The sequence below is a fragment of the Theropithecus gelada genome, chromosome 9 (genome assembly GCF_003255815.1).
Source record: "Theropithecus gelada isolate Dixy chromosome 9, Tgel_1.0, whole genome shotgun sequence".
In the NCBI taxonomy this organism is placed as follows: domain Eukaryota; kingdom Metazoa; phylum Chordata; class Mammalia; order Primates; family Cercopithecidae; genus Theropithecus; species Theropithecus gelada.
In genome coordinates this window covers 119,325,653-119,606,101 of record NC_037677.1, presented here as the reverse complement: position 1 = coordinate 119,606,101, position 280,449 = coordinate 119,325,653, and the positions used below count along the sequence as shown (strand labels likewise).

General features: G+C 41.6%; 8 protein-coding genes across 19 annotated transcripts; 4 read left to right on the top strand and 4 right to left on the bottom strand.

The window, feature by feature from the left end:
- Window positions 1-36,901: 36,901 nt before the first annotated feature.
- On the bottom strand, window positions 36,902-78,682 carry ACADSB (acyl-CoA dehydrogenase short/branched chain). Of its 3 annotated transcripts, none has more exons than XM_025395986.1 (11): window positions 78,524-78,682; window positions 57,964-58,123; window positions 54,607-54,707; window positions 51,748-51,954; window positions 51,042-51,212; window positions 48,879-49,004; window positions 47,564-47,656; window positions 44,727-44,816; window positions 40,856-40,993; window positions 38,881-38,980; window positions 36,902-38,352 (listed from the first exon to the last, which is right to left on the bottom strand). In XM_025395986.1, the coding sequence occupies exons 1-11, from the start codon at window positions 78,563-78,565 to the stop codon at window positions 38,282-38,284; spliced, it is 1,299 nt and encodes a 432-aa protein (XP_025251771.1). In that variant the 5' UTR covers window positions 78,566-78,682; the 3' UTR covers window positions 36,902-38,281. The 3 variants fall into 3 exon arrangements, with proteins under 3 accessions (XP_025251771.1, XP_025251772.1, XP_025251774.1); XM_025395989.1 differs by lacking the exon at window positions 78,524-78,682 and adding an exon at window positions 78,162-78,221 and having other exon boundaries at window positions 37,972-38,352; XM_025395987.1 differs by lacking the exon at window positions 54,607-54,707 and having other exon boundaries at window positions 37,924-38,352; window positions 78,528-78,613.
- IKZF5 (IKAROS family zinc finger 5) lies at window positions 68,211-97,814 on the top strand. 6 transcript variants are annotated; one of them, XM_025395994.1, is made up of 6 exons: window positions 68,211-68,536; window positions 78,189-79,758; window positions 80,417-80,567; window positions 89,962-90,140; window positions 92,426-92,608; window positions 93,888-97,814. In XM_025395994.1, the coding sequence occupies exons 4-6, from the start codon at window positions 90,008-90,010 to the stop codon at window positions 94,829-94,831; spliced, it is 1,260 nt and encodes a 419-aa protein (XP_025251779.1). In that variant the 5' UTR covers window positions 68,211-68,536; window positions 78,189-79,758; window positions 80,417-80,567; window positions 89,962-90,007; the 3' UTR covers window positions 94,832-97,814. The 6 variants fall into 6 exon arrangements, with proteins under 6 accessions (XP_025251779.1, XP_025251777.1, XP_025251775.1 ...); XM_025395992.1 differs by lacking the exon at window positions 68,211-68,536 and having other exon boundaries at window positions 78,745-78,901; window positions 89,975-90,140; XM_025395990.1 differs by lacking the exon at window positions 68,211-68,536 and having other exon boundaries at window positions 78,745-78,901.
- Window positions 78,064-78,746, bottom strand: LOC112631226 (collagen alpha-1(II) chain-like). The gene has a single exon (XM_025395999.1). It carries the CDS (start codon window positions 78,744-78,746, stop codon window positions 78,147-78,149), a length of 600 nt encoding a protein of 199 aa, XP_025251784.1. The 3' UTR covers window positions 78,064-78,146.
- Window positions 97,815-98,230: 416 nt separating the features above from the next.
- On the bottom strand, window positions 98,231-108,752 carry PSTK (phosphoseryl-tRNA kinase). 2 transcript variants are annotated; one of them, XM_025395996.1, is made up of 6 exons: window positions 108,098-108,752; window positions 105,730-106,021; window positions 105,283-105,481; window positions 102,271-102,346; window positions 101,689-101,782; window positions 98,231-98,447 (listed from the first exon to the last, which is right to left on the bottom strand). In XM_025395996.1, exons 1-6 carry the CDS (start codon window positions 108,311-108,313, stop codon window positions 98,248-98,250), a joined length of 1,077 nt encoding a protein of 358 aa, XP_025251781.1. In that variant the 5' UTR covers window positions 108,314-108,752; the 3' UTR covers window positions 98,231-98,247. The 2 variants fall into 2 exon arrangements, with proteins under 2 accessions (XP_025251781.1, XP_025251782.1); XM_025395997.1 differs by lacking the exon at window positions 98,231-98,447 and adding an exon at window positions 101,169-101,324 and having other exon boundaries at window positions 101,669-101,782.
- A 24,455-nt stretch (window positions 108,753-133,207) lies between these two features.
- C9H10orf88 (chromosome 9 C10orf88 homolog) lies at window positions 133,208-153,655 on the top strand. Its single transcript, XM_025395985.1, has 6 exons — window positions 133,208-133,595; window positions 134,620-134,823; window positions 135,626-135,698; window positions 138,872-139,078; window positions 146,546-147,000; window positions 151,893-153,655. The coding sequence occupies exons 1-6, from the start codon at window positions 133,432-133,434 to the stop codon at window positions 152,125-152,127; spliced, it is 1,338 nt and encodes a 445-aa protein (XP_025251770.1). The 5' UTR covers window positions 133,208-133,431; the 3' UTR covers window positions 152,128-153,655.
- Window positions 153,656-169,596: 15,941 nt separating this feature from the next.
- LOC112631458 (protein FAM24A-like) lies at window positions 169,597-171,909 on the bottom strand. The gene is made up of 3 exons (XM_025396624.1): window positions 171,887-171,909; window positions 170,943-171,069; window positions 169,597-169,946 (listed from the first exon to the last, which is right to left on the bottom strand). The coding sequence occupies exons 2-3, from the start codon at window positions 171,056-171,058 to the stop codon at window positions 169,754-169,756; spliced, it is 309 nt and encodes a 102-aa protein (XP_025252409.1). The 5' UTR covers window positions 171,059-171,069; window positions 171,887-171,909; the 3' UTR covers window positions 169,597-169,753.
- Window positions 171,910-184,277: 12,368 nt separating this feature from the next.
- Window positions 184,278-203,730, top strand: FAM24B (family with sequence similarity 24 member B). Of its 3 annotated transcripts, none has more exons than XM_025396623.1 (4): window positions 184,278-184,437; window positions 195,960-196,106; window positions 202,299-202,395; window positions 203,381-203,730. In XM_025396623.1, exons 2-4 carry the CDS (start codon window positions 196,097-196,099, stop codon window positions 203,571-203,573), a joined length of 300 nt encoding a protein of 99 aa, XP_025252408.1. In that variant the 5' UTR covers window positions 184,278-184,437; window positions 195,960-196,096; the 3' UTR covers window positions 203,574-203,730. The 3 variants fall into 3 exon arrangements, with proteins under 3 accessions (XP_025252408.1, XP_025252407.1, XP_025252406.1); XM_025396622.1 differs by having other exon boundaries at window positions 202,269-202,395; XM_025396621.1 differs by lacking the exons at window positions 184,278-184,437; window positions 195,960-196,106 and having other exon boundaries at window positions 200,729-202,395.
- Window positions 184,288-220,641, top strand: CUZD1 (CUB and zona pellucida like domains 1). Of its 2 annotated transcripts, XM_025396619.1 has the most exons (11): window positions 184,288-184,437; window positions 195,960-196,106; window positions 206,599-207,071; window positions 211,486-211,636; window positions 213,583-213,797; window positions 215,241-215,391; window positions 215,747-215,964; window positions 216,444-216,616; window positions 217,693-218,084; window positions 218,857-219,125; window positions 220,340-220,632. In XM_025396619.1, the coding sequence occupies exons 3-11, from the start codon at window positions 206,990-206,992 to the stop codon at window positions 220,510-220,512; spliced, it is 1,824 nt and encodes a 607-aa protein (XP_025252404.1). In that variant the 5' UTR covers window positions 184,288-184,437; window positions 195,960-196,106; window positions 206,599-206,989; the 3' UTR covers window positions 220,513-220,632. The 2 variants fall into 2 exon arrangements, with proteins under 2 accessions (XP_025252404.1, XP_025252405.1); XM_025396620.1 differs by lacking the exons at window positions 184,288-184,437; window positions 195,960-196,106 and having other exon boundaries at window positions 206,653-207,071; window positions 220,340-220,641.
- Window positions 220,642-280,449: the final 59,808 nt, after the last annotated feature.

Below are 280,449 nucleotides of genomic sequence, written 5' to 3'. Positions count from 1 at the left end.
GCATTTCCAGGGCTCCCATGCGAATATTCCTATTTATTCCGTGATTATTTATTGAAAGCTATCTCATGCTCGGTTACTTTGCCACTTTCTTTTGCTTTAAACATTAAACAGATGCAGTATATTTTCAAATAATTTAAACAATACTTGATGAGTGAATTTTCCCTTTTGCCCTGGCAGGATTTTTTTCCTTCTGGTCAAAATTGGAATATTTCTGTCTTTGCTGTCAGATTGGATGCAGCTTGAGAAGCACTCCTATCTCCCAGTTGGCTGGTGCTGATGAAACAGGCTCTGCTTTGGACCCAAATAAAGTTTTTCGTACATGGAGAAAAAGGCAGCGCTGAGAGGAGAGATCAGCATTGTCCAAGGGAACCTGCAGAGGTGATGTAAATGGGGCATTATCCAGTGTGGTAGCCCCCAGCCACAAGTAGCTGGTGCAACTGAGGAGGGAATTTTTAGTTTGATTTAATTTTAATTAAAGGTGGCCACACGTAATAATAATTAGATTATTATTCAGCCCACTGATTGTCTGAAAGCTCACCACTGGAAATGGTTCCTTGAGGATAAGCTTTGACGTCTTCGTATCATAGAACCTGATAGTAGTACCTTAGTGTCATCTTGTTCAACTTTTCAACTAGTGGGGAAATCCCTGACCCATGGCGTCTGGCCTCTGCCTAAACACTTCCAGGGACAAGGATCTCATTACCTCCCAAGACAGCTCATCCCCTGAGGAGTTCCAATTGTAAGAACAATCTTATACTGGACTGGGATCCAGTATACTGACAACATCATATTGATAGCACTGGTCTAGATGATCATGTCCATTGGTTTGCTGGGCTCTGGGGGTGGTTTGGTGGGGAAAATGAAGTACTGGTGTGCATGAAGGATTCAAGGTGGTTCCGCAAGTGCTGGGGACTTGATGTGAGGATGCTGGGACCGTCTCCACCTCCACTTCCTGCTGCTCGGTGACCACAAGTAAGTCATAGGACCTCTCAGAGCACCAATTTCCTCACCAGTAAAATAGTCATAATAATTACAACTTACAAAATTACCATGAGGATAAAGTGTGATTAAAATAACTGCAAGTTATAACAAAATACATTGAACATTTAGTGTTTGCTGGGTAATTGACACAGATGATCCCATTTAATCTTGATGATGACCCTATGACATAATTACTACTGTAATTATCATTATTGCTGTTCCTGTTTTAGAGATGACAGTGATGTCCCCAATCTCCCCCAGCTAGAAGAAGGTGGCAGTGCTGTCCCTCGGGTCTGTGTGCTTTGCCACTATGCCAGATGACCTCAGGAGCAAAACCCTTTAGATGTCAGGAGTGATTAATCACAACAATCATGTCTAGTTGCCATAGTGCCTTTTGTCTTGAGGGAGTTGGGAACCAACTCTGCCATGGGGGAAGGCTGCTGCTTCTGGAGCAGGAGGTCTGGCAATGTCATCCACTGGCCAAGTGCAGCAACCAGGGCAGGAAGCCCCTCAGCAGAACCTCCACCCCAGAGCCCACCCTGTCCATTCCATCTGCCCTCCTGACGGCAGGAGTAACTCTTGCTTTAAGCATCAAGGCTTCTCTTGGTGTGCCCTGGTCATATTCCAACAGCAGCATTTCCCCAGAGTGGCTCCCCAGAGTGTGCAGTAGGATGATGGCCTGTGTCCCCTCATTGTTCCAGAAGTCCCCAGGCCTATCTCATGGCATCTGAAGGGGTCTCTGGTGAGCTGCCTCACTCTCTGAAGAAAAGTTATCTTTATTCACACCAAAGAATAAACAAGTGGCAGATACTGTCGAAAGAAGGTAGAGGGACATGTGCTTCTACGATCTGTCAGTATGCCCACGTGACGACCGCTCCAGTATGACTCTAGATGGCGGGCAGGTGGGCACCCACAGATGGCAAAGATGGCCATGGCCTGTTCTGTGCCCTCCCCTCCTTTAAGGAAAGTGGCCCTGTCAATATGCATATGTATATTTAAACCCAAAACGCCCCTGTCTGAGGCTGAGGATAAATCTGCATGGGCTGAGAATTCCATGGCACATGGAGAAAGAGCCAATCGCGAGTCCCCACTCAGATATTCGAACTGCTTGCAGTGCAGACGCTGAGATCCTGCCTTCTTGCTTGAACAGGGATCAGGCTCAGGTTTAAGGAAGGAGGAGCCATTTGTAGAATTTGTAGTTTAAGATTTTCCAACCAAATCTCCATTGATACTCTCAAACTGTGTTTTTTAAATGCCTCTGGTCAATCATTTTATTTAAGAAATGTGGATTGAAGGCTTATGTGATTATTTCTTTTTTTCTTTTTTTTTTTTCAAGACCCTGGGCAATCTGCTGAAGTTATGTGATTATTTCATAAAAGGGGTTCACCAAAAACATTGGTGGTGGATTTTAAAGAATCTCCCATTATGTGACTGACTAAATTTTACCTTTAAGTGAAATTAAAGAGGCTTGCAGATGCTGGTATCGGTCCCATGACCCAAGCATTGGGCTTTCTGAAATATCCATTTTACAGCTCTCCAGTTCCTAACAGGAGAGAAAATAGAGGTGCCAGGTTGTTTGACCTTGGGACCCTGAGGGTAGTGGGGGCCCCCAAAAAGCAGCAGGAATGTTAGGTTTGTTTAGGCCCAAGGGCGGGACAGAGTGCCTATGGTGGATGGAGCCATCTGGCTCAGCTGGCAGGCAGCAGTTTTGGGTAAGGAGGCTTCCATTCCTCCGATTCATTCTCCAGGAGAGGCTGGGCCTCTGAGTAGTATATCTGGCCCTTCAGAGTTTGTAAGGCATGTTTACATCTATTATCTCATTTGACTCTCACAGCTTGTATTGCTATTTTCTCCATTTTATGGGTAAGAAAACCAAAGCTCAGGGAGAAAAGAACTCACCCAAGGCCACAGTCCCAGTTAAAAAGCAGAGCCAGAACTCAAACATAGGTTTCCTGACTCCAGCCCACTCACGTGCAGTCACAGGAGTTGCATTCTTCTGCTCCTTCTTGGGGACTGACTGAAGAGAAGGGATTGGTTGGATTCTAATAAAGGTAGTTCTGAAGATTCATCTGAAGCTGCTAATTTTGTTGCTTTTATGCAAGGTTTGTATTTTCTTGGTGCACTTCTGGTTGTGCTGAATTTAATTATTTGTAACAAAGCATCTTCACAGCCCGTAGTAAAAATATGCATAGTTATGATGTATAACGATGTAGGAATCCCCGAAAACCCTCAGCAGCCCCTTCCTGGAGAAGGTGAAACTTCCTGAATGAAGCACCCCACTGCTTTACCAAAACTTCCCCCGTAATTAGGGCACATTAAGGATGCAATGCCCGTAAAATTGGATTGTTTAAAAATAATGAAACTTTAAGCAGCAAAAAAAAAAAAAAAAAGGAATTTTAACAACTAAAGATTTTCAGAGGGTGATTAGCAAAGATTTCCTTCCAGTTTGAACAGATTAAAATGTCACTGAGAGAGTGGAATGCAGAGAAGAAATGAAAGGGACACCTTCCTGCCCCTGAGGTGGGTGGGCCGTGGGAGACCTGGCTCCACCAGAAATGGGGGCAGCCACGTGTTGCTGAGAATAGGGTCTGCAGGCATCATCAGCTACGGTGGGATTATGGGTTAAATAAGGCTCCCATTCTTTGAAAGAAGCCCAAGTCCTTGCCTTTGGTCTTTGATTTGAACACTGTGAGAAACCACTGAACCCCAGTCCCCCAGGTCCATCTCTCCCACCTCCACCTCAGTGACCCTGTCTGGCCCCCAGGCACGGCCATCACCATAACCTGCCCTGTGGTACGACAGCAGCTGATGGGTCTCCCTGGCCCTGGACTTCAGGCTCAAGATCAGAGAGAGGAGGACAGGAACCTCCCTCACTCCTCTGAGCTCCCAGAGGCTCTGTGGAGCTTCTGGAATGCTCTCTAGAGAGTCCTGGAAATCAGCCCTGTGAACGCAGAATGGTGGTGAGTAGGGGTGTGTGGCAGAGGGATGTCTGCACTTTCCTGCTAAGCTGTCATCCTGATTCTGAGGACCCCTCCTTGCCATCTGTGAATATCGGTGTGGGGCTTGAGTGCCCCTCTCATTCACTCATGCACTCATTTATCCATTCGCTCACTCATTCATTCATTTATTCACTGAAGCACTCATTCACCCGTTCACTCACTCACTCACCCACTCACTCACTCACCCGTGCACTCACTCACTCAGTCACATATTCACTCATTCATCCATCCATCCATTCACGAATTAACCCATTCCCATCCATTCACGAATTAATCCATTCACTCACTCATTCATCCATTCACTCATTCATCGATCACGCATTAATTCATTCATGCACTCATCCACTCACTCATTCATTTATTCATTCACTGATTAATTCATCCATGCACTCATTCATTCATCCATTCACTCAGTCATTCATTCACTCATTCATTCACTCATTCATTCATCCATTCCCTCATTAATTCATCCATTCCCTCACTCATTCTCCCATTCTCTCATTCATCCATGCATTCATTAATTCATCCATTCATTCACTCATTCACCCATTCACACATTCATTCATCACGCAGTCACTCATTCATTCATTCACTCATTCATCCATCATGCACTCATTCATCCATTCACTCATCCATTCACTCATTCATGCATCACTCACTCGTTTATTCATTCACTCATTCATTCATTCACTCACTCATTCATCCACTCATTTACTCACTCATTCATCCATTCATTCAATATTTCCTGAGTGAGTTCTCTGTGGCAGAGAGGAGGCACTGAAGTCACAGCCTGGTATATCCAAGCACTTAAATTTTTTTTTTTTTAGATGGAGTCTCGCTCTGTCACCCAGGCTGGAGTGCAGTGGCATGATCTTGGCTCACTGCAACCTCTGCCTTACAGGTTCAAGTGATTTTCCTGCCTCAGCCTCCCAAGTAGCTGGGACTACGGGCATGCACCACCATGCCCATCTAATTTTTGTATTTTCAGTAGAGACAGGGTTTCACCATGTTGGCTAGGATGATCTCGATCTCTTGACCTCATGATCTGCCTACCTTGGCCACCCAAAGTGCTGGGATTATAGGCATGAGCCGCCATGCCTGGCCCAGGCACTTAAATTCTTATGAGGAGAGACTGACAATAAATCAGGACAAAATACACAATTTCAGACTGGGTTAGGAGCAGTGAAGAAAGAGTGAGGATGATATCATAGAGGGTGACTTGGCAGTTAGTGAGATCAAGGAGGTGGGTGACTGCGAGCCAGAAGAGGACCCCAAAAGGGTGCGCTGCCAGGTAGCACAGGTGTGTCTGCAGGAAGAGTTCCCTGCACCTGGTTGCAACAGCTGCATGTTTTCTGGCCAGGACGCACTCCCGGACTTGGGGTGAGGGCTTCTGAGCAGCCTGCTCCCCTGAGCGGGTGGCATCTGGATGCTCCTCTCAAACATGAGGCCTCCCCATCTCCTGGCAAACCCACCCAGATGTACACGTTCCTTACCCCCAGTCCCACTTCCACTTTCCCTTTCTTTCTCAGTGACTTGGCCCCCATCACTGCTGCCCATTGCTGTGGGTGAAACCAGGGGCAATGACCTCTGGGATCACTGCTGGAGGACACCTTCCAGGTGCACACTGGGGCTCCCTGGCTATGGCTCATTCAAGAAGACCCAGGCCTTTTGGAGGGAAAATGCCATTTCCTTTCTTTCCTCTTGCCTCAGCTACATCTCTCAGTTGTTAGGGCCTTTCCAGGCCAGTGTTCCTGAGGTCTCCATGTTTATCATCAGATTGGGTGCAACAAATGGGAACATCGAGGCGAACACCCATGATCTGGGCTGCTCAAACTCTCAGATGGCAAGGCCAAAGGTCATGATATTCTGCTGCGTGTGGGGCAATGCTGCGGTTCCCAGGCCTGGCTAGAGTGCTGTGGGTGCCCCTTGACCCAGGTGCATATGCGGGCAGGCCAGGATTGGCTGTCACAATGGCAACGATACATTATGCAATGGGAGTGCAGGGGAGGAAACTGAGATCGGAGAAAGCATAAAGTGCCTGGAACTATCAGGTGTCAGAGCTCCACCTGGATCCCTGGCCCACCTCTCTGCATGAGCTTCCTGTGCTGCTGTAACAAATGACCAGGAATGTGGTGGCTTAAAACAGGATTATTCTCTCACCATTACCAAGGCCAGAAGTTTGAAATCAGTATCAAATCAAGGTGTGGGTAAGGCCTTGTTCCCTCGGAGACCCTGGGAAGAAGTCTTCCTTGCCATTCCCAGCTTCTTGTAGCTGCCGGCTTTCCTTGGTTTGTGGCTGCATCACACTATCTTCAAGGCCAGCATCTTCAAATCTCTTGGCTCTGTCTTCCCAGTGCCTTCTCCTCTGTGTGTATAAAATTTTCATCTCCCTCCCTTCTATAAGGATACATGTGATTGCATTTAGGGCCTACTGCCAGAATCCAGGATAATCTCGCATGTCAAGATCACCTATGCAAAGATTCTTTCTCTGTATGTGAACATTTTATAGGTTCCGGAGATTAGGGCCTGATATTTTTGAGGGGCTATGATTCAGCCTACCACATTCTCTCACACCACAGAGGCTGCAATGTCAGCTGAGAGTTTCTGAAACATCTTCCAGCTGGCTGTGGCTTTGAGTTGAGTGGTTTCCCCCAGCAGCCATCTACTGGGTGAGATCTGGGAAGCTCCTAGGGTGGAAAGCTAGCAAGCCAAGGGTGTTGGAGAGAAGCAGACAACCCTGAACTCACACACGTATCTGTTGACTCTGCCCGCCACAAACATGTGGGAGGCACATGGTTGCCACTGGGGAGACCCCAGGGAAGGAGCTGGATATTCTAAGCTGGGAGCTGCCTTTAAGTTTGCACTAAAGCAAAGCAAAGGGTATAAGTGCCCAGCTTCCCCTGGGAGACAGGAGTGGAGCAGGGCACAGCCAGGAAAGGCTGCCATGGCACTCCCATGAGGACAACGGTTGGTAATGAGGCAAGAACTCTGGCGTCCTGGTGCCTCCAGCAAGCACGTTCTGTCTCCTACTAGCCACCTGGACTCCTCAAAGCACCACCATGCTCTAAACACTCAGACACATTCCCACTCCCAGAATTGTGCCGGGCTTTTTGCTTTCCTGGTATATCAGTTTGCTAGGGCAGCTGTAAAACATAACCGCCAACTAGGTGTCCTAAATGACAGAAATCTATTTCCTCACAGTTCTGGAGGCTGGAACTCCGAGATCACAGTGTCAGCAGGGTTGTTCCCTCTGAGGCCTCCCTCCTTGGCTTGTAGGTGGCCGTCTTCTCTGGGTCTTCACAAGGTCTTTCCTATGTACTCATCTGTGTTCTAATCTCCTGTTTTGATAAGGACATCAGTCAGATTGACTTGGGGCCCACCCTAATGACCTCATTTTAATTTTATCGTCTCTTGAAAGACCATATCTCCCAATACAGTCATATTCTGAGGTTCTGGGGGCAAGGGCTTCAACACATGAATTTTGAGGGGACACAGCCTGTGGCACCTGACATGCTGTTTCCTTTCCCATATGGGATTTTCCCACGTTCCTTTCAAGCTTAGTTCTTTTGGGACACCTCCTCTGTGTCGCCTTCCTAGAATTCCTTTCCTGTGGTAGAGATCTTCATGGCAGAATGGTGTTGACACTACTGACAGAGTTCTCACAGTGCATCTCACAATTAGTCACATATTTGCCTGTCCTCCACCTGAAGCTGAGGGACTGGGGTCACTTCACTGTGTCCCCACTCTGGTGCTCCTGGTCCGGGGTCTGGCTTGGGGGACATACTCACCAGACATTTGATAAACTGAATGGAATGGCAGAATCCTCTCTTTTAGACTCCGGCTCTGAAGTCTCCCTTCTTTCTTGCCTGTGGTTCTGAGCTCTGTACAGCTCCAAGTCTGTGTTGCACCCCTAAGACCCTCAAGCTTTAATTGAGTCATGGAGAATCTAAGGACTAACAGAGGGCAGAATATATAGGAGAACTTACCATCCCGTCTATTGTCTGCTTTCTTATTGTGACATTCTGGCTTGTTGATGATTCTGCTTAACTGAGAATCAGTTACCGTGAGTATTTCTATCTGATTGTCTTTTCTGAAGGATGAAACACAGTGAAATTTACTCCTCTATTTGGAATAAAGCACCACATCCTAATAATGTGATGATTCTGAAGGTTGTTTCCGACCTGACAGCCCTGCAGAGCTACCATAGTGCTCCCTGCTTGTCACTGAAGTGAGGACAAGTTAACTTTCACGCTAACACACATTCCTGGTGGGTAGAAAGCTGGCTACGTTTCATTTCTTTGCAGCCCTTGGACTTCCTACCCACTGCTTTCTTTCCCTTTCTTCTTCCTACATTTAGTGGACAGTGACCTGGTTCTGCTCCTACGTGCAGAGTGACCTCAGACTAGCCTGACCTCTCTGTGCCCCGTATATCTTCCAAATGGAGATAATCAAATTTGCTCTGAGTCTCTCCTGGGCTTCTTGTGAGGGCCAAATGAGCTAACGGATGCAAAAGAACTTTGAAAATAGTTGCTTAAATATATGATTAAAAATCATCACAATCACTGAAAAGGCCTACAGAGCAGGAGCCACTTCACTGAGAAAGTGGACTGGGATGGTCTGCACCAAAACCCCAAAGGCCTGTGGACTGTCGGGGAGAATCAGGGGCCCAAGCTGCAGGAAGACACACTTCTGGCTTCCAATCCCCCTGGCTAGTTTGCTCAGGCAGTCCATCTCGAGACAGCAAGAGCCAGCTGGGCAAGCCGGGGGACTGTCACTTGCCCACAGGCCTGGAGCCAAGCTCCCGGGGAAGGGCATCTGCATGCAAGCTGGAGGACAGATGAGACATTTAAATTTTACCATCTCTCAGTTATGGGTTTGACAAAGAGAAATGACTGCAATTCTTTTTATCAGCTGAGAGAACAGGCATTAAATGACAAAATATTAGCCAGGGCCTAGATTCACAAGATCTACAAGTTCTGAGTGTCTTCATGAAATCTAAACTTCAGGCGAGGCTGGAGGAAGACTGGGCTGGGCTCTGATTTCCAGGCCAGCTCTGGGAGCTCCTTGTCCACTTTTATATTTATTGTTTCACCCAATCACTTTATTCATCTGTCTGTTCATCTCTGTCAACCGATTTTTTTAAATTTTTAATTCTTATTTATAGACTGACCTTAATAAACTCTCCTCAAGTACTGCAGGTTTGTCATTGTCACAGACGCAAACGTTATTAATGGCAGCCTGGCTGACCAGGGACGATGGCTGCCCTTTAAACTCCTCTGCCGCTGCCTGGACAGCAGAACCTGGCTAGGGAGAGGGGCGGCGGTCGATGAGGTCGAGGGTCAGCCGCAGTGGCCCATTACTAACGCGCTTCCTGTCATCGTGGATAGCCACACCCGCAGGTGGAGCGTTCTGCTCTCGCACTCATGAATTGTCCCCAGGTCTCAAATGCATGGAAAAATCCATAGCAGAGACCCTGGCCTATTTATTTAAAATAAAGACAAATCAACGGGAGAGGGAAGGAAGAGGCCCTGGGGACGCCGCTGGGGGAGAACTGGCAAACACTGTGTGCCAAGTTGGAGAAGTGGGATGCCTCTTGACTGAGCCCCTCCATAAGGTGCCCCGGCCAGATTGTCCCGGCCTTGAAATAAACTCCCGGGGAAAGATTGGAAACTTGGACCCTGCAGCACAGGTCAGGACGGCCATAGCCATCAGGCACAGCAGGCACAGTGCCTACGGCCCACAGAAACATTTTTATTTTCATTTCTTTTAAAATCAGAAAGAAAAAATAAATAGAATAGAATAGTAATGTCTATATAATAAGAAGTCCAGCCTAGATTATATCTATCTTTTTGTTTTATTTTTATTTTTATATTTTTCATTTTTTCTGTTCTCCCACTTGGAAAAGTATCTCGTTTTTAAACAGTAATTTTATTTTTTTAAAGAGACATGGTCTGGCTATGTTGTCCAGACTGGTTTCAAACTCTCGACTTCAGGTGATCCTCCTGCCTTGACCTCCCAAATTGCTGGGATTATATGCATGAGCCACCATGCCCAGCTGATTATATTTGTCTTGATACCTGAGAAGTTGTAAATATATATATATATTTTCTTATGGAGCAAGGGGCCCACACAAGCAAAAGTGCCTAGGACCCATTAACCTCCTAGGGCAGCCGCTAGTCCAGGCTCCCAGGCTGGCTTAAACTACATTCCGTATTCTTCCTAGATGGCGAATCCATAATCTCACTACAAGATTCAACCTGGCTTTGTGGCTGTCTTGTTACCTAAAATAATAAACATTCCAAAGACACAGGCTTGGCAGGGTAGAAAAACATTGTGTCAAACGGTAAGTCAGAGCTGTTCCCATTAGCCTTAAAATGAGACACTTCTGCATTAAGTCTTGGGCGCATTCTTAACAGACAGTAGTCACCAGTCTAACCGGGAAACAAGTTATGAATCCGGTTTGTTGGTGGAAGACTAACCTGCCTGAAATTTGCAGTTTTCCCTTCGTGACTTAAAACAAGCTTAGCAATTATTTGGCAGAGAATCTCAAGTACCTCTTATTTTCATCTCTGGAAAGACCTGCCATGGTCAGTGACAGAGTTTGGGTACTGAAGGCAGAGTGGAAGGGCAGAGGTGGCCAGGGCTTCCCTTCGCATGTGGCCACGTGGCCGAAGGAGTCCTCCCTCACCACCGAGCCCAGATCCCGAGAGGTAAATCACGCTATGTCCCCATTAACGCCTCATGTTGTTGCACGGTGGTAATTTTGACAGCAAAATAAGCCACAAAACTGCATATGCTATTGGGTGACACGTAATTTTAACTTCATTCGGGAGCAGGACTTTTGAGACATTGTTACCTGCGGGAGCAGGCAATAAAACAAGGATGTACAGGAATGTGTCAAATAGAGGGCCTTCCTAAATTACGCCGGGAGGCACAGATTAATACATTTAATATATTCTGGTCATGAGTGAGGTGCTCATAGCAGAACAACTGCTCCTTCAGCGATATCATTCATGGGAATGAACTACAGTCACACTGACAGGCTGGAAAAATGCCCCCACTTTTCAAACTGTACAAATGGTGGTTGGACACAGTAACTCAAAACTGGACACTTCATTTCAAGTTTAAAGCTAGTGGCCCAGCCACAAACTATTACTCCATCTTCTTTATTTGTGGTCCATGGTTTTGTACTCTTTAAGAATCAAATAAATACTGGTGTAATGGTTAGCAACTGCCAGTTCAACGAAAAATACTGCTAAATTCACCAATAAGTCTTTTTTCCACACACACAAATTTATGCCCGAAGAACAGAGCCCATTCCTGCCACAGGGTCTGGATAGTTTTTTAATGGAGAAGGAGACTCACTTTAGTGATAAGAGTTTAAACCTGAACTCCTTTTTCCTTTCTCCTTGCTCATAGATCTAGCGTGGGGAACAGAGGGAGGTAAACGATCAATACATGTAAGTGGAGGCACATTAGCTCGAGTCATTCGCCGCTGGCAGGACCCACACAGGGCTCTTCCCCCAGCTCCCTACCCCATGGTTCTAGCTGGACTTGGCTTCTGGAATTCCAGCCAACGCTGAGAATCTTCCAGGTTGCTAGCGGCCAAGGGGCCTCCTGGGCGACATATGTTGATATTGTTGCCATGGATACAAACATCTCCCATTTTTAAACTTTTATTATATATTTATTTATTTATTTGAGACAGGCTCTTGCTCTGTTGTCCAGGCTGGAGTGCAGTGGTATGACCATGGCTCAATGCAGCCTCCACCTCCTGGGCTCTAGTGATCCTCCCACCTCAGCCTCCCAAGTACCTGAGACTGCAGGTGTGCCCCACCACACCAGGCTAATTTTCATATTCTCTATAGAGACGGGTTTCACCATGTTGCCCAGGCTGTCTCAAACTCCTGGGCTCAAGCAGTCTGTTCACCTCGGCCTTCCTAAAGTGTTGGGATTAGAGTGGTGAGCCACCATGCCAGGAGTTTTTCATTTCTAAAAACTGCTTTGTTGACTGGGCTCACACCTGTAATCCCAGCACTTTGGGAGGCCGAGGAGGGTGGATCACTTGAGGTCAGGAGTTCAAGACCATCCTGGCCAACATGACGAAATCCTGTCTCTGCTAAAAATACAAAAATTAGCCCGATGTTGTGGGTGCATCTGTAGTCCCAGCTACTCGGGAAGCTGAGGCACGAGAATTGCTTGAACCCAGGAGGCGGAGATCACAGTGAGCCAGGATCGTACCACTGCACTCCAGCCTGGGCAACAGAGCAAGACTCTGTCCCAAAAAAAAAAAAACAAAAAAAAAAACTTTATTGAGCTCTAATTCCCATACCATACAATTCACCTATGCAAGGTGTACAATTGGTTTTAATATATTTGTGGATATGTGCAGTCAATTTCAGAATATTTTTATCACTCCAAAAAGAAACCCTGTACCCATTAATAATCACTCTCCATTTCCCCTCCATCCCACAACTGACTCTAAGCAAGCACTAATCTACTTTCTGACTTTCTGTCTCTATAGATTTGCCCATTCTGGACATTTCATCTAAATGGAATCAAACAATATGTGCTCCTTCATGACTGACTCCTTTCACTTACCATGCTGTTCTCAAGGTTCATCTTTGTGTGGCATGAATCAGTGCTTTATTCCTCTTTATGGCCAAATAATATACCATTGCATGGATCTGCCGCATTTTATGTATCCATTCATCAGTCAGTTGACAGACCAGAGGACCTGCTCTGCCCCCATATCTTCATAGCAGGCCTACTACGTGCCACATATGCAGTGTGCAATAACCCATGTATTTATCCATGGCTTCAAGGTCTTCTTCTATACGCTGAACACTACACCAGGTACTATCAGTTTCTGGTAGGTGACAACTAGGGCATCAAGGCAGAAAGGAAAGCAAGTGGCATACGCTGCCTCACATGACACAGTAGCTCAGGATCTCTGCTCAAGGATTTTTCTCCCCAACAGTAGCCCCAGATAGTGAGCTGGGAACTTCAACTCCATCTAATGAGGGAAGGAAGGGGCTGGACTGTGTATCCTTTAGAAAGGTGATCACAGGGCTCCAAGGAGGTTAAATTACCCTGGCAAAGATCATACAGGGTACCCGTATGACACACAGTTCATACAAGCTGTACCATGCACAGACTAGGGGCTCAACAGGTCTCCTCTCCATAGGGTGAGGAGTTGGTGGTGCCTTAGTCACCGTACTAAGGGAAGAAATTCTCTAGGAATTTGGGTGAGACCAGGAGGCACTGGTTCCAACAAGGAAGGCAAGGCAGCACTTCAGGCACCGCAGCCCCTGCTCCTCTGTGTGCTGTGCAGAGGGGTTGAGAAATTGAGCCCTGGGCTAAAGCTGTGAGCTCCTGCCTGACAACCATTCTCCCTTCTTCCTCACTGACTGAATGTTGATTGTTTCAGGCACCAGTATACCCAGCTCAAAGACTTCCCTTCCCAGCCTCCCATTCTGCAAGGGAATGAGAAGAAAGTAAATGTTGTTGGGCATTTTATGCGTAATCTGTCCTTTAAAAAACAAGGCTGAGGCCGGGCGCGGTGGCTCAAGCCTGTAATCCCAGCACTTTGGGAGGCCGAGGCGGGTGGATCACGAGGTCAGGAGATCGAGACCATCCTGGCTAACACGGTGAAACCCCGTCTCTACTAAAAATACAAAAAACTAGCCGGGCGCGGTGGCGGGCGCCTGTAGTCCCAGCTACTCGGAGGCTGAGGCAGGAGAATGGCGTAAACCCGGGAGGCGGAGCTTGCAGTGAGCCGAGATCGCGCCACTGCACTCCAGCCTGGGTGACACAGCGAGACTCCGTCTCAAAAAAAACAAAAAACAAAAAACAAAAAAAAAAACAAGGCTGGGCGAGGTGGCTCATCCCTGTAATCCCAGCACTTTGGGAGGCTGAGGTGGGCGGATCACCTGAGGACAGGAGTTTAAGACCAGCCTGACCAATATGGCGAAACCCCGTCTCTACTAAAAATACAAAAATTAGCTGGTTGTAGTGGCATGCACCTGTAATCCCAGCTACTCGGGAGGCTGAGGTGGGAGAACTGCTTGAACCCGGGAGGCGGAGGTTGCAGTGAGCTGAGATGGCACCACTGCACTCCAGATTGGGCGACAGAGCAAGACTCTGTCTCAAAACATAAATAAATAAAATAAATAAATAAATAAATAAATAAAATAATTTTAAAAAAGAACAAAACGAAAACTTTTTTTTTTTTTTTTTTTTAAGAGTTGGAGTCTTCTTTTGTCTCCTAGGCTGGAGTGCAGTGGTGCGATTATAGCTCACTGTAGCTTCAAGTTCCTGGGCTCAAGCGATCCTCCCACCTTGGCTTCCCAAAGTGCAGGGATTACAGATGTGAGCCACTGTGCCCAGCTCAAAACTTTCTATTAGAGAGTGTTTGGGAGGCTGAGGTGGGTGGATTGCCTGAGGTCAGGAGTTCGAGACCAGCCTGGCTAACATGGCAAAACCCCATCTCTACTAAAAAAAATACAAAAATTAGCCAGGCGTGGTGGTGGACGTCTGTAATCCCAGCTACTCCGGAGGCTGAGGAAGGAGGATCACTTGAACCAGGCGGCAGAGGTTTCAGTGAGCCGAGATCGCACCAGTGCACTCCAGCCTGGACAACAGAGTGAGACTACATCTCAAAAAAACAAAGCAAAACAAAACAAAAAACCCACAAAGACAATTTTCGAACATAAAGAAAGGTCCAGAGACAAGGGTAATGGGCATCATATATACGCCTCATCCAGATTTAATAGTTGTTAACATTTTGCCATATTTGCCTCCTTTTTCTCCTGAAAATTATTAAAAATACATTCACAGACATCATGATATCTTATCTTTAAATATTTTAGGATGCATCGCCAAAAAGGTAGGACATTTTCTCATAAATCCATAATACCTTTTACATCTAACAAAATAAACGATAATTTCTTCTTATTATCAAAGAACAAATCTAGCACAAACCCATATTTAGTAGAGGAAATCTCTTACAGAGAGCTGACTCAGATGGGAGAGAGGTGTCCTTTCGTCCCTGCTCCTTTTATCCTTCTGCTTTCCTAAATCACAAGCATGAAGGCTGGCGCTCCAGCAGCCATCTTGTGACTCTGAGGTCACAGTTATACCGATGATAAAAGCCAGGGATGATTATGGCCCAGTGAAAAGAGGGAATGGTAGGTTGCCAGATTAGTAAAAACTAAGCAAAGAAACAAGCTTTAAAAATAAGATACAAAAACCAAATATGCAAATAAACAAATAAAAACACCAAAAACATGAGTTTGAGTTTTAGAACACAATGAATAATTTTTTAATAAATATGTCCTGTGCAATATTTGGGACACAGTTGTTCATTGTTGGTTGGATGCGGTGGCTCATGCCTGAATCCTAGCATTTTGGGTTGCTGAGGCGGGTGGATCACTTGAGCCCAGGAGTTCCAGACCAGTCTGGGCAACATGGCGAAACCCTGTCTTTACAAAAAAATACAAAAATTAGCCAGGAGTGGTGGCACATGCCTGTAGTCCCAGCTACTTGGGGGACTGAGGTGGGAGGATCGCTTGAACCTGGGAGGTAGAAGCTGCGGTGAGCCAAGATTGCACCACTGCAGTCCAGCCTGGGTGACAAAGCGAGACCCTGTCTCAAATAAATAAATAACAAAAACTTATTACTTGTCTGAAATTCTAGTTTAACTGAGCATCCTGCCTTTCTTATAGCAACCCTTTAAGACGCCCATCTGCTCATCACACCTGCTCACCACATCTGCTTATCTCACTTCTTCCTCCCATTCATTAATTCATTCAGCAAACCTTGCTTAATAAGCACCTGCCATGCTGTGGGGTCTGTGAGGGTTGTGGAGCTGCCATACAGACCCTGTAGTGTCCACCTTTTTATCCTCCTACCTTATCCAATTAATCCATTTAAGGATCACTTATTAAGCGCCTACTATGTGCTAGGTCACAGGCAAAGTCCTGTGAATAGTCAGTGGGCTTATGGGACTCACAGTCCAATGAATAATACAGATATTAAGGCAAATACCCAAGTACCTGTGAGATGAGGAACGAAATGGGGCATTAGGGTGCCCCCATGTTCATCAGTGCTGATTACTCCCAGGTCCCTGGACACTGGGCTGCTTCCTTCCACTGGCCTTTGCCTACACTGCCCCTCCCCCTGGAGTGTCATCCCCCATGCCTCCTCATGTCACTTCTTCCTCTCATTCGGTAACTCATTCAGCAAACCTTGACTAAGCACCTGCTATGCCAAGTGCTGGGGAACAGAAAGCCCTGTCTCCGGGGTTTACAGACTCATTGTCATTCGTGAGGCCTTCCAAGTGCCACTGTAAAGGAATGGCCTGTGTGACGATGGTGGTTCAGGCAGGGAGAGGTAGGCCTCATTATTCCTGGGGGTGGGCAAGGGGACAGCAGGGAAAAAAGAGTGGAGTCTTGAGGGACAAACAGGAGCTCCCTGAGCACTCAAGGTGTGAATGCAGCCGTGGATGGATGGACAAGTAGAAGAAATTAAGCAATGAGATTGCCCCTTCCTTGGCCTGCCTCAGCCATGGTCCCCCTTCTCCTCCCCATAGGGAGAGGGTCAGATGTAGGGAGCCTTCAGAGTCCCCACAGGGTGGACAGAGCTGCCTGGGAGCCAGATGGCATTTCCTGTCCTCTGGTCAGGCTGCAGTCACGCCTCCACTGTGACAGCCCCGAGTTGCTGGGCATTTGAATCACGTGGTCCAGTTTCTTTGGTCCAAAACTTACCACTCTGCACAACAAGGCTGGAAAGCCCCTGAGTTGGCACATTCTCCAGTCCCTTCCAGCATTTTTGGAGTCCTCTGGAAGGTCAGGGCTGGGAAGTTTCATAGCCACTATCTGGTACAACCACCCATTTAACTGATGAATAAACTGAGCTTCGAATTCTAGAAAGAACTTTCCAAAGTCACATCCCACAGCATGGTCCAGCCCAGCTCTGTTTGAGCCCTGACCTTCCTGGCCCACCATGGGGCCTTTCTGTGCAATCTACAATAAAAAACTATACCCAGTAGATTTATAAAGAGCACCTTGCAACCAATTGTTTGGGGCACCCAGCAGTGGTCAAATGTCCTTTCGCACAGACCCCAGTCCTGTTCAGGATGGGAACCGCAGGTGGCTCAGCTTGCATTGTCCACAAACAGCAGCCACCTTGCAGGATAGAGGCCACAGCTCCAGGAGTCAGCTGATGTCAGAAGGTGCCCTCTGGAAGACAGGGGACATCCTAGGGACCCTGCCTCCTCTCAGCCTTATCTCCCTTTCCTTCCCCTGGAGATTCTGTCCTCCAACTCAGACCTCTGCTGTGGCCAGAAGCAAATACAGGTAAAAGGCCAGCCTCACTTTCTCCCACTGAGTGAACGGGGGAAGCTGCTGAAACTAAGCCAGAGAATGCAGCCAAGGGCAGGGGGAGCTGGGTCAGAGCCTGTGGGAGGCCAGTGGGGAGTTGATGGAGTCGTGGCTGGTTTTCCAGGACTGGGAGAAGTTGAGGACTGGGTTAAAAAAGGCTTCTTGGGAAGGCAGCCCTGGACTTAGGGCTCAGAAGACCTCTCAGACCTGCCAAGGTGACCCCTGATTTACTGATGAGGCCAGAGAGGACAAGCAACCAGCCCAAGTCCCCCACAAACAGTGCATGGAACCAGCAGAGGTCAGGGCTCCTCCCTTGACCCCTTGCTCTTTGTGGAGTCCACCTGCTTCCTGGGCCTCAGACACAGATGTGGCCTGCATGGGCCCGTGGAGGACGTTCCAGAGTCCCACGACGTGGCCGTCACAGGGGAGTGCATCTACTCAGGAGTGTTTGGGGCATTACCCTTCATGGACTCAAAGGTTAGGTGCCGATTCCACCTTGCCGCTGGTAATGAGGAGCACAGAAGACAGATGGAGGCGGCTCCCATGCACAGTATGCTAATTCCCTGACCAGTGGACCAGGAAATGGCCAGTCATTTGTGAGGCCATCGAGACTCAGAGATGCTGCCTTAAAGCTGTCTTGTCTGTAATGCCGTGTCCCCATTGAGGCTCCTTAGAGCGATCTCGGCAGCCAATTCCCAGAGTTCCAGGCAGCATGAGGAATGGGACGAGTGATGGATGTGTAGGGCTTTCCAGGGGGTGCTTTGAGGAGCCCTCCACCTGTGCTAAGGCTGCCCTGGTTCTCAGCACGCACTGGGTACCCTTGGGCTGGTCCCAGCACCTCCACCTCTGCTTCTGAGAAATCGAGATTGCTGTGCTCCAGGGCCTCCTCCAGGGTTGTGGCCGGGACCAGGTGGCAGGTACACAGCTTTGAGGGCCAGAAGGCTCCTGGAAGAGAACAGCAACATTTCTGGACTCTCTGCTGACTCTCAGCCCCATCACTCTATGACTCACAGGGCAGTGGGCGAGGGTGGTATTTGCGGAGTTTGGTCTTCATACTCTGTGATGTGCTCCTGGCCCGTTTCCTTCTGACCACCAGTCATAGAGTCTTTTGCTATGGGAAAGCCACCTGAACTGGGAAAGCCCTCCCTACCATGATAACACAGGCCTGGAGAGCCTGACTTCGCCTGGAATCTGCAGGTGAAGAGTGTGTATGTGTGTGTGTGTATGTGTGTGTGTGTGTGTCCTGCTCACACTGACCAAAGTATGTAAGGGACGGAGCTCTGCAGCATTGAGGCCTTAATGTAAAACAGTGTGCACTGTCTCCTGTGGCTCCCAAGATATCACCTACAGTACATGAGGTCCTTGCTGAACTAGCAAATTGGTGCAGGAAAAATTCCACTTTAAACAAATCTCTTTAAAATAGGGACCTGCTCCTAATAAATGGTGGAAACAAAAGAGGTTTGATGTAGAATTTGATTCGAAACTTATAATTTGCCTTAACATTTATGAAAATGGATATATCTCATTTTTAGATTAAGGCTATAATTGCACCTATAATCTTAGACTGAACAAAGAATGAATTGAATGTTAATTTGGGGGGGGTATACGTTTTTCAGTACAAAATTGTATGACGGCTCACTCTGTGGGCCATTCTTTGTGGTTGATTTTCACAGCATGGTCTTAGAGTGTCATTTTTGCAAAATTATCCAAAGGCTTCATGCATTTTCACAAGGGCATATCTTCATCCACGGCACTCAAATCATTCTCTTTTGAGTGTCGACTGTGTCATCCCTCTTGCCCATTTTTTTCTTTAACTCAAGAATGGCCAGATCCTCATTTGTCAATGGCTTTTCATAGAATTCTAATGGCTCTCCAGCGTCATTTTCACAACTCCATGAACTCCTGCAACTGTGGCACAATTTGCAGTTTCATTTTGCCATCAATTTATATGGGCTTTGCAAAGTATTGTTGGAACATCTGACAATTAGTGAGACAGACAGTAAAGATGATCAGGGTTGAGGAAAGACAGCTAGAGTTCAGCAGAAGGGGACATTCCAGTGGGTGCTACTTTCATAGGTACTCAGTTCTTTAGTGAGCACAGCTTTATGATGGCTTTCACAGCCCTAAGGAAATGATCTGGATGCAGGCAATGAATCCTAAGATAATTAGGAGCCAGGAGTGTGGTGGTTCTCTTTTTATGTATCCAGAGCCTCCTTCCTATGAGAAAGAGCAGTGCAGGTAGCCTGCTTCATTTGGCGTTTGCTCTGCTGATTCTCCCTGGACCATATCCGGCAGGAGCCTCTGAAAAGAATCAAGTCACTTGTAATGTAGTAGAACTTTACCAAACAGCTCCAGACCTAAATGTGACCTCCTTAATTTGGGTTCTGGCACCCTTCCCATTACTGGATAGGCATAAGGTTCAATCCAAGATGACACTTCCCTTGCCATTTCCCCAGGACTCAAGGAGACGGTGGGCAGTCCTTTGGGAAATTCATTTCATCAAGCACCAGTGGTCTTCCAGGTCTTAAATAATAAGAGTAACAAGTAAAACTGATTGAATATTTCCTTCCTTGAATACTTCCTATGTACCGGGTATTGTTGGAAGCATTTTACAAGTATGCTTTTATTTATTTCTCACTGTCTTTTTGGTGTTAATTTCATTTTAAAGTTGAGGAAATATGATCAAATTAACATGGGAACAGAAAACTGAACACCACATGTTTTCACTTACAAGTGGGAGCTAAATATTGGGTAAACATGGAGGTAAAGATGATAACAATAGGCCGAGTGCAGTGGCTCACGCCTGTAATCCCAGCACTTTGGGAGGCTGAGGTGGGTGGATCCTGAGGTCAGGAGTTCAAGACCAGCCTGGCCAGTATGGTGAAACCCCATCTCTACTGAAAATTAGCCAGGTGCGGTGGCTCACACCTGTAGTCCCAGCTACTCGGGAGGCTGAGGCAGAAGAATTCCTTGAACCTGGAAGGCAGAGGTTGCACTGAGCCAAGATTGTATCACCGCACTCCAGCCTGAACGACAGAGCAAGACTCCGTCTCAAAAAAAGAAGAAGAAAAAAAGATGATAACAATAGAAACTGAGGACTACTAGAGGGGAATGGGGGCAATGGAGCAAGGGCTGAAAAGCTAACTCTTGGATACTCTGCTCACTTCCTGGGTAACGGAATCAGTTGTACCCCAAATCTCAGCATCACACAACATACCCATGTAACAAACCTGCATATGTACTCCACAAATCTAACAAAAAGTTGGGATACATATAAATATATCCAAACTATAAAGCAAATACCAAAAATAAATAAATAAATAAAGTCGAGGAAATACAGACATAGAAAGATGATCGTCTTCCAGGTCACACAGGAAGTAAATTGTGAACTGAGATTGGAACCCAGGCAGTCTGACTCTAGACCTCATCCTCATAACTAATACTGTATTGGGGACTAAGTTGGCTTTTTCCTTCTGGGTTTGAATAATGCTGGGGTAGAATGGAGACACTGTGGTAGTCGCACATTCAGGATCGTCTCGCTTCCCTCTCACACTGGGTAAGTGAAAGAAATGAAGACCCCAGGAGATGGTGCCCACCTTGCCTAATAACTTGCTCAGTGCAGTCTCCCAAATGAATAGCAAAGCGCAATTAAAACCCAGGGTCTCCTAAAACTTTAACAAGCATACTTGCTGTTTAATCATGAACCCATTTTAAAAATTCTATTCCTAAGTCAAGAAACTGTCTTTTAGGAAAGGGCATCCCAGAAAAGCTGTTGCCACTGTCTTAACAGGCACAGAGGTATTTTCTCAGAGACGCCTCATTTCTTGAAACTAATAAAATAATTGGGTTGAACAGGCTCAATGCCGACTTTCCCCTACCAGTGAGCTCTTTTATAGCCACTAAAAAGTCACTTTTTGGGGGGCTCATTATCCCTCAAGATCTTGTGCTGCTCATTTGCATATGAAAGAGGAAGTTCATAAAAGCCCTTTCTTATTTTCTAACACGGGTTCAAATCAGGGGCCATTATCATCCTATAGAAAGACCCAAATGGCATATGGATCATTCTGAAGAAGGGGCGAGCGCCTTTTAAGAGAATTGTTTTAGTTTTTGCAGGAAATTAATCAGAGGGATGGGCTTTGTGGAGCGGGGAGCAAATCTAATCTGTCCTTTGTTCGAATTTGCCTTGCTCCAATTCCTAGCAATTGTAGACAACATGCTCTTTTGTTTGGGAGACACTTGTTACATGCATAATTAGAGACTGCAGTAGCTGTGTTTAAAGAAAAACTGTTTTCCAATGTAATGTGTGATCTTGATAATAGTATTTTCATCAAAGGTAGCAATTACATTCATTAAGCTGGGACTGGCGTGGCGGCAAGGAAATTAAGTGGAAAGTGAATAAAAAGCTCCCCTCCCCCCTCTTTATCTCCTTCTCTTTATAAGTTGAAATGCACCATGGTGAGCTGTAACTGGGAAATACATAGTGAATATAAAAAAATAAAGTCCTCCTTAACCTTTCTGAATAATGACCCTGCAGATATCCTAGGGATGGCAACTATAGATGCACTTTTCAAATTAAAGGGCTTTATTCTACCTTAATTTCCTATGCAAGTTTTAAACGAGCTCAACATATGATTCAGGTCTTTAAAGGCTGCAGGGCTCTTTAGGATTAATTCACTGTTCTTTTCACACATAAATTAATAGTTTTGTGTTCTCAAAAAAAAAAAAAAAACCACAACAAGGCATAAATCAACCAGTTTAGGAGAGAAACAAGGACAGTTGCCTATTTTTAATTATCCCTTTCACTATTCATTTAGGTTTCTTTATGCTTTAATTTTGAGGATTTTATAAATGAAGTTCACACATTGAGATGGAAAAATAGCCCAGGAAAAGAGTACCCACAGATTCCTAACTGTCACTGTGTTGCTGTGAGAAACTTATTCTGGAAAGACAAACCTATATGAATATGTATGTATATGTATGCATGTGTGTGTGTATACGTGTGTGTGTGTATACATGTATATGTGTGTGTGTGTGTATGTATGCGTGTATGTGTGTGTATGTGTGTTTGTATGTGTGTGTATGTATGTTTGTGTGTGTGTATATGTGTGTGTATACGTGTATATATGTGTGTATGTGTATGTATGCGTGTATGTGTGTTTGTATGTGTGTGTATGTGTGTATGTTTGTGTGTGTATGTATGTTTGTGTGTGTGTGTGTATATGTGTGTGTGTGTTTGTATGTGTGTGTATGTGTGTATGTTTGTGTGTGTATGTATGTTTGTGTGTGTGTGTGTGTGTGTGTGTGTGTATCTCCTCCAGGCAGATGCTCTCTGCTTATTCCCCCGGATTAAAAGTCCTGCTTTAAAATGTCCTTGCAATTCCTCAAATGGCTTGATGATTCCAATTTTATTCCACAGAGCACAATGAGAGCCAGACATTCCTGGGCAAAAGTAGGGAGACACACCCCCTCCTCTCAGCACCCTAGCTTCACCGTTGGCCTGAAATGCTTTCTGAGAAAATGAAACCAGTTCACAAAAATCAATTGGGAACCCTTATTTTTTCGGTGATTGGACACACACAGCTCTGAAGCAGGAATCATTACCTCTAGATTGATTGACTCAAATGTCATGCAGATCATCTTGGAGTGGAAGCCAAAATGCTTGGACAGTTTTGCGTTTTCTGCTGGCTGCACAGCTAGACACGGCAGTGGCCTTGATGGCAAACCTCGAACTAAGTGGGTCAGGGTATTTTACCCTTGGCTAAAGAAGCTGCTGTAATTTGAGAAAAAGCGGGACTTCAGAAGTTTTACAACTTTACTTTCTGATCTGCTCATTAGCAGTTGCTTTGACTTTATTACGAGACAGGAACATTGAATGAGGAGCTAGGACAGCCAGCCTGTGGTCCCAGTTGGTAATTTATGGAACGGCTCAGTAGTCTGCTGAGGCTCATACACACTGTGTAACTTATGCCTTACCCGCAGCCTTTCAAAGTGGGCATTAGTGTCATAATCAAGCCCTGTTCATCCTTAAGAAAACAAAACCTTAGAGAGGGCAAGTAACCACAACCTTGGTCATAATGTTTGTGTCCCCCTCCTCCCAAATCCATATGTTGAAACCTAATTCCCAATGTGGTGGTAGTAAGAGGTGAGGCCTCAGTGAAGAATCCACCCTCATCAATGTGATTAGTATCTTTAGAAAAGAAGCCTGAGGGAGCTTGTGTGCCCCTTTGCCATGGGAGGACACAGTGAAAACGTAGCATCTATGAAGCGGAGTGAGCCCCCACCGGATAGATTCCTGTCTCCCCGCACCTCACACTTCCCAGCCTCTGTGTGCAATAAGTTTCTGTTGCTTGTAAGTTGCCCAGGATGAGGTATTTTGTCATGGCAACCATGAGACACCCACTGCAGGTTGGACACTTACGTGGTGGAGCAGGCAGCCAAACTCCAGCAGTCTGATGTCAGTGCCTACACTCTTAGTCATCTGCTGTGGGAACTTGGGAGCAAGGACATTTGCCTCTCTGGGCTCAGATGCCTGCTACACAAAATAAGGGGGTAGCAAGCAAATCTTAAGGACAACAGGCTGGGACTGTCCAGGGATGCTAAGACTTATGGCCATCTGATCCATAAGCAGCTCTGGACTCTAGCTCTAGTTCTGTGAAAGAGTAAAAATCACACCTTACATCCTTTTACACCCTCAATCAGTGTGGCACCAATGCTGAGCCCTCGGCCCAATAATTCCATGGAATATCTAACTCTGTGAGGGCTCTTTTCACCAGCAGTTCTATCTGGGTTCTGGGGTCTTGCCCAGGGCCATGGTGTAAAGGAGCCTCTTAAGCCTCCATCACCTCCTGTGCTCCTTACCTCCTTGAGGGAGAGGTCCCTTCTCCTAGCCCAGGTGCTTCCCTCAGGCCAGCTTCTCTGCTTTCTTTGGGATGTGCCTGAGATCCAGCATCTTTCACGAGACTGGAGAGATCTGCCTGGGACCCAGCTTCCTGCTGTCCCCCATGCCATTCCCTCTTGACGCACTTCCTTGGGGTGCTAGTCTAGGCTACTTATGGGACGTGATCATCTCTCTCTCTCTTCCCCCAACCTAGGGAAATTTCTCTTTAATTTGGGGAAAATTCTTCTCTCCTCAAGCCTTATCCTTCACATTGGACTTAATTTCCCCCTTTCCTTTCAAACCTTGTCCTTCTCTATGGATTTAGACTTTTAGACAAAAGTCAGGGGATGCTGCCACCAACCTCGATGGAGGCAAGAATCGTAGGAGCCTGCTTGAATAGGGAGAAGAGAAAAGAGGAAAAAAAGTAATAGCTCCCCAAATTAAGCTTGCCATACTCCTTCAGAGCCCAAAGTTCTTAGAGACCATACAGCTTGCTTGGTCAGAAGCTCTGGGCACCACTTGCTACTTTGAGGGAGAAACTGCCGCATCTTCAAGAGCAGTACAGACGGACAGAACTTTCAGGTAAAACAAAAGTGTTAGATGTCTGCGCTGCCCAACGTGATCGCCACTGGCCACACGTGACTAATGAGCACTTGAAACATGGCTAATATAATCAAGGAAATGATTGTTCATTTTTTAAAATTTTAACTCATTTAAATTTAGATAGGTATTTGAAATCATAAAAATATAATTTCTCAAATCATTTTATAAAGAAATACAACACAAAACCAACATCTGATTAAAAGCATAAAGAAGAACAATAGATGACTCTCATTATGAATATATATGCAATAATCCTCCAAATAAAATAGCAAAAGACCAAAAAAAACTGTAGATAGCCACACATGGCTGGCTAGTGGCCATCATATTGAACAGCACATTTCTAGAGAAATCATGGAAGAGGAGTAATCCAACTGACATTTGAAAGAATGTCTCAGGTTGTTAGATAGAAAGTGGATCAAACACTGGGAATAGTGGAAGCTGAAAGCCAGTTAAGAGGCTTACTGTGCTGCTCCGAGTGAGAAATCATACCTTAGATTAGACTATGGTGTTAGTGGAGAAGAGAGACTGGACAGATTTAAAAATTACTCTGGAGGTGGAACCAGTGGTGGCAGCCCACTGGTGACTGGGACCCAGGTGCCACACTCCACTCTGAAACCACATTTGCAGTCAAACAGATTCACCCTCCTTATGAATCGTTTTGGACCATTCATTGATCTTCAAGGATGCCCTTGATGGAGGACATGTCTTCTTCCAGTGTGGACACCGTTTCAAGCCACGCGAGGTACCTGAGACAAGGATGGCACCTCCTCTATCCAAGTGGTTTATCAAACTGCAAATCCACTAATATGAGCTGGCAAATACCAAAGGTTGATTTTCCAAATGATGTTTTAATATCCCCAAGCAAATCTTAGCTGCCCCCACTCGAATAAAGACAATGAGTAAACGAATACAGAAATAGTTACTAAGCAGCTATTCTTTAAAGAAAAAGCACTAACCAGACAATGCTTCCTATCTGGCCACCTGTCTTACAGATATGTTTTCTCAGTCCCTACTCACAGCCTTTTTGGAGGCTGTTCCGGAAAGGGGCTGGGGGAAAGAGAAGTTTCTTTCTATTTTACCCCAAATTAGGTAATTCCACACCAAAGCTCTTCAGGGTTTTGGTTTCTCTTCCCTCCTTCTGTCTCTTTGTGTTCCAATAGTTAGTTTCAGAAGTTCCACGAATTGGCTTGTCTTTCTAACAGTTTCACATGGTACCTGAGCAACATTTTGCAATATTAGTAATTCACAATTCCTCCTACCTTATATTAACTACATAGGTCTAGTTGTAACTTGCATGGCATATGATTGTAATTCTCTACATTAGCTGATGGACATTGAATGTAGAATTGTGAATAGTCTTATTTTTTACAAAAAACGTTTAATAACATTTAATTAAAATTTCAACTAGCCCATTGGTTAAGTGAAAGTTTGTTTCAGTCTCAAAATGCTCTTTATTACAAAATACACTTAAAATGCACTAAGTAACAATCAATAAGCATATTCTTAGCCTTTGTCTACTTGGAAAAATCAATAGGGTTGGTACAATGGAGTATTAATGCGTAAAGGAACTGTATGTACATTTTATAGTGATGGGTTTCTGTTATAGATAGAATATAAAATAAGGTAGGGCTCGAAGAACTGTCCACTCAGTCAGATGCTCTCCCTCCCTACTTCCTGACCCTCTAAAGGCACCAAAACTTACACCCCTGCTATGACTTCATCATTAGTTTCCATATTCAAAAGGAAAAAAAAATCCATTTCTAAGAGAAATTTTCAAAACACCGCACCTAAGGTGATTTATCTTATCAGCAGTTTCTTCATTAACTCTTGAACTAATAAAGTAAAATCTCATTAAAGCAAGCCCCACGGAGGCTCCTTTTTTGGGGTGGAGAATGGTGAACACATTGCCCTAAATTGCCTTTGGTTCCACCGAACTCGGAGAACAGTTGGTGCGTGGCTTCTCTGCCTCACACTGGGAGAGTGAATGGGGATCCGCAAGGACCTCTGACCTCAGGAGGACAGAGGGAAGGGGCCCGCCTGCTCCCCTTCTGCTTCTTCGCTAAGTAGGTGGGTCTCTAGGGAGCTTGGGGTTTACCTCGTTGGTCCTGTTGGACTGGGGTGCTGGGGAGAAGTTGGAAAGGAGCACGGACTTTGGGGATGGAATCATTTTGAGCAACTACTCAAGTCTTAATGTGCGATGAAAATCCCTTGGCAGGTTACTAAACATGCCGATTCCCAGGCCCCAGCCCCAAAGATAAGACTCATAGGTCAGGAAATGTGCCTTTTTACAGACATCCCACGTGATCCAGGGGCAGAAAGCCCAGGAGACAGCCAGTCCTTCCTGAGTATTTCATCTGACTTTCATACCACCAGACTTATGTAAGGCTTCCTAATCTCTGTCTCCTACTCTCATCCTTCACCTGCATTTTAGACATAAATCTCCAAAGCCGGCCAAGTGCAGTGGCTCACGCCTGTAATCTCAGCACTTTGGGAAGCTGAGGCGGGTGGATCACGAGGTCAGGAGTTCGAGACCATCCTGACCAACATGGTGAAACGCCATCTCTACTAAAAATACGAAAAATAGCCAGGTGTGGTGGCAGGCACCTGCAATCCCAAGTGACTCAGGAGGCTGAGGCAGGAGAACTGCTTGAACCTGGGAGGTGGAGGTTGCAGTGAGTCGAGATCGTGTCATTGCACTCCAGCCTGGGCGACAGAGTGAGACTCCGTCTCAAAAATAAATAAATGAAATGAAATAAAATAAAAATAAATTTCCAAAGCCTGCTGGACAGATCTAAAAATAAACACTATATCCAATGACTGGTACACTCTGGGAATGGCATTCCACAGTTTGCACTTTGAGGTCTCTTGGAGTTATTCTAAAAGCACAGTGAGGTTTAGAACCAATTGTACAGAGAATGAAGAGGCACAATAGCAGAGCCTTGACAAAAAAATTTCCATTTAAGGCCAAAGAAGCCAAGGAAGAGTCAGTGAAAAAGAGGAGGTGCTTTGTTAGAGGAGCAAAGGGGTTTTAGGAAGACGAGGGGTGTCTGAAACTATATAAATTGGGACAAATATAATAGGTCACCAATTACAGGTAAAAAGATGGCTTTTGAGAACATTGTTTAAACTCACTGACAAAATGAACACCAGGTAAAAAGGGATCAAGGAGTAATGAGGATGAAGAACTGCTGTAGAGTGACCACTATCCATCTTTTCAGCACTGTGGAGCAGTGGCTCACAGAAAATTGATTTTTTAAGGGTGGGAAGACATGAACATATGGTTGTCCCCCCTTTATCCATTCATTGGTGATATGTTCCAAGATCCCCAGTGTATGCCTGACACTGCAGTTAGAGCTGAACCTTATATACACTGCATTTTTTTTACTGTACATATGATAAAGTTTAATTTATAAGTTAGACACAGAAGGAGATTAACAATAATAATAAAATAGAGCAATCATAACAACACACTGTGAGAAAAGTTATATGAATGTGGTCTCTCACTGTCTCATTGTCGTACTCACCCTCCTTGTGATGGTGTGAGATGATAAAATGCATGTGGGATAGGATGAAGTTGTGTGAATGGCATAGGCACCGTGATGCAGCATTCGGCTACTACCGACCTTCCGACAACGTCTGAGAAGGTGGAGCCTCTGCTTTGTGCCATCCTAGATCACCAAGCATGACAATGAAGACGGCGGGATGTCAAGAGCAGACAATGTTGATGACCAAGAGGTGGGTAGGGCAGACAGCGTGGATACACTGGACAAAGGGATGATTCACATTCTTGTTGAGACAGAGCAGAATTGTGCAAGATTTCATCATGCTAGTCAGAATGACGTGCAATTTAAAACGTATCTGTTGTTTATTTCTGGAGTTTTTTGCTTAATATTTTCGAATCACAGTTGATGCAGGTAACGGAAACTGTGGGTAAGGGAAGACAATCGTGTTTGTAGGTTGTAGGAGGGAACCTATAGGGCCAGAAAGTCAACAAAGAAAATCAAGAGAGAATAATGGCTCAGGTTCCTAGGGGAAGTCTTCTCTCTTTCTCTTCTTTCGGTATGACATCAAGACAGACTGACCAACCTTTTCATTCAAAATTTGATTCAGAGGCAATCGTTTAATCAGGGGTTGGCAAACTTTTTCCTAAAGGTGCCAGAGAGTACACATTTTAGGCTTTCTAGGCAAGAGGCAAAATTGAGGATACTGTACATACCTATATAACATTTAAAACATAAAAACATATTCTTAGCTTGTAGGCCATAACAAAAATAAGCAGTGGCTTGGATTTGGCCCTTGGGCCATACTTTGTCCATCCAATTTAAACACAGGACCTGTGCCCTTTGACTTGAGTAGAAGTTTTGAATTTTTCCTTTTTCCTTAATACAAATGTTTCATGTTCAAGGAAATATTACATTTGAATACCCTGGGTCAAATCATAGAAAATCAAATCACAACTAAAGACAAGATCCTAATCCCAAGGCCAGTACACATGGCCCAATTTGTACCTGAGAACAAAAGCCTTCTCTGTGAAGTTCTGCTTGGCAAAGCAAGCCATACATTCCTTTGCTTAGGACAAGCATTTAAACCTGAACAGCGCTATTTACCTAGGGAGGTCAAACCTTCGTAGGTTTCAGATCTCTTTTCTGTGCTCTCTGTGTCAGAGTCTGGTCTCCCATGAGGCTAAACAGAGCTGCCTATTTCACTGTGGCTATTTGAGAAAAGCAGAAAAATCGGTTAAAGGGAGAATGATGCACAAAAGTAAAAGATGTCAGTAGCCTGGTAGGTTGTTTTAATTTCCTATTACACAAGTAATATAAGAATATAGTCCTAATATAAAAATTCAAATAGTATAGATGATGCTAATGACCTCCAGTGCCGGCACAGGCCCCCAGAGTTAAATGCGGTTATTGGTGTGGCAGTATACTTTCTACTTTTTTCTTTATATTATTTTATTTTAAGAGATGGGGTCTCACTCTGTTGCCCAGGCTAGAGTGTAGTGTCATGATCATAGCTCACTGCAGCTTTGAACTCCTTGGCTCAAGTGATCCTCCCGCCTTAGCCTCTGGAGTAGCTAGGACTGCAGGTGTGCACCACTGTGCCTGGCTAATTTCCAAGCCTTTTTTTCCTAAGAATTTATACACGTTTGCATTTACAGAAATATATGTAGCTTTGTATTGTTCTGCACAAATACTACGTGACTTGCTATCTCCTTAAACAATATGACTTGATTTCATCTCCATACATGGATCTTCCTTTTTTAAAAAACGGCTTTTGTGCGCATTTTCGATGATTTACCTATTTATTCTCCTACTCAGCCATTTCTAACTTTTTGCCACTACAAATCATGCTGCCCTGGATGTCCCTGACATGCCTTCTTGTACCGCCTCCCTGAAGCTCTGAAGATTCGAGACCTGGGCTTGTCATATAATTGTCAACATTCGTTTTTTGCTTTTTTTTTTTTGCTCTTTCACTCAGGCTGGAGTGCAGTGGTGTGATCTCAACTCACTGCAACGTTGCCTCCTGGGTTCAAGCGGTCCTCCCGCCTCAGCCTCCCGAGGAGCTTGGATTACAGGTGCGGGCCACCACACCTGGCTAATTTTTGTATTTTTAGTAGAGGCAGAGTTTTGCCATGTTGGCCAGGCTGTTCTGAAACTCATGACCTCAAATGATCCACCTGTGTTGGCCTCCCAAAGTGCTGGGATTACAGGCGTAAGCCACTATGCCCGGCATGGTTATCTTTTCTACATCCTACCTTTTTTGTTTATATATTTACTTATCATTGTGTTTAGTGAGTGCTGCCTATAAAATTTATCTTTTTGGAATTTGTGGAAATTTTCTTGGAGACAAAATTCTAATGATCGTTCATGTGCATTTGAAAAGAAACAAAAAAGTTCTCGCTCTTTATCAAACCTGTTAATTACGCCACCCAAATCCTCTACATCTGTTCTTACCTTCTATTTGACTTGGTGATTTCTAAGTCAGCAACTACGAAAATGGCTTTGTCAATTTTTTTCATTCTATTTCTATTTGCTTTGCTCTATGTAGTTTCCAGTTACATTGTTAAGGACATAAAGTTTGTGACTACTGGACTTTTTTGGTGAACTCTTCCTTTTTATGAGATATCCTTTAAGATTATTTTTGCCTTTAATTTTGTTTTGTTAGATATCAACATTGCTATTCCTGCTTTCCTTTTTGTAGCATTTGTATGGTCTTTTTCCATCTCTTTATTTCAACTTTTCTGTGCTGTTTTGTTTTAGGTGTTTCTAACTTTATGTAGCTGGGATTTAAATTTTTCATTTGCACCATCTGAACATCTGAGTTTAACCCATTTGCAACTACAAATACTACCATGTTTGCCTATCTTCCCATCTTATTTTCCACTTACCATGATTTATGTTAAAAAATAAGGTTTTTTTCCTTATATTGTGAGCTGTCTGTACAAATAATTGTGTGTCAGACACTGTAGCCACCACTCAGATTTCTTTTCTATCGTGGATTTTGTCATTCTCCCCACTCTCGGGTAACTTTGAGTCTTTACTTTTTTCTTTCTTTCTTTTTCTTTTTTTCTTGAGACAGGATCTCACTCTGTCCCCCAGGCTGGAGTGCAGTTACAGCTAAATGTAACCTCAACTTCCCAGACTCAGGCAATCCTCTCACCTCAGCCTCCAAGTAGCTGGGGCTACAGGTATGTGCTACCACGCCTGGCTAATTTTTGTGTTTTTGTGTAGAAAAGAGGCCTCGCCATGTTGCCCAGGCTGGTCTCAAACCTCCTGGGCTCAATAAATTACTTATTATTTATTTTTTTTTAAGATCAGGAGTCAAACATGGCACATAGCAAATCCCAGGCAAAATTCTAGAGTGAGATTATTTGCTCTTTCCTTAGTTTTCTTTTCAGTGCTTTTCTCATCCTTCTAATTGCATCTTCCCATTGCTTTACCTACTCTCCCAGGCCTTCTCCCCAAACACACGTTTCCACCACACCCGTTTGTCTCAAAGGCTCCATTCTCAGCTAGTTTCTCTGCCTCAAAGTATCTGAAACTCATTCATGAAGAATTATTAATGAATAAAGGGCTAGTTGTTGGTAGTATTTTACTGGAAGGCTCCTGAAGATAAACAAGGCTTAGATGCAAAAGAATAAATCTAGGAGGGCCTTCATCAGCAAGACTGCTGGCGTTTGCGTTTCATTTCTGCCATCTACCAATAAGCATCTTCTCGAACCCCTCTATACCTCAGTCTCCTTGCCTATAAAATGAGATAACCAAGAGCACCTCCCTCATAGGGCTGTTGTGAGTTAATATGTGTCAAGAGTCTAGAATCATGGCTAGCACATGGTATCAGCACTTACTGTTAGCATTCTAATGGATGTAAAGAAATATTTCTGCATAAGGGTGACCTTGGTAGCTTTCTACTCAATCTTTCTGTGATGAATAGAAAAGACACCTGAATGGGCACACATTTAAACAAGGAGCTATTCTTATTCATCTTTGCATGGTGGCTCAGAGTCCACAGCACCTTGGACATAGCGACCACTCACTACATGTTGCTGAATGACAAAAAAAAAAGGGGGGGGACTAATATGTAGATTTCTAAAATGAGGTAGAGAATAATGGGGAGAAAATAAGTTGAAATTTCCTATAGCCTTAGGCTACAGTGTACCACTGAGTAAAAAGTGCAATAATATACATTTTCTAAAAGTAATACTATAAAGCACAGGTATACATATCAGCCAGATAATATCTGTACAGCAAAGGTGTGCTCAAAAGAGGTGAACTCTCTACTGAAGAGCTGCTTATTTTGCCATTTAAAAAAAAGGGGTCCTCTGGCAAAATTTTCTTTAGCACCATGAATTTAAACTTGGTCTACATTATAAGACCTCTTCTCTGAAAACAAACAAAATTGGCTTATATGAGAGGCAAGCTATTGGTTTGGTAAACAAAGATGTATCTATCTTACAGAAAGATTACATTATTTTCTTATTTCATCTGTATGTATAACAAACAATTTTGCTTTATAAGAGTACCAAAAATCTCCAGTTAATTTAGTCCTTTATTTTTTCATTCTCCATAGAATATTGGTTTTGTAACATTGAATACAATCCAATATATACCATTAAAACAAAACTTCTGCTTTATGAAAGATCAGCAAAAATACATCAACAAGGATATAACTAGTACATTTAAAAAATACATCATAACAATGAAACCAAAGGATCCCCCATTTGACATGCTGGTTACAGCTGAGGAGAGCTTGCTAAATGCCAGTGTCTTTGGCAAGTGATTCATATTGTAAGCAATGACACTGATTAGTCCTAACACTTCTGAAATGTTCATTCTTTATCAGTTAAACCTAAAATAAATCAACAAGAGTACTGAAATATAACAAGAATGAAATCCAAAATTTGTTGAAAGGGGCAATGTTTAATACTAGGAAGAACACTGAATTTGGGGACTAATTCTTGTCCCCAAGTACATTTGGATTCTTGTCTTTGTTCCTGGATGATCTTAGGCAAGTAATCTGTGCTATGAATCCTTCACTTTTAAAATGAGAGAGTTGGGTGGCTGGTTCTCTAAGGTCTTTCTAGGTTTAACTTTCCATAATTTAAAAATCTTTGACACGGGCTTATTTTTGTGTTGTAAAACGAAATCTCTAACAATACTAACTTGGCAGTTGGGTGGAATCCAGTGCCGCCCACACACATCTGCTCAAACAGTTCTTTACCTTCTGAGCCCCAAGACAGCCCAATCCTCAAATTAACCACAATGGCAGGCTTCAGAAGGCTAATGGCTAGTTCTCCACCAGACACAAACGCAAGATAGATAGTTTTAAAGCTCCTGAAGTCATGGTTATCAGAAGAAAAGCTATAATGCAAGAACTACAGGGAAAACCTACAACATTCTCTTTGGAGAAATGATAAAATAACACATTTTACCATTTACTGATTCACTAACGGAAGAAGGTAGGCGCATATATTAACTATCATACATAATTAATTTTAACTGTTATTTGTGAATATGCACAAAATATACATACAAATTAGAACTTGATCAATAAATATAAATTCAAGGTCCAGATGCAAATGGGAAGCTCTCTGATGCTGGTAATTGGAACAAGAGGTTTATTGTACTTTCACATGTTTCTAATTCTACAGGAAGAAGTTGGGATTCTTTTTACTAATGTTGGCTTCTGCTCCATTATCTGTAAAGTCCACCTCTTTCACATAATCACAGAAATTAAAGATGTCCAAGGCCTCTGTAGGGCATTTCATCCATCTCCTACTCTTATCAGATTATGGTCTTTTTGTTCTGAAAGACTGAATGAGTGGGTTTTCATCATCTCTCCATTTGAAAGTCAAGTAGGCTTTATCTCTTTGGATTCAAGGTCTAAGTTTGTCCTTGTTTCCTCCTAATATTTTAATATAATTCCTATGTCAATTGTATTTACACAATTTTTAATATTTAACTCTGATTTGCATTATAGAAATTAGTCCACGTCAATAAACATGAATGTGCAAAACGAAATTACTCTGGAAATGTCAGGTTTTTTAAATAAACATTATCCTCTCATTAAAGTACTAAAATGTTTCTCATTTAACAGTAATGATTATTTTAAGCAACTGCATGAGCCTGGGAACATTTTTCATCTCTAACGCATGTTTCTCTTTCAGAAAATATCAAAACTCTCATTTCTCTGTTGTCCACCTTCCTCCTGAGGGGACTCAGGAAGTGTACCACAGAGGGGGTCTCTTCTGACTGAGAATCCCTAATACTGAAGAAGTGGCGTCACTAGTGATATGGTTTGGCTGTGTCTGCACTGAAATTGCAACTTGAATTTATCTCCTGGAATTCCCACAGGTTGTGGGAGGGGCCCAGAGGGAGGTAACTGAATCATGGGGGCCAGTCTTTCCTGTGCTATTCTCATGATAGTAAGTCTCACGAGATCTGACGGGTTTATCAGGGGTTTCCACTTTTGCTGCTTCTTCATTTCCTCTTGCCACCACCATGTAAGAAGTGCTTTTCACCTCCCGCCATGATTCTGAGGCCTCCCTAGCAATGTGGAACTGTAAGTCCAATTAACCTCTTTTCCTTCCCAATCTTGGGGAATGTCTTTATCAGCAGTGTGAAAACAGACTAATACAGTAAACTGCTAACAGTAGAGTGGGGCATTGCTGAAAAGACAGCCAAAAATATGAAAGCAACTTTGGAACTGGGTAACAGGCAGAGGTTGGAACAGTTTGAAGGGCTCCAAAGAAGACAGGAAAATGTGGGAAAGTTTGGAACTTCCTAGATACTTGTTGAATGGCTTTGCCCAAAATGCTGATAGCGATATTGTCAATAAAATTCAGGCGAGGTGGTCTCAGATGGAGATGAAAAACTTGTTGGGAACTGGAGCAAAGGTGACTCTTGTTATGTTTTAGCAAAGAGACTGGCAGCATTTTGCCCCTGCCTTAGAGATTTGTGGAACTTCGAACTTGAGAGAGATGATTTAGGGTATCTGGCAGAAGAAATGTTGAAGCAGCAAAGCATTCCAGAGACAACTTGGGTGCTGTTAAAGGCATTCAGTTTTATAAGGGAAGCAGAGCATAAAAGTTTGGAAAATTTGCAGCCTGACTATGCAATAGAACAGAAAAATCCATTTTCTGGGGAGAAATTCAAGTTGGTTGCAGAAATTTGCATAAGTAGCAAGGAGCCTAATGTTAATTCCCAAGACCCTGGGGAAAATGTCTCCAGGCTATGTCAGAGAACTTCCTGGCAGGCCTTCCCATCACAGGCCTGGGAGCTCAGGAGGAAAAAGTGGTTTTAAGGGCTGGGCCCAGGGTTCCCATGCTGTGTGCAGACTAGGGACTTGGTGCCCTGTGTCCCAGCTGCTCCAGCTGTGGCTGAAAGGGGCCAATGTACAGCTTGGGCTGTGGCTTCATGGGGCAGAAGCCTCAAGTCTTGACAGCTTCCACATGGTGTTGAGCATGTGGGTGCACAGAAAGCAAGAACTGGAGTTTAGGAACCTCTGCCTAGATTGCAGAAGATGTATGGAAATGCCTGGATGCTCAGGCAGAAGTTAGGTGCAGGGGCAGGTCCCTCATGGAGAACCTCTTCTACGGCAGTGTGGAAGGGAAATATGGGGTTGGAGCCCCCACACAGAGTCCCTACTGGGGCACCACCTAGTGGAGCTGTGAGAAGAGGGCCACTGTCCTCCAGACCCCAGGATGGTAGATCCACAGACAACTTGCACTGTGCGCCTGAAAAAGCCACAGACACTCCATGCCAGCCCATGAAAGCAGCCAGGAGAGAGGCTGTACCCTGCAAAGTCACAGGGGCGGAGCTGCCCAAGACCATGGGAACCTACCTCTTGCATCAGTGTAATCTGGATGTGAGACATGAAGTCAAAGGTGATCATTTTGGAGCTTTAAAATTTGACTGCCCCACTGGACTTCAGACTTGCATGGGCCCTGTTACCCTTTTGTTTCGGCCAATTTCTCCCATTTGGAATGGCTGTATTTACTCAATACCTGTACTCCCATTGTATCTAGGAAGTAACTAGTTTACTTTTGATCTTACAGGTTCATAAGTGGAAGGGAGTTGCCTTGTCTCAGATGAAACTTTGGTCTGTGGACTTTTGGGTTAATGCTGAAATGAATTAAGACTTTGGGGGACTGTTGGGAAGGCATGATTGGTTTTGAAACGTGAGGACATGAGATTTGGAGGGGCCAGGGGTAGAATGATACGGGTTAGCTGTGTCCCCACTGAAATTTCAACTTAAATGGCATCTCTCAGAATTCCCACATGTTGTGGGAGGGTCCCGGGGGAGGTAATTGAATCACGGGAGCCGGTCTTTCCCGTGCTATTCTTGTGATAGTAAATAAGCACGAGATCTGATGGGTTTATTAGGGGTTTCCACTTTTGCTTCTTTCTCATTTTCTCTTGCTGCCGCCGTGTAAGAAGTGCTTTTCACCTCCCACCATGATTCTGAGGCCTCCCCACCCATGTGGAACTCTAAGTCCAATTAAACCTCTGTTTCTTCCTGGTCTTGGGCATGTCTTTATCAGCAGCATGAAAACAGACTAATACAACCAGGTATATATTTTATTGATTTTGCCTGTTTATAACCTGTATAGCAAAACAATAGATTCATTTTTGCCTTCCCAAATATAAAATTATTTTAATATTGAATATACTTTTTCAAACTCTACAGCCCTCTTCTTTCCCTCATTTCTTATGAGATTTTGATACACTTCTTAATGGGCAAGAGATCTTTCTCTTGAGAATCACTGAACCAAAACCCAATTTCTGAATTATTATTCAGGATAAAGTGCAATAACCATGACTGAAGAAACTGTATTCAATTAAAATACAGAAATTGTCAATGGAAAAATAGTGCATGACAGAATATTCCAACACTGTATTGAATATTTTCTGATTATTCAATCAAATTACTTAAACCTTATACTTGAAAATTAATGCACATTGGTTTTTAAAATGACCTATCGAAACCACCATGAAATGTATCTTTTATACAGGTTAATTATAGTAACAAATCACATTGCTTTACATTGTTAAAATAATATTTTCTTCAATTATATGACCTACAAAATTATACCCTTATTTTCCACTGATTCTCATATTTAAAACCAGAATTTTTAGATTTTTCTAAATAAATTTTCATGAGTTTTGACCTCACTTGCAACTTAGAGTTGAATCTATAAAGTACTGGATAAAAATTGCCTACTACATAACAAATATTCCTCTGATGCCACAAGATTAAGGAGTACAAAGTAACTATTTCTATAAGTAATGTTGTACTTCAGATATCTTTATTTTTCAAAATGATGGGATGAAATTTCTGTATACTCTGAAACTAGAATGATAATACAAATATCCGGCAAAGCACGGTGGCTCATCCCTGTAATCCCAGCACTTTGGGAGGCCAAAGTGGGCGATTCCTTGAAGCCAGGAGTTCGAGACCAGCCTGGGCAATACGGCAAAACCCCATCTCTACTAAAAACACAAAAATTAGTGACACATGGTGGTGCACACCTGTAGTTCCAGCTACCTGGGAGGATGAGGCATGAGAATCACTGGAACCCAGGAGGTCGAGGTTGCAGTGAGCTGAGATCATGCCACTGCACTCTTGCCTGGGTGACAGAGTGAGACTCCGTCTCAAATTAAAAAATATATATATGTATAGAGCTTTAAAAACAGTTTTGGGAAAAAATACAGGTGCTTATTTCCCAAGTTTAAAAGTGGATCTCCTGTGCCTAAGTTAAACAGCCTGAAAAGAGAAAACCAAAAAGGCCAACCCCCAGGACCCTGACTAAGGGCTTCAGTAAAATATTTGAATGCTGTGGAAGTTTATTCCCATGCAAGGCACTTACTCCTAACAAGACACAACAGTTTAAAATTTTACAGCAGTGACACCAGGGAGGGGTCCCACTCCTACAGACGTCAGTATTCTGCATCGATATGCTTTGCAATGGTGTTCAACTGGATGTTGGAAGCTCCTTCATATATCGTACCTTAAGCAAAAGGAAGCAGAAGGAACAATGAGGAGTTGGCACACAGTTAAGACAAGAAATAGCTCTATAAACATCACCTCTGCGCTTGCTATAAAACAGTTACTAGTCACATCACTTGATGTCCCCTGAATATAGTACTATTTCACAGAGTAATTTTGACTAAGAGATGACAATTTTCCATTTGGTTTTTTGATGTCCAGGATCAGGATTAAACTGACTAAAGTTTAATCAAAAGTTGAAGATTTTGATTCTTCAACAATTGATGCATAAGCTCAGACTGTTACTTGTGGCAGTTTTACTAAATAACCTGTTGAGACATTTAAAAAGGCAATTTGATATCTAAAAAAAAAACAGAACAATTTTTTTTGAAGGGCAAGGTAAGAAAAAAAATCCAGCCACATAAAGAGAGCCAATAAACGTATACTGAAGAAATTAAAATTGCCTTTGCCTAGGATAAAATTGACAAATAAAGCAGCCAAAATACCTACAGAGGCAAATAAAACAAAATAAAAATAAATATCTATTTACCAATCTTTGCATCTCGGAAGTATTTCTCCACAGGGTAATCTTTGGTGTAGCCTACTCCCCCCATCCACTCGATACATTTACTGGTTGTTTGTCCTGCAATCTACCAAAAGCAAGTGCAATTACACACTGAAATCACATAACTTCTACACAATAAACACTTCTGGATAACATTTTCAGCAACATGGATTCACTGTTAGTGGCATTGGAAGGACTGAAGTTATCTTTTAAACTAGCACTGTCTCTTCAGTCCCATTCTCCATACCATTTCACTAAATCCCCATTTTCTTAAGAAATTAGAGCATTGTTCACGTGAATCTGCCTGCTGAGGGATATCATTTATTCAGGAAATGTTTACTAGGGGCCTAACGGATGAGCTAGGGGACATTTCAAGCTGAGGACCAACATGTGGAAAGCCTCCAAGGGGAGAATGAACTCTTCAATTTCCAGCCCCTGAGACAGCCAGTGGGCTGGGACTGGGATGAAGTGTGAAAAGAGAATGGAGGAGCGAGAGACCCTGCAGAATGGCCCCTCAAGGACGTTCACATCCTATCCCTCAGAGCTGTGAATATGCTGCCTTCCATGGCAATAGGGACTCTGCAGATGTGGGTAGGGACATGAGGTGGAGAGATTACCCTGAATTATCTGGGTGGCTGTAATATAATCATAGGAGTCCTTATAAGGAAAAGGAGGAGGCAGGAGAGTTAGTCATGGAAGGTGACATGACCACGGAGGCAGGAAGCAGAGTCAGAGAGAGATCTGAACACGCCACATTGTTGGCTTTGAAGATGGAGGAAGGGGTTACAAGTCAAGGAATGTCAGCAGCCCCTAGAAGCTGGAAACAACTGTCCCCTAGAACCGCAGAAAGGCAGCCCCTGTATTCCAGTGAGACCCATTTCATATTTCTGACCTCTAGAAGTGAGCGAAAATGAAATTGTGTTGTTTTAGGTCCCTGACTTTTTGGTAATTTGTTATAGCAGCAATTGAAATCTAGTACGGATAGAGTTCCATTTGTTGTGAGAAGCCACTGAAGGGTTTCAAGCAGGAAGGTGACATGGCCTCGCTGCCACTTTGAAAAACGAGAGAGGCTGGATGGGAGGAAGCACCAGGGACCAGGAGAGCAGCAAGGTGACTGCAGTACAGAGGTGGCAGTGGAGAGGGAGACAAATACACCATTCAAGGAATCTTTTGGGGGTAGAATTCATCTGGGGGGTAGAATTCACAAGAGATGATGCTGGACTTAATGTGTGGGGTGTGGGAAAGCAGGGAGTCAAGATGACGCTCAGGTTCTGATGGTAAAGCAGAAGTTGGACATGTTAGTCTGGAATTCAGAAAGAAGTTGAGGCAGGAGATTTAAATTTATGGGCTGGAGAGGTTAAATGAGAATTTAAAGCCATGGAATGAGTAAGATACCGCTGAGGCTGCGAAACAGCTGCCCAGTGATTTGGCTAAATTCTCTAGCCACAGTCTAATGTGTTAGCTATAGAAAGCCAACGTATGAGTACAAAGTTTTAGACAATCTTTTCTTGGTGTTTTAAATCTGATTTGTTCATATGATGGACCCATCATCTTCCACGGCATTCACTTTGCCTGAACTTGACACCATAGGCAGGACACCCTCATTCAGGGGAGGCTCAGCCATAGATTTGAGATGGGTGGTCTATCTGAGCTGGGCTACTCACGAAACATTGAGACCTCACAGAACTGAAGGTTTTCCTATGGCAGTTTGAGATGGGTGGTCTAGCTGAGCTGGGCTACTCAACGAATCATTGAGACCTCACAGAATTCAAGTGTTTTCCTATGGCAGTTTTCCTTTTTTGCTTTTCTATTATAAGAAATAAGAGGCCATGTTATCTTAACTTGAAAAACAACCAAAGTACAATCAACAATCCCAAGAGAAAATGTTAATAAGTCTATATCTGGAAAAAAAAAAAGAAGGCTAAATTACTTTTTCTTTTCCTTTTTTTTTTTTTCTTACCTCTGATGCATAGTATTTGGCCATTGATGCTTCTTTTATGAATGGCTTTCCAGCTTCTAAAAGCCTAGCAGCGTTGTATGTTAGTAATCTTGCAGCTTCCAGCTGGGTGGCCATGTGAGCCACTTGGTGTTGGAGGCCCTGTAACAGTCAGGCCCAAGTTAGAGAATTATGATTTTAAAAAAGCACCTCAACCTGAAAGTCCTGCCTAGATACACAACACTGACAGACTCAAAATATACCCCAAAGGAAATTCACATTCATGTCTTTTAAACACTTTAAAATTTGTAATCTAAAATGAAATGTGACATTATAAGTAACGTTAAATCCTCTTTTCCTAGAAAAACTTCAAATTCTTCATGATTATCAAGATTTAAATAGTAAAGTATCATAAAGTTAGGTTTAAACACTTGACTGTTACATTTAATAATTATTTCAACTCTCTTTTGATCAAAATTGAGCTTAAATTAAATCCTGGCACAGCAAAACTTTGAATATATTCTTTATTTGCTTGAATTAAGAAAATTTTGATTTTGCATATGGCTTCCAGGCATTAAAAGATGTTAGCTACAAAGCAATGAAGAATATATGAAGCACCAATTACTACCACTCTGAAATTTTAGAGGGTGATTAGGTCCACACTAAATGTTTGCCAATGAAAGAAACAACAGTTAACTTAGTGAGCCAGAATACAAACATTAACATTTGTAAACAATTTCCTGGAAATAACAGGCACAGATGTTTATTACAAACTGAAATGTTTCTCATGCCTAACCTATCCATCCACCCAGATAGTTACTGGGCACCTCTGAGATGGCAGGCACCGCCCTGAGTGTGACAGAGGCAGTGCACTGAACAGTACAGCCAGAGTTCCTTGTTCTCATGATTTATAATATATAGTCCAGCAGGGAGAACAGACAATTAAATAATTATAATAATGTGTGGTGAATATTAAGACAGTGAACCTTGATTAAAGCAATCACACACAAATCCCAGGAATGGCCTTTCCTAAACAAAAGGGAGGGACAAGCTGGAGAAAAACAGCACTGTTCGTTAATACCCTACAGATTCTTCTCTTTCTCTTCCTGAAATATGTGATACACATGACAATTTCATATGTACAAAAAAAGGCGATGTTCCATATATGTAGGCTATGAAGCATAATAGTAAGTTAAACACCCACAAACCTATGTGCAGAGTCAGTATCTTCTCCCCTGTGATTTATCTTTTCACTTTATAGCATCTTTCCAGGAAAAAAATTTACCAATCTTACCACCCATCTTATCTTTAGGATTAGTCCTTTTTGTGTCCGTTTACAAAAACCTTTCCTACTATGAGGTTATAAAAATATTCTCTGTTTTCTCCTAAAATCTTTAAAGTTTTGCTTTTAACATTATGTCTTTACATCTGACATCTATTTTCGGTGTATGGTGTGAGGTAGGAATACAGTTTCATTATTTTCTCACACAGAAGGAATATTCCCACTCAGTGATCTGTAATGCCATCTCTATCATACATCAAATCTGCATACATGCATGGGTCTATTCCGGCTTTTCTGTTTTGTTCCATCAGTGAATTTGTCTGTTTCTATACAAGTATCACTGTTCTAGGAGTTTGGCTTTTTATGTGGAACTCAGAGATTCTGATTATTTTTGCAAAATACATTCAGTTCAATTAAACCGACAGTCACCATCCATGCTGTCTATTCCATTTGCCACATTAAGTACTGAGAGAGGCAGGAAAGTGACTGAGGCATGTCTCCTGCTCTACAAGAACTCACCATTGCTGAATACTCGTTCCCTAACTACATTGTGAACACAAGGCCTAGCATGGAGAACATGCTAAATAAATTTATACTGAATAAACAATTGAAATTAATAAAGATGAATAGGCTGGTCTCTACCCTCAAGGACCATGTAGTCTCGAGGTCAGAAAGATATGAACAAATGCATGCAAAACAAACATGAGATAACGTGTTAGAAAAAACTCTACTAACTTTAATCAAAGCATTATACAGCTATAATAATGTTGCTTTTTAAGAGCAAAACGTCTTCTCCTTGATGTGCTTGTTTCACATAGCATGTCTCTATCAAAACATCTCATGTACCCCATAAATGTTTGTGGGTACCTGTGTACCCACAAAATTTTTAAAAACTAAATTAGTCTGGGCGTGGTGGCTCACGCCTTTAATCCCAGCACTTTGGGAGGCTGAAGCAGGCAGATCATAAGGTCAGGAGATCAAGACCACGGTGAAACCCCATCTCTACTAAAAATACAAAAAATTAGCCAGGCACAGTGGCAGGCGCCTGTAGTCCCAGCTACTCGGGAGGCTAAGGCAGGAGAATGGTGTGAACCCGGGAGGCGGAGCTTGCAGTGAGCCGAGATCACACCACCGCATTCCAGCCTGGGTGACACAGCGAGACTCTGTCTCAAAAAAATAAAATAAAATAAAATAAATTAATTAATTAATTTAAAAAATCTAAGTGTTCTTTTAACTACCCCTACTAGGCATCTCTAAAGATGTCATTATGATTATACCTGTTAGTATACCTGACCCCTTCCATCTATCAATCTGTCTATCTATATGCACAAGAACACAGTTTCCTGTGCATAAAGAAGATCAAAAGCCTCCCTTCAAAACAACCTTTACATCTGTCTCTTTCACTGCAATCTTTGTGGTAGCTGGTGCTGAGAAAGTACTCTAGTATAATAAAAATTCGACTAGAGGCCAAGACCAAAAAATACCTCTACTTTTGGCACCATATTAGCTTTATGACCTTGGGAACTCAGCTTCCATGTGCTTTGGGTTCCTAGGCATAAGATGGGAATGACAGCATGGGCTGTGGTAGGCACTGGCCGGGCCTGCCATGCTCAGTCCTTCTGGGTCTTGAAATGACTGTGCATGTCCACAGCCTCGTATCTCTACACATGTGCAACCTGAGTGTGCTCATAGGAGGCCTAGTCATTATTATAAACCTGAAGACAATGCAATGTGACAGCTAGCGGTGCAATCAGAAATTGTACTTGGAGCCTAGAGCTGCTTAAGGGAGGTTTTGCAACCATGTAAAGTAATTATTCTGGAATTTTAGGTGACATGCCTTCAGGTTGCCTAAAAGGTTTGGTAAGCTGCCATTCCAGGCTGCTCCCACCCTGGCAAGACCTCAGGGAGGGCAGGGAGAATACCACTGCCACCAAGGAATCCCCAGGTTGCCTGGGGAACTCTGAGAAGCCACGGCACTGGACCAAACCAGTATTACCCAAGTGCTTGACTGAGAGCACCTCATTTGTATTTAATGCAGCAAACTGTGTCTTCCATGAGACGTAGGTGTCAAAGTACAGTCCTCTGAGGATTACCATATGGTTCTGGTCTGAATGGGGGCCCATAACAAGTGTTACCATTTACTGAGCACTTGTTATACCCATGCAATGTGTGAAACACTTTACACATACCTCATTTAAAACTGGGTAAGTAAGTAGTTTTATCGTTATTTTATAGATGAGGCAGTTTAAGACTAGAATGAGGTCACTTGCCTAAGGCCTAAAGCTAGTAAGTGAAAGAACCAGGATTTGAATCCAGGAAGTCTGACTCCAGACCCCCTGCCCTGAGCTTCTGAAACAGTGAGGAGACAGCTTCATAGTGCTTACCAGGATATCCTGAATCACACCACAGCCTGGCCTCAAGGACTACTCCTCTGCCCTTGGCAAAGATCAAGGTATTCACAAGTACACTCCCTGAGACCTATTCCTTCCTCCCCTACCCATCTCCCATTAAAATCCCCCTGAGGGGATTCCCTCAATGGCTTTCAACACAGCCCTTCATTAACAGGAAGCTGGGGAAGTCCAGCACAGCAGAAAGACCTTAATAATTATACACCTGAAAATCAAACAGTCGTTTGCCAAATTGCATCCTTTCTTTAATATATGGAATTGTATAGTCAAAACATCCTTGTGCCAGTCCCAGCATCTGTTAATAGATAAAAAAAGAAAGAAAAAGATCAGAATTTCTTACTTTGTTACAAGTTTAATTATTCAAGTTGTGAATTCCTTCTAAACATAAATGGAATGATTGGGGTAGGGGAAGAACTGGAGATGCTGAGGTGGTGAGGTGTGTGTTCATAACACATCTTCGCCCACTGCATTTGTAGAACTGAACTTCCAATAATTGGGAGAAAAGTCTGAGTGATTTCATGTGAATATGAGCATATTTAATTCTAGCAGAGGTAAATCTCCCAGCAAGGCTGTGTTCACACAACCTTTTCAGGTTAAGATTACTTTTTAGGAATCTTCTTTAAGCTTTGATTCTCCAGGTATAAAATGAGCCATACAAGTTTTGCTCAGAACTGGCCTTAAAGACTGTAGAGGAACTCCCTCCAGTTCTTCTAGAAGTGAAATGTGGAAAATCACGTCTTAACTTTGTACCTTCCCGTCTATTTTGTATATGATTAGGATTAATGAGAGCTTCAATGGGAAGGACATTAGAACATAAGAGAGCAGTGGTTCTGAACCCGAGCTGCACCACAGAATCATTTGGGGAACCTGATTTAAAACAATACTGACACCCAGGCCTAATGACTGGATCCAAATCTTGGGAGTAGAGTAGGTGGAGGAGTGTGACCTAAAGCTCAACTTTATAAAACTCCTTAGTGACTTAATATACAGCTAGGGTTGAAAGCAATGCATAGAAAGCATCTAGTAAAAAACATTAATTTACACAGGACATGGTGACAATTTTAGTTGAACTGTCTCACTGCTAACCAACTTTGATATCTATTATATGATTCAAGCTTAGAAATGGTTTCTAAGTGTCAACATTAGGTAGCCATTAAATCACTATCTAATTATGTCAAATTATGGTTTTAGAAAATCAATGTAAAAGCTTTTGGGGGAAATGCCCAGCAAACTTATCAATTTATTTCATTAGTATTCATTCACATTTTCTTTTAGTCTTTTATTTTGAACTCCCTAGAAAACAGAATAATATGTTAAAAATTAAAGGCACAAGAAAACCACAAACCCCAAATTCACATGACGCAGCAGACTCACTGCACTCTTGGCTGTGAGATAAGATGATGTCACTATACCCTTACAGCTAAAATTTGTACATAAATAATACCCTATATTGAAATGAAGACTGAAATGATCAGTTATCCATCAAAATGGGCTTTTCTACCTTAGTAAAATGTTTCTACTACAAACACTGAAAAACTGAATTCTCTTTGCCTGCAAGGTTTCGAGGACAGATGCCTTCAGTTCACTGTTACACTCCATGTGCCTCTTCTTCTCAAAGGTATCCACTGACATAGTAACTACCTGACCTTAACTTTTAATTAGGTTATTAGATAACTTGGAGTAATTAGACTGAAGCCCAGGCCGTGTATTTTATTGCCAGAACATCTATATTATTTATATGTGTGAAAAAAATGAGATCTAGTATTGTAGTTTTTAATGTCATCTCTAACTAAGTTGAATCACAGAAAAACTTTTAAGAGAACTGATAAAACAATATTCTTTAGTGACGCACTGTCTAGCATTGTAGGAAAACTGGACTAAGTTATGGTCTAAAAATAGTTAGCAAAGTAACAGCAGCAGAAAAAAATCTAGAGTAATAATCTAATATTTATTCCAATAGCTAATATATATGTAACATCTTCAAAATTGAAAAGCTCTAAGTTATTGAGTTTTGTATAATCACTGATTTAAAATATACTCTACAAAGGCCGGGTGCAGTGGCTCACACCTGCAATCCTAGCACTTTGGGAGGCAGAGGCAGGCGGATCACGAGGTCAGGAGATCGAGGCCATCCTGGCTAACACGATGAAACCCCATCTCTACTAAAAATACAAAAAATTAGCTGGGCCTGGTGGCGGGCACCTGTAGTCCCAGCTACTCCGGAGGCTGAGGCAGGAGAATGGCGTGAGCCCGGGAGGCAGAGCTTGCAGTGAGCCGAGATCATGCCACTGCATTCCAGCCTGGGCAACAGAGCGAGACTCAGTCTCAAAAAAAAAAAAAAATTATATATATATATGTGTGTGTATATATATACACACACAGACACACACTCTACAAAAATGACACAATCTATAGTTAAGCCAAAGACCTTATAAATTTTGTTAATCTGGAAAATAACTAATATCACTTAATAGAAAAACACAATATGCATTATAAAAGCCAAATTTGGTAAAAAAATTTTTGAATAGTTCTCATTTTATATATCTACTTAACTGTGGCTATTTTATTTCATGTGCCGCCAAAAAAATTGCCCAGTTTTCACATGCAAAACAGTAAGCAACAAATCTTTTATTAACTATAGATAAGAGATCTTTACTACACAGTGAAATGAATATTATTTATCCTTAATGTAAAAAATTCCTTCCAGAATGAATTTCATGCTTCGAAAAGTAGATTTTTTTAAGTGCCATATTTAATTTACAATACATTTTAAAAGTTATTGGTTCAGGTATTAGATAATACTTTAATGTTCTCAAAGCAGAAACACTGTTACCACCAGGCCATTGTTTGGTTCTACAGACACTGACATAATTGACCAAAAGGGAATTTGAAAGAAATAATCAGAAGCCATTCTATCCCTCATGTAAGGGAACAATGCCATCTTGTGTCCACAAGCTTCCAAATTTTCACTGGTCTCATTGCATTTTTTTCTTTTCACATTTTAATTGACTCGCATCACAGAAGAGTTTACATTGGACTTACCTGCGCAGCAATTCCTATTCTACCTTCATTAAGACTCCCTATGGCATACTTATAGCCATGCCCAACTTGTCCCAAGATATTGGCTTCTGGAACCTGAAAATACAAATGTGCACTTATTTCTCAGTTTCATTTTACACGATTCATTTTGATTATGTATTTGTAAGTAGGCATAGCCTCCCAATTCGTGTGCTAGCCGTCTCACAGAACTTGCCGGCATCTGTGTCTCCCTCTACACTGTTTTTCCACAGCTCTCTGAGGAAAAGAACTCAAGTTCATGCTGTTCATGACTGCATCCTCCAGAGCCTTGCACAGGTATTGAATGGATGAGTGAATCTAGAGTAACGGAATCTCATAGAATTCATCAATAACATAAATTAATACTCCCCCCCAATTCTTATCTGTAGGCTACAGTGTAAGATAACAGATTAGGAACTACAAAAATCTGCAAATACTTGCAAAAACAAGTGTAGTAAGCCTTTCTGCTGTTGAGACCATTCATCCTCATAAAAATCAACTGTGGGGCGTGTGTGTGTGCGCGTGTGTACACAGGTGTATGCACAAGAAAGAGAAAGAGGAAGAGAGAAGAAACAGACGAAAATGCTTATTCACAGTCCAAAAAAAACACAAAGAATTAGGAATAATAAAAAACTATACTTAGTTTTACAACATGGGTAGTTGGGGGAGTGAGCAGGGAAGAATGGAGAAAGAAATGGGAAAGTAAGAATGAGGAAAACAGTTGGGGTGAAGTAGTGAAGCCCGAATGACATCTGTAAAGACATCCTCCCCCTCGCTCCCCACAGCCATGCAAAAAAAGATTAGGCTCTGTGATGAGTGGTGGAAAAGCCGACACCACCCGCCCCACCTACAGAGAGTTCTACAGCACCAGCACTAACATCTGCGATCTGCTGTTGCTCACGTTTAATAGCCTGGCTGTTTGCGCTCTCACTGAACAACACCCCCATCTTGTGGCCTTTAGTGCACTGACACCAGACTTCCTTCTCTGCAGCCCCGTTTGGTTCACAAGTCTCAAGCTCATCAAGTACACATGGTCAGAGTACGTAAGTTATGAAACATAAATGGGATGAATTCTTGACACTTGCTTCCCAGGACAGCTTCTGGGCAGAAAGGTTTCCACTTTTGTGAAAAGTACATTTGTCTGGTCATGACTAAAGAGCACTGTTCAGGGTTTTACAACATACTCTCCTGCGTGTGCTTATAGCCACTTAATATTTTGACACCTGCTTGCACACCTCCTGTGGTTCCACGCAAGGCTTATTTCATATCAGTCTTTTACTGATTAGTCTAAGACACCCACCTTGACATTTTCGAATGTTAATGGGCAGGTGGAAGAAGCTCTGAGCCCCAGTTTGTTTTCAGGTTTCCCGATATGAAGGCCTGGAGTATCACGATCTACTAAGAAGGTGGTAATTCCCTTATATCCCTAAAAAGAAGATTTAAAACGCTATTACCACTTGGATTTATAAAATGCCTTGTTTCTAAAGAGTTTAAGTAAAAAGAAAACTACGAATGGACTTTAGTAATAAGTACTAACGGACTCAGAATTGCAACATGGGCATTATGAAACGAGGGCAACTAGAGGACATGAGATCCAAGAACCTTACCATTTCTTTCACTTTTTCAGAGGCCATTATAAATATTAAAATTATTATTACACGATTATATAATAATGAGAATGCCATGTTCTCAATTTAATTTTACTATGTAAAGTTTTAGGCCGGGCATGGTGGCTCATGCCTATAACCCCAGCACTTTGGGAGGCCAAGTTGGGCGGATCACCTGAGGTCAGGGGTTTGAGACCAGTCTGGCCAACATGGTGAAACAACGTCTCTACTAAAAATACAAAAATTAGCTGGTGGCAGGTGCCTGTCAGGAGGCTGAAGCAGGAGAATGGCTTGAACCCAGGAGGTGGAGATTGCAGTGAGCCAGGATCACAGCCTTGCACTCCAGCCTGGGCGACAGAGAAAAATTCCGTCTCAAAAAAAAAAAGAAAAAAAGTTTTAACAATTTAATTCAATTGTTACATTAGTGAAAATACTGTATTTACCGATGAAAAAACGTATTTATCATTTTGCTATATGTCTATTTTCCAACTGAATAAAGTATTCTTAAAAATAAATGTACTAAAAAAAAAAAAAAAAAAAGGCCGGGCGCAGTGGCTCAAGCCTGTAATCCCAGCACTTTGGGAGGCCGAGACGGGCGGATCACGAGGTCAGGAGATCGAGACCATCCTGGCTAACACGGTGAAACCCCGTCTCTACTAAAAATACAAAAAACTAGCCGGGCGAGGTGGCGGGCGCCTGTAGTCCCAGCTACTCGGAGGCTGAGCCAGGAGAATGGCGTGAACCTGGGAGGCGGAGCTTGCAGTGAGCCGAGATCGTGCCACTGCACTCCAGCCTGGGTGACACAGCGCGAGACTCCATCTCAAAAAAAAAAAATAAATAAAAAATAAATAAAAAAAATAAATGTACTAAATAGGTACTTAAATTCTTAAATGTACTAAATAGGTACTAAACAGAAAATTGGAAATTCAACAAAATTAAAGATTAGGGCCGGGTGCAGTGGTTCACGCCTATAATCCCAGCAATTTGGGAGGCCGAGGCAGACAGACCACCCAATGTCAGGAGTTCGAGACCAACCTGGCCAACATGGAGAAACCCTGTCTCTACAAAAAATGCAAAAATTAGCTGTGCGTGGTGGTGCGCACCTGTAGTCTCACATACTTGGGAGGCTGAGGCAGCAGAATCGCATGAACTCAGGAGGAGGAGGTTGCAGTGAGGTGAGATCACACCACTGCACTCCAGCCTGGGGGATACAGTGAGACTCCACATCAAAAAAAAAAAAAAAAAAAAAAAAAGGAAAAGAAAAAAAGATTAGCTTACTATATAACACATTAGGAGATAAGTAACAATTGGTCCTCCACAAACAGTCATCCCTCCATATCTGTGGGGGAGTGGTTCCAGGAACCCCCATGGATACCAAAATCTGACAGTGCTCAAGTACCTTACATAAAATGGTGTAATATTTGCATATAACCTGTGCACATGCTCCGGTAGACTCTAAATCATCTCTAGATTATTTGATACCTAATATAATGCATGCACATCACTTTATTCACATGAATTCAACATGGTACTTGGCACAAAGCAAATTCAAGTTTTACTTTTTGGAAGTTTGCAGAATTTTTTTTTTTTTTTTTTTTACCAAATATTTTCAATCTGGAGTTGGCTGAATCCATGGATATGGTGGGCCAACTCTAATTAATAATTTTGTCAACAATATTTACTTTAGGAGATTAATAAATAAAGCAAAAAAAGGTCAGCTCAAGTCTGACATTTTCAGTACTGAGAAGACTAAAGAGTTAAGATGAAGTCATAAAAAGGAAACAGAAGGAGGAAAAGATAAAGAAAGAGAAAAGAAGGGGTTTGGAAAAAGAAAGAAATTTCGTTTTCAAACTTACAATGGTAGGGTCTACATTCGCCATCACCAGAAAGAGCCCCGCGTACTCAGCACTGCTGATCCACATCTTTGATCCATTGAGGACATAATAATCTCCCTCTTTATCAGCTCTGGTTTTCAAAGCAAATGAGTCACTACCTGCTCCAGCCTCTGAGAGGCAGAAACTTCCTACCTACATATGGGATAAAAAAATGTCCAAATTAATAACTGTATTTATACTCTGTATAACAAATGCTTATGGAAAAATGGACATTTGTAAATCAAATCTTTAGCTGCTTTTTAAAAAAGCCTATATTTATGAAAATAGCAATGGTGTTCTGAAAGTATTATTTTCCAAAAATATACCCTATTTGTCCAAGACAAACTTAAAGACTTACGAACACATACTCATTGAAATTGATTTTAATAATCACAGTAGAAACACATCACAATGTAAATGAAACCATCAACAAATGTATTAGAAAATATAATTAGGACAAAAAGAAATAATTTTATTATTTGATGATTATTTTCTAAATTTCCAAGTGGCAAATAAGAGGTAGAGTGTACTTTTCCAGCAGCATTAATTTATTGAGCATTGCTTGAATTAATGATACTGCATTGTGGTCTTGGATAGTAAGGTCAACATTGCAGCTACTTTTTTCCTGAAAATATTGTAAACTTACTAAAGATTAGATCCATTAGATCAACAATTTATCTCAACTCACTTTTTCTGTAGTGAGCTGAGGCAAATAGGTGGCCTTTTGTTCTTCCGTTCCATGTTTTCTAATCAGTGTGTTAATGAGTGTGTTCTGGATCTCACAAAAGACAGCCACAGATGCATCAACTTTGGCTAATTCCTCTATCACGATCACAGTGGATAAAAATGAAGCTCCTGTACCTCCATATTTTGGGTCAACTTCAATACCCATCAACTAAAGAAAAAACAAGGCAACATAGATTAAGAAAGCTATTTTTATATGGGGAAATTTCTTGCAAGAACAAGTTAAAAAATCAAATGTAACCATATTTGCTTTTTTTTTTTTTTTTTGGAGACAGAGTCTTGCTCTGTCTCCCAGGCTGGAGTGCAGTGGTGCGATCTCAGCTCACTGCAATCTCCACCTCCCGGGTTCAAGTGATTCTCGTGCCTCAGCCTCCCAAGTCACTGGGATTACAGGTGCCTACCATCATGCCCAGCTAATTTTATTATTATTATTATTATTTTTAGGAGAGATGGGTTTCACCGTGTTGGCCAGTCTGGTCTCGAACCCCCGACCTCAGGTGATCCACCTGCCTCAACCTCTCAAAGTGCTGGGATTACAGGTGTGAGCCACTGCGCCTGGCCACCATATTTATTCTTAATTTTAAAATTTTGTATGTATATTTTATTTTAATTTGGTATGGTAATTTTTCCATAGGTAACAAAAAAACCTGTAACAGAAACTGTATATTTGAAAAGGATAAAATTATATTCCATCATTTGCTTCCTTTTGGGATTCAAAAAATAATGTGAGGTAAAATGCTTTAAAGTATAGCTTAATGGAATGAGAAAATATCTTATATAAAAATGCTTAGATGACCTTTCTTGCTAAGAACTGTTGTTGCCTGCTTAAAGAAGGTAGGTGGGGTTTTGGTTTTTCAACATGCCCTACTCACCTTATGCTGATTTCAATGTAATAAGGAAACAGAAGAAAATAGCCTACTCCTCAATGGGAATGTCTACGGTTTCATTCGGCAAAGTTTCTTCCAGTCAGGCTCTTTCACCTTGACTTTTTCGACAAGTTAATAATTGAATGACCATTCCTTTTATGCCACCTCAAAAGTTCAGGATGGTTAGCAGAGGTGGTGGTGTTTGCTAGAGTCACACTAGCCAAAGAATGGGTCTGTAAACATGACCAGTGCCAGCCAAGCCTTTCCAACAACCCCGTTCCGTCACTACTGAGGCTCACATAGTACTCTCAATTTCACAAAGAGAATGTGTGCCTGTGTAATTCAAAGCCCACCGCTGTTAATAGAAGGATAATTCTCTTAGTCTCTCTCTAGACATTCCTGGAGTCACACTATGCTGCAGTCAGGGCTGTGGCTCTTACATTTTGGGCTACAACAGGAAAACAACCAGAAATGGGAGTGACTGAATGGTGATAAAACCAGAAATGAGGAAGAACGGAAGGATCTGGGTTTGCCTGAGGACTGAGTAGGGCACTCTGGCTACCTCATTACAATGTCTTGAGCAGATGCCAGAGACATTGCTTCTCTAAAAAAGTCACTAATCTCTCCCAAAGTGGAAATATTGTTTTTGCAAGCCATTATGCCAAAAAACCATGACAATGGGAGTAAGGAGGCAGGTGAGGCTGCATCTGCGCAGCAGCGGTTTGTGGAGATGAGTAGCAGGGTGCAGGCAATGCATCACTCTGCAGACAGCCCCGCTGCAGAAACGACCAGCACAGGGGAGATCTCACGCTGTGAAACCGTGAGACTGCTTCCAGAAGCCTAGAGGGTCTGTAAGCAATAGAAATAAAACTTGGCTGAGGAATGGACTCACAGAGTCCATCTCTTCTCCACATCGGCCTCCTGTTTGACCACTATGACTCCATATAAGATTCCATTTTCCCAAGAGTTTGCGTACTAAAAGAAAGATGGAAGAATCGCTACTACACACAGTATTTAAAAAGCTGGTTGCTTTAAAACAGAAATAAATAAAACTATCTAGCTAAGTGGCAATGGTTATTTTTCAAACTGGATGGCAGACAAGATTTAGGCTAACGGCTCTGAATCGCAGCCACTTGTTCTGGGACATCTTTAGTATTAAAAATAAAAAAATAAATATTTTATACCTCTGGAGAAGTGAGAAATGATGAGTGGGTGATTTAAAAAATGTTCTTCTAGAAGCCCCTATGCTAATAGCCTCTCCCCCTATCACAGTGAGAGCAGTTTTACTTGTATCTATTTCATATGTTGTATTTCCATTAAAGAGCTATGTGACTTGGAAAGATGGGAATCTGTTGCCTGGTTAATGTGGAATTCATGTATCACCTCTGCTTCTAAGTGTATCACTTATATAGAGATTCAGGTAGAATATAAACTATGCTATGAAGTGTTACTATCTAAAGTAGGGTTTCTTCACGGTGGCATTGGGTTGGATAATTCTTTGTTGTGGCAGTTGTCCTGTGCACTACAGGATGTTGAGCAGCATGCCTTGTCTCTATTCCACTAGAGGCCAGTAGCACACCTCAGCTGTGGCAACCAAAGATGTCTCTAGACGTTGCCCAATGTCCCCTGGAGGGCAAAACTGCCCCCAGTTGAGAACCACTGGTCTAAAGATACAAATAAATTACCATCTTACTTCCAAACTTTTCCTTAAAATATATAGCATTTCCAATTAAAAATGTTAATTCCATTTTTAAAAACTTTTAAGTACATAAATATTAAGTAGGATTTCAACCAAAAAAAGAAAACAGATAATTTTGACTAGGAAATGAAGGGTTCATCGTGCTATCATTACAGTCCCTAAATTTAAAAATATGCCTATATTTTAACACCAAAATGTTTTTATAAAAGCTTGAAACTGGAAGAATTATAAAATATACCCCTTGTTGAAATAATCCTTGTATTATTGATTTCTCCATTTTCGAATTTTCATCCATGGTTGAAACCAAAGGTGCAATTTGTTCCTGAGCAAATTTTTTAACTGTAGGAAAAAGAATTACTGATAAGTCTATGTTAAAGTTACAGTCACATTAATAGTTTGCTGACAAAATTTTACATTTTAACTAAGTTAAAATATACACAGGTACCCTTCTTATATTTTTAAAATAGAATTTATAAAGTTTTCTTTTTAACAGAGAAAGGTGTAGTTCCCCATATCCCTTTGTAACTCTTGATGACATCACAAAATAAATGATATGTGTAGATGGTGCAAAAACACAAACACAAAATGAAACATGAAAGCCATGCTCCACTCTACCCAAAGGTGACTAATTTTAAATTTATTATGTATTCTTTCTGAAAACTTTTCTTTGAAAATCATCTATACTTACCTGTACACACGCACGTTCACACATAGGAATCAGGAGATACACATTGGTGTGTGCCTTGCTTCCCTCAACTATATCTTGATGATCTTTCTATGTCAGCATATCCCATCTAACCTGGTCCTTTTCATAGCTGCGTGGTCATACAGAACAGGGTTTCTCCACCTTGGCACTATGGACATTTTGGGGCAAGTGAGTCTTTGTTGTGAGGCTGTTCTGTGCATTGCAGGATGTTGAGCAGCATCCCGGCCTCTACCCCACTAGCTGCCAGGGGCATCCCCACTTCTAAGTTGTGGCAAATCAAAAATGTCCCTAAATATTGGTAAATGTCCTCTGGGGGCGGCCTGCCCCGGTTGAAAACCACTATTTCATTTTTTAATGTTTTTAAGACTTAGATGCATTTAGAATTCATTTTGATGAAAATACCTTCTTAGGGTTACTACCAACGTAATACCAAGTCGGTAGAGAAGGCAACAGGGTTAAACTGAGAGTTCAGTGCATGCGGCTTGCTTCAGTATTCTTTTGTTTCTGCACAGGCGACTCCCATTATGTAGAATCTCTTCCCTTCCCTTGTCCAACTGGCCAACTGCACTTTGTCCTTCATGGTACAGCTCAAGCTCCACACTCTCTGAGAAGCCTTTCCTGACTGCTTCCTTAGCCCACTTCTGCCACACCTAGCAAATTCCTGGTGTTCTCTGCTTTGCTCCCCCAATACCTCCATGACATTTACCATGTTATTTTGAAACTATTTCCTTTATTTGACTGTCTTTGCCACTAGACTCTGAGTTCCTTAAAAGCAGTGATTTTTTTTCTTGCCCATCTTTATTGCTTCTGTGCTTAGACTAGGTGGGTACTAAAGAAATAAATACGACTGAAGACAGAGAATCAAGATACTCTAAGCAAATTCTTTGATTTATGTAAAACTATTTGACGACTCACCCTGTTTTTCCTTAGCCAACCCAAACTCACTTCCCTGAGACCATATCTAAAAGGTGAGGGAGCAAAGGAAAAGAAATTTACTAGCTGGGTGCAGTGGCTCACGCCTGTAATTCCAACACTCTGAGAGGCGGAGGTTGGTGGATCACCTGAGATCAGGAGTTCGAGACCAGCCTGGCCAACATGGTGAAACCCCATCTCTACTAAAAATACAAAATTAGCCAGGTGTGGTGGCACACACTTGTAACCCCAGCTACTTGGGAGGCTGAGGCAGGAGAATCGCTTGAACCCAGGAGGCAGAGGTTGCAGTGAGCCGAGATAGTGCCATTGCATTCTAGCCTGGGCAAAACAAGCAAAACTCCATTTCAAAAAATAAAAAAAGAAAAGAAATTTACTTATTGTGACAGAGTTCTAAGACAGTGCCAAGATTCCCAGCCGCTGGTGTATACATGTCCTCTCCCAGTTATTCAGACATGAATCTAAGTGCTGCTGTGAAGTTGATTTTACAGGTACAATCAAGCTCCCAAATCAGCTGACCTTAAAACAGGGAGATGACAGTTGGGGGGCCTGACCTAATCAGGCGAGCCCCCAAGAAAGATGGGGCTCTTTCTGGTCAAACACGTTTTAAGGATGAGAGAGACTTGATGCTGGGAGGGAGAGTCACTGGTTTTGAAGATGGAGGGAGCCACATGGCAAGGAATACAGAGGCCTCCAGGAGTTGGGGACAACCTCTGGCTAACAGCCAGCTGGGCAACAAGACCTCAGCCCTGCAACTGCAAAGCACTGCGTACTGATACAACCGTGGGAGCTTGGAAGGACCTTGAGCTCCAGACAAAAACACAGCCCAACTGACACACTGATGTTGACCTTCTGAGATCCTGAGCCTGGATTTGCTCCAGCTGGACTTCTGACCTACAGATTGTGAGCCACTATATGGGCGCTGTTTTAACTTGTTAAGTTTGGAGTGATTCAATACGCAGCAATAGAAAATGAATACACTTACCATCCATATTCTCTAAGAACAACATTCTGATGTTCTGCTATGGATTTTTAAATAGATCATAATTTTACACCTACACCTATACCTATAAATAAATGAATGCAAACTGCTTTAAGGTTTAGTGGTATACAACTTCTGCTTCATTCGGGCACCCTGTTTCAACCACAGGTGTTTCATAGATAAAGGTAAAATTTAAATTCCACATAAAGTATGAAAACCCACTGTCTAAGCTGGGCATGGTGGCTCACGCCTGTAATCCCAGCACTTTGGGAGGCCAAAGTGGGCAGATCACGAGGTCAGGAGATCAAGACCATCCTGGCTAACACGGTGAAACCACGTCTCTACTATTTAAAAAAAAAATACAAAAAGCTAGCCAGGCGTGGTGGCACGTGCCTGTAGTCCCAGCTACTCAGGAGCCTGAGGCAGAAGAATTGCTTGAACCTAGGAGGCAGAGGTTGCTGTGAGCCGAGATTGCGCCACTGCACTCCAGCCTGGGTGACAGAGTGAGACTCCATCTCAAAAAAACAAACAACAACAAAAAAACCCCACTATCTAAAGAAAAGTGGAATATAAATGTACTTCTAACTCTGCAAGGCTATATAAGAAACTGGTAACAAGGTGGCAAGAACTGGGGAACTACAGAACATGGGCGGGAAAGCCTTCACTTTTAACTACATAGCCTTTTATTCTGTCATTTTAATCTTGGATATGCATTGCTTTTCTTCAAAAAGAATTTATGTCAAAAAAACTACATTCACAAATTTAGATGAACATATCTTTCAATCCTGTCATATGTGACTTCATATTGTAGATCCAATTCATGACCAAATAATAAGGTAACATTTGTCCAGCTATTCAGGAGACTGAAGCAGGATAGCTTGAGCCCAGAGGTGGGGCTGCAGGGAGCCATGATTGTGCCACTGTGCTCCAGAGATCCTGTCTGGGGAGAAAAAGGTGATACTCATACATTTACTTACCTGAACTCTTAATCATCATCTCCTCATCTGTGAGTGTTTGCAGGGGAGCCAAGTGTAATCCATTATTTGTTATATCGAGTAGAGCTTCTGACTGGGAAGATTTTGAGACATGAGGAGGAATCTTCCAAGAAGACAAACAAGTTGGGAAATTTCTTCTTAGCTGTAGGAACAGCCCCCATTAAATAGGGAACATATATACACACACACACTAAAAGGTACTTGAATATCATTTTCTTTGGGAATAACTTTATAACCCATTCTTATATTTCGTCACCAAAACAAGGACACTTAACCTAGCGCATTTTAAAATTCAGTCTTTTAAACATAACACAAATTAGTTTGTTAACATGACGTGATACCTTCTTTATCCAGCAATGAGCTATTTTAAATAAACAAATTTCCTCGATAATTAACTTTTGCCAATCAAGGAGACAGAACTTTCTCAAAAGATTTCATTCTCCAATGTACTTCACATTTCACTGACTTTTTAGAAAGGGAAACTGGAACTATAACACCACTGATGTCTAAAACTGACCATTGTCAAGAGCCTTCTCTTGTGAGGGCACAGAGCTACCTGCCCTGCCCTGAGTGGGCCCAGGGAGCTGGTGATGACATAGAGATACCTGCCCTGTGCTGAGTGAGCCCAGGCAGCTGGGCTTTTGTAATTTCCGCGGCTAATTTTTTTTTCCAGCATCTTACAGGCAGCATAAAGATTAAGAAAATAAGCTCTGAAGTCTGAAAGAACTAGTTTCAAATCCTAGCTTCTGATATTTAAGTTATGTGATCTTGGGCAAGTGATTTTTAACCTCTCAGTTAAAACCTCTCAGAATCTCAGTTTCCTTACCTGTAAAATGCAGATACCAACCTCTTGGAGTTTTGTGAGGATTAGTAAGACCATCCATAAAAGGGCTTAGCCTATAGTAAGAGCTCAATACACCGTAATAACTATTTCTACCACAGCTGCTAAGAACACAGAAGTGGAGGTGGTCATCAGAGAAATAGAAACAGTAACGATCTAGTTAACCTGCCAGCCATCATTGCTTGCCATGAGAGTGCCTTCCTGCTACAGTGTCCCAAATCCTTTAACAAATGCAGTAACATACTGAAATATGTTTTCTCAGTAGTTTTGATTACACACTGAAAAGTCAAGAAAAAGAAACTGTTCACGAGTCACTGCGTTTGAAACCACCGTCAATCTTGGCTGCATGTTGGTCAATCTTTCAACTATGTGCCTAGGAGCAGACATACTGTGCTCTGGATTCACCTGGGAACGAGAAACATCGGCCAGTCAGAAGAAAAGTGGTATGCATCTCCATTTTCCTAGCTAATTGTTTTGTTTTGTTTTCAGAAGTAGGAGTTGGTTTAGAGCAAAGTTGCATGGAACATTTTTTCTCATTAAAGACAGAGTTGGGACAGGAAAACTTTGGGCTAGAAAGGAGGACAAAAGGGACATAAGGTATTTTCTTCTTGATGAGATGGACAGGAAGAGTTAAAAAGAAGGATAAAGGAAGTGAAGTAAGAATCCAGGTGCAAAGGGGCTCAAGAAGGGGAAGAATGCCGCTAGCAGCAGCGGGAGAGAATGGTCAGTGGCAGCTGGCATGAAGAAAGAAGGAAGAAAGGGGGGAAAGAATGGAAATTAGAGGCCAGGCATGGTGGCTCACACCTGTAATCCCAGCACTTTGGGAGGCCGAGGTGGGCGGATCACCTGAGGTTGGGAGTTCAAGCCCTGCCTGACCAACATGGAGAAATTCCGTCTCTACTAAAAATACAAAATTAGCCAAGCGTGGTGGTGCATGCCTGTAATCCCAGCTACTTGGGAGGCAGAGGCAGGATAATCGCTTGAACCCGGGAGGTGGAGGTTGTGGTGAGCCAAGATTGCACCATTGCACTCCAGCCTGGACAACAAGAGCGAAACTCTGTCTCAAAAAAAAAAAAAAAAAATTGGAAATTGGAGAAGGAAGAGAGGTAAGCATGGGGGCCAAGTCTGCTCACTGGCTGGTGGTGGAGCTTTGAATGGGGTTCTTGATATATATTTGAATGAATGAAAGAATGCATCAACTAGTCTTCTTCACAAAAGGTTCATGAAACTTACCTACTACATTTCAAAAACTATAATACATTGCCCACATTTCTTACTTCTAAGGGAGATTATTTACTTCACTAAATCCATGACAGAATTCTGTGTGTCTGTTAGTTAATATATCACCTTTGTACCTAAGTTTATCTTTAAAAGAAAGCTCACGGGGCCGGGTGCAGTGGCTCACACCTGTAGTCTCAGCACTTTCGGAGTCCGAGGCAGGTAGATCATGAGGTCAGGAGTTCAAGACCAGCCTGGCCAAGATGATGAAACCCCATCTCTGCTAAAAACTACAAAAATTAGCCAGGTGCGGTGGCAGGCGCCTGTAATCCCAGCTACTCAGGAGGCTGAGGCAGGAGAATTGCTTGAACCCCGGTGGCAGAGGCTACTGTGAGCTGAGATCACGCCACAGCACTCCAGCCTGGGCGACAAAGTGAGACTCCATCTTAAAAAAAAAAAAAAAAAAAAAAAGCTCACTACTGAGAAACTTAAAAGCCAGTGGATCTTACATTAATACCTATTTTTCCCACTGACACAACTGCGAGCCTCTTGGTTTCAATACTGCTACTGACAAAGTATAGGACCATTCAAAACATAGCAGTGATTTTAGATTCATAGACATGATAACACAGACAATTGTACTTTAAAAGGTAAGAAATGGTATAGGATCACAGGGTAAGATTATTAAAGATACTCTTCATAAAATACAGTGACAATATGCTAAGTGAATGGAATCCATTTTTGAGCAAAGCATTGAGAGATATAACCTAACATTTTTCGGCAGAAGAAATTTTCCATTTATTAATACTATGACAGTCTTTAATAAAAGAAACTTTTCTTTTCCTTGCCTTTGACTACACAGCCTGATGTTTTGATGTTGATTTTCTAATGTCCCCTGGCCTTCAGTGTTGACTTCAGCCTTTGCAGCTTTGGTGTCCACTCCATCAAAATGATTTTCCACAGTTATAACCCATTGCACCACATCATCACATTTTTTTGTATAGAACAGCAATTGCTACTTGAATGGAATAATGGTTATTTATGCCTTGCCAAATACTTTCCAGAGCTTGAGTCTGATCTGTTTCTTACTCAATTGACCAGAGTTCTGTTGCACCTAGAAGTGTTGATGATCAAGTCTGGGCCTCTGTGGACAGAACAATAAAGTCCATGAACTTGGACGGGGGTAAAATTACATCCTTATTTCACTAACCTCTAACTAAAATACAGCATTTCCTTCTATTATGAATGTAAGCAACAAGTTACAGTAGTCTTAGCAGTATCTGTGACTCTGTCATCAAAAGAAATTACAGATATTTTATATCACATTGATTTGGTACAAATATCTTGAAATATTATTTGTGCTCTTCACTACTTCAAATTCACAGCAGTTATCTGTGAATAGAACTACTGCTGGATCTTATTTAATTAACAAACACACATTACTATATCACAATTAAAAAGTATTTTTTATATCCAGCATCTTTGGGGGAAAAAATAGATTTCCCTTGTAACCCTCTATATTTTATGCACTTTGAATCATTGAGAAAAGGTCTATAAACTTTACTACATTGTTGTTTATTCTTCATTCAAGACACAAAGAAGGTTAAGAACTCTTGACTGTGGAATGTTCTGGTAAAGGCTCTTTTGCCAGTTAGTAAAAGAATTGAGTTAGTTCCCTTCCTCCATTATGCTCCAGCATAATGAAGTATTGCTCTAAACATTCTTAAAGTGCTTTAAACCTAGAAGCTTTCACAATATATAAAAGGCAAAGGAAGATGTATCAGAGGTGTTGTGTTGTCTCCTGAAGCTTCTCCCCAACTACTTGACCCTTAAGAGTTAGGAAGGGTTGTGGGGAGAAAGAAGAAAATTTTTTTTTCCTTTTTTTTTTTTTTTTTTGAGACAGAGTCTCACTCTGTCACCCAGGCTGGAGTCCAATGGTACGATCTCGACTCACTGCAAGCTCAGCCTCCCAGCTTCAAGTGATTCTCATGCCTCAGCCTCCTGAGTAGCTAGGATTACAGGTATGCACCACCACACCCAGCTAATTTTTTCTATTTTTAGTAGAGATGGGGTTTCACTGTGTTGGCCAGGCTGGTCTCAAACTCCTGGCCTCAAGTGATCCGCCCACCTCGGCCTCCCAAAGTGCTGGGATTACTGGCATGAGCCACCATGCCCAGCTAAAAAGGAAAAATTCTTCTATTCTGTGGGTTGAGTATATAAATCACTGTTGCAATCACTTTGGACAATTTAGTGATAGTAAAGATAAAAACATATGCCATGGTTTGCATGTATCCCTTCTAAAATTCAGATGTTGAAATTTAATGTCATAGTATGGGGGGGGGCCTTTAAGAGGTGATTAGGTTATGAGAGTTCCTCCTTGGGAATGAGACTAAGGACAGAGGCTTAGTCCTTATAAAAGAGGCTTCACACAGCATCAGCCCAGCCCTTCCATTCTGCCAAGTGAGGATGTGGAAAGAAAGCCTTCCTCAGACAACCGAACCTGCCTGTGAATGGATCTTGGAATTCCCATCCTCCAGAACTATGAGAAATAAATTTGTTTTCTTTATAAGTACCCAGTCTTTGGTATTCTGTTACAGCAGCACAAAGTGAACTAAAACAACATATTTACACTAAGGCCCAGTAATTTTACTTCAGTTCATATGCACAAGTAGACATGTGCAAAAAGATGCAGTGATTTTTGTAAAGGCAAAAAACTAAAAATCCAATTATCTGTCAACAAAACAATGCATAAATTGTCATATATTGACACAACAGAATATCTCATAGCAGTTAAAGGGAACTAGGGAGCTACGTGGATCAACATGCATAACTCTTGAAAATACAGTATAGAGTTAAAGATGCAGTTAGCGAGAGGATTTGTTCAGGATGACAGCATTTATGTACGCTTTAAAACACCAAATGATAGTATATATTCTTATGAGGACACAAAGATATAGCAAAATTTTAAAAACACCAACAGGAAGCATACAGATGAGCTTCAGGATGGAGATTATATCTGAGGAGAGGGTGCAAGTGTGAGTTTTGTGTTAGCATTGTTTTATTTCTTTCTCTCTCTCTCTCTCTCTCCCCTTTTTTTTTTTTTTTGAGACAGAATCTTGCTTTATCACCCTGGCTGGAGTGCGGTGGTATGGTTTCAGCTCATTGCAAACTCTGCCTCCCAGGTTTAAGTGATTCTTGTGCCTCGGTCTCCAAGTAGCTGGGACTACAGGTATATGCCACCATGCCCAGCTAATTTTTGTATTTTTAGTAGAGACAGAGTTTCACCATGTTAGCTAGGCTGGTCTTGAACTCCTGGCCTCAAGCAATCCACCCACCTTGGCCTCCCAAAGTGCTGGGATTACAGGCATGAGCCAGCATGCCTGGTCTGTTTTATTTCTTTTAAAAAAATATGTAGTATTGCTTCACTTGACTAACCTTTAAAACAAATCTGTAGCAAAGGTGAGTTGTGTGTAAATGAGTATCAGTTACATTTGTTTTGGGACTTTTTCTGTATATTAGAAATATTTAACAAGAAAAAACTTTAAGAAACTTTACAGAGTTTTTTCTTTCTTTTTTAGAAATAGAGATGGGGTCTTGCTATGTTGCCAAGGCTGGCCTTGAACTCCTGGCCTCAAGATCCTGGCCCCAAGATCCTCCTGTCTTAGCCTCCCAAAGTGCTGATATTATACTTGTAAGCCATTATGCCCAGCAAAAATTGTAAGACTTAAAAGTATGTACAATTGCCTGAACCATGTATGCTTTGGGATTTCATTTTTATTATTTTATTTTTTTGAGATAGGGTCTTGCTCTGTCACTAAGGATGGAGTGCAGTGGCAGGACCATGGCTCACTGCGGCCTCTAACTCCTGGGTTCAAGCGATCCTCCCAGCTCAGCTTTCTGACTAGCTATGACTTCAGGTGTGCGACACCACACCCAGCTAATTTTTTAACTTTTTGTAGAGACAGGGTCTTGCTATGTTACCCAGGCTAGTTTCAAACTCTTGGCCTCAAGTGATCCTTCTGCGTTGGCCTCCTGAAGTGCTGGGATGACAGGCCTAAGCTACCATGCCCAGCCTGTTTTCAAAGGGATTCAAAGTAGGCTTGCTTTTAAAAGCTAGAAGTAGGTTTTAGATAATGTGCTCAGTATGCCACAGAACAATTTTAAGGATAAGATCCTAACTGCTGAATATTGTTACAATAATCAAACTAGTTTATTACAGTAACATTTACCAACTAATCTATTAGTGTCTGAGAAAGAATGTCCCTGAGATTTAAATCAGTACGTAGCCTCCCCAGACCAATCTGATTCAATTTTTACGTAGGAAAGTGGTGAGTTGTTTTTCAGTTGCCGTAGATCTCAGGTCACATAAAACTGGGCATACGCAAATGAACCAAGCATGCAACCACAGAGGGAACATAAGCGCTCGGACTGAAGAGTAAGGACTTAATTATTCTAAGAAGTGGACAGTTTATGGCAGGATCAAGGATCTAATCAGATGAGCTCTCGGGTCACACCCTGACAGGATCTGGTCAGATCATGCCTCCTGGCATCCCCTCACTGCAGCATCCAATCAGATCACACCTCATTACCCCATGCTTACAAAAACCTGATCCAGCCCCCAGCTCAGGGAGACACTGTTGTGGGAATAATCCCAGTGTTCTCCTTACTTGTTACAAGTAATAAAATCCCCTTGCTAAACCTCCTTAGTTGTGGACATTGGATTGATATTGTTTGGGTGAGGGAGAAAGGACAAGATGGAGGAAGGTGAACAAGGAGGCACAATCCATGTTGCTTCCGGGTTCTTCCTCACCAACTTTCCCAGGCGCGGGAAAATGCATCCTGCACTCAGGAGGATGCAGATCAACCGAGCATGCGCCAGGTGACGTCAATCCGAAGAGATCGAAACTTACCTGGCCACACCTATGGAGACGCCCCTATCACGCGCTTATCCTGCCCACTGCCCTCCCCCTTCCAGTACCAATGCATAAAAGTCCGCAGCCGGCAGGAGCCGGTGTGACTTCTTCCGCCCCGCGTTCGTGGACCGGGAAACCTCACTGGAGAGCGCCAGCGCGACTTCCCTGGCCCCCCTACACCTGAGGACCAGAGAACCTCGCCTGAGAGTGTGCGCATATTTGCAAATAAAAGACTGCCATTTTGTTATGTACTTTGGCCTCATGTTTAATTATTTAGCTCTCCTAAATTAAATGAAACAAAACATATCTGCCAAGGGATCATACACACCCCTTGTGCGGGAACAAGGGGTTACCACGTTGGCTGCCGTATTAGTCCATTTTCACACTGTTGATAAAGACATACCTGAGACTGGGAAGAGAAAGAGGTTTAATTGGACTTACAGTTCCATATGGCTGGGAGGGCCTCCAAACCATGGCAGGAGGCGAAAGGAACTTCTTATATGGTGGCAGTAGAAAATGAGAAAGAAGCAAAAGTGGAAACCCCTGATAAACACATCAGATCTCGTGGGACTTATTCATCATCAAAAGAATAGAACGAGAAATACTGGCCCTCACAGTTAAATTACTTCCCCCTGGGTCCCTCCCACAACATGTGGGAATTCTAGCAGATACAATTCAAGTTGAGATTTGGGTGGAGACACAGCCAAATCATATCAGCTGCATAGCTGTATCACTTGGAGAACTTAAAAAAGAGCTATCATAGCCACAACATTTAAGATTGTGATTCAAGAGTAGACTCTGCCGTGGGCATCCTTACTGCTAAAAAGCACCCCAGATCATTCCGTCGTGCAGCTTGGGCTGGAATTTGTGGTTTAACATGCATGACTTTGGAGACTGAAAACTCAACCCATCTTATGACTTTCAAAAACCAAACCATTCACTTATGGCTTAGAGTTCAAGCAATAATCTATGAACGTGCCCTACCCCATGACGTCCCTTCTCCAGTTGGCTTTAACATTTTCTCCTGGTTTTAATAGGCAACATACAAACAAGGCTCAAAAAACCTGTTATCACATCCCCATCCAGCCCACTTCTCTACCTCTCCCATAGGCAACCTCTTTTTTTAAAAACTAGCTTCTTATGTATCCTTCTAGTGTTCTCTTAAAACAAATATAAGCAAATAGGAATACACGTTCTTATTTTTCTCCCTGTCCTTTCAAAAATGTAGCATACTATGTATCCTATTCTGTGTCTTCCTTTTTTTTTTCACGTAGCAATATATTCAAGAGGTATTTGCATATTAAGACATAGAGAGCCTTTTCACTCCTTTTTAAAATTTAAATAGTTGCAAAATAGTCCACTGTGTACAAGTACCAAGCTCTTTGTTTTTAGAACTAGGCTCCACCTTAGATTGCATAAGATCTAATAAAAGTCATTAACTCTGGGGGTAGGGTAGGCTGGGGAAGGTACAACAGAACTTTTGTTGTAAGTAAACTGAAATGAGGGAGATCTTTGTGAGCATCTAGATGGTGGTGGTGGTTATGCAAATCTACATGTGATAAAATACCATAGAATGATACATTTACATATTTCTCTAACCAACCAGGTTAAATGGTGATGATAGAGGGGTTTTGAACTGACTATAGACAGATTAACAAGAGTAGAGACAAGGTTTATTTACACACGCAGTTGTGTTTTCAGAAGACTTGGTTTAAGTTTACACAATGTTTTTCCCTGCGGCTGCTGATTGGATGTTTTCAGTTTAAAATTTTCGTAATACTTTGGTGGACTATTATTAGTTCTGTTTTCTCAGAGCCTTGGCCAAAACAGTATGCTGCTTTAATATTTAAATTTTTGTGCCAATCTGATAGGTGAAAATTTGTAACACAAGGTGTTCTTTTGTTTGTTTGTCTGTTTGTTTTGAAACGGAGTCTCACTCTGTCTCCCAGGCTGGAGTGCAGTGGTGCCATCTTGGCTCACTGCAGCCTCCCCCCAAGAACTGCTTAGGTTCAAGCAATTCTCCTGATTCAGCCTCCCTAGTAGCTGGGATTACAGGTGCCCACCACCACGCCTGGCTAATTTTTGTATTTTTAGTAGAGACAGGGTTTCACCATGTTGGGCAGTCTGGTCTCCAACTCCTGACCTCAGGTGATCCACCTGCCTCAGCCTCCCAAAGTGTTGGGATTACAGGCGTCAGCCACCACCACACTGGGCCAGGCATTCTTATATTTGTGCTTCTCTTCCTATGCGTTTGAGCATGTTTTCATATGTCTACGAACTATTCGTATTTCTTTTTCTGCATACAGCTTATTCATGTTCTTTGCCCATTTTTTTATTCAATGTCTTTTTCTGTTCCCATTGATTTCTAGGAATTTTAGACAAATTAGGGAAATTGGCTCTTTGGTGGCAGAAATTGCAACTTTTAAAAAAGCCAGGGTGTGATTTGTCTTTTGACTTCACTTATAGTTTTGGTTGTTTTGCCACGCAAATACATTATTTTATTTATTTATTTATTTTTGTGACAGGGTCTCACTTTGTCACCCAGGCTGGAGTGCAGTGATGTGATCACAGCTGACTGTAGTATTGACCTCCTGGACTCAGGTGATCCTCCCACCTCAGCCTTCCAAGTAGCTGGGACTATAGATGCACACCTTTCCCAGCTAATTTTTTGTCGTTGTTGTTGTTGCGGAGACAAGGTCTCGCTATGTTGCCCAGGCTGATGTCAAACTCCTAGATTCAAGCGATCCTTGTGGCTTGGCCCCCGCAAAGTGCAGTGATTGCAGGCATGAGCGACTGTGCCTGGCCTAAAAGCCTTTTATTTTTATTAATTGCTTTTTCTTCAGGGTGATCTGGTTTAACATTTGTTTTGTTTTGTTTTTGTTTTCAAGACAGTCCCACTCTGTCACCCAGCCATGAGGGCAGTGGCACGACCACTGCTCACTGGAACCTCAACTTCCCAGGGTCAAGTGATCCTCCCACCTCAGTCCCCCAGATAGCTGGGACTGAGGCAGGAAATAGGGTCTGGAGGCAGGGAACCTAAGGGCTTCCTAGAACTAAATTAAATGGAAAGCCCCCAACCTTCTAAAGCCAAGTAAATAATTTTGTAACTCTACTTCAGCTATGGCAGGAAACATCATACACCAAGTAACCAACGGGAAACCTCGAGAGAATATTTGAATCCCAGAAAATTCTGTAACTGGGCCCTTGAGCTGCTTACTTGGGCCCGGCCCCACCCTGTGGAGCGTGCTTTCATTTTCAATACATCTCTGCTTTTGTTGCTTCATTCTTTGCTTGCTGTGTTTGTGCATTTTGTCCAATTCTTTGTTCAAAATGCCAAGAACCTGGACACCCTATACTGGAAACATATTTTGGTTAGCCAGCCCAAAGTGTGCGGTTTGTTTTTCACCTTTTCCTTTCTGCACCATCCAGGGGAATCTTCTCTCTCTCTTTTCCTTTCCAACTCAGGATCCTTGGTGGGCAGCATCTAAACATGGAGGCAACTGCAGGCTTCTGGCCAGGGCCACTCTCCAGCGTTGCCTGAAGGCCAAGGAGTGAATAAGGATAGTTGCCCTCCCTGGAAGAGGTAAGGACTCTTTTCTGTCATTTCCGGTTGTGGTCCCTGATCCCTACATGTGGCGCAGCTAATCTGGAGTGAACTCAAACACATTCGAGTTCTCTTCTTATGCTAAATTCTTCCCTTCCCCTATTTGACTGGCTAAGGACAAAAGAACCCACTCAGCCTCCAGTGCCTATCATTACAGTTCATGACTATCACTTTAGTGGAATGGGAAGCATGGGAAAGTAAGGCCTTATCAAATTATAAGGATGCTAAAAGTTGGGGATTACACCCAGGAACCAAAGGAAAGCTTATAGTAGGCCATTGCCTCTGGAGGGAAAACATGCAAAGTGGGATTGGTGCCCACCTAAGGTCAGAGACGTCTGACACTCTAAGAGTGGATCCCAAAGGGGGATGCCTCAGGGGATCGAACTCCAGACTTCAACCTCTCCAAAGGGGACACCCTAGGCAGAGGTTCTGAGGTCCAGTACTAAGCCCTCCTTAGAATTTTCTCTCACAGATGACAATGGGAAATTTTGCAATACTGTTTGGTCCCAATATTGTTTGGAATCTGGAGTTTGCTGCTGAATGGGAAAGTGGGATGGAGTTGCATGTACCCAGGCAGGTTTTTGTGCTGCTGTTCTAAGCAGGGGTCCTGGTTAATGAGTGATGCTCTCCTTTGGTGCTGTTTGGCCCCAGTGTTCTTTGGAGCCTGGGGAGGTTTGCCCTTTAAAAACCAAACTGCCATGGAAACTGCTTTACCCACAATTTTGGTTCACAGCCTTCATTGGATTATCTATTGGGGCATACAAAGTAAAACTGTTAAGCCTGTATTGCTATCTCACGGCTAGAGTTCCGAGGTAAAAGCTATTGGATCTTTTTGTGTGTGTGTGTGTGTGTGTGTGTGTGTGTGTGTGTGTGTGTACCTGTCTAGATGTGTTTATTTGTATATATACTTACTATTAAATGTTGTGTCTACCAAATTGGCTTATAACTAAAAGATAAATTAAGTACACAAGTCTAAGAAAATTTCAAGTTCACATGACTTAAGTATAAACAAGCTGGTTTGAAAACTATTGATAAAACAAAACTAGAAATGCCTTCAGAATTGTCAACATACATTTTTTTCTGGATTTTATATTTGTCTCCACTAGATATTTTGAGGTGTCAGGGTTTGGCATACAAGATTATAAAACTATAAACCCAGCCAAAACAAAATGATCTTGATTTGCATGTCTTTTTTTTTTTGGGCAAATGAGAGTAATTTAATGTTGTTAGCCAAGTCTTCTGAGTTATCGGTAAAAATATCTGTGTATTTAACTTTGAGGCTCTTACTTAGGTTTAGGTGAGCACTGGATGTTCACTGGCTATTAAAACAATTATAGTGTCTAATATTTCAGTTTGCAGAAGTAATCCAGATAAACTGTTGAAAATGAAGGAATTGAGTACAGTAAACGGGATAAATGTTTTAGGTAAACTTTTTTGGGTAAATTAAAATCTTAATTTTGATGCTCATTTACTATCTGGGTCATTTTCAATTAAGAAAGGGTTGTGATATGGGGAAATATGTTTCTAAAATTGTGCAAATGTTCTTATCTATAAATGCCCATATCTGATACTTCAGAATTTCTTGTGTTTTTTTTTTATGGTTTCATTAAAGTTTCAGGTTACTAAGGATATCCTTGGGTTACTAAGGATAAGAATTCTAATTAACACATAATTCTGAATACAAAATACGCCAGAAAGGGTTGTGTTATTAGTGAGAAAAAGTAGAATTTTGTGTAATTCAGAAGTTATCTAAAAGTTAGTTCAAATTACAGATTTGAAAAGGTTCCCTCATAACCATGTGCAGTACTTTCTCTCAGTCTCCACCACCCAGACCAGGAATTTTGGCGTTCATGTCATAGTTAGCTGTAAAATCATCTTAAGTAGTTGGAAGTCTTTGCAAACTCAAAATTAACTACTCTAGACTCCTTCTGGGAGGGGCAATGGAGATTGTCCAATGCTGTGGCTCAGTAGCTGTGGCTTCACCGTTTTACAGTGGTGTCACAGGTTCAATCCTGGCTTGGGGAATGAGTCGTTTCTGGTTTGATATCTGTGTGACATTTGCCATTTGCTGATTCTCTTCCCCTCCATGAACTGGCTCAAATGTTCCTTTCTCTGAGCACCTGGGAGGTTACCTTTGGTAAAGTTCAAAGCCAGAAATACTGGCCACTTGGCATGGCTAGAACTGGGTAATAGGAGATTTAAAAGGATTTTTTTTTAATAGAGCACTATGGTTAAAAGCCTAATTAAGACAGAGCAAGACTATTCTCAAAAAAAAAAAAAAAAGCCTAATTAAAAGTGGATATTTAAGCTATATGTATACTTTAAAGGCCTTTACGTATTTTTTTTTCTTTTCTTGGATCTTGTTTTGCTGGAAAGAAGTTCTTTTTTATTTTTATTCTCTTCACAGTTGACTATTTTTCTCCGTTTCATCTTGCCACTCTTAATGCACACATGAGAGGCCCTAAGATAACTTCGGAGAGCATGGGACTCCTTGGGAAAAACAGAAAAGTAACCAAGGACCCTATTTTGGGGGGAAAACCCTGTTTTCCTCAGAACCCCAAGAATTAAAAGTGCTATGATAGATCCCTCTCAAAATCTATTCTTGTCTTCCAGTTATACCTGCTTATTAAGCCGTAGAAACTGTGTGTTTTCCTGGCTCTGTTTTGTGAAGAGCTCCACCCTGAGGCCAGTAATCCAATTAGTAGATTGACAGATGAAAAATCTTACAACTACTGCATCTTTTGTCTATCTGTGTAGTTATATATGTGTTATGTGTGTGATGTTTATATAAAAAAGACATGCAAGTTGTGTAAAGAAAGTAAAATATGTTTTTGGTAAAAGATTATAAGAAGCCATGGGAATGTAAATTTTTGCCTAGACGGTTAAAGGATTGTTTTCAGTTAAATAAGATAAAGCTAAAGGTTTGAATAAGTTGTGGAAGGTTTGTAAAAATTAATCTTGTAAAAGAAATTCTCTGTGTGAACACACTGACTACATTCAAAAGGGTATTATTTTATTTTTCCAAAAATTGAGCATTGGAATAAAAGCACAAGGTTTTCTTAAGGCACTGATCTGCTCTTTAACAAAAATGTATAAAGAGGTTATGAGAATCCCATCTTATGGTCATTCTGATTAAGATTGAATGGATTTGTCTATAAGGTTTCATTTAAAAAATAAAATACTGGGGTTGATATTAACGGTGGACCAATGCAGGGGGGAAATTTGGCTTTCTCTCCCTTGAACAAAATTTTCATGTAATTGTAAAAGATAATGAAATACCCAAGCCAGAATTGAACCTGTGACACTATTATTGCCTTGCAAATAAACTACTGAATAGAAGAAGAAGACAGGAGACAGATGTTTGGAAAGCTAAGTCTTCTTATTTATTTATTTATTTATTTATTTATTGAGATAGAGTCTTGCTCTGTTGCCCAGGCTGGAGTGCAGTGGCACGATCTCGGCTCACTGCAACCCCCACCTCCCAGGTTCAAGCGATTCTCCTGCCTCAGCCTCCCAAGTAGCTGGGATTACAGGCACATGCCACCACACCCAGTTAATTTTTGTATTTTTAGTAGAGACGGGGTTTCACCATGTTGATCAGGCTGGTCTGCTGGCAGTATGGCAACCATTTCAAAATATGTCAAAGTATATTTTGGGGTTAAATATTTTGATTTGCTGCACTGGCAAGGGAGATGAGAAAATGGATCTCTCATACATTGTTTTGGGGAATGTAAAATGGTACAGTCACTCTGGAAAACAGTTTAGCTGTTTCTTATGCAATTATCATATGACCCAGCAGTTGTACTCTTTTGTATTTATTCAAGAGAAGTAAGAACATAAGTTCAAAGACCTGTGTACAAATGTCCACAGCAGCTTTAGCCACAACAGTAAAAAACTGGAAACAGTCCAGATGTCCTTCAGTGGGTGAATGGTTAAATATCTGTGGTACATCCCTATCATGGTGCAGGGACCCATTTGGAATCCCAGAGTTGGCATAATGCTTCTTTTAAGCTGAAGACATCTGAGATTCAACAAGTGGAGGAAAAGCCTTCCAGGAGCTTCCCTTATCTGACTAAAACCACCGACCTCCAGGAAATGAGGCTATCAGAAATTCCCCCTACTGGGGAGTTTTTGGCCCTGAAGATGGATAGGCAAATGTTATTACACAATTTCTTACCACCTATTTGTTTTCCTAAAAATCTGTTTGTCTTTCCCAAGGGGACCTATTTGTTTGTCCTATAGAGGCCCTTTCTCCCCCTTCCTTTATATACCTAAGGATATTATTAGGTACATAAAGGTTAGGATAGTGTTACCACAGGGGCAAATCAGATAACAAGATGCAGGATCTCTCTGTATTTCTTTTTATAACTGCATGAAAAGATGTAAATATAGATATATAAACATGTAAATATAGGTATAAATATAGGTATATAAACCCTTTAACCATTTAATGAGCCAGGTGCTTGCTCATTATGCATAGGAAATAAACCTTTTACTACTGTTAATCTGTCTTTTGTTATTTAATTTCCAAGCCCCAATCACTGAACCCAAGAGGGTGGATAAACATTTTTTCCTTCCCCTACAATAAATTCTATTCAGCAAAAAAACAAAAAAAAGACTGGATGATTCTATTTATCTAATATTCTTGAAATGACAAATTTATAAAGCTAGAGATTAGTGTTTACCGGGGATTAGAGACCAGGACAGGAGGTTAGGGGTAGCGAGTGGTTGTAAGAGGACAAACAACACAATCCTTACACTGTTGGAACTGTCTGTAGCTTGACTATAGCGGTGGATACACAAACATATGTGATAAAACTGCACAGTCCTACACACACATATACATGTAAAACGGAATATCTGAAAAAGCTTGGTGTGTCGTATTGTAAAAGTTGTCAGAATCAAAATGGAGTCACTAATGTAAAACAAAAAAACAAACAGACACAACAACCTTGACAAATAGAGTGAGGGAAGGCCATGAAAAAAGGGTTCTCATATTTGCAAGCCTGATAAAAAACTATCACCAAAGATTGCAAACACTAAAATATTGCACAAAGGCCATCACAACCTTACAGAAAAAATACTTCTGCAAGGCCTATCCGCCCCAGTAACTGCCTGTCCAACCCCGGACCTGCATCATCCTTGTTACTGATCTTGTAGCCAACTATAATTATTTTAAAACAATTATGTAATCCTAGGGCACGTGTATTTCCATTGCAATGCTCTATTCCCAAATAAGCATCTTTTCTTTCAGAGAGCCTCTTTCTGTTATTTAGGTTCACAGTATCAATGTCAATTTCTTGGTTGTGATATTGTACTATAGTTTGGTAAAGCGTTACCACAGGGGCAAATCAGATAACAAGATGCAGGATCTCTCCGTATTTCTTTTTATAATTGCATGAAAATCTACAATTATCTGAAATGAAGTTTAAACAAATTCTCTCACCACCCCCAAAGGAAAATTAAACTACTTTATGGGCTTTAAAATTACAGGAATTGATATGGCTTATGAGAATTGTGTCAACAATTTATTAGAATTTAATGAAAAAACACTTAACACTATATTCAGTTTTGATTTTGATTTCCTATGCCAAATTGTTTATACCTGCTTGATATGGTTTGGCTGTGTCCCCACCCAAATCTCATCTTGAATTGTAGCTCCCATAATCCCTATGTGTCATGACAGGGACCCAGTGGAAGGTAACTGAATCATGGGGGTGGGGTGTTCCCATGTTGTTCTCATGATGGTGAGTAAGTCTCACAAGATCTGATTGTTTTATAAAGGGCAATTCCTCTGCACTTCTCTCTTGCCTGCCACTATGTAAGATGTGCCTTTGCTCCTCCTTCACCTTCCTCACCACAATTGTGTGGCCTTGCCAGCCATGTGGAACTGTGAATCCATCAAACCTCTTTTTCTTTATAAATTACCCAGTCTTGGGTATGCCTTTATTAGCAGTGTGTCAATGGATTAGATTTTAAGTTGATCCCAATTTCATATCCCCAAGCCAAAACTTCTACACCAGAATCTGTCCAACCTCTGCTTGCTTTCTCCAGAAATAATAGCTTCAGTTTTAGGTATTCTCCAAAACTGCTAAAAACACAACTTTTCCCATCTACCAGTCTCTGATTCTTCATTCTAGTCTTTAGGAGTTCCTAACAATGCCTTGCCCTTTTAAGAATCAGGCACAGTGGCTCATGCCTGCAATCCCAACACTTTTGGAGGCCAAGGCAGGAGGATCACTTGAGTCCAGGAGTTTGAAGCTGCAGTGAGCCATGATCTGTATCACTGCACTCCAGCCTGGGTGACAGAACAAGATCCTGTCTCTAAAAAACTAACAAACTAACTTAATTAATTTTAAAAATAGCTAATGTTTACTGAGGATTTGTTATGAGTCAGCTGTTCTAAGTATTTAAGAACATTTATGATGAGTCAGCTGTTCCAAGTTCTCAGGCTAAGAGGTGTGTCATTCCATAGAGAAAGGCAAGAGGGTGAGAGAGGGTAAGAGAGAGTGAGAAATGAGGGGAGAGAAAGAGAGAGCAAGAGAAGGCCAAAGTTGTCCTTTTATGAGGAACTCACTCTCTCGAAACCAGCATTAATAATTTACAAGGCCAGTTCCCCTATGACCCAAACACTTCCCATTAGGCCCCCCACTCAAAACCTCTGCACTGGGGGTCAAGCTTCCAACACATGAATTTTGGGGGACACGTTCAAACCATTTGTGCTCTCTCTACCTGTATGCCAAATACATGTCCAAAAAAAATACTTCTGATTTTGTTGAAGAGCAAAAAGTTGAACAACAAGAATTATATCTATTTTGGCAGCTGCTGTCTAGCAGATGTTCAGAGAATTAACTGAACAAGAAATCACCTCAAGGATATTTTTCAAGAATCACTTCTTGGCTGGGTGCAGTGGCTCATGCCTGTAATCCCAGCATTTTGGAGAGTGAGGTGGGAGGATCGCTTGAGGCCAGGAGTTCCAGATGAGCCTGGCCAACACAGTGAGACTTCATCTCTACAAAACACTTTAAAAATTAGCCAGGTGTGGTGACACATGCCTGTGGTCCCAGCTCCCAGGAAGCTGAAGTCAGAGAATCACCTGAGCCAGGAGTTCAAGGTTATGGTAAGCTATGATCATGCCACTGCACTCTAGCCTGGGCAACATAGTGAGCCCTTGTTAAAAAAAAAAAAAAAAAAAGAATCATCTCTTAAAAGACATCAAGCGGCCTGGTGTGGTGGCTCACGCCTGTAATCCCAGCACTTTGGGAGGCCGTGGCAGGTGGATCACGAGGTTAAGAGTTCGAGACTAGCCTGGCCAAAATGGTGAAACCACATCTGTACTAAAACTACAAAAATTAGCCGGGCATGGTGGCAGGCACCTGTAATCCCAGCTACTTGGGCAGGAGAATCACTCGAACCTGGGTGGCATAGGTTGCAGTGAGCTGAGATCGCGCCACTGCACTCCAACCTGGGCGACAGAGTGAGACACCGTCTCAAAAAAAAAAAAAAAAAAAATGATATCAAGCTACATTAAAATGCTTTGGAACCACAGGTTAACTACAAGGTCCAATTCTCCACTAACTGGCTTGCTTAGACCAAATGGACAGGGCAGTTCTAATCCATCTGCAGGACTAGGAGAGACCTTCTGAGAAGGCCAGTGTTGCAATCTGATTGTTGTGTGACTCGGGAACACTGGTTATTGCCTCCGAGTTCATTTGCAAAATGAAGCCACTAATATACCTAATTCAGAAGTTTACAGGAAGAGTAAATAGGGTAGTGAGTGTAAAATGCTGTCCCTGGTCTACAATAAGTGAGTAAATGCTAGCTCTCTATTTGCCTCTGGATAGAAACCAAAATTAGCCCTACCTTGCATTTCTTCCCACTCCACGCCACCTGTGTCCACAGCAATCTATTTACCCTGTGGCACTAGGAAACTCCAAAGCTCTTGGCCTTCAATGGCTCCTCACAATCCAAAAGGATCAATCCCCAATTCCCTAAAATGGCCTCAGTCCCCTTTGGTTGCAGTTTTCTGACCACTCCTTTCCCCTCCTAAAGTCTAACCCAGCTTCCAAAGACCCTATCACTTCCCAATAGTCCTAGTCATTTCTATCTTCTGAATCTGCACGCAGATGGTAGCCCCTTAGGATTTGTTCCACACCTACGTGATATGAGGTTAGTTCCATATAGTTCTAACCCCTTCTCTGAAAGATAAACTTCTTGAAGGTAGAGTGTTTTACTCATTATTATATCTGCCGTAGCACACAATGCTTTGTGCATGGCAGTAAGAGCTGATATTTATCGAGAGCTGACTATATGCCAAGCACTATTCTAAGTGCCTCACATGAACATATGAACTCATTTAATTTTGACACCAGTTTTGGAATAGGCACAATTATTCTCTCCATTTACAGATCGGAAAACCGAGACCCAAAGCATAACCTGTCCAAGCTTATACCACTAGGAAGTGAGAGGGCCTGGGTTCAGACCCAAGCAGCCTAGCTGCAGAACCCACGTTCTTAACCACTATGCTACAGTCGACGTTCAATAAATTTGGCTAATTTATGTAAAAGAGCTTAAAAAACTATAAAGGACTATAAGCCACAATAAACCAAAAGTCCAAACAAAATAGGCTTTTGATATCTGTAAGGAAGGGGAGACAGTAGTATATGAAGGTTAAGTTTAGAATCAGACCAGAGTTCGAATACCAGCTCTATCACTTTCTATCTGTGGGCAAGTTATTCTTTTTCAGCATCAACCACTGCATCTGCAAGATTAAACTACCTGTTGAGATGATTGTGAGAATTGAGATGACTCAGGTAGAATGAGAACGTGCCTACCACAGATTATGTGGTCAATAAATTTTGGCTCTAAAACAAAGTCAAATGGTAAAACCAAGGAAATTTTCTTTGCTAAGTTATTAACCAACAATTATAAACAGTATTAAACAATAATCACTTACTATTTTTTTATTGTATTTCAGGCCTGTAAAACAAATAACATTAATTATCTCTAATGAGTAAAAAGGTAAGAGTTCTGCCTCTGGGCATAAGACTGGAGCAGCAGTTGGAAAGCCCAACTCATTAAAGCAAATGCAAAGGAAACACGAAAAGCACACGTAAGCAGTGGGAAAATTCCCAGTGAAGTGTACTGACAAACACAAGTGTATCCAAATGTGTATGTTCTGGAAAGCATGCTATATAATAGGTCCAAGGGATGAAGAGCATAGTATGTTTAACACAGGGGCTGTTAAAGAACCAACACTTTGTGTAGGTGCAGAGATCAGAATTAAGCACAAAAGGCTGGTTTCAGCTTAAGTTCATGGAAGAGGGACCGGCACAGGCTCCCCTGGGCCGCGGTGAGTCTATCCACGGAAGAAACCCGGCTCCAGACATAAGATAAGGGGCAGAGGGAACTCTATCCCTGGCCGGGAAGCCCGAACAACTCTGAAGTCCCTTACTACCTTTGAGCGGGGCCGCGGAAGGAAGAACAGGGAGACACCCTGCTCAGAATGAGACTGGGCCTATATTTTAACAATCTTTTTTGGGGGGAGGGGGTGTGAAATATAAACACTGGGGAAAGGTGGGTTAGGGCATCAGGGAGGTAACACCTGTGCAAAATGTATCCAGAGATCCAGAGATCCAGAGATCAAGACTCGGTTGTTCTCAGGACGCAACGGCCTGCAAAGGACATCTTGTTGACGCGACCCTCCGACTCCACTGAAGGCGCTTGCTCCGCCAAAGCAGCTTCTAGACAGCCCCGACCCCCTTGCCACCAGCTGCCGCCCCCAGAGGCCTGAAGGGGGTCGGGGTCGTGGGCTGCCCGCGGGTAAAGGGTCTGGGGAGATGGGCCCACGACGTGGAGAGGGGCTCAGGCTGGCGCCCCGAGGCCCGTTAGAAGGCTCTGCCAGCTGTGATGCCAGGGGCCAAGGTCGCCCTGGGCCCCCAGGACGCCAGCCTCGAACGCACTCACCAGCCTGCTGCCACGCAGCAGCCGCACTGCCAGGCTTTCCATCGTCGCCGCAGGCCTCTCGGTTTAGCGCCTCTGGGTAACTAGTCAGCCTGTGGGAGCTACGCGAGCTAGGCCCCGCCCACTCAGTACCCGCCCCGCACACACCCCCCCTTAATCCCTGCCCACTGCTGCCTACGGAACCCCGAGAGAGACAAACAGGCCCCTCCTCGTTTTCGCCCTCCATCCTGTTCACGCGAGACTTGAGCAAGGCAGGGGGGCGGGAAGGGAGTCGGAGACACAACAAAGATGGCGGCGGCGACTGCGACGGTGACGAAGACGGCGGCGGCGGCGACGGCGTTGAACAAGGCGGTGTGGTTTACTCGATGCAGTTGTCAGGAGGTAAGTAGCAGGCTGCCGGCTCGGACGGCGGCGACGCGGCGGGACAGGGCGGATAAGAAGGAGCGGCCGGAGGCGAGAGCTGGGTTCGCCGCGGGCCGGTTGATCCGGCGAGAGACTCAGTTCAGCGGAGGGTCGGGCGTGGTCGGTAGGCGGGCAGGTGATGGCCCGGGACCTCCTTAGCCGGAGTGCGGTGGACTGCGGCGCCTATGGCCACGAGAACCCTGAGGGAGCGGGGTCTCCTGCTGTCGGCGCCGTCGAGCAGGACCTCGGAGGCTCCGAGGTGGGGACTGCTGCTTGGTTCTGACAGGTGGTTCTGCGGGAGGCGTCCGGAGATTTGCGTCTTCACGGGGTCCCAGGGGCGAAGGGAGTCAGGCGGGCGCGGGTCTCCTAGGTGTTTCGAATCCTGGCGAGGATGTCGCTCCGAATCCTGGTGAGGCTGCCGCCCCGACGCCGGTCCCAGGCTGCTCGTTGGGAGAAGGACGTTTAAAGCCTTCGTATTTTATCTAATGATCCTGCCCGGATCCGTCTCTACTGCATGGGCACCCTTATTTTAGGAACATGTGAGATTTGAGAAAGACATTGTAGCAAATAACTATTCGGGTTCATTCGGGGTTTAGATCTCTGGATAAACTGTGTGGAGTGCGAGTAGCCAAGCCTAGCATGCTCGATTACTGGATCTGAAGCTAAAAGAGTTCTAGCAAACACTAACCACGTGGCCTACTTAAAGTCCCCCTGATGTGCTGGTCAGAACCCGAAAGAGATGTGACAAGCGGGAGAAGAAATAAAGGCGTCTTAAATTATGTGATATGAGGAAATTCAGTTTTGAAAGAATAGAACTTATTTAAAACTACTTAAACGTCAGAACTAACAATTTCAAAAATTCAATTTAATTTTTATTTATGTCATGTTGTCACAACAGCTAGAGGTTATTATTATTGATGAGAGTTCGTTACAGTGAATTGAAATGTCTGGTGTTATTTTCCCCTAGCGGTCTAGGATGTTTCCCAGAAAACCGTAACTGTTTTGTGTTGTGATAGGATAAAAAGAATGGGATTCAGATATGCCCTTATCGGATGTGCATGTTTTTTTTGTTTTTTTTTAAAGCCCTTTCCCATTTCCCTACTTAGGACTAATGGATTGTTTTTATGCAACTATAGCTGTTCAGCCGTCCTAGGCTTGACCGTTTTAGAAGTGTACTGTGACTAAATGAAGTTAATTTTAATTTCGTTAAACTGAAGTTTAACTTAAATTTAGACATTAAAAATCTTGCCAAAAACGAATCCACCAGTGAGAAAACGATAGTCACACCAGTTATTCTTTGGTGATCCTATGGAGTTTTTGCTGAAGTGAAGCTACTGCTTTGTTCTTTGATTATCTGTCAGTTCGTTTTCTTTTCAGCTAATGTAATGATAAGATTGGCATAAGTTATTAGCTCATTCAACCTGTAGATGCTAATTACGTTCTTATCTTAAAGGTTTTGATTTGTGGTGTGCTCTTTGTTTGTTTTTTATGCAGACCTCTGTATGGCTTTTCAATTTTAGTTGAAATTCTCTCTCCATGGCCTTTTGGAGTCGCTTGCTGTATCTCCAGAGTAAATTTCAATTACTCTACATTTCCTCAATGTTGGAGTGGCAAGAAAAAGGAGGAACTGATTTGGGGTGAAAAGGTTAGATTGTATAATTTCTCTTCTGATTTCTTTCAGCATGGTTTTACTTATATTTTATTTTTATGTTTTGATTTCTGATTTCTCAGAGCCTCATAATTTCCTTTTTTGCCTTCAAGAGTTTTTGACAGTTCTGAAATCAGGAATTATGTTCTAATTATTTTTGAAGGCCCATATTACTCCATAGAAACCAATCCTTATTTGTCAGCGTTGACTGTTTATATGTGTTCTATAGCAGAGTAAATCTCAGTGACCATAATTATTAGGCTATGGAGAGTAAACACATCTATTGAACTGTAATCACTTTATGTGTATAGGCCTGCCTAACCCATACATTATTATGTAAGTTAGTTGCTAATACTGTATTCTTCCTTATGGCTACCCATGAGAAGTAAGACTTCTCATGAATGCTAGGTGAAGGAAACATATCCTGCTGTTCCCTAATCATGGTCTCAAAATTCTCCCACAGTTTATAAAAAAGGTAGAAGGAAGATAGGTCAGAGAGCCTCTTCTCTGGTTGTTTCATAGTTGTGAATGCCTCCTAATTTGCATTTCAGTGCCTGTGTTTTAAATTATTAGGTACTGGTTAAGAGGTGGGGGGGGAGTGCACATATATACACATACATAATTGTGTGTGTGCATGTATATATGCTTGCATTGATCAACTGCTTTACATTTATGAGACTGAAGAAGAAAGATCAGAGGACTTCATACAAAATAAATCCTTTATCAGAAACCAAGGAAGATCGGAAATTAGCTTAAATTATCTACTTGAGGTAGAGGTTTTCCTGTCCTTTGGGATATCAAAGCTTAATTATCATACACCTCTTTTTCCCCTACTGGCTTGCGTAGCTTCTGGTTGTTTTCTAAAAGCATTAATTTTGAGCTTTAAATAATAATTTGGGGGACGCTACTGGCATGATAATACTTTAGGTATACCCTAGTCAGTTTCTATATAGATATCCACGTACACCCCATGGAATTTCATACTAAATTCAACGTAACTTTAATCAGAATAATCACAGGAAGGACTTGAGAATTTTGCTGTATCATAAGGAACAATCATCATAAAGTATGGGAATATTGTTCTCTTTGGTTGATACGATTAGACATCTTAGTTCAGGTTGCTATGATGAATTACCATAGACTGGGTGGTTTAAACAAACACTTATTTTTCACAGTTCTGGAGGCTGGGAAACTTAATATCAAGGTGCCAAGAGATCAGGTATCTGGGGGAGGGCTTGCTTTCTGGTTGTATCCTCTCATGGCAAAGAGCAGACAGGAAGCAAGATCTCTGAGATCTCTTCACAAGGCACTAATCCCATTTAGAGGACTTCACATTTATAACCCTATTATCTCTCAAAGGCCCCACTCCAGATACCATCAAATTAGGGGTTAGAATTTCAACATATCAGCTTTTAGGGACATAAACATTCAGTCCATGACAATACCAGCAGAAAGAGTACATCTGAGTTGTAATAACACCACCCACATCTATAATAATACTGGAGAATACTTAAGTATATTTCTTGTTTAGATGACATGATATCACACATTGAAATTTTGTGTAAAGTAAGTAATTTTTTGGCTAACTCCAAGGTATTGAGTTCATGTCCCGTATGGGAAAGATACCACTAAAAAAATTATAGTTTGTGGATTTTCTAAAGTATATTTTATTATGTTTGCAAAGGTTTTAAAATTTATCAATGCCTTAGAGGCATCTCTGGGTATCAGTTAATTTGTGGAATTCCTAGATTAAACTTTGAGACCTGAGACTGATGATAATTACATTAAAGACAGGAAAATGACTCGGATAGAAAACCTTTATTTTCTTTCTATAAGAGGAAGTCTTTTGTAGTTGCAGAATTTTTTTTTTTTTTTTTTTCTTTTTAAAAAGTAGAGATGAAGTCTGGCTCTGTTGCCTGGACTGGTCTTGAACTCCTGAGCTCAGGCAGTCCTCCCACCTCAGCTTCTGAAAGTGCTGGGATTATAGGCATGAGCCACCATGTCCAGCCTAGTTTCAGAATTATTACTATTTTTCAATTTATTGTGCTTAGAAATACTGACTTGAGATGTAGAAAGCTGAGTTTTGAGCCCAAGACACTACTTTGCTTTAGGCACCTTTCATTCATATGTGTCTGCTATAGACTTGGGCTTTGCGAGCACCTGTCATACCCTGTCTATATGGTCTGCTATAGACTTGGGCTTTGCGAGCACCTGTCATACCCTGTGTATATGGTCTACTGTAAACTGGGGATTTGCGAGCACCTGTCATACCCTGTGTATATGGTCTACTGTAAACTGGGGATTTGCGAGCACCTGTCATACCCTGTGTATATGGTCTGCTATAGACTTGGGCTTTGCGAGCACCCGTCATACCCTGTCTATATGGTCTACTATAGACTGGGGCTTTGCGAGCACCTGTCATACCCTGTGTATATTGTCTACTATAGACTGGGGCTGTGCGAGCACCTGTCATACCCTGTGTATATTGTCTACCGTAGACTGGGGCTTTGTGAGCACCTGTCATACTCTGTGTATATGGTCTACTATAGACTGGGGCTTTGTGAGCACCTGTCATACCCTGTGTATATGGTCTACTATAGACTGGGGCTTTGTGAGCACCTGTCATACCCTGTATATATGGTCTACTATAGACTTGGGCTTTGTGAGCACCTGTCATACCCTGTGTATATGGTCTACTGTAGACCGGGGCTTTGTGAGCACCTGTCATACCCTGTGTATATGGATATATGGGATAGAGGCCATACAGGTCAAGTGGGCACAAAAATGCTTAGGGATGAAATGACACTTAATTTTTAAATCATGACAGGACATTTAAGGTTATAAAGCATACTAATATATTTAAAATTCTACTTTAAGAAGAGTTTTTCTTCATGTTTGCAATGTTACAATGTTATCTTCTCATTTCAGAGTCATTCTTTTTTTTTTTTAAGTTTATCATGCATTTTGGTTGAAAAGCGGCACACAATTTATGGCAGGGAACACAGTGAAGTTTATAATGTGACAATGTGATAATAGCCAAGACTGTCAAAATATGCCAGCCGTCCTCTGTAATTAGGCTCAGTTGTGTTCTTAAACTTGAGATGCATGTATAAAAATATCATTTTCTTCTGCTGGCTTTCTGGCAGTCTTGTGTGTTTTTACTGCACTGTCACATGTTGTACTGTAGCAATGTTATGCTTTCTAATCAAGATTTGGTAAGGATTATCTTGCTTCCAGAAGCCTGTCAAAGTACATTCAGACATTTTCCAGGGGAAATGTATTAGTTTTCATGTGAACTGATTGGCAAGAAGTGATGCTAAGTTACAATGTAAATACTGGGATTTCTTTCTTAATTACAGCTTTTATAATTAGAACACAGGCAATCTATAGGGCTACACAGCTTTTACAAATTAAAAAAGTATTTTCCCAGATCTTATTCTTGATAGTCTTTTTCACTGGAGCTGACTAGCTTACATTTTCCCACCAAGAGCAAACTTAAAGGACAGATAATCAGCACAATCAACTGTAGTCACAAAACAAATAGTAACACAATGATAAAGAAACTGAGAACTAGTTCAAATAAACGTGATAAGATGGGGAAGAAAACAACTGAAACAAATGTGTTCAAAAGCCAACAATAATCCTTAAGATTCAGAAAATTGAGCCAGACTAAACCAAGTGATTTAAAGAGGTGGCCTATAAGTAAAATAAGCAGAGATGAGTTTGAGAAATTGCAAAGTGATCTGAAAAATTGCAAATTGGGATTACTTGAGACTAAGGTGGAACATCTTTGTTTCATTGTAACTAAGAAACAAATAGATGTTCAGTATGTTCTCCAACCACATTGATGAACCGATGGAAAAAGGCGAATAACTGAATCAGGGGTGGTGAGAATTTTAAAATCCAAGTTATAACCATTTTGTTTTTTTGCTACAAAAATAATTATTAGAAAAATGGCTACCATTTTCTGATAGCCTACCATATGCAATACATGTCACAATATACTTTATGTATACTTACCTATAAAACTTAAGATAGTACTGCAAGTTGGATTATGATTCCATTTTACGAAATAGGAAACTAAGGCTGAGAGAGGTCCCTCCCTGTTCAGTCTTAAAGCTAGTGAGTTTGACCTCATACCAAAATATGGTTCTACCTCCGTATCTAGTAGGTACTAGTTCCAGGACCCCTGTAGATACCAAATTTATGGATGCTCCAGTTCTTTATATAAAATGGCTTAGTATTTGCATATAACTCACAGTCTCATCCTTTTGTGTACTTGAAGCTCTAGATTATTTATAATACCTAATACAGTGTAAATGCTATGTAAATAGTTATACTGTATTGTTTAGGGAATTATGACCCCCCCAAAAGTCTGGTGAAACCCCGTCTCTACTAAAAATACAAAAAAATCAGCTGCATGTGGTAGTGGGCACCTGTAATCCCAGCTACTCTGGAGGCTGAGGCAGGAGAATTGCTTGAACCTGGGAGGCAGAGGTTGCGGTGAGCCGAGATCGCGCCATTGCACTCCAGCCTGGGCAATAAGAACGAAACTCCATCTCAAAAAAAAAGAAAAAAAAAGTCTGTACATGTTCACTATAGATGCAACCATCCACTTTTTCCAAATAATTTTGTTTTGCAGTTGGTTGAATCAACAGATAACAGAACCTTTGAATATAGAAAGTTGTCTATATTCTATTCGTCCAGAGGATAAACTTTCAGTAGCCTCAACTTTCTAGACAGTTTTCTAAAAAATAGACTTTTCTACCTGAAAAGGGGTAGTAATTTTTTTTTTTTTTGAGACGGAGTCGCACTCTGTCTCCCAGGCTAGAGTGCAGTGGCACAATCTCAGCTCACTGTAGCCTCCGCCTCCTGGGTTCAAACAGTTCTCCTGCCTCAGCCTCCCAAGTAGCTGGGATTTCAGGTGCCTGCCACTGTGTCTGGCTAATTTTTTTGTATTTTTAGTAGAGATGGGGTTTCATCATGCTGGCCAGGCTGGTCTCAAACTCTTGACCTTCTGATCTGCCTGCCTCGGCCTCCCAAAGTGCTGGGATTATGCTGGGATTATAGGCATAAGCCACCGTGCCTGGCAGTAATAATTCTTTTTTTTCTACAGAGTCTTGCTCTGTCACCAGGCTGGAGTGCAGTGGTGCGATCTCAGCTTACTGCAACCTCTGCCTCCCCGGTTCAAGTGATTCTCCTACCTCAGCCTCCTGAGAAGCAGGGAATACAGGCGCCCGCCACTATGCCCGGCTAATTATTTTGGTATTTTTAGTATAGATGGGGTTTCACCATGTTGGCCAGGATGGTCTTGGTCTCTTGACCTTGTGATCCACCCGCCTCGGCCTCCCAAAAGTGCTGGGATTACAGGCGTGAGCCACCGTGCCCGGCCACTGATAATTTTTAAAAGCTCCTGGAGCTACCATAGCTTCTAAAAAGGGAAGAAAGGAACAATTCACGAGTATTGAATTAAGAAAAGTGAGAATTCAGTTACCCGTAAGTCCTTATTTGGCTAAATTTGTTTGGAATAAAGAACAGACTAAATGTGAAGAGAGAAAAAGACAAGAGGTATGAAAATAAGATTTATCAGTCTGAAGCCAGAAAACAGGGAAAACAAAAACAGCCCTGTGTTACTGAGTGGTTGTAAAGTACAATAATTCATATTAGTGGTATGTCAAATCTTGGTCTATTTCCAGTAGATTTCTAGTTAAGTCAAAGTAGTTTTGATTCTTAAAAAGTTGGTCATATTTTTGTAAATTGGAAAATCTGCTTTTGTGGAACCCCTCATTCCTCAACCCTACAGTTCCACTGTTTAAAAACAGGCGGAAAAGGACCAGTAACAGTCTATTCTTGAAGAAGAAGAACAAAGCTGGGGGACTTAAATTACTGTGATAGCAAGACTTATTATTAAGACTATCTGGTATGCCTGCAAGGACAGATAGGCTAGTGGAACAGAATAGAGAATCCAGAAGCAGAGCCACATACATATAACCATCTGATTTAAAAAGGAGACATTGGAGCTTGGTAGAGAAAGGCCGATCTGGTAGGTACACATTGCTGGGACAGTTGGATATCTCTTTGGAAAAAAGTATGCTTTGACTCTTACCTCCCACCATACACAAAACTCAAGTCCAGATAAAAATATGAAAGGTAAAATAAAAAGCATTTAGAAGGAAGTGTAGGAGAACATCTTCAAGTAAGATGTAGGCAAGGATTTATTAACTAGGACACAAACAACTCTGAATGTAAAAGATAAAAATGGGTAAATTGTACTATATTAAGAGCTTCTGTTCATCAAAAATTACCATTAAGAAAGTGAAGGCTGCCGGGCGCGGTGGTTCAAGCCTGTAATCCCAGCACTTTGGGAGGCCAAGACGGGCGGATCATGAGGTCAGGAGATCGAGACCATCCTGGCTAACCCGGTGAAACCTCGTCTCTACTAAAAAAATACAAAAAACTAGCCGGGCGAGATGGTGGGCGCCTGTAGTCCCAGCTACTCGGGAGGCTGAGGCAGGAGAATGGCGTAAACCTGGGAGGCGGAGCTTGCAGTGAGCTGAGATCTGGCCACTGCACTCCAGCCTGGGCGACAGAGCCAGACTCCGTCTCAAAAAAAAAAAAAAAAAGTGAAGGCTGGGCGCAGTGGCTCACGTCTGTAATCCCAGCACTTCAGGAGGCTGAGGCGGGCGGATCACGAGGTCAGGAGATCAACACTCTCCTGGCTAACACGCTGAAACCCTGTCTCTACTAAAAATACAAAAAAATCAGCCTGGCATGGTGGCAGGCGCCTGCAGTCCCAGCTACTTGGGAGGGTGAGGCAGGAGAATGGCGTGAACCTGGGAGGTGGAGCTTGCAGTGAGCAGAGATCGTGCCACTGCACTCCAGCATGGGCAACAGAGCCAGACTCCGTCTCAAAAAAAAAAAAAGAAAAGAAAATGAAAAGGCAACCACAGTGGGAGAAGATACTTAAGATGCACATATCCTAATAAATAAGATGCACATATCCTAATAAAGGACTCATAAAGCGTTCTTCCATATTAGAAAAAGACAACACAATAGAAAAATAAGCAAAAGATATGAGCAGACATTATACAACAGAGGGTATCTAAGTGGTTAATTAGCATGTATTAAAAAGTTTACATCTTCATTAGCCATCAAGGAATCTAAATTAAAACTAATGTGATACCACCAGACACCCACCAGAACGGCTAAAATGAAAAAGGCAAAAAATGCCCAAGTATTGTCAAGGATGGGGAGCAGCAGAACTCTTGTTTACTGCTAGTGGGAGTGTAAATTGCTATAATCACTTTGAAAACCTATTTGGCATTATCTAAAACTGAATATATGCATGCCTTTGATCCAGCAGTTTCACTCCTATACAATGAACAGAAATATGTATGTAATCAAAAAACATGTAGTAATATGTTCATGGAAACTTGATTCACAGCAGCCAATTACTGGAAATTACCCAGATGATCTAAAAACAGTATGAGAGATCAATTAGTTGTGGCACGGTCATACAACAGACTCCAGCAGTAAATCTGAGCAAACTTCAGTTGCATGCAGCAGTATGGATGAATCTTACAATTACAATGCTGAGTGACAGAAATCAGACAAAGGTTCATAGTGTGTGATGCCATTTACATAAAGTTGAAGAACAGACAAAACTAATCTACAGAGTCAGAAGTCAGGATGGCTGTAACCCTTGTCAGGGCAGAGGGTCCTAGCTTTGGAAGGGTACACGAAGGGGGCTTCTGGGATGCCAGCAGCCTTCTGTTTCTTGATTGTGTTGCTGATTTTATGAATGTGTTCATTTTGTGACAATTCATTGAGTTCTGCTCTTATAATTTATGTACTTTTCTGTATATGTATGAGACTTCAAGAAAAAGTTAAGCATATGTGTTGAAAGTGAGTAATTTTTTGATGCCTACCACTGGCTCCTAAAGACGGAAGCTTTTTTAGATGGAAAATTATTCGTTAAATAGTTTGAGTTTAGAAAAAGAATATTTTATCATAAGGTATATTTACCAGAGAATTGTACTTATTTGCATAAAAATTGTTTTTACTGGAAGAAAAGACTTTTTGTCTCCCAGGTGCTAGGCTTCCTCATCTTATTCTTACTAGAAAACTTTTTGGCTATTTTATTGGTGAATTTGGGCCATAAACCTGGTGAAGACCAGCTTGTGATTGCAGAACCCACAAGAGACTTTCCCTTTCTACACTAGGGTCAGGGATTTTCTTTTTCTTTTTCTTTTTTTTCCTAGTCTTGGAGTGGATAGGATAATAGGTAGTAGAAGTGGTGATTTGGATATTTCTAGAGCGGGGGTTGGGAAGCTGAGACCTGTAGGCCAAATCTGGCTCAATGCCTGTTTTTATAAAGCCTAATCGGAACATAGCCCCACCCATTTGTTTACATATTGTCTGTGGCTGTCTGTTGTCCGTGGCTGCTTACAGTGACAGTTGAGTAATTGCAGCAAAGATGAGCATGGCTTGCAAAGCCTAAAATATTTACTATCTGGCCCTTCATAAAAACTCTGCAATCCCTAGTTCTAAACCACTTATTTGCAGACTACTCATTCATGTGAACACTATGTCTAAGAGCCTTTGCTGGTAGTCACTAGCAGCATGCAGCTATTTCTGTTTAAATTAATAAAATTAAAAACTCAGGTCATTTGTATTAGCCAAATTTCAAGTGACTCAGTAGCTATATGTGGCTAGTAGCGACTGCATAGGAATAGCACAGATAAGCAACATGTCCATCATCCAGAAAATGGTCTCATTCTGTCCACCAGGATGGAGTCCAGTGGTGCAATCACGGCTCACGGCAGCCTCGACCACTCAGACCCAAGCAATTCTCCTACCTCAGCCTCCTCACTTCTAGTGAGGAGTGAGGAACCGGTGAAGCAGGGGGCTTGAATTGTGCGTGTCAGCACTGTTGGCCTCCTGAGATGGAGTAGACTTTTCCTTTGAAGCTGGAACCGTCGGCATGTGCCACCACACCCAGCTAATTAAAAACTTTTTTTTTTTTGTAGGGACAAGTTCTCCCTATGTTGGTCTCTGGCCTGCTTGGTTTCTTTATTGTCTTCTTCATCGATAATTTCTGCTTGTGTTCTTATTTCTTTAATCTAATCTGAACTTGTTTTTTTTTTTTTCTGCCTTTGAAATTTCTTCCCATCCTCTATGACTGTTTGAATCCCTATTTATATTTAATTATTAAATATATTGATTTTTTGCCATTCTGTGTATGTCTTCTTTAGTTCACCAGGAAGATTATAAGATACTAAAAGGCAGGCACTGTGTTTTCTCTTGCTTTGTATAGTGTCTTGCACAAAATAGTCTTTGTCATTTGTTTACTATGTACTAGATCTCCCTAAATAGTGTAAAATTATTTCAGTTTTGTTTTCTAGGTATAACAGACTGTAAACGTTAAAAAAGCAAAGATGGGTGAAAAAAAACCAGAGCCTTTGGACTTCGTGAAAGATTTTCAGGAATACCTGACTCAGCAGACCCATCATGTGAACATGATTTCTGGATCAGTTAGTGGGGACAAAGAAGCAGAGGCTCTTCAGGGAGGTAGACTCATTTTAATACTACTAAATAATTCACTTTTTATACACTACTATGATTGTGTGTAGCTGTTACTGTGAAGGCCACTGCGCATTAATGTGAATCATTCTGTTTTTTTCTAGAAAGATACAGGGCATTTTCCCCCCTTTTTAAAACATATCAGACTTCTGCTGGAGAGTGCTTAACATGGTCTGGAGATGCATTATGGCCTTGTTGAAAGGTTAGGGGCTCCAAATACCCTTCCTGTCCTGCAGTTTTTATGAGCTAGCATTAGACACAAGGAACCCAAAGGGGACTGGAACATCAGCTTCACTATACAAACGATTAGGCCATCAGGAAATCTGGATTCGACCTGAGACCAAAATAGGGGTTTCAGTTTCTTCTCTCTTAAAATGAAGAAAGAGCTGACCATATTTACCTATCCAAGAAGAGAAAACGAAAATAGAGAAAGTGGTAACCTCCTTGAGCTTGCTAGAGGTAAATTTTGTCTAATTTGCTTGCCACAAAAAACTGGAATTTATTCCTAACCTAGCTCGGAGATCAGCAAACTATAGCCTGTGGGCCCCCATCTGGACTGCTGTTTTTGTAAGGCCTGCAAGCTGAGAATGGTTTTTACTTTTAAAGATGGTTTTAAAAGTGTCAAAAGAAGAATAATGATATATTAAAATTCTGTGAATTTCAAACTAGAGTACACATAAAATTTAATTGGAACACAGATATGCTCATTTGTTTACATATTTTCTATAGCTTTTTTTGTTTGTTGTGCTAAAACAGCAGAGTTGAGTAGTTGTGTTAGAGACCATATGGCCCACAAAGCCTGAAATATTTACTATCTCATGTCTATAGAAAAAGTTTGCTGACCGCCTGACCTAGATAGTCTGGGTAGGGCCTTATAATCCAGGGACTGGCAGCAGGGACCAGGCATCACCTGGGAGCTTGTTAGAAATACCAAACACCAGACACCACCCCAGATCTACTGAATTATAATCTGTGTTTTCATAAGATCCCCCAAGTAATTAATATACACATTAAAATGTGATAGTGACTGGCTTGGGAAAGCAGTGGGAGAGAGGAAGACACTGAGCCTTGTCCCTCTAATGCAGTGTTGCCCTCTTGTATATTGGTCTTGTCTCAACCAGCAGAATTACTTCTCCTAGTGAGGAGTGAGGAACCAGTGAAGCAGGGGGCTTGAACTGTGCATGCCAGCACTGTTACCTCCTGAGATGTAGTAGGCCTTTTCCTTTGAAGCTGTAGGAATGGAAATTTCCTTCCTAACACCCAGACTTCCAGACAGGATTCAAGAGACCAGGGTTGTAGTCCCAGCCATTTGCTGATTTTCCTGATTGTGAGCACCAGGTCTCTTCAGTTTCTTTCTACAAAAAAGTAGTCAGATTACCTTGAAAGCAAACAGCCAAACATCTTTTATCTCTGAGATTCTTAAAACCCTAACCTTCAGAGGTATCAGGGACGGTAGTTTCCTTTATGTGCTTAATTAGAATTTTAAGATCCTAGATGGAATGGAGATCTAGAATGCTCGTATAAACAGTGAGATGTGGTAAAGTTATTCACCGCTTCAGACTAAAATAGAGTTAGGGTTTTGGAGATTCTTTGCCAGTTACAGTTGTAGAAATAGCCAGGGTGCTAAACACCTGTGTGTAACTGTGCCATCACTCTCCAGTGAATCTCTTTATTCCCCTTCCTCCTCACCTGTTCTCTTCAAAAACATGTTAAGGACCAATACAATGTGTGTGTAAGTAATTTTGTTTTCTTTTTTTTGAGACAGAGTCTTGCTCTGTCGCCCAGACTGGAGTACAGTGGCGCAATCTTGGTTCACTGCAACCTCTGCCTCCTGGATTCCAGCGATTCTCATGTCTCAGCCTCCTGAGTAGCTGGGACTGCAGGTGCGCACCGCCATGCCCAGCTAATTTTTTTTTTTTCTTTTAAGTAGAGACAGGGTTTTGCCATGTTGGCTAGGCTGGTCTGTAACTCCTGGCCTCAAGCTATCCCCCCACCTCTGCCTCCCAAAGTTCTGGGATTACAGGTATGAGCCACCGCACTGGCCTTGTGTAAATAATTTGAGATCCCCCAAAGGTTCTCAGAATATAATAACAGAATGTATTACTGTTTTTGTATAAAATTAGCCTCAGTTCAGAAAGTCTGTTATAAAATGGATTTAACTTTTGTGGGAAGTGAACTGTCAATTTATAAGATTTTTCAGCCACTTAAAACTGAAATGCTAAATTGAGTTGATTCTGAGATGCATAATTTCTTTTGCTGTACTTTGTTTATAGCTGGAACAGATGGTGATCAAAATGGACTTGATCACCCATCTGTTGAAGTTTCCCTGGATGAAAACTCAGGAATGTTAGTAGACGGGTTTGAAAGGACCTTTGATGGGAAGCTCAAGTGTCGGTACTGCAACTATGCCAGCAAAGGAACAGCCCGGCTTATTGAACACATCAGAATCCACACAGGTAATGGAAAGACAGCTGGAAAAAGCATTTCTGTGAGAGTAGGAGAGGGGCCAAGGGGGGCAGGTTGGTTTGTCATAGAAATAGTTTTAATATTCAAAAATGAAGGTTTACGTAAAGTTCGAATAAATGGGAAAGTTACTCCATTTTTACAAAGCAACAACATAACAACATACAAACAGGTCAGAAGTGAAGCCCTTTGTAGATCCTCTCCTTCCTTAGCCATGTTTCCCTCTTGATACAAATAATCTCTCAACATCTATCTGCCTCTCAGATTGGGAAGGAATAATGCTAAAGCACTGCGATGTGATAAAATGTTTTAATCTTTATCCTATTACATTTCAGTTGCCGAAAGGGGGAAATGTTTCAGAAAGCATACAGTTGCAGATGGTACTGCTAATCCCAGATCTCACTTTAGCTGTCCCTTCTGAGAAACTTTCCCAACTACATCTGCCCCTGCCCAAGACCAGGTCAGACGTCCTTCCTGTGTGCTTCATGCATCCTGTGCTCATTCATCACATCATCGTGGCCTGAGAGCCTCTTGAGGACAGGGATTGTGACAAGACCATCTTTGTACCACCAGAACCTAGGAGGGCATGTGACACATACTTATTAGATGAATGACTTTACATCTCATATTCCAAATGTTTATTTCACATAATTGGGCAGTCTTCAGTTAACAACATTAACTATAATTATTCCTTCTGGCAGCTGAAGAGTAGGAAGGTGGAGGAGAAGCACTAGCAATTTTGAAGGGATGCTTTGCATAACTCAGACTAGCAAGCCCATTTCAATTCTGAGCTTTCTATTTCATATAAGGACTTTTAAAAAAACCTTTTTTTGTATTTTTTTTTTCTGTGAGGAAAGGGTATGCATATGTGTGTATGTGTGTGACTATGAGTGTTTGTATATAAATGTATACATGAACATATAACTCAGACATACTTTTGATAAACTCATTATTATGTAAGACTATTACTAGAAATATTTCAGTTGTGCTGTTTCTTCTCTCTAAATGCATTTGAAGCCATAACAGTTTTTATACTGTATTGACTAATATAACATCAATGCATATCTCAAGTTGTTGCTGATGAGTTCTTAAGTTTTATTTCAGTTTGTGGGTTTGTTTGCAAATTTTAACAATCTCATATGCTATGCAAATATGACTTTCTGAAAGCATTTTTCTTTTTGATCAATTTCCAGTTGTCCAATGAATGGACAAGCAAACTTTCCGTAAATGAACTACTCTTGTAGTCTCTCCATCATTTTTCTTTTGAAACAGGTGAAAAACCTCATCGATGTCATCTTTGTCCATTTGCATCTGCTTATGAGCGTCATCTGGAAGCCCATATGCGTTCCCATACTGGAGAAAAACCATACAAATGCGAATTATGTTCCTTCCGCTGCAGTGATCGAAGTAACTTGTCCCATCACCGAAGGCGCAAGCATAAAATGGTACCAATTAAAGGTACTAGGTCTTCCTTAAGCAGCAAGAAAATGTGGGGGGTTTTACAGAAGAAAACAAGCAATCTGGGCTATAGCAGAAGAGCACTAATCAACTTAAGTCCACCTTCCATGGTGGTTCAGAAACCAGACTACCTTAACGATTTTACCCACGAAATCCCAAATATCCAGACTGACTCCTATGAAAGTATGGCAAAAACCACACCAACTGGTGGCCTTCCAAGGGACCCCCAGGAACTCATGGTTGATAACCCTTTGAATCAGCTCTCTACTCTAGCAGGGCAGTTGTCCAGTTTGCCACCTGAAAATCAAAACCCTGCATCCCCTGATGTAGTTCCCTGCCCTGATGAAAAGCCTTTCATGATTCAGCAGCCCTCCACCCAAGCAGTAGTTTCTGCGGTATCAGCAAGTATTCCTCAGAGCTCCTCTCCCACAAGCCCAGAACCTCGGCCATCCCATAGTCAAAGGAACTATAGTCCAGTGGCAGGTCCAAGCAGTGAGCCAAGTGCCCACACGAGCACTCCCAGCATAGGAAACAGCCAGCCAAGCACCCCAGCCCCAGCCCTGCCGGTCCAGGACCCTCAGCTTCTGCACCACTGCCAGCACTGTGATATGTACTTTGCAGACAACATCCTTTACACTATTCATATGGGATGTCATGGGTATGAAAATCCTTTTCAGTGTAATATATGTGGATGCAAATGTAAAAACAAGTATGATTTTGCCTGTCATTTTGCAAGAGGGCAACATAACCAACATTGATTGAAAATAGTCATATTTTACTTAGTTTTGCTGTTTTATGGTTTGGTTTTTTTTGTTCTTTGTTTTGGTCATCCCTAATAAAGTGTCTGCTAATTCAAGGCTTATACATTATATTTATAGAATATAAATTTGACAGTGGAATAAAATTTTCCCTTTTTATCATAAAAATCTGGTCAGGGTCATTTATATAGTAGAACAGTTAGACACATTGGTGTCTCTTCTTTTCCTTTCGACATTGGATAATTGGAGTGCAGTCATAATCTTACAAGATGTTCATTTGAATTTCTCACATTTATGGTCCATAAAAACTTCAAAAGGCTTATCCATACTTTTGATGTTTCAGTATACATTGAACTGGATGTTATTTCTGCCATATTTCAAAATGGTAGAATAAATTACTTTCTTTAACGGAATTTATTACTACTCATTTCAGTGTTTAGTACAGAAATTGCCTTAAAAATTGCTGTTAACTGAAATACCATTTAGTTCACATTTCTTAAGTTGAATCGGTAGTTTCATTTCAACTGATAATAGTAAAGCTATTTCGGTTTAGCAAATTTTTCTTCTTTCCACAAGGGGAAATGTGAAACAGTTAAGACTTGAAATTGAAAACTCTTTTAATATTTAAAATGACTTGTTTATTCAATGTCTAAACACACGTCAGTTTTCCACTGGATTTTTATTTTCACAGGTAAATACACTAGAGTGCTAGATGCCTTTTTCCCCTCTCAGTTTGACTTTCATTTAAATCCTTCATTCTGATATCATTACTGTTAGGTGAGGTGGATAACTGTAATGAGAATCTCTTATTCTTCCTATTCCGTTGATGACCAAAGAGGTAAAGTGAAGTCCTCCTTAAAATTAAAATGCAGCCTCCAAACAAATTTCTCAAGATTCCTTTTCCTTCCTTCTATCCATTTATTGCCCATAATTTCCAAGAAAAGGTGGGTATAGAAACACATGAGAAAATGTGATAGTGAAGTCATATTTACAAAAATGAGAACATGTCCAAAATGGATTCTTGTCTCCTCTTCAGAATTAGCTGTTTAAAATATTTTCTGTGAATTCAAATTGTAATTCTTATTTGCAGTTTTACCAGTCTTCATGTAGAGTGACGAAACTATGTAGAAACTAAATCATCGCTTTAGTGAGAAAGGATAAAAAGGTGTGGAAATGACTATAAAATGCATATAAATATGACATTTAATTTGTTTATAAAAATAAGACTTAATAAATATAGAGTAATTCATTTTGAATAGGAGGCTATTGTTTTTTATATTGTGTGATAACTCACTCTGAAGAGAGCTTGGTCAAACAATAAAATATATTGTTACTAACTTGGTTTCTTTTCTGTGTACTTTGCAAAAATTCTATTTTTAATTTTGTTCATATGTTGAATGTGCTTCTAATTGGCATCTTAAAGAGAATACTAAGCATCTATTAACCAAAAAAGACCTCTAATAGTAAATGAAAGGGAAATATTGGTGGCATGTACCCACAAAAACCCCAGGTGCCAAGTTAATGGATCCTCTGCCTTCCCTTTCAGATGCTAAAAAGCCACTGTAATGAATTCTTGCAGTTTAGTATCCGGTCTAAGCTACTGCATTGTTTAAAGAGCAGCATCAAGGACAGTTTCTCCAAACTGGAATCTTTGTCAAATCTTGTACTTTAAAATTCTACAATTCTGTTACATTGTTGCTTAAATCACTGCCTGCTCAGATCCCTTTTTACTACGGTAGTTTCCAAGTGTATAACTTGGCTTTAGTATGTATCAGTTGCCAGAAAGAAACAGGTTGTCATTTGGAAGCTTTTGTGGCGATTTTTTCCCATTTTATTCCTCAGATAAAAGCAGTACCCCAAAACAGAAAATGAAAATTTTCATGAAACAAAGAGAAAGAACTCCCTTGTTAAAACCAGCTTATTAACTCTCTATTCTCAGTCAAATGCATTTTTTTCTAACAACTGAACATGGATGTTGTGAAGGTGCATTTTAATTTAAACATGGAAAAGATTTTTTTCATAATTACATACTAGAATGTAAAATTATAATTTTGCTATGACTTAAAAAGCACAGTTGATATCCCAAAGGTGTTGATGCTTAGAAGCTACAGTTATTCTAAATGCACTAAAATTTTTGAGGCAAATCTACCTTAGAGGCTTTTTTGGTATTGTATTTTTAAAAATATTTAGATTTTATTTAAATTTCCTGTGAGTTAAATTCTGTATTTGGAAAGATGTTCATGTCTTCCCCTCTGTATTGAATGTTTCTCTCATTTTATTTTTAATCAAATATTTTATAGAAATGAGTTGCTGGGAAGAGTTTAACATGCACTATTTATAGTACTTTGCCGTTAACAGGCAATGTTCTGAAACTAAATTTATTTTTGTTCAGTGAACATATGTTTAGATTTTTAAAGTTGGTAGATAATTTATCTCCACTAATATTTTTTTAAGAAACTGTGAAGAGATTAACTGGGAATAATTTTATTTCAGATTTTACTAGTGTAGTATGTAGCTACAACTTCTTGAAATTCAAGTTAAGGCTAGACTTTTACTTTGAAAAAATTACGCTGGGTGTTTCCAGGGCTATTTCATTTTAGAAATAAGTGTTTGCCATTCTTCTGCAAAAACTGAACAAGGGGAATACTACAAAAAATAACTCAGAGATAAAATCCTCATTTCAAGTTCTACAAAATATTTATCAAATGAATGTTAATTTTTGTTAAAATTCCCTGCTAAAAACGTTTTCATTAGTCTTAGAGGATACATGCTTTCTAGAACTTGTTTTTGTTAACATGTGCTTTGATGTAAAGAACATATTTTGTATGCAAAACATAACTTGCATTATGGTTGTAAAATACACTATATTGTTTAGGGATTCTGGAAAGCAGTTTAATGCGGAAATAACTATATCTAGTATGCAGTTCATATTGTGAATGAAGCTTTGCTTTTGTAATAAATAAAAAATAAGACTTTCTAATGACCTTGATTTTTCTTTTTTGGAAAATAAGATCAAATTAGTGTTTTAGTAATTTTCTGCTAGTAAAATGTTAAGTTAATGAAAGAAATAGATTTTGTGGCTACACTGCTTTGAATTTCTAAAATACCTTACCTGAGAAGATTCATCACGAGGTAAAAACCAAAACCGCTCCATATATCCGCAACTTGTCCCCCTCCTAGTTTCTTCTCTTTATTCAAGATCCATTTAACTTGACTCCTGTCCCCCAAGCCCTACCCTAAGTGTTCTGGCACATGAGGAAGGCTGCCTCTGAGCTTAATTATCCACATCACGTTTGACAAGTGACTGACTCACTTTGGCATTACTAGCCTAGAAAACATCGTAATACAACACTGTTGTTTCAACAAATTTGCAAAAGCTTACCAAAATGAGACATTTGATTGGCAATTCAGAAATTTTAATGCTGCTTTGAAAAATACTTCTGTACGATATTATCTTTCTCATAATGAAAAAAAGAAATGACATCTGATATGTCAATGGTTTGCTGAAAGCACAGGTATTTTTTGTTTCCTTGTTTTAGGTCTTCCAAAAACTCTGCTTTGAGCTTGTTAAGTTCTTCTGCTAGAAGCTTCAAGTTGTGAGGAAGCACTTGTTCATCTAAAATAAAAAGATATTCTCAAATTACTTGTAAATTAAAGTAATCTGGGGTGTCTAATGACATGAGGAAATTAATTTGATTACTTTGAACAAACCAGTTAGATTCTACAAATAATTGCAATTGAGTTGGTGTAATATATAGAAAAAAGGTCACAATGTGATATTCAAAAATCATCTGAAACAAGTCAAAGAATTTAAATAACTTGTTAGGAAACATGTGAGCAGAAAAGACTAACCTGAAAGGGACTTTTTGTTGTTGTTGCCAAGAAAAATCAAGACAGCTGACTTACCACCTTACTAAATTAAACAGGCAAAAAAGTAAAAATAGATGACAATTTAGTTTTGAACCTGATAAATAATATCTAGAACAGTAGTTGTCCAATATAACTTTCTGCAATGATGGGCCTGTTCTATATCTGCTTTATTCAATACAGCAGCCACTAGCCACACGTGGGTAGTGTTACTGAGAAGCTGAACTTTATTTTTTTGTTAGCTTTATTAGGACATAATTCACATACAGTTTACCCATTTAATCTGTATGATACGGTGGTTTTTTTGTATATTTGCAGGTATGTGCAACCATCACCAGTTAACTTTAGAACATTTTCATCATCTCAAAAACCCATATCCTGGTGGCTCAAGCCTGTAATCCCAGCACTGTGGGAGGCCAAGGCAGGCAGATCACCTGAGGTCAGGCATTCGAGACCAGACTGGCCAACATGGCAAAACCCCTCTTCTATTAAAAATACAAAAATTAGCGAGGCATGGTGGCACATGCCTGTAATCCCAGCTACTCGGGAGGCTGAGGCAGAATACTTGAACCCAGGAGGTGGAGGTTGCAGTGAGCCGAGATCATGCCATTGTACAACAGAGCAAGACTCCATCTCAAAAACAAAGCAAAACAAAACCCCATATCCGTTAGCTATCATACTGCTTACCACCTTCCCTTCTGCCCACCCCCCAATCTCTAAGCAGCCACACAACCACTGTCTATCTCAAGATTTCCCTGTTCAGGACATTTCATAGGACTGGAAATATACATATACTTGGTCTTTGCATCAAGAAGGGACTGACTTCTTGCACTTTGCATCATGTTTTCAAGGTTATTCCACATTGTATAGCATATATCAGCATTTCATTCCTTTTTATGGCTGAATAATATTTTGGTATGGATACACCAAATTCTGTTTGTCAGCTGACAGACACATGGGTTATTTTCATATTTTGGCTATTACGAATAATGTTGCCATAAACATATGTGTACAAGTTTTTATGTGAACATGTTTTCATCTCTCTTGGGTATACACCTGAGAATGGAATTGCTGGCTTGCGTGCTAATGGAATGTTTGAGGGACTGCTAGCTGTTTTCCAAAGCGGCTGTACTGTCTGACATTCCTAACATATTTCTACACATTCTCAACAACACTTGGGTGTTTTAATTCTAGACCTCCTAGTGGGTGTGAAGTGCTACCTTATGGTTTTGATTTGTATTTCCCCAATGACTCATCATGTTGAGCATGTTTTCCTGTGGTTATTGGCCATTTGTATATCTTCCTTGGAAGCATGTCGACTCAGATCCTTTGCCCTTTTAAAAATTGGGTTATTTGTGTTTATTATTGAGTGGTAAGAGTTCTTTATATATTTTGGATACAAATCCCTTATGAGATATATGTCTGCAAATACTTTTTCCCATCTATGGCTTGTCTTTTCACTTTCCTGATGGTAGAGGAACTGAATTTTTAAGCACAGATTAAAAACTACTACCTTCCCTCACCAAAAAAAAAAAAAATATATATATATATATATACACACACACACACACACACACACACACACACACATATATGGCTCTATATCTGTATGTTTTTAAATGGGTGTGATATAAGAGTGATTTGAGCATAACTGTACCTCCCACAACCCCCCAGGACCTTGCTTCATTTTATAGACAGAAAAGAAGAAAAGCAAATGGTTGAGTGAGAAGTCCTGGAACTTTTTTTTGTTTTATTTATGATGCCATTTCTGTTCTGGTCCTGTGTTTCTCAAACACTGCATTGTAACCCATTAGTAAGTGGCAATCGGTATTTTTCTAAAATGAAATCAAGTAGAACACAGAGTTCATTAAACATGTGAATGTGTTTTGTGAAACTTGTTTCCACACATGAGTTCGTGTACTGGGTTATACCCTGGGTTACAATAAAATCAACTTATAGATCATAGTTTTATACAAGTTTGAAAACAGTATGGCTGGTATATTGTTTCCTTTTCCAATGTTCTAAGCTTTTGTAAAGGTAATAAATGATGGTGATGCAGGGGAGCAGAATGGGAAGCACAGACTGGAACTGGATGTAATCCTGGACCCCAGGTTACCCAAATATTTAGTAGCTGTTCAGCCTTGGACAAATTACTTGTTCCTCTATGAACCTCCATTTCCCCATTTGTAAAATTATACCTTATAGGACTGTGAAGATTAGAAACAGTATTTGTAAAGCACTTAACATACAGAAAGGTGCTCAAAAAATGTTCGTTGCTGGTTTTAAAGGTACAAGTTTAAATATAGCCATACAGTATTCAGGACCTAATGGAACTGTAAAACTCTAGTTACCACATATTTCATCTATTATATAAATTCTGGTTTATAATACATTGACTTTATTCAAATTCCATGCTGATCTTACACCTGGCCCCTGACTACCTCTCCCACTTTCTTACCTCACCCCATGCTCAATGGCCTCTTCTCGATTCCACAACAGTCCAACCAACCTCTGGGCTTCTGCACTTGATGTGTTCATTGCCTAGAATGATCCTCCAGATAGCTGCATGGTTCGCTCTTTCCCATCTTTGCTTAAATGTCATCTCTGAGAAGCCTTCCTGATTACCCTTTTAAAAATAAATCCTCCCATCACTACACTGCTTTACCCTACATTTTCTTCAGAGCATGGGCGTATACTCATGTAATTATGTTTTGTCTGTCTCCTCATTAGAATGTTCTGCTCCCTGCCGATTGCCCAGCATCTACAGTAAGGCCTAGTACAGTAAGGCGACTCAGTAAAAATTTGTTGGATGGATGAACACTCAGTTCCAGAGTCAGAATTTTTAGTTATATTTAGTCAAATTGCATAATTAAATTGAAAACATGATGTGAATTTTTATGACTGAAAACTAATAAACTGAGTGTCGGGAATACAAGTAGCAGTAGAAAGTCACAATCATACCAACTCAACACATAACTGACACATCATACCTTTTGCTCCCTTCATTGTCTGAGATACAATCCTTCGGAGTGTCTGATCAGCTTTATGAAGAATATTAGTTGAACAAATAATTCTATCTGTCTCCTATGTAATACAGACATTTGTTATTAGAAGTCACATAGTTTTATAAAATAAATGGCTAAAGCATAGGTCACATGTATTTGAAGGGACTAAAAGAAAAGTTTAACTGGCTTTTCTGTTATTCTTCCCTACAAGAGTCCAACCAAATCAGATCCAGTGGTAAACTGGGTTCCAGCTAGGGTGGTGATATGCTGGTGAATGTCTAATAACTGACTCTCCCAGAAAAAAAACCCAGACCTATCTGTAGCATTTGCCAATTTCTGTGGTGTAAACATTCCTACCAATAAAACATCAACAGGCTACAACACTTCTGAAAGTTTAACAATTGGCTTTGGCCAGCCGGCATGAGCTGCCAACAGTGAGTGCTGGTGAGAGGCCAAGCCAGTGACAACACATCTCTCATTTCGCTCATATTTTATATTCAGCTCAAAAGATCTTCCTACAAAAAGTTGTTCCTTCTGATTTACATTAAATCTACACTGGAAGTTTACCTTTTGTTCCATATTGTCCTCAGCATATTTTACTGGATTTTCCAAAGCAGTGAGCAATAAATCAGTCACCTCCAGGCTACAGAGAAAATGGGATAAAATACAATAGATCTGTATATCCAACATCTGACTCTCAAAGAACTTGTATTTATGAATATTAAACTGAATTCTAGAGGAATGAAACTGCTATAACCCAAGATCCTTAACAAAAGGAAAAAAACTAAATGATTTAGAAGCTAGCTTCCATGTAGAAAATCCAAATGCAGTAGCTCAAAACAAATAAGCTAAGGATCCCTCATTAAAAAATACCAATTTCCTAAGACTCATGTCAATAAGCTTTGAAAAGTCATTCTCCCGGCCGGGCGCGGTGGCTCAAGCCTGTAATCCCAGCACTTTGGGAGGCCGAGGCGGGTGGATCATGAGGTCAGGAGATCGAGACCATCCTGGCTAACATGGTGAAACCCCGTCTCTACTAAAAATACAAAAAACTAGCCAGGCGTGGTGGCGGGCGCCTGTAGTCCCAGCTACTCGGGAGGCTGAGGCAGGAGAATGGCGTGAACCTGGGAGGCGGAGCTTGCAGTGAGCCGAGATCGCGCCACTGCACTCCAGCCTGGGTGACACAGCGCGAGACTCCGTCTCAAAAAAAAAAAAAAAAAAAAAAAAAAAAGAAAAGTCATTCTCCCTTCCCCTCTTAAGGCTGAACTGGGGGCCACAAGAGCTCAATTTTATTCCCTATGGAAAGATGCTTGGTCTTCACTTTCTGGCTCCCGCTTATTTACTGGATATGGACGAACAAAGTTTCTCACTGAGCAAGGTCCATGAAGGTTTCAGGTAGAATTCATTCACTGATTTAACAAATATTTATTGAACGTCTTATATGAAAAATACTGTACAACCACGTGCTGAGCTGGGGGTGTAGCAAGATCCTTGCCTTTGCCAAGTCTGATAATGTAATAGAGACAGATAAACAGTTATATAAAGCAAAAAATAATTTCAGATGGTGTTAAGTAGATAAGTGAGCAAAGACAATGAACAAAGTGACAATGATAAGAGTGACAGGGCAGCCCAACTCATGTTCTTTGCTTTAGTTAGGATGGTCAGTGAAGGCAGCCAAGGATCAATATGTGGGAAGGGCAGGGGGGCAGCAAGTACAAGGGCCCAAGGGCAAGAACCAGCTCCTTGTGTTCATGCAGTAGAGAAAGGTTGAAAAGAAGCAAGGAGGGCGAGTGGCAGAATATGAAGCTGGAGAATTCATCTGGGTTAGAACATATAAGTTAGGGTAAGGAGTTTAAATTTTACTCAGATTATGGGAGTGGCACTAAAAAGTTTTAGGCGAGTGAGCTCATCAAGTTAAATCTCAGCCTCAAGATGATCTTCCTCACACTGAAAAGAACCCAGGTTCTGGAGTGAGTGAGATTCCACTGGGTCCAAATCTTGGCTCTGCCACTTCCTACCTGGGTATATTACTTTACTTACCTGGGCCCCAGTTATCCCGTCTATAAAATGGGGATGATAGTTTCTACCCTTAAAGGGTAGAAAACTACCCTTTCTTCCCATCAGGTGGATGGTCTCAGGAGGCAGTGCCTGTGGCCTCTGGCCATTCCTCTGTAAACAGGTCTCAAGAGGACAATCTAAAAAGAGCTGGTTGTGAGGACTGAATGAGACTATATATATAATTTGAGTTTTAGTGTCTATTTAGCCAGTGATCACTAGCTAATTTTCATATCCATGCCCTTTTGTTCTATTTAGTCTGTTTGTTTAGAGGCAGGGTTTCACTGTCACCCAGGCTAAAATGCAGTGGTGTTATCATAGCTCACTGCAACCTCAAACTCTTGGGTTCAAGTGATCCTCCCTTCTTGGCTTCCCAAGTGCTGGGATCACAGGTGTGAGCCACTTGTTTACAGTCTTAAAAGAAGTAAAGCATAGCAAATAGATTTTTAAGGGAACTATAACCTTAAGAGAAGATTCTTAAAAAGAATTGCAAAAGGAATTATAGACACTGTTCCCAATATAACCCAAAATTTAAGAAAATATTAGCCAGGGGTGGTAGCTCATGCTTGTAATCCCAGCAATTTGGGAGGCCAACTTGGAAGAATTGCTTGAGGCCACGAGTTTCAGACCAGCCTGGGCAACATAGTGAGACCCTGTTACTACAATAAATTAAAAAATTAGCTGGGCTTGGCAGTGTGGGCCTGTAGTTCCAGTTACTTAGGAGACTGAGACAGGAGAATTGCTTGAGCCCAGGAGGTCAAGGCTGCAGTGAGCTGATACCAATCCCTCGTGGACAATATGCAGGAACTAAGGGAATGTGGTCAATACACCTCTAGAACTGCACAGTCCAATACAACAGCCACTGGCCACATGAAGCTATTTAAGTTTAAACTAATAACTTAAACAAAATTCAGGTCATCAGTTACACTAGCTACTTTTAAGGGCTCAACAGTCAAATGTGGCTAGCAGCTACCATATTAGTGCAAATATAGAACATTTCCATCACCAGCAAAGTTTCTGCTAGAAATATGCTGCTCAAGAGCTCTCACGACATACGTAATGAATGAAATGCATTAGACAGCACAGCCTATAAGCCTCACATACAAAAGCAATGTAACGATGGTGAGCTCTAAGGCAAATATGACCCAATACCAGTCGCACTCTTTCACAGATTTATTTCTAAAAGAAAACTACCAGGCGACCTATTTAGATTATGTATTTTAGCAAGAGAATCAGATGTGTTCTCTGAATTTCCTGCTCCAACTACTGAAAGACAGTATAATCCTAACAGTTATGAGCAGACATTTGCAAATAAACTTGGGTTCAAATCTCAGCTGTCATTTACAAGCTCAGTGATTCTGGACAAACTAAATTTTCCCATTACACTTTTGGCTTCCACACAAAGGGGGAAATAATGTCTCTCCAATGCCTGTGTGGGGACTAACTAAGCCAACACAGACAAAGCACTGACCATGAACCTGGCACAGGGGAGTATCCAGGGAGGGATGACTTTGAGTGGAATACCTGGCCTCCGAAGCACATGCTGGACTCGGAATTGTGAGGCTGTTGTGTTCCCAAGCATTTTTCTCAGGGTTGGGCTTTTCTAGCTTTCTTTCCATCAGGTGGATGGTCTCAGGAGGCAGTGCCTGTGGCCTCTGGCTATTCCTCTGTAAACAGGTCTCAAGAGGACAATCTAAAAAGAGCTGGCAGAAGCCCAATGAATCTGAAAACAGTTTAAAATGACAGAATTACTGCTATACTATTTTTCCAAAATATGAAATAAACATATATTAGACAAATTATGACAATTATAGTAGGAAAAACTCCATTTGCAATACTGAACATCTAGCTTTTAAAATGAAGTCAATCTACATAACCTCCTAATCAAGTTAAATTCTCATTGAAGACAACAGTGTTTTTGATATGTGAATAAGAATCTCCACGTGTAAGAAAAAAAAAAGCTTTAATTACATTTCCGAGCCAGCTGGTAGACTTCATATCTCATACTCTGATAATAAAAATTGTCATCCAAAACCAGAAACAAAGGTCTAGAAACAGCAGTTTTTGTTAAGAGGTAGCAAGACTGGGCCTCATATGCTGCAGAAAATATCAGATCTTGATCCTTTAGGCAGGTTATAAAATCTTCCCACATGGCTTCAGTCCTGCTGGGTGGGACAGACATCTGACACCCATTAATGACAGCCATCAAGAAGTATTCCAGGTACTTCAACAGTTCCTGTCGAAGCAATTTCCACTGGGATGGCTACAAGAGACCAAAGAATTGCAATTCATATTAGGCCACTAGGGTGGTTGGTCATCTGGCCTCACTGCCACCCTGCCCCATATGAAAATTTCACCTCACAGTATGGAACCATCTGTAGTTCTCTAACACGCCTGGTTTCTCATGACTTTCTCATGGCCATTCCTTCTGCCTGGAAAACTAACGATACTAGTGCTGTGTAAATTTTTCTCAGACTCAACCATGCAGAAGGCAGCTCAGCCTCTCCCTTGCCCATCATGACTCCCCATTCTACACATATATCTCCACTCTGGCAGTGCTTACACAGTTTAAGCATTACACAGTTTACGCTTCTCTCTCTGCCAGATCACTGTCCATTGTATACTCAGCCTCCAGCAGAGGGTCTGGCACCCAATAGGTGCTCCAGAAATGTATATTAAATGGATGACTGACTGAATGAGTGAACAAATAATTTACTTATCATCCAAAAGAAAGGTGGAGTCAAAATCGGCATCCTACCAAAATAGTCTGGCTAAGATATAATAATGCAGGTTTTCCCTTGAAATGAGAAAGGTAGTAGACAGCAAAAAGATCAGGTGAAAAGTCTCTGGGTCAAGAAGAAAAGACCTCAGGCTAACAAATAAGTTGATATGGGATGGGGAAAGATGGAGGAAACAGACTGAGGGGAATAAATAGCTTGAGAATACAAGTAATCTTGTGCTGGTCAAGGGCTGTGGAGAATCCTGACATAGTTAAGAAATCTAAGCTGGAGGGAAAACGGGAGGACAGGAGAGTGAGAACTCTCACTTGCCTGCCCATGCCTTACCACCACTGAGATTACACTACATACAACAAACACATCAGCTAAACCCACCAAATTGGAAACACGTATCACTTCCTAAGAGGTGAGCAGATGAGTCCCACAGTTTTTGTCCATAGGAAAAGCGTGGAAAAAACAACATAATACAAGTGAAGGGAAAGCCAGCAAATACAACAATCCCTATCGACAACTTTCAGATGTCTCCCAAGTGGTGAAAATACTATCATCCAGGTCAATCCTGTGCTATCCCGACACTGTACTTACTTCGCAATTAACCAAGAATGAGAAAGTAGATACACTTTGCTGGAGAGCCCATGCACCAAATGTACTGTATTTATATATACTTAAGAGAGTGGAGTCACATAACATTTGCATTTGATTTCTGTAAATTCATCTACATTAGGCATTAAACAACAAAATAATAATGTTAAAATTTCAGAATATTTCAAAGAGTATTTACTCTAGAGTGAGCATGAGATGAGAGAAACGAATGTAATCTACTCTTCCCCCACTGGTCTCAGTTTCCACATGCTTCTCCAAGAGGATGTATCTCACCGTGCTGTGAGACGAGGAGGGCTTAAAGAGATGTACGTGGAACATACAACTTGTTCCGTAAATACAAACCCATTACTTCCTCTGGTGGTCAACTAAGAAACAGCCATCTTTCCCAAAGCTGGCAGAGGCAGATTGACTTTACAAAGATTAAGCTTCATAGGTCTGATAATGCATTTGTACAGCCTCTTTCTATCGTTCTGAAGGACCCTAGCAATTCTGTTACTTATAATTTGTATTCTTTTTCTTAAAGAGGATTCCTCACATTACAAAACCTGAGCCCACTCGTAGCTAGACGTTTAGAGCTTCTTTCCCTCTCTTAAGGAGAAACTTTCTAAGGGATTTTCAAGAGTGCATTTGACTACAGGGGCTGTCCACCTTGCATGCTGACTTGAGAACCTGACCCTGTCTTAAGACTCAACTGTATAGAATATACAATATATACATGCATCAAATATACAGATAAGCCTCTAAAATGCATCGCTCTAACCGTTGGCTTTGTAACTACTTTATGACACATTTCTACAGCCAACTCATTCACCCTCTGCAGTAACTATGTTAACCCAGCTCCACTTTTCTCGAACTTCACCTCCCACACCAAGCACGGTCTAGCGTGCAGTTGGCGCTCATGGCAAATCACCCAGCACCGAGTGGACGCCAGTGGCCCGGCCCGGCCCGGCCCCGCCCCGTCCCGCGCCGAGGCCCAGGCCCCGCCCCTCCGTGCTGACCGCCGGTCGCGCTCTTGCCCCGGCGAGAAACGCGTCGGGCATGACATCATCATACGCGACAACACCAACGGCCCAACCCTGCTCCTGCCGCAGGCGGTGGGCGAGGGCGCGCGCGAAAGTCGATTTTCCTGCCGCGGGGAGGCCGCAGAGGACGCAGAGGACTCGTTTCCGCGGCCCGTCGCTGCCGGTTCCTCTGGTGTTCTCGGCGGTCTTCATGCTGCCCGGGGAGACCGGAGGAGGCTGGGAGAGTCGTCTCCGGGCCACCGTCTGCCTAGCGCGCACGCGCAGCGTCTCCGCCGCCTGCCGGCGCAGTGGAGGAACTGGCGTGGCTGGGTTTCCGTGCGGCCCCAGAAGCACCTGCTCCACTGGTTCCCTTCTGCTCCCGAGGACCAGAGGCTGGAGAGACCGCTGCGCTGCGTTCCTAGCTCCTGGACATTCCCAAGGGGTCCCAGAGTTAGGATTAATCTTCAGATAGAATCACCTTCCCTGCCGAAAGTTGCCAGCCAGCAGGATTGGCGCCTCAGTTTTATTAGGATGAGGTCTTTCTGCTCAGGAAAATCCCAAAAGAGACGTTGAGCCTTTCCCTCCAGCAATCTTTAGAAAATAAGTTGCTGGAAATCAAAGAATAGGAGGCGAGGCTGACAGTCCTACCACCTCACTCCTTTGCGGTTCCCAGATGTGAACAGTGCAAGGGCAAAGTAAACATTCGTTATTGTGCCCTCACGCCACCAGTGGGCAGCAGAAGTGAAGAAATATGGTCAGGAAAGGCATCCATAGACCTCAATTCCAGTGCATGCAGGCAGAGAACAATAGGTGTTTGTGTTAAAAAGTAATACTAAGCTATGGAGAAGTATAAAACAAGTTTGTTTGTTTGGGGGTGTGTTGTAGAAAAATTGAATTCAGATAATAGTTTTTTGTTTTTTGAGACAGGGTCTCACTCTCTCGCCCAGACTGGAGTGCAGTGGCCCCAACTCAGCTCACCGCAACCTCCGCCTCTCAGGCTCGAGGGATTCTCCTGCCTTAGCCTCCTGAGTAGCTGGGATTACAGGCGCACGCCACTACAGCCCAACTAATTTTTGTATTTTCAGTAAGAACAGGGTTTCATCATGTTGGCCGGGCTGGTCTCGAACTCCTGACCTCAAATGATCCACCCGCCTCGGCTTCCCAAAGTTCTGGTATTACAGGCATGAGCCACCACGCCCGGCCCAGATTCTAGTTTTAACTTTATATTTTAGGGGATAATTCCTTCTTACCTGTAAAGGGTATGTTCAAAATGTGAAGACGTGAGGACAGAATCAGTGTATACTGGGTCAAAATATGCTAAAGCTGATATACTTTGTGATTATAAAGCACATACAAATAATCTCATTTTCCTTTTGGATTGAAAGAGCAATGAGTTAAACTCTTCGTTTCATGACATTTTATCATTATTGGTCCAGTATAAGGTCCCTCTCCTTAATTTGCCCCTCCCCTACTTTTTTAAGAGACAGGGTTTTGCTTTGTCACCCAAGCTGCACTGGAACCATAGCTCACTGTAACCTCGAATTTCTAGGCTCAAGCAATCCTCCTACCTCAGCCTCCTGAGTAGCTGGGACTATAGGCATCTGCCACTGAGCCTGGCTCCACTGTCTTTTATCTCCCATCCTCCACATCCACACCCATTTAACCCCTGCAGGCAACCGTGTTTTTTTTTTTGTTTTGTCTTTTCTTTTTATCATAGTTATTTTTGTCTTGGTTATGTATTTTTTTTTAAATAGGCTTAACTTTTTAGAGCAGTTTTAGGTTCACAGCGAAACTGAGCAGAAAGTATACTCCTTCCCTTCCTCATTCATAACCTCCCCCACTATCAACATCCTTCACCAGAGTGATACATTTGTTACAATCAATAATCAATGAACCTACATTGACACATCATTATCACCTAAAGGCCATAGTTTACTATTGGTATTGGGGTTCACTCTTGGTGTACATTCTGTAGGTTTTGTCTATGTATAATGACACGTATCCATCATTACGGAATAGTTTCACAGCCCTAAACATCCTCTGTGCTCCGCCTGTTCATTCTCCCTCTCCTCTAACCTGACACCATTGATTTTTTGGGTGTGTCGCTGTAGTTTTGCCTTGTCTGGAATAATATACAATTATATAATTGTAATCACACAGTCTTTTCAATTTGCTTCTTTCACTTAGTAATATGCATTTAAGGCTCCTCTTTTTATGGCTTGACAGTGCATTTCTTTTTAGCCATAAATAGTATTCCAATGTCTGGAGGTACCAGAGTTTAGTTTTCCACTCGCCTACTGAAGGAAATCTTGGTTGCGTCCAAGATTTGGCAATTATGAATAAAGCTGCTATAAATATTCATGTGCAGGTTTTTGTGTGGACGTAAGTTTTCAACTCATTTGGGCAAATATCATACCAAGGAGTGTTATTGCTATATCATACAGCAGGAGTGTTTAGTTTTCTAAGAAACTGCCAAACTGCCTTCCAAAGTGGCTGTACCATTTTGCATTCCAATCAGCAATGAATGAGACTTCTTACTGCTCCACATCCTCCCTCGTATTTGGTGTTGTCAGTGTTTTGGATTTTCGTCATTCTAGTAAGTGCGTAGTGGTATTTCACTGTTCTTTAAGTTTGCATTTCCTTACTGACATATGATGTTAAACATGTTTTTTCTTTTTTCTTTTTTTTTTGTGAGACAGATCTTGCTCTGTCACCCAGGCTGGAGGCAGATCATGTTCACTGCAGCCTCAACCTCCCAGGCTCAAGCAATCCTCCTGCTTCAGCCCCCTGAGCAGCTGGGACTACAGGCATGACCATCATGTCTGACTAATTTTTATTTTTGTAGAGATGAGGTCTCCCCATGTTGCCCAGGCTGGTCTCGAACTCCTGGGCTCAAACAAACCTCTGCACCACCATTCCTGGCTAATTTTTATTTTTGTAGAGATGAGGTCTCCCTATGTTGCCCAGGCTGGTCTCAAACTCCTGGGCTCAAACCAACCTCATGCCTTGGCCTTCCAAAGTGCTAGGATTGCAGGCGTGAGCCACCATGCACAGCCGAACATCTTTTCATATGCTTATTTGCCATCTGTACATCTTCTTTGGTGAGGTGCCTGTTCAGATCTCTTTGCCTATTTTATTTACCATTTTTGAGATGGGGTCTCACTCTGTTGCCCATGCTGGTCTCAAACTTTTGGGCTTGAGCAATCCCCCACCTGGGTAACTGGGGTTACAGGCATGCACCATTATGCCTAGCTTCTTTTTGCCCATATTTAAATTGGGTTGTTTTCTTGTTGTTCAGTTTTAAGCGTTCTTTGTATATTTTGGATAACAGTCCTTTACAAAGTCCCTCTGGCAAACATTTTCTCCCAGTCTGTGGTTTATCTTTTCATTCTTGTCACAGTGTCTTTTGGAGAGAAGTTTTTAATTTTAATGAAGCCCAGTTTACCAATTACCTCTTTCATGCATCATACCTTTGGTGTTTTATCAAAAATATCATCACCAAGCCCAGTCTTCTAGATTCTCTGTTATCTTCTAGTCTTATAGTTTTGGTATTTCCATTTTGTTCTATGATCCATTTTGAGTTAATTCTTGTGAAGGAGGTAAAGTCTGTGTGTAGATTTTTTTTTTTTAATGTGGATATCTAGTTTCAGCACCAGTTGTTGAAAAGACTGTTTTTTTGTCCATTGCATTGCCTTTGCTCCTTTGTCAAAGATCAGTTGACTGTATTTATGTGGGCTCTCTATTCTGTTCATTGATCTGTCTATTCTTTTGCAATATGACACTATCTTTATTATTATAACTTTATAGTAAGTCTTGCAGTCGGCTACTATCAGTCTTCTAGTTTTGCTCCTTCTCCTTTAATATTGTGTTGGCTAGCCTAAATCTTTTGCCTTGCCACATAAACTTTAGAATCACTTTGTTGATATCCACAAAACAGCTTGCTGGAGTTGAGACTGTGTTGGATCTATAGATCAAGTTGGGAAGGAATGATATCTTGACAATATTATTTCTATTCATGAACATGAAATATATTTTAGTTTATTTCTTTCAACAGAGTTTTGTAGTTTTCGTCATATAGATTTCATGTATATTTAAAACATTTTATAACTAATAAGTTTTAAATTTAAGTATTTCATTTTGGGGGATGTTCATGTAATGGTATTGTGTTTCTAATTTCAAATTTCACTTGTTCATTGCTGGAATTAAGAAAGTGGTTGATTTTTAAGTCTTGACCTTGTATTCTGCAACTTTGCAATAATCATATATTAGTTCCAGATTTTTTGTTATGGATTCTTTTGGATTTCTACATAGACAATCATGTCATCTGCAGACAAAGTTTTATTTCTTCCTTCCCAACATGTACACCTTTTATTTTGTCTTATTAGCTAGGACTTCCAGTATAATGTGGAAAAAGTGGTGACAGAGGACATTCTTGCCTTGTTACTGATCTTAATGGAAAAGTCTCTAGTTGGTCACCATTAAGTATAATGTAAGCTACAGGTGTTTTGTAGATAGTTATCAGGTTGAGGAAGCACTCCTCTATTCCTAGTTTGCTGAGGGTTTTTATCATGAATGTCTGTGGTATTTTGTCAAATGCTTTTTTTTGTATCAATTGATATGATTATGTGATTTAATTATTTAATCTCTTGATATGATGAATTACATTAACTGGTTTTCAAACATTGAACCAGCTTTCTGTAGTCTACTCACTTGTCCCTGCATGCAGTGGGGTCAAGGCTGGGTGTTCTGCGTAGTTTAGTATGAGAAAATAGTTATGTGGGAAAAATTATTCTGTATCATGTAAAATGTTCATCCCCATTATAGTTTGGATATTTGTTCTTTCCAGATCTCATGTTGAAATTTGATACCCAGTGCTGGAGATGTGGCCTAGTGGGAGGTATTTGAGTCATGGGCATTGTGTTAGGCCATTCTTTCATTGCTACAAAGAAATACCAGAGAATGAGTAATTTATAAAGAAAAGAGGTTTAATTGGCTCATAGTTCTGCAGGCTGTACAGGAAGCATGGCACTGGCATCTGTTCAGTTTCTGGGAGTTTTTACTTATGGCAGACAGCCAAGCAGGAGCAAGCATGTCACATGGTGAAAGCAGGAGTAAGAGAGAGTTGAGAGGGAAGTGAAACATACTTACACAACTAGATCTTGTGAGAACTCACTCATTATAATGAGGACAGCACCAAGCCATGAGTGATCTGCACCCATGACCCAAACACCCCCCACCAGGCCCCACATCCAACATTGAGGATTACAATTCAACATGAGACTTAGTGGGGACATATATTCAAACTACATCAAGGATAGATCCTTTAGGAATAGACTAATTCCCTCCCTGGGGAGGGAGAAGTGAGTTCTTGCTCTGTTAGTTCCTATGAGAGCTGGTTGTTAAAAGGGCCTGGCATCTCCCCTCTTGCTTCCTCTCTCACCATATGATCTCTGCACATGCAGGCTCTCCACTTTCCATGACAAGTAGAAGCAGCCTGAGGCCATCAACAGAAGCAAATGCTGGCTCCATGCTTCTTGCACAATCCACAGAATCATGAGCCAAATAAGCCTCTTTGTAAACTAACCAGCCTCAGGTATTTTCTATAGTAACATTAAATGGCTCAAGACATCTCCATCACCCCTTGTTACCAGAGGGCTTTTTCGCAGGCCAGCAACTGTCGCAGCTCCTACTGTTCTCTCTGAGCTCAGTATATGTTTGGTGGACTGACACTTACAAAAAACCTTTATGTCAGAAGAAACCTGGGTGGCAAATTAAGTGGAAACAACAGAAACTGAGTGACTGTGGAAGAGGCTAGTGACAGCCCACTCCCTACCAAGAGAGCCTGCATGGAACAGAAGAATCAACTGAACCAGGAATTAGAAACTCTATCCACAGAGGGAAAATGGACCAGAGATTGATAGCCATCTCCTAGAGTCAGGGCAGCTGAGAAGGAATGTACAGGGAAATAGTATTTGAAAATTACATCAAGGTCAGTCCAACAGCAGCTGTTACAGATTTAAGCATTTATTAATACCAGATCAATGTGATTACCCTTCCAAATCTATGTAGTCCACATTCCCATTCCCCATTTCAAGAAAGGACACTACCTTTAGCCCTGCTAATCTAGTAGTCATCCTCGATTCTTCCTTCTTCTTCACCCCCAAATCAAGTTTATCTGCAAGTCTCCTCCATTTTATCTTCAAAATATATCTCCATTGCTGCCTTTCATTCCAGGCCTCTACAGATTCACAAGCTCTTAACTGAAACCACTGTATCCAGATGTACTTTGAAATTAGTAATATTTTAGAGTTTGGTAGGCAATACGTATAATACATTACATGCTCAGTGGGTGTCTAATACATATTCAATTAATATTTCTGCAATGAAATTGGCACATTTTCATCCACCCGAAATAACCATCATTTGAAATCCCATGTTCATCCTCTTCTTGTACTTATAATCCTGAAACACTTTTTCATGTTTAAAAAAATTACAAAAATGGTATGTATTTGTAATCTTTTACGATGTAACTTTTTTCACTTTTATTACTGGGACTCATCCAACCATAGTACTGAATATTGATGTAGTTCATTAATTTTGACTGAATATTTCATTATGTAACTATATCATAATTTATTCATTTTGTTGGTGGGCATTATGGTTTCAAGATTTTGCTATTGTGAATGGTGCTACAATAAACATTCTTGTATATGTCCCCAGTTGTATGTATGCAACAATTACTATTGTGTACATGTTTAGGTGTAAAACTGCTAGACTTGAAGTTTTGGAGATAATGCCAAACTATTTTTCAAAATGATTCCATCAATCTACATTCCTGTTAATATTTTATTTTAAAAACCCAGTAGACCTACATCTTCTTCAACATTTGGTTTTTACTTTTACCAATCTAATGGACATAAAATATCATTGTGGCCTTGATTTGCATTTCCCTAATCACTAACAACGTTGAACACCTCTTCACTTGTTCCTTCAGTTTTTTGGCTGTATTTACTCTCCTGTGAAACGCCTGATGCATTTCAATGTATTTTGCACACTCCCACTGTAACTAACCCACTTCCATGACAAAAGCATTCATCATTCCTAATACTGTTACATCGAAGATTAATTTTTCAACATATGAACTTCTGGGGTATACATACAAACCACAGCATTTTGCCCCAGCCCCAAAAATTTATGTCTTCACAATGCAAAATACAGTGATTACATCCCAATAGCCCCAGAGTCTTAACCTGTTCCAGCATCAACTCAAAAGTCTAAAGTCTCATCTAAATCAGATATGGGTGAGACTCAAGGCCTGATTCACCTGGGGCAAACTCCCTCCAGCTCTAAGTTTGTGAAATCAAAACAAGTTATCTACTTCCAAAACACAACAGTGGGACAGACGCTGGATAGACATCCCCATTCCAAAATAGAGATATAAGCAAAAAGAAAAGGGTAACTGGTCCTAAGTTCAAAACCCAACAGTAAAAACAGCATTAAATCTGAAAACCAGAGAGTAATCTCCTTTGACTCTATGTCCTGTATGCTAGACACAGCTTATAACTTGTTGGGGGTGAGGGGTTGGGCCCCTCAAACCTTGGGCAGGTCTGCTCCTATGGCTTTGCAGGGCTCAGTCCATGTTTCAGTTCTCTTGGGCTGGAGTTGCAGACTGGTGTCCCTGAAGTTCTGGGATCTTGGGAGTGGCCCCACTTCCACAGCTCCACTAGGCACTGCCCTGGTGAGCCTCTCTGAGTGGCTCCACCCTGGTGATACATCTCTGCCTGGGCACCCAGGCTGTCCATGACTTCGAGGTCTTGGTGAAGGAAGACATGTCTCCACAGTTCTTGCATTCTGTGTACCTGCAGAATTAGTACCATGTAGATGCCACCAAAGTTTACAGTTTGTAACCTCCAGAATGGTATGGTGAGCCACACCTGGGCCTGCTTGAGCCACAGCTGGGGTGGCCAAGAGGTACTGCAGTGAAATGTGGGAAGCGGGGCCCAAGACAGCTCTGAAGAGTGAGCCTGTGGAGAATGTCCCAGGTCTGCCCCCAGAAACATCCTTCCCTCCTAGAGCTCTGGGCCTGTGGTAGAAGGCGAAGCCTGAGATCTTTGAAATCCTTTGAATCTTTTCCCCCATTATCTTGATGAATAATATCTGGCTCCCTTATAGCAGTAAACTCTTTGGCAAACAGCACTTGGCCCACATGCGTAGCAATCTCTCCCAAACAGTTCTTCACTCTGTAAAGTTCACTCTACAATAGCTTGACTCTGAGTTTTCCAAATCTTTCTGCTTTACTTTCAATTATAAATTCTGTCTTTAATCATTGCTTTGCTCTCACATCTCATTGAATGCAGTTAAAAGTAGCCGCACAGCAGCCTGAGTGCTTTGCTGTTTAGATGATTCTTCTGCCAGATATCCTAGTTCATCGCTTTTAAATTCTCCATTTCATAAAGCCCTAGGGCATGGACATAACCTAGTCAAGGTCTTTACAACTTTGTAACCGGATGGCCTTTACTCCAGTTTTCAATACCTTATTCCTCATTTCTGTCTGAGACCTCATCAGAATGGTCTTTACGGCCCGCATTTCTACCAACATTCCAGTCACAACCATGTAAGTAATTTAAAAGAAGATTCAGACTTCCCCTATAGCTTGCCTCTTTTAAACAATCATTACAATTGCCCCTAATGTTCCATTCATGGCAATAGTCATTTTTCTAGCCTGCTCTTCCAAACTCTTCCAGCCTCTGCCTACTACTCAGTTTCAAAGTCTCTTCCACATATTCAGGTATTTGTTACGGCAAGAGCCCCATTTCTAGGTACTATTTTTTTTTTTCCACAAAAAATTATTTATTTAAATGGAGATGAGGTCTTGCTACATTGCCCAAGCTGAAGTACAGTGGTTTTTCACAGGCAATATCATGACACACTAGAGCCTCGAACTCCAGGGCCTCAAGCCAACTGAGCCTCCCAAGTGGCTGGGACTACAGGCTTGACCAATGGTGCCCAGTTCTTTGTGTCAATTTTCTTAGTTTATTTTTTAGTTTAAAACCACTGACTCGGTAACTTTTTACTTTTTTATTTTTTTGAGGAGGAGTTTCTCTGTTGCCCAGACAGGAGGGCAGTGGCGCGATCTCTGCTCACTGTAACCTCCGCCCCCTGGGTTCAAGTGATGCTCCTGCGTCAGCCTCCCAAGTAGCTGGGACTACAGGCACCTGCCACCACACCCGACTAATATTTTTTCGTATTTTTAGTAGAGATGGGGTTTCACTATATTGGCCAGGCTGGTCTTGAACTCCTGACCTTGTGATCCACCTGCCTTAGACTCCCAAAGTGCTGGGATTACAGGCGTGAGCCACTTGCACCCAGCCAACCTTTTATATTTTTAAAAAAATCTTTTAAATTCAGAGGTATGTGTGCAGGTTTGTACATAGGTAAATTTGTGTTGTGGAGGTTTGTTGTAGATTATTTCATCAGCTAGGTATTAAGTCTACTACCTAGTAGTTATTTTTCCTGATCCTCTTCTTCCTCCCACCTTCCACCTTCTGATAGGCCCGTGTGAGTTGTTCTTCTCTGTGTGTCCATGTGTTCTCACTTAGCTCCCACTTACAAGTGAGAATAAGTAGTATTTGGTTTTCTATTCATGCATTAGTTTGCTAAGGATAATGGCTTCCAGCTCCATCCATGTCCTGCAAGAAAAAGAATGATCTTGTTCTTTTTTATGGCTGCATAGTATTCCATGCTGTACACGTACATTTTCTTTATTCAATCTATAATTAAAGGGTCTTTAAGTTGATTCCATGTGTTTGCTATTGTGAATAGTGCTGCAACAAATATACACATGCATGTTTCTCTACAGTAGAACAATTAATATTCCTTTGGCTATATACCCAGTAATGAGATTGCTGGGTCAAATGGTATTTCTGTCTTTAGGTCTTTGAGGAATCGTCACACTGTCTACCACAATGGTTGAACTAATTACACTCCCATTAACAGTGTATAAACGTTCTTTTCTCTCTGCAGCCTCAGAAGCATGTTATTTTTTAATAGTAGCCTCTCTGACTGGTGTGAGATGGTATTTCACTATGGTTTTGATTTGCATTTCTCTAATGATCAGTGATGCTGACCTTGTTTTCATGTGGTTGTTGGCTGCATGTATATCTTTTTTTGAAAAGTGTTCATGTCTGATATGGTTTGGCTCTGTGTCCCAACCCAAATCTCATGTTCAGTTGTAATCCTCAATGTTGGAGGAGGGGCCCCATGACAGGTGACTGGATCATGGAGGTGGACTTTCCCCTTGCTGTACTCATGACAGTGACTTCTCACGAGATCTGGTTGTTTAAAAGTGTGTAGCACTCCCTTTTCTCCCATTCTGTAGGTTGTCTGTTTACTCTGTTGATAGTTTCTTTTGCTGTGAAGAAGCTCTTTTGGTTTAATTAGATCCCATTTGTCAATTTTTGCCTTTGTTGCAATTGCCTTTGGAGTCTTTGTTGTGCCTATGTCCTGAATGGTACTGCCTGGGTTGTCTTCCAGAATCTTTATAGCTTCGGGTTTTACACTTAAATCTTTACTCCACATTAATTTTTTGTATATGGTATAAGAAAGGGGTCCAGTATTGATCTTCTGCGTATGGCCAGCCAGTTATCCCAGCACCATTTATTGAATAGGGGATCCTTTTCCCATTGCCTGTTTTTGTCAGGTTTGTTGAGGATCAGATAGTTGTAAGTGTGCAGTCTTATTGCTGGGATCTCTATTCTGTTCCATTGGTCTACGTGTCTGTTTTTGTACCAGAACCATTCTGTTTTGGTTACTGTAGCCCTGTAGTATAGTTTAAAGTAAGGTAGCGTGATGCCTCCAGCTTTGTTCTTTTTGCTTAGAACTGCATTGGCTATTGGAGCTTTTTGGTTCCATATGAATTTTAAAATAGTTTTTGTCTAGTTCTGTGAAGAATCTCAATGGTAATTTAATAGGAATAGCATTGAATGTGTAAATTGCTTTGGGCAGTATGGCCATTTTCATGACACTGATTCTTTGTATACATAAACATGGAATGTTTTTTGATTTGTGTCATCTCTGATTTCTTTGAGCAGCAGTTTGCAGTTCTTCTAGAGCTCTTTTACCTCCCTAGTTGGCTGTATTCCTATGTATTTTATTCTTTTCGTGGCAGTTGTGAATGGGAGTTTATTTCTGATTTGGCTCTCAGCTTGACTGTTATTGGTGTATAGAAATGTTAGTTATTTTTGCACATCAATTTTGTATCCTGAGACTGAGCTTGAGTTATTTATCAGCTTAAGAAGCTTTTGGGCTGAGACTATGGGGTTTTCTAGATATAGGACCAAGTTGTCTGCAAACAGGGATAATTTGACTTCCTCTCTTCCTGCCTTTTCTTTCTTTCTTTTACCTGACTGCCTTGGCCAGGAATTCCAATACAATTTCATTATTCACCCAAAGGTCATTCAAGTGCAGGTTATTCAATTTCCACATAATTGTATGGTTTTGAGTGAATTTCCTAGTCCTGATTTCTCATTTGACTGCGCTGTGGTCCAAGAGACTGTTATGATTTCAGTTCTTTGCATTTGCTGAGGACTGTTTTGCTAATGTTTATGTGATCAATTTTAGAGTATGTGCCATGCAGCAATGAGAAGAATGTATATTCTATTGTTTTGGTATGGAGAGTTCTGTAGATATCCATCAGGTGCACTTGATCTAGTGCTGAGTTCAGGTCCTGAATATCTTTGTTAATTTTCTGTCTCAATGATCTAATATTGTCAGTGAGGTGTTAAAGTCTCCCACTATTACTGTGTGGGGTCTAAGTCTCTTTGAATGTCTCCAAGAACTTGGTTTATGAAACTGGGTGCTTCTGTGTTGGGTGCATATGTATTTCGGATAGTTAGATCTTGTTGTACTGAACCCTTTAACATTATGTAATGCCCTTGTCTTTTTTTAATCTTTGTTGGTTTAAAGTCTGTCAGAAACTAGGATTGAAACCCCTGCCTTTTTCTGTTTTGCATTTACCTGGTAGATTTTTCTTCATCCCTTTATTTTGAGCCTGTGTGTGTCACCACATGTGAGATGGGTATCTTGAAGTCAGCATACCAACGGGTCTTGGTTTTTTATCCAGCTTGCCACTCTGTGTCCTTTAATTGGGGGCACTTAGTCAATTTACATTTAAGGTTAGTGTTGATAATGTGTGGATTTCATCTTGTCCTCATGATGTTAGCTGGATATTTTGCAGACTTTTTACATGTGGTTCCTTTATAGTGTCACTGGTCTGTGTACTTCAGTGTGTTTTTGTAGTGGCTGGTAAATGGTCTTTCCTTTCAATATTTAGTGCTTCCTTTAGGAGCTCTTGTAAGGCAGGTCTGGTGGTAACAAATTCCCTCAGCATTTACTTGTCTGAAAAGGATCTTATTTCTCCTTTACTTATGAAACTTAGTTCGGCCAGATATGAAATTCTGGGTTGGCATTTCTTTTAAGAATTTTGAATATTGGCCCCCAATCTCTTCTGGGTTGTAGGGTTTCAGCTCAGAAGTCCAGCATTAGTAAGATGGGCTTCCCTTTGTATGTGACCTTGCCTTTCTCTCTGCTTTTAACATTTTTTCTTTCATCTTGACCTTGGAGAATCTGAGGATTATATGTCCTGGGGATGATCTTGTGAAGTATCTTACTGGGGGTTCTCTGCATTTCCTGAATTTGAATGTTGGCCTCTCTAGCTAGGTTAAGGAAGTCCTCATGAATGCCATCCTGAAATATGTTTTCCAAGTTGGTTTTATTCTCATCTCTTTCAGGTGCACCAATCAGTTATTGATTTGGTCTCTTTCCATAATCCCGTATTTTTTGAAGGTTTTTTTCAGTTCCTTTTTATTCTTTTTTCTCTATTCTTGTCTGCCTTATGTCAGAAAGTTAGTCTCCAAGCTCTGAGATTCTTTCCTCTGCTTGGTTTATTCTACTATTAATATTTGTGACTGCATTATGAAATTCTTGTAATGTATTTTTCAGCTCTATCAGCTAAGTCATGTTCTTCTTTATATTGGCTATTTTGTCTGTCAGCTCCTGCCATGTTTTATGATTTTTAGCTTCCTTGTATTGGGTTACAACATGTACCTGTAGTTCAATGAACTTTGTACCTATCTGTACTCTAAATACTACTTCTGTCATTTCAGCCATCTCAGCCTCAGCCCAGTTCTGAACCTTTGCTGGAGGTGATGCAGTCCTTTGCGGGAAAGAAGGCACTCTGGCTTTTTGAGTTTTTGTCATTCTTGTGCTGATTCTTTCTCATCTTTGTGGGCTTCTACCTTCAATCTTTGAGGCTGCTGACCTTTGGGTTTTTTGTTTGTTTGTTTTATCCTATTTGATGACCTTGAGGGTTTGATTGCGGTATAAGATGAATTCTGTCAACTGGCTTCATTTTTTGAGAGATTTTAGGGGGCCAAAGCTCAGATTCCAACTCCTGGACTGTGTTCTCTAACTCTGGGGGACTTGCATCAAGCCCTGCCATTGTCCTGTGGCTCCTCACGGTTTAGGGTCCACTGTGCTGGCGAGTGCTATGGTGTGGCAGCTGCAGCAGAGTGCTGGTGGATACGGGGGTACCTGTCTCCCTGCAGGTGTTAATGGCCAGAGAATGCCAGCAGGGGTGGCTGGAGGCCCCAGTTGGGTGGTCCTGCCCAATGAGGAAGAACAGAATCAGAGACCTACTTAAAGAAGCCGTCTGGCCACATTTTCGTAGAGCAGCTGTGCTGCACTTAGGTACCACTTCTACCCTCTGGTTGGCATGAAGGCTGGAATGGCTAAGTCACCCAAACAGCAAAGATGGCAGCTCACCCTTCCTTCTGGAAGCTTAGTCCCAGGGAGGTTTCAAAACTCTGCTGGCCCAAGAACACTGGCAGGGGTGGCTGGAGACTCCAGCTGGGAAGCCTCACCCAGAAAGGAGAAACAGGATCGGACACTCACTTTAAAAAGAAGTCTGGCCGTGTTTTTGTAGAGCAGCTGTGCTACGCTGGGGAATCCCTTCCGCCCCTGGTTGGCTTGGACTTTCCAAAGCCCAAAGGCTGCTATGGTTAAGTTGCCCAAACAGCAAAGATGGTGCCCTTCCCCTCCCCCAGGAGCTCCAATTTGGCTACTGGTGGCTGGCTGGAATTCCAAGCCAGTGGGTCTTGTCTCGTGAGGTGCTGTGGAAGTGGGGCCTATAGATTGTTGCTGCTCAGCCCCCTGGATTCAGCCTTTTTCCTACGGGTATATATGGGTTGGGGTGTCTCACCTCCCAGTTTGCTGGAGTTGCATCTGCTTTTGCTGGGATGCCCAGAAAGCCATCTAGTATCTAACGCTCCCAAGTCTCCATGTATCCCCTTGTGGGGGCTCTGCTGAGACTCCCTGTAGCTCTGTGTGTCAGTCAGACTGAAGGCCCTGGTGAAACGGGTTCCCAACAGCATCTCCCAACCCAAGGGTTGCAAAGATCCATGAGACAAGTGTGGGTTCCTGGGGTGACACACTCATTCACCACTTCCCTGGGCAGGGGAGGTTCCCTTGGCTCTGTGTTGCTTCCAGATGGGCCATTTTCCTGCCTTGATTTTCTCTGTTCTCTGTGGGTTGAGTTGTTTCCTTGATTATTCCCAAAGCAAGTACCTGCATGTTTCAGTTGAAGGTGCTGTATTTACTTTCTCCTTCCATTCGTTTCTGTGAGAGCCACAAACACTAGCTGCTTCTAGTTGACCATCTTGGCCACCTCCTGTTAATTTCTTTAATTTTTTTTTTTTTCACAGTTCTAGGAGGCTGGGAAGTCCAAGAGCCAGGCACCAGCATCTGGAGAGGGTAATCCTATGGCAGAAGGAGGAAGCAAACATGTGAGACAAAGAATAGTGGGCCAAACATCCTTTCAGTAGGAGCCCATTCCTGTGACAGCTCACTCTTGCAATAATAGCATTAATCCATTCATGGGGGATCTGCCTCATGAATCATGTCCTAAAGACCCCATCTCTTAATAGTGTCACATTGGGGATCATGTTTTCAACACATGAACTTTTGGGGAACACATTCAAACCACAGCCCTTGACTTCTCACTTTTCTCCATTGACTGTCTTTTTTCTTAAGAATGGGCCACACTTTCTTGTGTTTTGTCTATCAAGTAGTTTTGGATTATGTTCTCACCATTGTGCATGATATACTGTAGAGATTCTGGATTTTTTAAATTGATTTTTTTTTTTTAAAGAAAACACTTAACTTGGCAGAAATAAAACTAAAAACTCACTCTGTCTTGCCTGCAATGAAAAGTTGTTCAAATTTCAATTAAGTTATTTTAGCTGAAATGTCTCCCCTTGCGCATGCATGGGTTGGTGCTCAAAACAGTGCATTCAGAAGTTCCCTGGGCTATTTTTTTCCCTTATCTTTGTTGACTTTTATTATATTTAAGTACACAAAACATTAACATGGTTACTTTCCATCTTCTCTATGCCATTCCTATCCAATTCTTGCAGGTAACCAATCACATTTTATTTTGATTTCTTTCCTGTATTTCTTTGCAAAGATAGGCCTGGGAGGCCAGGTGTGGTGACTCACACCTGTAATCACAGCACTTTGGGAGGCCAAAGCACGAGGACTGCTTGAGCCTAAGAGTTTGAGACCAACTCTGAAATCACAGCAAGACCTCTGTCTCTAGAATTTTTTTTTTAATAGGTAGGCACGGTGGTATATCCCTGTAGTCCCTGATACTTGGGAGGCTAAAGTGGGATGATCATTGAGCCTGAAAGTCAAGGCTGCAATGAGCTGTGATTGTGCCACTGCACTCCAGCCTTGGCAACAGGGCAAGATCCTATTTCAAAAACAAAAGAAAATAGGCATATGTATTTAAACTTCCCCTTCCTTCTTATACAAAGGTAGCATTATATAAATTTTTTTCACTTTACTTTTTTCCCCCCGCATAAAGTATATCCTGAAAATCACTCTGTATCACTTCATAGAAATCTTCATTCTTTTTTGTGGCAGCATAGTACTCTATTGTGTGGATGTACAATATTTAATTCAATCACTCTCCTATGTCTGGACATTTAAGTTTCCAACATTTTAAAATGATTCTGAAATAAAAAATATTGCATGTTTATATTTCTGTATTACTTAACACTTATCTTCAGGTTAAAAATCTTAGAAACAGGAGCAGAGTCAAAAGGCCAATGCATACGCAATTTTGTTAGATATTGCCAAATTCCCCTTCATTAAAGATTATACTTGCTGAGAGAAGCAATTTTCCATGTGCCCTTAGTATCCCTTTGCCTTTAGTATGGCAATAATAAAACCCTGACTGCTCTTTACACCTAAGTTATTTCTTAGGATGATGTTTCAATCAGCAATCTTGAGAGATGAAGTGCAGTGAGCAATTTTCAGAAATGAAATCATGTTTTCCTCCAGACAGAAAGCAAGCTTGCTCCTGTTTGCTACAAACACAGTGGATCTTGCAAAAAACAAAAAAAACAAAAAACAAAAAAACAAAAAAAAACAAAAAAAACACACAGTGTTTCTGTTTTGCAGTGCAACTCCCTGAGTATATAGGCACCAATCATGGGCCCCCTGTGTCATCACTGTGGGAGTAAAGGAATGGGAAATAGAAAAAGCCAACATGAAGCTGTGATTATTGCTTTGCTGTGAGTAATAAAGTCCTTAGTCTCTGACCCAGGAGTCTTACATCTTCTGCCACTAATCATGAAAGAGTAACAGCTTATAACTGATTAGCTTGTGAGTAAGCTAAGTACACAGGGTAAAATCTCAGACCTTATATAGTTCATGACAGTTTTGGTAATGATGATGATGAAGATAGAATGCAGTTGCTTTCTAGAAAAGAAAGAACAAAAGGTCCTTGTGGGCCGAGTTAGGATATTCAAAACTACCCAAGACCTAGAAGCAAATGCTTTTGTCCAAGTTGTAGATAGGTGAAGGGTAAAAGTCCACCAGCATCCTACTTGTTAAATTTTTATTGTCTGAGTGGTAAAAGGCAGGATTGAAACAAGCTGCCTAAATGGCAACTTGGTTGCTGCTTCTTTGAGTGGGAAGAGGAAGGAATGTTATCAGGACAAAGGGACAGCAATCCCTACTTACCCCCAGCTGACAGGCAATGTGGTTGTGGCTACTATGTCACCAAGTGCCCAAAGCTCAAAGAAGTGGTGTTATCAATGAAGATACACAGCTTGGGCAGAGGTAAAGCAGTTCATTTTGTGTGCCTGAGCAGGCAGTTGCTTGCTTCTATTTTTTTTCAGACATGGTTTCGCTGTGTCACTCAGGCTGAAGTGCTGTGGAACGATCTTGGCTCACAGCAACCTCCGCCTTCCGGGCTTAAGAGATCCTCCTAGCTGGGACCACAGGCACACACCACCATGCCAGCTCATTTTAGTATTTTTTGTAGAGATGAGGTTTCACCATGTTGCACAGGCTGGTCTCCAACTCCTGGTTTTAAGCAATCTGCCTGGCTCAGCCTCCCAAAGTGCTGGAACTACAGGTATGAGCCACCATGCCCAGCCTGAATCTTAAAGTAAATCTTGCTTCCTGGCACTCAGTGACTCTGCCTCTTTGTGCCACCTTTTGCCTCTCTCTTTACCTAAACCTTAGCTGCTTTAAGGAAAAAATTGAGTATGCTGAGGAACTTTGCAGAGGAAAGGGATTCAAACTTTTATCGCTCTGTTGGGTACAAGTACTCATGTTTGGACTAACCTGGTCTTTGGTGTCACTGCCATTAATTATAGGGGGCAATAAATGAGCCAAAAAGCAATCCTCATCCCCAGTGGAGAAGAGGCCAACTTTCCTCACATACAAACATATAACCTGAAGGGGCATGTGTCACTCCTACTAAAGATTTGTTGTTAAAGTTGATTTAAATCACAATTATATTAGACTGGTTAAGTCACATAGGCAGTGTCACTGAATAAGTTCAGTTTCAGTTGTCATCATTCCATCCCTTCTGATCCTCAGAGAAGCAATGACATTGGTAGTAATGCTTCATGCTGGAATAGTCATTCTGCTTTGAATTCAGGGTAAGGCTACTTGACCCACCTCACCTTACTGGCTGTTCTTTCAGTGCTGCCACTTAGGGCCCTGGGCATTGCATGAGGTTCTTGCCTTACCTCTTAGGTCTCCTGACTCCCACATAGGCTGCAGGAAGTACCCAGCACCTACTTCCAATTTCAGCCTCAGCTAGATTTTCCCATGCTGTTCCTAAGAGAGCTTTCCATTCACTTTGATACAGATTCCTGTTCCAAACATGTTAATAGTCCTTAAGGGGAATTGTATTCATCCAGGAATAAGCAGAAAGAGCAAGGTGACAACTCTGAGTCTAAATACCCTGATATCTAAAATGAATGACATCCTCAAAAGGACACTCAGACATCTTAGAAAATCTGAGATTCCACCCCTGCCATCCCCAGTATCTTTAGAAGAAGGCTTTCTCCTCTAGTTTCCTTCACAATATTCTACCAACTTAGCAATAGGGTTCTGTAATTGGTAACAGAAATTGCTAACAGTCTAGCTGCCGAAGCCCAGCTTTTCCTAATCACAGCAATGGCAAGCAAAACTCCACCCCCAACTACTTTTGCCCATCTTTTCCTTTCCTTACCAATTCATATAGCTAAGCTTTCTGAAACTCTAGTTACAAAAAGAATTTCACCTTTAAAAATACCTTGGATGGCCAGGCACAATGGCTCACGCCTGTAATCCAGGCACTGTGGAAGGCCCAGGTGGGTGGATCGCTTGAGGCCAGGAGTTTGAGACCAGCCTGGGCAACATGGTGAAACCCCATCTCTACTAAACATACAAAAATTAGCCAGGAATGGTAGTGCACGCCTGCAGCCCCAGCTACTTGGGAGGCTGAGGCACGAAAATCGCTGGAACCCAGCAGGCAGAGGTTGCAATGAGCCAAGATCATGCCACTGCACTCCAGCCTGGGCAACAGAGCAAGACTCTGTTTAAAAAAAAAAAAAAATTGCCTCAAACTGTTTCACCTTTGCTTTGCCAGCATGACTTATTCATAACCTCTGCAAAAATCTCACTTCTAGTTGCTGAGATGGTCTAAAACATGTTATTTATAGTTTAGTAGACATTTAATAAATGTTTGTCCCTTGGCCACCAAAAATTCATGGGCCTGTGAAAACGAACTTCCTATTTTAGTCTCTAATGAGGTATCGCTCACAACCATTTCAACAACTCCTCCTACAAAATATAGGTCCATATAAAATTTATAAGCCAATTGGCTCCCTTTTTAAAAACTCAACATCAATGTCATTTGCAGTTGAATCATTTTCAAGTCACCAGTCTTATCTTCCTATTGAATTTTTATAAAATCATAAAGGTATCCTAAAATGTGAGCCAGATAGTCAAACACTACTATATCTTGAACTAATCTGACAATATCTAGTGTTTATTTCCCCAAGATTACTCTGTTCCTGGTATTGTGAGGTTCAAAGCAATTACCAAATCTGCTGAAAGCAGGTAGACCTAGAAGAATCATCAATCTCAGTAACCCTAAGAACCACCAAAATGTCTGAGGAAAGAACAAAGCTACAAGATCCATCTCTGCTAATGAAGGATCTGCCTATTATCCACCTCTGCTATTTAGAAACAATGATGTAATAGGTTTTAATTTCGTGGTTTCTGAAGCTTTCAACACAACTTTGGAAAGAAGCAGTTCCCACAGATTTCCACTGCTTTCTCACTGTGTTCTTACTTCCTACCACTGTTATATGTTTAAAGTAATTGTAAAGATCAATTTATAATTATAAATTATTATAATTTATAAAGTAATTATAAACAATTAACAGTTTAATAAGAGGGCTTTGTATTTTAAGGCTGCTACTCATTCAATATTCACTTTATATTTGTGTACCAGACAATGCATTAAATGCTGGGGATTCACATGTAACTAAAGACAGCTGCTGCTATTTAAAAAGCTCACACTTGAAGAGAGAAAGTGAAAAAAGTAAAATGTCCACAATAAGTAAAGAAAAATATAAAAAATTAATAAAACTTACCTTTGGCTGTTCATATGTTGTGCAGAAGCCCCATTAACCTCACTAGAGAAGGCATCAGGTTCAAGAAGCTAAAGAAGAAACCCAGAGCCAGCAAATGAGACATGGGTTTTATTAGGGGCTTACATACAGGGCAGAGGCCAGTGGCGGCAGACTAGACAACGTAATTGCACAGCCCAGTGGCAGGGGCTGGGCATGAAAACTACAACTGCCTGCAAAGACATGCAGTTTATACAGCATTTTCACTTAACAATCTCCCCATAATGACCTCTACCTGGCAACCTTCATCTAACTCAAAACTCAGGGCCTCAATCCCCTGTGCTGCCCAAGTTCCACGGGAAAGGCTGGGGCATCAGATGTTTATCATAAATAATAAACAAATCTCCAGATTGGCCACGCCCTGGATTCCCTAGCTCAGAACACACATTCAGGTACATCGGCCATGCAGGGTCATTGTAAGGGCATGCTTAAGCTATTGCTGTCAGGTATATTTACACTACATCATAGTATGCTGTATATAAAAGCACAGCTATCAAAAGTAAAATTGGTAAAAAGGACTCTATGGCTTCCCCTTAACCTGCAACCCAACAGTACAACATATTCCTGAAGGGACGTTAATAAACTTACCTCAAAATTCTATCATTCTGCATAAAGATGGGTTATTTCTGTAGGAAACGTGCAATATTACAAATGAGTTGACAGCATATTATGTAGAATTTTTGATGAGTTACATCTTCTGAAGGTGCAAGTGCCATGAATGCATAACGAAACATAACAAACCCTACAGCTGATTTAGCTTGGATGCTACTTTCCTTAATTAACATAAAAAAAGAGTTTGTTCACCCAGACCTTCCTTTAAGTCTCTAAAACCCTCTAAGTTATTGCCAAGTTCCTAAGAAAACAGGATAAAACCATTTTACAAAATAGGTTCATTAAGAAAGTTCATTTTAAGCCAGGTGTCCTGAAGCTGAAGTGGATTTTTCCTTTTTCCCTTTTAAATAAATCACAAAATACAGTTGGTGATATGGTTTGGCTGTGACCCACCCAAATGTCATCTTGAATTGTAGCTCCCATAATTCCCACTTGTTGTGGGAGGGACCTAGTGGTTATCTTTTCAATCCACTCTTTATTTTTTTTTTTTTATTTTATTTTTTTTTTTTGAGACGGAGTCTCGCTCTGTCGCCCAGGCTGGAGTGCAGTGGCCGGATCTCAGCTCACTGCAAGCTCCGCCTCCCGGGTTCCCGCCATTCTCCTGCCTCAGCCTCCCGAGTAGCTGGGACTACAGGCGCCCACAACCGCGCCCGGCTAATTTTTTGTATTTTTAGTAGAGACGAGGTTTCACCGTGGTCTCGATCTCCTGACCTTGTGATCCGCCCGCCTCGGCCTCCCAAAGTGCTGGGATTACATAATCCACTCTTTAAATACTCATTCCCATTAGTGTACATTACTATAGACTCAAGAACAATGTTGTTGATTTTTTAATTAGAAAGATGTAAAGGTGTAAAAGGGCTCTGGAACCAAAGTGTTAAGGAACTCTGTTATAAAGCCCACAGTTGGCAGCAAGCTATGGTTATGTGATTCCCACCTACCTCACCCCCAAAAACCTTTCTCTGTATCTAGATAGGTATAGAGTAATTATTATTTAATTAATTTTAAATAATTATTTAAAATTGACCTCCAGAGATCAAACTGATAGAGTGTGGCTCAAGCGTGGCCTTATATCACACAGTTGATATAAGCTAGCTAGGTATACAAAGACACTCTTATCAGGCAGGGCATTCCAATAGGTTAGCGGTCATCTTCCCGGAGCTGGTCAAGAGCAACTTTTTTGGAAGCTACAGGGTTTGAACCTCCCAGACTTCCTGAGTTAACCCTTTATTGCATAACAGTTTTAGACAAGATTGGGCATGTTCAGGGTGGTATGGCCATAGACTGTTGCGTAAGAGTTTTAGGATAAGAAGGTGTCATACAGGTGATAACCATGGATGTGGGCACAGATTCAGCTCTAGTTCAAGAGCCTCTGCAGCATTTCTATATTTCCTCAGTAAGGTTGTATTGAAAACGATATACAGTCTAACAATCATTCTAACTAGAACAGAGGTTCCAGTTAAAATGAGGTAGAAAGCAGCTTAAACGAAGTTGGGAGAAAAAGATAGGGAGGTTGTTCTTTTCCACTTCTCCCTTAATTGCAGGCCCTGTATTGAGGCAGGGTGAGAAGGAATTCCTGGCAACTGTGCGACCTGCAAGGACCAGAAGAGAGGGAAAGGAGGAGAGAAGGTCCTGAGAAGGAAGTTAAGTTCCTATAACCACCTTGCTGGGAAGTATACTCCTGTGTAAAAGGCAGGGCATATACAGTAAGAACTCACTCTACTTAAGATAGTCAAAACATCTAAACTGTGGTATTACTAAATGAATGTGCTCAAGAAAATTAGTACTCTAAGCTACTTTTTTCTAAAATGTACCTTTCAAATGTGTGTTGGCTCATATTCTGAAAACAGATTTGAAATATGCTCCTAAATATTGAGTTCTTGCATATCATTACTGGTGGGAAGTTTCCAACTGTATTAGTCCATCTTCATGCTGCTGATAAAGACATACCTAATACCGGGTAATTTACAAAGAAAAAGAGGTTTAATGGACTCACAGTTCCATGTGGCTGGGGAGGCCTCGTACTTATGGCAGAAGAGCAAGGGAGAGGAAAGAGAACAAGAGCGAAGTGAAAGGAGCTTCCCCTTATAAAACCACCAGATCTCCCAAGACATTCACTCCCACGAGAACAGTATGAGGGAAACTGCCCCCACCATTCAGTTATCTCCCATGGGGTCCCTCGCACAAGAAGTGGGAATTACGGGAGCTACAATTCAAGATGACATTTGGGTGGGGACACAGCCAACCATATCACCAACTATATTTTATGATTTATTTCAAAGGGAAAAGTAAAGCAAAAAACTCATTTGTAATTCATGACAAGAATAATGGATCATATTAAGATTGAAGTCAGCTTTGAACCATAACCACCCTGCCTTTGGAAAAAAGCTTAAGATTGAATGTACTAATTTTCCTTTTTCTGCTGCTCTTAGTTTATGTGATAAAAGCTGTCACCAACCTATCAATTCCATACAACAAACCTGTACTCAACATAATGCCTACTCTCAGCAAGCATGCAGATAGTAGAGAACACAGATACATAAACTGGCAAAGTCTGACACCAAAGGAGAATTATACTACCTAAAAGAGTGGTAAGTGCAGCACAGAGGAATTTGTTTAATTCTATAGCAGGATGAAGTAAGCTTGGTTTTGCATGATAAATAGGATTTTTCCTACTATTGAAAAAAACGGCATTCTAGGTAAAGGAAACTGGAAGGTAGGCAGGGTTCATAGTACAAAGGACTCTCTCTGCCTGCTGTGCTAAGGAGTGAAGGTGTTGATTCAGTCAGGAACATCAATCACCAGAAGGAGAAAAGAGCAGTGCAAAGAATGAAATGGAAGGAATGAAAATGACAGCTACTGACAGAAACTCCTGGAACTGTTCAGATGAAGCTAGTGCTTGGAAACAGAAAAAGCGATATAGCAAAATCTTTCTTTAAGAAAATGAAGACTGGTGGTTTATTGGCTCTATGGAAATAAAGGAAAGGACAGACCATAGGAATCTTTCGTTTTCTGATTCCTGGCCATTCAGCTTTATTTAAGGAAGTCAAAATCCAGTTTACAATATTGATATTGCTCATGAAATTGCAGATTAGTTTCTGAAGAGCCTATTTTCCTTCGGATTGTCCACATTTTTAGGATCAACGTTAACTTATGACTACAAGAAGCAGGACGTACAGGACAAAAATAATGACAAAGACAACTTAGAATTAATCTGAAATATTAAAAAACCTTTGCAAACGAGGACTTTGCAATTCTGCTATGATAGACCTTTGGTGACATTTCTCTCTTCCAATCTTGGTGAATTCACCTACCATACATACATTCTGGTGATTACTTATAGAAAAATACAGTTGGTCATCATTTTTCTTGCTTTGACACAGGTAAACAGAATGCAAAGGTTACTCTATTCTCATTTTTAGCTAGAGGGCACACAACCTAGTACATAAACTCAAATGAAAACATAAGCAAAAAGATTAAAGTAATGTGCACTGAGTCATGAACCCAGAATAGACAGCTCTGAAACAAAATTAGATTATGGGTGAGCAAAAACGTTATTTCCTAGAGAGAATACCACCTTAAATACAACTTTGGAACTCTAGATTATAGACGAGTGGAATTTCAGAGTTTCCTTTTTTCAAAAGACAGAAAAATAATCTGCACAAGCCTCTACAGGAAGAGGATGAGGGGGCACACTATATACAGTCCCATCCTGTGGGGCATCTAGAAAGTTCCATCTGCTCCCACTATTCTGTATCCATAGCCTTAAGCTCCTTCAAGACTGAGTTCACATTCTACTTCAACAGAGTCCTGAGACCCCCTTTCCACTCGCTGTTTCCAGTGCCATGAGTAGCGATCTCATGGTGCAGCCCCTGCCTTCGGTCCCTGGGTCTTTCTTGCATTTCAGATTTCTGTCACCTAGAGCATCCAGTCCTGGCTGCCCGGGTTCCCGCGGCCTGAGCGGCAGGTCACACATGGGGTCAGGGAGTGTCAGCTGAGATGGGCACCCGGCGAAGGCCAGCGTGGCTCAATGCCCATCACAGACGCCCTTCAACCCCAAAACCCCATCATCCGCTTCAACCCCCACTCTAACGCGAGAATATGTGTGAGGGAGGCTAGGAGAGTTCGGAGTAAAAATAACCCGAATTGGCAGCGCGTCCACCGCGCTCGCTGCCACAAACGCTGCAGACCCGACGGAGGGGAGGCAGAAAAGGCCCTGGCGTCCCCTCGGGAAAGAACGAGGTCAGGAGTTGGTCTTGCACGCCGCGTAGAGCGACGAGACCACACCTACCTGACCACAGACATTCCACACCAGCTAAGCAACGGCAGTCCACACCGCCTGCTGTTTCTCCACAGCCAACGGCAAAAACACCCTAGTGCCGGCGCGCAGTGCACCGCGCCTGCGCATAGTCTCCAGCGAGCGAGCGAGGGTCTGCCAGTCCACAGGCTCCGCTCTCGACCTCGATCGCTTCCCCGCCCACTTTGAGCGCCGCGCCTGAGTCCAGCAGGCACATGCGCATGCGTGGCTCTGGTGCCTGCTCTCCCTACCAAAGCCAGAAGTGGCCGGTACTTGAAGCGGAGTGAGCCGGAAGTCGCTTTGCCGCCCACTTTCACGCTGTACCGGCGGAAATTCAAGCACTGGAAGAGAGGTTCCGGGGCTGGGCTGGCCTGACTGAAGGCGGCAGAATGGAGACACGGACCGAGGACCGGGGCCTCACCCGCCGCCCCACGCTGGCCTCTTCTTGGGATGTTGCAGGCGGGGCGCTGACCCACAACCTCCTTCTCACCCGGGCCGGTCTCGGCCCCGGTGACTTCGACTGGGAGGAGCTGCTGGCGCCGCCTGCTCCAGGGTGCGCCGAGCCGACGGGGACGGGGTCGCTACGCGCGGCGAGTGCCGCGCTCCTCTGGGAGCTGTGAGGGGAGGCGAGAGGATCTGAGCCCGGGATCCGGGAGAGCAGTTGGTGCCGGGTCTCTAGTGGGGGAGGGGAGCTGCGAGGTGGTCTGGGGTAGGTCCGGCCGGGAAGGGACCGAGGCTCCCGGGGCATGAGCGGGGGAAGGTGACCCGGAGTCGGAATTTCATAAACGTCCCGGACAGGCGTGACAGCTCCTCAGGGCTGCTGTCAAAGTCATTCCGCCCACCTACCCTCAAACAAGCCACCTCCTCTCCAGCAAAACAGGCTGTGTAAAAAGTCTAGCTATAGACGACCGTCGTCGACTTAATTTCGAAAAAAATACACTTTTGTCTTTTATTGTGCGCTGCTCCTACTCCTGTGCACACAGTAGGGGTCCAGTAATTTATGTAATTATCCGAGAGTCAATGGCAGGGGATTGAGTACAATGTTGATGATTAAGGGAAAGATGAGAGGGGAAAGCCCTGATGTGTGACACCTCCATTTCCGCATGAATTCTGTGTTGAGTGCTTGTTGGATGCTTGGGAAGATGCTTGGACCTCAAGGGCAAGTGGAAGTGAGTTAGAAGAAAGAAGCCCCTGCCGGGCGCGGTGGCTCACGCCTGTAATCCCAGCACTTTGGGAGGCCGAGGCGGGCGGATCACGAGGTCAGGAGATCGAGACCATCTTGGCTAACACGGTGAAACTCCGTCTCTACTAAAAATACAAAAAATTAGCCGGGCGTGGTGGCGGGTGCCTGCAGTCCCAGCTACTTGGGAGGCTGAGGCAGGAGAATGGCGTGAACCCGGGAGACGGAGCTTGCAGTGAGCAGAGATCGCGCCACTGTACTCCACCCTGAGCGACAGAGAGAGACTCCGTCTCAAAAAAAAAAAAAAGAAGAAAGCAACCTCATGATCTAACAAGTGGGTTATGAGTCATGTTCAGAGAAGTATACTGTGTGATATTTTCACCAATTTTCCTCTCAGCCAGGATCTGGTGATTTTGAAGAGAAACCTGAACAACCAAGATGAAAACCCCTGCTTCCTTTACCTGAGGTGTGGCCCCGATGGAGGTGAAGAAATCGCTTCTATTGGCATTTTAAGTTCAGCAAGAAATATGGAAGTGTACTTAGGAGAGGAGTACTGTGGAACCAGTAGGGGCAAGAATGTTTGTACTGTCCTGGATGACAGGTGTGTGGCTTGTACACGGGAAAGTGTTCTTCTGAATTAGTGTTTTGAGTTTTCTCACTTTTTGCAATAATTATTGATTCTCTGACATTGATGCCATATGTTATGGGAGAGAAGGTAAAAATGTGCCAGTAGGCATAGAAGTTTAGAACTTTAGAGATCTTAAAGACAGTGTAGATCAGCCTGGTTATTTTTTAAATGTTGAAGTTTAGAACTAACAGTGGAGGTGAATTGGTAGGAGGTCATAGCTAGTTAGTGGAAGAGTTTTATTAGAATGAAATTTTAAGAGGTGTGTCTCTTTCTTAAACTCACAGCAGTCTGTCTTCCAAAAGTTAACTTGGTAGTCAGTCTGGAACTTTGAACGCATTTTCTTCTTGGAAGCCCATTAGAAATGGTGGAGGGATCTAAGACTGTGCTACATAAACCTAATTATTAACCTGTAACGCAACTTGTGATTTTTTTTCTTATGAAGATTTTCCCCCAGTGTGTCTTTAATGTAACCCAAAATATGACTGTGTTGTATCCTGCATGTTGGAAACAATTGCTGTGTTTATTGAGCTTTAAAATACAGTCTGGCTACATGGTTGTACCTACGTTGTATAATGTAATTTTCTCATTGAGCCTAGTAAGTGGTAGATGTAGTCATAGGCAGTGTGCTTCAGTAATGGATCCCAACTCTTCATGCCTCACCAGGAAAACTGAATCTTAGGATTTAAATATTGTTCTGGAAACATTTATTTGTAAGTCTAAATATTAAAAGTGACAACATATGTAAGTAAAAAAATTAATTCTTTTTTATTTTTAGTGAACATGAAAAGGTTATTTTGTACAAAAAATATCTAAAATTGGAGTCCTCTACACATGCTTGTAAAATAAAGGTAAGTTGTCAGTTGTTAACTAATTTGACAACTAAGTTGTTTTTGTACTCTCTGTATGCTTGTTTCCTTTTGGATTACTAATACAATTAGTCCAACTTGCTTGCTTGTTTTTTTTTTTTTTTTTTTCTTTTCAAGACAGTATCTTGCTCTGTTGCCCAGGCTGGAGTGCAGCGGGACAATCATGGCTCACTGCAACCTCATCTCCCGGCTCAAGCTAACTTCCCACCTCAGCCTCCTGAGTAGCTGGGACTACAGGCATGCACCACGATGCCTGGTGTTTTTTAATTTTTAGTAGAGATGAGGCTCAGAAATACTTAGTAAACATATAAAAAGAAATTGCTTTTCTAAAAAATTATCAACCCTTTTTAACATTGTATTAAAAAAATTTTTTTTTTTTTAAAATTTTTCACCCGGTGACCAGGGAGTAGACTTTTTCTCTTAAAATTTAACGATGAGCCACGTGCAGTGGCACATTTTTATAATCCCAGTTACTCAGGAGGCTGAGGTGGGAGGATTGCTCAAGCCCAGGAGTTCAAGACCAACCTGGGCAACAGAGTGAAACCCCATCTCACTAAAAAAATAGTAAAAATAGAATTTGACCATTTATTAACTTTGGATAATGTATTGTTAATATAGTAGTGCTGTGTATTTTGAAGTGTTAGGAAATTGAGCAAAAAACATTTTTAAAAACTCTGTATAGTGGTGGCAAAAACCCATAAGCAGTTTTGGCACTATTTATAAAAGAATGAAATTAGAGAAGTTTCAAGCAAGAGAACCAATAAGTTTAAAGGATTGGACTGTTGTCTTCAGCATGAAAAATATTGTTAAGGTAACTGTTAGTTGTGTCTTCAGAGTCTAGGGATAAGGTAATGAGTTGGAAGTCCTCAGCCCTGAGTGTTAATTCAGTTCTGTCGCTGACTAGTGGATTAGTCTTGGGTAAATTTTGGACATATCTCAGGGGTAAAATTAGTTGAAGAAAATTCTTGGATTTTTTTTATCTCTAAAATTCTGTACTTACTATCATTACTTATAGAAGATTGAAACTTATTTTTACAATAAGAAAAAATAAGTGATTTTCACAGGCAGATAGCAAACTCACGGAACTGATTATCCCAAGATGTTGTTTTGGATAGTATATATTAAATAACTGCTAAAACCATTTGAATAAAGTGATATATTCATTCAACAAAGATTTGAGTGCCTCTTAATGTCAGGTACTATACCAGTCATTTAAGAATTAGCAATAAGTAAATAAACTGAAATGTCTGCCCTTATGTTGCTTGTGTTCTAGTGGGCGAGACAGACAATAAGGAGACCAATGAGTATAATAAGTATTATATTTAATGCTAAAAAAGGCCATGGGGTTAAGAAGAGAAAGGGGAACTACAGAGAAGTTGAGAGGTAGGAGGTTAATAGGGTGTTTCCTTAAAATGTTGAAGACAGTCACGTCTTTGGTTCAACACTCAAGAGTTCTTGGATCATGAGTCTGTATTGACCTATGCCCTTGTTTGATATATGAACCTGTGTGTGTCTCTGAAGGTGAATTTTTTTTTTTTAACTGTTCTATGAAAGTACATGGGAATGCAAAGGGTTATTTCAGGGAAACTCTAGGATTGATAGGAAAGCTTGTTCTGACACAAGGTTTTTGAGCACTTACAAGTTTTTGAGCACTTAGTGGTCGCTACTGGACGTTTTAACATATAATCCTCATAACAACTATGTGAAATCATTGCTACTGTCTTCTCTCATTTTAATCCTGACTCAGATTTAGCATTTGCACAGGGTCACACAGGTTGTAAGTACCAGAGTCATAATTTAAACTTAGGTTTGTCGGATTCTAAAGCCTGTTCCCTTTCAATTTTGCTACTCTGTTGTCTGTACCACAAATGAAATGTCTCTTGTTTCAGAAATATGGACAGAATAAAATGTTGGATAAACTACAGGGATAGAAGCCAGAAGAGCTAGGTTTCAAGCTGGTCCTTTACTAATTGAGTGTCCTTTAACAAGTTAGAAAATCACCCTTGAAGTCGTCATTTCTATGTGTAATCCAGCAAGCTATGTTACATCATTCTGATATTCTTTTATAGTTCTGAATTTGAAAGGATTGAATTTTACTTATTATTTCAGTAAACATTTTGCATGGGCATCTGGCCAGCCTTATTTTTTGTTAAGTAGCAAGTTGTGGTACTTTAAGGTCTCAGATTGGTAGGTATATAGTAGTTCCCCTTCATCTGCGGTTTTACTTTCCCTGGTTTCCATTACCCACAGTCAGCCGAGGTCCAAACATATTAAATGGAAAATTTCAGAAATAAACAATTCATAAGTTTTAAATTGTGCTTCATTCAGAGTAGTATGATGGCATATCCTGCCATCCTGCTCAGTCGTGTCTGGAACATGAATCATCCTTTTGTCTAGTGTATCCCTACTGTATATGTTACTGCCCATTAGCCACTTACAGCCAAATGTATCATCAGAAGGTCAGTAGTAGCCTAGTGCTGTATTACAATGCCTATATCATTCACCTCACTCCATCTCATTACGTAGGCATTTTATGATATCACATCATTACAGGAAGGGTAATGAGATGAAGTGAGGTGAATGACATAGGCATTGTAATACAGCACTAGGCTACTATTGACCTTCTGATGATACATTTGGCTATAAGTGGCTAATGGGCAGTAACATATACATAACTTTTATTATATTGTCAAAATTATTCTGTTTTATTATTAAACGCTTACTATACCTAATTTATAAATTAAACTTTATCATAGGTATGTATGTATAGGAAAAAATATAGAGGTTGGTACTATATGCAGTTTCAGGGAGCCACTGGAGGTCTTAGAACACATTCTCCACAGGTAAAGAGGGACTATTGTAGTTTATTTTTAGTTCTTTAAATAGGTAAACATTTATTTAACCACCTCATTTGTTATTGTACATGAAGTCTTAATTTTTGAAAGGACTCTTTTATTTAAATAGTTCATCTGAGCCTCATGATAAATTGGAATTTTTCCTAACTATTGCTGTTCTAGAGAAAAGTTTAAAATATACTTGAAGTTAGGTTTTAGATTCTTGAATGCTTCACTCTTGTTTAGGTGATACCAAGAAGTGACCTTAAATGATGATTGTTTTTAATATCATTATTTTCTGGAACTTTTGTTTTCTAATAGTTGCTCTCCTTTGGCGAAAGGCAGCGTGTGTTCATCAGTAAAGTTGTGGTACACATGAGATCAGTTTTGGCAAATTCTTCAACAAGCTTTCCTGCTCTAGGATCAAGGATAGACCTTGACAAGGTCCAAACCATAATGGAATCCATGGGGTCAAAGTTATCTCCTGGAGCTCAGCAGTTGATGGATATGGTTAGATTTCAGCAGCGGGTAAGTAGAAATGGATTTCTTTCCAGATGCCATTGACAATTTCAAAACGATTGCTTTTTGTAAAGAAATGTAGTGACTTAAAATTTTCCTTTTATACTGATTTAACTGTTATCTTTTAGTTTTATAGAAGTTAACTTTATAGATTTGCCCTTCTACAAAGTGTTTTGACTACACATTTTCATACTTTTTATGAATTCATTCATTCAGCAAGTTTTTTTTCTTGCAGTGAACAAGGCACTGGTTTGAGCAATTTTGAGTGTGCAAAGATGATCAGTTAGTCTGTAGTCTTTAAGAATTTTTACATTCTGGAGCATGTAAGTGGGGAATGATGAAAACACTAAGGAAAGGCTCACTAAAGGAAGTGGTATTTTATCTAGCCCTTTAAAATGAAGGGTGGGATTAGGCAAGTAAATTAGAAAGAAGGCCATTAGGCCGGGCGCGGTGGCTCAAGCCTGTAATCCCAGCACTTTGGGAGGCCGAGATGGGCGGATCACGAGGTCGGGAGATCGAGACCATCCTGGCTAACACAGTGAAACCCCGTCTCTACTAAAAAATACAAAAAAAAAACTAGCCGGGTGATGTGGCAGGCGCCTGTAGTCCCAGCTACTCGGGAGGCTGAGGCAGGAGAATGGTGTGAACCCGGGAGGCGGAGCTTGCAGTGAGCTGAGATCCGGCCACTGCACTCCAGCCTGGGCGACAGAGCGAGACTCCATCTCAAAAAAAAAAAAAAAAAAAAAAAAAAAAAAAAAGAAAGAAAGAAGGCCATTTCAGACAAAAAAGGTGAATAAAATCTTCAATGCTAGAAGAATTTGATATAGCTGAAAAATGAATAGTAGTTCATTTCTCTGAAGCAAAACAGTAATAGGGGAAGTTTAAAGTAGATTTCAGCTAGATCATAAAGAGCTTTGGATCCTACTTTAAATGTGTAGATGTTTTTGACTTATGTTTCAAGAAATGTTAAGCCACTGTCATGTGTAAGGTGAATCTGAAGAAGGTGAGACTATAAGGAGAAGACAAGCTGCACGTTATTCCCCTCATCCAGATAAGAGTGAATGAGGTCTAAGATTGAACATAGTAACATAATGCTGGATTGTGAGATGCTAAAATGATGGAGCCATTGGGACTTGACAGCTAACTTAATATTGGTATTATGATAGAAAAAACAAGTTAAACATGAAATTGAGGCTCTGAAGATGGTGATGCTAGTAATATAAATGCAGCCCAAAGGAGGAGGAGGCTTGGAGGAAAAAGGAATTTAATTTTGGGAACATTGAGTTTTAGCTGTGAATAAGACATTCCCTGGAAGTATGTTGCAAACATCTGGAAACAGAGGATTAGGAGAAATGGAATGAACCTTCAGTGGCTGGAAGGGAAGTTTAGGGGTGTTCCCACAGTAGCTAACAGGTACTGTGGTGAAGGGAGGGACTGAAGCAAGGAAGAAAGACCCTTGGAGAGTAGCTGCATTTGTAAAGATACAGGGAGAGGAGAAAGGTAACCAGAAATGTAGAAGGCAGCAGTGTGATAGAGTAGCAAGAGAAAGGATTTGATGTTAGGCAAAGTGACTTCAAGCTCTTGCCCTGCCTCTTCTTAGTTCTGCATCCTATGGCAAGTTGATTCATATTTTTTTCAATATGAATTCCTCATATACAAAATCTAAATGGTAACACTGTAAGGATCACAGAATTGATGTGAAAATTTTAAATAATGCAAGAACCCCTTGTAGATTTTGTGTGGTTCACAAATATTAATGTCCCAGTATTGTAATATGGGCTGAGTTAAGAGAACCAGGAGAGCTGAAGATTATGGAAACCACACAAAGAAGAATTTCAAAAAAGTTGGAAATGTGTACTTTTCTTCCTCCCACACCATGTTCTCACCTGGACACCTCGGGAGATTCCTAACTGGCCCTCCTGCCCTGCTACAATCCATTCTCCACAGTGTACTGAGAATGACCTCAAAGGGTAATTGGATCTCACCCTTCTCCTGTGCAAAGCCCCCTGACTGCTTACCTCCCTTTGTACTTAGAATTAATCCTGATTCCTTACCTTGATCTCTAAAATGTAGGCCCTGCTTGCCTTCTCAACCTCATCTCCTGCCATGTTTCCTTGGGCAGCTTGCTTCAGACATTCTGATGTTTATGTTCCATAAATATCTAAATATATTCCCACCTCCAGACCTTTGCACTCATAACTGTTCTCTGTGTCCAGAACCCCCTCTCTGTGATACTTCTGTATCTGCATTTTTCTTATTCAGATCTCATTTTAATGTTACATCCTTAATGACAACTTTCTTAGCCAACCAGTGTAAAGTAGCATGTACCTCCAAATCCATATCAGTTTCATCAGTGCTCTTTTGACCACTTTGTTGTTGTTTTTGTATTGGTTGCATGTTTATCTCACTAAAAGATAAACTTCATGCAAACAAGACTTATCTGTCTTGTTTATGGCTCCAAGTACATATACACAGTCATGCGTCAATTCACAGTGGGGATATGTTCTGAGAACATAGGTGATTAGGGGATTTCACGGTTGTGAAACCATCATAGTATGTACTTGCAGAATCCTAGATCATATAGCCTACTATCTACCTAGGTTACAAACCTGTATAGCGTGTTACTTTACAGAATACTCTAGGCAGTTATAATGGTAAGGATTTGTGTATCTAAACATAGAAAAGGTACAGTAAAAATATAGTATGCAAGATGAAACATGGCACGCCTCTGTAGGGCACTTACCATGAACTGATCTTGCAGGACTAGAAGTTACTCTAGGTAAGTCAGTAACTGAATATGAAGGCCTAGAACATTACTGTACACTGCTGTAGACTTTATAAACACTGTACATTTAGGCTATGCTAAATTTTTTAAAGCATTTTTTATTTTTCAATAATAAATTAACCTTAGCTTATTGTAATTTTTTTTTTTTTTTTTTTTTTTTTGAGACAGTCTTCTTCTGTCGCCCAGGCTGGAATGCAGTGGCATGATCTTGGTTCACAGCAACCTCTGCCTCCTGGGTTCAAGCAATTCTCCTGCCTCAGCCTCCCTAGTAGCTGGATTGCAGGCACATGCCGCCACACCGGACTAATTTTTTATTTTTAGTAGAGATGGTGTTTTGCCATGTTGGCCAGGCTGGTCTTGAACTCCAGGTTCTCAGGTGATCCACCCGCCTCAGCCTCCCAAAGTGCTGGGTGGGATTACAGGCGTGAGCCACCATGCCCAGCCTATTGTAACTTTTTAACTTTGTACACTTAAATTTTAAAAAAGTTTTTGACTCTTTTGTAGTAGCACTTAGCTTAAAACACAAACTTGTTATATAGCTGTAAAAATATATTTGGTTTCTTTATATCCTTTTTCTATTAAGCTTTTTTTGTATTTTTTTTTTTTTTAATTTTTAAACTTTTTTGCTTAAAACAAAGACACAAACATTCACATTAGCCTAGGCCTACAGAGGGTCAGGATCATAAGTATCACTGTCTTTTACCTCCATATCTTGCCCCACTGGAAGATCTTCAGGGACAGTAATACCCATGGAGCTGTCATATTGTATAATAACAATGTCTTCTTCTGGAAGACCTCCCAGAGGACCTGCCTGAGGTGGTTTTACAGTTAACTTTTAGAATATATAAGCAGAAGGAATATACTTTAAGACTAAAAGTATAGTATCATAAATACATAAACCAGCAACATAGTCATTGATTATTATTATTATTACTGTGTAGTATATGGTGTACATAATTGTACATGCTATGCTTTTTTTTTTTTTTTTGAGACGGAGTCTCACTCTGTTGCCCAGGCTGGACTGCAGTGGCACAGTCTCGGCTCACTGCAAGCTCCGCCTCCCGGGTTTATGCCATTCTCCTGCCTCAGCCTCCTGAGTAGCTGGAACTACAGGCGCCCACCACCTCGCCTGGCTAGTTTTTTTGTATTTTTTTTTTTTAGTACAGATGGGGTTTCACCGTGTTAGCCAGGATGGTCTTGATCTCCTGACCTCGTGATCCGCCCGTCTCAGCCTCCCAAAGCATGCTATGCTTTTATATGACTGGCAGTGCAATAGGTTGGTTTACACCAACATTGCCACAAACATGTGAGTAATGTGTTACTGTGATGCCACTTGGCGATTGGAATTTTGTAGCTCCATTATAATCTTATGGGACCACTGTCATATGTGGGTCCATTGTTGACCAAAACTTTGTAATGTGACACATACATACATATATATGTGTGTGTGTGTGTATGTGTGTATATACGTGTATATGTACATGTATGTATGTGTGTATATGCACACACACCTATTGAATTGATCAACTGTTTCTTGGAGATCCTCAGGGAGTAAGTATGAATAGTGACGAGACATAAACCAAGTTGTGAGGGATTAGGTAGTAAGGTATTTAGGTAGTAACTGGGTATTTGGGATGTGGAGTTACTAAGTGCACACGGTTTTTTTTTTTTCAAGTTTAGAGATAAAGAGGAAATTAGAAGATACTTTTGTAAAGGAATATTGAAGATAAATAAAGACTTTGACAAGCTTGTGAGATTTGAGCTTTATTAAGAATTTATTTAGGGCAGTGTATTTTTTCAAGTACAGTCCATCATTGAACACCTGTGTCAGAATCCTTTGGAAGGTCTTCAAAATGCAGATTCCTGGCCCTCACTACTCATTCCCAGAGGGTGGGGTCCAGGAATCAGTGTTTTAAACAGTCATGTCTAAGTGAGTTTTATGTACATTGTAGTTTGATAATAACTCTTTTAATGGAAGATTTTAAAAAGGAAGCAATTGTTTGTGAACAAATTTTGGAAACAATTAGAGAATATTAGTTTACTGTCTGATTTCTCTATTTTAAAATCTTGACTTTAGGAAAAAATGAAACTAGATATATTTTTATTTTGGCCGTGTCTTTAAATTTTTATAGTTTTATTTATAAGTAATTTTTCTTCACCATGAATTTTAACCAAAACGGCCACCTGAGAATTCTTCATTTCCTATGGTGGCATGTAGACATATTTGAATTTCTTGATATTTAATCCAAAGAGAAAAGATCATCTAAAGAGCTCTCATCTCAGAAAATACGACCTTTTTAAAATTGTGGTAAGAATACTTAACATGAGATTACCCTCTTAACAAATTTTTAAATGTACAATATGGTGTTGTTAATTATAGACCCTGTTGTACAGAAGGTCTGTAAAACAGATTCATCTTGTAAAGCTGTAACTTTATACTCATTGAATAGCAGTTCCTCGTTTCTCCTTCCCCCATCTCCTAGCAACCACCATTCTACTCTCTGTTTCTGAATTTAATTATTTTAGATACGTCACGTTAGTGGAATCATCCATTATTTATTCTTCTGTGCCTGGCTTATTTCACTGAGCATGTCTTCCAGATTGATCATATTGTCACATGACAAAATATCCTTCTTCTCAAAGGCTGAATGGTATTTCATTGTATGATATTCATTCAATGATATTTCATTTTCTTTATCAATACATCAGTCAGTGAACATGTAGGTTGTTTCTGTATCTTGGCGGTTGTGAGTACAGCTGCAGTGAACATGGGAGTGCAGATAATCTTTTTGAGATCCCAATTTCAGTTCTTTTGGATATACGCCCAGAAGTGAGATTGTTAGATCATATAGTAGTTCTATTTTTAATTTTTTGAGGAGCCTCCGTACTGTTTTTCATCACTACCGTACTATTTTACATTCTTAACCAATGACTGATTTTCATAATCAGTGAATTTTTATAAACAGAATATTATATGTCAGGAAAAATTTACATAGCAAATACCTTTACATGTAGATTTTTCTGTTTAAATGTTCTGCCTCCTTAATGTTCACCCGTAATTTTGATATTGACTGTAGTGTAAATATTATTACTTTTAATGTAGTTGTCCACTGTACATTTTGTTTTGAAATGTCATAGAGAAATAAATGGACTTTCCTGTTATAACTGAATAACTTCCTTTGAGCTTATGGGGAGTTGTCCAATGTTAACATTTTATAATTTTACTTAATTCATCTTATTTCAGGAATATTTAAATATTCAGGTTTATTCAAAACTTGCATTTTATAAAGCAAGATAAACTTACAATAGGTTAACATTTCTCTATAAAGAGCACTTTTCCAAAGTGCAGTTTGGTAAAAAGTTAGATGGGGACATGACATTACAAATCTTCCCCCAGCTTCCCTGGCCCTTATTTTTCTCCTTTCCGCTTTATTTTTCCCTAAAATATTTATCACCATCTCCATTTCATGATACATTTTTTCTTTCTTTTCTTTATTTTTTTCTCTTCTTTCTTCCTTCTTCACTTCTTTTCTCTTTCTCTTACTTTCTTCTATTTCCCCTTTTTCCTTCTTTTCTTTTGTAGTTTGTGTCTCCTTGCTGCCCTGTCATACAGGCTCTGTGAGGTCAGGGATTTTAATTTATTTTTTTCACTGCTTTATTTCCAGTGCTTGAAACAACACCTAGCACAGAGTAGATTCTTGGTAAATATCTGTTGAATAAATGAATGTTGTTCTGGCTTAGTTTAGTAATAACTTTTTAGAATATCTGTAAGTATATGAACTGAGTTTCTTCAGCTAATTTACATATTGCTTTTTCAGTCTGTTCCACCAGCTGTTGAACAGCAGTAAGTGTGGGATGATATCCCCTGATAAGAATCTATAGTAGACTTTTATGTTTTGAATTTAGAGTAGAGCCATATGCCTTAACACTTAGGCTAGAGGTATTTTCTTTTATCTAATGGAAAAATTAAAGAGCATAAAAGGGAGATATTGTAATCATCCCTTCAAGGTAAGCCAGAATCTTCTCAGGAAATAATACTGCATAAGCAGTTGAATTGAGGCTGCAAAACAACCCTCATTATCCTGGGAATTCTTAAAGCAAACCCAGCCAGAAGTAGCTAATTTCAGTCATTGAAAATGTCACAGATGTATCCATAGAGCATCTAACTTTAAATAGCGTAACTATCTGTGTAGTTTCCAGGAAAAATTCATTGCAAAAGATTCTACTGGATAAAAGTCAGTGACTTACCATATTTTGACAGTTGGGAATGATATAATTGAATTTTAAGAAACTTATCGGTTCTTGTGACTCAGTTGAGAGTAGTACATTTTATTATCATAGACATTTGTAGTGGAAACGTTAGTGTCAGTGCAGTTTTACTATTCATGCTAGTATTTATTTAATATTTTATTTTGGGAAAAACTACAATGAAATAATTGAAAGTCATGACTGTGGAGTTAAGTGGCCTGCATTCATGTCCCAATTCTGCCACTTACTGGCTGGTTACCTTGGCTACGTACCTTTAGCCTTGGTCTCCTCAGCTTAATATTGGGATAGTATTAGTGGCCTACTTTATAAGGATGTTTTGAGGATCAAATGAAACAATACACAGTGCCCAACTCATAGTAATTACTCCAAAAGTTAGCTGTCAGTATTATTAATATTAACATTTACTTGTTTACTTTGTTTAGAATTGTATTCCCATTGGAGAGCAGCTTCAGTTGGTGTTGGGCAATTCTGGATACAAGCATATGATTGGACTACAATCCTCATCTACCTTAGGAGCCTTAGACAAGTCATCCTCCACACCTTTTCCTTTTAGAACTGGATTGACATCTGGGAATGTGACTGAAAACTTACAAACTTACATTGATAAAAGTACACAACTACCTGGTGGAGATAATTCTACCAAGCTTGATGAGTGTAAAATTGTGCCTCAAAACCATTCCCTTCTTGAAAATACTCTTAAAAATGCAACGTCCTCTTTCTCACCAAAGAAAGCAAGTGACAACTCAAATATACCTAACTCTGAATTGCTGCCTTTTCTCCAGAATTTATGTAGTCAAGTTAATCATCTCCGTGTGGGAAATAAGACCGAGTGTCAGGAAAACATCACCAAGCATGGTGAACGCATTCTTGGTGTTGGGTAAGTATTATTTTAAGACATACGAAGTTTTGATTTGGTAGGTGGAAAAATCAGATAAAAGGAAACAGATTTGTCTCAATGAGTACTCCTAAAATGCATTTCCAGAGAAAATTTTAGCAAGTTTTACATTTTACCATTAATACACTTAAAGGGGATAACTAATGGATTACTTTGAAAGAAGTCCCTATAACTGGAGGTTTTGCACACTTCTCAGGCATTTTGTGGAAGGGTCACAAGTATTAGTTCACAGTTGGAATAGAAAGTGATTTGCATGAATGGAAAGGAGCTGTGGGAATCATAATCTTTATGTTGTTTTTATATATTTGTACTATTTTGTGCCTGGGTATGTTAAGCATGTCATTGTGACATTTTCCTTGAAGATTATGTTTGATCTAGGCAAATTCCTGAATTATTAAAAAACTGTATTACGATAATAATAATTTGTAGTTTACAGGCTATTATCCCCAGTCTCTTAATCCCTTATTTTGGCAGTACATATTTGATTAAGAGGTAGCTAAGTATTTAGTATGTTCCTAATTGCTTAATATATAGTGTGTCAAAATGGTGTTCTAGACTAGAATTCAAGACTCTAGGTGTGGTTTTGGCTTAAACATGTTGCCACACTGTTTAATATTCTTTAGCGTAAGAGATTTTATTTGAAAATGAGGTAGTTGGATTATTTTGTAACTAAACACCACCAACAACAAGCAGGATTGAGTTGACATTTGTAGAGAACTCTACCAACAATAGGAGAATATACACTTTTTTCAAGCATCTATGGAAGATTTGCAAAGATAGATTATATCTTGAGTCACAAAGCAAATGTGACCAAATTCACGAGGATTGAAATAATACAATGTATGTTTTCTGACCATAAATGAATCTTACTAGAAATCAATAAAAGACAACAAAATTTCCAGATTTTGGGGAATTACACAGTATTCTTAAATTTATGGTTCAAGAAAAAGTCTTGACAGAAATTAAACATATTACACAGAAATGAATGAAAATACAACACATCAAAATTTGTGGGATGCAGTTAAAAAAGTGTTGATAAGGATACTTATAGCACTAAATGATTACCTTAGAAAAGAGGATTGTTCTCAAATCAGTAGCATAAAACTACAATTCAACCAAAATAAAATAATCTGAATAGTCCTATGACCATTAAAGAAATTGAATTTACAATTTTAAAGCCAAGCAAACTGAACTAAAAGCAAGCAGAAAGAAGGAAATAATAAAGAACAGAAATCAATTTAACTGAAAACAAGCAAACAAAGTCAGTGAAGCCAAAAGCCAGTTCTTTGAAAATTTCAATAAAATTGGTAAACTTCTAACAAGACTATCAACAGATAAAAAGAGAGAAGATGCAATCATCAGTATCCGGAATATAATGAGATGTCACTACTGATCCTAAGGCCATTAAAAGATAACAAGGAAGGGAATGTTACAAACAAATTTATGCTCATAAATTTGACAACTTAGGAGAAATGGATTAATTTCCCCAAAACTACAAACTACCAACCAAACTCAGCCAACATGAAATAAGTAATAGTCCTATAACCACTAAAAATATTTAATTAATGATTGGAAAGCTCATGAAAAAGAAATATCCAGGCCCGGATGGTTATACTGGAGGTTTCCACTGAACATTTAAAGAACATCAATTTTACATGCTTTCAAAAACTAGAAGAGGAGGGAAGACATTCCAGCTCATTCTGTGAAGTCAGTATTAGCCTGACACCAAACTAGAATGCCCCCCAAAATTAAAATACACAAAAATACATGTAAATATATGTAAATATGTAAATCTATAAAAAGTACTTATACAGTATATGAAAAAATTTATAAGCCTAACAAAATATATACAGGATATGTGAACTGAAAAGTATAAAATACTGACGAAGGAAAGAAAAGCCCTAAAAACTGGAGAGACATACCATATTAATGGATTTGAAGATAACAACATAGTAAAACCGTCAATTCTCTCCTAGTTGATATATAAATTTAATGCAATTCCTATGAAAAATCAAGCATGATTTTTTATAAATATGAATGAGATGATTCTAAAATTTAGAAATGGGGAATTTTTTTAAATGGAAAGATAAAGGAACTAAAAATTTTTGAAAAAGTATAAGAGAAATCACTACTTGATTTCAAGACATATAGCCACAGTATTCAAGACTGTTATTGTCAGAGGGATAGACTTATAGATGGATAGCACAGAAATAACTCTACACAAGTACACCAACTGATGTTTGACAATGCAAAAATAGTTTGATAGAGGTAGAATTGTGTTTTTAACATGTGCTGGAGCAGTTGGATATCCATAGGCAAAAAATGAATTGTGGCTTAAACCTTATACTTTATGCAAAAATTAACACAAAATTATAGACTAAAATGTAAAATATAAAACTATAAAGCTTTTCTATGGGAGAAACTCTAGGGACCTAGGACTAGTAAATGAGTTATCAGATATGACATCAAAAGCATGATCCATAAAATAAAAAACTGATACATTGGGCCCCATCAAAATGTAAAACTTTTGTCTGTGAAAGACCCTGTTAAGGGAATTAAAATACAAACTGGGAGAAATTCTTTGCAAAGTACAAATCCAGCAAATGACCTGTATCTGAAGTACATAAAGAACTCTCAAAACTCTATGTTAAAAGAAAATAAAAATAAAACCTAATAATCCAATTCAAACATGGGCAAAAGAATAGTCATTTCAACAGACGGGATATACAAGTAGCAAATAAGCACACGGAAAGTTGATCAACACTGATTTCATGACTATTAGGGAAATGCATATTAAAACCACAAGGTATCACTACATATTTGGATGGCTAAATTTTAAAAATGGTAACAATACCAAATGCTGACAAAGATGTGTGGGAACTGGATCTCTCATACATTGTTGGTAGGAATATAAAATGGTACAGTCACTCTAAAAATTATTTTGACAATATCTTAAAAACTAAACATACAGTTACCATACAACCCAGCAGTTATACTCCTGTACATCCCAGAGAAATGAAAGCTCAGGTCTACACAGAAACTTGTACACAGTTGTTAATAGACGCTTTCTTTGTAATATCCCAAAAGTCCCAACTAAAATGTCTTAGCAATAGGTGAATGGTTAAACTGTGGTACATCCATATCATGCAATGCTGATGAGCAGTAAAAAACAACTTGGACATCTCTCAAAGGTGTTTTGCTGAGTGACAAAAGAGAATCTCAAAAGGTCACATACTGTATGATCTCACTTATATAACATTTTCAAAGTAATAAAATTGTGGAGATGAACAACATGTTGATGGTTACCAGGTATTAGGGAAAGAAGACTTTAGGGAAGTAGATATGACAATAGAGGGGTAGCAGGAAGGAGATCATTGTAGTTAAAGAATGGTTCTGCCTCTTGATTGCGGTGGTGGTTAAATAAATATGTGTACATGTGATAAAATGGCATAGAACTATACACACACATACTAATATCAATTTCCTGGTTTTGATATTGGATTATAGGTAGATAAGGTGTAACCATTGGGAGGATTGGATAAAGGGCACTGAGAAACTAATATCTTTGCAACTTTCTGTGAATCCATAATTATTTCAAAATAAAAGAGTTTCCTAAAAACTCTAAAAATAACAATAAACCCACTGTGTATTAACATAAATAACAGTCTTTATGAAAAAAAGCCAGATTTTAAAATTTTATTGAGAATAGTATTATTTTAAATGTACGTGAATCTATACATAGTATAGTCAAATATAACTAGTAAGAGCACAGTAGGAATACTGAGAACAGAGTGGATTAATCTCTGAAAAAGCATATATTTATACACTAAATCTCTACTACTTTGTGAAATTTTAGGAAAGAGAAGAATACACAACTACAGATTCTGTTAGTCATCAGAGCAGTAACATAGATTTTGTAGCCTCTTTCATGAGTATGAGGATGAAAAAGTCAAATAATATCTTAGTATAAACCTACTTGTGACCTCAGTGAATTCCCAAAAGAATCATGGAGACCCCAAGGTTCTGTGGACCACATTCTGAGAGTTCCTGTTCTTACTTTGAGACAGAGTGTTGTTTTATCACCCAGGCTGGAGTGCAGTGCCGCAATCTCGGCTCACTGTAGCCTCTGTCTCCTGGGTTCAAGCGATCCTCCCAGGTAGCTGGGACTACAGGCGCCCACCACCATGCCCAGCTAATTTTTGTAGTTTTAGTAAGGGACAGAGTTTCACCATGTTGGCCAGGCTGGTCTCGAACTCCTGACCTCAAGTGATCCACTCACTTTGGCCTCCCAAAGTGCTGGGATTACAGGCGTGAGCCACCGTGCCTGCCCTGAGACTTACTGTTCTAATGTTCATGGTGAATGTTAGAAATTGATGTTCTTTTTATTTATTTTGTTAGTTTGCCCATTCGAGTTAAATTATCAAGTGTTTTTATATCAGGTTAAGAAATAACCTTCCAGTAGTTTAGTAAGGTTGTTTGTATGAAGGAAGAAAAACTTTATAGGGTTGCTTGGGGAAGTATTAGAAAATACACATGTTGACTTTAGAAGAAAATTGGGCAAGATCAGTTTTGATTTGGAGCTCAAAATCAAAAAGACCCTTCCTAAAGACTTGCTCTTTGGGGGTTCCTTTTCACTTTTATATTTCTGTTCAATTGTATACTAAAAAAGAATTAAACAATAATGTGTTGGGCATTTAGGGCTGTGGTTGCCTATTGTGGCTGTGTATGAGAACCTAGAAATGCGTTGTAAGAAGACAGAGCACAGCTGTGGAGATAAATCTCAGCAATTTATGTTGGCTGCTCGTTTTATAAGCTTGGTTGATTTTGTTGTAATATTAGGGAAAATTTACATATTTTTAAAAATGTATTTTTAGAATGGAAGAGCAACCTGTTTGCTCCTACTTGGAAAAGATTCTTTCTGAAAATATGGAACTGATGGAAAAGAAACTTATGGATTACATTGACCAGCGGATATATAAACTCCAGGAGCACATTGATGATAAGATTGCTTTGTTAATGGATTTGCTGCAAAATCCCAACTCCCCGCCCACTGGGATACCTCTGAGACACTATGACTCTGGAGAAAGACTTTCAAATGGAGAAAGATAAGCTCTCGACATAAACAGTGTACTGCAGATATTTATTACATATTTATTACAAAGCCAAAACCCAAAAATATTTATAAAAAGCAAGTATTTAATGTCCTTTGAGGGATCATTGTCTTACACAAAGTGACCTCCGTTTTCATTTTTACTACACTTGTTATTTTAAATCCAGTACTGTACACCGAGTTAATATGATACAGTCAAATTATTTTTGCTCACGATATTTTTCAGTCTTACAGAAATGTATGTATACTTGTGTTAAGAGTTCAAAATGCTTGAGGATTTCTAATACAGTTCATTAGTTTGTATTGTATATGTGTTTAAGTATAATTTTTATTTATACAAATATTTTATAGTCTTAGAAGTATGAAAAATAATGCTTAGAGTATTTGAATTTTTTTCTTTTTCTAATTGTCTTGGAAAATTGGATACTTAAGACTTGGAGCCTTTAATTCAGATTACTAGTTTACGTTTTGTATTGCTTATCTGAGATAATGAATAAGATGTGATATTTGGCATGTGTAAAATTAGTTCACTCTGGGGCTGTTAATATTATTTGTTTCATTACAGAGTAGCTGTAGGTAGGAAAGTAAACATCAGAACCAGCCTAGTCCTTGTTATGATTAGTACTTTGGATTTGATATTTCCTGTAAAACAGATGCAGTCATCTTGTTTGACCTCAGTAACTCCAGACAGTGTAAGAAAACCTCTCCTTTTGAGCTGATACGGGTTTTCTCCCCAGAATCCTTTTCTGGCATGTTTATTGTATGAAATACTGAGGCTCTCCATTTAAGGATGAACACATATGAGTCAAGGGATTGCAGTTCTCTCTGATAGGCTTAGGTTTCGGATCTTATAACTATTGTATATGCATTGAAGTGTGATATATTTGCATATAAAAATAAATGCACCTTCTCTGGGAACTACTTGTCTTTAGTTAGTAGAACTGTTTTATTTTCAACTAATCTTTACTTCAAATGTCTTATTTTTTAGAAAATGGGTGTCTCATACTCATTTAATGTTTTGGCAAATTTCTTCTTTAAAAGTGTTACCTGATGTAATTCCTGCGTGACATAACTGAATTTTTACCCTGCCCTAATAACTCTGCTTATCTTTAAGAAACAGGGTGCCTGTGTTGAAAAGTTCCCTTTGTAACCAGACCAAAGGAGACTGGTTACAACCATGATAGCTGACCAAATGACTTTTAAAAGACCTCAGCCTTTTTATAATCTTATTTCTGTGCTAAATGACACTCCTACCAGCTCCATGACAGTTGACAATCGCCATGACAATGACCAGAAGAAGCCATGAAAGGACAAAAAGGAAGGCAGCACTCTGGTTTTAGGAAGTTCCCTGCCCATTTCTGAAAAATCCATGAATATTCCTCCCTTTGCTTTAATGTGAAACACCTTTATTAGAGAAATTATATTTTAACCCCCTCACTCCTCATTAGTTGAAAAGTTGATTTGTGAGCCATGCTCCTGCTTCTCAATTCTGTGGCAATTGAATAAAACCTGCACTGTTTGTCACTCTTTTTTGGTTTCATGTATCGGCTTTGTGACACCCAACAGGAAAAGACCCCATCTTTTGGAGGACCAGCTTTGTTGGTAACAAAAGGAGGGCTAAGTTATATGCTGTTTGTTCATTTTTATCATACTACAAAGGTGATACAGTATATGGAACAAACTGTGACCATAGTAATGTCAGGATTTGCATATCCCTTTTTTGAAGGGCCATTATTTATGGGATGTTCATAACATATATAAGATAGTATCTCCGTTCTCATTGAGAAGTCTGTCTCAAGTTTGAATCTGTTAGTTGATAGTCCTGCATCTTGTGGTAGTTGCAGTCTGTTCATTGATTCACCAAGTGCCTCGCTATGATGTAGTAGCAATTACTGTATTCCAAGCAAGGATGATGAGTGAAGTTAGAGGCAAACAGTTGAAAGGTCAATTCTGAATTCCTTCTGCATGCATTTGATGATGAAGTAATTGGGAAGCAAGATCACAATAATTTTTAAAGAGTAATATTTGGCAATTTGAAATTTGATAAATTTGTGATTTCTCTACACACTCTTATGCATTTGTTATTTGGAACAATGCCAGCATAACATAGAGGAACTGTTATTTGAATTAGCTTAGTGTTTATGTTAAAAGTCAAAGACAAAATATCCCTGAAACTATTTCTTTTTTTTTTCTTTTTTTGAGACAGAGTTTCACTCTGTCACCCAGGCTGGAGTGCAGTGGTGCAATCGATCTCGTCTCACTTCAACATCCGCCTCCTGGGTTCAAGCAATTCAACTACCTCAACCTCCTGAGTAGCTGGGATTACAGGTGCACACCACCATGCCTGGCTAATTTTTGTATTTTTAGTAGAGACGGGGTCTCACCCTGTTGGTCAATCTGGTCTTGAACTCCTGACCTCAAATGATCCACCCACCTCAGCCTCAAAAAGTTCTGGGATTACAGGCGTGAACCACCGCACCCAGCCCCTAGAAGTATTTCTATTTCGAATGGCTGATTTAGTTTGGCTTCCCAGTGTGAGGTAGAAAACTTCTGAAATTAAAGTATTATAGTCTGTCTGGGCATGGTGGCTCACACTTTGAGAGGCTGAGGCAGGGAGTTTGAGTCCAGCCTGAGTAAACATAGTGAGGCCCTGTCTCTACAGAAAAAAAGTGTTACAGTTAAGGAGCCATGCAGGGTCATTTATTAAGGGTCAGTATTTTTCATAGTTGCCAAAACATTTGATTAACAGGGAGATTAGTTTTCTTCCTTGAAACTGAAAAACAGTGTTTTACTAGGATGTTTACATATTGACATTCACAAATGTTCAACTGTTTTCAAACTTACAGATGCATTATGCAAGTCTTTGCAGTGAATGTGTTTATAGAAGTTAATACATTTAATTTCTTGATTTCAGACTTAAAAAGCCATTTTAGGTTCACAGCAAAATTGAGAGAAGTTACAGAGATTTCTCATATATTCCCTGTCCTTACATGTGTATAACCTCCTCTACTATCAACATCCTCACTAGAGTGGTACATTTGTTACAATTGATGAGCCTACATTGACATCATTATCACCCGAAGTCTACAGTTCACATTAGGATTCACTCTTGGTGTTATACAGTCTATGGGTTTGGACAAATGTATAATGACATGTATCTACCATTATCATATCATATAGACTAGTTTCACTGCCCTAAAAATCCTCTGCTACACTTTCATCCCTCTGGCAGCCACTGCTCTCTTTACCATCTCCATGGTTTTCCTGTTTCCTGAGTTCCATATAGTTGAAATCATATGGTCTGTAGCCTTTTCAGATTGGCCTTTTACTTAGCAATATTCATTTAAGTTTCCTCCATGTCTTCTCATGGCCTATTTCTTTTTGTTTTAACATAAAAATACTTGGTGATAAATCAGAATTATAATTCTTCATGGTCCATATAAATAATGATATAAAGCTAGGCATTACAGGACTTCTTGTATACCAGGATAATTTTCTTTTTTTAAAGCCAGGATCATTTTCTCCTAAGATAAATTATTAAACAGTTTCTATTCAATTGTGACTTATCCTTAAAAACAAAACATCTATCAAGCTCAATACATTCAGTATAAGATATTTAGGTCATGTGGAGAAAATGACTCAATGTAGCCAACATACAGTTATCACTTAAGTGCATTTGTCATTCCCTCTGTCCCATGCAATGTCAGAATTCAGATTCCTGACCTTTAAAAATAAGGATTCTTCTGTGTTAAGATAATATTTCTCTATTTTAAAAATAATTTTTTTCTTTAAAAAAGCTATTGTGTGAGTTGCTGGTTTATTTAATTACTCATTTGGGAATTAAAATACATCGCTTTTGAGTCAGTTACCTAATAATAACATCTGTCATAAGGAGTCGGGAAGAAACAGTTATGTGTTGTTTTAAAAAATAAAAACATTATATTGTTAGTCAAAAGCCATGCAGGTAATGGTGAATTTTCAGTGTATATTTGTCTTAAAATGTTAGTGATTTGTATATTATCAACTGACAAAAATCCTGTGCATGCTTAATGAAAGAAAAAACACTTCAAAAGTGATATTTAGGGCTTCACTTAAGCCTAATGTGCCATAATGAGTTCTTAATTCATGAAATAGCTTTTTTCTTACTTCAACTGCTACTTGAACTTTGACCTGTTTTCAGATCAGTAGGTCCTATGTTTGAATCAGTCTTCCACTTGTATGAAGAAATGTCTTGTTTCCTTTTAGAGATATGCCTTGATTGCAGCCAAGACTGATGGTCACTACTGTCACATAACAAAATCTCACACTGAAGATACACAAAATTCATTCATTTCTTCAGTTCATGAGTGTGCAATGCCAAGAGTGAATCCTAATATAAACTATGAACTTTGAGTGATAATGATGTCAATGAAGGTTCATCAGTTGTTACAAATGTACCACTCTGGTGAGGATGTTGATAGTAGAAGAGGTTATGCACATGTGAGGATAGGGAATATATGAGACATCTCTGTGCCTCTTCTGTATCTTCCTTTCAAAGACATTAAACCTGAAATCTTCCGTAATGTCCAGGTAAGGGACAAGTCTCATCTCAGTTACATCTGAAACAGAATGTGGTCACATTACAAGATGTACAAAGGCTCATGTTTTCAATATTGAAAAAGATGATACTATTCTCTGAATTGTCCAGTTTGTGAACCCAAAAACTTATAGAGAGACAAAACCTTTAGCTCAGACTAATGTGAGCTAACACTTTGGATTTGTTCTCTTTGCAAGATAGCAAAGTTCCCTTAAGCCTAAAAATTTCTGAGTCCACATGAATTAATTAGGAAAGCAATACCTATGTATTACAATTCAAATACCTTTCCTTAATACTTGATATTGTTAATAAAGTAAACAGTGGTGGTGCGGGAAGTCAGGGACCCCGAACGGAGGGACCGGCTGAAGCCGCGGCAGAAGAACATAAGTTGTGAAGATTTCATGGACATTTATTAGTTCCCCAAATTATTACTTTTATAATTTCGTATGCCTGTCTTTACTGTAATCTCTGAACATAAATTGTGAAGATTTCATGGACACTTACCACTTCCCCAGTGAATATCCTTGTAATTTCCTGTCTGTCTTTATTTTAATCTCTTAATCCCATCATCTTCTTTGTAAGCTGAGGAGGATGAAGGTCGCCTCAGGACCCCGTGATTGTGTCAACTGCACAAATTGTTTGTAGAGCATGTGTGTTTGAATATGAAATCTGGGCATCTTAAAAAAAGAACAGGATAACAGAGATGTTCAGGGAACAAGAGAGGTAACTTTGAACTGGCCTCCGGTGAACCCGACGGAACAGAGCTATATTCCTCCTCTTTCATAAGCAAATAGGAAGAGGGCCGGGTGCGGTGGCTCAAGCCTGTAATCCCAGCACTTTGGGAGGCTGAGATGGGCGGATCACGAGGTCAGGAGATCGAGACCATCCTGGCTAACACGGTGAAACCCCGTCTCTACTAAGAAATACAAAAAATAGCCGGGCGAGGTGGCAGCGCCTGTAGTCCCAGCTACTCGGGAGGCTGAGGCCGGAGAATGGCGTGAACCCGGGAGGCGGAGCTTGCAGTGAGCTGAGATCCGGCCATTGCACTCCAGCCTGGGCGACAGCGCGAGACTCCGTCTCAAAAAAAAAAAAACAAAACATAAGCAAATAGGAGAAATATCGCTGAATTCTTTTTCTCAGCAAGGAACACCCCTGAGAAAGAGAATGCGCCCTGAAGGTAGGCCTATAGACGGCCCCTTTTAAGGCGTCCCGTCTTTTATGGTCAAAGCCGATGGGATGAAATAAGCCCCGTCTCCTATAGTGCTCCCAGGCTTACTAGGATGGGAAAATTCCCACCTAATAAATTGTGGTCAGACAGGTTACCTGCTCTCAAACACCGTTTCCTGATAAGATGTTATCAATGACAACGCCTGCCCGAAACTTCATTAGCAATTTTAATTTCTCCTCATCCCGTGGTCCTGTTATCCTCGCCCTGCCTCCATTTGCTTTGTGATATTTTATTACCTTGTGAAGCATGTGATCTCTGTGACCCACACCCTATTCGTGCACTCCCTCCGCTTTTGAAAATTGCTAATAAAAACTTGCTGGTTTTACGGCTCAGGGAACATCATGGATCCTGCCGACATGTGATGTCTCCCCCAAACACCCAGCTTTAAATTTCTCTCTCTTGTGCTCTTTCCCTTTATTTCTCAACCCAGCCAAGACACTTAGGAAATAGAAAAGAACTCACATTAAACATCGGGAGTGGGTTCTCCCGATAGTGGTGCAGTTAAAATTCATTCGCTTTTAGAAAAAAATTAAACTTGCTTTTAAAGTATCCCCCCCACCCATATTTCTGTTTTTTAAAAAAATACCTCATGTATTTTACTGCTGCTCTTTCCAGCAGTAAATATTTTGCATATTTTAAAGTTCTAGTGATTATGGGCTGTAGCTATAGAAATGTTTTAAGTTAAATTATTTATAAATACACATTCTCTTTTATCAATGAGGTAAATTTAATAACATTCTTTGAGTACTAGAAATAATTCCTATGGACATTAATTTCTCACGTTCATATTTTTAATCTTTCCAAGTTTTGAAAACCCAAATTACATCATATTTGTCCTCCTACTTGCACGCATATTTTCCATTATAAAAATATACAATGCTTTACTGAAATTATTACAATTATTACAATCGTGCTGCTTAAAGATAGGGAGATATTCTGATACATGCATTACTAGGTGATTTCATTGTTGTGTGAAATCATAGAGTGTACTTACACAAACCTAGATATTATAATCTACTATACAACTAGGCTATATGGTATAGCCTATTGCTTTTAGGCTACGAACCTGTACAGCATGTGACTGTACTGAATACTGCAGGCAGTTGTAACACAATAGTATTGGTGTATCTAAACATAGAAAAAGTACAGTAAAAATATGGTATAAAAGGCCAGGCGTGGTGGCTCACAGCTGTAATCCCAGCACTTTGGGAGGCCGAGGTGGGCGGATCATGAGGTCAGGAGATCAAGACCATCCTGGCTAACATGGTGAAACCCTGTCTCTACTAAAACTACAAAAAATTAGCCAGGCGTGGTGGCGGGCACCTGTAGTCTCAGCTACTCGGGAGGCTGAGGCAGGAGAATAGCGTGAACCCAGGAGGTGGAGCTTGCAGTGAGCCAAGATCACGCCACTACACTCCAGCCTGGGTGACAGAGCGAGACTCCATCTCAAAAATAAATAAATAAATAAATAAATAAATAAATACCTTAGCTTGTTGTAATTTTTAACTGCATAAAGTATACATTTTTGACTTTTTCACTTTTGTAGTAACATTTAGCTTAAAATACAAACACATTGTAAGCTGTACAAAATTCTTTATATCATTTTAAGTTTTTTCTGTTTTGAAATTTATATTTTTTTTTTTGGTTTTTAAACATTTTTGTTAAAAATGAAGAAACAAAAAGACATATTAGCCTAGGCCTACAGAGGGTCAAGATCAATAATATCACTGTCCTTTATCTCCACATCTTGTCCCACTGGAAGGTCTTCAGGAACAGTAATACCCACGGAGCTGTCGTCTCCTATGAGAACGGTGTCTTCCTCGGGAAGACCTTCTGAAGGACCTGACTGAGGCTGTTTTACAGCTTACTCTTTTTGTATAAGTGGAAGGAGTACAAAATAGGAACACATATAGTAGAAGTATATAGTAGAAGGAGTCTAAAATAGGGACAGAAAATAGTAAAGTAAATAAGCCAGTAACAATTTATTATTATCCAGTGTTAAGACATTACAACAGCAATGACATTACAAGGCCATAGGAATTTTTCAGCTTCATTATAATCTTATGGGACCCTGTATGGTAGATGCACCTGACAGTGATGACTTGACCATATCCTGAGAATGACCCTGTATGGCAGGCACACCTGAATGTGTGTTCAGAGTTCTGAGCAAAGGAATCAAGGAGTGGCCAACCTGGAGACTCATTCCTTATCTATGAGGAACATCTGAACCCCTGGCCCATCCCATGGAGCTCAGGTCGTACAGAGGATTGAAGCCTTTGTTTTGGGTTAGATGGAGATTGCCAGGTGGAGGTTAGCGGGAGGGTACAGAGTGAAAATGCTGTATAAACTGCATGCTTTTTGCAGGCTGGGCAGTTCTTCTGCCCAGCCCACTGCCACTGGACTCTCCTCTGTTTGTAGCCCCCAATAAAACCCCATGTCTCATTTGCTGGCTCTGGGTCTCTTAGGCCTCTTGAACCTGGTACCATCTCCACTGGAGTCTGTAGGGGTTCAGCACAACAGACCACCATCACATATGCAGTCCATCATTGATTGGAGCATCCTTATGTGGTGCATAACTAATTCTGAAAAAATTCCATGGGAACACTTTGAAAGCTGCTTCTCATGGCACCAGGGAATCACTGAAGAACTATGCGTGATGTTTAAGAAAGAGAGTGACATGATCAGCTCTGGGCCTTGGAAAGAAAACTGGAGTGGAAGTCTCCTCATGAACCTGATGCAGGTGAAACTCCAAATTGGGGCTCAGCTTGGGAGGGTTCTTGGCTTCAGTTGAAAGAATTCAAGAGTGAGCCAACAGTGAAAGACAGCACATTTATGTGAGCAACAATGTGCAGTGAAATGGATACTCCATGGACAGAGCAGGGCTATCCCATAGGTAGAGTGGCACTTGTGGACTGCTAGCTATCTATATTATTGCCTATGCCTAATTATATGCTAAGTAAGGGGTGTGTTATTCTTGAACTTTCTGGAAAAGCAGCAGCCAACTCTGGTGGGTGAAGTCACTCCAGGGCAGGGTGTAGTTGGCTGGCCTGAGCTTGAGCATCCCTCTCTGCTCCCTGCCTGGGGATCAGGAAGCTCTGCCTCATGCAGCCCATGTGTAAGTCCTAGGTATTTTATTTGTAGCTATTATAAATCAGATTACTTTCTTGATTTCTTTTTCAGACTGTTTACTGTTGGCATATAGAAATGTTACTGATTTTTGTATGTTGATGTTGTATCCTAAAACTTGACTGAATTTGATTTTCACTTCTAATAGTTTTTTGGTGGTGTCTTTAGGTTTTTTCCAAATAAAAGATCATATCATCTGCAAACAAGGATAATTTCACTTCTTCCTCTCCAACTTGAATGCCCTTTCTTTCTCTTGTCTGATTACTCTAGTTAGGACTTATAGTACCTATTATAGTACCTCTTCAATAGTACTTCTATTCAACTATTGTTGAATAACAGTGGTGGTAATAGGCACCCTTATTGTGTTCCAGATCTTAGAGGAAAGGCTTTCTGTTTTTCCCCATTCAGTATGATACCAGCTGTGGGTCTGCCATATACAGTTTTTATTGTGTTAAGGTATTTTCCTTCTATACTCAGTTTTTAAAAATGTTTTTATCATGAAGGAATGTTGAATTTTATCAAATGCTTTTTCAGCATCTACTGAAATGATTATATGATTTTTGTCTTTTATTTTGTTGGTATGATGTATTACATTGATTGATTTAAGTGCATGGAGCCATCCTTGCATTCCTAGGATAAATCCCACTTGATCATGATGAATGATCTATTTAATGTGTTGTTGAAGTCAGTTTGCTAGTATTTTGTTGAGGATTTTTGCATCAATATTCATCAGTGATATTGGCTTGTAGTTAGTTTCCTTTCTTTCCTTCTTTCTTTCTTTCTTTCTTTCTTTCTTTCTTTCCTTCTTTCTTTTTTTCTTTCTTTCTTTCTTTCTTTCTTTCTTTCTTTCTTTCTTTCTTTCTTTCTTTCTCTCTTTCTCTCTCTCTCTCTCTCTCTCTCCCTCCCTCCTTCCTTCCTTCCTTCCTTCCTTCTTTTTTTATGTGTCTTTGTCTGGTTTTGGTATCAGGGTATTACTGGCCTCATAGAAAGAGTTTGGAAGTATTCCTTCCTACCTTATCTTTCAAAATAGTGTGAGTAAGATTGGTATTAGTTCCTCTTTAAATTTTTGGTAGAATTCAGTAGTGAAACCATGATGTCCTGGAATTTGTTTTGCTAGGAGACTTTTTATTACAGCTTTGATCTCATTACTTTTACCAATCTATTCAGACATTTTCAGGTTTTTAATTTCTTTCAAGTTCAATCTTGGTAGATTGTATGTGACCAGAATTTATCCATTTCTTCTAGGTTTTCCAATTTATTGGTGTATATTTGCTCATAGTAGCTTCTAATAATCCTTTGAATCTTTGCAGTGCCAGTTGTAATATTTCCTTTTTCATATCTGATTTTATTTATTTGGTCTTCTCTTCTTTTTTTCAGTTAACCTGGCTAAAGGTTTGTTGATTTTATTTATCTTTTCAAAAAACCAGCTTTTCATTCTGTTGATTTTTTTTGTTTTCTTCATTTCAAGTTCATTAATTTCTGCTCTGATCTTAATTATTTCTTTTCTTCTACTAATTTTGGGTTTGGTTTACTCTTGCTTGTCTAATTCTTTAACATGCATGGTTAGGTTGTCTATTTGAAGTTTTTCTACTTTTTGATGTAGGCTTAAAGGTATACGCTTTCCTCTTAGTACTGCTTTTACTATATTCCATAGGCTTTAGTATGTTGTGTTTTCATTATTTGTTTGTAGACAATTTTCACTTTCTTTCTTAATCTCTTCATTGACCCACTGGTCATTTAGAAGCATATTGTTTAATTTCCATGTGTTTGTATAGTTTCCAAAAATCCCCTTGTTATTGACTTATGGTTTTATTCCATTGTGGTCAGAGAAGATACTTTGATATTATTTCAAGTTTTTGAATTTTTAAATACTTGCTTTGTAGTATAACATAAGGTCTACCCTTGAGAATTATCTATGTGCTGAGGAGAAGAATGTATATTCTGAAGCCATTGGATGAAATGTTCTGTAAATATCAATTACATCCATTTGATCTATAGTGCAGATTAAGTCCAATGTTCATTGATTTTTTTTGTCTGGATGATCTGTTCAGTACTGAAAGTGGGATGTTGAAGTCTCTAGCTATTATTGTATTGGGGTCTATCTCTCTCTTTACCTCTAATAATAATTGCTTTTTGTAGCTCAGTGGTCCAGTGTTAGGTGCATATATATGTACAGCAGTTATAGCCTCTTGTTGAATTTATCTATGTATAATTATATAATGACCTTCTTTGTCTCTTTTTATAGTTTTTGTCTTGAAATATACATTTTTTGCATCAATATATTCTGCTCTTTTTTGTTTCCGTTTGCATGGAATATCTTTTTCCATCCCTTTATTTTCAGTCTATGTGTGTCTTTATAAGTGAAGCATGTTTCATGCAGGCAACAGATCACTGGGTCTTGTTTTTTTTTTTTTTTAATCCATCAGCCCCTCTATGTTTTTGATTGGAGAGTTTAGTCCATTTATATTCAATGTTATTATTGATAAGTAAGGACTTACTCCTGCCATTTTATTTGTTTTTGGGTTATTTTGTGGTCTTCTCTTTCTTCTTTTGTTACTAATGTCTTCATTTTAACAAAGGTGATTTTCTCTGGTAGTACATTTTAATTTTTTGCTTTTTATTTGTTGTGTATGTGTTGTATGTTCTTTGATTTGAGGTTACCATGAGGCTTTCAAATAATATAATATCTCATTATTTTAAACTGATGTCAACACTGATTGCATAAACAGACAAGCAAAGAGAAAACTAATACAACTCTACAGTTTAACATTGTTCCCTGCTTTTTAATTTTTTGTTGTTTCTTTTTATATCTTATTGTACTGCCTGTCTTGAAAACTTGTCATAATTATTATTTTTGATCAGTTCATATTTTAGTCTTTCTACTCAAGATATGATTAGTTTACATGTCACAGTTATAGTGTTGTAATATTCTATGGTTTTCTATGTACTCACTATTGCCAGTGAGTTTTGTACTTCCACATGACTCTTTATTGCTCATTAATGTTCTTTTCTTTCAGACTGAAGAACTCCCTTTATATAGGACAGGTTTCATGTTGAAATTTCTCAGCTTTTTTTTTTGGCTGGGAAAGTATTTCTCCTTCACGTTTGAAGGATATTTTTGCTTGATATACTATTCTGGAATAAAAGGTTTTTTTCCTTCAATATTTTAAATACACTGTCTCCTGGCCTGTAATATTTTTACTGAGAAGTTTGCTGCCAGATATATTGGAAGTCCATTGTATGTTGTTTCTTTTCTTTTGCTGCGTTTAGGATCCTTTCTTTATCCTTGACCTTTGGGAATTTGATTATTAAATTCATTGAAGTAGTCTTATTTGTGTTAAATATGCTTGGCATTCTGTAACCTTCTTCTACTTGAATGTTGATATCTATCCTTCTCTAGGTTTGGGAAGTTCTTTTTTATTATCCCTTTGAATGCACTTTGTATCCCTGTCTCTCTACCTCTTCTTTAAGGCCAGTAACTCTTGGATTTTCCCTTTTGAAGTTATTTTCAAGATTTTGTAGGCATGCTTCATTCTTTTTGCTTTCGTCTCTTCTCTCTTTGTATTTTCAAATAGCCTGGCTTCAGGCTCACTAATTCTTTATTTTGCTTGATCAATTCTATTGTTAGGAGACTGATGCATTCTTCAATATGTCAATTGCATTTTTCAACTACAGAATTTCTGCTTGATTCTTTTTAATTATTTCAATCTCTTTGCTAAATTTATCAATAGGATTCTGAATTCCTTCTCTGTGTTATCTTGATTTTCATTGTATTTCCTCAAAACAGCTATTTTGGATTCTCTGTCTGAAAGTCACATATCTCTGTCTTTCCATGATTGGTCCCTTGTGCCTTATTTAGTTCATTTGCTGAGGTCACGTTTTCCTGGATGGTCTTGATACTTGTGGATGTTTGTTTGTGTCCAAGTATTGAAGAGTTAGGTATTGATCGTAGTCTTCACAGTCTGGTCTTGTTTGTGTCCATCATTCTTGGGAAGGCTTTCTAGATGTTTGAAGGCAAGTGCCTATTGTAATCTAAGTTTTTGGTCACTGCAACCATATCTGTATTAGGAGGCACCCCAAGCCCATTAAGGCTATGGCTCTTGCTGACTCATAAAGGTACTGCCTTGGTGGTCTTGGACAAGATCCAGAAGAATGAAATGGATTACCAGGCAGAGACTCTTAGTCTCTTTCCTTACTTCCACACAAACAAATGGAGTCTCTCTCTGCTGAGCTGTCTGGAGTTGGGATGAAGTGACACAAGCACCCCTGTGGCCACTAGCAATGGGACTGTGCTCCATCAGAACTAAAGTCAGCATAGTACTGGATCTCACCCAAGGCCCATAGTAGCCACTGCCTGGTTACAGCCCATGTTTGCTTAAGACCCTAGGGCTCTACAATCAGCAGGTGGTAAAGCCAGCCAGGATGGCATCCTTCTTTTCAGAGCAACAACTTCCCCCAAGTCCTCAGCAGGTTCAGAGATGCTGTCTGGGAGCCAGGGCCTAGAGTCAGAAATCTTAGGAATTTACTTGGTGTTCTATTCTACTGCAGCTGATCTGGCACCCAAGCCCCAAAACAAATATCTCTTCTTTTCATAAGCAGAGAAGTCTCTCTTTATGGCCACCACTGCCCTAGGCCCAAGGTCATAAGGCAGGCTACTGCCAATGTTCATTCAAGGCCCAAGGGCTCCTCAATCATCTTGTGGTGAATGCTGCCAGGCCTGGGACTCTCTCTACAGGGCAGCAGGCTCCCCTCTGACCCAGGGCAAGCACAGAAATGAGCCAAACCCTGGAACTGGGGACCCCAAGATCCCACTTAATGCTCTACCCCACTGTGGCCAAGCTCGTACCTAAGCTGCAAGACAAAGTCCCCCTACTCTTCTTTCTCCTTTTCTCAAGCAGAAGGAGTCCATGCCCGTAGCTGCCACAGCTGGGAATGTGCTGGGTCACATCTGAAGCCAGCTTGTCTCTGAGTCTCACCCAAGGCCCATGGCAAGTACTGCTTGGGTACCATGGGCTCTTTAGTCAATAGGTGAGGAATTCTTCTAGGATGAGGTCCTACCCTTCAAAGCAGCAGACTCCCTTGTGGCGCAGATTGTGTCTAGAAATGTCATCTTGGAGTTAGGTCCTGGATTGGGTGCCTCAGGACTCTCCCTGGTACCCTATCCTATTGTGGCTGAGCTAGTATCCAAGATGCAAGACAAAGTCCTCTATACTATACCCTCTCCTTTCCTCCAACAAGGGGAAGGGGTCTCTCCCGGAGCTGTGAGCTGTGCTGCCTGGGGCTGGGGGAGGCATGGTGCAAGCTGATCACCCCAGTTGGGATCTCACTGGGTCACATGCCCCCCAAGTCCACTGGCTGCAAGCATAGCACAACACCGGGACTTGCCCACGAATTGCAGTCCTTGTGGTTTAGACACCCTTTCAAGCTTGTTTTGTACCCAGAGCACTTTAGCCTGCAGTGTCCAGGCTTGCCAGAACTCAGGTTCCAACCACTGGAAGGGGTGATTCCCCTATGGCTGTGGCTGGTCTAAATGTTCCCTCCTTGGGCACTGGCTGAGCTCTGCCTGGTGTTGCTTCCTGCTATGACAGAGAAGCACTGAGTTTCATTGCAAAATCCCATAATCACTGCACTCTCCCTCCCACCAAGTGCACAGGCTTTTTTTCTCCATACCATGTAGCCACTGCCAGGGGATAGCGGAGGGAGTGGTGTTGGTAATTCAAGACTATCTTTCCCATCCTCTTCAGTGCCTCTTTCAGTCATATGAAGTTAAAAACAGGTACTGTAATCACTCACCTGATTTTTGGTTTTTACTAAGGTGCTTTTTTGGTGTAGATAGTTGTTCAATTTGGTGTTCCTGTGGGGAGGATGATTGGTGGAGGCTTCTATTCTGCCATATTTCTCTGTTTCCTCCTCCTGGATCACTGTCTTTTAAAAACTAAAATCCATGCAGTGTTCTTTGTATGTATTTACCATAAGATTCATAATAAATGGAGATTTTTGTTGTTTCTTACATTTATTAATATAATGTAATGAACATGCTTGTACATACATCTTTGGACACTATTATAGTCGTTTTCTAAAGCTAGGTGTTTAGAAGTAAAATTACCTGGTTAAATTCCATGTGCTTTTTATATTTTATATGTATTGCAGTATCACCATGAATGAATCTGATACTAACTTAATCTCCCACTAATAATATTTGAGAGTAATTTTTTTTCCACACAGGGGCCAGCAGAGGACTCAAGAAGTTCTAAAATATCTGGTAGGGACCTTTTGAATGGCAGTATTTTGACTAAAAAAAAAAGAGTTTTACCTTCAGCCTCCATCAACAACTCTGCCAATCAGGAGACAATGAAAAGGGCCAGAGGCATAAGCCTCCTTACAAGCTCCTTCTTTACCAGGGGCTGGGCAGCCTTAAGGACCGACAGCTTTTATAGGCTCTGTGTTTCATCAGTTGTCTGGACACCTCCAGGGAAATGTCAGTTCCATCCATATAAGGGGTAGATTTGTGAGAGAATAGAGCAGCTGTGTGACTGGTTTCCTATCAGCAGTCCCCACAACAAGGGTTCTCTCTCCCCAACTCCTTTCTGGAAGGGTTACCCCCAGTGGAAGATCTTTGTGGGGATCTCTAGCAGCTGCCACCCAGGAGGCATTGAGAAATTTGCTGTGGAAATGACAGGAAGCTGGACCTTTGCACTGTTCCTGCAAATCATGAACTGGCATTTGAGGCCTTTGACATTTGAGGCCTTAGTGACATCTGAGGCCTTAGGAGCTCTGGCCTGGGAAGGGAAGCCTATGGGAGGCCAGAGGATCAGTAGGGCAAGGTGGGGGCATGGCACCTGGGCAAACTCTGGGTCCAGCTGGGTCACTGTCCTGCCGAACGCCTATCAACTCCAATGGAGATGACACCAGGTTCAAGAGGCCAAAGAAGAGACTCAGAGGCACAAAATGAGACATGGGATTTTATTATTTTTATTTTTATTTTTGGTAGAGACGGGGCCTCACTATGTTACCCAGGCTAGAATAATTCTTTATATTTTCTACATGTGATGTTCACAAGCAAGGGTTTAGTTCATGAGAGGAGTGTACATGGCGGTTATGCCTTTCTCGTGCTTGAAAGCAGTTCCAGGAGGCTCAGGGGAAGGATCCGGAACAGAAGGCAGCTGGGAGCAAAAGAAGTGAAGGGGGGCTTCCTGCTATGTGTTGCTGTCCTTGACATAAGGAAAGAAACTGAAGCAAAATTAACATAGAGAAGTTATTTGGTCCAAGGTTGAGGACCGCGGCCGGAACGCACTTCAAGAGTGCTTTGGGAAGTGCTCTGCTTGACCTGTTACTAGCAGGTTCTTAAAGGCAAAGGGGGCCAGGCACGGTGGTTCATGCCTGTAATCCCAGTACTTTGGGAGGCCAAGGTGGGTGGATCATTTGAGGTGAGGAGTCTGAGACAGGCTGGCCAACATGGTGAAACCCTGTCTCTAGTGAAAATACAGAAATTAGCCAGGCATGGTGGCGCATGCCTATAACCCCAGCTACTCAGGAGGCTGAGGCAGGAGAATAGCTTGAACCCAGGAGGTGGAGGTTGCAGTGAGCCAAGGTCATGCCACTGCACTCCAGCCTGGGGGACAGAGCAAGACTCCGTCTCAAAAAAAAAAAAAAAAAAAAAAGGCAAAAGTGATCAGGAGTGGCTAATACAGGGTTGTTTAACAGGAATTCTCACTGGTTTATAGAGATGACATTGGTTAGTGATTGGTTCTAAAGGGTTGGATTATGGGGTGTGAGTTTTGGTGTCCAGCGTATGGCTTTTTATGGCTTCTTGGCATCAGTCCAGAGCCCATATAGCAAGTGGCTTCAGGATGTAATTATTATTTAGCTCAAGGGGGCAGTGAGACAGGACTGCTGTTTCATTTCAATTCCTCTCGGGGCCTGATAATTAAAGGGTGCTCATATTCCTCATCATGTTTACCTTTACTCAGATAAAGTTTCTCTGCTTTCTCACTGTTGTCCAGAAAGTCTGGGCTTTGGTGGGAGTCCCTGTTATAGTTGAAGATGCTAATGGCTGGATCAACACACATCAGTGTTACTGTGATCCACAAAAGAGGCACCTGCTCTGATGATCTGGGGGTGGCAGCAGGGGGAATCTGGTTTTCAAATGTGCCCTTTGAGGCCACTGAGCTCAGGCCTTCTTTTACACAGATCAGACGACTTTAATGCAAGGGAGGCCCTGCCTGGCTCCTCTCACTGTGTTGGATGAATGGACCATTATCTGTGGTGGAGGAGCGGGGTGCCAGTGACCAAAGCTCTCAGGAGAGCCAAAAGAGCTACTCCAGCTGGGGGAGATCAGTTGGGACTGACATTGGAAATGTCCTAATATCAATGTGCATTTTCCTTGTAGGGTGGGAGATGTGCTGGACACTTTCATTTTCTAACTTTCTTTTACCACAATGTAATATTACCAGCTAGTGACCCCAAATCCCAAAGTGGGTAACATACATATTTAAATAAGCGATGTTTATAACTAACAAAAATACTGGAGGCAGAGGATTATTTCCAATATTGCACATTTATGCAAAAGTACAGAAAATAACACTGTACATTATATAATAGCATGTAAACATTCTAGAACTTGACTTGAATAATAAAATGTTCTACTAAGAAAGAAATATTGCTCATGAAGATTTTTGTGCCCACCTTTCCCAAGTCACAGGCCCTCATTTGTGTCACAACAGCAAGGTGGCAGGGCATCACAACTGCCATACATTCTACATCCTTCACAGCACTGGAGAGACGGATATGACTCCATGGTGGTGTCTTTGGCCTGGCTGTTCTTGGCCCACCACACCTTGTCTGGGCTGTGATGTTTTACAGCCACAGCATCAGGGTCCTTTGCAGCTCTTAAGAAAAGACACACACAAACCACAGGCTTAGAATTTTTCTTCTCAGTCCTTTTGTTAGAACTGTTGGGGGTGTCTGGGAAATTTAGTGCTGAAGCCAATCAAACATGAACACCAACCCTACATTAAGGCTCTCTCCTCTGTATCAAATTCCTCTTGAATCCCTTCCTCTCCTACGATTGCTATAAATGTAAACTCAGGTTACAAAAGTAAGGGTAAGTGAATTGCAAGCAAGGTCACCCAGCTGGTCACTGCAGGCCCCCGAGATGGAGGAACAATGGGAAGGTGCTGTATTCAGCTGTGCCCCAGGCTCTGGGATGTGTCACTGTGAACTCCTTAGAATGGACTGTGTCTTACAACCAACCTCTCTGGTACTTGAAGGGTCTTCTCCCCAAACTGTAATTGTCTTTTGTTCAACCTACATTCCTTTTTCTGCTGTCCCCCAGGATATTCACATATGTCAGCTGTCCTAGAGTCCTAAAAGTCCACCTCTTTGTCCTCAAGGCCACCAGAAATGAAGGAACACTCTGACAGCTCCCAACTCAGGCAAGAGGAGAACAATCCAGCCCGTCCTCCACATAAGCACAAGGCAGAGGCTCATTCATGCAGCCTCCCCTATAGTCTTCAGCCTACAGTGCCCAGGGAGGCACTGGCCAAGGTGCTGAACAGAGGGAGGCACTGGCCACGGTGCTGAACAAAGGGAGGTTTGGCCAAGGTGCTGAATTAAACACCTGATGGTAAACTCATTGAGGTCCAGTGACAGCCAAGCACCACTGACTCTCACAGCCTTAAACTGAGAACATTCGACAAACCCCAGGCAGAAGGGAAAAATATTTTACACTCAGCTGCCATTTCTGCCTTTTCAAAACTGCTTGTTCTTCTTGACCTCACTCACTCAGGGGTATGGCCACAGCAGCAAGGAATGACCTTGCTCAGATAGGGAGTCCAGGTATCCCATTTGAGGAGGTGTGATTCACTTTTCCCCATGTGACTCACTTTAGTGCCTTGGCTACTTTGACGTAAAGACAGAGCACAACAATTAGGAGCACCATCGCGGCAACCAGTAAGCTGCTTCCAATGCCGATCATGATCTTCGTCCTGAGATCAAACATCTTTCCCACGCCTAGGGAGAAAGTGCAGGGAAGCAGAACATGGCCTCCGTCCCCACACAGCCACTAAGCTTCCGTTAGTAGAGGAAGAGTGAACCCCAAACACAGATCTTTATGCATGTAAACTGCAAGCAAATCTTTCCAGAGACACCTAGGATCCTAAGTTGGCCCAGGGGTAGACAAAAGGGTTTATTTATGGATAAAAATGGACTTCAATGCAAACTCCAGAGGGAAGGAAATCATAATGACAGACAGTGGGAAGAATATTTCCCTCTCACAGGCATGATGTGCAGCTGGAAATGACCACAGGCCTGCCCTGGAGCTGATGGCTTCACTCCCCACCACCTGGGCCCTGAAATATGTTCACTCCGAGGGTCAGAAGTCACCCCTCACTGTACATTAGGTTTAAAATTATTTTATGAAGCTAAGATAATTAGTCTAAAAAGTATTGTCTAACAATACTGAGAATATGAAAATCTATTTTGTAAGTGATAAGTATTTTGGGAAAAACAGTTTTCAATCTTCCCACCGACAACTGGGTTATCTCAGGGTTTAAGGAGATTCCTGACACTTCCAGCCAAACCCCTGCCAGGGCTCAGAGATGGGAGGTAGTCTGCAGAGACCAGGAGCCAGCTTATCCAGGAGCCCCTGTCCTTCATTCTGTCTTCCTAGTAGACCATAGGCCTACCTCTGCCTATTTAATAAATACTCAATTCTCCCAGGAAACGCAGTTTGTTTGGAATAAGTAATTTGCTTAATCTAACACTCTGAAAGTGGGGAACAGTGAGCCAGGAGAGAAGAACAACCAATCTGGGAGCTAAGCATACTTACTACAGTTCAACCATCCAGAGCTAGATAAAGGCCAATTGTAACAATAAAATTAAGGGGGAAAAAAAAGCTTTATGGCATGGGATATTTGGAACTTCTCAAACCTGTAATCTGCGAAAGAGGGATCTAATTATCCCTGCTAGGAGTAATTAAGATCCAAGGTTGAACAGCTCAGCTCACTTTTGGAAGCTCAGGTTCAGCCGGAGCTGGTAGAATGGGCCTACTCCAACCTTCATGCCACAGGCTGTGTGACATCAGCTCTCTGGACACCAGCTCTCTTTCATGGAGTTCTGAATTCTATTCCATAGGCATATTTTTGCTCTTGTGAAATATAAATACTATTTTGAATCACTTAATTCTGTCTTTTACCTTTTCAGGTCTTATTTCCCTTCCATTAATTTTTGGAGTTTGACTGCTAATCAAAAGCAAGTTTGAGATCTCAATTTAGCAAATAAAAGAAAAAGAAATGTGGGAAGGGTAAAATAATCTTACATTTAAATGTTCAGTGATAGAAGACTGGTTAGACTTTAGATTTTCGCTGCACAGTGAAATAATATGGAGCCATTTACTAGGATTCAGGCACACTTCCATTGACATGGAACGATTTTAATGCTTTATAGTTAAAAGAAGTATGAAAATGAAAGTCGAACAGGATATCTGTTCTAGTTAGGTTTGTATGATTTTTAAGGTACTCATATCCAGCCAGTGTAGTAAAATTAGATGAAGAGACACCAAGTTCAAGGAAGACTGTGTGGACATGTTTCTCCCTGCTAAGCATAATTATTATCCCTGGAAATAACACGAATCAAACAAAGGAGAACTCTGAAACTGGAAAGAAAAAAGCAAACTACTAGGGACCCCAGGCCTGGGTAAGCTCCACAGCAGTAGAACAGGGGAGGTGGATAGATCTGGTGTTTTCCAACGCTCAAGCTAGCTTATTCCACTCCCGGATTTAATGTGAGTCCTGCTGACAACCCCAGGCTTTCCCAGCAGCAGTAGCAAGTTGGGTGGATTGCGAATCCCACTGGCAATAAGTCTGCAGGGGCAGTGCTCATCTTCCTTGCTGGTCCTGAGACTCCCCTCCTCAGACCCTAAAGGGGGATCTGACCACATTCAGTGACCTAGCCCAGAAAGCACTCTGTTCCCATGTGCTAGAGACCCCCCTGGACTCCAGCTTGGGGGGCCTCCTTCTGTCCCTCAGGCAGCACTTTTGGGGACCTAGAAGCCCCAGTAGCACCAGATAAATGAAGTAGACCAAAATAGCACCACAAAACCTCTGAAAATTAAATTGTCATTGGCATCTAATCCCACAAAAGCCAGCCAGGACCTGCATGCTAAACCTAGGCAGTGACTACGTAATAAAATAAAATATTTAAATAGGATCTAGAGTCTCCTAGCATAACAGTCAAAATACCCACGATTCAATGAAAAATCACCCATAATACCAATAACCAGAAAAGTCATGCCCGAATGAGAGGAGACAATGAACTGATGCCCTGAACATGGAATAAGTTTGGTGTGTTCAAGGAACAAGAAAAAGGCCATTTGACTGGAGATGCATGAAAGGGGAGATGGCAGGAGAGGACTTGGGAAAAACTGGCTAAGGATACAAACATGCAGGGCTTAGAGCTCTAGTATAAGCTTATATATTTTTTTTTTTTCTCCTGCCTGTTACGGAACACCCTTGGAAGATGTTTATTGGGATTTTAGGAAGAAACTCATGCAATCTGGCTGGGGAGCCTGTGCTTTTAAACATAGACCAGTGGTTACAGAAGAGAAAACTGAGGTCAAGTAAGGTCAAATAACTTCTCCAAAGTTACATAGCAAGTAACTGACTAAGGTGGAAGGAGAATTCACGTTTCTTTTCCTAGGGTTTTTTCCTGGAACCCATCTTGAGCATATATCTTCTGAGGGGATTTGAAGAGATTATGTCAGAATAGGCAGAAAACTAAAATCCTAGGCTTCCTTGCTCAATTCAGGCACGGGACTGTCTTTCAGTATGAGGAAGTAGGGACATGGGAAAAGGAAGGGACAACTGGGAAGATGCTAGCATTTGCTTTACCTTGAGAGGCTGCTATGGCAGAAGAGTTGCTTCACTTTTCCATTGATTTCAAATGTGAAAGAGAATCAATTCTAAATAAGAAGGTTCTACATGGGCATGGGGAACAGGATAGATGGAAATAGGGAAAATGAAAGGGGTCCTGGATTTCAAGCCCATCCTCACCATCTATTGATACCAAGACTAATAAAGCAGTTCACCTCCCTAAGCCTGCTGCTTCTTTTCTAAAGTGAAGGGATAATGAATGGTGTGAGGTTTGACAATGATGGCGGTGGCGGCTGTTAGAGTCTCAGATGTTTCTACAAGGACAGATGTGTCACAGTTTGGAAAACTGTTGATGCCAATGTGAGTAATTAACTCTTCTGCTGTGGCTCTTCTCCAGCCACAGGTGTGTTCTGCCCACAGGCTGGATCCAGGCAGAAGGTGTGAAAGTGACGACGATTTTGAGGGAATCTTTACCAATGGGTCTCTGCTAGAAAAAGTCTGCAGTCAAATGACTGTTCAATTGGAATCATCACTTGGTTTCATCATGTTTCAAGATTTCTGACTCCTCAACAAATCAAAGAGCTTTCCTACTTCTCTTCTAGATCCCACAGTTCTCATTTAAACAGCAACTTTCAGGAGCATCTCCTGCACACACAGGTTGCATAGTCACCTACTCAGAGTTTTTGGAATCTTGAGTCTGTTTCTTCTGAGACTTATCCATTTATTGAAGCAGGGTTTCTCTAACTTATGTGTGCATAAGAATCATCTAGAGAGCTTGTTAAATCACAGATTCTGGGCCTAACCACAGAGATCTGATTCATTGATTTGGTGGAGGGAGTCCATGAACTTGCCTTTCTAAGCATCTCCCCAGGGGAGGCGGAGGCACAGGTTGAGTGTGTTAGAGTGCCTGTACTGGTCAGGGTTCTCTAAAGGGACAGAATAGGATAGATGAATACATAAAGGGGAGTTCATTAGGAGAATTGACTCACACAATCACAATGTGAAGTCCCATAATAGGCGGTCTGTTAGGTGAGGAGCCAGGAAGCCAGTCCAAGTCCCAAAACCTCAAATGTAGGGAAGCCAGTAGTGCAGACTTCAGACTTCAGTCTGTATTGAAGGTCCAAGAGTCCAAAAGCTGAAGAACTTGGAGTCTGATGTTGGAGGGCAGAAAGCATCCCACATGGGAAAAAGATGTAGGCTGGAAGACTCAGCCAGTCTAGTCCTTCCAAGTTCCTCTGCCTGCTTTTATTCTGGACGCTATGGCAGCTGATTACATGGTGCACATTCAGATTGAGTGTGGGTCTGCTTCTCCCAGTCCACTGACTCAAATGTTAATCTCTTTTGGCAACACCCTCACAGACACATCTAGGAACAATATTTTGCATACTTTAATCCAATAAAGTTGACACTCAATATTAACCATCACAGAGCCCAAAACAGGGACTCCATGTTCAGTCTGTTTAATAATAGCCCTGGTATCTCCTGCAATGGCTCTTCAGGGACCACATCTCATTCTTTTCTGATTCCTTAGATCTGCATTTAGGGCTGTGGAACCTTCATGTTTAACAAGTCCCCCAGGTGATTCTGACAAAGCAGACTGTTTGGGGAGTACGTGCTTGGAATCTCTGGCCTCACCTCTGAAATTTAAGGCTGTCAGGCAGTTGGTCAGAGGCTACATGTACAGGGTTCTGCATTCACAGTGCCTACATTCCATTATGACCAATGACTTCCGCAAGTGGGTTCATGAGGAGAGCTCCAATCTGTTTTTTTGGTTGTTGTTTATTTTATAATTTCTCAAAAGTCTTTCATCACATGGTTTATCTTTTTATTAACAAAGTTTTTTTTTTAATAGGTTTTTGGGGAACAGGTGGTGTTTGGTTGCTTGGGTAAGTTCTTTAGTGGTGATTTCTGAAATTGTGGTGCAGCCCTCACCCAAGCAGTGTACACTGTACTCAGTGTGTAGTCTTTTATCCCTCACCCCACTCACCCTTCTCCCTGAGTCCCCAAACTCCACTGTATCATTCTTATGCCTTGGTGCCCTCATGGCTTAGCTCCCACTTATAAGTGAGGATATAAGATGTTTGGTTTTCCATTCCTGTGTTACTTCACTAAGAATTATGGTCTCCAACTCCATCCAGGTTGCTGCCAATGCCATTATTTCGTTCCTTTTTATGGGTGAGTAGTATGAATAAACCACATTTTCTTTATCCACTCATTGACTGAAGGGCATTTGGGCTGGTTCCATATTTTTGCAATTGTGAATTGCATACCGTAAACATGCATGTGCAAGTGTCTTTTTCATATAATGACTTCTTTTCCTCTGGGTAGATACTCAGTAGTAGAATTGCTGGATCAAATGGTGGATCTGCTTTCCATTATTTAAGGAATCTCTATACTGTTTTCCATCCCACCAGTAGGGTAGAAGTATTCCCCTTTTCACCACATCCATGCCAACATCTATTATTTTTCAATTTTTCATTATGGTCATTCTTGTAGGAGTGAAGTGTTACCACATTGTGATTTTGATTTGCATTTCCCTGATAATTAGTGATTTTGAGCATTTTTTCATGTTTGTTGGCCATTTGTATATCTTCTTTTGAGAACTGTCTATTCATGTCCTTAGCCCACTTTTTGATCGGATTATGTGGTTTTTTTTTCTTTTGTTTCAGTTCCTTTTAGATTCTGGATATTAGTGCTTTGATGGATGCATAGTTTGCAAATACTTTTTCCCACTCTGTGGGTTGCGTGTTTACTCTCCTGATAATTTCTTTTGCTGTGCAGCACCTTTTTAGTTTAATTAAGTCCCATCTATTTATTTTTGTTTTTGTTACATTTGCTTTTGGGTTCTTGGTGTTGAAGTCTTTGCCTAAGCTAATGTCTAGAAGGGTTTTTCCGATATTATCTTCTAGAATTTTTATGGTTTCAAATCTTAGATTTAAGTTTTTGATCCATCTTGAGTTGATCAGTTGATTTTTGTATAGAGAGATGAGAATTCAGTTTCATTCTTCTACATGTGGCTTGCCAATGATCCCAGCATCATTTGTTGAATAGGGTGTCCTTACAAGAGCCTCAAATTATAGTCTCAACAGCTGGGACAGATCTTATCAGTCATACTTTAAGATGAGTTATATGGCAGCAGCATGCAAACTCAATCTCTGCCCTGTATCAGGTAGACTGAAAATCCAGTGGTGAAAGCCTCAGTATGCCACTTATGGGGAAGAGGAAGATAGAATCACACTCAAGGGGGAGGCAATGCAGAAATTAAAATCATACACTGTATCTTGATTTAACGTATTGATCACCCACACATCCTTTTCAGCTATTTCAAACTGGAGTGGTTACCTTGACACTTTTGAAGGTGCATTTGTCAGCCCTAACTTCCCAGCATCCAGACTTGGCTTACTGGGTGTAGCACATACAAATAGAGAAAAGTTATAAGAGAAAAAGACTGAATAGAGATTTTGTAAGTGCTGTGCTCTACTTTGCCTAGTTGAGCAAATTCAGGCAGAATTTTCTTAGGACTAATAATTTTAGCAAAGCAATTATACACATATAAATACGTATAGCACTTATATAATAACACAAGAAAATCAATACCTATGAATTTCTAATATAAATAAAATATAATTTAGGTCTTCATTAACCTGTAAAAATGAAGAAATTGAAGATCAGGAATTAAAACTCATTGGAATTATTTGTACTACAAACAGGACTATTTTAATTATTTTATAAAATATAGCTTATGTGTTCCAGTTATAACTATATTGGAGCATTTTGTGAATCAAAAAACAGACTGCAACTATCAGACACTAAAGAGTTCATTCAGCCTTTAACTAAGACACATTTCTCCCAAATGCTGAAGGAAATGCTTCCTCATGGCTACGTATGTTATAAAAAAAAAAATTAGGATGCTATCCTGACTAACACAGTGAAAACCACATCTGTACTAAAAATACAAAAAATTAGGCAGGTGTGGTGGCATGTGCTTGTAGTCCCAGCTACTCGGGAGGCTGAGGCAGGAGAATTGCTTGAACCCAGGAGGCGGAGGTTGCAGTGAGCCAAGATTGCGCCACTGCATTCCAGCTTGGACAACAGAGCGAGACTCAGTCTCAAATAAAAAAAAAAAAAAAAATTAGGATGAGTCTGATAAAAATAACATACACGTTCTCATGTCACTGAGGTCCGAGTCAGAGTCATAAATGAACAAACTTATATATAAGTTAGTTCTCATGTAAATTCACCAAAATATTAAATGAGTGTAAGACATCCTTTTACACAAAAACAAACATCTTCACAAAAATGCAAATAAACACTCATGATTCCAAAGTGGGGAGGATGGGAGGGGGAGAGGGTTGAAAAACTACCTATCAGGTCCTATGTTCACTACTTGGGTGATGGGATCACTAGAAGCCAGTCTCAGTATCATTTAATATACCCATGTAACAAACCTGCATATGTACCCCCTGAATCTAAAAAACCAAAAAACTTAACAAATATTAGATAAAAAGACAATATTTCTATTTATTTCAGACAAGTAGTTTCCAGGGAGGATGCATTTATTTTTAGGATGCAAATATATCACTCTTCAACACACACACAACAGTTACAATCTCTGAAAATTAAGTCTGCCAGAGATAACTGCAATCTCCTTGATTCATGTCTTAATCCTTCAGTGGGGAACCTCAGCATTTCACACTTTAAATGTATCAGGAAAGGGTTTGGAAAGAAAAATCTGTATCAGATTTAGATTTTGTACATGAAGAATTTGTGTTAAAAAAAAAAAAAATGAATCAACTTGCCCAAAGGATGCAGAATTAAGAGGAGACAGGACAAGAGCTTGAGGTAATTTTACCTGACATCAAATTCTTTCTCTCGCTACTCTATCACACTGCTGCCTCCTACATTTCTGGTTCCTTTTTTCCTCTCCCTGTATCTGCACATATGCAGCTACTCTCCAAGGGTCTCTCTTCCTTGCTTCAGTTCCTCCCTTCACCACACTCCATCAGCTACTGTGGGTACACCACTAAACTTCCCTTCCAGCCACTGAAGGTTCATTCCATTTCTCCTAATCCTCTGTTTTCAGATGTTTGCAACATCCTTTCAGGGAATGTTTTATTCAGAGCTAAAACTCAATATTCCCAAAACTAAACTTTTCTTCCCCTCAGGTATCCTCCTTCCTTGGGTTGAATTTAGATTATTGGTGTTGCCATCCTTAAAGCCTCAATTTCACATCTGATTCTATTTTTCTCCCACAACACCAATATTAAGTCAGTTGTAAAGTCCCAACAGTTTCATTGTTTTAGCATTTCACCATCCAGCATCATGTTACTATGTTCAATCTTAGACCCTCATTCTCAGTGAGCCGCGGTCGTGCCACTGCACTCCAGCTGAGCAACAGAGCGAGATTCCATCGCAAAAAATAAATGAAGTAGCATTCAAAGCTCTCACTATGACCTAGCTGAAATCTACTTTAAACTTCCCCTATTACCCTTCTTTTTCAGAGAAATGAACTACTACTCATTCCTCAGCTACATCCAATTCTTCTAGCATTGAAGATTTTATTCACCCAATTTTTTGTCTGAATTGGCCTTCTTCCAATTTACTTGCCTAATCCTGTCCTTTACAGGCCTAGATAAAAATACCACTTCCTTTAGTGAGCCTTTCCTAATCTTCTTCATCCTTCCTCATTTATATGTTCTAGAATGTAAATCCTTAAAGGCAAATTATAAACTGATCATCTTTGCATCCTGAAATGTACTCAAACTAGTGCCTTGTTTACTAAGGTGCTTAATAAATACTTGCTGAATGAATGTGTAATGAATTCATGAAAAAGTGTGAAGATTTGTAGTCAAAATATTTTGTAGGAGGGTAAGTCTATGAAATGTTATTTTTTACACAAGTAAATAAGGATAACAGTTAAATCAATTACAAAATTTCAAAGAAAAAATTTACATCACTACATGTACTTATAAAAAGCCATTACTTTGAAATTTTTAATGGTATCTGGAAAGTCATCTATTTCTACTTACCCACTGCTGAAACCTAACCATATTCATCAATTGCTGAGCTCCAGGACATAACTTTGACCCCATGGACTCCATTATGGTTTGGATCCTGTCTAGGTCTACTCTTGATTTTAGAGCCAGAGAGCTTGTTGAAGAATTTGCTGAAACTCCTCTCATGTGTATCACAGCTTTACTGATGAACACACACTGGCTTTCACCAAAGGATAGCAACTATTACAATACAAACTTCAGAAAAATAAATAATAATATTAAACAATATTCACCATTTAAGGTCACTTCTTTGTATTATCAGCAAGAGTAAAGTATTCAGGAAAACAAATATAAACTTTAAATATATTTTCAAGTTCTCCCTAATACAGTAATGGTCAGAGGTTTCAATTTATTATGAAACTCAGAAGAACAATTTATATAAGAGAACATCATTTTCAAACTAAAAAAAATACTAAATACACGAAAGAAGGTAAAATTAAAGTTGCATTTATTTAAGCAACTCAAAATAAACTATGTCAATCTGAGACTTTAACACACAGCAGCTTACTGTAATATTCTTTAACACAAAATAAGGGTGTTTAGAAGCCTATTCAAAGTGTTTACTGAATTACTAAATATAAATGAGCCATTTAGAATTATAGGCAGAGTCAAGATGGTCTCACGTAACCCACTGGTTTACACATTTAAAAAGATGAAGTTAGAGGTAATTTTCTACTTTGTCAAAGGATTATCCAATTAGTAAAAGTCTGGCTTAGAACCTAGTTCTTCTGGCTGTTGTAACAGTGCCCTCTCCAACGCTTTATGCTGCCTCTCTTCATCCATGTTTATGAACCAAAACACATTTCATGTGTGGCACCGAAAACAGTATCAAAGTGGAAAGGAAACAGGATTTAGAATGAGATAAACCAGAGTTCAATTATGAGTTTGCTCTGTATAGCCTGTATGATCCTGGGCAAATGCCAAAACACGAATCAGAATTCATATGAGGGAGGATAATATCAATGATTTCACATGGTGGCTGTGATTATGTGCTAAACTTTCCAGTACCTACCACTGAGTAAGTATTTGAAATATGCATCAGTAACTATTTTTTTAACTTTCATATTCTGCTGCCTCAGAATAAGCTTTAGGCAGCTTGGGATTTTCCTAAATGAAATGACCGTTTGTACTCACACATACTTCCATAGAATAGTTACAAAAAATATTCATCTTCAGAGAGACACACAGAACCATATGTCACCCAAAGACACAGGTCGATCCCGACCCATGGCACCAAAGATGTGACCATCCTTCACAGTGAAGGAAACACTTAAATTTAAACACTCGCCTCTCATCCTCCCTATTATCCCCTTTCTGCTTCTTAATCCTTATAGCCTTTCTCACCACCAAACAAAACACAGTTTTATTCAGAGTGTGCTCATTACCTGTCTCATTCCATTTGAATATAAGCAATACAAGGGTAGTCGCTCCATTTTATTTTATTACTGCTGCTTCCTAAATGCCTGCTACTGTCTGTATCTGGTATCAGTAGGCACTCAAATATTTGTTGAATAAATTACTTTATTTAAGTGACTTTGGAGGCTATTAACATATACTACCTCAAACAATGTCTTGGAACAATCTGATCTGTAAGTTTGTTACCTGCCTGCTACAAAAATCATTAACTTTTTCCTTATTCTTTTTATTCTTTTTTTCTTTTTTGAGACAGGGTCTCCCTAAGACACCCACGCTGGTCTCAAACTCCTGGGCTCGAGGAATCACCCTGCCTTGGCCTCCCAAAGTGCTAGGATTACAGGCGTGAGTCACCACACCCGGCCAACTTTTTCCTTAAAGTAAGTCTCACAACCCTGTATGAAGTAATGTGGAGACAAAGAGAATACAATGCTTTATTTTCTTTAGTCCTCTAATTTACCCATGAGGTAGGTCCAAGGAAATGTAGAGATTTTCCCAAGGTCGCTCAGCCAGTGAGTAACAGAATTGCATTACTACTTTGGGCTATTTGTAGCTCAGTACTCTTAGACTCTGATGACATTACTAAAGTTCACCTCAACAATATTTTTCATATTCAAGGTACCAGTGCAAATAGCTTTTAGGTGCTTTTCTCTGCAACCTCTCTAATTCTTGTCTTTTTAAATATAATGGAGCCAAAACGTGGTTTTCTTGGCACCATAGTTTCATATAAAGATAAACAGGGACCAAATTGGACTAACTGTATGAACAAACCAACAGTACATAAGTATATTATACATAAACATTTACAATTGTCAAATTAGTTACAATTTAATGATGACCTACCCTTATTTTACAGGCATGAGTGGAGGATGCCACTATTAATTTTTGTAGAAAATAATTTCGTGTTTACTAAAAACAAAATAGAATAAAAATTATTTTTTCACTTGTATAAATTATCATTTTAAATAGCTGCAGTAAAAAATAGTTTCCAGGTCATTACTTAAATCCTGAGATTCAGTTTGCCTGGTAGGGGACAAACAGTTGAGATCCCTTCTCAAGTGACCTCATTAATAACACTGTGTCACGTATTTATCATTTCTAATATGCACAATATATAAAATAATTGACGTTTTGATTTATATTAAGGCGAGATTAGTGTAGATGATTCCTATAAGGGACTAAAGATCAAACTATAACACATTGAATATGGACTAAATAGGCTGGTGTGGCACAACCTTGGGCTTGTAGGTTCCTTACAAAATACGTGATCAAAGTTCCAGACTGACTGTCAAATTAATTTCTGAAAAACAGACCATCGTGAGTTTATGGAGAGAGTCAAGAAGCAGAAATAAGGACTGCACTCTTGCCTGGACATTTTAACTAGTATGACCCTCTCCAGTCTCACCTTCCCTTTATTAGCTCTAAATTTCTGCATTCCTAAAAATGAGGAAGCTGAACTAGATTGCCTAGAAGATGCTTTAATGGTCTAACTTTCTATGCCCATAGTAGATTTTTATCTTCTCTTCTCTAATGTAAGCATTAATGTCAGAGAATCAATCAATATTGCAAAAGGTGAAGAAAATAAAAACACCAATTCAGAAGAACACTTTTTTCCTGTGTACAAGTCACACACCTGTCATCCAGGACAGTACAAACATTCTTGCCCCTACTGGTTCCACAGTACTCTTCTCCTAAGTACACTTCCATATTTCTTGCTGAACTTAAAATGCCAATAGAAGCGATTTCTTCACCTCCATCGGGGCCACACCTCAGGTAAAGGAAGCAGGGGTTTTCATCTTGGTTGTTCAAGCTTCTCTTCTAAATCACCAGATCCTGGCTAGGAAAACAGGTGAAAACATCACACAGTACAGTTTCTGAACACGGCTCATAACCCACTTGTTAGGCCATGGGGTTTACTCTAACAAATGCTCAACACAGAATTCATAAGGAAATGGAGACATCACACATCAGGGCTTCCCCCTCCATTTTTTCCTCAATCATCAACCTTCTACTCAGTCCCCTGCAACTGATTCTCGGATAAATTACTGGACCCCTAATGTGTGCATAGCAGTAGGAACAGAACACAATAAAAGACAAAGTGTATCTTTTTTCGAAATTAAGTCGACGGCGGTCGTCGACAGCTGGGCTTTTTACACAGCCTGTTTTGGTGAAGAGGAGGTGGCTTGTTTCAGGGTAGATGGGCAGACTGACTTACACAGCAGCCCTGACGACCTGTCACGCCTGACGGGGACGTTTATGAAATTCCGAGTCCTGGTCACCTTCCCCCACTCATGCCCCAGGGCCTCGGGTACTTCCTGGCCAGACCCACCCCGCCTCCGCCCACCCCGGTCCTCGCCCCTACTTCGCAGCCCCGCTTCCCCGCAGAGACCTGACACCAACTGCTCTCCTGGATTCCGGGCTCAGACCCTCACGGCTCCCCGAGGAGCGCGGCAGTCGCAGAGCGCAGCGCCCGGGTCCCCGGCGGCCCGGCGCACCCTGGAGCAGGTGGCGCCAGCAGCTCTTCCCAGTCGAAGTCGCGGGCGCCGAGACCCGCCCGGGTGAGGAGGCTGTGAGTCGGGGCCTCGCCTGCAGATGGCATCCCAGGAAGAGGCAAGCGTGGGTTGGCGGTTGAGGCCCCCGTCCTCGGACCGCGTGTCCATTGCGCCGCCTCCTGCCAGGCCAGCCCCGGAACCTCTCTGCCAGTGCTTGAGTGTCGGCCAGTGTAGCGTAGAAACGCGCAGGCAGAGCGACTCCCGGCTCATACCATTTCAAACGCCAGCCGCTTCTGGCTTTGGTGAGAACAGACACCAGAGACACGCATGCGCATAAACCAACTGGACTCAACGGAGTTCAAAAGGTGCCCACGAAGCGCGAAAGAGCCGAGCATGCGCACTGGCAACCCGCGCTCAGCCTCTGGAGACTATGCGCAGGCGCGGTGCACTGCGCGTGGGCACCAGGGTGGTTTTTCGACGCCGGCGGTGAACAAATAGCAGGCAGCATGGACCACGGTTGCTGGGCGGATGGGGAGCATCTGTGGTCAGGTAGGTGTGGTCTCTTCGCTCTACGCGATGTGCAGGACGGACTCCTGACCTTGTTCTCTCCCGAGTGGACGCCAGGGCCTTTTCTGGCTCCACTCCGTCGGGTCTGCAGCATTTGTGGCAGCTAGCGCGGCAGACGCGCTGTCGATTCGGGTTAATTTTACTCCGAACTCTCCCTGCCTCCCTCACACACATTCTCGCGTTAGAGGGGAGTTGAGGTAGATACTGAACGGCGTTAGTGGTGGGTGTTGGGCCACACGGGCCTTTGCCAGTTGCCATCTCAGCTGATGCTCCCTGATCCTACGGCGCTGCCAGGACTGTGCTGGACGCCCTCGTGACAGAAATCAGAAGGCTGAGAAAGATCCCAGGTGTTTGGATGGAGCGGTCGCCTGAGGGAGTTTTCCAGATGCCCCATGGGATAGGAAGTGGATCTCGCCTCTTTTTTCCTTTTGTACTCTAGATGCATTCTAAGTTGTGTACACCAGCCCTTCTGTTCTTTATGCCCTGCCCATTGTAGTCATAAGTTAGCTTTGATACATGTTATCATAACTGGACCGTCTAAAGGAAAATAGGCTTTTTAGAATTACCTATCTGAAACTTCATGAGCAAGATCAATACTATAAGCTGGATTTTTGACTTCCTTAAATAAGGCGGAAAACCTACAGCATCTTGTCGTCTCCCCTTTCTTTCAATCTCGTATGTTCAGTATATCACCCAGTCTTGTTTTACTTTTGATTTTTAAAGAAAAACTGTCCTGTCTTTCTCCATCTCTGCCTCTGTTTTGAAATACTAGCTTTCATCGGAACAATTCCAGGAGTTTCTTTACTGGTCAATAGCCATTATCTCCTCACTTGCATTTCATTTTCTGCACTGCCCTCTACTCTTTTATCAATTGTTCTGGTGCTTGATGCTTTCTGACTGAATCGCCATCACCATTACTTTTTTTTGAGATGGAGTTTCACTCTGTCACCCGGGCTGGAGTGCAGTGGTGTGATCTCGGCTCCTGCAACCTACGCCTCTTGGGTTCAAGCGATTCTCCTGCCTCAGCCTCCCGAGTAGCTGGGACTACAGGCGTGCACCACCAGGCTCAGATAATTTTTGTATTTTTAGGAGAGACAGGGTTTTGCCATGTTGACCAGGCTGGTCTCAAACTCCTGGCTTCAAGTGATCCACCCGCCTTGGCCCCCCAAAATGCTGGGATTACAAGCGTGAGCCACCGCACCTGGCCACCATTACTTCTTAACAGACATACAAAGCCCTTTATCCTTGGCTTATGCCTGCTTCCTAGACCCACCTGCTTTTGTACATGCTTTTCCTTCTACCTAGAATGCCCCTTCTTTTGGATAGCAAGAAAAATCCTGTTCATCATTTAGTGCCAAGCACAGCCTTTCACACTGTTTGAGAATTTGTCAGTAATTTCTCTCTGCTACACTTAGAGTTTTTAGATACTATAATTCTCTTGTGGTATGGAGCTTTACTAAATAATTCTCACGTTTGTTTTCCCAATCATCTGTACAGTTGTTGAAATTAGGAATTGTTTTGTGCCTAGTAGAGATTGAGTATAGGTTTGTTGTATGGAATTGATAGAGATAGCAATAGAGGTTGTTTGGGAGCTCTATCACAGTATGAGAGGAGTAGGAAGAGGTGAAACTGGCAAATTCAATCTTATTTTCAAAGCTGAAAAAACTTTGCAAAAGTTAGTGAGAAAATTATGACAGTGAAAGAGGTCTGAGCTAACCCACCCCTAATCTTTCCTTGATTATTCTTGGGCTTTTGGGACATTTAGGCTGTAGTTTAAATTATAATAGGCCTTCCCCCAAACTCAACTGCTTTTGCATCAGGCTGGCAGGAGGAGAGGAGCCTGGGTCCTGCTAAGGTGCAGACATGAGCTATTATCAGTCATTATTCAGAAGGTTATAAGATATGCAACTTCCCCCATTATTCCTGCAGATAACACCACTATTGCAGATTGACCTTTTGAGATATCTTTTCAGGTTTTTTTGCATGTCTGACACCCACCATTCCTACGGCCCCACCCAGAAGTGATTCAATGCGCAAGAGGACAGCTTCACCCCTTATGATTTGATCTCTGCCCCAACTAATCAGCAGCAAGCCTAATGACCTCCACCACTTCCCCCAAACTGCCTCTGAAAAATTCCTAACCTATAAGCTTTGGATGAGAATGATTTGAGTACTAAATCTGTCTCCCTCATGGTGTGGCTGGCCTCATGTCTATTAATCTCTTTCTTTACTACAATGCCATGGTCTTTGTGTTGCAGGCAGAAAGAACCCTTCAAATGGTTACAAAGCCAGGGTGTTGTGCTGGTGCCTAGGTGACCTCAATTTTAATGTAATAAATTACTCTTGTCATGAATGGCAAATGGTATTTTTTGCTTTATTTTTATTTTTTCACTTGAAATAAAGAGTAAAGCATATCTTTGAAATCATTCCACCAATATCACAATGTATTTTTTTGCTTGACTGTTTTAAAGAGAAATCTATTACATATAACTTGTTGTAGAATTTAGAGTAGAATCATATATGTATCTACTGTTGCTAACAGAGTTCCTTTGCATAGTGGCAATCAAACACTTTAGTCCCAGGACCTTATACCCTCAAAATATTGAATATTCCAGAAAGTTTTTGTTTTTGTGTGCTATTTCTTATTTTTTAACACTTCTGGTTTCATCTGTGACATGTAAACAGCTGTTTAGAAGTCAATCACAACTGTCCTCACAAGAACAAAGCTGAACAAATGGAACATTAACAGCCTTTAAAATATCCATCAGATAATGGAGGTCACAAAGCAAATGGCCACCCCAAAATTGGATAGGCAAATGCAGAAAATCACAACTGAGATCAGCATGCTAGGAACAGAAATCCTCATGAGGCAGTAAATGGTAGGAACACTTAAAATGGTCATTGATGACTTGCTGGAGACTGAGTGTGAATTAGCTTGAGAGTTAGAAACTCCTGGGAGACCACTCATATGGTGCCCTTACACTTTTGGGAGTTTTACCTTTCAGAGCTGCAGCAGATTCTTAGGACAAGGATTGGATTAAAACTCCCTCTTGCTTTGTGCAGAAGGAGGGGGCAAAGTAACCATTTTGAAAACTGCCCTCAGCATTTTCCCTAACAAAAGCCTTCTTTCAAGGGAAACTACTTTACCAGAGCCTCATCTGTTCTAGGGAAAGGGCAATTAGAAGTCTCCAGCCCCCTCTAGCTTTCCTGTTGTTAGTGGTGGTGAATCTGCAGGGGGCTGCAGCAACCTTAATTCTTGTCAGAAGAAAGAATTCGATCAAGGGTCATAAGGCAGAGTGAGAAACCAAGGCAAGTTTTAGGGCAGGAGGAAAAATTTATTTAAAAGCTTTCTAAATGGAACAAAAGCAAGTAAAAGTACACTTGGAAGAGGTCCAAGCAAGTGCCTTGAGAAATCAAGTGCATGGTTGGACCTTTGACCTTGGGTCTTATATGTTGACAGGCTTCCGGGGTTGCATTACTTCTTGCCTAATTCTTCCCTCAGGGTGGGCGGTCCGCATGCTCAGTGGCATGCTAGCACTAGGGCAGGGCCATATGCGTAGTGTGTTCACTGGAGTTGTATGCGTGCTTACTTGAAGCATTCTTCTCTTACCCATTAAATGTTCTTAGAAGGTCATATACCAGTTAAACTCTGCCATTTTGCCTCTTAGTGCACATGCTTGAACCCACTTGCCCAACTCCTGAGATCTTATCGGCAAGCTGTTGATCGCCAGTTTCAGGGTTTTGTTAAATTAGGAGACTGCCTTTCCCTAGTGCCAGCTGTGACCCATTATTATCAGACTACATTTTATTTAAAAGGAGTTTCGGGGGAAACCCAAAGACAATGACAATGTGAAAACTCAAAGCAAGAATAGTAGATTGAAGCCTCTGACACCGATAACTACAGCAAACATTAAACACAGCCTAACTTCCAGCCAGATTGACATGAATCAAGTAGCCTGATTACCTCAGTTTCTATACATTCCTCCAGATATATTATGTCTAGCTTTCAACAAAAATTTACAAAGCATGCTAAAAGGCAAGAAAGAACAAGAGACAAAGGAGATATCAGAACCATTCTTACATATGATGCAGATTTTGTAATTCTCAAGTAGGGAATTTAAGGTAGCTATGATTGATATATTAAGGGCTCTAATGGAAAAGCAGATAGCAGGCAAGAGTAAAAGAGTAATGTAAGCAGAGATATGGAAACGCTAAGGAAGATTTAAAAGGAAATGATACAAGTCAAAAAACAGTGTGACAAATAAATGCCTTTGATGGGTTTATCAGGAGACTGGGCAGGCCAAAGAATAAATGAGCTTGAAGAACTGTTAATAAAAACTTCTTCAAATGAAAAGCAAAGAAAATAGAGAATGAAAAAGTAGACCATCCAAGAACTGTTGGACAGTTACAAAACTTGTAATAACATGTATAATGGTAATACCAGAGGGAGAAGAAAGAGAAAAGAGTGGAAGAAATATGTGAGACAATAATGGTTGGGAATTATCCAAAATTAATGACACCAAACCCACTCTTAGAGCAGGAAGCTCAGGGAATACCAAGCAAGATAAATACCAAAAGGTCTATACCAGGGGTGTTCCTGGGCCACACTGGAAGAAGAATTGTCTTGGGCCACACATAAAAGGCACTAATGCTAACAATGGCTGATGAACTTAAAAATTGCAAAAAAAAAAAAAACCCTCATGCTGTTTTAAGAAAGTTTACAAATTTGTGTTGAGTTGCATTCAGAGCCGTCCAGGGCTATATACAGCCCGCAGGCCGTAGGTTTTTCAAGCTTAGTCTGTACCTAGGCATATTATATTCAAGATGTGGAAAACCAAAGTCAAAGAGAAAGTCACTGAAAGGAGCCAGAGGAAAAAATACATGCTATAGAGGAACAAGAATGAGAATTACATTTCTGATTAGAAACCAAGCAAGAAGGGACTGGAGTGAAATATTTACAATGTTGAAAGAGAAACCCCACCAACCTAGAATGTATCCACAAGAATTATCTTTCAGAAATGAAGGATACTTAAAGATTTTCTCAAACAAAAGCTGAGGGAATTTGTCAGTGATAAACCTATATTGCAATAAAATAAGTTCTTCAGAGGGAAGGAAAATGATCCAAGGTCATGAACTTGGATCTACATAAAGGAAGAGCATCAGAGAAGGAATAAATGAAGGCAAAATAAAATCCTTAATGTATATCTACCTAACAACAGAGCATCAACTATGTGAAGCAAAAATTGATAGAACTGCAAAGAGAAATAGACAAATTCACTATTAATGTTGGAGACTTCAACAACCCTGAATCAGTAGTTGACAGTTTCAGCATGCAGAAAATCAGTAAGAATATAGTTGAACTGAATAGTACCGTGTGTCCACTGGATCTAATTGATATTAATAGGACACTTCAGCAATAGCAGAATACACATTTTTCTGAAACACTTCTGGAACATTTACCAAGATAGAGCATATTCCAGGCTATAAAACACCCCTTAACAAATTTAAAAGAATAGAAATTATACAAAGTATGTTCCCAGATCACAATGGTATTTAATTAGAAATTCATAACAAAAATACTTGAAAAATCCTAAAATATTTGGAGATTAACAGACATGCTTCTAAAATAACACTTAGCTCAAAGAAGTTTCAAGAGAAATTTAAAAGTATTTCAAACTAAATGAAAGTGAAAATACAACTCATCAGAATTTGTAGAATTCAACAAGAGCAGTGCTTAGAGGGAAACGGACAGTATTGAGTACATGTTGGAAAAGAATGATCTAAAATCAATTATGTGAGCTTTCACCTTAAGAAACAAGAGAAAGAAGAGCAATATATAGGCATACCTAAGAGATACTGTGAGAAATTGCTATCTATGGCAACTAAAGCCTTATGAAATGTATTTCTTCTACAATAAGACTTGAAAGTTGAAATTACTCCTTGATCCATGGGCTGCGGAATGGATGTTGTATTGGTAGACATGAAAACATTAATCTCCTTGTACATTGCCATCCAAACTCTTGGGCATTAGTTAGCACTAATGTATTGAAACAAACATTTTTTCTGAGCAGCAGGTCAAAGCAGGGAGCTTAAAATATTCAGTAAACCAATGTGTTGTCATCCTGGTTTAGTTGTTCCATGTATAAAGCAAAGACAGAGCAGATTTAGCATAATTCTTAAGAGTCCTAGGATTTTCAGAATGGTAAATGAGTGTTGGCTTAAACTTGAAGTCATCAGCTATATAAGTCCCCAGTGACAAAGTCAGCCTGCCTTTTGAGTCAGAATCAGCTTTGAAGCCAGGCATTGACCTCTCTAGCTATGCAAGTCCTAAAGGGCATCTTTGTCGTATAGAAGTCTGTGTTCATCTATACTGAAAATCCATTGTTAAATGTGGCCACCTTCAAGAATTATCCTAGCTAGAGCTTCTGGATAACTTGCTGTACCTTCTACATCAACACTTTCTGTTTCACCTTGCACTTTTATGTTATGGAGATGGTTTATTTTTTTAAATCTCATGAACTGACCTCTATTAGATTCAATCTGTTCTTATGCAGTTTCCTTACCTTTCTTAGCTTTCACAGAATTGAAGAGAGTTAGGGCATTGCTGTGGATTAGGTTTTGGCTTAAGGGAATGTTGTGGCTGGTTTGATCTTCTATCCAGACCACTAAAACTTTATTCATATCAGCAATAAAGCTATTTTGCATTCTTATCTGTGTGTTCACTGGAGTAGCACTTTTAATTTCCTTTGAGAACTTTTCCTTTGCATTCCAACTTGGTAACTGTTTCATGCAAGAGGCCTAGTTTTCAGCCTATCTGGGTTTTCAACATGCCTTACTTACTAAGCTTAATCATTTCTAGCTTTTGATTTAAAGTATGACGTACGTGACTCTTCCTTTCATTTGAACACTTAGAGACTATTATAGGGTTATTAATTGTTATCATTTTGATATTTTTGTGTCTCAGGGAATAGGGAGGCCTCAGAAGAGGGAGAGAGATGAGGGAATGTCAGTCAGTGGAATACTCAGAACACAATTTGTTGATTAAGTCTGCCATGTTATAGGGTCATGATTTATGGTGGACCAAAACAATGGCAATAGTAACATCAAAGATTGCTGATCACAGATCACCATAACATATATAATAATAAAGCAAAAGTTTGAAATATTGTAAGGATTACCAAAATGTTACAGCAGAGACACAAGTAAGAACATGCTGTTTGAAAAATGATGCTGATAGACCTTCTTAATACAGAATTGCCAGAATTCTTTAGTTCACAAAACATGCAGTATCTATGAGGCACAGTACAGTGAAGTGCAGTAAAACGAGGTATGCCTGTATGTGTAAAGCAAGCAGAAGAGAAGACGTAATAAAAATCAGCAAAAATCAATGAAATTGACAGAAAAAATAAATGAAATAAAAAAATGGTTCTTTAAAAAGACAGATAAAGTTGATAAGCCTCTGGGAAGGCTAAAAAAGAAGATACAAATTATTAATGTTAGAAATGAAAGCAGGACCATTAGTATTGATTCCACAGGCATTAAAAGGATAAAAAGGGAGGTCGGGTGCGGTGGCTCATGCCTGTAATACCAGCACTTTGGGAGGCTGAGCTGGGCAGATCCCCTGAGGTCGGGAGTTAAGAGACCAGCGTGGCCAATATGGTGAAACCCCATCTCTACTAAAAATAAAAAAACTAGTCAGGTGTGGTGGCACGCGCCTGTAGTCCCAGCTACTCAGGAGGCTGAGGCAGGAGAATCGCTTGAACCCGGGAGGCAGAGGTTGCAGTGAGCCGAGATTGCTCTACTGCACTTTAGCCTGGGCGACGAGTGAGACTCCATCTCAAAAAAAAAAAAAAAAAAGGGGGGGGGGATAAAAACGGAATAATACGAACAGCTGTCTCTGAATTTGATGACAGATGAAATGGATCTATTTCTTAAAAGACACAATGTACCCAAACTTAGAAAGGAGAAATATATAATCTAAATAGGCCTATATCTAGTAAAAATAATAATAATAATAATAATTACCCTTTCAAAAAATAAAGCACCAGGACCACATGAGTTCACTTGTGAATTTTCCCAAACATTTGTGGCAGAAATAATACAAATTTTCCGCAGTTTTATCCAGAAAATAGAAGCACAGAACACACTTCCTAATTCATTATATGAGGCCAGCATTACCCTAACACCAAAGCAAAATAAAATCATTAGGAGAATGGAAACATACAGACCAATACCTCTCATGAACACAGATGTAAAAATCCTCAACAAAATATCAAATAGAATCCAACAAGTAGAAAAAGTATTATATATCAACACCAAGTGGGAGTTACTCCAGGTGTGTAAGGTATTCTTGTATGTTTCTCATTCAATATTGAAAACCAATTAGTGCAACCTATCACATAAAGAATAAAAGAAAAAAAATCGTATCAATAGATGCAGAAAAGAGGATTTGACAAAATTCAGCACCCATTCATCATAAAATAAATACTCAGGAAACTAGGAATAGATGGGAACTTCTTCAAGTTAATAAAGAACGTGTACAGACAACCTACAGCTAACATCATACTTAACAAGTATGTATTAGAATGGCTAAAATAAAAAAACAAAACCTGACAATACCAAATGATGCTGGTGGGTATGCATAGCACCAGGAATTCTCATTCACTGCTGGCTGGAATTTTAAATGGTACATATGACTCAGCAGTTGGACTCCTAGTTATTTATCCTGCTGAGCTGAAAATCTGTGGGTACACAAACACCTGCACATGAATTTGTATAGTAGCTTTATTCATAACTGGCAAAAGCTGGAAGCAACTAAGATGTCCTTCAGTAGGTAAATAAAGAACTGGTATTTTCATATAATAGAATATTATTCCATGATGAAAATAAATGAGCTGTCAAGTAACAAAATGACATGAAGAAACCTTAAGTGACTATTGCCAGTTGTAACAAGTTAGCCTTAAAAGGCTACATACTATATGGTTCCAACTATGTAACATTCTGGATAAGGCAAAACTACAGGAACAATTAAAAGAATGGTTGGCAGGGTATGGCAGGGGGAAGGGAGAAGGGTAATGTTGAATAAGTGAAGCATGGGATTTTGGGGGCAAAATTAATCTGTATATGATACTATAATGGTGGATACATGCATTTGTCAAAACCTATAGGACTGTACAACACATAGAGTGAGAAAACTGAATATAAATTACCAAACTTAGTTAATATATTAATATTGTCTCATTAATTGTAACATGCACCGCAGTAATACAAGATATTTTTTCTTGTCAAAGTTACTTTTATTAGTAAAAGTGTAGTACCTAAATATGTATATGAAAGTTACTCAAAAAATCCTTCATTTTTCCTTTGCTGGTGAAAAGTAGTACACACAACAGACCTCAGTGATATTATGCAACAGTGACCCATGCTGGTATAGAATTCTCACAGCTTTTTAGGAGAACTTTTAAAAAAGCAAGTGAAATATGTAATACCTGATTGTTTTAACTCCAACGAACTGTGGAAATATGAGGAAGCTAAGGTTCTTCATTATTCATCAATACCAAAAGTAAAGTTGAAAATTTGAATTCCTATTTGGCTTTCTTGTATTAAATGATCAGAATAAAATTACTGTAATGCTAAACATTTTCAACAACTTCATGTTTTTCACTCTTGCTTTCTACAGTGAACATGTGTTGTTTCAGTTGGCTTGGAATCCCTTTCCCTTGGGGATGAGCTTCACCGCTTATCCACTGTGATTGTGGCAGGAGTTATCAGTGACAGTGCATGTGACCCTGACCTGAATAAGATCATGGGCCCTTGTCCCTTTTTCCACAGGGACTGGTACAATTGAAGGGCAGGTGATCCAGGGAAGACCAAACTCCTTTTGTAGGATTTGTGGACCCTGGAAAAGGACATTATCTCTCTCCTTTTTAGATCAGAGATTTTAAGGATGTGGGCTTGTAGTTGACACTGGCCCAGTATGTGGAGGGGGCCAGCCTGAAAATGAAACCAGGAAACGGAAAAACAGTCAGGAGATGTTGGTAAAGAGCCCTGGCAACAACATCCGAGATTATCTGGGTAGACCTGACCTTATTAGGTGAGCCCTTTTACAGAAGGTGGGTGGAGCATCAGAGACGGAGCATCAGAGAGAGGCTTTCCTACCAGCCTGGAAGGAGAAGTAAATGGCCTTGAGTGAGAGGGCCTGTGAGTGGTGGCCTGTAGGAGCTAAGAGTGCCTTTGGGCCATCAGCCAGCAAGAAATAGGAACCTCATTCCTATAGTCACAAGCAACCAAATTCTGTTTGTGTCCATCCAGTGAAATGTAAATGCAGGACTGGGCCTGGCTCTAGGGGCTGGCAGCTTGGGGATACACTGGTGTTTAGAGGTGGGAAGTGGAGGGAGGGATATAGTGGCTGAGGGAAGCAGCAGTAACCCAGGGTGATTTTTCTCAGTCCAGGTGAAATGAAGATCGATCTGTAATCACTGTCTACATCTCTTTGCAACATGCAGTGGGTCTGTCCAGGGGAGAGGGGGCTGGAGAAGGAACCTTTGGGGCAAGTAAGGATGCTTCTGCAGTCCTGATTTAGGCCCAGGGAAAGAAGGAGAGACCCCTGGAGACTCCCCAGCATGGCTAGACTGAGACTGAGGCCTCAGCACACTGAAAGTGGGAAAGATATTCAGATACTTTTGCTGTCTGGTCTTTCTGGTGTGAAAGGCCGTTCTTGTTGGGATTGAGCTGCAGAATCAGGGCTTTATGGACCTCCCCTAGGCTGACCCCTTGAAGGCAGGCACTGCTGACTCCCCATGCTGACACTCTGCTTCAGCAGGGTCACTCCTTGCAGCAGCAGCCACAGATGGTTCAAGTCAAGAACAGCAGGAGAGGTTGCTTGTTTGCTACACAGGGAACATCGTTGGCACTGCCTGCTTAGCTCCTCATAGATGATATTTGGCTTTCCACAAAGTAAGCCACCACAAGTTGGGTGTCTATCCATATAAACGTTGAGACTGCTGGTCTTGGGACAGAGATTACAGTTGGTTTTGGTCTCATCCTGGTTGCTGCCCCTGTGCTGATTGTGTCCCTTTCTAATGTGCCATGGCAAAGATGTGAGTCACTTAACAATGAGGGACATCCCTTCAAATGGGATACCTGGACACTCTCTGCTTCCACAGGGGCATTCCTTGCTGTGGCAGCCACATATGGTTCAGGTCAAGAACAGCAGGAGAGGTTGAAAGGCAAAGGCATGTTTGTGTACACTCTTGGCTTTTTTACCTTCTGGCTTGGGGCTGTGAGCTTGTAAATAAAATGTTCTCAGCCTGGTGGCTCTGTGTGTCAGCACTGCCTTGGTGTCACTTTAAATAATTGAGTTTCCTATTGGGTGTTTAACTCAGCATGTTAGCTGAGCTGTCCCTCTGTCTGAGGCACTATAGACTGAAAAAACTGACAAGCTGAATGATCTCCCCTTTGCTGAGCTACAGAGTTCTTGAGCTGTTCTCTTTTCCCCTCTCCAGTTGCCTAAGAGATGGTGAGATGGGAAGCTGCACTTGGAAGACCCTGGAGGATGCCTGACAAGAGGATGTCTGACCCATGATGAAGTTGGAGCTCTTTTTGAAATGTTTCTTGCCCTTCCTGGAGCAGAGGAGCCATTATGTATGCAGGTGAAATAAGATGAACTGTTACTTCTCTTGAATCATGTGAGTATGGAGAAGAATGCCTCCCAAGAAATGAGAGGTTGGTTTGACAGACTCAGTCTTGTCACATTTTGTGGAAGTTAAGGCTGCGAGTTAGAGGGCAGATCCCAGAGCCCAGTGCTTGGCAGATTGTGACCTTCCTTGTCATACCTGCACCTCTGGGGGATCTGCATAGATCACCTAGACAGGCACTGATAAGGTAGAACATGGTAATCCATCACTAAGTTTGCAGTTTTTTCTCTTTGGTTCTTTTAAAACTGATTTTACAGTCATAAAGTTTTGGAGGGAATGATTGGATGGGAATTTGGGAGATGGGAAGAGAGGTGTAATCTGGTTCTGGGACATATAGTAAAATGTGCCATTTGGATTTTACAAAAACACAGAAACTGTCTTCAAACCTTGGCAGTTCATAAAATCCGATTGCATGTTGTTCACCACAATTTTTCTTTCTCTGAGAATAAAGGATTCAGTTAAGGAGATCCTCTCTCTGGGACAAAACCCAGCTCTTCTCATGGCAGTTGCCAGTGCCATAGCAAAGTCCCCATCTGCACCAAGAGTCTGAAAGTAAAGATGAGTTTTCCAGGAGCAGAGCAGAAAGAGCTGTGGAGGAGGCACAGCGATGGGAACTGGGTCAAGTAGGGAGCTCACAGGCTTATGTACTTTTGGATCCAGGATGCTTCTGTCTCCAGAGATGCAATTTAGCATGCTTCAGGGTGTTTGCAACCATTTGACTCAGGTGTTAGTCACAGGATGGGCAGTTTGCAAATAACTGACTTGGGTGAAAATCCTTGTGGATGTGAATTACAGAGAATTTCCATAGAGAAAAGGCCAGCCCCTGTATCAGGAATTGCATTTTGCAAAGTTGAACTCACTAATTCTGAGCACAGTTGCTGCCTACCTTTTGCCATCTGGAACACATGGCCCCGTTCCTCTCAGTACTCTTGAGTAGTCACCACATGTGAATCATCAGTGAGATATTGCTTTGAATGAAAACATCAACACAAAAATCAGCCCCTTCCTTAGATGAAATGCAACTAGATTTATTTGCAGATCTTTCAGCTGACAGCCAAAATCACAGCCTTTGAATAATAGAGTTAGGGGGACTGGGAATGGGGAACAACACATCATTTCAGAAGGTTCAGGAAGGCTGGGAGTGGAAGAGCATTGGACTTGGGAAACAGGAGATGGAGGGAAGGATTATAGAACCAGGTCCTAGTTTCTTTGCTGCCAGTTACTTGTTGTGTGACCCAAGGGTGTCACTTCCACTCTCTGAGCTTCGGTTTCCTCATCTTTCAAACAGAGGTTTTAGTTATTGCCTCCTGGTTGTCTTCATTACAACTCAGAAAGATATTACTAAAACACATTGGAAGTAGTTAAATGTTGGTGACTTATAAGCAATGTAGAAAGTATGCATTCTTTTTAATCAATGAAATAATATTAGTCAGGATTTAACTGCTATGTCTGAGTCACTGCACTGTCTAAATTTAGAGGTTCAGTTGGAGAAAGTGATGAGTGCCAGATTGACAAGATTCAGATTTTGGTCAATAATCATAACATGTGCCAGCACCTAATCGGTTGCAGGTTCTCTGATACCTAGGGTTGCAGAGCTCCTGCCCCCATGGAGCTCACAAACACCTTGAAAAAGCAAACTTTAAATGCACAAGCCCACAGACTATCAAACAGCAATCAAGTAACCACAGAAATAGAAGGAAACCGAGAGATGAAGTAGTCATCCCCATGGTGAGGGTCCACAGGCCCTGGCTCCTTAATGATAACTAAGCTTATTTAGGGTTATATCCCTCTGAACCCAAGTAGGGACTACAGACATCTGCTACCACACCTGGCTAATTTATTTTCATTTTCATTTTTAAAATTTTCTGTAGAGATAGGGTCTCACCATATTGCCAAAGCTGATCTCAAACTCCTGGGCTCAATCCAGTCCTCTTGCCCCACCCTCCCAAAGTGCTGGGATTACAGGCATGAACCACTACACCTAGTCAACAATTCAAATTTCCATATAGGCACAAACAAAGGGCATGGATACATAGGGAGAGGACAATTAACACGAGAGGGAGAAAGACGGAAATCACTGAAGGTTTTATAAGAACGTAGCATTTTATTGAAGTCTTGCGGGATGGTATTTCAGCAGATAGAGGAGGTGAGGGACAGGGAGGGCCATCTAACCAGGTCAGAGGCATGAAAATACATGGGGTGTGGGGTAACACAGAGGGAGATGAGGCTGGAAAGATGTTATGTCGAGATATGGGCTGGATAACACATGTGAAGGGCCCAGGGTACACAATTTAAGGAGACACTCATTTTCAGGATTGAGCAAGTGTAGGGTTGGTGCAGAGGCTGTGGCTTTTAAGCAGAGGACTGATTTAAAAATTTCACATATTAGGGGAAGAGATACTTTTATTCTTCCTAAGTACAACTAAAATCCATGAATATTATATAGAAAACAAACATAAGGCTTGAATAGGTGGAGAGAAGGAAGGCTAGCTAGGGACCTTGGGATCAAAGTAATAGCATGGTAGTGAGTTCCGTAAGTTTTGTTTTTTGTCTCAGATTCCTAAACTTGGAGCTGAAGAATTGAGCAACTTGGAAACACCAATGGGTTCAGACAAAAGAGCCCCAGCAAGAAACTAGTTTTTCTAGCCAAAAGACCAGGAAATGGGCAATTCAACAAGACAGAAAACTTTTAGACAATAACTTCTGCATTCTAGGCAAACACCGTAGAAAAAACTATGGCCTTATCCCAACTCCACCAGCAAAGACTGAGTAGAGAGCTTAGAAGTCTACTATTACCAAGCAGTAAAGAAGTATCCCAAAGCACCCCTCCACCAGGGTGGTGTCAGAGAAGGATGAATAAAGAGCAGAGACTCAACTCTGACCCCTGTGGTATCAGTGGAGACCCCTTGGGGAGTCTGGATTTCTTCTCTGACCCAGTAGGTAATGAGACAACTTTCCACTTAACTTCTGGGGTGGCACCACAGGAGGCCTGGTGAAATTTCATGACTTTTATTATCTCATAGTGGTAATAAGGCCAACTCCACTGCAGTGTCAGTGGAGACTAAAATATAAAGGGATTTTCCTGTAGTCTTCATTATAAGAACCAGGTGAGCTCCTGTACTGGGGGAAACCCCAGCCCCGATATTCAACGTGGGTTCTTTTCTATTTCCGTAAGTGTCAGCTGGTCTGAGAAATAAAGGGAAAGAGTACGAGAGAGAAATTTTAAAGCTGAGTGTCCGGGGGAGACATCACATGTCAGCAGGTTCCGTGATGCTCCCTGAGCGGTAAAACCAGCAAGTTTTTATTGGCGATTTTCAAAAAGGGAGGGAGTGTACGAATAGGATATGGGTCACAGAGATCACGTGCTTCACAAGGTAATAAAATATCACAGAGCAAATGGAGGCAGGGCAAGATCACAAGACTACAGGATGGGGCAAAATTAAAATTGCTAATGAAGTTTTGGGTACACATTGTCTTGATAACATCTTACCAGGAGACAGGGTTTGAGAGCAGACAACCAGTCTGACCAAAATTTATTAGGTGGGAATTTCCTCATCCTAATAAGCCTGGGAGCACTACAGGAGACCATGGCTTATTTCATCCCTTCTCCTTTGACCATAAAAGACAGCCACCCCCAAAGCAGCCATTTCAGAGGCCTACCCTCAGGGGCCATTCTCTTTCTCAGGGATGTTCCTTGCTGAGAAAAAGAATTCAGCGATATTTCTCCTATTTGCTTTTGAAAGAAGAGAAATATGGCTCTGTTCCGCCCAGCTCACTGGCAGTTAGATTTTAAGGTTATCTCTCTTGTTCCCTGAACATTGCTGTTATCCTGTTCTTTTTCCAAGGTGCCCAGATTTCATATTGATCAAGCACACATGCTCTACAAACAATTTGTGCAGTTAACGCAATCATCACAGGGTCCTGAGGCGACCGATACATCCTCCTCAGCTTACAAAGATGATGGGATTAAGAGATTAAAGTAAAGACAGGCATGGGAAATCACAAGGGTGTTGATTGGAGAAGTGATAAGTGTCCATGAAATCTTCACAATTTATGTTCAGAGATGGTAGTAAAGACAGGTGTAAGAAATTATAAAAGTATTAATTTGGGGAACTAATAAATGTCCATGAAATCTTCACAATTTATGTTCGTCTGTCATGGATTCAGCTCATCCCTCCATTCGGGGTCCCTGACTTCCTGCAATACTCCTGGAGATATGACTCATGAAAGGGAGCCACAACCCAACAAAACAAAACAAAAAACAAAACAAAATTTGGCCCTCAGGAGTTTTAAAATATTATGCTAGTCCCTATTCATCATCCAGGAAGACATCAGTTACCATGTAAGTGTTCTTACTAGTTGCTGGCTCTGGCAATGGCTTCTGCTCCTAAACTGAGATTCTCTGTATTCACCTCTCTCTTTAGTTTTGGTGGTGGCTGTTTGCCCTGTGACCAGTTTTCTGGTTGACTTAAGAGTTGTTGATTCTTCAGTCAGTTTATTCAGCTTTTTACTTGTTGTGAATATGGGAATGATGACTCCTAAGCCCTTCACATGCTGGCACAGAAACCAGAAGTCCTGTGTTCATTTTTACCGATTTATTTTTCTTTCTGTATTGCAGTTTGGATAATCTCAACTGTATTCAAGTTCACTGATTCTTTCTTCTGTCAATCCACATCTGCTATTAAGCCCTTCTAGTGAATTTTTCATTTCAGTTATTGTAGTTTCCAATGCCATAGTTTCTGTTTGGTTCTTTTTAATAATTTTTATCTTTATTGGTATTTTTTATGATGAGACATTATTTTCATATTTTCCTTTAGTTTTTTGGACATGGATTCCTTTGAACATATTTAAAAGACTTTAAAAGTCTTTTCTAGTAGGGCCAATGTCTGGGCTTCTTCCAGAAAAAGTTTTTATTTATTGCTCCCCTACTCCTTTATGGGCCATACTTTCTTATAGGCTTTTTGGAAAAGTGGACATTTAAAATAATATAACATGGCATCTCTGGGAATCAGATTCTTAACTAAAACTTTTCTCTGAGGGGAAACAAAGCCTGAAAAGGGGAGATTGAATATTACATGGCTTAAGAGAGTATTTAGACATATCTACTTCCATTGGTGCTAAAATATATCTGGAAGTGGAATGGAATTCAGAACTCCATGAAAGAGAGCTGGTGTCTAGAGTGTTGATGTCACACAGCCTGTGTCCTGATTGGCACAGAAGTTGGAACTAGATTGTGGATATCCATTCTGCTAGCTCTGCTGGAAGACTGCTTCTAAAAGCGAGGTCTTCAATTTTGGATGTTAATCATTAGAATTTTCTTTCTCAAATTAAAAGTTTGAGAAATTCCTGATAAGATGTCCTGTTCCCTAAAGTTTACTTTGATTGTAATTTTTTTTTACTGTTGGCTTTCACCCAGCCATGAAGAGTTAAAAGGTGGTAAGTATGCTTTGGCAGTCAGATTGTTTATTCTTCTCCCCGGCTCACTTTTTCCCAGTTTCAGAAAGTTAAACTAATTTTTTATCTCAAATTGGATTTCTTGGGAGAATTTAAGATTTAGGAGGAAAAATGTCAGTTGTCAGAGGAAGAATTGTAAAGTTCTTTTCCTAAAACATGCATCATTTGCAAAATGGATTTGCATATTCTCAGTATTGTTGGGGCAGTAACATTTGGACACAGTCATTTCCACAGAAGAGCTTTGAGCCTGACATCCAGCGAGGGGTCATTTCTGACTCTGAAAATGAGTATAGCTCAGGAGGCCCAGGCGCTGGGGGGTGATGCCATCAGCTCCACTGCAGGCCTGCTTGTTGTTTCCAGCTGCACATCACACCTGTGAAAGGGAACGATTCTTCCCACTGTTTGTCCTTCTGATAGCCTTCTCTCTGGACTTTGCATTTCCATTCCTTTTCATTGACAAATGGACTTTTTTTTTTTTTTTTTTTTTTCCATCTCTGGGCCAGCTTGGGATCCTAGACTGCCCTGGGAAGACATTTGTGTTTTACACACATAAAGATCTGTGTTTGGGGTTTCTTCCTCCTCCCCTGACATTGACATTGCTTGGTGGTTGTGTGGGGAGGGAGGCCACGTGGGCTCAGTGCTTGCTTGTACTTCTCTGCCTAGGTACTTCGAAGTCTTTTGACCTCCGTACAGTGATTATGCTTGTCATTGCTGGTGGTATCCTGGCAGCCTTGCTCCTGCTGATAGTTGTCGTGCTTTGTCTTTACTTCAAAATATACAACGCACTAAAGTGAGTCACATGTTCAAAATAAACAATGCACTAAAGTGAGTCACATGGAGAAAAGGGGATAGATAACACTCCCTTAATGGGATACCTGGGCTCCCTGTTGGAGCAAGGTCATTCCTTGCTGCTGTGGCCGTACCCCTGGGTGAGGTCAAGAAGAACAGGCAGCTTTGTAAAGGCAAAAAGACAGCTGAGTCTAGTTATGTTTTTTCTTTCTGGCTGGGGTGGTTAGAATGTTCTCAGCTTGGGCCTGTGAGTGTCAGCACTGCTTGGCTGTCACTGGATCTCACTAAGTTTACCATCAGGTGTTTAATTCAGCACCTTGGCCAAGCCTTCCTCTGTCCTGGGCACTGCAGGCTGCAGATTCTGTGGGGGAGACTGCGTGAATGAGCTCTGCCTTGTACTCATGTGGAGGACGGGCTGGATTGATCTCTTCTTGCCTGAGTTGGGAGCTCTCAGGGTATTCCTCCATTTGTTTCTGGTGGCCTTGGGGAAAATGACTGGGGCTCTAGATCTCAGGGACAGCTGACCTGTGTGAAAAACCTGGGGGACAGTGGATAAGGGAGGGTAGATCAGAGAAGATTGCATTTTTGGGGAGAAGACCCTTTAAGTACCAGAAAGATTGGTTGTCAGATGCAATTGTGTCCCCATTCTAAGGAGTTCACAATGGCACATCCCAGAGCCCAGGACACAGCTGAATGCAGCACCTTCCCATCATTCCTGCATCTCGGGGGCCTGCAGTGACCAGCTGGGTGACCTTGCTTGCGAATTCACTCACCCTTACTTTTGTAACCTCAGTTTACGTTTATAGCAATCATAGGAGAGGAAAGGATTGGAGAGGAACTTGGGACAGGGGAGAGAGCCTTAATGTAGGACTGGTGTTAATGTTTGACTGGCTTCAGCACTAAACTTCCAATACCCCCAACAGTTCTAACAAAAGGACTGAGAAGAAAAATTCTAAGCCTGTGCTTTGTGTGTGTCTTTTCTCAAGAGCTGCAAAGGACCCTGAGGCTGTGGCTGTAAAAAATCACAACCCAGACAAGGTGTGGTGGGCCAAGAACAGCCAGGCCAAAACCATTGCCATGGAGTCTTGTCCTGCCCTGCAGTGCTGTGAAGGATGTAGAATGTATGCCAGTTTTGATGCCCTGCCACCTTGCTGTTGTGACATAAATGAGGGCCTCTGACTTGGGAAAGGTGGGCACAAAAATCTTCATGAGCAATATTTCTTTCTTAGTAGATTGTTTTGTTATTCAAATCAAGTTCTAGAGTTTTTATGTGAGATTATATAATTTACAGTGTTATTTTATATACTTTTGAATAAATGTACACTATTAAAAATAATCCTCTTTGCCGCCAATATTTTTTGATTATTAATTATAAACATTCTTTGTTTAAATATATTTATTACTCACTTTGGAATGTGGGGGAAATTAGCTTGTAGCATTGCAATAGAAGAAAGAGAATTGGAATAAAAGTGTCCAGCACATCTCCCACCCGAGAAGGAAAATGCACACTGTTCTTACGACGTTTCCAATTTCCGCCCAGCTGATCTCGTCCAGCTGGAGTCACTCATTTAGCTCTCGTGAGGGCTTGGATGGTTGACATCCACCGCAGAAAATGGTGTCATGTCCTGACACCTGTCCTGTTGTCCTGTCCATTTATCCAAGACAGTGAGAGGAGCCAGGCAGGATCTCCCTGTGTTAAAGTTGTCTGACCTGTGTAAGATAGGCCTGAGCTCAGTGACCTCAAAAGGACCTTTTGAAAACCAGTTTCTTCCTACTGCAATCCCCAAATCTTCAGAGCATGTGACTCCTTCGTGGATCACGGTAACAGTGATGTGTGTTGATCCAGCCATCAACATCTTCAACTGTAACACCAACCACCAGCCAAAGGCCAAAGCCCAGACTCCCTGACCACAACAGGTGACAGGAAGCACCACTCCCCACTTCTACTCCCAGCTGCCTTCTGTTCCAGCTCCTGCGCTTGAGCCTCCTGGAACCCCTTTCTAAGCATGATTCCCCATCTGTAACCGCATGTCCACTCCTCTCATGAACTAAACCCTTGCTTGTGACCATCACATGTATACTGAATGTGAAGAATTATTAGCTAGTAACAGATGGTAATCTACTAAAAGAGGGTAAAAAGGAAAACAGAAGTTGCAAATGAAGGAAACAGCTGTGACATCTAGGCACAGAAATGGGCCAGATGTGGGTGGAAGAGCTGTCTGTAGAGGCCGAGCACTTCCTGGAGGCTGCGCCTCCAGCCCCAGCATGCTCGGGAAGAGGCCAAGTCAGGGCAGCCTCCAGCCGGAGGTCACCTGTCCCCCTTAAGTTTCTGGGCACTGTCTCTGTCCCCTGTCTTTGATTTTCTCTTGTCACCAGCAAGCTCTGACAGATGGAGCACATACAAATCCCCTGTTACCCCACACAGTGGGTGGCCCAGTGCCTGGACCCAGGACGCCTGTGCCAGGGCCTCCCCATGTGGGTGATTACTCCTGGTGCAGGTATTGCAGGGGCTGTGAGGGAGGCAGGTGGGACAAAGGTCTTCAGGATACCCCCATTAGCAGGAGGACAGAGCACCACACATGGGTTTTAGAGCCCTATGGACCCAGTTCCCATCCCAATTTGGCCTTCACCAGGAGAAGTCCCTTTACTCATCTGAGCCGCTGTGTCCTTGATGTGAAGTGGGGACTTGCACAGGTGACAGGGAAAAAGCAGTGAGATGATGCAGGGTGACCCCACAGCACCCCATGGTCCCCAGGAAATTGCCAGAGGCCTCAAGGTGGCTTCTCTCCTGACTGGACCTGGAAGCCTGGGTCCTTTACCAGGGCCACCTGACAGAGTGTGGCCACGAAACTCTCACACTCAGTGGAGATGGATTAGGGATGTTGGAGATCCCAGCCATGGGTGACAAAGAGGGGTTCAGAGGGAAAGCCCAGGGTAGGGGTGGGTATTCATGGACACAGCTGCAAGCGATTAGTAACCAGAAGGGTCCCCAGTCTCAAACACCTGTGCCCTGCTAACTCACCCCAGGACACCCAGTCCTGCGTCATCCACAACCAGCCCGGGCAGACAGGAGTGGAGCAGAGCCAGGCAGGGGCTTTGGGGAATGTCCAAGCTCCTCCTGAGCATCCCAGATGCTGCCTTTCCCCTACAAGGACCCAACAAGGAATGGATCCCCTGGGTCACGGCGTAGGACTGTGCTTTCCCTAGGGAAGTGTCCTGGGCTTCAGCACTGTCAGAACAACACAGAGGGGCTGACGGTAGCCAGAGGGTTTCACCCTAGGAGACTCAGCCTACACGGGCGTCAGACCTCCCCAGAACTGCACGAAGGTTCTTCAGAAAGTAGCCAGTCCTGGCATTGTCCACTCAATATGTTCCACCTGAACTTAGAGTGAAACCCAGACTCATTTGCCCTATGGGTCCTTCCCCATCTGACCTTCACCTGCTCCTCTCCATCCTCCCCTCCCAGCTCATTCCTCCCACTCATGTCCAGCCAGGCTATTCTTTCTTCCGTACTGTTATAGGTGTGCCCACCTGGTCCCTGCCTCAGGGCCTGTGCACTTGCCCTCTCTTTTGCCTAAGATGCAACCCCCAAGCTCAGATCACCCATGAATGCCTCCCTCTTATCTTTCTGCCTTTGTTCCGATTTCATCTCTCAAGATGCCCTCCTTCTCACTGTCAGGTTTCCTCCCCACCCCAAGGCAACCACCATCTATGCAGTCAGCCTGTTTATTGTATCCATAGCTCCTCTCACCATTTGAATTCTTCATTTATTTTTGTTGTCTAACTCTCCACTTAGAATATAAGTTTCATGAGGGCAGGACTGCGTCGCTCACATTCAATTCTATATTGCTTAGGCCCTAGATCAATAAGTAATATTTACTGATTGAATGAAAAGAGGGCAGCCCCCACCCACCACCACTTGCTCCTCCCAGTCTCACTGTGGACACTAGGATTTCTTTCTCTCGGCTGCAAAACACCATGCCTGAGAGACTAATTCACCTGCTTCAGCCTCTCCAGACATAACTGGTTAGAAATCCCTGTAGGGGAATCTGGATCTGTCCTCTTTTTCTCTTCATCCCTACCCTCTTCCCCTCCCCCACAGGGTTAGCCAACTGGCAGGGCATCTGAATGTCCCAGCTGGACCCAGATTTTGCCCAGGTACTGCACCACCTGCCTTGCCCCACTGGCCTTTGTTCTGCTACAGGCTCCTGTAGAGCAGAGCCCTGAAGCAGAGCCTGAAGACTTCAATGATGTCAATGAGGCCACCTGTTTGTGATGTGCAGGCACAGAAGAAAGGCACAGCTCCCCATCAGTTTCATGGAGAATAACTCAGTGCCTGCTGGGAACCAGCTGCTGGAGATCCCCACAAAGAGCTTCCACTGGGTGTCAACCCTTCCGGGAAGGATTTGAGGAGAGGGAACCCTCACTGTGGGGACTGCTGATAAGAAACCAGTCACACAGCTGCTCTATTCTCACACAAATCTACCCCATTGCATGGCTGGAACTGACGTTTCCCTGGAGGTGTCCAGAAAGCTGATGTAACACAGAGGCTATAAAAGCTGCCAGTCTTTAAGGCTGCTCAGCCCCTTGCCAAAATGGAGCTTGTAAAAAGGCTCATGCCACTGACCCTCTTAATTCTCTCCTGTTTGGCGGAGTTGACAATGGCAGAGGCTGAAGGTAAGAAAATTGAACCAGATTTATTCACCAAAACAGAGAAATTCTTCTCTTAAGAGGCTTCTTTCAAAATTTTTCGAAGTGGCCCCAGTTCAGAGAAAAATGTACTCTAATGCTCCTGGGGGGGATTTTAAATTAGTTCGAATTTTATTTGGCTCATCTGACAATGTCCATAAACATATCAAAAGCGTATAGAATTTTACTGGGTAATTTTACTGCTAAGAGTTTATGTTTTGGAAATAAGCATAAAAGTGTCCAAAGATATCTGTATAAATGTGTGCACTTAGATAACTGTAAACTACAACACGAATTTTCATTATCTGTTATGGTAAATCCATACAATGGAACACTGGTTTTTGCAACTTAAAAAAAAATGATGGCTGGGGGTGGTGGCTCATGCCTGTAATCCCAGCACTTTGGGAGGCTGAGGAGGGTGGATCACGAGGTCAGAAGTTCGAGACCAGCCTGGCCAACATGGTGAAACCCTGTCTCTACTAAATTACAAAAATTAACCAGGCGTGGTGGTACGCACCTGTAGTCCCAGCTACTTGGGAGGCTGAGGCAGGAGAATCGCTTGAACCCGGGAGATGGAGGTTGCAGTGAGCTGCGATCATGCCACTGCACTCACGCCTGGGTGACAGAGCAAGACTCTGTCTCAAAAAAAAAAAAAAAAAAAAAAAGACTCTGATCTATAATGTGTCCGTAGATCACATTAAGAGAAAAAGAAAGATCTGAAGTTTGTATCATATGATGGTTCTTATGTTTGAAATATATACATTCAAGCGTTTTACACATCTAGAAATAGAAGAGGAAAGGAAAAGGTGTGGAAGAGTTTACACCAAGGTTTTAGTGATGATTGTTTCTGGGTGGATGGGGTTATGAGAGTATATGGGAGAATAAATAAAAATAAACCTTTGTTCCTATGTAGGTGGGGTTTTTGACCATTAGTCAAAATCTTGGTGGGATTTTGAATTAGTAATAATTTTATGTGTGCCTATCTGACAATGTACATAAAAATATAAGAATTTACCAAATAATTTTTAAAAATTTTATAGAAAAGAATTTTCACTATGTTGCACAGGCTGGTCTTGAACTCCTGAGCTCAAGCGATCTACCCGCTTTGGCCTCCCAAAGTGCTGGGATTACAGGTGTGCGCCACCACGCCCAGCCCCTTACTGGATAATTTCACTGCTAACAGTTTATCTTTAGGATCCAGTTATTTTTCCTCTTCTCCTTTTCTCTTTCTTCTCTTCTTTCTCCTTTTCAATAACAGCTTTATTAAGATATGATTCACATACCATAAAATCCACCATTTTAAAGTATACAATTTAGTGTTTTTCAGTATATACACAGAATTGTGCAACAATCACCACTATCTAATTCCAGAACATATTCTTCACCCCCAAAAGAAACGGTCTCAGGCTCAGCACGATGGCTCAAACCTACAATCCCAGCACTTTGAGGGGCTGACATGGGAGCATTGCTTGACGCTGAGAGTTTGAGACCACCCTGAACAACGTAGTGAGACCTCGACTCTACAAAATTAAAAAAAAAATTTTAGCCGGGCATGGTGGTACATGACTGTAGTCCCAACTACTCTGGCGGCTGCGGTGGGAGGATCACTTGAGCCCGGTAGTTTGAGTCTGCAGTGAGCTATGATTGTGCCATTGCAATCCAGTATAGGTAACAGAGTAAGACTGTCTGTCTGTCTCTCTCTCTCTCTATATATATATATAGTGTCTCTATATATAGTCTATAGTCTCTCTATATATAGTCTATATATATAGTCTCTATATATAGACCAATGTTTAATATATCTATAACTATATATTTTATATAGAGACTAATATATATAGACTAATGTTGCGATGAATATTAGTGTACAAGTTTTTGTGTGGACATATATATGTATGTATATATATGTATAAAGAAACTCTGTATTCACTACCAGTCACTCTGCATTTCTCCTGATGTCTCCAGCACAAGTAAACCACTACTCTACTTTCTATCTCTATAAATTTACTTATTCTGGATATTTCACATAAATGAAATCATGTAATATATGGTCTTTCACTTAGCATAATATTTTCAAGGTTCATATATATTGTAGCGTGTATCAGTACAATCAGCCCTGAGTACCTGTGGGTTCAGCATTCATGGATTCAACCAACCATGAATTGAAAACATTTGAAAAAAAATAGTTGGTTAGGGAACACGTACAGACTTTTTTCCTTGTCGTTATTTCCTAAACAATATAGTATAACAACTATTTACACATCATTTACATTGTGTTATAAATAATCTAGAGATAGTTTGAAGTGTACAGGATGTGTATAGGTCACATGCAAACACTAAGTCATTTTACATAAGGGACTCCAACATCCATGGATTTTGGTGTCCACAGGGGGTCCTGGAACCAATCATTCGTGGACACCAAGGGACAACTGTACCTCATTTCTTTTTATTGCTGAATAATATTCCAATGTATGGATAGACCACATTTTATTTATTTATTCATCAATTGATGAATATTTGACTTATCAGGACTAACGTTGCAATGAATATAGTATACAAGTTTTTGTGTGGACATTTGTTTTTATTTCTTTTGGGGATATGCCTAGTGGTAGAATTGCTGGGTTATGATAACTGTATGTTTAATCTTTTGAGGAACTAACTGCCAGACAGTTTTCCATAGCAGCTGTACCACTTTACAATCCCATGAGCAGTGTATAAGCATTCCAGTTTCTCCATGTTTTCCTTGTCAATGCTTGCTGTTTTCTGTGTTTGACTCTAGCCATCCTAATGCATATGAAGTGATATCTCATGGTTTTGATTTGTATTTCCCTGATGACTAATGAGGCTGAGTATATCTTCATGTGCATATTGGCCATTTATAGATCTTCTTTGGAAAAATGTCTATTCTGGTTCTTTGTCCTTTTTAAATTGGATTATTTGCCTTTTAATTATTTAATTGTAAGAATTATTTATACATTCTAGCAATCAAGTGTCTTTTAAAAACCATCCTTTTTTTTCCCCCCAGGTTGATCTATGAATTCAGTGCAATTCCAATAAAGATCCCAGTAAGAATATTAAATAGATAAAGATATGCTGACTCTAAAATTTACATGAAAAAGCAAAGGAACTGGAATAGCCAAAACAATTTTGCAAAAGAACAGTAAAGTTGGAACATTCATGTTACCTAATTTTAAGACTTCTGATAAACTACAGTAATCAAGAAGGTGTGGTTTGCCAAAAGGATAGACACAGAAAATGGAAACAGAATAGAGAGTTCAGAAATAGATCCACACAAATATGGTCCATTGATTTTTGACAAAAGTGCAAAGGCAATTTAACGGAGAAAGGAGAGCCTTTTCGTCAAATGGTCTTGGTACAATTGGACACCCATATGCAAAAAATAAACTCAACCTAAGCCTCATTTCTTATCCATAAATTAGCTTAAAATGGATCATAGTTCTAAATGTAAAATGTAAAACTATATTATTTTAAAAAAGAAAACAGGAGAAATCTTTGTAACCTGGGGTTAAGCAAAGAGTTCTTAGACAAGACACCAAAAGCACAACCCATAAAAGAAACTATTACTAAATTGGACTTTATAAAAAATTTAAAACTTCTATTTTGGGAAAGACACTGTTAAGAGGATGAAAAGACAAGATACAGATTGGGAGAAAATATTTTCAAATTGCAGATGCAACAAAGGACATGTATTCAGCATATATAAAAAACTCAAAACCCAATAATAAAAACAAAAAGCTAAGTTAGAAAAAGGGCAGAAGACTTAGAGATACTCACTAAAAAGGATATATAGAAGGAAAATAAGAACATGAAATGATGTTCAATGTCATTAGCCGTTAGGGAAATGCAAGTTAAAAAACCATGATGGGATACTGCTACATATCTGTTAGAATGGCTAAACAAAGCAATACAAAAACCTGACAGTAGTGTGTGTTGATTAGCATGTGGTGCAACTGGAACTCTCATACATCGTTGGTTGGATTATGAAATAGAACAGCCACTCTGGCAAATGGTTTGGCAGTTTCTTATGAAGTTAAATATACACTTAACATATGACCCAGTGATATCACTCCTAGGTATTTATGCTAGAGAAATGAAGACACATGTTCATATGGAAACCTATTAAAAATACAAACCATCCTTCTTCAGGTCCTAATATAGTCTCTTTTATGGACTATATGTAGAGAAGTTACAAATACTTCTCAAACCGTTCAAGACGGAGAAATCAACTGCTTTTGACTTACTTTGGAGTAAGCTAAGTGCCATCCACAATTAGCTGTCTGCTTCTATGTATATTACATGTGAGAGGTAGATTCCTAATCTCTCAGGGAGGGGAAAAGGTCTGTTGTTGACTTTCCTCAGTGCCATCTGTGGTCTCTAACAGGCAATTCAAGCTGCAGTGTCACTCTAGGGGGTGCCAATATGGCAGAGACCCACAAAGCCATGATCCTGCAACTCAATCCCAGTGAGAACTGCACCTGGACAATAGAAAGACCAGAAAACAAAAGCATCAGAATTATCTTTTCCTATATCCAGTAAGTAGAAGCTTTAGTTTCCTAATAAGGGATATCAAACTCTGACCACATTGGGTTGGGCAGGGGTCTCTCTGTAGAAAGAATTCAGCTGCTGCTAGAGCTGGTAGTGACACTGACAACCATCATGATGATGATGGTGATGGGGATGATGGCTGTTAGTCACTGATAATGGCTGTGTGCCTGGCACTGGCTCACAGAGGTCCTTCAAGGTCAGCACTATAATAGTACTACGAACACAGCAAGGTTGAGAACTTGTCTGAGGTCACACAAATAGTGAATAGCATGACCACGGTTAGAACCTAGCTGGTCTAGTTCCAGTTTCTTGGCCTTAAAACACTAAACTTTGGTTCCAAATTTTGCTATGCATTTGAATATGTGGGGGAGCTTTCACACACCCGGACTCCCAGGTTGTACACTACATAATTAGATTATAATCTCTGGGGGTAGACTCCAGGCATCAATTTTTTTAATTTTATAGTTTTTATTTTGAAATAAGTATACATTTATAAGTGCTTTTTATAAGTGCCCAGGTGACCCCAGTGTGAGGCCAAGCTAAGAACATGACTCTGCCCTGCAGAGACACTCAGTGTTTCCTGAGATCTGTCTCTAGTTAATCCTCTCAACAACCCTCTGGCCAGATGCAGTCTAATCCCCATTCTATAGATGAGAAAACCCAGAGAAGTCACTTACCAGGTCCAAGACTAAAAAATAATAAAAATGGGATAGAAACTGAATCCAAGCAGCCCGGCTCCAGAGCCCCCACTCTTATGCCTGTCCCAGTGGTTCTTATACTTGATCATACATCAGAAGCATGTGGAAGACTTGTTAAAACACAACTGCTGGGCCCCATAGCTGGAGTCTCTATTATCTTATTCAGCTGGAGTGTGTGGGACCTGAGAATCTGCATAGCTGACAAACGCCCAGGTGGTGTTGATGCTGCACGTCCAAGTACCACACTTTTGAGAACCATAGTAGCCCTGTACCACTGAAGCTGGAATTTAACTTATCCTTCAAAAAGCAAAAGAGTCCTCAAATTTACTGGAATGGTTGCTGAGAAACATATATGCTATTCTTGCTGTGTAAGGAGAGAGGGGAAGAGAAAGTGTGGGTAGAGCAAGGGAGGCGAGAAATTAACATTTAACATCTATTGCACACCTGTGTGCCAGGCCTGTGGCAGGTGCTTCATATTCAGAATATTATAAACCTCACACAATAATGAGAAGTAGGCTGTGATATCCCCATTTTACAGATGAGAAAACTGAAGCCAAGAAAGGTTAAATCACTGATTTAATTTTATACAGCAGGTAAGTGACTAAAGTGGAAAGAGAACCCAGATTTCTCTACCGTTGTATTACTTCCTGTAAGTTTGGACATATGTCCTCTGAGGATATTTGGGGAGACCCTGTCAGAATGGGCAGCAAACTAAAACCCTGGGCTGTCCTGTCCAATGCAGGGCATGGGACTGTCCTTCAGAATGAGGAAGTGGTGGTGATATAAGGGAAGGAAGGAGCAACTAGGGAGGTGCTAAGGTTTGGGAAAGGTGGCTGTGGAAGAAGAGTTGCTTCACCTTTCAATAGCCTTGGATATCAAGCGTCAATGGGAAACAATTCTAAACAAGAAGGTTCATCAAAGATTACATGGACATGGGGAATAGGAGAGATAGAAATAGGTAGAAGGAAAGGAATTCTGATTCCAGGCCCATCTTCATCATTTACTTGATACGAGACATAGGCAAAGCAGTTCACCTCCCTGCGCCCATTAAAATTGACAGTTTGTGATTTGATGTTGAGGATGGTGGGGTTGGTGATTGGTCTTGGAGACGTTTAAATGAAAACAGATGTGCCACCACTTTGTAAATTTACATGCCTAGGTGAGCAATTGACTCTGCTCTGCAAACCCCCTTTGCTTGTGACACTTCTCCAGCCACAGTTGTGTTTTGTCCACAGGCTTGATCCAGATGGAAGCTGTGAAAGTGAAAACATTAAAGTCTTTAACGGAACCTCCAGCAATGGGCCTCTGCTAGGGCAAGTCTGCAGTAAAAACGACTATGTTCCTGTATTTGAATCATCAGCCAGTACATTGACGTTTCAAATAGTTACTGACTCGGCAAGAATTCAACGAACTGTCTTTGTCTTCTACTACTTCTTCTCTCCTAACACCTGTAAGTCATCATTTACACAACCTTCACTCACATCTCCTGCAAGCACAGGTTACACACTCTCCTGTCTGGGTTCTTATAATCTTCAGTCTGAGTATATTCTCTCAGAGTCTTTTCTGTTTGAGAGAGCAGTAGTTCTCTAACTCATCTGTGCATAAGAATCATTTGGAGAGCTTGTTAAATCGTAGATCCCAGCCCCATCACAGATATTGTGATTCATTGGTTCTGGGTGGAGCACATGATCTTGCCTTTCTAACCAGTTCCCAGATGAGGCAGAGACAAAGGGCTGATCAGATGGCTACATGTTGAGGGGTACTGTGTTAGAGCCCCAAAGCAGAGACTCCACATTCAGCCTGTTTAATAGTAACCCTAGTATCTTCTGCAATGCTTCTTCAGGGACCACACCTCCCTATGCTCTGATTCCTTAGATCTTGGTTGGGGTTATTGAACCTTCATGTTTAACAAGTCCCTCGGATGATTCTGACAATGAAGATTGGAGAGTGCATGCTGGAAATCTCTGGTCTCACCACTGAAATTTAAGACCGTCAGGTGGTTGGAGGCTACATTTACAGGGCTCTGCATTCACGGCACCTACGTTCCACTGTGATCCAAAGCAGAATGCCAAGAACATCTGCAAGTGGGTTCATGAGGAGAGCTCCACTGTGGATTTCGTTCTAAGACCTAAAGCTGACCATGTCACTCTCCTCCTGAAACCACTGACTTCTTGGTACCATCCGATCTCCAGAGTGCAGCAGTCAAGGTTTTCCCAAGCTGGACCCAGGCCACCTTTTCAAGCCTTGCCCCTAGCTGCTGCCTGGCATGCACCCTATGCTTCAGCCAATCTAAACCATTTTCATCTCCAAAAAGAGCTCTCTGCATTGTTTCTCCCATTTCATCTGTCCAGCTGCTTCCTTATGTACTTACTGGGGAAAGGAGAGACCAAGGGCTGCTTCATGAAGGCTGTTTCTGAGCTGAGCTTTGAACAATAGCATGGTGAGGCAGGTGGAGGGGGGAGTCAGGGAAGAGCACTCACCTCTACTGGAGCTGACAGCCGAGGAGTCAAGGGAAGAAAGGGAGGATAGGACAGAGGCTGATGAGACTGGAAAGCTGAGCTGGTGAGAGTGAGGAAGAGCCTTCAAGGGAGGGTGTGACTTTATTTTCTATGGTGCAGTTCAGGTAATGGGAGTCTCTCCAGATGCAACACATCTTACAGCACAACTTTAATATGATTCATTTGGCAATAGTGTAAAGATTCCCTCTCTTCCCTGCACCAGTGGGCAGAAATTTCAATGAAAAAAAGGATGAAAACCTCAATATGTGACCCATGGGAAAGACGGAGATGGAATCATACTCAGGAGAGACGTGTTAAGCTCGATGCACGACACAGAAATTAAAAGCAGTCACTATTTTGATGTTCATTCTTGACCACCTTCACATCCATTTCAGCTATTCCAAACTGTGGCGGTTACCTGGACTCCTTGGAAGGATCCTTCACCAGCCCCAATTACCCAAATCCGCATCCTGAGCTGGCTTATTGTGTATGGCACATACAAGTGGAGAAAGGTTACAAGATAAAACTAAACTTCAAAGAGATTTTGTAAGTACTGCTGCCCAATTCTGTTGGAACAAATGCAGTAAACCCACCTGGCAACTGGGGGATTTGGGGAAGAGAAATTATCATATGTAATTCCCATATATGGGCCCTTTTCAAAGAACTGATGAAGAAAGGAAAACAGTGATGCTATTCCATTGAACTAAGTTGACTATTTTTCTGAAGATTCTGAGGTCCTTGTCAGGGACTATCAAAACCCCAGGTTTGTCCTCGTAAACCTGAGATACCATTGAAGGAAAAAAAAAATCCATAATCACTTAAGAGTAGGATTGTTGGGATGTTAGAAAATAGAATTGAATTGGTTTGAAACTCTTTTTCACCAGAGGCCCTCATTCTCTAGCCTAGAAATAGACAAACAGTGCAAATTTGACTTTCTTGCCATCTATGATGGCCCCTCCACCAACTCTGGCCTGATTGGACAAGTCTGTGGCCGTGTGACTCCCACCTTCGAATCGTCATCAAACTCTCTGACTGTCGTGTTGTCTACAGATTATGCCAATTCTTACCGGGGCTTTTCTGCTTCCTACACCTCAATTTATGCAGAAAACATCAACACTAGTAAGTCATGTTTTATGTTCTTAGCTATTTTGAGCTCTCTGAAGATTGCATACATAGAAACTGTTAATTGTTAGCCTACCTGTGGCTATTCCTATTTGCAAGCATGTCATATATACTTGGGAACATATTCATAATCTTAAGCTTGACAATCATTTCTGTGCATTGCTTAATGCAAGAGGAAATCAATGATTTTATTAACCTGAAAAAAATTTATGCAGATAATATGGACTGTTTCCCTTAATTCTTTCTGCAAAGACACAATTAAAAACATCAGGTTTGCAGATTCTAGCTCTAAACAAGGTCACAATGAACACAGTAAAAGGTGAATCAACTGCTTGGCTATCTCAAACTTATGGTTACTATTTAGGGCAAAATGTTTTTGACTTCTTATATATTTACTTGTACACATAGCTCTTCAAGATCCAACATTCCTAGCTGGCATAAACATGACCATTCTTTTTTTTTTTTTTCCCTGACAGCATCTTTAACTTGCTCTTCTGACAGGATGAGAGTTATTATAAGCAAATCTTACCTAGAGGCTTTTAACTCTAATGGGAATACCTTACAACTAAAAGACCCAACTTGCAGACCAAAATTATCAAACGTTGTGGAATTTTCTATCCCTCTTAATGGATGTGGTACAATCAGAAAGGTAAAGTGAAATACTGATAGCCGGATTTTGTCAAATGCTGAGTGCATGTTGAGCAATGCAGTCAGGGTAATGCTTGCTAGCTGCTGTAACAAACAGCCCCCAAATTTTAGTGGCTTAACCACATGAGAAGCATGTGAAGACATATTAGTGCACATACCCATTCATACATAGCTGCTAAATTGCTGGATTCATTTTCGGGACAAGTGGGGTTATCTTTCCCAGAAGGTAAAGAACTCTGAAAACTCACTAAAGAGAGTTTGAACATCTTGATGCAGTTGGCTTAATAACCTACCAGTAACACTTATGCAGAAAATGTTTACACCTTGTATTTAGTGAAGATCTAGCTGAATTTTTAGGATCTTCTTCTTTTCCTTTTAAAGACAGAAAATAAAATGTTAAAAAAAATTGAAACCTGAAGGATATTACTGGAAGTTTGTGATTTGTTCTACATTTTTCTAGAAGTCCCATTCAAGATTTCAAACATTTTTAACCTTTGGTCTCTTTAGGATACATATCATAAACTTTTCACTCAGACATTAAATAATAACCTAATTGAAAAGAATGGTGACTAATCCAGAGGAATTGGTAAAGACAGAAGTAAATCATCGTATCTTGCTAAAAATGAACACACAGGCTTTATTACACTGTGAACCCCCAGGGAAGGCAGCTAAGGGCCTTCCTCTTGCAGACTCTTGGTCTACATATATTTTGGAAACTCCCAGTTAGCCACACTAACTTAAAGCTCCTTAAGGAAAGCAATATATAGTAAGGTTTAATGTCTTCTCAAGACTGGAAATTTGCATTCAAAATGGATTTTACTGTAACTGAAAAAAATTCTATCTGATTCTATCTTCAGGTCTCTGTAATACAAGCTGTATTTCTCATCTCATTCTTTCTTTCTTTCCTAGAATATTTCTTCAATGAAATACATTTAAGGTTTATAGTATTCTGACATGAAAGCTGTTGCCTCGTGATTTAAGAAAATTATATCTGTACCTGCAAATGTTATCCACATCTATGCTCTAAAATATTACTGGACTTAAAATATAAAAATTGAATTCTATCTTGTTCTGCAGGTAGAAGATCAGTCAATTACTTACACCAATATAATCACCTTTTCTGCATCCTCACCTTCTGAAGTGATCACCCGTCAGAAACAACTCCAGATTATTGTGAAGTGTGAAATGGAACATAATTCTACAGTGGGGTTGATATACATAACAGAAGATGATGTAATACAAAATCAAAATGCACTGGGCAAATATAACACAAGCATGGCTCTTTTTGAATCCGATTCATTTGAAAAGACTATACTCGAGTCACCATATTACGTGGATTTGAACCAAACTCTTTTTGTTCAAGTTAGTCTGCACACCTCAGATCCAAATTTGGTGGTGTTTCTGGATACCTGTAGAGCCTCTCCAACCTCTGACCTTGCGTCTCCAACCTATGACCTAATCAAGAGTGGGTATGTATTAATGTAACTGATGTATGTATGGTATTTCTTCCTGTGGAATAATAAGTTCAATGAAGTAATTTTTTGTGTTGTATATATATACATTTTTCCTAGTACTACATGAAATTTCATTAAATTTATTCTAATCCTTTTATAAAATACCATTACTATGTACCAATTATGAATAATTTAAATTTAAACATTTATGCAGACACAGCTTATATCCTCTAGAATTTTAAGTGTATTTACAAAATATTTGCTGGTAGAAACAAATTTATTTTTGTTATAAAAGTTCTATTTTTGTTTTTGTTTTTTGCACGTTTTGGTTTTTGTGAAGCAAAACCTAGAAGATTATTTCATGTGTATTATCTTTAAAATACAACGCCATCAGTAAAACACATGTAGCATCCTTAAGAAAAAATGTAGAAAGTTCTTATTTGAAAGGAACAATTTCCTTTTTTCCTTACAATTTGTTGGATTTTAACTATGTCATTTGTACTGATACGTTAATGGTAAGCATGTAAGGAAAGAAGTCTGACTTCCAATACGTAAGTATTGGTTTTCTGATTAAGTTATACGGACCAGGAATTTTAGAGCTAGAAAGAACCTTGCTATCTTACCCAGGAATCACATCTATAGTCTTAACTCACTGTAGTGTGAACTAGAGACACCGTCTTTCATGAGGGATTTTTGGATTCACAACTTAATTCAGAGAAAATTTTTTAGAATGGAAAAGACTGAATTTGTCTGTATCTTCTAAACATGTTCATAAATTCTGTTCCAGATGTAGTCGAGATGAGACTTGTAAGGTGTATCCCTTATTTGGACACTATGGGAGATTCCAGTTTAATGCTTTTAAATTCTTGAGAAGTTTGAGCTCTGTGTATCTGCAATGTAAAGTTTTGATATGTGATAGCAGTGACTACCAGTCTCGCTGCAGTCAAGGTTGTGTCTCCAGAAGCAAACGAGACATTTCTTCATATAAATGGAAAACAGATTCCATCATAGGACCCATTCGTCTGAAAAGGGATCGAAGTGCAAGTGGTAATTCAGGTAAGACAAAAAGCTATTTCATGATCAAAAAGCACATTATGGCTCATAAAATGCTGCTTAAATCCAGTAACTCTTAAGCATGTACAGTTTAGAGATTTATAATAGGAGCTTTAACAAATAAGTTGAATTTTAAGTACACAGGATTAGTATTTATTTCCATCAGTTGATAATATGCATACTATGTACAGTGTAAGCATATGATACACTGATAGTTTGCCATTCATTTGGATTTTGAGTTTCAGTGTAATGTCCTCATCTCTAAAAACAAGTTTCCTTTAGTTTCCTGACTCCTTATTATAGATGCCATAGCAGATAATTGAATTGAAAGCAATGTATTTTAACTCCTAAATGAGTAAAACAAAATGAACCAGCATTCCACGTAATAGCCTATTTGAAAAAAAGTTATTTTTTTTTTTAAAAACAAAGAATCTATTATATTAACATAGGCCAGCCCTGCTTCTTTTGAAAGGCTTGAAACCTGAGATCTGCCTAGATACATGAAAGGAATGATGGTAAATACTTAAGGAAGGTTCATAATTAAATGGCTTAAGATAAGCCTTAATGAAAGAAAAAGGGTAAGAAGTTATTTTAGTTGAAAATGGCATTAAAGGACCTTATGATCTCTGTATTTATTCATTATTATTAGCATGATAAAGGAGTATGGTTCTGCTTTGTAACAAAATATTTCTATGGCAAAAACAGAAAAACAAACAGAAGTTAAATTCAGTAATTTTATAAACTCATTCACTAAGTGGCTTACATAGTGTATCTATAGACACTGGTCTGAAATTAGTTGAAAATTTATAAATGGAAGTCATTATGGAAATACCATCAATATGAGAAAAGTATCTTTTTCCTATTTCAAGGGAATGAACAAATTTTTTTTTTTTTCTGTTGACAAAATGTATTTTGGCAACAGTGAGCAACAGTGAAGCTGCATTTCCATTAGACTGTTATGCTTGAGTTTTACACATTTTTCACGTGATATCAAGAAACCAAACTAAGTCAACTGTTTGAAACGAGTTTAAAATTAAATATAAATATAAATGAATTCAAATATTTGATAATGGTTCCTCTATATTGTGTTGGCATTATGTGTTATACATTAACTCATATATGAGTCATAGGATATGTACAGGTATTATAAAAGCTACCAACATTTTATAATGTTAACATTTCTTAAAAAGTGATTTTCATCTTGTTTCCAATTTTAGGATTTCAGCATGAAACACATGCGGAAGAAACTCCAAACCAGCCTTTCAACAGTCTGCATCTGTTTTCATTCATGGTTCTAGTTCTGAATGTAGTGATTGTAGCCACAATCACAGTGAGGCATTTTGTAAATCAACAGGCATACTACAAATACCAGAAGCTGCAGAACTATTAACCAACAGGTCCAACCCTAAGTGAGACACGTTCCTCCAGGATGCCAAAGGAAATGCTACCTCGTGGCTACATATATTATGAATAAATTAGGAAGGGCCTGAAAGTGACACACAGGCCTGCATGTCACTGTGTCAGCGTGTTTCATTACAGGACGATGGAAATAAATACCACGCCAGTTGGCTCTCATTTTAGGAACTAAAGATACAAAAATGTTACATGAGGCTGGGCATGTGGCTCACGCCTATAATCTCAGCACTTTGGGAGGCCAAGGTGGGTGGATCACCTGAGGTCTGGAGTTCGAGACCAGCCTGACGAACATGGTGAAACCCTGTCTCTACTAAAAATACAAAAATTAGCCCTGGGTGCAGTGGCACGTGCCTGTCATCCCAGCCACTCGGGAGGCTGAGGCAGGAGAGTCACTTGAACCTGGGAGGCGGAGGTTGCAGTGAGCCAAGATCACGCCATTGCACTCCAGCCTGGGCAACAAGAGCGAAACTCTGTCTCAAAAAAAAAAAAAAAAAAAAATTACACGAATGAACACCTCCTTTTATAAATACAAAACATTTTAACCAAATATTAGGTGAAAAGGGTTATTTTTACTTAAGAAAAGTAGCCTTCAAAGATAGATGTGTTTATTTTTTAGATGCAAATATGCTACTCTTTGAAACATCAAAAGTTAAAATTTCTGAAACTAAAGCGTGAGGAGAACTGCAGTCTCCTTGATTCACATGCCTTCCTGCTTTCATGCAGAGCCTCACCATTTCTCACTGTAAGCATTTCAGGAAAGCGCTTTGGATAGACAAATGTGAGCATAAAATGAGAAACTTCATACCATTTCTGGGTTAATGAGATGAAAACATTTTTTTCCCCTTCATCATCAAGCACCAAAGCCAAAGGTTCATTGTCCTCGACTAGTAGCCAGTTTGGGTTTACAGTTTCCCATTTACTGTGGCTTAAAGACCCCAGTGTGCACTGACTTTACACATGAAAACATAGAATCTAATCACCCTAGATGATCAACACAACTCTCTCTCATCATCTAACAACACACATAGTTTCAGGTTCTAATATGCATCCAAACAGGTAACCACATTCCCAAATGCCCAAAGGCATTCTCCTTCCTTCTAAACATGCATTACATCTACAGGATGCTGAAGAGAATACATGGTGGACGTGACAGAATCTTTGCCCTCACAGAACATGCCCTTGGGACACTGATAGATTTTCTAGCTCCAAATCACAACAGATCTTCCCCATTTTCTTTTCAATATCTCCATGTCAATCTCCTAAATATTAATATCTCAGGCAGCCACACAGTGACTCTTTTCTATGTTCATCCAGGTAGCCTAAGTTGAACGACTGCAAAGTTATTTTTTAACCTAACATGAAAACCCCTAAACATTTAATTAGAATGGGCAAATCAGGTTAAATGCTTGTGAAACAGTCTGGTCTGGTCACAGCCCTTCAGTCATCTCTCTATCAGGAAATGACTGGACATTCTCTGCTGGCCAACATGGTAGGGATTCAGATGCATAGCAGGCACAAAAGTGTAATGCTGAGAAAATGATCAAATATTGCGACTCACTAGATGGTGTAAAATCGTATTACCAAGAATCATAAGATCATTTGTAGTGGAGCTATTGAGGTATATCTCCAATATCAGTGCATATGCATTATCAATATGTGTGCTACTATTTAAGTTTTCTTTCTTTAGAAAGGACTCCAGAGAAGTGAAGTGATAAAAGTTCCTAGGTCTGGGGTGGGTGGCCTGGGTTCTAGTTCTTCCCACTTACCTGGTGTGTTACATGAGCTAGGTCACCTTTTAATCCTCACCTGTGGTGAGGATTAAAAAAGAGAATGTGTTTGCAGTTAGGATCCATCCATGTTCCACTTACCACCAGCGAGAAGTTCTTACTGCCAGCTCCAAAATCCTGTTCCAGAATCTGCTTCTAATATGCCTGGGCCACACCTGGTATAGGTTGGGTTCTGGGGAAACAGACTCTGACACAGAGGCTGGTATACAGGAGACTTCCTCAGGGGTGTGCTCGGGATCAGCACCTGTGTCCCAGAAGGGAAGCAGAAGCAGGCAGGGGATTTGGTGCACAAAGAAGCAGCTGCAGCAGCAGGGGCCCAGCCACTCCCCCAGGGTGTCCTGGGGCCGCTCTGTCCCTCCGAGTCGCCCCACTGAGGCACGGCGCTCAGCCCTTTCTATGCTTCTGCGGATCAGTCATTGACTGAGGGCTGCCTGAGGGTGGAGGGGCTGCGAACTTGGATTAGACAACAGCCTTGAGCTAAGGGAAATTCCTGGCGAGCGGTGGCACCAAGAGCCGCCAGCCGCCAACATTCCCAGCAGCCTGGAGAATGAGTGACTTTCTCTGATGGGACATCTGGGTGTCACCCTAGAGCAGTCATTCTACTCACCTCCTAAAAGGGATGGATTTTCAGAATATTTTACAAAGTAACTCTATATTGTATTCAAAAGACTCGCTTAACATAGTGTTTTGGAGAAGCTAAAAACGAAGAGATGGGCAATGGAATACCAGGCACAGGCAAACTAGAGGGGCGGGGTGGGGCGCAGCGGGGTGGAATCCAGGCTGCCTCTGCTTTCCCGAGGCAGGTGGGGTCACCTCATTACTGCTGGGCTGGGGTGAAAGTCCTGGCTCTCCATTGGGCCTCTTCTAACCAGGATAGAATAAAAGGGTGTCTTATCCCTTCCAAGTAGGGGTAAAAATGGAAGTCTAGGCTCACCACCTGGTCTGCACCTGATGTGAGGGCTGCAGGTGAGTGTCTCATTACCACCTAGAGGTGATGAGCATCCCAGTCCCCGCTTTGCCTTCTCTGACATCACTCTGGATGAGGGAGGGGAAGAGAAGGAGTGCTGGGGGAAGGCAGAAGTCTAGGCTTTCCACTCAACGTTTGCTAGCTGGGATGAAGGTGGGACCACAGTGTTTCCCAGGGCAGTTAGCTAGAGTAGGACAGTTTTCATCCAAGTGTTTTCTGTCTTGCTAGGTTGCTCCTTTGCTGGTCCTTTGGCTAAAGAGAGCAGGCTTTTCTTGGTTCCTTTTGGTCTGTACCCTTGGTGTTTCCTGATTGCAGGCTTTTTCCTGTGAAGTGCATTTTGATCCATGGCTTTCCAACTTCAGCCTTTCTGAGAATCACCTGGAATGCTTTTGGAGGTTGCTTCCTGGATCCCATCCTTTGAACCACACACCAAGAGGAACTGATCTGGAAGTTCGTTTGGACCCCTGTTTATTAAAATGTTAATTCTTTCATTGTCAACACTTTTCATATTAGGGATTTGTTAAAAGTCATAAAACGCTAGGTTTTGGTAGATGTTAGCTTCTACTTCCTCAACATGCTATGGGCTATGAATAAATACAGTTAATGGGGAGATGACTTTGAAAGTAGGAACTCTAGCAGCCTACAATTACTTGGAAAAGCTTCTTTATTCATTTGAAGCCCTTGCATGAAATACACATCAAATACTAAAATCATTGTTTCATTTGACTAAAGTTGGAGCTACTCAGGGACAAATAATTAACTCTGATTTAAAGACGTCATTTTCACCAAATTGTCCAGTAATCACATTTCATCAATTTCTGTGTATAAGCAGGGAACTTCATTAAAATAAATACCAGTATATTTTACCAAGACAGTTGTTGATGAAGGGAAAATTTGTAAAGAAACAGATGTTCGGCTCACAGGCTACACCCTTTCTTGGGTCATTTGTCAGATTTTTAACCTTGAGGACCTCAGGGTTATCTCCCAGGCTCTACCAAAAACTGCCCTCCTCCATCGGGGACTTGATAATACTGTCATCCCATCCTGTGCATGCCATTTATTGACTAAGAGGGGAACTAGTCCTTGGAGATGGGGACCCATCTTTTAAATATTACTACTGAATATTTCTTGACAAGCAAAAATAAAAATCTGACTATGTTCAAGTCTGTTTCTTTAAAGACACCTTCAAGGATAGTGAGTCTAGCACAGGTCTCTTTCTATTAAGGTAGAAAGTTAGATGAGAGATGAGAGTGGATGCTGCTCTCCTTCTCTGGGAGGATGCTGGAATAAGCTAATCTTCCCTTGTTTGCTTTTCAGGTTTTATGTGTACTTTTCACGTTTCCCAAATGCTTGGAGGATTTGGGAAACAGACTGAGAACATGGCCACGTGAACTCCTGGTAGTGAAGGAGGAGGCAGGATTCAACTCTAGAGGTGGAGCTCGGGCACTGGACCAAATTGGAGACTAACTAAAACAGGGCTGGGGTGGAAGCAGCTTTCAATCAGACATGCCCACCAGGGTGCCATGTCAATTTACTGTTGCCACGGCAGCACCTGGGAGTTACTGCCCCTTTCCATGTCAATGACCCACTGACTCAACAGTTACTACCCCTTGTCTAGAAATTTATGCACAAACCAACACTTAATCTGCATGCAATTAAAAGTGAGTATTAATATTAATATGACTGCAAAACTGCCCTGAGCTGCTACTCTTCGCTTACAGGGTAGCCCTGCTCTGCAGGAGCAGTCATGGAGCTGTCACACTGCTGGACCTGTAACATTGCCTCTTTGATAAAGCTGTTTTCTTCTACCTCTAGCTTGCTCTTGAGTTCTTCCATGGGCAAAACCAAGAACGCTCGCAGGCTAAGCTCCACTTTGGGGCTCACCTGCCCTGCATCAGCAGCTCAGATAGCAGATACGTGGTTCCTGTGATTGCATTTCAGTCTTTCATTTGCAAGCTATAACCCAAACCCAACAAAGCCTAGGTCCAATTTATTCCCATTGAAACAAAATGGTAAAAGCTTGTTGTGATGAGTAAATGACATGCTTGATTAGAGCAGCCAGTTAGAATTTTAAAAAATGAGTAGAGTTTAAAAAAATGAGTGAAGTTTAAAAAAATGAGTGACAGACAGTTTATTTTTCATAAGACTCTTGGCAAGAGCTGAAAATAAATCCTGGTACCATCAGAGGATAAAAACAGAGATCCACTTAATAGCATCTGATAATTAAACAGTCAACTTAAAAAGACAATCTTTAAATGAACAATGCAGTATAGAGAGAAAACCCTGCTCTTTGTAACATTTTGTACACTTTAAGACAAGAATTAGAAAATGTAGCATTTGTGGTGGCACAGAGAGTAATTGCCTTAGAAGTTTAGTAATCAGAGAAGATTTATTTAGTAACAAACCTCAGAGAAACAGTCCCCTCTGGCTGTTTCTTTGACCTGTCTCTATGCGGATAGCTTCTGATTGGTCAAACATACTGAAGAGAAATAGACGTTGCTTTCTACAGATTCACATGGAAATTGCAGAAATCACTCAAGAGTCTTCCTCTGAGCAGTGACTTTGTGGATCTCCAGTGGCCCCACCATTTGGAAATGCTCAGTCTGCTCTTCCTTGGTCTCCATGGGGCCTGCACCTCTCCTACTCTGTCCTGCACAGCCCCGGGAGCAGAGAGAGGCATAGTCCCCCACTTTGCACACTGCAACCTTACACTGCAGATATACCACATCATAGCTGTCAAGAAAGCTGAAGGCATTGAACTTGAACCGAGCCATGTTCTTCTGGCGGGGATGGAGGTTGACGTAGGTATTGTCTTTGATGCACCTGATGGGGAGAAAAACCCCAGGACAAAAAGATTAACTTACAGCATGATATGAGTTCACTGCAACCCAGATAATCAGGCATGGACCCAGATCTCTGAATTGCAAATAGAGTTCTTCCCACTACCCACTCTTTCTTTCATAAAGAAACTTTTTAACACTACTATGAGTGGAAAAACCACTATTCCTGGACATAAATAGAAAGGAACTAGAAAATAAACACAATAAAACCAAAAAAAGTAATTAAATTCTAGGTAGAACTCTTGCCTTCAAAAGGCCTATTGTATTTTGTCCAAAGAGAGATGAAAAGTGTTGGTGGTTTTATTTGAAGACAAACTTAGATTTTTTTAAAAAGTACATTAGTAAACCCTAGGGAAACCACCAAAAAAAAAAAAAAAAAAAAAAAGAAAGAAAGAAAAGAAGTGATGCATTAAGAGGAGATAAAATGAGTCATATAAAATGCTCAGTTAAAACTGGAGAAGGCAGCAAAAGGAGTGTGAGGAGAGAAACAAAGAACAAATGCAACTAATAGAAAATAGTTACCAAGATGGTAGATTTTAATTCAATGACATCAAGAATCACTTTAAATATAAATGGTCTAAATATACCAATTTAGAGGCAGAGTAGATTAAAAAACAAGTCCCAACTATTTATTATCTATAAGAAACCCACTTTAAATATAAAGACTCTGATAAGTTAAAAGTAAAGGGATGAAGAAAGATATACCATGCAAATACTAATCAAAAGAAAGGTGGAGTAGCTATATTAATTTCAGAAAAAAGTAAACTTCAGAGCCAGGGTAACTATCAGGAAGCAAGAGGGGTATTACATGAAAAGAAAGTGATCAGTTCTCCAAGAAGACACAATAATTTTTTTTTTTTTTTTTTTGAGACAGAGTCTCACTTTATCGCCCAGGCTGGAGTGCAGTGGTGTGATATCGGCTCACTGCAAGCTCCGCCTCCCAGGTTCATGCCATTCTCCTGCCTCAGCCTCCCAAGTAACTGGGACTACAAGCGCCTGCCACCACACCTGGCTAATTTTTTTGTATTTTTAGTAGAGACGGAGTTTCACTATGTTAGCCAAGATGGTCTCGATCTCCTGACTTCATGATCCACCCACCTCGGCCTCCCAAAGTGCTGGGATTACAGGCGTGAGCCACCGCGCCTGGCCACAATAATTTTTCTTGTGTAAGCATGTAACACAGTTTTAGATAGAACTGCAAAGAAAATCAACAAATCCACTATCATAGCTGGATACTTCAAACCCCTCCAACAGTAGTTGATAGATCCAGCAGGAAGAAAACCAGTGAGGATACAGATGATCTAAACAGTACTCTCCATCCACTAGATTAAATTGGCATTTATAGAGCTCCCCATCCAGCAACAGCAGAACACAAATTCTTCTCAAGCCCACATGGAATATTCATCAGGACAGACCACATTCTGGGCCATAAAAGACACCTTAACAAATTTAAAAGAACAGAAATCACACAAAATACATTATCAGATCACCGTGGAATTACACTAAAAATTAATGAGAGAACAATTCCTGGAAAATTCCCAAATGTTTGGAAATTAAACAACACACTTCTAAGTAACCCATGGGTCAAATAAATCTCAAAAGAGAAATTAAAAAATATTTTGAAATAAGTGATAATGAATATACAAGTTACCAAAAATTTGTGGAATGCAGCTAAAGCAGTGCTTAGAGGGAAATTTATAAAATACATATATTAGAAAAGAAGAAATATCTAAAATCTATAGTCTAAGCTTTGAAAACTTAGAGGAAGAAGAACAAATTAAGCCTGAAGAAAGCAGAAGGAAAAAGCGTCAGTTATTAAATTCTGGCACCAAACTGAGCCTCTTGCCTGACATCTTTATAAGGGGGGTTGAAAGGGAAGAACTTTCTCACTCTGTGGCTCAATGCAGTTTAGCGCCACCTCCGTGCACCTCTCACACCATGGCTCACACTGCCTGTGGAAGGTGCTGTGTCCTGTCCCTCCCCTGGCTTTTGGAAACAGGTACCACAGTGCTTCAGGGTGGACTTTAGGGTGCTGTGGTCTTCACCACTCTAAAGCTACCATTGAATAGTAAGTGATAGATTTTTGTTGTTTTCAAACTTGTTGCCAACTGCCCATCTATAAGCACTTTGCCTCGGTTAGGGGACAAGAGAGCTATACAGGCAAACAATTGGCCGAAGTTCTAACTTGGCAAATCTTTTGGTTAACCAAAGGAGCCAGAATAAGTCTCACAAGTATAACTAAGATCTTAGCTTGGGATAACCTATTAGTTCATTAGTGTAGGTCAATGCCTCGAGGGCCTACACCATGAATGGGGAGTCCAGTGAAGTCATACGACTGGAAGGAACTGGAAGGGAAGGAGGCATGGACATGAAAGGGTGAGGTGAGGCAGCAGAGCCCAGGGTAGCAAGGGCCCTCCACAGGACTGTGGGGAGTAAAGGGAAGATGTCTGTAACTGCCTGCCTATAACTATTTGTCCCCGGTTGTGATCAGAGGATGGTGAGGGCCCCCACTGTGCCTCTGAGACAGAGTGAGGACTCTGCACAAAGTTCTGATGTAGGAATACCAGTTGAGAAGCCACAGGTTCCCTAAAGGCATGCCAGGTGAATATAACAGTCCACCCAGAGGGCCTTCCATCTTCCTTACCCCTGCCGGATCAAATCATACTTGATGGTTATAAAATCTTGGGGATCTGGAGAAGCCACACAGGTATCCACAAAGAGCATCAGGTTGGGATTGGGGCTGTGGAGGGTGGCTTGGAGGAAGACGTCTTTCCTCTGGCTGTCGTAGTAGGGCACCATGCCTCCCACAGGCTGGGACTTGGGGGACTGGAGGAAGGATATGGACACGGTGTAGCCAGCACCCTCCGTCGGAGCATCATCCCCATGAATGATTTCAACTGTGGATGGACCGTCCACCCTACAGGTGAACTTCAGCTTGGGCACCTTGTGCCGCACGATGACTTGGCCAGGGTGGCCCTGTGTCCGGCCTCTGATGGAGTTGGAGTAGCTGAGGGAGCCGAGGTGCTCCTGTGAGGATGAGAGAAGAGCTGTGAGCAGCACTCTTGACTCCCTGAGAAGCACCTGCCTCCATGAGCTGAGACCTCTCTTTCCCACCTTACTTGGTGCCAGCTTGCTGACCTGCAGGAGGGAGGACCTCCTGGGGCCAGACCTCTGTGGTGCTTAACACCACAAAAGGGTGACATGACATGTGGGGTGTATGCAGGGAGCCCCCAGTGGGCAAGTCTGGACTGTCCCTTCCATCCTACGAGGACCAAGCTGTTGTACTAGCTGTGAGCTGGGGTGGCAGGTCCAGCTGCTCCAAGCTCCCCTTCTCCACAAGCTCCATTCCTGCAGGCTCCTGAAGGCCAACACCCCCTTGCCCCCTGGGCTCTTGTCCTCTCTTTGGTCTCTTCCCTGCCCTCAACTCCAGACCAGTACTGGCTCCATGTGAGCTGTGAGCCTGGCCCTGCTGAACTTCACTCCCAGCCTTCAAATCCAACATGACTTGCAGGAAGTAAGGTTGTGCTGGGGCCAACAGGGAGGGGACCCTGCCTCTCATGCCCTGTGCAGATGCCTAGAGGCTCAGCCTGCCCAGGAACATTTGCTCAAAGAAGCCTCAGCTTGTGGGACTCAGATCCTGTGATATTCTGCTTGGAACCTCCAAGAACTTCCCTGTCAGCTTAAGCCAATGTTTATCAACTTTATTCTACCATGGCCCCACTAAGGAGCCTTTGTAGACGTCTTACTCATCCTGGCCACTCTCAAACCCTGTCTATGAATTGTAATACAAGTACACTGCTTATATACCAGATGTGTATCTGTGCTTGAGCTAGAAAGACAGACATTATTATTTTTGCCTCTAAGATCCAGTATCTATCTCCCCTGCCACCCATAAAGGTGACATTACCCTCCTTGAGAATCCCTGACTTAGAATAAAAGTCAAACTCCTCACCCACACAGTCCTGCCCTCCTTCCACTCTAATCTTGGGCTTCCTGGCCTCTGATCTCTTCCCAAAAGCCCCAAGGCTGTGGCCGCCACAGGACCTCAGCCCTGGCTGATCCCCACATCCTCTGCCTGGCTGCCCCACCCCAGCGCAGGCTTGGCTTCCCAGCCACCAGCCTACTCAACACGGCTTCCCTTCCACCCCCAAATGACTCTTCTACCCCTCCCTTGTTTTCCTGTCTTCTTAACCTCTTTTGGTATAAAAAGGACCCTGGTTTGTGTTTGGTCCAATCCTGTCCCCGTTTTCGTGAATGTAAGGGTCATGGAGCAGGGGCTCTGTTGGTCTTATGGCTGCTGTGTCCCCAGTACCTAGAAGGTGACCCATCCACTGACTCTGAAAGCAGACATGAACCTCTGTACAGCAGTGTTTTCCTTATCAGTGCTCCCTGATCCTGCTGACTTCTACCCCAGCACCCCAGTCAGCTCATGGGGTTTTCAGGGGAAGCTGAGCCAGCCAGGTCAAAAAGAACATTTGCAGGGTCTTCCCTGATGGCCCAGAAGCTTCCCTGGGGGTGCCCACTTCCCAGACACAGGGGGTATGGATCCTGGGGCAGAAACTTCTGAGGTTAAAAAGTAGAATTCTCAAAGCAAAAAGGATAAGAATGACTGTGATCCGTACAATGGAATAGACAAAATGTGAATGAATTGAACCTCTAACAATGTCAAGGGTTTCCTGGCCTCATGTTTGTTTCTAATCAGGGGATGTAAAAGAATAGAGAAGCAGTATGGGGATCTTGCTTGGGAGCAGGTTACCCTGTTTAAATACTGAGAAAAAAATTTTCTGTGGTTATACACTCTCCCTATATCTCTGGTGTACCTGCTTCCTTAACTTCAATACCATTGTTTTGTGAAATAAAACAGTGGTTAAGGAAAATTAAATAAACATATGTATGCCATGATTTAGAAATGTCCTAAAGGTTTGCTTTCTTGATCATGGAATGCAGTTACCTGCTTAGAAACCTAGCAGTCAGATGGGCAAGTGGACAATCTGTCTTCCCACATGCCTGTCACCATAGTTGCACGTGGTAGGTGTGCACCAATGCTCAATCAAGAGGCATGTGTGGAAAATACATTGCCTCTGGAGTGAAAATAATATACCATCTATCCATCCATTCACCCCTCCACACATCCATCAGCCCATCAGCACTCACTGCTTGTTATCATGTATCCCAAATTCCCCAAAGGAAGGAAAGTTTCAAACTAGTGAGCTGCTCTATGTCTCACCAAACTCAGAAATGAAGTTATGGTTTGCACTTTCCCTCTGTCCTTACACAGGTTTTTAATAGGTGGTTGAATTTCCCAAACTTTTCACCACAGAAGGGTAGCACCACCTGGGAAGTGTCCTACCTGCTGGATAGTGCCACAGTGGCCATAGGGAATGTTGAAGATCAGGTAGCGTCCCATGACTTTGGGGCGACATAGCTCATCATTTAAGTGGATGTCCCAGGAGGAGTAGCCCAGCCTCCAGAGGTAGCCTCGGTCAATAACGGCTTGGAAGAGGTGAGGCAAGCAGGATAGCTGGGCTGCAGAAGGGGAAGATGGAGAAATCCTCACAAAGAGAAACTGGTTCACTGGTCATGTAGATCCTGGGTGCGGGTATATCTTTACTTCATTAAACTACCATAAACAATGCCCTCAACTGGGGCTGGCTCAGCTCTCCTCACATCCCACCCTTGACTTGACTTTCATTAATTTTACTTATACCCATCCTTTTCCAAGAAGCCTTTGAGGTCACACCACACCCATGGGGAATCCTACCCACAGCCCACATTCCATGAATGGCTCATTTCTCATGTTGAGAACCCTGTGCCTGAACATGATCTATCTGGGTCTTTGTATGGAAGTTAGTTGGAGAAAGGGAGCCTGGGTACAAAGGCGCTTTTTCCCAACCTCCTAAAACCCAGCGAGTGGGTGGAAATCCAGAGATCTCAGTGGAAACACAGAAGCAGGTCCCTCTCACAGCCTGTTCTTTCTCCCCTACTTGGCTGCTTTCTTAGCTCCCCCATCAGCATCCTTAGCCCCAGACCCTAGAGGGGAGAAGACTTTACCATTGTCCTTAGGCACAAGAGAGTCAGCCGGACCTGGTGAGAGAAGGATGAAAACAAATGTCAACTGTGTTGGAAAACAGCAAGAGGATAATGTAGCTGGTAGTAGACATGAAGTGTAGAGGAATGGGATAATTTGATTTCGCTACTAAAGCTGGGGTACAGTGGCATGAGAATTTTCCAGGGCATGCAAAGGAAAGGAGGGCCCAGGGCTTCCTGATGGAGCTGGAGCCTGGCATATGTGAACTAGAGTTGAGAATACATGTGTCATCAATTCCAAGATTTATTGGAGCAAGAGAATGGCAGACACATGGCTTCTAAAGTTATAACGCTATCCTGTGTATGAATACTGATTGGTGTCCTTTCCCAAGCACACAACAGACTTGGAGCTTCAAGCTGGGAAAGATGTAATTTGCAGATATCAGTCTTCTTCAGCTCAGAAGCAAGGCAGGACAGTACCCCAGAGCCCAGCCCAGGAAGCACGGCCAGCTAGGTTCACTGAACCCCTGAGTGAATGTCCAAAGGACTCACTTGGTATATAATCCAAGAATAGAAAATGGATTGTCATTTAGAATCGGTCCCCTGACAGCATCAGGAATAGCTGGAACCAGGAACTGATATAATCAAAACAAGGATCTGGAAGGTGAGGGCCCCATGACCCTAGCACACATTCATACTCCTTGGCTCGGTGTGATTCATGTCTGTCTTCAGGGGCCTCTGACAGCTTTTCTATTTGGGTCCCATGTCTATGCCAAACAAGGCAACATCTACAAAGGCAAAAGCAATGGCAACAATTCCTTTGATTTACCCGTAAAAAGCTAAGAATGGAATAGACAAGGTAAGCTCAGACTTGTTTATCAAATCTTAGAATTCTGTAACTCCTTGAGGTTTAGGGTAAGTTTAGGACACACGTAAAGAAGCACTGCTCCATACAGAAGGTAGTCAACCTTTTGAAGTCAGAATCCTCAGATGTAGGGTGATAAAATACATTCTAGGAAAGGTATAGGCCAAATCTTGGATGAAAGGGACATCAGAGGAGCCAGGGACACCCTGGGGTGTCTTTCTGACTTCTGAGGGAAAGGCCCAGGTGAGGAGGAGTGTCTATCCAGAACTATGCTCTTGAAGCCCTCCTCCGAGATGGAAAGAGGGACTGGACAAATTGTAGACAAACAGCAGCAAGTTCGATGGCCTTAGTCATTTTGTTACACAGTCACTCCTTCCTTTGACCCCATCATCGTTCAGCTGTATTTCAGAACCAATACCGCGCTGAACTGGAATTGGACAAAAGTGATGAGTGCGCCACCAAGCCTGGATTATTTACCACCAAGGGCACCGAACCAGCATGCCCTCGGTAGCATAGGATCTGGGACCCTGGCCGCACCTGATATCCCCAGGGTGATGAATTTGGACCCCAGGAATGTGAGGAGAGAAAAGGCAGGGTGGGCAGGGAACGCGGTACCTGCGCACACCACGCCCGCATCCTCGCGGTGCTGGCAGTTGTGTCGGGCCCAGCCCGAGTGGGTGCAGCGTTCCAGCGCGTCCTCATTGCCGGCGCAGTGCACATCGTCCAACAGGATGGGCCCGGTGCCCTGGCCAAAGCGGCCGCGGCCCGGGGCACCCAGAGCGCGGCCGCAACCCAGGAGGCGGCACACCACGCGGGCGTTCCTGATGTTCCAGTGGTCGTCGCACACCGTGCCCCACACGCCCTGGTGCCGCAGCTCCACCCGGCCCTCGCAGCGGCTTCGCCCGCCCGCCAGGCGCAGGGGTGGCTCTGTGTGGCGAGAGAAGCAGTCAGGTGGGAAGAAACTCGAGATCAGGTTTCCATCCTGTGCAGGATCGCAGGGTGCCACTTGCTATTTGCAATACGAGCTGTTTCTGGTTTTGTTTCTCTCTCTCTCTCTCCCTCTCTCTCTCCCTCTCTCTCTCTCTCTCTCTCTCTCTCTCTCTCTCACACACACACACACACACACACACACACACACACACACACACACACTCTTTCTCTCATACAGTAAAGCCTTAATTATCTGAAGTCCTCAAGGAATGGTCCTTGTGGGCAAGCCTAGTTTTCCAGGTACCTAAGAACTTAATCTTTAAGCAAAAATATAAAAACCCAAAGAAAACAAAACAAACAGGCAAAACAAAAAACCCAAACACTTTCAAATCTTCAGGAGACAGTTGTTCTAAAATGAGGCACTGCCTTGACTCATTAAACATGTATCCAATGAGACTACTTTTACTCTTGATGGCTAAGAGCTCATACGTTTGCTCTAAAATCCATATTGTACAACCCAGCTCTTCCACTTGGTATTTACTCAAGAGGAACGAATGTGCATGTCCACAGAAAGATTTGGACATAGCAGAAGCCCCCACAACAGCCCAAATCCAGAAACAATCCAGGTGTCCCTCTGCAGAAGGGGTAATCATGGTATAGGCACACGGTGGAATAATACTGTGCAGTAAAAAAGTCACAAATGACCAATACATTTGTTCCTTTATGAATCTCAAAAACATTTTAAGTGAAAGAAGTTAGAAACATGACAGCACATGTTATTTGATTCCATTTATATGACATTCTAGAAAAACATACCTATTCTATAGTGATGGAAGGCAAATCAGTGTTCGCCTGGGGAAGGTGGGAGAGATTTACTGAGAAAGGGCATGAGGGAACTTCCTGGTGTGATGGAAATGCTCTCTGTCTTGATGGTGGTGGTTACACAGTTGTGTATGTTAGACAAAACTCATAGATGCATGCAGTTTATTGTATAGAAATTATACTTCCAAAAGGTTGATTTGAAAAATAAAAACAATAAAAAGTAAAATCTATATTATGTTGGTGGTGTCATGCCCACAGACATGTGTAGAATGATTTGCCTTTATATTGGTCTGTGGTGACTGCATCTTTCAATTTTCTGCTCTGTTTGACACATAGAAGATGCTTAGTGAATGTTAAACACCATGGGCTTCTGTTTCTCTGTGACTGTGGGATGCTGGTCTAGGCTGGTTACTCTCCTCATCTTATTTATTGCTGTAATATTGGAAGCAAGATAACCATGCTCGTTTGAACTATGAATAAGGGTAAATATCTTCTGGATAAGGTTTCAGAAAGTGAATTTTGGGATTTCAACCCACAAAGTGCATGTGTATCCACACACACCTGTGTCTGCACATACACACCCACAAGCTCATAAAATTTTCCTGTAAAGAGTAAGGAATTTAAATGAAAAAGAAATATGATCCTAACAGTATTAATAGAGTTATGATCATTTTAGTGTTTAGAGACAAACAAAAATTACCAAGTACAGGGACCATCTTTTCATCAACTGAAATTTTAACTGTAAATAAGAAAAAAAGAAACTTTAAAGATGTGTATTCATATGTATATTCAAACCTGAAAAAGAACCAAACATTTTCTCTAATTTCAGATACCAATACATTGTTTAAGTTCCTACTTTGGTTTGGGTGCAGAAATATTATCCGTGAAGTTTTACTTTTTTTGCCATCAAAATGTATTAAATGACCAGGTGCCAGTGCTCACACTTGTAATCCCAGCACTTTGGGAGGTTGAGGTGGGAGAATCACTTGCACCCAGGAGTTCAAGACCAGCTTGGGTGATATGGCAAGATCCAATATCTATTAAAAATTTTTAAAAAATTAGCTGCATGGTGGTGCACACCTGTGTTCCTAGCTACTCGGGAGGCTGAGGTGGGAGGATCACTTGAGCACAAAAGGTCAAGTCTGCAGTGATTGCACCACCGCGCTCCAGCCTTGGCAACAGAGCAAGACCCTATCAAAAAAATAAAAATAAAAAGGTAATAAGCAGTGCTGTATCCTGTTTATTCTCCACACATAAAATAGTGTATTAAATGGTCAGAAAAAATATTTATAAATATACTGAATTTTGAAAGGAAGAATTAAAAAACTATATTTTGTAGAAAACATTTTTATAGGGGCTGAAAATGAATCCAAGAAAATAAAGTTAGTTTCCTCATAAATATTTTTAGATGAGAGAAAGATCATGTCTTAGAGATGTAATTCAATAGTAACATATACAGAGGAAAGCCTGGTAGAAAAATTAACAATGGATTTTATGAAATAATATAGTAGTGTAAATAATAAAATGAAGCATTAATCTAGCAACAGGCATAAGATCATTACCTGGTGATGGTGTCACTTTGGTTGAAGTTAGATCTGTGGCTGCCAAAAAAAAAAAATTCTCTTGAAAAGAAAACATTAAAATTTGGCTTCATTGAAATTTTACACTGTAGACTCTAAGTGTATGAAAACGAGCCTACTTCATAAGTGATATGCAATAGAAATCCACCCTGTGCATTGATCTTGTGGATTTATACATTCAGGCATGAACTTGAGTATGACAGGTTGGCATTTTGCAAGGGAGGCTGACAATTCTTCTTTTGAACGTCTACAGTGTGTCAGATAATTTGCATCTCTGGTCCTCATGACAACAATTTTAGGTAAGTATCATCATTATTTTAGAGATGAGGAAATGGAAACTCAAAGGTTGTATAGTATGCTCAGGTTATCCACAATTCAAGCCCGTGAGGCCCCAAAGCATGTATTCTAAGCACTTTGCCTTTCAGGAGCATGATGTGTGGGAGTCGCATTCACCCGGGCTCCATGTGGTTAATCAGGGATGAAGGGGAAGGAAGGTAAAATGGTCACCACACCTTTTCTCCTACTCCAAGGTGGCCCTTCCCAAACAAACAGGAAGTGATTTCACTGTCATGCCTTCACAAAGGAAGTAAAACCTGAGTGTCACCTAATTTGTGACCAAAGCAAACCAGTTACCATCAACCAGATCCACAAAGAAAAGGTTGCCTTATGTGATGTCAAGAGCCAGTGAGAATTACAAGCAAAGGAATCTTCTGACAAAAGTGGAGTCATGGTGTGGGTGGGAAGGAAGGAAGTGAGGAAATGAGGGATGGAGATAGGAGGAAAGCAAAGGAGAGAGGGAGAAAGAAAGGAAGTAAAAGGAAGGAAGGAGGGAGGGAAGGAAGGAAGGAAGGAGGAAGGAGGGAAGGAGAGAGGGAGGGAAGGAGGGAGGGAGGGAAGGCAGGTAGGCAAGAAGGCAGGCAGGCAGGCCATACTTAAACATAAGTGAAAAGAAAGTGCTGAACTTTGGTTTCATTGAATTTTACCCCCATATGTCTTCAAAGTACCCAGGACGTGGGGGAAAAAAGAAAATAAATAATATAGAAGAAAGCAGCAGAGCTTTGTTACTGAAGACGTCAATGTCATAGGGATTTGGGAGACTCACACAGATGGATTCACCAGCAGAGCGTAAGAGCAGAAAGGACTTTGGATAGGAGTCAGGACACCTGGCTCTGCCTCACCCTAGCTCTGTGACTTTAGGCAAATCTTTTCCTTCTTTGGGCCTCATTTTCCTCCAAAGCGAGGGTGGTGGTTTAGCACCTTACTCTCCCAACCGGGTCCATGACCGGCAGCAGTGGCATCACCCGGGAGCCTGTTAGAAAAGATCCATCCATAGCCACTGAATTTGCATTTCACTAGTTCCACATGAGGCTCACACACGTATGAGACTTGAAGTTTTAAGCTATTTTATCCTATTTATCCTGCCCCAGCATCCACCTTGGCTGTGTGCAGTCTCATGACTGGTGATAGGGGAGTGGCTGAAATCCTCCGGGGAGTTGGGTGGCCTCCCCTGACCTCTCCTCTCTTCTCCCCTGACCTCACCTGCGGAAACAGCAGTGTTTATTCTGGGTGTGTAAATGCTTGCTGGGCTGAGCATGCTCAGAAAGTCATTCATGAGGGCTGCTGCAAGGAGCAGAGAGCATACCTGATGAAGAAGTGGCTTCAGCTGCAGTGGGAGTCGTATCTGCAAATGCAGGGGAATGTTTTAGTTTGATCAACTACATGGTGGAAAACAGAAGGGCAGATGGATAGAACTAACACTATCGCAACCCAGATTTTTCACGTGTGTGTTGAGGTGTGCTTGCTGGGTCAAAGCATCACCTGAAACATGACACACACGGCCAAGCAGGAGAGGTGTGGACCCCCAGCCCTGGCCTCTCGTGGGCACATCTGATCAAGACCAGTGCATGACACACACAGGCCAAGCAGGAGACGTGTGGACCACCGGCCCTGGCCTCCCATGGGCACATCTGATCAAGACCAGTGCATGACACACACAGGCCAAGCCGGAGAGGTGTGGACCACCAGCCCTTGCCTCCCATGGGCACATCCAATCAAGACCAGTACATGACACACACAGACCAAGCAGGAGAAGTGTGGGTCTCAGCCCTGGCCTCCTGTGAGCACATCTGATCAAGACCAGTACAGCAAGCAGAAGGTGTGCCCTGGTGGAGGGGCCACTTCTGTGTCTATAGATGAAGAGAACATGAACCTCAGTTTCTGTGAAAAGGATGCTGGGGTTTCTGTTTACACTGAGGTTCATACCATAGACAGAATAGCCAGTACCTATATATGTTCATTTGCCACAGAGAAAGAGAAAAAGTTGATCATATTGAACTATAGAAATGTGACAGGCAGAAAACATTACCGGAGGGTGTGTTCACTTCTGCTGAGGTTGAAGATGCATCTGTGTATTAACAAAGAGAGCAAGACACAAACATGAGTGGAAGAAGGCTGGCTGTGTCTTTTCATTGAGGTTTACTTTGCAGGAAAAAGGATCATTACTGAGGTTCATTTTCTGAATAGAACATGACACACACGAAGCCAGTCTCATTAACTTAAACAGTATCACGAGGGAGACTTTACCAGGTGGAGAGGTCACTTCTGCTGAGGTTGAAGAGATCTCTAGAGATAAAAGGAAGAAAAGACATATACCAGTGGAGGGGACTCCTGAGTTTCTGTTTTTACTGAGGCTATGTTGGGGACAAAATTTTTGAATTCCATTTTGATAAGCAGATCTCCAAGAAGAGGCACTGACGGGACAGCAGTCAGAGTGTTCTACCTGGTGTGGAGGTCACAGCAGTGGAGATGGAAACTTCAGGTGAACACAAAGGACAAGGCAGCAATAAAACACTCTTGTCAGGCACATGTGCCTCTACAAGATGCAGGAGATGAGAAGGTGGTGTCCTGGATCAGTGACTCCAGGCTTGTCCTCCTGCTCTGCAGACAGGAGTCATGGCAAGGCATCTCCAGATCCCCCACTGCCTCTGAGCCACCCCTCCGTTCCTTCCTGTGGGTCTCCATTCCTCTTGCCAACATGCTACTTCTTCCCATGGAGGTAGAGGCGACTGGGGGGCCACAGCCATGGGCCAGGTTTCTCAGTGGTATGGAGTTAATCTAACAAAGATTCTGTGAGTGGGGACTTGCTTTCCCGGCCTTTCTCCTCCTTTTAAATGGTTGGGGGCAGTGACCGAGGAAAGGGTCAGCTCTGCAGACTGGAACTTTCCCTAGTGAGCTGTCCCAAGATCTAGCTGAGGGTAGGAAGGGGTGGCGGATCCATTTGTCTTTTGTACTGTTTCCTGCCAATTCAGCTTTATCAGTAATAAAGGCCTCATTTTGCTGCTGAATCTGATGTTTTATACCTCATTTGCTTCAGCCCCTAGAGGAGGGAAGACCACCCTCATTATCCCCCTTCCCTTACCAAAAAAACCCCCACAAGTCCCTCTACACTCTATTTGTGAAGTTCTCAAACCCAGAGTCACATTAGAAACTCCTCAGATAATTCCAACCAGCATCACTCCAAATCTATTGTATAAGAGACAAGTTGCTTGCTGTCTTGGTCAGCTCCGCATCCCTTACTGCCTTGGCCATCCTCATTGAATGCTGATGAATGTCAAGGAGGATGAGGGAAAACCATGGCTTGACTTCTTTCCATTCTGGAAATACCACTTGGTGGCTGATCTCCAGGAGAAGTTCTCTCCACAGACTCAAGTAGGTGATTACCTTAGACCAGTGGTCCCCAACTTTTTGACACCAGGGATCGGTTTTGTGGAAAACAAATTTTCCACGGATGGCAGGGAGGATGGTGGATGGTTTCAGGATGAAACTGTTCTACCTCAGATCATCAGGCATTAGTCAGATTCTTGTAAGGTGCACATAACCTAGATTCTTCACATGTGCAGTTCACAACAAGGTTTGTGCTCCCATGAGAATCTAATGCTGCCACTAATCTGGCAGGAGGCAGAGCTCAGGTGGTAATGCTTGCTTGCCCACCATTCACCTCTTGCTGTGTGGCCCAGTTCCTAACAGGCCATAGAGCCCTACTGGTCTGCGACCTGGGGGTTGAGGACCCCTGCCTTAGACTACCAGTCAGTCAGTGAATGTTTTCATGGATTCAACTTGGCCTAATGGGTTGAACAAATTTTTCCCTTGGCTTATGCATTGAACTGAGCTGCCCAGAATTCATTGACCATCAGGGAATCAGAGATGGCCTTCAAAAGTAAGGTCAATATAAACATATTTAAAAACTCAAAAGATGACTAAAAATTAAAGAATTTAACCAGGACATAAAAAGTTGTTTAATAAATTCACTGGAAAACCAAACAAAAAAGATTATAGCAAGCAAGGTGGAACCCAAAATAACACTTAAATTACCTGTTGAGGTGGTTAGAGCAATATTCAAGGATACTGGAAATGAGAAAAGGTAATTGGTCAAAACCTACCAAATGGCAAAGAAATTTTGTTTCATAGTTAATTTGTTTTCTTCTCTGTGTCCCTAGAACATAGAAACCATGGTCTTCATTTATTTAATTAACAAATATTGACTGCCCACTCCTCTGTGCCAGGGACTGTGCCAGGGCTGGAGTAAAACAGCCAACAAAACTACATATGGTTCTTTCTGTCCTCAAAGAGAGGATTGTCATGGGAAATTCAGATGAGGTCAAATGATTATACATACAAATGTAAAATTGCAATTGTAGCAAGTGCTATGAAGGAGAGATGCATGGCACAGAGCCCAAGCAGGTAATCAGACCTAGCCAGGAAGGTCCTCTCTCTATCTTACCATCCTCCAACCACCATCTCATGCCAGGCAGAGAGTCTGGCCTGGATGATGCACCCTGCTCAAAGACGATGACAACCTGACACCACACCACCCCCAAGTCTGCCTAGTCTTGGCCCCAGTGGCAGACAGAGGTGATCCTGGTGTCCCATTTGCATACATATGCAGTGCAGTGGGCAGAGGGCATTACCAGGTGAAGGAATTACTTCTTCTGAAGTGGAAGCTATGCCTGAATATGAAACATAAGCAGAAATGTTAGTCAATTGATCAGAAAATTTTTATTCATTTTCATTCATTTTTATTCACAGTTCTGCCTTTACTTTGGTCTCATTTACTAGGAGGCTTTGTTGTTGGAAAAATTCACCTATGACGACTAGCTATTTTCCACCCTCTCAAATTCCCATCTTCCAAACTTAAAAACATATGCATGGTTATAAATTAAATCCTTCCTGAACTGAAACATGCTTCCCCGTTCTTTTAAATAAAAGATACTGATCATACTTGAACCTGCATGAATTCGGACTCATTAGGAAGGTATCACTGCTGTTCCAGGATTCGATACAGAGCTGTTTCAAAGGATGTTGAGATAAGTGGGCATTTTTTGCTCCATTTAGAAAGTGACACTGAATGGTTTTTTTTGAACCCTTCTATGCCTATCAGAGCATCTGCTAGCATTTCCTGTCATTGCCAATGTAGCTTCTCTATTAGGTCTATACCTCCTAGGCCCCTGCACTCCCTCCTCAACCTGTTGTCTCTACTAATATATAGTCAGCAGGGAGACCAGATAGCCAACTGTTAAGAGTGTATAGAAAGTAAGAACAGGCTCTGAGTAACAGGCTCTGTGGTATACCTCTGTGGGTATTCGAACACTTGAACTTGAATGCTAGGATCTCAGTTTGGCTGCATGAGGCACTCTTTGTCTATTTCTGGGTTCTAGTCTATTTTCCAAGGGATTCATTTAGCCAAGTGACTTCTGGACAAATAGTGGTATAATTGTACTAGCTAGGTAAATTTCAACATAACAATATCCCTTATATAGCCAGTAAAGGACATACGAGGAAAAAACTTGTTACCAGGTGTAAGGGCCAAATCTGTGGCTGAAATTGAAGCAGGAACTGTCAAGACAAGCAAAAGTTAAGAGAAAATTATAGTTAAATGCCATCCATGTCAATCAAGTTCATTGGTAGAGAATTTTTGAAAATTGCCCTGTTTACAAATTATGACCCAGCCATGTTCCTGTTTCATTCTCCTATTCTCTGTTTATTAAGCTAAGGGGATTCATAATGGGGCAGGTGAGTCATGGGGCTAGGACTCAAGAGACTTGGGTTCTAGTCTCTAGTCTTTGTGGAACAGAGTATGTGACCTTGGGCAAGCTCCTTTGCATCTCTGAGCTTCAGCTACTGCATCTGAAGGGCTAGTACGTGGAGAAGTCGCATCTGTATCACCTTGTTAGAAATATAGGCTCTCAGGATCCACTGAACCAGAATCTGTATTTTAACAAGATCTCCATGACAGCTATGTACACATTAAAGTTTGAGAATCACCAAGCGTGCAAATGGAGATGTCTATAGGCTTAGACATGCATGGAGGCCAGGAAGAAAGGGGAGAGAGAGAGTATGTGCCATATAAAGGAGGCAGTTGTTTCCTGCTCAGCCCCAGCCAACTGGTACCCTGCTGAAATTCATGTTGACCATTCTCAGATTTTTCGATCAAAGCTGGAGATCTGGATTTTTGTAAGATATCTTCCATTATTAAAAGGTGGGATTAAAACTAATTTAAACATGCATAGGTAAAACTGAGTTGTCTGCATCCAAACACAGTGGCAGGCCAAAACTGCCCCTGCCCACTTATGACTTCCAGTCTGAGCAATCTCTAAGGTTTCTTACAACTCTTAGAAAAATGTTACACTGTGATGGTGCCATATGACTTGTTCTCGCCTAAAAGAACTGGTGGGCAATTTTCACAGATCCAGTCACCAAAAGAGCAACATGTTTCCTTGTTTGATTTTCCTTATAGGTTAGTGTGTACCAATCCTGGCAGAAGGCTTTGAGATTTTTGGAAATAAGGACCATGGAAATATGGACAGTTCAGAGAAAATTTGAGTTGAGCTGACTTGAATTGATATGATATTTCACTAGCTTATTTAGCCAAACAGTGGTTAACTTAAGCCTTAGGATGATCCCCAAAGTGTCCAGAGGAAGGAATTTTATAAAAGGACACATGGGTTGCTTACATTAGGGAGCCAAGCCAGAACTCGGTGGGCAGCACACACATCCCTAAGGATGTGACTGTGAAGCTCCCATCACTGCGTTCTTACACAAGTGTGACCACTCAGTCCCCAGGACAGGCTTCCGGGGTGACTGTTTTCATCCTCTTGTTCTACACATGAAGAAACTGAGGCTCTGAAAGGTGAGGAGACCTGACTGCTGTCACCCAGTTGGTTAAGGCTGGAGCCAGAACATAATCCCAGGTTCTCTGACTCCAAATCCTGCGAGGCTGCATTGTCACTCAAAAGGTTTCAGTGGTCAAAGAAGTTTGAGAATCACTGGATTAAACTAAGTTTAAAAAAAAGATCCCTTATTATACAACTTGTCAGAGACTCTAATGTGTTAATAGGCTGTGAATCTTCAAGAGAGGAATATGGCATTTCCCTAACTTACATAGCCATGCAAATCCTTCTTTAAAATTTGCATATCAATAGATTAATGTACTGTACTGTGAAACACACTTGAGAGGTGTGGTACTCTATTATTTTCTGAAAATGCAGATTAAAGTAGTTTTGCCTGAGATATCTGAGGTCCTGTGGCTTGAGGGTTAAAAAAAAACCTCAGACTCACTGGATACCCAAATGTATGGACACTGATGAGGATGTAAGTGAAGTCATGTCACTAAAACTTGATTTCAAAGACCAGCTGTTGCACCAAAGAGGGAGGAAACAAACTAGACATATCGTGTGCTATGTATGGAAGCCACACAATCTCTGTCAATGTACTCCTTCATTTAATGAATATATAAGCACCTTATACATTGATATGAGCTGGTATTTAATTTCATATGAGATATAAACTCCAACCCTAACCATATGCAAAGTAATCTACACATATCTGATTTATAGAAAGCAAGAAAGAAACTAAAATTATCAGGTGAAGTGATCATTTCTGTAGTTGATGCTGAAATTGTAAAACAAACAGGAATTTAGGGTTTTTTTAATTTTAAAAATTTATATCTCAGACACATTAAAATTAGATACAGAACAACTTTTGAGATGTAAAATTAAAAACGACAAAGGTTTCTTGGTTGAGACTGAAAGAGAGACAGGGATGCAAAAAGGCAGAAAGTGAGAAATGCCTATCGGTTGTGAGAACCCCCTGGGATGGATCAGAGAGGCTGTTTCACTAAGGCATTGAAGAGGACATTGTTTCTAGAATGGCAAAGTACTAGGAGCCTTCCTAATTCTGACTTTAGGTTTCTAATGCTGATTTCCCATTTTCACCAAACTACTTTTATAACACAATACCAAGTTGTCTGAGCACTAAAGGAAAGTGATTCCTTAACATAATAAAGCGTATTGTGACTCTTGATTCAGTACTCACTTACTTTTGTTAATTGTCCATTACAGTTTAAATGCACAAATGACTCTAACCCTCCCACTGGAATGCAAGCTCCACGAGGGCAAGATTGTCTGTTGTGTTCATTGCTACATCCTCAGCACCTAGAACTGTGCCTGGCACATATGAAGTGCTCAATAAATATTTGTTAAATAAATGGATGAATTCAATCCTTTTAGTGTAGTCTTTGTCCTATAAAATTAAGATAAGCTAAGCAGTGAATACTGCATTTCATTTCCTTTTCTATTCTACTTTTTTGGGAAGAGAAAGAAGCATAGATAATGCACAAACTGGGCTGATTTTTTTTTTTTTTTTAAGGAAACTACGTCAAACCACAGAAGCCAAAAGAGGATAGTGTTGAAGCTTTCACACTGTATGTAGATGAGAGGATCTGGGTTTTCTTCATGGAATTTCCTGGAGCAGCACTGCAAAGTCAGCTTTAAAGCTCAAAACAGACAACTCTGGGACAAAGTCTAGGAAGTGCCATTACCCCAGTGGGTGGTTCACAGAAGGATCTGGTAATTCCTTGAAGACTGCAGAGACAGAGGACCCTAAGGTGAACTCATTGAGCCTTGAGTCAAACACTGGGTAGATCAACAAATTAAGAGAGACTGAGAATAGCCAAGAGGCCTCTGGAACCAAGATCAGGGCGGGATGTGAGGCTGAGGGACTTGGGGGCTGACCCAGGGTTTATTATATGTCATTATGTATTCACTGCCCCAGGGAGCTCAGTGTTGAGAGTGGACCTTGGGCATTTGTTTAGAGGATGCCAGTGAGACCCAAACTTCCGCACGTTGGTTTCCCAGGTCCCCCACTGAGAGTCATGGCTCTGGCAGCCTCAGGAGAAAGCTGGAAGTGAGTATCTGTGCAGATGAGCCCAGTATCTTCATGGTGGCCATAGCTGCAGATGGACAGACCCAGATGGCAGCACTGACCTGGTGTGGTCTCCATGCCTTGACACTGCACATCTTCCAGGAGGATGTGTCCCACGCCACCACCCCCCACCCCTGCAACAAAGTGGCCATTCCCTGGGGTGACCAACGTCCTCCCCACAGCCCAGCTGCTGGCACACCATGTAGGCAGCGTTGATGCCCCAGAGGTTGTCGCAGATAGTCCCCCATGTGCCATTGTGGTAGACTTCAATGTGCCCTTTGCACTGCCTCCTCCCATCTGCCAACCTGACAATGGGCAAGGCTGGGGGAGACCCAGAGGTTATCACTGGAATGTGATCAGCTCTTCTGACAGACACTAGTGGGACTTTTCTTAGTTCTTAATACACACTCTAAATTCCAAAACTCTAGACATTCTTGCTTCCTGCTTCTGGGTCCCATAGGACTAAGTCAAACTAGTGCTTGCAAATTCAGTAACTGACTTTTTGAGGCTATTTGTGATTTCCAATATTTTGTTCTCTCATTCTCATCTTTGGATTGGAAATATGGCAATTACAAGGATAAGGATAAGTATCTGTTTTGAAGCTGAGCCATCAAACTGATAGGCAATAGTGTGGGGATATGTCAAACTCAACCTTTCATTATTTCATTATTACGGGGTCCAGGTTCACAGTTAAAAACATTTTTCAGGATCCAGAGACTAGACAAGTGGCAGCCACCTCTGTAACCTCTCCCCCTGTATCAACTCTGTATTTTCTCAGTCCTGGGGAGACATGAATCTGGGTGGGCACTGACATTACAGGGAGTCCCCTTGAAAGATTCAATAATTAGGAAGCTTTAAGGGAAACAATCAAAGGATTGCCAATGCTGGGGCCCATTTCTGTCAATGCTGGGGCAACTTCAACAGCTGAAAGGGAAAACCAAGGCATCATCACAAGCACATCAGCACTTTAAAAGATTAAGCCCAAACTAGACAATGTCTCTGCACCACTTTTCCCATTTTCCCTCCCATGGGGGTGACCCTCACTGTCTGACAGTAATTGGAAGCATCTATCTGAACTTTGTCAGGGTAGCATCATTGATGGTCACCTGGGGGATTTGAAGCTGCAGAGAAGGATGATGAACACTTGATGCCATTTTAACTCAGAGTTTTTATGCTGACACACCATGACTCGTTTGAAACACTGAACACTAAGTGTTCAGATAAAAAAAAAATGTGTGTCATTTTCAGGTGGTTTTTCTAAAAATTCCAAGAAATGCAACTGAATGCTTGGAGCTCAGATTTCGCATTCCTAACTCAGGTCTCTCCAAGAACATTATGAAATTCTTGGTACAAAATTAATTTTGCTTTACTTGAATTTAGAAAAGTGTAAAGTATTGATTGAGAAATGGTGAAGGTGGTTGGGATTGGAAAATCCAGCAGCAGAAGACAGAACATCACTGTGACAAGCAAGTAAAAATTGATCAAATGAAATGGACGCCTGCGCCCAAAGCAGATGAAGGTGACTCTCAGGATCTGTGTCCCCAGGAACTGGGGCTGGTTCCTGAGGCCCCTGTAGAAGGACCTGCAGGTGGAGTAGCTGCTGCTGCTGCTGCTGCACAGGGCAGTGGCTGAGTGGGCTCTCTCCTTGGAAAGACCCCTACTCCACAAGAATCCTCCAGGTCACCAGCTTGCCTCTCACGAGCACAGCTCTTATTGCACACAGCACCAGGGCCAGGGAAATCACATTTGCTACATTTCCATTAGTCACAAAAGGTCAGACCCCAGCCTCAGAAAAACCGTTACAAAATATAAGAATGGGGAAAGTACCTGTTAGATGAAAACCGCTTGAGTGCTCCCCAAGAGTTGAAGAAACTATGACATAAAAAAGAAAAATAGTTAGCATAATTACATTCCAAACACACACAATGATATTTCACACTCTTCTCAAATATCATCTGAATCACATGTATGAGTCTGCCTTTAAACAACCCTATCCAGGCTCTAATCTAATAGTTACCACTTAAAATTTGATGCTACCCCATACATGGATGTGTATTATTCTGATTAAGAATAAGAAAATAAAAGAAATGAAATTCATGTTGGGATTGTGAAGATATGGCCCCATAGGCAGGGGTGCCTTGTCAGAACTACAGAGTTCAGCAGCTGCTGCTGGGACCCAGGTGAGGCTGCAGGTAGAGGAGCAGCTCCTGTCTCCAAGCCCTCCTACCCCAGGCTCTCCTGCCTCCAGGCCCTCCTACCCCCAGGCCCTGCCTGCCCCCCCCCCCCCCGCTCTCCTACCCCCAAGATCTCCTTCCCCCAGGCCCTCCTGCAACCCCCCAAACCCCGCTCTCCTACCCCCAGGTTCTCCTGCCCCCAGGCCCTCCTACCCCCAGGATCTCATGCCCCCAGGCTCTCCTGTCCCCAGGCCCTTCTGCCCCAGGTCCCCTTCCCCTATGACTGCCTGCTTTCTCTGGATTGCCATGGCCTCTGTTGCATGAACCAATCCTTTGGTTCAAGTATCTTAGAGTCCTGTTGAAATGCTCTCGTCTGTGGAAGGGATGACACATCTACCTGCTGACATCCAGCCGAGGGAATGGGAAACAGCCCTGGGTCTTCACCTTCTGGGAAGGTGGAAGGATCTGGAGCTCAGAGCATGTCAAGGAAAGTTAAAGCTCATAAGGGAGACCCAGCATAGGCTGGGGTCGGGAGACCAAGTAGAGGTGACGGCCAGCCACCAGTCAGCAAATAAAATGGACATAAACTCACAGATACCTGGATGTCCAGCAGCTGCAGAATCTGCAGAGATAAAGGAAATGAGGATGGTTTAATAATAGAAACTGGAATGGTAGAGTGAGTTAAAGATCATTGTTTCGGTTTAAACGTGACTCATGGAAGCTGGGCATAAATAATCAGTCTGAAGCATTCAGGGCTGTCCCCTCTGGGTTTATACAGCCAGGTGTAGGTTGTGGGATGTCTAACCTGGCTACAAACTTTGAGGCAGTGATGCTGATAGAATTTGCCTTGGTAACTAAAATACCAACTAAATGGTAATATTTTTGTGTATTTATGGTTTGTCTGATGCTTGACTACATGTTCTACATCAGTTGTCTCAATTACTCCTCCCAATAACTTCATGGAATAAATGTCATGATTTTCTTTCTTTTATAATTAATTGAACTTTGCAGGTACTCAAGTTGAATGGGACCCTCCCGTATATTGAACAGCTGGGCATATTTTCCAGAGTCTGAGCAGAAATCCACTGTCCTGCACATGGGGAAAGGTTTTAGGCACAGAGGCATTTTCAGACTCTATCTGAGGATCTCGGGCTTGGTCCAGGCAGCTGCAAGACTGGCCCAGGGGGACCTTCACTTACCTGAGCAGATGACGCCAGCATCTTCACGATGCCCACAGTTGTGAGTGAACCAACCGCTGTGAGGGCACTGCCCCAGAGAGGACTCCCTTCCCGTGCAGTTGACATCATCGAGGAGGATGCTGCCTGACCCAGGGCTGAAGCTGGCTCCTGGGAGGGCAGACACGGCCAGGCCACAGCCCAGCTGCCTGCAGACCACGTGAGCATCCTCTATAGACCAGCTGTCATCGCACACGGTGCCCCAGGTGTTGGCGTGGTAAACCTCAACTCGGCCCTCACATCTGCTGGACCCGTTCACCAGCCGCAGTCCCAGACCTTGTGGACATTCCAAAGAATGACCTTATGAAGTCACATCCATAAAGCCCACCAGAGAAGCCACTATTTCCTGGGAATTATGCACTGACAATTGAGGATAATGAATCCACTCCCTCCTTTATTTAATTTTGTTCAAGTTTGCTTGGTACTACTCTGTGTATTTTTTTGTGATTGGTTAAGAAATGGTTGTTCCTTGCCACTGGCTGGACCTGGCCTGCCCCACGGCATAGCTGTTCTTTCCCTGTGTGTGGGGAAGTCTTGGTTTCTGACATTCACAGGGTGTGTTGGATTTTTCACAAGAAGCTGTCATGTATACGCTGTGTGTAAGTGTGTGTGTGTAAGTGTGTGTGTGTGTGTGTGTGTGTATGTATGTGTAGTGTGTGTGTTTCTGTGTGCCCTTGCACACGTCGATCAAGAGACAGTAACAATAGCTCCCATCTATGTTATTCCTGGGATCAGGCATAACCTATGTGTGAAGACATTCCAGGGACTGGAAAGAGCCATCATTGCAGGCTGCCTCCTATGTTCAAAGGACAATGTTACAAAAGGGAGCAGAAGCTGGCTGTGCTTGGAACACAGATACGGTGAGCCCACAGGTGTGGGGATTTGGGGTGAGCAGGCAACCTGTCCTTCCTGGGGGCCTCTTCCAAACCAGCCCCCAAGAGCCACTCTCGCATCTCACAACCTCTTCTTTCCTGTCACTTTCCAATCACAGATTTTCCAGGTGAACCTGGACATTGCCAGCACTTCCTCCAGCAGCCTGAGGCCATGGAGGAGGGTGGAAGTCAGGACGCTTCCTCCCCTAGTGCTGGGATGTTTGTGAATTAAAACTGCATAGAGGGAGGGCCAGTGAAGTGAGAAGAAAGGGTGACCTGTCCATGTGGGCACCTCTGTTGGCTTTGGAAAAGATGTTGCAAAAGGGGAAAATTATACATCTTGGGTAAACCTTTGAGGTTTACGCCGAACTTTCAGTCCACTGTGGGTGGGCTGTCCACTCTGTGGATTATCGATAGACAGTTTCTGATTCTGAATGGGATTTTCTTCTCATGGCCTTTCTCTGTGGGCAGTACTCCTTCCATCACCCAACTGGCATGTTAGGAAATATAAGCTTGGGAAAACCATGGCTTGGTGCCTGATCTTTTTTTTTTTTAATACATATAGTTTATTATTATTATTATTATTATTTGAGATGGAATCTTGCTCTGTTGCTCAGGTTGGAGTGCAGTTGCATGATCTCAGCTCACTGCAACCTCCGTCTCCCAGGTTCAAACAATTCTCCTGCCTCAGCCTCCTGAGTAGTGAGGATTACAGACATGTCCCACCAAGCCCAGATAATTTTTGTATTTTTAGTAGAGACGGGATTTCACCATGTTGGTCAAGCTGGTCTCAAACTCCTGACCTTAGGCAATCCGCCCTCAGCCTCCCAAAGTGTTGGGATTACAGGCGTCAGCCACTACACCTGGCCAATAGATATGTTTTAAATTCAAGAAAACATCCTTTGGGGCCCTCTGTTGTTCAGTATAAGCTACCCTGGTGCTACTTCTAAGTGCTTGGGGTCATTTCTCTCTTTCCCAGCTCCTCTCTGCATATTGTACTTTACTCTTCTAAGGGCCTATCGTGGAAGAGCTGCTGGAACTGTAAAGACCACTGGCCAGCTAGAGCTGGGAGCAAACTGTAACGTGATGCTTTCAGCTTTTCCATTCTTAACAATTCTGTCAAGTAGAAGAAGGCAGTACCCAGAGATAAATCCCTGCCAGGCTCTGACCTTGGAGGAGGCGAGGGTCAGAGACGCGTGGCTCATGTCTGCGAGTAGTATGCCCCGCCCACCACAGGGCAAGAGCTGGCTTGGATATTCACATAGTGAAACCCCCTGGACTTCCTCATCCTCATCAGAGGAGAAAATGTAGGCAGGAAGCAGCTCAGAGATTTGCTAGAGGCCTCACAGCCAGTAAATGAAGAGACTGGAAGATAAGCCCAGGGCATTTGGACCCTAAATAACTACTCTACTGCCTAGGGGGCTTTGCTAGGGCAAGTTAAAGCTCATCAATTCAAAACAACCAAAATTACCTGAGGTCGGGTAATTCACAGCAGTGGATGCTCCTATGTAAGGCAGAAAGGCAGTGGAAGACATAGACGGTGTGGGTAGCTCATCTCCCTTCAGTTCTCCTAAACCTCAGAGAGAGGTAGGCTTGCTTACTTCGTCAGAAAGGTACCACGTCTTGTTTGGGGGAGAAACTGCACACAATCTGGCATCTAAAAATGGCCCTGAGTTACTTTGGTTACAACTATCTTATGTCCTGGATCACCAAATTTGTGTCTGTCTTGTTGCCAGACATGCGATGTCATCTCTTTTCTTCCTTCCTGTTCTTTCTTCTTCCATCTCCTCCTTCTCCTTTCTTTCTCTCTCTCTTCCTCTCCCTCTCTCCCCTTCCTTCCTTCCCTTCCTCCCTTCCTTTCTTCCCTTCCCTCCTTTTCCCTCCCCTCCCCTGTTTCCTACCTTTTTAGTTTTGGGCAAACTGTGGCTCCAGGGATGGCCTCTGGCATGGAGCACTTGTTTTGCCAGTTGGTTTGGTTTTGTAATTCTTCTGGGTGTGTGTGTGAGTCCCGCCTCTGAGTAAGTGTCAGCTCATAAAGGGCAGAACCGCATTTATCTCAAGAACATACACCAGTGACCTCAGTGCAGGGAGGGAGCCAAAAGGTCCCTGAGTGGGCTGTGGAGCTGGACCAGGAGCTCAGGGCCAGGATGAAAAAAAGCTCAGAGCTTCTGCTTGGTGGTCCATCCAGACACCTATGACCCACTCCCATGCTCTGCCCAGGGCCCTGGTTCCAAACCTCATGGCCCTTATAGCCCCCAGCCCTGTCCTCTGATGTCACTCGGCATGCGGCACCAGCTTCTGGTTTGCTCAGAGCATTGATTCTGTCCCTTGACCTCTCTCTGCGCAGAACCTTCAAATATCTTCACCTGCTCCTTGCCCCTTCATCCTATCTCAGGTGGATGCTGCCAGGTCTAGCTGATAAACCAGTTCACCTGTTCCCAGTTGAACCCATACGGATTCAGAGACAGGTGGGAACTTTTGACTCCAACTACTGAATTTATTTGCCGAAACTCAACCAAGATAAAACTGAGGAATAAGAGCCCTGGGCTAGAACCTGGGCTCCCAGCCATTAGGAAAACTCTCCGTGTCACCTGTAAAATGAAGGGATTGAACCAAAGAGTTGGTTCCCAAAGGCATGACTCATCACCGGTGGGACGTGAGATAGTTTGAGGTGCAGCACCTGCTATTTGCTGGTTAAAGCTGGCTGCAAAGGTGCTTTGGGTTTGACCTCTCACATCGAGGTGATTTTGTGTATATGTGTGGGGGGTGTGTTCTTAAAAGCTTTTCCCCCGACTAGATTATGTACTTCTTGGAGGTCAAAGAGAGCCCCTAAAAGCCTTGTGTAAAGTGAAAATCACCAAGCATGCAAACACTGTTGCTGCTCTTAGTGTGGAATAATGTTCTTTAGACCAGGTGAAAGGAACTGGCACATAGTTTTGAATAAAACTGCCTCCAAGACAGGGTAGGTCCTGTCTCTTAGCATAGTGTGAAGTGCCTCTGTTATCCAAATATGCATGTGATGTGTTATTGCAGGGCAGTGCCAAGGGTTCCATCAGCTTCTCCAAGCCTTATCTTGGAAATAAACTAAGAAGCTTGGGACACCCCTTTCAAATCCCTAGTGCCCAGCCGACTGAGGCAGCTGTTCAGCTTCGCCATCGTCAACACACAGGGCCAGTGGCCAACATGATTGCAGGACCTACCGGCATCATTCTCATCTTGCACAAGAGACTCATAAGATGCATAGAAGCCGATGTTGGTGATGATAGCATCGCTGTGGAACACCACCGACATGCAGTTGTAGGAGGAGGTAAATATCGGGATCTTCCTGGAACAGAATCTCCCTAGCGAAAAAGATTTGCTTTGTGGGCCATCAAAGATTTCAATGAAGTCGTATGGACAGCCATAGAAATTTTCCATTCTGTGAAGTGAAACAGTATCATTCAGACTCAGTCCACTGGGGCTTTCTTCCCAGTAAGCATTGCCCAGATTCGTTCAGGAAGTGATCAGGGAAAAATTATCTGAAATCTACATCTCTTCAAACAGGTTACAGGAAATGATGACCCTACTGATGTGGGCAGTAAGTATCCTTCTATTTCTAAAAATCTTTTAATTTCTAAAGTTTTACTGCAGTGGAACTTTCTGAATATGTATTACAAGCATGTGGGATAGAATTTAAGTGGTATTGATAGGCACATGGTGAAAAGTAAAATCTTCTTCCACCCCTAACTACCGGTCCCCTCTTACTTCACTCCCCTTTCTACAAACAGGTTCGATGAACAGTTTCTGTGTATTCCTTCCAGAAATAGTCTATGCACAAAAGGGAGCCTCTGTACTACTGTCTGTGGCTTTCTTTCTTTTTTTTTTTTTTTGAGATGGAGTCTCGCTGGAGTGCAGTGGCGTGATCTCGGCTCACTGCAAGCTCCGCCTCCTGAGTTCACGCCATTCTCCCGCCTCAGCCTCCCAAGTAGCTGGGACTACAGGCGCCTGCCACCACGCCTGGCTAATTTTTTGTATTTTTTTTTAGTAGATACGGGGTTTCATCGTGTTAGCCAGGATGGTCTCGATCTCCTGACATCGTGATCTGCCCGCCTTGGCCTCGCAAAGTGCTGGGATTACAGGTGTAAGCCACTGCACCCAGTCTGTGGCTTTCTTATAGCTCATTCCATAGCAAGACCTACTGTGAGTGCGACAGCAATATGTGGATGTACCAAAATCCATTTAACTAATTCCCTACAGATGGACAATTAGGTTGTTTCCAATGTATTGCTAGCATGAGACTGTGCCATGATTATTCTCAGTGCACATGAGACTTTATCTGTAGACCAAATTCCTGGAATTGGAATTGCTGGGTGAAAAGATCTGTGCATTTAAAATTTTAATCAATATTACAATGGGTTCTCAAGACCTAGCTCACTTTTGAAAATTAACTATGGATTTTTTTGGAAGGAAAGGGGAGGTAGGTAGTAAAACTGGAGTGCATAACTGAGTCAGGATGAAAGTAAAGGTGGGAAATATTTACTCACTTTACCACTTCAAACGTGAGTTTCACACGAGCCCCGATATCCACTTGTATGTTCCAAGCACATACCACATTTGTGGGGTAATTTTTAGGATACCAAGGACTGGAGAAGGAGCCTGAATTATTTGTAAGCAAACCGCCACAGTGGAAATTTTCATCTGTAACAAACAGTGAACAAACCCCATCAAAAGTGAGCATTTACCTCTGCCTGTGTTTTCAGGGGGTTCAAAAGGGGACAGAGTGAGGACAAAGGTAAGGAAGACTTGGTCTAGAGCTGCTTTGGCTGATAGCTGGAAAAGTTAGCTTTGGAAAGGACCCTGAGCTCCCAGTGCTGTCCTGTGGGCAATGAAGATTGTCAAATGTGTTTTTGTGAGGAGAAAATGAGAGCGACATATGGTTGAAAGGACTTTATGAATCCATGTGCCCAATAGGTCTAAGCTTGTAGTGTAAAGGATAAGGGAGCAAAGACAATGAGACCACAAGCACCCTTTCTCAGCATCGAGTGGTACAAAATAGCTGGTGTTAGAAAACTCCTGGTTGTATTGTATGCAAATCTCAGCTGAAGTCAACACCAAGATAGCTTAAAATATCCAATTTACAGCTGAAATATTGGATTTGGTGAGAAATTTGTGCCAAATGGAGAACAAAGTAAATACAAAACTGTGTGAAGAGGTTCTAACAGCTTAGGTACCTGTAGGGGGGTTGTCGCCAGTGGAGTCTGCAGAGACACAGAGAAAAAGTGACACTGTAAGCAAGGACTTTTATCCAGAATGTTACTTGAAAATACTCAGAAACACTGACACTATAAAGCTGTGATTTCTCTGTGGCCCGATGGACAGAGATGCCTCTGGCTTCTCCAGGGTTTGGACACCTGCACACTCCATGCGTGGACTGGTGTCATTAGATACAACTTGTTGAGGGCTGACCTGGGATGTCTTCTTCCTTGTTCCCTCCAGCATCCTACAGTGTGAACATCCCTGTAGGCAGTTAACCCTCTCTTCACAGCAGATACTGAATGACCAGGGATTGCATTCCTGGTGAATCTGAACTTTCCCTCCCTCCTACCACTCCCCCATCCTCTACTGTCCCATGGCCTCACCATTTTTGTCAACCCTACTGGGCTGCATTGCTCTTGTTAATTAACAACAGAGAATTTAACTGGACAGGGTCCCAACTTCAGGATGGAGGTGTAGCCAGGTTTCACTACATCAGGGACCTGGCAACAGGCAGAATTGTATAGAAAAGCCATACCTGTTGGTTCTGCATTTGGTTTGCCACCAATACCTATCCAAAGATAGAAGAAAGAATGAGAGATGGATTAAGTAAGGCAGTTACACAAAATACTGGGTTCTTTTTTCAGGATCAAGCGTGTTCTTTTCAGGGCAGTTGGGAATGTATTATCAAAACCTATCAATGTTGGTTACAAGATTGGCAGTTCTTCAGTCTCATGATGGTGCAAGTGAAGCCTGGTATTTATTTGCTTTGGTCAGTTATTGGACTGAGTGAGCTTCAGACAGAGTTGAGCTGTCTTTAACACAGTACTTCTGGGAGGTGAAACGTATGTAGTCTGGACCTGTGTGTGATCTTGGATATGCCCTTGTGGCTGCATCAGTACAATGAGGATGCTAATAGTCTCTATTTATTAGTGGTGGTAGAGATTAAATGAGAATACGAAAGCACCAGTTTTATCTTAGAGCCTGGTATGGGTTCAGCACTTGTTAGACACCAGCTACTATTCCCAGTCAGGAGAGAGTGGGTTGTCACCAACACCATGGCTTATCGTTGCTGGAATAGGATGGCTTATGACAAACCCTCTATTTAATCACCACAACTTTTCGGGCGGGATCTTGAACAGGTGCAACAATTTAAGTGAAAGAACACTAACTCTTAAGCAAATTGACTTAAACAGCTGGATTGAAGCCCAGGGCTCATTTCTGAGTTACTGCCCGCTGCTGTTGACGTCTCCCTTCCCAGAAGTGGCTGGTGGGTGAGACTCTCTCTCAGAGGTGTGCTTTGTGCCCCCAGGTGCTCACCTGAGCAGATAACACTGGCATCCTCGTGGTGTCACAGTTATGGGAGAACCACCCGTTGTGCACGCATTGCCACACTTTGGCTTCATTTCCTGTGCACTGCACATCATCCAGCACAATGTGGCCAGTGCCACCATCAAAGTAGCTCTGAACTGGGGCTAACAGTGCCTCACCGCAGCCAAGTTGCTGGCACACCACCCTGGCATCCATCAGGTCCCAGCTGTCATCGCACACCGTGCCCCAGGTGCCGTTGTAGGAGACCTCCACCCGGCCCTCACACCTGTGGCTGCCATTCATCAGTCGCAGAGACATACCTGGGGGACAGGCAAATGGGGGCTTTTAAGCTGTGGTGATGTCTCCAGACTCTAGGACCTCTGCAGGTAGAAAATGTTATCTAGCACTTGGGCACCTATTCCTGTATTAGGCTGTTGGACTCTAGGCAGGGTGGCATTGGGTGCTGATTTGCCTGGAATAGTTCTTGTTTATGAACATTGTAGATCAATTAATGCCTGTTAATTATCTTAGGGTTCTTTTTAAGCTGTCAAAAGTATTCCAGTTGGAGGATAAATTACATGGTCACCCTTAGCATAAGCCACTGAAAGCTCTGAAGTGTTCCCCAGATCCTGCTGCAGAACCTAACAGGCCTCTAAGTGTTATAGGTGGTTTTTGCATTAAATTCAGCTTGACGCAGGTGGTTAGTTGAGATAGTTTTGTCCCAGAAGGATTTTTCTATTGCATTTTCCTTTACTTCTTTGGAGAAGAAGGGGGCTGTCTTTTGGATCCATCTACACACACAGTTGATGCAAACTATGAGATTTCAGGCCATCTGTTTCTTCAGCCAGGATGCTTTAGTGTAGAAAACTGACAGGGAGTGGCAGAGCAGGGTGAGCGTGAGGTCGGGGGCTTTTAGTATCTGCATGGATATCACTCCAGATGTCATTAATAAAGGTCAGATTTAGAAAGCGTCTTCTCTCTTAAAAGGAAAGATCATAAATCAGATCTAACTTCCTCCCAAGGTATGTGTTAGGGTACCTACCGTTCTCCCTTTCATCTCGCCGAATGGTGTTGTACAGAGCATAAAACCCTGTGTTGGTGATCATGGCGTCGCTTCTGAACACTGTGGTCATGATGTTTGAAGAAGAGAGGAATGTGAGCTCTGCCCCAGCACAAAACCTGCCCATGGAGAGTGAGGCAGCCTGTCGTCCATCAAACACTTCAATAAAGTCATAAGGACATCCAGAGATGTCCTCTAATCTGAGGACATGAAGGCAAAGTTAGTATCTCCAAGGAAATCTGCGAAATGTTTCAGACAGAGTCATCTTTTGCGTAGCATCCAGCCAAAAACTGCAGTCATCACTGCTCCACCCCCCACTCATCATTTGACCTATTGAATCTGCCCTTCCGTCCTTTCCTACTGGGGCTGCCCCAGGTCTGTTGGGGTCTCATCTTCCACCCAGTCTATTTCAGTAGCTTCTGGTATTCTGGCTTTCAGTCTCTCCTATCTTCTTTCTCTCTACCTTTAGTGTCTCCTGAATGTCCCCCAACTCTTTAATTCAAATCTTGCTACTCTCTGGGGTGGTGGCAAATATCTGACAGTGCCTCATTGAGTTAAACTCTCCAGAAGACCCAGAGCAGGGAGAAATGGTGACAGCTCTAAGAGCTCCGAGGGCTCCTCCCACCAATGCTCCGACCTGCCCTGTTCAAACCAAGTGTTTCATCGATGTTTCATCCAACCTGGATGATCAGAGAAGCTGACCCTGGCCATCCTACCTGTGGCTGCCTTCTCCTTCTTTATTTTCTATCCTATTGTCATGTATGTATATTTTTTTCTTCATAGCATTTTTCAATTTATCACTAGTTGAAATTGTCCATTGAGTCATTGGTTTATCTGAGTCCCATTTGTCTCATCATCTAGAATACAAACTCTGTGAGGGTAGAGATCTTGCATTTCTTGGTTGGCACTAGGAGCCTGTTTCTAGTCCAGGGCCTGCTCAATAAATTGAGTGGAGGCTCAATAAATATATGTTGAAAGAACATCAACATTGATCTAACATGATACAAGTATGAGATAGACATATTTGGATTTAAATAATAGTAAGTAGCCTTGAGTGCCTGTATGATACGTTCTCATTGCATAATATACATGAGATAGACATAATTACAGTTGTACACAAACTAAATACTGGATTTGAAAACCTACTTATCACAGAACACAAATGCTGCAGTGAAGTAAAAGCCAAGTACCCCAAAATAACCTATTTTTATTTTTATTTTTTTAAAGTAAGTGATCACATTTGTGTGTAAGGTGACAAGAGTGTGGCAGTAACAGGTGACACTGCAACCTGAGAAATCATTTCATCAGAAAACAGGGCATGCTTTAAATAGCAAGAATGAAACAGCCTTAAGAGCAATGTCAAAAAGTGCCGTTACTTTTGCACCTACCTGATACTTTAAATATGGATATAATTTTTACAAATTGAGAGTGTAGCAGAGTCCTGTAGGTGCTGAACTATTTTAAAAAATGAAAGTAAGAGTCAGGGTAAATCAGGGTTTTTCAATCTCAGTGCTATCGATATTTGGTGCTGGGTAATTCTTTTCTGGACAGGGAGCTGGGGGAGCTGTCTTGTGTACTGCAGGACACTTAGCTGCATCTCTGGCCTCCACCCACTAGATGACAGTGGTGGTGCCTTCTAATTGTAACAATAAAAAATGTCTCCAGACCTAACCAAATGTCTTGTAGGGGTATATAATCACTTCCAGTTGAGAACTGGAATAACAATAAATAGTAAATAATAACCAATTTTATGTTCTGAGAAACAAAAAAAGCAAATTTCAATAAATCTAGACTTTTAACATCAAAATTCAGAAATCAGCCACTATGGTCTGGTTTTGGGCAACACCTTAAAAAGCTCCTTAATTTGTATACTCCAAAATTATAGTATGAAACTCATGTTAGAATAATAACTTTGACATTACAGGGGATATGGGCCATTACAACTGTTTGGAATAACCATTTCCCAGAAGTGATAAAATGAAACTGTGCCCTAAAACATTAGAACCGTGAATTTCAAAGATTTGAAATACACGGTACCAACTCTTCTCACACTGCTTTCAACAAATACATGTATGTTGAATGAAGGAATAAATGTATGTTGAATCAATGAATGATAAATGCATTTTGCTTATACTGCATAATGCCCCCTGATATTAGCTTATGTCCTTTCTATAAAAAATTATGTAACCACCAAATAAAGCCAATGGAATTCGCCCCTCCTCCACTGAGTAACATTTTATGTTTTTAAAAGCAGCATTTAACCATTCAGATTCTCAACTGCTGTGGCCAATGACGACAGGTGGAAAGCAGTGGCAGAGGTCTGGGGCATACTGTGGGACAAAGTCAGGAAGAGAGAATGACCCAGGTGCAACTCAGTATAGCAAGATGAAACCGGAGTTAAACATTATCAGGAAAAGTAATATTTTTTTTTAAATGTTACTCATGTATATGTACGTATATATGAAAACATGTGTGTGTATATACACCTACATGCGTATAAATATACATTAAAATAGATACATTCCTTAAAAATGAGTGATGTAAGTTAAAGAAAGAAGTAGGAAGAACAAGGTGCATGATGAGGGGAATGAATGAACTGTTTAGTCTGTACAAGAAAATTCTTGGTAAGGACATGATAGAAATTCTTGACAAGAACAGGAAGCAGATTTGTGTAGCATCAGAGAGAAGAATGAAGATCAGACCATGAGGATGAGGAAGAATAGATCTGGGTTCAGATGGAGGAGGAAGCCTGTGTCTCAAACAGAACTCGTTAAGAGTTAAGGGGTGAAGTCTTCATGTGTGGGTTGCCCCAGCTACAGCTCAACCGTCTGGTGTCAGGGAGGCCCATGGAGTATTCTCTCATTGCATAGGAAGTTGAGCTAAGTGATTAAATGACTCTCCACAGCTCAGATGATCAGAGCAATTCTCGCCGAAAATGTGAAAGGATTTATCCCACAAAAGTCTACCTCGTTGAGGAAAGTATGGATTGAAATCTAAACTGGCCTTAAAAGTAGAGAAAGAAAACGTTGCTTACTTCAGGCTTGGGATTATCAGTTCTATGTGGAATTTCTCAGCCACATGTATCACCCAGACGCACTCCAAGTCGGTGGGGTAGTTTGTGGGGTACCAAGGGCTGGAGAAGGAACCTGAGAGATTTGAAATCACTCCTCCACAAGAGTTACTTCCTCCTGTAAAAGCAGATGAGAGACCCATGGTTGGTTTCTTTAGGCACACATGTTGCATTTTTCCAGATGTAGAATCCAGAATTCCATCAAGCTCAGCAGTGGAGTCACTAAATGGGGAATGATCACGCTGATGTAAACACAGTTGTGGCTTGGCTGGTGTGAGTGATTGTGCCACTGAGAGGGAATGAGGGAGGATGGAAGATGTATGATGGACAGGCAGGACCCTACAATTGATTGTGAGTGATATTGGAAATGGGATTGGACACATGCATGTAGTGTGTGTGTGTAGTGGGGGCAGCCTGTACTTCTTTAATGCTCTCCCCCATCTCCTGCCTTGCAAACCAGCTCAGCTCAGATATTGACAACGCACCCATTTGTGAGGGCTCCATCCCACCCATTGCCCTTGTGGTAGCCAGGGCACACAGAAGTCCATTCTGCTTTTATGAATTATAAAAATAATTATCTGTAACTTAATATTGTATAGGTTATGCTTTCAATGAAAGAGAGTTACCTTGTGGTATAGGGGCTGGAGGAATGATATCTGCAAAAACCAAAACCATAGAAAATCAAGAGAGAGCTTAGCATCATAAAACCATCTTATACTTAAGCACAAATGAATGAGCCTATTTTTACCCTTGAGCTTTAATAAATGGTGTAGACACTTATTTCTCTTTTCTCCCTGATCTGGAATGGAGCCTCTGCCCTTCTTTCAGCTGACTCATGAGAAAATCACCAACCACACACAGTTACATGACTTGTTTTTTCTCATATGCTAGGTTCCACAATCCAAGGGCTATCCTTGGGTTGACCAGTTACTAGGAATTACAGTGACATCACTGGGCTTATGACCATACCACTAAGCCTGTAGAAATTTACCAAGTGCTGAAATTCAGAAAACTGAAAACCAGAAAGCTGAGAGCCAGGGTGGAGAAAGGCAGGTTGGATAAGTGTTCCATTGGAGAAAGATGGACCTTAATGGGGAGGTCCAATGAGTGCTTAAGGTCCCTTCTTTTTCCTTTATTGTGTCCTCTTGGCTTTGATTTCTATGTGGCATACACAGTTGTCCCTCAATATCTATGGGGGATTGGTTCCAAGACTCCCCAAGGATATCAAAATCTGTGGACGTTCAAGTCTCATATAAAACAAAGGAGTATTTGCATAGAACCTATGCTCATCCTCCATTATACTTTAAATCATCTCTGGATGACTTATAATACCTAATACAATGTATTATAACACTATGCAAATAGTTGTTACATTGCATCATCCAGGGAATAAAGACACGAAAAAAGTCTGTACATGTTCAATACAGATGTAACTAAATATTTTCGATCCACAGTTGGTTGAATCCACAGATGTGAGATCATGGATACAGAAGGCCTGCTGTACATCTATATTCTATGTGTGTCCTCAATACCTTCTGCATAGCAGGTGCTGAGGGGAGGGCAGCCATGAAAGCCTGCTCATGAGAATGCTGGTAATTGTTTGGATTTTACACCAAGCATTTAGTGGGGGAGGAATTTGAAGCAAACATGTCAGATATACTTGAGAATTCTTTTATTCCCATTGTCTTGCTCCTTGGCCAGCACCACAGCAAGGTGCAGAGCGGTGAAAGTAATGGACACGGTCAACTTACCTGTCATTAGTCCTTTGCCAGAAGAAGTGTAGTATATCACTGGAATACATTTTTCACTAAAAGTGGCTCAGAAGCAATTTTCTTTTGTTAAAATGCTTGATATGCAATATTTATCTCAGAGTATTAAATGGCAAAAGCCTTATATTTTTGTGTCTTGGTAGGTATACAATGTTCTATCAATAAGAATTTTTTTTTATTCATGCTTACAGTGGGATACTATTTAGACATAGGTGGTTGCATTTCCCTCCATAGTTTCCTTAATCCCATGACCCATTCTCTTTTCCAGCCAGCTACGCATCTCTGCCTCAGAAAATGGATATTACAGCAGAGGGAAGACAGAAAGGCTTTCTGAGATTTGAAGCCTCAGGCTCCAAGAGGACTTGGGCCTAGAGCTGTTGATGAACTGAAAACCATCCCCTCTCCTCCTGCTGTCTTTTCCTCCTCCCAGGGCCCAGGCCAGAACAGACTCCTCACTGGGGAAGAAGAGGAAAGCCAGAGGGAATCAAAGAGAATGTAGCTGCTTGTTAAACCCAAGAAAGCGTTCTGTGCACTCTGCCTCCTCTCCAGAGCTCCTCTCCAGAGCAGCTACATAATCATGGGTCTCAGTGCAAAATGAAAATGTGGGGTCCTGGCCAGGAGTGGGGAAATCACTTTCCCCTTCCTACAGGTTACTGCCCCAACCCATGGCAGCTGGGCAGCCCACAAGGAATGGGGGTCTCCATCTTGGGACACACTTGGGACCTGGAATGGAATGGGCAAGAGACCTCCACAGAGTGTCCTGGCAAGTGTGCCATGGTTCTGCCAGCCCAGGATAGGGACAGCTGCCATCTACCTTGTTGGGCCCTGAAATGCCACAAAATGCATCTCTGACCCCGATAGCTTCCTAGTGTCCAGGCCCCTCCTGGGGGAAGAATGTGGCAGCAGTCACTGGGTAGAGTTAAGGAAGAGGCTGGGCAGGGCCCAGAGGCCCAGGGAGCAGAGACGGGGGCAGCTGAGAACCCTTCCCCGGGAAGCAGGAGGCTGCAGGAGGCAAGACCCCACATGCTTCAGAATCTTGAGTTCGGGAGAAGGTCACTGCTACACATTGACTTTGAGTAGATTACCAGTAAGTCCACTCTGCTATGTTGGCTAAGCCAGGAGACCCACGGAAGAGCCGTAAATGGTTTACTTCTCATCAGCAGTCTGCTTTTGACTCACTGGGAGACAGTTTGGCATCTGATGTATCTTTTCTTTCCTGCATACTTTCATTTTCTAACCCATGTCCCTAAGAGACAACATTTCCAGGGTCTCTCGTCTCCCTATTGACCTTCTTCTCAGCCATAGTGACTCAGTCTTTCTCCATCTTTCTCCTCCTGCCCTCCCTTGCTCTGCCACTAGAAGACGGTTTTGGATTTGAGTCCATTTGGGAAATGTGGCTTTTAGCTCCTTGCCTGAGCACTGGTTCTCCACCTTGGCTGCACATTGGAATCACATGGGGAGCTTCAGATATCACTGATGGCTGGGAGTGACCTCAGAGACTCTAAGGTGACAGGTCAGGGATGCAGCCTGGGCACCAGGAATTTCAAAAACTTTCTGAGTGATTCTAGTGTGCAGCCAGAATTGGGAACCACCAGCCTAGTCATCGTCTACCAGTGTCTAGGTCAGGAGAGAGGTTACTTTTTTTCTTTAACTTTGCCAAGATAGTGCAAATTTAGTGTTGGTTCTACCTGGGGGTGCAGGAGTCACATCTGGAGCCCAGTCCCCAGCATCTGCATGCATACAAGAAAAATTTAGATTAATCTAACTTACATTCTATGAAGACAAAGAAATGGTGACTTTCTAGTGTGGGCAGTTCTCAAGCAGGCAGGTCCCATGTTACACAAGCAAAAATGAGGGCATGGTTAGACCTGGAAAAGCAGTTCCAGAAATGGGAGAGGTGCAGAGAACAGGGGCAGCCAATTGTGTGGCTCTGCTGTGTTTGTCCTCAGAATGGAGCCAGGCTCACAGCATTCTCTGTCTACCTGGCCAAAGGGACATTCATCTGTTGGGCCACTGTCCCAAAATTCCCTGGCCCCGCTCCGTGCATGGCCTTCATCCATCACTAGGATGTCTTTGGGTGAAAGATCAGAAAGAAGCTATCATGGAAGGAGAAGCTACCTGAGCAGACGACACTGGCATCCTCATGATGGCCGCAGTTGTCGTCTGACCAGCCAGAGCTGGGGAACTGGCCAAGGTGGTTCTCACTTCCTGAACACTGAATGTTGTCTAGAAGGATGTCTCCAGAGCCTGGGCCAAAGTGGGCCTTTCCAGGAGCAGCAATGGCCCAATCACACCCGAGCTGCTGGCATACAACCTCAGCTTCATTCAGATCCCACAGGTCACCACAGACAGCGCCCCAGGATCCCTTGTGTAGGACCTCCACATGTCCTGAGCACTGGCCAGAGCCACCCACCAGCCACAACTCTGGTCCATCTTCTAAACAGAGCAAGATTTTATTTTTGAGTTTGATAAGTTTTAGGTAGCAAGTGATTTCTAGCTTCTGTGTTCGTGGCTAAGGCAAACACAAGAGCAAAATCTTAAAGCTGAATGATTTAATCAGGCTTAAGGGCTTCAGAGTGAGACAGGAAGTGGGTCTGAATTCTTGTTCTATGGCTTCCTAGTTGTGTAAACTTTGATAGGTGACTGTCTCCCTGAGCCTCAGTTTTATCACCTGTAAAATAAGGACTCTAGCAGCATCTAGAGGGGATGCTACCAATGAGAGTGTGGTCAGCACCCAGCACGTCAGGTTTACTGCAGATCTTGACATATGGTTTTTGTGTCACAATGCCGGGTTATGGGACAGCAGGTTCCCAGCTGCCTTTTTGTATATGTCTTGGATAAGGGTAGATTTAATCACCTGAAAGGCACCTGGACCACAAGGGTGACTGTGACTTCAGAAAACACAGTGGCAATGCTCTATCTGGACTGAAGGGCTGTGGCCAGTTAGAGTTATCTGCTATCTCTGGAGGCACTGTAAGGACAGCCTCCCCTTACTGTGTCCACTGACTCTGTTACTTTGGCCTTCTTTCTGTTTCTCCAACATGCCCAACTCTTTTCTCTGCCTGTAATGCTTTTCTATGTCATTCATCACATGCCACATCTTCAGAGATGCCATCTGTTCTCATCCAGCCCATAGGAGCACCTACTCCACTCCAGGAATCCTCTACTTTCCCACCTGGCTCCTTATTCCCAGTCTTCACCTCTGTCCTTTATCATCCTTACCCCAAAACCAGTTTGTTTATTTCCTTGTTTATTGTGTTTTGATCCTCTCTCGCTTACCCACGTCCACACTAGAGTATAAACTCCAAGAGGGCAGGGAGCTGTACTGTGCTCCCACACTTACAACTGGACCTGGTATATAATAGGACCTCTGTAACTATTGTTGAATGGCTAAATGGTGGTCTTGAGTTAATGAGTGTCTGTATTTCAAATGTTGGAGCTTACCTTGCTTCTCCAGGGCAGAGTTTCAAACATTGCTTTGAGGGTGAAATATGTAAGGAATTTCCTTACTCAGATACAAGCAAACCCAAAACCACATCCAGGGACTTACTATCTGACTTTCTGGTGGCCTAAAAGAATTACTGGGGTTTCTGCAGGGGCAGCCCCTCAACATCAGAAGTCTCACAGTTGGCCGGCAGTGTGCTTGCAGTGTGCAAATTGGACCTGGCTTTGGAATGACTGCCTGCAGGGTCATGGCTAACAGGAATCCCCAAGCCTCTCGTTTGGGTGAGACTAGGTTTCAATGTATGCAAGGTGTAAAATGGGCCAGCTAGTGGAGGAGGTGGAGTCTTGTCATACGAGTGTTGCACTTCCACATTTCATCACTCCGGACAGTTCCCAAGAAGCTGTGGATAGTAGATGCAGCCCCAAGACCCTTTATAGCAACCAGCTTTTGCCTGCAGGCAGTAGCAGCCTGGCCACTCACACACAGAATGCACATGACTGCCTCATTGTAGCTCCCATGTGGCCTTCATGTTGGGAAAATCTAGCAACTATAGAGTAGGATTAATGAAGCCAAGTGTGGGGGTCTTAAAAGACTGAATCCCAGAGCTCTACTGGTAAGGGATTCTCTGAAGTTAGAAACTGTTCTGTCTTTTAACCACCAAAAACTACTTGAAGTTTTCTACCTGACTGCCTTGCACCCTGCGGAATGGCATTGAAAAGAGCATAAAAGCCAGTGTTGGTTTTCATGGAATCACTTTGGAACACCACTGTCATGATGTGTGAGGAGGAGAAGAAGATCACAGTTTCAGGGGCACAGAACTTCCCCATGGAGAGTGAGGCAATCCTGGGACCATTGAAGATTTCAACGGAGTCATAGGGACATCCAGGGATATCTTCCAGCCTGGGTTGAATAGACATGGAGGGGTAGTGGCAGATTAGAAACTTCCTAGAATTTAATGCTAAAAAAGTGTGACAATCATAGAGATTAACTATTTGGATTATATTTAAATTGCACACTGAAATGTAAAATATTAATTAATTTTTTTTAGATGACCTATCACAACTCTGTTTTCTTTGGCTAAGGAATGTGTGGGGCTTTCAGCTACAATCTTGTAACAGAATTTTTAAAATTATAATGGTTTTGGCCAATCATAACCTACCTAGGAAATACTATTTTACTATTAGGAAATACTAGTTTACACCGCAACTAAATTCATAACAGTCAGATCACCCCAATGATCAGCATGTAACAGACATCACAGCCAGATTTTTCCTACTTCTGTATTTCACAATAATTGCCATACTCGAATTCTTGGGTAGGAAAAAACTTGATTTCAAAATAAAAGTGGTGACAGGATACAGAAGACTATTTGTAGTATGGCAATTATTCAGGAGGAAGGTAAGGGGAAGCAATTTTGAAGGAGCAGACAATGGATAACATAATAGAATTTGGAGGTGTGGGTTAAAGGTCCTTACCCCATTGTGGCTAATTGTGTCCCTAGGGTTTTAGTCAACAAATGTAACATGTCCTGAGGCATTTTTGGCTTAGTGCGCGGCTGTGGTATAGTCATTATGGAACACAATTCATTGCATGCCTGGAGCTAATGATCATGGAATTCCACAGTCTTGCTGTGTTTGTAACATGATGTGTGTCATGCACAAGAAGAAGGGCTTCATGCAGACTCTTTTACAGACCCACATATTGGTGAACAGATGGGGCACTGACATCAGACAGATCTAGATGGGCTGGCCTTGGGCAAATTAATTATCCTCTCTGAGTCTCAGGCTCCTTATCTCTAATGGAGATGACAAAGACATCTATCTTTGGACTGTATAATCCTGGAATATGACAAAGCATACAAAGTCTGGGCCAGCATTAAAATGTCAGCTGTTATTTTATGTCATAGAGATAAAAATGTCAGTGACTTTGTAATATTTATTCTCTTTATGTCAGAGATAAGGCAGTGACACCAATGTCTCCTCTTACTTTGCAGAACATTTGGAAGATGCAGGTCCCAAAGCTGGAGTGGTTGGCTAATGTGTGTATGAAAATTCTCTTACTGTTTAAAATTTGGGTTCAAATAAGAAAGTCTCAGAGGACAAATACTGATACCCAGTGTACAATAAGGGCAAAGCTGTTGAGGATTTTTGTGATATTTTTTTTTTAAAAAAGAAACACTATCAAAATATGTTAATAAACCACTTATTGGATTTTTCAACTTAGAAGTAACTCATTGGATAGTGCCACAGAGTTAACCCAAAATTTGACTTGGAAAGACTATAGAATGTTGGGTTCTTCTGCTTTCACTCTTAAATGTTTCCACTAAAAGAAATACCTTTAATATGATTTCACAAATCAATATTCTTATTTACATAGAATGTTCTCTTTAAAAGTTTTCTTACTTCAAACTTAGAATTATGAGTTCTATGCGAAATTTTGTATCCACGTGGATCTCCCAAACACACTGGATGTCTGTTGGGTAGTTTTCTGGATACTGTGGACTAGAAAATGAGCCAGAGAGACTAGAAGTGACCCCTCCACAAGAGTTACTTCCTCCTGAAACAACAGGAAAAATGGTGTCAGAATGTGTTCATTTGGCATCACTGTGTACTCCTAATAAAGATCAGCTTACACGCAGTGGTCTGGTGGAATGAGGCGCCATTGGCCTGGGTGGGCATGCACAAGCGATCTGAGCAGACCTTTAGCTTAAATGTTTCTTCGGAAGGAGAGTCTATTCAATCTAATTCTGATGAAGCAAAAAGCATCAATGTGTGAAAGTTCCCTGCTTTTCCCTCTCTCTCAGCACCTGATAAAGAAAATGTCCAATTTGTCCTTTCTGCTTACAGTTTTCTCCCCCTCTCTAAAGTAGGGGTTTTGCTTGCTGGGGAGGGACAGAGTAATGAGAGACCAGAAGGAGAGATGAAGAAATAGAGGCCACATGTGCTTGGGAAAGGGGAGAGTTTGGGGAGGTTTGGGGAGCAAGAGGTTCTAGAACAACTTTGGGTTCTGATGAATCGTAGGTAATGGGAAAGGGACACTGATCTGTTAGGGGATGTTATGACCAGCACCTTCTTTAAGTACTCTTCCTCACTTTTGCTCGGTAGATTATGTTTCCTTTAACTCAGATATTTAGTCTGAGACTGGAACTTGCAGGATTTTGGATTTATAAGGGTTAAACAAGATAACAGTGAAATCTAATAGTTTGATGTACGTTGTCATATTAGCATAGACAGATACACACACATCCATGTATGTATTTAAAACAGGATTTCACACAAAGAAGCAGAAAACCTTGAATCATCAAAGTATTTTAGAGGAAATGTGAAAGTACAATATTCTTTATTGACCTTGTCCCTAAACTATGAAGATGCTTAACTTTTCTACTTTCTCTTCCCCTTGGCCAACTTGTGATCCTCCCAGAATCCCACAGATTCCTGTCTTTCCTGAGATGGATGGCAGGAAGCGATGATGCTCCTAGTCATCTGGTAGTTTTATCACTGATTGCATTTGTAAGCTACAATAATGAGGCCAGGCGGGCTGACACTGAAACCTCTGGGAGTTTGACCTTCTGAAATCTCTACATGTGTCAGGGGATAATGGACTGGTGCCTTCTACAGGACTGTACCCAAACAGGGCAGGCTGAGTATGGACCAGATGTCTGACCTGGGCAGATATACATCCCGCTTCCCAGCCTGATCCTCTTGTTGTAAAGTCACTATTTTTCACAGAGTATATTACACAGAATGGCAGCAGAGAAGCAGAACCCTTGCCCACGCTGTGCCAGGCTCCATTGTGAAATGTCCTGGGCACACTGCCCAGCATTTGCCATGATAGTTCTCTTGACATGGAATGACTATTTCAATTTAAAATAAATGACTACCTTTGATGTGATCCTGAGAAGCTGTAGAAGAACCTGAAAGGGAAAAAAAGGCAGATAATGATGACATCCAGATGAAAATATGTAGTCTTATTTACAAATCAGTGAAATGTAAAGGGTTTCCTTAGAAACATCAATATACTTAGTGCAAACTGAGGAGAGTTTGCACTGAAAGTGCTGAGTGAATGTTTCCTATGGTTCTGTGGCAGGTAAGAGAAGGCCGCAAATTCTCAGACATGCCTCCTGTCACAGGTGGGGTCTAGGTTCCCTCCCTTGAACTTGGGTGGGTTCTGTGACTGCTTTGACCAACAGAATATGGCAGGAATGGCTCTGCACGTTAAGAGACTGGTGGCTTCCACCTCCCATCTCTGGGAAAACTGACTTGCTCATGTAGCCCTGGGCCACCTTACAAGAAGTCTGAGTGTGGCCAGGTGTGGTGGCTTACGCCTGTAATCCCTGCACTTTGGGAGGCCAAGGCGGGTAGATCACCTGAGGTCAGGAGTACGAAGACAAGCCTGGCCAACATGGTGAAACTCCCTCTGTACTAAAAATACAAAAATTAGCCAGGCGTGGTGGCGGGCGCCTATAATCCCAGCTACTCTGGAGGCTGAGGCATGAGAATTGTTTGAACCCGGGGGATGGAGGTTGCAGTGAGCTGAGATTGCGCCACTTCACTCCAGCCTGGGCAAAAGAGCGAAACTCCATTTAAAGAAAAAAAAAAGAAAAAAAAAAAAAGAAATCTAAGTGTGCATGGTCTCTCAGCAGGGTAATCAGACTTCTTGTAACCTGAGACCACCTAAAAAGGAAGAGGGCTGTGGCTGAGCCTGTCCTTCCAGCCGACCCCACCAAGGCACCAACCGTATGAGTGAAGCTGTCTTGAATTCTCTAGACCAGTCATCAGATGAACTCCACTGAGCAACCTTGCTCAATGCTCTGTGGAGCAGAAGGGTCTCCCAGCTGAGCCCTGCTTGAATTCCTGACCCTCAAAGACATGGCATACATCTAAATGGTGGTTGCTTTAAATTGCTAAGTTTTGGGGAGCAATAGAAAACCAGAATGGCTCCTTTCACTCAATCTCATTTTTCTCATTTCCCTGCCATCCATAAAATGAGAAAACTACAGATCAGTCTTCATTGGAATATCCACTGCCCTTGACCCTAACCATGACCCTTTAACTTTAGACAATCCCTCCCTTCTCACTCGTGGTCCCAATAGGTAAATCTGGCCTTCCCCCAAGAACACCAGGACACATCGAGGTCTTCTCCAGGCAAGTTCCCAAGAGAGATGCTTCTGCCAATGGCTGGTGGCTTGTCTTTGTTTACTGAGGCTGTGTAGGGGACAGCCAGGTTCATTCAAAGGGCAAGAGATGGCTTTGTAAATTCCAGTCCTGCCACTTTCTAACCAAGTTATCTTCAGCAGGTTTTTGATCTCCCTGATCCTCAACTGTGAAATCACCTTTCAATCACCTTCAGCATCATTTCAGAATTCACAGTGCATGTGGTTGGTCTGTTTTTTCTAATATTTGGTTTTAATTACAGATGAATATTAGTCAATAATTCAATTATAAGATCTTTGAAAAGAGGCAAAAGTCATAAGATCCCTAAGAGCATGTACTTTGGGGCCAGACTGATCAGTGTCAAAATTTGGGTCATTAACTTGTTGAGTGATCCTGAGAAAGTTACTTAACCTTTCTGTGTCTCAATTTTCTCTTCTGTAAAATATAATAGATAATGCCTTTTTGCAGGATTGTCCTGATGATTAGCAATGATCTGAGCAAAACGTCTCCCCATGTTTACTGTAGTTTCCCCTGGTCTTTGTGTAGCTGAGCCAATGAATGGGTAAATGAGATTGATGGCCAAGATCATCGACAGGTTGGGTTCAGATACCCTGGCTAGCCCTGGGTACCTTGCTAACGTTCTGTGTCTCAGGTTATCTGGAAAATACGAATAATCCAAGAACTCGCCTCAAGGGGCTATTGTGGGGATTGCAAGAGTTATATAAGTGAAGGGCTCAGAACAGTGCCTGGTTCTTAGCACTTATAGGTATTTGCTGCTATTATTATTATTATTATTATTATTATTACTGAATTAGAAAACAATATGGACATACCTGGTGGTGTGGGTGGAGGTAGGTCTTCGGTATCTGAATGCATAAAGAAAGGTAACAAGTTAATCTATTTTGGGGTGACAAGGTATAGAAACCCAGAGTACCAGAACTACCCCTTGGGCAACTTCAACCCTCCTCTGTCAGGGTCCTTGGCCTAGGAGGCTGGGGAATAGCAGCTGGGTCAACTATGCCCCTTGGCAGCCAGGGCTGTTGCCCTTGGCCCTTCTCATGCAGAATCCCTAGACTACTTGTTGAGATGCATATTCCAGAGCCCCTTTTCTACTTAGTCATAATATCTGGGGGCAGGACCCTAGAGTCTACATTGTAGTGCCCAGGTGGTGCTCATGCCAAATAATTAGAGACCTCTCCCCTGCAACCAGAGCTGCCCATGGCGTCCAAAGGAGATGCTTGAGAAACAGGTAGACACATGGATGGATGGATGGATGGATGGATGGATGGATGGATGGATGGATGAAAATGTCACCCAGGATGCAGAGTTTCAAAATGTCACAATTGCAGCATCAGAAATCACTGGCTGAGAAGGGAGAGGATACCTGAGCAGATGACACTGGCATCCTCATGGTGGCCACAGTTGTGCTCTGACCAGCCCAAGTGGGCACACTGGCCCAGGTTGTGCTCTACCCCAGAGCACTGGAGATTGTCCAAGAAGATGTCTCCTGAGCCTGGGCCAAAGTGGGCCTCGCCAGGGCCAGAAACAGCCTGCCCACACCCCAGCTGCCGGCACACAACCTCGGCTTCGTTGAGGTCCCACAGGTCGTCGCACACGGTGCCCCAGGCACCCTGGTGGAGAATCTCCACGCGCCCCGAGCACCAGCTTGAGCCGTCCACCAGCCGCAGCTCCAGCCGGTCCTCTGCAGACAAAGACACAGCATGTGAGTTCCCAAAAGACCTGACCTGGGTCCACCAGTGCCAGCTCAGAGACGGTTAGGGAGGAACATTCCCCAATCTTAAGCCTTGGGGCTTGTTCCTTAGATTTCTCACGTGTTCCTGAGTTGCAGGTTGTGAGGTCTTCAGTCAATTTAATTTCATTTTAAGTACTCATTGATTGTCTTTTATGTTAGGCACTGATGATACAGCTCTAAACCAGAGAAGTGATTTCTGTCCTCAGGGAGCCCAGAGTCTATTTATTAGTCAAATGCAGGCACTGCTACAGTGCACCATTGCACACTGTGATAAATGGGCCAAAGAGGGGAAAAACAGGATGCTATGAAGGGAACAACAGAGAGTAAGGGCCTGGAGGACACCTCTTTAAAAAGTGAGAAGGAGCTAGTCAGGGGAAGAGCTGGGAAAGTGGCCTGAGCCAAAGGAATATCATATGCAAAAAGGCCATGCATGTCCAAAAAATATAGACTTACACACACACATCACCATCATCATCACATGTAAAAAATCAAAAGTATTTTTAAATAAGACTTTCTAATAGAATCTCAGTGGTGTGAAAATCCTTGCAGTTTAGATAAAGAGTGAACTTAGAACTGAAAAAAAAAATAGCTTAAGGACAAAATCAAGAACATCTGATATTTAACTCCCAACAACAAAAGATGTGACTGACCTGTACTGTTAGCGAGTGATTCTTCAGCATCTGTTTATAGAGAGAACAAGTATGTCACTATTTTTTGGAAACCTTGACTTTAACAACGGAAGATAAAGGTTTTAGTTCCATCATTATATGTGTTTATTAATCTGATGTGGGAAAAATTAGTCCTTTTAAAAAACATAGTACTGGGAGAAGCAGATTCATCTGTAGATAATGAAAGTAAGTTTCTCTCTGGTTGTTGGTTTGTACCAAGTTATGTAAAAGTGGCCAGATGCAAAGGTACATTTGGAATGATCTGACTTAAACCATCAATTCTGTAGCAGGTGAGTTTCACTTTGGGCGTATTTGGGGGGACTTCAGATTTAGACAATCATCCTCTGGAAGATTGAGACATGGGAATAACATCTACCCAGGAGACTGTCACGAGGATACATGTCACTCATGATAAGATGTCACAAAGTAAACAGGCAAATGAATGTACCAACACATAAGACAATGTTTTTAAGTATGCACCTCCAATTAAAGGTCATGGTTAGCAGGTACTGACATGCAATTGAGCTGCTTTTCACATGGGCAACTCTATGCAGCAAGCCCTCCTACTTTGAGTTCTGATTCCTGATTTTTCCAAGTCACATCAGGTATTACAGCTGTTAGTTTACCAAAAGGCATCCATTATCAGAAAGGATTATTAATAGACAATCCAGAGGTGGCTAACTTACTCATAGCTAACTGTTTATACACAAGAAAATCCAGAATATATTTTTTAAATTGTCACAAGCCAATCGAAATAAGTCAGGTTAGTGCACAGATTTCTTTGGTGTTGTGATTGAGTGAGGACATGGCAGTAAGAATTACCAATATGCTTAAGAGAGCTTGAGTGTTGCTCACATACAGTCTGTGTGTCAGCATAGGCTCTGGAAGCCAGACTCAAGTCTTCCTGGATCTGAAGTCCTCCCAGCCTTGCTACTGAGGGCTGCCTCTTTCAATGAGCTCCTTATTCCCAGCATTAAAAAATTCTCATCATTAAATATGTTATTTGCATATTTCAGTAAAGCACACATACCTTTGGTAATACTTACTACCAAATTAGGTTTTATACTGGAGGCTAGCAGAAAAAACCTCATCTATTTAACCAAGTTAGAAGAGCTACAGCAAAAATCGAATGCTAAATGTTTGAGGATCCTGTTTTTGTTCCAGGCTGACTCTGAACACTGGCAGGGAGGTTTTTGAAGCACTCTGGGACTGGCAGTGCCCATATTAGAGGGGAGAAGATACCTGAGCAGATGACACTGGCATCCTCGTGGTGGCCACAGTTGTGCTCTGACCAGCCCGAGTGGGCGCACTGGCCCAGGTAGTGCTCCACACCAGCGCACTGGAGGTTGTCCAGGAAGATGTCTCCTGAGCCGGGGCCAAAGTGGGCCTTTCCAAGGGCAGACACGGCTTGACCACACCCAAGCTGCCGGCACACAACCTCAGCTTCGTTCAGGTCCCACAGGTCGTCACACACGGTGCCCCAGGAGCCCTGGTGGAGAAGCTCCACGCGTCCTGAGCACCGGCCAGAGCCACCCACCAGACGTAGCTCCGGCCAATCCCCTGCAGAGAGAGATCCGGTAACTGTTGTCCTCTGGGGGCAACACCCTTCCCATGAGTGTTGAGCTCCCCACCCCATGCTACTTCTACTAGTGGAAAACCTTGTACTTGGTCAACTATTCAACCTCTTAGTTGGAAGTTGCAAAGCCATTAGGATTGTCTGTAGCACTAGAAGTCCACTAATTGAGTATCTATTTTTCCAGAGGTATGTGCCCATTTGTTTTGGCTAAGTGCAGAAAAACAAATAATTTGCACAGTGATTTGTGATTTTACAAAGTGTGTGGTGCATGTGTGTGTGTTCACCTCCATCTTTATCATAACTCAGGAAGGTAAGTAGAAGAGTATTGGTGTACCAATTTTATCTATGAGGAAACTGAAAGTTGGAGAAGCAAAGTGATTCACCCTCAGTCCCACATCTGGTAAGCAGCAGATGTAAAGTCAGATCTCCTGGTTCCAAAGTTCACGATTTTTTCTCTGCTATTCTATCTCACTGCCTCTGCAATGGCTCTGACACTCCACTTACTTTGCTAAAGTCTATTGGTGATGCGGATGGGGAGCTAACTGTGATCAGTACTGGTCATAAGGTGGAAAGACAGAACCCCACTAGAAAGTACTTGTAAGCTGCTCAGGCTTTGATGACCCTGAAAGGTACCAAAAAATGAACTTCACTCATCTTGGGATGCTACAGCGAAAAGACCCCAAATGTTTTGAATGGCTCTAAAAGTTTGGGCAGAGTCAAGTGTCCCATTTGCAAATAGATGAACTATTTGCAGTCGGTCCAGTTTCTGTGCATAAGCAGATACAGGTGCAGATACAAATGCGGATGCTGAGAGGAAAGGACACACTCAGTAAATGAATGAATACATTTCAGGGCTTACCTGCTCTTGCTGTTACTGTTGTGGGTGTTGCTGTCGGGATGGCTGTGGATATAAGAAGACTCCCATGATTAAGAAGGGATGACTTAGGCAAGTCAAGAAGGCAGCATTCTGAGATCAGTCTTCAGTAAATGCCAAGATTCTGGCTGATTCTTTTTCCCTGCAATCTTCATAACATGTGACCTCCCAAATCAAACTCTGTTTTCATGTGGGTCTTTATGTTTCTCAGGTGTGTGAGATCCAACAAAAATAATATTCTCTTTTTCTGCTCAGTTACCATAAATATAACAATATTTAAATTGTGCTATTCTATGCAAAAATGCGAACAGTCATGATCAGTGTCCTTCTGGGGGAAACAGCTGTTTCTTCTGCTTGCTTCTGCCTTACTAACTTTCCCTAAAAGTGGAGTATCTGATTAGGTGAGTCACTGGCTTTGATAAAAACAAAAAAAGAGATCAAATAAAAAATTATCAATATACAGAGACTCAATCATTGATAGGCATAACTTGGTTCCAGTGTAAATGGGCATCATATTTATGCAAAAACTGTGCAGACAGAATCTCTCATCTACAGAAGATTTATACAGGGAATTTGGAATCATCTACAAGAGACAGAGCAAATAATGAGAGTAAAAGCACTGGGAGAGGGGACACAAGAAGAAATTAGGGAGTACAATTTGAGTAATAGCATGAATGTGACTCACTGATTAGATGTGGAGTCTGCGACACTGCCTCTGCAAATACAAGGAAATACATCGTCAATAGTCGTTTAACGCGGATTGTGGTGATTTGTCATGATCTACTTTGGTACATAGAGCATCTCCTTTGTGTTTTAGGGCATGTTCCCAAAGCTTGCTCAGTGAGTCACCCTGGCACTTGGTAAAATACAAGAGACTGTTTTGAACAATGTCTTGGAAAAAGTGGATACTAGTTATTTGCAGTTTTATGAGCTCTGCCCATTTTCTCTTAGTGGTGAATAATGCAGGACCTCAGATAATTACTGAAACTCCTAAGTCTCAGTTTCCTAATCTGTAAAAGGGGAAGAATCATGGGTCTGTGTGAGGATAACATATGTGAAGTGCTTAAAATGCTGCCTGGCATATAATAGGGATTCAGTAAGTGTTAGCTGTTATTTTGAGCATTTTGATCACTGTTGTTGTTATTATTGCCTAACCCTGAGTACCCTGCACTTCAACAGGCAGCCTTGGCTTGGTCTATCTGCCTTCTTGCTTTCTTGCCACCCACTTTATATATCCTATCTCTAGGCCATACTGTTTCCTCACCTGATGTGGTGTGTCGCTTTCTCTAACTATAGCCTAACCAGCTTTACAGGCCGTTTCCCCTCAGTGTTTCCTTAATACTTATAACCTATATTACACACTCTCTCTTTCCTAATGTCTTTTGCAGAGTTGCATGCATATGTCAATTTAGTATATTCTGGTATATTTATCTGTCCTATTGTTTGCCTTCTTCTAGTGTTTCTATCTGTCCTATTGTTTGCCTTCTTCTAGTGTTTCTATTTGTCCTCTATGCATACCCCATGTATTTGCCTTAAACTTCCTCTTGGTTGTACTTGAGCCTCTCTCAGGCTGGGACTACAGTTTCTTCTGCAGGTCCTAAAACACCTACCTAGTACTAGATTCAGAGTAACTTCAGAAATGACTTTCTAATTGACTGACTGTGATGAGATGTTTAGGTAAAATGAAAAAGCTAATGATAAAGCAGCCCATTATCAAACATTTATGACGTGCCATCACTTTGCAAAGTGTTTTACTTACCTAATTGCATGCAACCCTCACAATAAACCTGGAAAGTAAGGGTCCCTTGTCCCCATGACACAGGAAAGGAATTGAGGCTGGGAGAGATCAAGTTGCTTGCCCAAGGTCACAGAGTAAGAATGACAGGACTGTGACTGGCACCCAGCCAGAGAGTCCAGCTCTGGAACTGCTGCTGTTTACCACTATTCTTACCTTTGGGTGCAGAATAATAATAAGCAATGAAGTTTTTTCCTAGGTTATTGAAGCTTCGGAAATACACGAGGGTCATTGAGCTGGAGGAGGATATGTAGGTGGGGCGGAAGCCAGAGCAGGTCCTCCCCAATGACTTTGCTGAGGATGGAGGACCGTCCAGGATTTCAAAATATTCATTGGTACAGTCGAGACTGGGGAAGCAAACACCATGGATGCCTCTCAGTTTCCTCATTAGAAGACCTTAGAGGCATGCTATGAGACAGATACTTCACTTCATTACTACAAAGATGTTGACGATAGAGTAAAAGCGTGGCAGTCATTTAAACATAGCATGGGTTCCTTTGATCCTACTTTTCCTCTCTAAGAGCCACTGCTTTAAGGGAACGGGATTTTAATTGGAAGAGGAAAGAGGAGGCTGGCACAAAATGTGCCCCTGGAAGCAGCCCAACCGGCAGAGTACTTCACAGCCTAGGGCCAAGGGCAGGGCCTGGGAAATCAAGGCAACTTCACCATGCGGTGATTGGGGGGGCCCGGGAACAGGGAGAGGCTGCTTGCTTCTCACGGGCCTGCAGGTAGGACGTGGCTCCAAGTTGTAAATAATGCATTTACAAGTGTTTGGCAGTAGACCCACCCAGAGGAAAGTGGGCTGCCAAATCTTCCCAGCTTGCTTTGTGGAAGTTATCTGATTTTGTCAGCCGCTGTTTTTTACTGTGATGTTTTGTTCAGATGTTGCCAGTGCTAGAATCCGAAAATCACTTTCATACTTCAATCTGATGAGCCATCTGTTCCAAGCCATATTTCGATTAAACAAAATTCAAGCTTAATAAATGATTTAACTTGTTCTTAGGGGTTAATTTCCACAAGAAATTCATCATGAATTTATCATCTGTGAATTACCATCTAAAACATTAAAACTTAAAATTTCCTGACTTATTAGGTCTGGAGTACCCTAGAATTTATATCTTTAACCAGCAGGCCAGAACACACACACACACACACACACACACACACACACACTCTCTCTCTCTCTTTCTCTCTCTCTCTCTCTCTCCTCTCTGTTTTTCTCCTCTCTCTTTTTCTCTCTCTCTCATGCACACACACTTATCCAAAGAATAAAAGGTCAATTTCATTTTAATTAAAAATTCATGAAAACTCATAAAAATCAATTGTATTTCCCTATACTAGCAACAAACAGGTGGACACTAAAATGGAAAACACAGTGTCAATTATAATCACCCCAAAAAATAAAAAATAAAAGAAATACCTAAGTATAAATTTATAAAACATACATAGGATTTGAATGATGCAATTACAAATAGCTAAAATGTAATACCAAATGCTAGCTATCAACGATGTGGAGAAACTGGATCTCTCATATGTTGTTGGTGAGAATTTGTAATGGTCGTCACTCTGGAAAATAGTTTGGTATGTTTTTAAAAAGCTAAATATGTACTTACCGTACAACCTAGCAATTGCACTCTTGGGATTTATCCCAGAGAAACAAAAGCTTATATTCACACAAAAAGCTGTGTATGAACATTCATAGAAGACTGATTTGTAAAAGTAAAAGACTATAAACAACTCAAGTGTCCTTCAGTGGGGGAACGATCAAACAAACCCTGGTTCATCCACACAAATGGAATACTTCTCAATAACAAAAAGGAACAAGCTGTTGATACAACAGTTGTTGGAACAAGCTGTTGATACAACAGTTGTTGGAACAAGCTGTTGATACAACAGTTGTTGGAACAACAACAACAAACCAAATAACTCTATTACCAAATGGGCAAAGGACATGAATGGACATTTCTCAAAAGGAGACACAGAAATGGCTAATGAGTGTATGAAAAAAATGCCCAACATGACTCATCATCAGTAAAATGCAAATTAAAACCACAATCAGATATCACCACATCTGTCTCAATGGCTATTATAAAAAGAAGAAAGATAAATGTTGTCAGTGAGGTGGAGAAAAGGGAACCCTTATACACTGCTGATGGAAACGTCAATTAGTACAGCCATTATGGAAAACAGTATGGATGTTCCTCAAAAAACTAAAGATAGAACTACCACATCATTCAGCAATCCCAGTTCTGGGTGTAAATCCAAAGGAATTAAAATCAGTATGTCAAAAAGGTATCTGTACTCCCAAGTTTACTGCAGTATTTCTCACAATAACCAAGATATGGGAACAATCTAAGTGTTCATCAGTGGATGAATGGATAAAGGAAATGTATATATGCCCATGGAATACTATTCAGCCTTAAAAAAGAAGGATGTTCTGTCATTTGCAACATGGATGAATCTAGAGGACATTATGCTAAGTGAAATATGCCAGGCGTGGAAAGACAAATACCGCATGATCTCACTTTTAGGCAGAATCTAGAAAAGCCAAACTCATAGAAATAGAGGGTAGAATGATAGTTAACAGAGGCTGGGGGTAAGGGTGGAGGTGCATGGAGAGATAGAATTTGGTCAAAGGGTACAAAGTTTCAGTTAGTCAGGAGGAATAAGTTCAAGAGATACATTGTATGTCATGGTGACTGTAGTTAGCAATGGTAATGTATTGTATGTTCCAAAGTTGCTAGAAAAGTAGCATTTAACTGCTCTTATCACAAAGAAATGGTAAGTATGTGAGGCACCGTGTATATTAATTAGACTGATTTAATCATTCCGCAATGTATACATGTGT

Bases quoted from the DNA above. Each gene is read 5' to 3' on its own strand.
- ACADSB (XM_025395986.1), bottom strand. From the start codon at position 78,565: ATGGAAAGCCTGGCAGTGCGGCTGCTGCGTGGCAGCAGGCTG. The intron at 44,817-47,563 runs GTAAGTCCAATG...ATCTATTAACAG, and splicing joins GAATAGGAATTGCTGCGCAG to ATGCTGGGACTGGCACAAGG. The intron at 38,981-40,855 runs GTAAGAAAAAAA...TGCTTTTGGTAG, and splicing joins CCAAATACTATGCATCAGAG to ATTGCAGGACAAACAACCAG.
- LOC112631226 (XM_025395999.1), bottom strand. From the start codon at position 78,746: ATGGAGGGCGAAAACGAGGAGGGGCCTGTTTGTCTCTCTCGGGGTTCC.
- IKZF5 (XM_025395994.1), top strand. From the start codon at position 90,008: ATGGGTGAAAAAAAACCAGAGCCTTTGGACTTCGTGAAAGATTTTCAG. The intron at 90,141-92,425 runs GTAGACTCATTT...CTTTGTTTATAG, and splicing joins AGCAGAGGCTCTTCAGGGAG to CTGGAACAGATGGTGATCAA. The intron at 92,609-93,887 runs GTAATGGAAAGA...CTTTTGAAACAG, and splicing joins ACACATCAGAATCCACACAG to GTGAAAAACCTCATCGATGT.
- PSTK (XM_025395996.1), bottom strand. From the start codon at position 108,313: ATGAAGACCGCCGAGAACACCAGAGGAACCGGCAGCGACGGGCCGCGG. The intron at 102,347-105,282 runs GTATTCCACTCA...TTTTCTCTGTAG, and splicing joins GCATGTGCTTCGGAGGCCAG to CCTGGAGGTGACTGATTTAT. The intron at 98,448-101,688 runs GTATGATGTGTC...TTTTTATTTTAG, and splicing joins GACAATGAAGGGAGCAAAAG to ATGAACAAGTGCTTCCTCAC.
- C9H10orf88 (XM_025395985.1), top strand. From the start codon at position 133,432: ATGGAGACACGGACCGAGGACCGGGGCCTCACCCGCCGCCCCACGCTG. The intron at 134,824-135,625 runs GTGTGTGGCTTG...TTTTATTTTTAG, and splicing joins TGTACTGTCCTGGATGACAG to TGAACATGAAAAGGTTATTT. The intron at 139,079-146,545 runs GTAAGTAGAAAT...TACTTTGTTTAG, and splicing joins TGGTTAGATTTCAGCAGCGG to AATTGTATTCCCATTGGAGA.
- LOC112631458 (XM_025396624.1), bottom strand. From the start codon at position 171,058: ATGTTTGATCTCAGGACGAAGATCATGATCGGCATTGGAAGCAGCTTA. The intron at 169,947-170,942 runs GTGAGTCACATG...TCTTTTCTTAAG, and splicing joins AAAGTAGCCAAGGCACTAAA to AGCTGCAAAGGACCCTGATG.
- FAM24B (XM_025396621.1), top strand. From the start codon at position 201,926: ATGCCATCAGCTCCACTGCAGGCCTGCTTGTTGTTTCCAGCTGCACAT. The intron at 202,396-203,380 runs GTGAGTCACATG...TCTTTTCTCAAG, and splicing joins AAAATATACAACGCACTAAA to AGCTGCAAAGGACCCTGAGG.
- CUZD1 (XM_025396620.1), top strand. From the start codon at position 206,990: ATGGAGCTTGTAAAAAGGCTCATGCCACTGACCCTCTTAATTCTCTCC. The intron at 211,637-213,582 runs GTAAGTAGAAGC...TTTTGTCCACAG, and splicing joins ATTATCTTTTCCTATATCCA to GCTTGATCCAGATGGAAGCT. The intron at 215,392-215,746 runs GTAAGTACTGCT...CTCATTCTCTAG, and splicing joins CTAAACTTCAAAGAGATTTT to CCTAGAAATAGACAAACAGT.